We start from the raw sequence: 288,358 nt of genomic DNA, 5'->3' as shown, positions 1-288,358 counted from the left end.
TGCAGTTTCTTCCTAGCCTCAATGGTCTTTACATTTTGGCATGTTTTTGCAATGGCTGGTACCGGTTGTTCCTTTCCATGTTTAGTGCTTCCTTCAGGGTCTCTTGTAAGGCAGGCCTAGTGGTGACAAAATCTCTAAGCATTTGCTTATCTGTAAAGGATTTTATTTCTCCTTCACTTATGAAACTTAGTTTGGCTGGATATGAAATTCTGGGTTGAAAATTCTTTTCTTTAAGAATGTTGAATATTGGCCCCCACTCTCTTCTGGCTTGTAGAGTTTCTGCTGAGAGATCTGCTGTTAGTCTGATGGGCTTCCCTTTGTGGGTAACCCGACCTTTCTCTCTGGCTGCCCTTAAGATTTTTTCCTTCATTTCAACTTTGGTGAATCTGGCAATTATGTGTCTTGGAGTTGCTCTTCTCGAGGAGTATCTTTGTGGCGTTCTCTGTATTTCCTGGATTTGAATGTTGGCCTGCCCTACTAGGTTGGGGAAGTTCTCCTGGATGATATCCTGCAGAGTGTTTTCCAACTTGGTTCCATTTTCCCCCTCACTTTCAGGCACCCCAATCAGACATAGATTTGGTCTTTTTACATAATCCCATACTTCTTGCAGGCTTTGTTCATTTCTTTTTCTTCTTTTTTCTTTTGGTTTCTCTTCTCGCTTCATTTCATTCATTTGATCCTCAATCGCTGATACTCTTTCTTCCAGTTGATCGAGTCAGTTACTGAAGCTTGTGCATTTGTCACGTATTTCTCGTGTCATGGTTTTCATCTCTTTCATTTCGTTTAGGACCTTCTCTGCATTAATTACTCTAGCCATCAATTCTTCCACTTTTTTTTCAAGATTTTTAGTTTCTTTGCGCTGGGTACGTAATTCCTCCTTTAGCTCTGAGAAATTTGATGGACTGAAGCCTTCTTCTCTCATCTCGTCAAAGTCATTCTCCGTCCAGCTTTGATCCGTTGCTGGCGATGAGCTGCGCTTCTTTGCCGGGGGAGATGCGCTCTTATTTTTTGAATTTCCAGCTTTTCTGCCCTGCTTTTCCCCCATCTTTGTGGTTTTATCTGCCTCTGGTCTTTGATGATGGTGATGTACTGATGGGGTTTTGGTGTAGGTGTCCTTCCTGTTTGATAGTTTTCCTTCTAACAGTCAGGACCCTCAGCTGTAGGTCTGTTGGAGATTGCTTGAGGTCCACTCCAGACCCTGTTTGCCTGGGTATCAGTAGCAGAGGCTGCAGAAGATAGAATATTTCTGAACAGCGAGTGTACCTGTCTGATTCTTGCTTTGGAAGCTTCCTCTCAGGGGTCTACTCCTCCCTGTGAGGTGTGGGGTGTCAGACTGCCCCTAGTGGGGGATGTCTCCCAGTTAGGCTACTCAGGGGTCAGGGACCCACTTGAGCAGGGAGTCTGTCCCTTCTCAGATCTCAACCTCCGTGTTGGGAGATCCACTGCTCTCTTCAAAGCTGTCAGACAGAGTCGTTTGTGTCTGCAGAGGTGTCTGCTGCGTTTGTTTAGTTTACTGTGCCCTGTCCCCAGAGGTGGAGTCTACAGAGACAGGCAGGTTTCCTTGAGCTGCTGTGAGCTCCACCCAGTTCGAGCTTCCCAGCAGCTTTGTTTACCTACTTAAGCCTCAGCAATGGCGGGCGCCCCTCCCCCAGCCTCGCTGCTGCCTTGCCGGTAGATCACAGACTGCTGCGCTAGCAATGAGGGAGGCTCTGTGGGTGTGGGACCCTCCCAGCCAGGTGTGGGATATGATCTCCTGGTGTGCCTGTTTGCTTAAAGCGCAGTATTGGGGTGGGAGTTACCTGATTTTCCAGGTGTTGTGTGTCTCAGTTCCCCTGGCTAGGAAAAGGGACTCCCTTCCCCCTTTCGCTTCCCAGGTGAGGCAATGCCTCGCCCTGCTTCAGCTCTCGCTGGTCGGGCTGCAGCAGCTGACCAGCACCGATCGTCCGGCACTCCCCAGTGAGATGAACCCAGTACCTCAGTTGAAAATGCAGAAATCACCGGTTTTCTGTGTTGCTCGCGCTGGGAGTTGGAGACTGGAGCTGCTCCTATTCGGCCATCTTGCTCCGCCCCCCGGATTACATTCTTAAGAAGAATCCAAGGAGCTTAAATTCTACTTAGAACATGAGAACTTAGGTAAGAGCCCATGAAAAATTTTAGTTCCTCATTTTTCCGTCCTGGGACTCTTCAGATGGTTCTGCATGTGATCCAAAAATCCTATAAAATCACAGACTCTTCATAGTGATATCTTGAAAATCAAGTAAAATATTAAAATAGATCCATCTTATTATTGTCCAAAAAGAGAATTGGAGAGGGGAACACATAGACACCAAAGTTTTTGGTAGTGTAACTTTATGCCTTCTGATTCCACTAATCTTTAAAAGGATAATAAGATGACATATAAATACATTCCAGGCTGGAATGCAGTGGCGCAATCTCAGCTCACTGCAAGCTCTGCCTCCTGGGTTCAGGCCATTCTCCTGCCTCAGCCTCCCGAGTAGCTGGGACTACAGGCGCCTGCCACCACACCTTAGCTAATGTTTTTGTATATTTAGTAGAGACGGGATTTCACCATGTTAGCCAGGATGGTCTCGATCTCCTGACCTCGTGATCCTCGTGATCACGTGCCTTGGCCTCACGAGGTGGCATGAGCCACCTCGCCGGGCCAATATATTTGAATATTATTGGTATGAAAATTTAAAAGTATTTGTTTATTATTTCATAAACACTCTAACCTTCATTTGTTATTCGACATATTCTATAGAAAAGTCTCTCTATATATGGATAGGTAGATTTTATATATATATATATATAAAATATATATGTGTGTGTAAAGAGAAAAATTTCTTTACATAGCTATATCTCTATCTATCTATCTATCTATCTGTCTATCTATCTATCTATCTATCTATCTATCTATCTATCTATCTTAGCCCAGGAGTCCAAGACCAGTCTGGGCAAAGTAGGGAGAGCCAAAAAAAAAGAAAAAGAAAAAGAAAAGAAAAGAGAAAAGAGAAGAGAAGAGAGAAAAGAAAAGAAAAGAAAAGAAAAGAAGCCGGGCGCGGTGGCTCACGCCTGTAATCCCAGCACTTTGGGAGGCCGAGGTGGGCAGATCACAAGGTCAGGAGATCAAGACCACGGTGAAACCCCGTCTCTACTAAAAAATACAAAAAATTAGCCGGGCGCGGTTGTGGGCGCCTGTAGTCCCAGCTACTCGGGAGGCTGAGGCAGGAGAATGGCGTGAACCCAGGAGGCGGAGCTTGCAGTGAGCCGAGATCGCGCCACTGCACTCCAGCCTGGGCGACAGAGCAAGACTCCGTCTCAAAAAAAAAAAAAAAAAAAAAGAAAAGAAAAGAAAAGAGAAAAAAGAGAAGAGGCCAGGAGCGGTGGCTCACGCCTGTAATCCCAGCACTTTGGGAGGGCAAGGTGGCTGAATCACGAGGTCAGGAGAGCCAGAGCATGCTGGCTAACACAGTGAAACCCCATCTCTACTAAAGATATATATATAAAAAAAATACTAGCCAGGCGTGGTGGCGGGCACCTGCAGTCCCAGCTACTTGGGAGGCTGAGGCAGGAGAATGGCGTGAACCCCAGAGGCAGAGCTTGCAGTGACCCGAGATTGCCCACTGCACTCCAGCCTGGGCGACAGAGCAAGACTCCAAGAAAGAGGGAAAGGAAAGGAGAGGAAAGGAGAGGGGAGGGGAGGGAAGGGGAAGGAGTGGGGGGAGGGGAAGGGAGGGGAAGGGAGGGGAAGGGAGGGGAAGGGAGGGGAAGGGAGGGGAAGGGAGGGGAAGGGAAGGGAAAGGCTATCTGTCTATAGGTATAGATACGTATTTTATATACATACACACACACATAATAAGCCATAGTAAGTTACTTACATACAGTTTAGAATATATAATAAAGCGATAATAATACAGTTTTCTAAAAGAGTTTGCTAGAAATTGAATGTAACTATTTTCCTGAAACTCTCTAAAAGAAAAACAATTTGTGCCCGCTTTTCTTACATAATTTTTTCTCAGAAAATTAGTTTTAATTTGTGAATATGTAGAATTATGACTGATTATCGGGGTTATTTTACAGGAGCAATTTCTTACTATAAAAAGGAATCATAGTAATAATCTGAAAATCAAATTAAACATTTAAAAATGACACAGTGATAGTTTACAAGCCTGCTTTCTAAATTACAACATTTCTATCTTGATTTTATGATCTCACAATCATTGAAATGAGCTTTGAAAATTGCATAACGAGATTCCAGTTTTGTGGAAATATCTGTGTTGAGCACAGGGAGTGATACATACTTTATTCTCATAAAAATTTCTTCAAACTCTGATTTGATTGGCTTATGATCCTTTTGGTTGCCTTGTTCCAAATGTGAATTAAAAATATTAATGTATTTTTTATTCATAATACATTGTATTCATCTATAACTCAGCTAACGTATCTATAACTTGTTATTCTGAAATTTATTTGTTTCAATATAGACTAAATAAATATCCTGGAATTCAATGCATTTTAGAATGATCTACTTATTAGTTTAGTACTTAAAACCCATTTATTGTCAGATCATACAATTCATGAACTTTAGAGCTAGATTTTACTTTGAAACCATCTGCTTGATCTAAACTCTTTTAGATGTTTGACTAATCATCTGAATGATTAGTCAATGATCATTAGTCATTAGAGCAAATGATCTGAATGACTAATTCAGATTAGATATTATATTAGTTTTAATTTACTGTGTGACAATTACCACAAACTTAGTGACTTAAAACAGCAGACATTTATTATCACCCAGTTTCCTTGGGTCCATAAATTGGACACCGTTTTGCTAGGGCTACAATCTCATCTAAGGCTCAAGGTTCTCTTACCAGTTCCCAAGGTTGCTGGCAAATAGCTGAGAGGCTGCCCATAGTTCTCTATTGTGATCTTTAATTCTGTGTGTCAACTTGCTTGGCCAAGGTGCCCAGATATTTGGTCAAACATTATCCAGAATGTTTCTGTGAAAATATTTTTGGATGAAATTAACGTATCAGTGGTCTTTGAATAAAGCAGATTGTGCTCCATAATGTGATGGGCCTCATCCTTTTAGCTGAAGACCTAAATAGAACAAAATAATGACCTCTCCTGAGCAAGATAGAATTCTACCCTCCTGATGGCCTTTGGATTTCAGCAGAAGCATTAGTTCTTCACTGGGCCTCAAGCCTGCTGGCTTTCCATAAAGATTTTGGATTTGCCAGCCTCCACCATTGTGTGAGCCAATTATTTAAAATAATCTCTCTCTCTCTCTCTGTATTTGTTCTGTGTCTCTGGAGAAGCCTGACTGATATACCTGCCATGTAGCCCTTTCCACATCATTGCAATTTGTTTCTCCAAAGACAGCAGAAGAGTAAGCCTTACCCAGTTGGCTAAATTTGAGTTTTATACTGTTTGACATAGTCCTGGCAAATTCATCCCATTACCATTGTCATATTTGACTGGCTAGAAGCAAGTCATAGTTCTACTAATACTCAAGTGGAGAGGATCACCAGCTCTGAACTGATACTAATTCTATAAAACTCAAAATATCACTGTGGTTCACCATTGAGTAGGGGCTTGCAGTGGTCATCCTCAGAATTGAAGACAGGCTCACATTCCATACCTAACTTGATTTTCCCATTAGTTAAGCAGAAAATCCGAAAGAATGAAAATTTATGGAACGCTGAATGAACTGTTTCTGCTTTAGTAGTGAGGCCTAACATGTGATGTGGGGAAAGTCTCTTCGGGCTCACTTAAGTTGGATTGCTAAATGGGCCATGTAACCCTAGGTATAGTCTCAGATTGCCCATCAGCTTGATGTGAAAACTAACATTCAAGACTATGAGGCTAGACCTCTTTTCTTGTGTCTTTATATTTAATAAATCCATACCACCAAAGGATAAGTACATAGCCAGGTTAAATTCAGCTTCTTGTCAATCAATTACATATTCCTCCTCATTTCTAGAGAATCAATTTAAGAGGCTGCAGTGAGACTGTAGAGTACAGGAAAAATTCACATTCCTTATGGATACACGAGGAGGCAGTACATTTTCTCTATCTCTAATCTTAAATAAAAATATTAAAAATAGTATATTCCTTTTTCTGTTTTTCATAGGTTACATCATTGTTTTCACATCTTTCTTCTTCTCTCTTCTTCGAAATTTGGTGGACAAATAAAGTATGCATACATTTGTCTACTCAAGGCATTTACTATAACTGAGAATTTCTTCAGCTTCCTGGTGAACCCTTCAGATCAGCCTGCTCCAGTGCTTCAAACTGAGATCTTCAGTGTTGGTTTCACTGCGTATGATAGGTATTTGTTGATTTCTGAAGTTCTTCAGATAAAGAGGATACAAATCTAAGAAGAAAGTCTTTCAAACACAGAGCAGGCTTCTGGATAGTTTCACTATACTGAAGAGACAAAAATCATAGTTAAAGATCTGTTAATGAAGAGAAGTAAAATTAAACACCCGATATTTTCAATTGAAATCCTGGGTAGATACATTCTAGTAGGAAGAATAAAAAAAAAAGGTAAATAGAATCTTACAAAAGCTGCAAAGCACAATCTAGGTAGCTCAATCCCTAACTAGATTGTAATGATCTTTCTGCCTTATGTGCTTGTTGAACATACTCTGAAGGAAAATAATGTGATTCAAACCATCTACATTTTTTTTTCTGCAAAAATCTCTTACATCTTTATCAACAATTGCCAAGTATTTAAAGAAACAACATATAAATATAAAATATGGAAAAATAAAAATAAATGAAAACATGCTTTAAAAATTAATGTAGCTCCACAGATAAATTCAATTTTGGAAGTATAAAACACGGAGTCTTAAATAATGGTGATTAATAGGTTCAAGAAAATACATGATCAGATAACAAATTAACAAATGTTATCAGAGAACCTGAATTGAAAAATAAAATAATTTTGAAAATTCTAGAACTAAACACCAACCAAAGACATGACTAACATGCCTGTGGTAGGGAGGAAATAAAAAAGATTCTTTTTGCTCCAGCAAAGGACAACATAATAAAAAAAGAAGTCTAAAGCTTCTCAATAGAAGAAGGTTCTTAGTTTATAGGATTTTTAGTTTTAGCAAGTATTAGGCAGAATTTATATACTAACAAATTTGTTGGTGAAGTCAGTGGACTTATCTTTAAAATAGTTTCGTGAATGCTGAATTACTGTTAATTCAAGTTTTCTGTAGTCTATTTTTACAAATATGGTTCTGAACAACGTGGTGTAAAAGGAGCTGGTACTCAGTCTATGATGTATGTCATAATTTGGTTTGGTATAGTTAATCTATTTTGAGACTCTTACTAAAGTCCATTTTGCTAATTATAATTTCTGGTTTAATTTCCAGTGTAGACCAAAAGTGAAAAAAATGCCAGAAGAGCAGGAAAAATAATTAAAATGAAATGATGATGTTATGAAATGATAACACTAAAGGTCTTCATGACTTACAGGTTTATGGCTCCACCACCAGGATAGCAAAGTCAAGAGTAAAATCAGAAAGATCACCATTAGTTTTTAGTATGCTAATTTGGATGTTATGAATTATATAATATTCAAGTGTTAATCTTAAGTAAGCATCGTATTCCTTTTATATAATGTAAAATTTGAAATATATAAAATATAAAAATTAATTAAGTATGAATTTCTTATTTTAGAGAACTGGCAGTTTTCTGTACTTAGTTTTTCAATAAATAATTTTTTGGCATATTATACAATGATTCTCAGTAGATCAATGTGAATTTGAATGCTTAAAAATTGATTTTCAACTTGTTTTATACCTACCTCTTTATCAATAAAACATGAAATAACAATGTTTATGTAAACACTGGCAAAGATAAAATGATCTAGATATGACAGATTTTTCAGTCTTCTTAGATGTTTTAAATAATTTCTAAATTTTGTTTACTCGATTATAAAGTGTCCTATGGGGTTTTGATAATGATGTAAATCTGTAAGACTAAGGGGCATGCTGAGTTATTAAATTAGCCTCTAAATTAAACTTTGAGTATATCTTAGTTTGACTTTGGCACAACATAAGTTTATTAAGCTCAGAAGTACCTTCAAGTACTTTAAAATGTTATAAAATGTATTTTAGAATAGCCAAAAACTTTCTACATAGAATGCTTACTGCCCACCCGCCCGCCATTTTTTAAGAAGGTGGAAATCAGTATCCACTTATGAAGTTAGCCTGACTTGTTATCTACATAAATAAGAAGCAGTTTCTCTATAATTTGTGTGATTAATAATTTTGCAGGGTTCATAATTCATGTATAATCCTATTTAACTAAGGCTATGAACAGTATACATGTCATGACTGTACAATCCACTCTCTTCTATATGATCTTCTTTACTGTTTTAAGTATCTATTCTTCTTTCACCTCTTGAATTTCTGCTTTATTTTCCTGCATCATTTATTACACATATTGAAAAACTTACTCTATTTTAATATCCTTTTAAGAGATAGTGAACTACTCTTTACCGATTGTGCAATATATGGAACCATGTGCAGGGGTCATGGATAGAAGATACGGGACAAGTTATTTGTTTTGAGGACCATGGGAAGTAGTTGTACATAAAGACTAGGGCTCTCGAGCTTTTGCCACATGCTCAGAAAGCAGAATACAAACAAGTGCAAATATACAAGGTGAAAACCACACTCATGATTGCCTGAAGCATCCAGAAGGAGCGTGTGAAGAGTTAGCAACATTTGATTTAAAAAAATATATATTGAAGAAATTTGAAGGGAAACTGGATTTTAAAAGAGACAGAAGAATATCAAGTGTGCAAAATTCACATGCACAATGGTGTCTAGCACTGTCTCACAAATGCCATCTGTTTGTTGAATTAGTTGCAGGTGGGAATGAGCAAGTGATACATAGTCAAAATCAGTCAAGTGAGTCTGCTGGGAGCAGGGAGTCTATAAGGGGAAGGACAAAAATTGAGAGATAAGGTTAAAATAATTTTGGAAAAATTCCAAAATGTTAGAGCTGCGTGCCTTCTGTGTTATAAAGAGTCGGATTTGGAATATGATGAAAAGAGTGTATGAAGTAGATGATTCAAAAGCAATAAACATTCCTGTGATGATCTGTATTGAGAATGTTGTCATTATGATGGAGAAATTCTATGAAACTAGATAGTTGCAACTTGATTTTATAGTTGCATTAAAAATATTTGCATAAGTAGTAGGTTGGCTTGAAGGAAAAAAGGGTTGTATTAAAAATATTTCCAATTGTAAGCTGTCATTATTAAGAATAAGCACAGTTATCTTTAAAACAAAGCAGGACTACCAATAGTAATACGAATCCAACAATAGTAATATGTGTGCACCCACAATGTATATGGTAATACTAAAGATTCTAATATTATAGGAGGATAATATTTATGTAGCTTTACTAATGCTTCTGTATTGTATTTAAGTGCTAAAATAATTATACAAGGACTTCATGAACTGTAGTGATTAAACTCAGGCCCATACACAGGTTGTCCATTCATAGTTTGCTATGCCTGTGAAAGATAAAGGTTTGGAATAAAATGGTAGTTGTGGAAACAAATAGACAGAGTTCAAAGAACATAAATAGTTTTATTGGACAAAAACTAACACATGATAGGGTGCTGATGTAGGGTGGAGTATGTAATGAAACAATGAAGGGTGGGCGACCAGTTTATGTTTGGGATTCTGGATGGATTCTGGTGCAGTCACTGAGGTAGAATGTATATGCAGTTATGTTTGTAGAGGAAGTGTTGAAAAGAATATTGAGTTTTGACTTTCCTTTGGGCTACTTTCTATCGTAAAGTAAGAAGCAATGTTGTTTTTATAGTACAGTTAACAATGATGAGACCTTGTGCACAAAGATCTAAATCAGGAAGAAGAATTGTGGGTTTGGGAAGTCACTGCAAATTGATTGTACACGAGATCATTCAAAGAGAGAACGCAGTGAGAGTAGATAAAATGACTCAACGACTAAAAATATAAATGTAGAGGTTTACAGATAAATCGAAGATTTAACGAGATATCTGACAGAAGGCATATCTAATGATTCTGCTGTTGTTTTCCAGCTTGCAGAATAATATCATACTATCTAATCAATATTTCACCATATTGACTCTTTGGATTTTAAGGTGAATGTGATACAGAATGCTTCATCCAGATTATAGTTTCATAAGCCAACCTTGACTTATTACATATTTATTGAACACCATTATATTTTTAGGACTTTTTCTGGGATTTGTGGATACATTGCTACATACAATAAATGCAGTTTTTGCTCTTATGGAGTTCAGTAAGTAAATAATAAACAAACATATAAAATAATGTTAGGGAGTGATAAGCACTCTAAAGGAAAATAAAGCAGGATGAGTAGGAGCAGAATAAGGGTGAAAAAGGTATTATTTCATGGTAATGATGTGAAAGGCACCTTTGAATGTGTGCTGTTTGAACAAAATCCTGAATATTTGGAGAGAGAAAATATGCCAGTATTGGAGAGAGAACTGTGTAGAAAACAGGAAGAGCATGTGAAAATTTCTTGAGATGGAAATGTGCTTAGCATGCTTGAGAAGCAGGAAAAATGGTGTTGTGTTTGGATTACCTTGTTCATTGGTGGAAAATGTAAGGTTTTATAGATGAAGAAGAGAATTTTAGATTCACATAAGAACTATGACGAAAACCAGTGGAGAAGCTGGGATAGGAGAATGACAGCGTTGGATTTGTATTTTTAAGGAAATATCCAGCCTACCAGATGGAAAAGTGCTTTCACTCCATGGCAGTGCAAGAGCAAGGTGAACAGTGACTGTTACACAGGGAAATGATGGGGTCAAAGTTTAGTCTCAGAATGTATTATGAAGTTGAATATATTAGTTTTCTATTATTGTCCTACAAATTACAAGTTTAGGGACTTAATGCAAATCTATAATATCACAGTATTTTTTTTTTTAATTTAAGTCAGAAGTTGGATATGAGTCTCACTGGACTACAGTCATAATGTCAGAAGAAGTGAGTTCTTGATTGGAGTCTCTAGGAAAGAATTCTCTTCCAGGCTCAAGCAGGTTATTGACAGAATTCAGTTCCATATGGTTGCAGAACTGAGGTCCTGGTTTTCTTGCTGTCTGTGTGCCAGGGGTTGTTCTCAGCTTCTCAAGTCCACCTGCATTCTTTGGCTTCTAGCCCCTTTGTTTGCAAAGCCAGCAAAGACAAATCAAGTCCTTCACATGACTTCTGGCTTATGCCTCTCTTTTGCCACCTCTCTTTCTCTGATGGTTTTGTCTTCTTCCTCTGAATTTAAGGGCCCACGTGTTTACATTGGACCTACATGGATAATCTGGGATAACCTCCCTATTTTAAGGTCAGCTGACTACCAGCTTTAATCCTGTTTACCACACCTGTTTTGCTATATAAATGTTACATTTACAGTGGTAAAAAGAAAGGGCAAAATTCATAGGAACCAAAATATCCTGTCTGCTACATTTGATCAACTTGACAAGTGATTGCTGATATTGCAATACTTTTACATATGTAAAACATTTGTTTATATTAATAAGAAAAAAGTAGAACAGAATCATAGCTCACATATGTAAAATTCCTTCATAAACATTTAACAGCCATATGAAATTTGTTTTCCCTCATAAATACTTTTTGTCTGTATGGAAGAAATACAAAGTTTTCTCATTCAAAGTGTATCTATTTTTTTCCAAATAGCATATGTAATATTCTCTCAATTCTTCCCTGACCAACATAAAATAAACTTCCCTCCCACCTGCTGCATCACTTATCTCCTCAGAAAATTTACATATTTACTAACATTTTGCTTCTCTATCCATAAATAAGCATCTTACTGCAAAGTAATTGATGAGTCACTTTCTGTATTTCTCAGCCCCTTGCATATGGATGGGTCATGTGATGAGTTATTACCAATGAGATGTGAGATGTGTGAAATGGGACACGTTAATGTTAAGGCATTTAAGATGTGAATGTGTTTTCATCTTATTCTCTTTTCTCCTTCTCTGAAAATTGCATGACATTGGTAAAAGTGCCAGCAAATGTAAGCATTCTGATTCCCCAAATCATCTTATGGAGGAAAAGTAACCACTGGCTAGAAATATTAGAAATAAATAAAATTCCATCGATATTTTCTTTATTGTAGTTGCTAGTGCTACACTAACCAATATATAAATTTTTAATTTGAAAAAAATTATATGAATAAAAGTAATATCTAAATCAATTGGCAGTGGCTAGGTAATTAGCTGGGTAGTAGGCAACAGGGAAATAACTGGTCCAGGCTGGGAAGATGTAAACCTTTTGACTCCATTACTTTGGAAGGCAAAACCCATCCTTACTGAGTCTATATTTCTAAGGAAAGTGATTGGAAAGAACCAGCATGTTACTGTGCATTGTTAGCTCTTCACTATGTCTAGCAAGTTATTACATGGAATAGATTGACTCAGACAACAATGTTCCACTTTGCTAGATAAAACTGAAAGGAAATAGAGTGCAGATTTTGAGGTCTCAGGTGGACCACTTTGTATAAAATTGCAGGAAATAATACTGGAATCGCTTTAAGTCATAAGATCCAATAAAATGTACCACTTAAGAAAAGAAATCCAGTAGTGAGGCAAAGATCACATTAAGGTGTAATCTTTCTATGTGAAGCCCTACTGTTTAATACACCTGCCGTTTGAGAAAGAGAGGATTATGAAGAAAAGAAGGTAAATAAGTAAGTATATAAATTAATAAGATGTGAATATTTTGTCTGGGAAAGAATTACAGGTGGTTGCTGACACATGAAATAGACTTTCTCTTTTGCCAGTCTTTTGTCATGATTTTTGAATACAGTGTTTTGTAAGATTTATGCAAATCATGAAAGCATCTTTTATAGTAAATTCCTCTAGAATTAAAGTATAGTTTCCTACTTAAATATCACACGCTGGCTGGTGCTGTGGCTCATGCCTATAATCCCAGCACTTTGAGAGGCCAAGGTGGGTGGATCACCTGAAGTCAGGAGTTCGAGACCAGTCTGACCAACATGGAGAAACTCCGTCTCTAATAAAAATGCAAAATTAGTCAGACATGGTGGCACATGCCTGTAATCCCAGCCTGAACAACATGGCAAAACCTTGTCTCTACTTAGAAAAATACAAAAATTAGCCAGATGTGGTGGTGGACACCTGTCATATCAGCTACTCAGGAGGTTGAGGCAGGAGAATTGCTTGAATTTGGGAGGCGGAGGTTGCAGTGAGCCAAGATCACGCCATTGCACTCCAGCCTGGGCAACAAGAGCGAAACTCCATTTCAAAAAAAAAAAAAAAATTCACATGCTATGACAAAAATATAAAATTATTTCCATTTTATTCACAGTCACTTCCCAATCAACTGAAAATTATTTGCCTTTTAGGAGCTCTTGACTGAGAGGCCCTGAAAACTTCCCACTACGTTTTGACGAAATTCTAAGAACTACAGTATTTGTAGTGTTTAATATTATTATCAGTAGGATGGAATGACAAATTCAGTAATCTGTCCTCTTATAGCTGACCCAATTTTATTGTACTCTATGACAATACTTAAAACAAGTCTACCAAAAGGTAACTTGTGTGATACAAAAATGAATTGAAGAAATACGTTTATAAAACCTAACAATAACTTACTGAAAATAGCATGCATAAATTTGTAACACCTCAAATACACACATTAGACAATTTTGTGTCATTTTGAACTATGTGATAGAACTTCTAATCATAAGAAAATCGTGTACCAAAAAGGGCAGTATTCTTTTCTATTTTATTTTACCTGCCCCCAAACTCAGATTCATGGTTAAAATTAATGTGAAACTGAAACTGTCACTGGGAAAAGCACTCTCAGTAATATAATCAGCAGAAAATGATGAAAACACAATCACAAAATATATAGCCAGAGGAAAAAGATGCGACGAAGCTGACAAGCTAATGGAATCCAACATAACTCTTCTCTGTGAGCTGCTTACTTCCAGACAGATAAAAACCACAGAGCAACAATGTTACCACCTCCCTTGAGCAATATCATTGTCTTGTGAGTAACAAGAATGACAGACATTGACTATGTTTCTAGATATGTGAGGCTGTAAAGTCCTTTATGTATTTTGAAAGACACAGAGGTAAAACTGACAGTATAAGAGACCTATATATTTCAAGTGTAGGGCAAAGGTAGACAAGCTTGAGAATATATTTGCCCACACACTTTCAAGGATAAAAGTGAGTAAAATCAAATGAAACAAATAACATGATAAATTACTGGAGAATAAATTATTTAAAAATCTCTTTTTCCTTGGCTTTGTGCTCAAGCTTCCAGGATCATAAACATGATCTAAAACATAGACAATGCTAGATGATTAAAGAATAATTTGCCTGTGGTGACATAAGGATATATAATTAATTGTACTTATGAAGAATTAGTAAACCACATTCCATATATTCACTATTTTCTCGAGTAAAATTGCTATTTTAATGTGCTAATACAGGACAACTACAAAAATAGAGGTACCAAGAATCAGAATATAAATTTTAAAAACTAGAAAACCATAAATATTTCTTGAATTTTATACTTATGTTTCACTAGAAATAAAATTCAAAAACATGTTTGAATGTTTTGTAAAAGCTTTTAAAATTAGATTTAATTGCAACTACTTATCGATAAATTTGCATCACCATCTTAAAAATAATAAAATTTATTTTATAAAATAAAAGCTTACAGTAACAATATCAGGGGGTTGTGTGCTTGTGTGTGTGTTATTTTAATCAGGATGAACCTACATGTAACATTATGAAGTGTATTGACATATTAAAAAATTAATTGAACTGTTGATTTTATAGTTGAATTAATTAAAGGTGTTTTCATTATGTATAAAAGAGATTAAGATTCATCTGCCAAGGAAGGTAGGATTTTATCTCCTTGGCCTTCACCTCATGTTACATATGTGAATATGTTACCTGCCATGCCAAAAAGACTTTGAAGATGGAATTAAGTATGCTACTGTACTTCTTGCCTATAAAACTGTAAAATTATAAAGGTATGTTTTTGAAAACCTTTAAATTTGTAGTAGTTTTTTATAGCAGCAATATAAAACTAAAACATTCATACTCATATGCATGCATATGTGTATACATATATATGATCCTATAAATATGATCTTAATTCAGGAACATAGTAAATGGTGTCTTGGAGGACTAAAGGAGATAATTCCTCTTCAGTCATTTCTCTCAGGGAGTACACTGCATATTAGTACGTGATTTAATTTAAATATTTTAGCGTACCTGCAGTTTCATTGTTCCTTAGAGGTAACTGTCTTCAAATCTTTTGATGCTCATTTTGCTCTGGAGATGGTATCTCTGCATTATTCATGTCTGCCTGCATCTATCTGCCCATGAGAATTTTAAAAGCTCTGATTTTATGTGTGTGTTTGCGTGTGTGTATTTTAGTTCTTTTTTTTTAACTCTGGAGATTTTTTTCGTAACAAAATGAATTAAACCATTTTATAGGCCTTTCCACTTAGAGTGACTACCAACTAAATTTATGAAGTATGAATTCAAGTTGAATTGTAAGTGTGTTCTTAGTAACATTGAGAATGTTCACTGACATCATATTATACACATAGAAGTAGTGAAGCAATGGTCAGAATAAGAAAATGACAATTTTAAAATAAGGGGTCATGGCTGAACTACCAAAATACTCGGCAGCTATAGCAAATGGGGACTGCTTAGCAGAGGATTCACATAGGTAGAGTTTCAGAAAGTTTGCCAAAATATAATTATTAGTAAAATTTTAAAAATATTTTATTTGAAAATATTAGGTTGGTGCAGAAGTAATTATGGCTTTAGCCATTACCTTTAATGGCAAAAGTTAATAAGTGGCTTTATTAACTCCATAATACATTTGAAAGTGCTATTATAGTTTCTTTTCTCTGTTTTTGAGTGCATATATGAGGAGAATAACGTAAGTGTATTGATGAATTGTATTGAGAAGTTATATGATTTAATACTTTGAATGAATTATATTATTTAATTTTACAACATTTTGTGAGGTGTTTCCCCTATCCCCTATTTTCCACATAAGACTTGAGAAACAGGGATATTAACAATTCACTCAATCCTAGCTAAAAGGCTGAGAAGTAACGATGTTAAGAATTCAAAGTGAAATAGTTAATAATTGACAGATTCAAGTTCTGAATTAAGCGCTTATAAATGTCAAACAAGTTGTTAAAAACAGCATACAATGTAAGACTTTTTGAAAAAAGAGGGTCAAGTTTGTGGAGTATGATGTTTTTAACATAATTATGCAACATTACTAAAGTGAAAAATATACCATATCTCAGGATGAATATGACAGAAATATATAAGTACAAGTAGTCTCCAAATAATCTTTCATAAACTATAAATATGATAAATTCACAATTTAGAAAAAAGTATGAAGACAATTAAAAATTATAATGAAATTATATGAGCAATAATATAAAAATGTATATTCAATATATTTAAATATATTTTGTGAATGATTACTGTGTACCAGATATTTTACTAAGAATTTACACAAACTCATTGAATTTTAATAGGTTCATTCCAGGTGTATCAAACAGCTTTTCTTTCTCCAGAGAACTAAGGGATGGGGAAAACGAAACAGACAGGTTGATACAGAGAGAATATTCAATAAAGGCAATGCTGCCGTGACAATGGAAGTCACATAATAATCAATTCATATGAAGCCAGTTATAATCATTTTATATATATATATTTAATATATATCATATATATGTCATATATATAACATATATCATATACATATAGTGTAATTCTTATTTAAAATAACTTTCCTACTCATACAGTTTTGGCTTCTTTTGGTAACTGTGATTTCCAGCATCACTAAAAAATGTTTGGTTTCCCAGAGAAGTTCTCTCATTTTAAATTTGTGCTAACATATGATCCAAAGCTTGAGTCTTTACTCTCTCTTAATTTAATACTTTATATTCTCCTATGTAGGCAGTCAGGTGTAGTGGTGGCTCACTCTTCCTTTTTTTCCTTTTTATTTGTATATGTGTGTTTGGGATGGGTTGAGATAAGAGGAATACAGGGATACATTTGGATACAATATGAAAAACTTGTAAAATTGCTGACATCTTAAAGAAAATTTAAATTGTGCTACTGTAGATTGCTGAGACAGCTCAGTCGGAGAGACATTAACCCAGTGGTGCTAGAGGAATTAAAGACACACATACAAAAATATTGAGTGTGGAGTAGGAAATCAGGGGACTCATAGCCTTGAGAGCTAAGAACCCCCAAAAGAGATTTACCCACATATTTATTGACAGCAAGCCAGTGTTAAGCATTGTTTCTATAGATTATAGATTAACTCAAAGTACTCCTTATGGGAAACAAAGGGATGGGCTGAAACAAAGGGATGGGCTCTGACTAGTTTTCCGCAGCAGGAGCATGTCCTTAAGGCACAGATTGTTCATGTTATTGTTTGTGGTTCAGAAACTCCTTTAAGTGATTTTCCGCCCTGGGTGCACCAGGTGTTCCTTGCCCTCATTCCAGTAAACCCACAACCTTCAGCCTGGGCATCATGGCCATCACAAACATATCACACTGCTGCAGAGATTTTGTTTATGGCCAGTTTTAGGGTCAGTTTATAGCAAGATTTGGAGGCCTGTTCCCAACAGTAGGTGGTGCATTATAAATACTTCATTGGTATGTGGAGGGTTCTGGGTTGAAAATTCTTTTCTTTAAGAATGTTGAATATTGGCCCCCACTCTCTTCTGACTTGGAGAGTTTCTGCCCAGAGATCTGCTGTTAGTCTGATGGGCTTCTCTTTGTGTGTAACCCAACCTTTCTCTCTGGCTGCCCTTAACATTTTTTCCTTTATTTCAACTTTGGCGAATCTGACAATTATGTGTCTTGGAGTTGCTCTTCTCGAGGAGTATCTTTGTGGCGTTCTCTGTATTTCCTGAATTTGAAAGTTGGCCTGCCTTACTAGGTTGGGGAAGTTCTCCTGGATGATATCCTGCAGAGTGTTTTCAAACTTGGTTCCATTTTCCCTGACACTTTCAGGCACCCCAATCAGATGTAGATTTGGTCTTTTCATATAATCCCATATTTCTTGGAGGCTTTTTCATTTCTTTTTACTCTTTTTTCTCTACACTTCTCTTCTCACTTCATTTCATTCATTTGATCTTCAATCACTGATACTCTGTCTTCCAGTTGATCGAGTCAGTTACTGAAATTTGTGCATTTGTCACATAGTTCTCGTGTTATGGTTTTAATCTCTATCAGTTCTTTTAAGGTCTTTTCTGCATTGATTATTCTAGTTATCCATTCATCCATTCTTTTTTCAAGGATTTTAGTTTCTTTGTACTGGTTACGTAGTTCCTCCTTTAGCTCTGAGAAGTTTGATAGACTGAAGCATTCTTCTGTCAGCTCGTCAAAGTCATTCTCCATCCAGCTTTGTTCTGTTGCTGGCGATGAGCTGCGTTCCTTTGGAGGAGGAGATGTGCTCTGATTTTTTGAATTTCCAGCTTTTCTGTATTGCTTTTTCCCCATGTTTGTGGTTTTATCTGCCTTTGGTCTTTGATGATGCTGACGTATTGATGGAGTTTTGGTGCGGGTGTCCTTTCTGTTTGTTAGTTTTCCTTCTAACAGTCAGGACCCTCAGCTGTAGGTCTGTTGGAGTTTGCTTGAGGTCCACTCCAGACCCTGTTTGCCTGGGTATCAGCAGTGGAGGCTGCAGAAGATAGAATATTGCTGAACAGTGAGTGTTGTTGTCTGATTCTTGCTCTGGAAGCTTCAGCTCAGGTGTGTACCCCACAGTGTGAAGTGTGAGGTGTCAGTCTGCACTTAGTGGGGGATGTTTCCCAGTTAGGCTACTCAGGGGTCAGGAACCCACTTGAGCAGGCAGTCTGTCCATTCTTAGATCTCAACCTCAGTGCTGGGAGATCCACTGCTCTCTTCAAAGCTGTCAGACAGGGGCATTTATCTCTACCGAGGTTTCTACTGCTTTTTGTTTAGCTATGCCCTGTCCCCAGAGGAGTAGTCTACAGAGGCAGGCCAGCCTCCTTGAACTGTGGTGGGCTCCACCCAATTTGAGCTTCCTGGCAGCTTTATCTACTTAAGCCTCAGCAATGGTGGGCACCCCTCCCCCAGCCTCACTGCCACCTTGCATATTTTCAAACATTATCTTTCTGGTCAAGAGTTCCCTAAAATAGTAAAGTCACACAAAAAAGACCACGGAATAGAAAATTCTTGATAGTGGAGATTACTAATGATAAAATGATCAAATAATGTAAACAGTAAGGGTTGTGTGTGTGTATGTGTACTTTTGATTCTCAATGTGAATAGCTAATTCCAAATTTCAAATTAACTTGTCACTGCAATTCAGTTTAAGCCAAATAAAATTAAAATGAAATAATTTAGGATAATAATTTTAAAAATTGATTTGGAAGCTAAAAATCTTTTTATGCTAATGCATATGTATAAGCTCAGAAAAGTCAGAATTTATTGCACTTTAAACTGATATCTTACAATTTTGTGACTAATTCTAGGAAACTTATCTACAGTGTTTCCCACTAAAGTTAGAAAAGATAAGAACTGCTTAAAATGCTGAAAGGATTACTTTTCCAAGTATATACCGATCTTTTAACAGTAGACTAGTGAACATTGAAAAGATATCCCTCACAGATTCCAAGACATACATGTATATGCTGGAATACACACACACACACACACACACACACACACACACACACACACACACACGTATATATAAAAATATCACAGACACATGTATTTATTCCAAAAAGAGTAGTAAACCAGAAGAAATATGCTTACAATTAATGTTGCCTAGAAAATACAACTCTGAATACAAAATGTTATGTCCCTTATCTTGGCTCTGTTATTTTGTTTTTTTCTTAACTCATCTCCTTTGCCACTACTGTGATAGAGTATGTTCATACTCAGAACTAGAGCTTTTCACATTTTGCTGTTCAGAGGCTATTTAATTTTAATTGCTCCCTGAGCATAGGCCAATTCAGGATGGCAAGAGCTGAGCAAGAATCCGTCACAGATTCTTTGAAGTTCGGAGAGCTGCTATTCACATTGCCTCAGGCTTCCATTCCCACATTTGTGTGAAAATGTAAGCAGAGGAGCACCTCTGTCTACATGCCCAGTGTTACTATAGCTGAAAATATCTTGTGCAGATTGAAGATTTTCGTGTCTCTCTCCATAAAGTTTCAAAGAAGGATATTAAACAAATGCTGTTTTGCTATATGCATTTAAAATTGCCTTAAAATACATGATCGTGATTGACTATCAGTGCTTGAATTAATTAAGCTAAAACAAAGACACACATTGAATCTTTTATATTAATGTTTGAGTTTGAGAGGTGGGGCTTTGTAGAACAATAAGTCATTACCATACTGGAGAATGAAATCATTAACTCTACTTTGTAATTTAACACATTTAGTATATGCAAAATATACTGAATAGCACTGATCTTTATAAAAGGCATAATAATTTCTTAAAGCATTTAATTTCTTGTTTTCTTGTCTAAATCAACGAGAAAATCATAAGTACATTTTCCACTTGCTTAAATGTATATATGTCTACTGTTTTTATCATATATTTGTGGAAGATGGAAGTTGAAAATAAATAAATCCCACCTAGTCCAAATTAGCATTATAAATAATAACAAAAAATTATTTTCAAAATTAATTTTTAAATAATTCAAAAGTCCAGGAGACATGTAAAAGGCAAATTATTTGAGAGACACTGTTCATTGAGTATTTAATTTTAAGTGATCATTATCAGATGAGAGAAGCACATTCAAAATTTGAAAACAAATATTTTTAAAGGATGACAAGAAGCTTACCAGAGTTTCACTGGAGACTTGCCTTTCTAACATCAAAATGGATTCTGTGCATTCATTTCCATCTAAAAGAAAAACTGGTAAAAATAAACCACTAATATGTATATAAATTAATAAAAAAGTATGGTTCACTGAAATTGGAAGTTCATTTTATTTCTAAATTTATATATTTGAAAAATTTTGTTTGACCCTATATTAGTATCTTCCAAGAGCCCTATTTATTACATTTTAGCAGAAGGGCATCAGTGCATTATTTTTTTTTTATCATTTTTCTTAAGTAGCATTTTCCCAGGTTATTGTTGAAATATTTTATTTAGGTCCATCTAAGACATGTTATTCCTCTTCCAGATTGTATTTCAATTGGGTATTCCATTCAGCTGCTATTTTTAATAAATCAACAGAGAATCTACTTGTACAATGTACCTTGTAATGGTTTGTGTTTATCTTCCTGGTTCCTCATCTCTGTTCCTAGGTACATCATTGAAATGAACCACCTCAGTTCACATCCTTGCATCGTGGTGTTTTTGGGCACATGTGAACTAAGAAAGAAGAATCTTCCTCTCTAAACTGAGCAATTCAATTTTAAAAATGCTATGTTTATCTGTTTTGATTTTGAAGGTGTTTGGGGTTTTGATTTTTGTAATGTGTTGTTGTAAGGTATGGCATAACTAGAAATAAAATCACAATTTGTCTGATTCTACCTGGTAGCTTTCTGATAATATAGGAAAGATTTCTTCTTTCCATATTCTTTTCTTATCTGCTGATGGTGTTTATATTCAATCCTTGATTATGTGACCCATCTCTTACACCACTAAATTGAAGAAAGAGTATTGTCACTCTTCCCTTATTACTCATTCTTTACTTTGTTTGTCTATTAAAAGCAGCAGCGGATTCAACATAGATATAAGAGAAACAATAAAATTGCTAGGTAACATATAGAAGAAAAAAAAAGGCCCTAAAGAAACAACCAGACTCCATCTCTGCATACAGTAATGGGAGAATCTTGTTTCATTGGTTTTATTTCTGAGAGGTGGACAGGCATGTAAAATAAGTTAAAAGAAAGAATTGTATATTCAAACAACATTATGGTGTGACAGAATGAATTAGGCTTTGAAGCATACTTTTGCTCCCTTTTCTTTCCTTCTAATCAATCTTCCGTCTCTGACTTCTGGTAGTCATGCATGAGAAGAAGGGGTAGCCCAAGATTGCATTAATAAGAGGGAGTCTTTTTTTTTTTTTTTAAGAAAACAAAGGAGGTGGAGGACAATGTTGATCAGAGAATAAAACGATAATAGACATACCAAAAAGATAATAGAAGCACAACTTGTCTATATAAGAGGTAACTATCAGAATGGATATAGCCTGGTACCCAAGCCAAGCAGTCACAAATGAAATTGTAGAAAGAAAATAGAATAATATCCATGATGTAGTTTTAGCAAGACATTTGACAGTGATACTCAGCTGATATCTAGGTTAAAATTGGTAACTTTGTCCAAGATTATTTATATTCTGGTACTATTCCAAACTGCATTTCAGATTAAATCCATACCGTGTACCAAGACAGATTTGGGTCCAGACAAATACCTTATTTACAAATCAAATAAGGTACAATTCAAGGGACTAGACTGTTTCTACCATGAGCAGGTCAGTTCTGTCTTTGGGATATTACCACAAAGGTAATATCAAAGGTAATAGTTCTGGGATACCAAACTTAAGGTTCTGGGATACGTGTGCAGAACGTGCAGGTTTGTTTCATAGGTATATATGCACCATGGTGGTTTGCCGCACCTATCAACCCATCATTTAGGTTTTAAGTCCTACATACATTAGGTATTTGTCCTAATGCTCTCCTTCCCCTTTCCCCCTACCCACTGACAGTCCCTGGGGTGTGATATTCCCTTCCCTGTGTCCATATGTTCCCATTGTTCAACTCCCCACTCACGAGTGAGAACATGCATTGTTTTTTGTTGTTGTTGTTGTGGTTCCTGTGTTAGTTTGCTGAAATTATGACTTTCAGCCGTATCCATGTTCCTGCAAAGCACATGAACTCATTCCTTTTTATGGCTGCATAGTATTCCATGGTATATATGTGCCACATTTTCTTTATCCATTCTATCATTGATGGTCATAAAGGAATATTTGGATACATTATGAGACATCACATGTAATACATGGAAATACTATTTTCAAAGTTTAATGAAATTCTATTCAGAATCACAATAAATTGTCAAGGAATATTAAAATTTAAATGGAAGAATGAATGCAAAAACTAGTCATGACACTTTTGAAAAATAAATGAAAAAGAATAATTTTTTTACTGGTATCAAAATGTACAAGATTATGGAGTTACAATAATGCAAGCACTGGATGTGAGCTAATGTAACACTTTTGGAAAGTATTAGCATTGTCTTGTGAAACTGAAGATACGTAGATTCTGGAAATTTCATTCCTGGGTATATTATCTACAAAACTGTTGTGAATTTTGCCGAAGAGACATGCATGCCATTAATTGAATAGTTTTTTAATAAATAGTTTTAGTTTTAAAAACAGTTTTAAAACAATTTTGAATAGTTTTACCATAGTTTTGAATTGTTTTAAAAAAGAGACACAAATCAATCGTTAATCGAGTGGAGAGGGAGTAAATAAATTGTGACCTGTTTACACAGTGAAGTTTTATTGAGTCTCATAAAAAGGCGAATACAAAGACATACATGAATCTGGGAAACAAAAAGCTGAATGAAAAATAATTTTAGCAGACTACATACGTTTGACACTATTTTTTAAAAGTCTTAGACAATATATTTAAAATTGTACACATAGAAGGTAATCCAGTTAAAAAAATTCAAAGGGATAAATAACTTAAAATTCAAAGTATATATAGAGGGATATAAAGTTTGGAAAAGGATCCAGGTAAATTTCACAATGTTTGATTACGTTTTTGCTCATTTTATTATTGTGATTCATGGCTTATTTCCGTGTAATATATATTATTTTATATGTATCAAATGTTATAATGAAAAAATGCAATTGTAAATAAGGCTGCATTGCAAAAAAAGCAAATCTAAATATGCGCAAATTAAAAATATCAAAGTCTCCTCACAGGAGGAAATGATGATGAACAAAGCCAATGAGCATGTTGTGTGCTAAAAATCTGCTCTATGGTATTACTAAAAGAGGGATACAAAAGTCCAAACAGATGTGGTGAGAAAAAGGTTATGACAAAGAGAATAGACGAGATTTCTTGCAATCATCTAAAGAAAAATTCAGAAGAAGAGGAAGAGAAAATGGTGAAATCTATTGAAATAAAAGTAACAATAAAGATAACCATTTATTAGATTATTAGAATGTTTTAAACATTATTATATTATATAATAATATCTCTCAGACTGTTTAGGAATAGTGATAAAATTTTAGAAACAAAATTTTACAACACAAGTCAAAAATCTGTGAATTTATTAAAAAGAAAAATAAGGTTGTCTAAAATGTATGGATAATTAGATTAGCACCAGATTTGTGTGTGTGCATTAATCACTAGTGGTAAGAGATAAGTCAAGTTCCTGGAAACACTCTTTTTTAAAGTGAATTGTAACTGAAGTGTGAAATAAGTCATACATTCAATTCAAAAGGCAAAATACATTTTCTTCCAGGCAAAAATTCAGAAGTTTACGATGTTCTCTGAAAGAATTCATAGCTGTGGTGTAACAAATTAAAAAAATTTATCCAAGAAAGGGAAATGTGTGGAATATTTTGTAATAATGTTTTTACACCAGAACATGCTTTTGTTTATATATAATACTGAATTTTGATTATTATACAACATGCATTATAACTATTTATGTTTTCCAGGTGACCTCAAAATATTATATTAGATATAAAATTCATTTCTTAAATTAATTCTTTTTTTTTTTTTTCTCGGACGGAGTTTCACTCTTGTTGCCCTGGCTGGAGTACAATGGCACAATCTCAGCTCATTGCAACCTCCGCCTCCTGAGTTCAAGCAGTTCTGTCTCAGCCTCCCGAGTAGCTGAGATAACGGGCACATGCCACCATGCCCGGATAATTTTTGTGTTTTTAGTAGAAACAGGGTTTCATTATATTGGTCAGGCTTAATAAGTAAAGTATCAAAAGAAATTTCTATTTTCTGATGAATGGTATCTACTAGAAACATGGAGAAAATATTTAGTTAAGGAAAAAGGGTAGAAATATCTCCACTAAATGCAATAAAAAGTCAAAGTCTTAGCCAAGGAAAAAAAAAATCATGTAATTTTTTTCAGTGTTTTCATCATTTTCATGATGTCAGTTTTGAAGATGATATAATTATTTACCTTAAATATCTTAGCAATGATATGTAAAAGATACATTTTGGTAGAAAATAGAAGAGGATTGGTACAGCTTGGATATGTTTCCCCCACACTCATGTTGGAATATAATCTCCAATGTGGGAAATGGGAACTGGTTAAAGGCGATTGATTTATGGGGGTGAATTTATCATAGATGGCTTAGTCCTATCCCCTTGGTGCTATCCTCACAATAGTGAGTGAGTTGTCAAGAGAGCTAGTTTTTTCAATAGTGAGTGAGTTGTCAAGAGAGCTAGTTTTTTCAAAGTGTGCGATTCCCCTTCTCCCTCTCTCTCTTGCTCCCACTCCCACCATTTGAGGCGCCTGCTCCCCCTTCACCTTCTGCCATGATTGTAAGCTTTCTTAGGCCCTCACAAGACACACTGCTTTCTGTACAGTCTGCAAAATGGTGAGTCATTTAAATGTCCTCTTTTTCTATAAATTACCCAGTCTTATGGATTTCTTTACAGCAACACAAGAATGGCCTAACACAAGGATATTTCTATAATGTTAAGATGATAACTTTTATCTAGATCAGTGCGGCATAAGAAAACTCTCTATGATCATGGAAATGTATTCCATGAAAATCCTTTGGCAAATTTCTCACCATCTTCATGTAAAATCTATGGACCAACTTCTATCTAAATATATACCCTCTGTTTTCAGCCTTGTCAATACAGATTCATGCCCTGCTCCTATAAGAGGGATTTATTTTGCCCTATCTCTGGGTCCCTTCGATTTTATGCCATCAAATTATTCTCTCATTCATGTGTGATTTCTCCCCATCCATTCCAAATTTCCTTCAGCATATAAATACCCTAGCACTTCAAATTAAGTTAAAGATATATCATTTGGTTTCATGTTCCTCTTTGGCTATGACCCTGTTTTTTTTCACTCATTTTTCCCAACAAAAATTGTTTAAATAGCTGTTCATATTCAGCATCCTCACTATCCCACATTGTATTTTGTTTTTGCCTTCTTCCTTTTTTTTTTTTTTTTAATTTAAGCTCTAGAGTACATGTGCACAATGTGCAGGTTTGTTACATATGTACACATGTGCCATGTTGTTGTGCTGCATGCATTAACTTGTCATTTACATTGGGTATATCTCCTAATGCTATCCCTCCTACCTCCCGCCACCCCATGACAGGCCCTGGTGTGTGATGTTCCCCTCCTGTGTCCAAGTGTTCTCATTGTTCAATTCCCACCTGTGAGTGAAAACATGGGTGTTTGGTTTTTTGTCCTTGTGATAGTTTGCTGAGAATGATGGTTTCCAGCTTCATCCATGTCCCTACAAATGACATGAACTCATCCTTTTTTACAGCTACATAGTATTCCATGGTGTATATGTGCTACATTTTCTTAATCCAGTCTATCATTGATGGACCCTTGGGTTGGTTCCAAGTCTTTGCTATTGTGAATAGCACCACAATAAACATAAGTGTGCATGTGTCTTTATAGCAACATGATTTATAATCCTTTGGGTATATATCCAGTAATGGGATGGCTGGGTCAAATGGCATTTCTAGTTCTAGATCCCTGAGGAATCGCCACACTGTCTTCCGTAATGGTTGAAGTAGTTTACAGTCCCAGCAATAGTGTAAGTGTTCCTATTTCTCCACATTCTCTCCAGCACCTGTTGTTTCCTGATTTTTTAATGATCACCATTGTAATTGGTGCGAGATGGTATCATTGTGGTTTTGATTTGCATTTCTCTGATGGCCAGTGATGATGAGCATTTTTTCATGCATCCGTTGGCTGCATAAATGTCTTCTTTGAGAAGTGTCTGTTCATATCCTTTGCTCTCTTTTTGATGGGTTTGTTTGTTTTTTTCTTATAAGTTTGTTTAAGTTCTTTGTAGATTCTGGATATTAGCCCATTGTCAGATGAGTAGATTGCAAAAATATTCTCCCATTCTGTAGGTTGCCTGTTTATGCTGATGATACTTTCTTTGCTGTTCAGAATCTCTTTAGTTTTTTGAGATCCCATTTGTCAGTTTTGGCTTTGGTTGCCATTGCTTTTGGTGTTTTAGACATGAAGTCCTTGCCCATGCCCATGTCCTGAATGGTATTGCCTAGGTTTTCTTCTAGGGTTTTTATGGTTTTAGGTCTAACATTTAAGTCTTTAATCCTACTTCAATTAATTTTTGTATAAGGTGTAAGGAAGGGATCCAGTTTCAGCTTTCTACATATGGCTAGCCAGTTTTCCAAGCACCATTTATTAAATAGGGAATCCTTTCCCAATTTCTTGTTTCTGTCAGGTTTGTCAAAGATCAGATGGTTGTAGAGTTGTGGTATTATTTCTGAGGGCTCTGTTCTGTTCCATTGGTCTATAGCTCTGTTTTGGTACCAGTACCATGCTGTTTTGGTTACTGTAGTCTTGTAGTATAGTTTGAAGTCAGGTAGCATGATGCCTCCAGCTTTCTTCTTTTTGCTTAGGATTGACTTGGCAATGCAGGCTCTTTTTTGGTTCCATATGAACTTTAAAGTAGCTCCTCACCAGCAACAGAACAAAGCTAGACAGAGATTGACTTTGACGAGTTGAGAGAAGAAGAGTTCAGACAATCAAACTTCTCCAGGCTAAAGGAGGAAGTTCAAACCCATCACAAAGAAGCTATAAACCTTGAAATAAGATTAGACAAATGGCTAACTAGAATAACCAGTGTAGAGAAGTCCTTAAATGACCTGATGGATCGGAAAATCATGGCACAAGAACTACATGATGAATGCACAATCTTGAGTAGCCGATTCAATCAACTGGAAGAAAGGGTATCAGTGATTGAAGATCAAATGAATGAAATGAAGTGAGACGAGAAGTGTAGAGAAAAAAGAGTAAAAATAAATGAACAAAGCCTCCAAGAAATATGGGATTATGTGAAAATACCAAACCTACATCTGATTGGTGTACCTGAAAGTGACGGTGAGAATGGAACCAAGTTGGAAAAAACTCTGCAGGATATCATCCAGGAGAACTTCCCCAATCTAGAAAGTCAGGCCAACATTCAAATTTGGGAAATATGAAGAACACCACAAAGATACTCCTCGAGAAGAGCAGCTCCAAGACACATAATTGGCAGATTCACCGAAGTCGAAATGAAGGAAAAAATGTTAAGGGCAGCCAGAGAGAAAGGTCGGGTTACCCACAAAGGGAAGCTCATGAGATCAACAGTGGATCTCTCGGCAGAAACCATCCAAGTCAGAAGAGAGTGGGGGTCAATATTCAACATTCTTAAAGAAAAGAATTTTCAACCCAGAATTTCATATCCAGCCAAACTAAGCTTCACAAGTGAAGGAGAAATAAAATCCTTTGCAGACAAGCAAATGCTTAGAGATTTTGTCACCACCAGGCCTGCCCTACAAGAGATCCTGAAGGAAGCACTAAACATGGAAAGGAACAACAGGTACCAGCCACTATAAAAACATGCCAAATTGTAAAGGCCATCAATGCTAGGAAGAAACTGCATCAACTAATCAGCAAAATAACCAGCTAACAGCATAATGACAGGATCAAATTCATGCATAACAATATTAACCTTAAATGTAAATGGGCTAAATGCTCCAATTAAAAGACACAGACTGGCAAACTGGATAAAGAGTCAAGACCCATCAGTGTCCTGTATTCAGGAGACCCGTCTCACATGCTGAGACACACATAGGCTCAAAATAAAGGGATGGAAGAATATCTACCAAGCATATGGAAAACAAAAAAAGGCAGCGGTTGCAATCCTTCTCTGATAAAACAGACTTTAAACCAACAAAGATCGAAAGAGACAAAGAAGGCCATTACATAATGGTAAAGGGATCAATTCAACAAGAAGAGCTAACTATCCTAAATATATATGCACCCAATACAGGAGCACCCAGATTCATAAAGCAAGTCCTTAGAGACCTACAAAGAGACCTAGACTCCCACAAAATAATAATGGGAGATTTTAACACTCTACTGTTAACATTAGACAGAACAAGACAGAAAGTTAACAAGGATATCAAGGAATTGAACTCAGCTCTGCACCAAGTGGACCTAGTAGACATCTACAGAATTTTCCACCCCAAATCAACAGAATATACATTCTTCTCAGCACCACATCACACTTATTCCAAAATTGACCACATAATTGGAAGTAAAGCACTCCTCAGCAAATGTAAAAGAACAGAAATTATAACAAACTGTCTCTCAGACCACAGTTCAATCAAACTAGAACTCAGGATTAAGAAACTCACTCAAAACTGCTCAACTACATGGAAACTGAACAACCTGCTCCTGTTTTTGCCTTATTCTAAATAGTGTTTCACTCACAGTACTCCATTCAAACGACAAAGAGAGTAGACTCCACCTTCACCTTTAAATGTTTTTTTCTTTTGTCTTCTTAATTCCATACTCTTCCATTTTTCTTCCTCTTTCACCAGACACCACTACTATCTACTCACCTTCATCTACTTAACTTCTAAATCTTACCACCAATACTCGTGCATCTCCTATAAACTCCCATCTATACAAATAAGCTGCTTAATGTCCATTTCTCCCTCTCTACCAGTGATTTATCTATTATTCAACATTTAACCACTTAAAAAACAGTTTAATCTGACAGTTTTTGTAAGTCAGAAACTAAGTGTAGCTTTACTGGGTGTCTCTTGCTCAAAGTTTCCAGAGATATTGTAACCCAACTGCAAGAGGGCTTTAGTTATCCCAAAGCTGGACTTAGTAAGGGTCAGCTTCCAAGTTCACTCTGCCTTCTGGGCTCTTGGTTCTGCTCACAAAGCCATTTACTCTTTATTATGAAAGTCAGCATGCATTAGCAGCTAAGTAGTTTTCACAACCTGTTTTCTAAATGTAGAAGTTTTGGGATCCAAATATCTCTTTTTCAGTTCAATCTGGTGACGTTTTTGCATATATAAGTGTTTAAAAGACTGTGGGTCTTTTATAAATCCTTTTGGGGTTCATTCCACCAGAAAAAAGACATGCCATATCTCCTATAAAGCGTACCTATACCTTTGTCTCCTATTGAGAAGGATGAGAGGAATCCCTCACAATTCTCATAGATCCTTTGGTTAGATTGAAAGGATTTGTGTAAAACATCCTTAATCTCCTTCAAAGGTCTTCTATTTGACTGAAGAGCACTCTATGACATCACCTGTATTAGTTGGGGTCCTCCAAAGAAATAGAACCAGTAGGATATGTTTAAATGTAGAAAGAGACTTCTTATAAGGAATTTGCTTATGCAATTATGGAGGATGGGAAGTCTAAAATCTACATGTGGGCTGGCAGACTGGAGATCCAAGAGAACTGATGGTACAGATGAAGTCTGAAGGCAGCCTGCTGGAGAACTGCCTCTTGCTTTGGGAGGATAATTTTTGTTCTACTTAGACTTTCAACTGATTGGATGAGGTCCAACCACATTATGGAGGGTACTCTACGTACTCAAAGTTCATTGATTACGTGTTAATTTCAACAAAAAACACCCTCCAAGTTGACCCATAAAATGAATGATCACACCAGTTTTGATCTTTCAGAAGTATTAAGAAGAGCTTTTACAGTCACACTTTCAGTTTTAGCCTCATACCATATTTTTCTGGTAGTTTCTGGATTTGATCTTTTGAAGCTGTTTCTTAATTTAGCACCTAATTTTAGCATTTTTTTAAAACACAGCATCAAGTTCTAGTTTCTTTGTTTACTAGTAAGTAGATCACACAGACCATTAAGTACACTTTCCTCTTTCCACATAAACACAGATGACAATGTTTATTAAAGTTCTTCAACCACATAACAACAATGGCCTTTGTTTCAGTTTCAATGTTTTCCTCACTGATCCATAAGCTCCTCAAAGCCATAAAGTCTATGAATAGTGCACTCGATGCACTTTAAGCTTTCTTAATCACTCTCCTCAATGGCCACTACCTGGTTCAAACACCACTTCTGCATTTGACTTAGGGAAACACTCTAACTCTAGGCACCAAAATCTTTATTAGTTATCTATTACTAAATAAAATATACCCTAATCTTACTGTTTTAAAACACACACACACACACACACACACACACAGTACCTCACAATTTCTACATTTGATCTTAGCCAAAAGGCTAAGAAGTGATGCCTCCTCAGTTTCTATGGGCAAGAGTCTAGGTGCAGCTTAGCTGGATGGTTCTATCTCTAGTCTCTCAATCATCACAATTTAGCTAATCATCTCAAATCTCCACTGGAGTAGATTCTACTTCCAAGCTCCACCACTGAACTGTTGGCAGACTTCAGGTCATTGCTAGATATTTTTTGTCCTTTTGACGTCTGAATAGGGCAGCTTACAAAATGGCAGGTGGATTGCTGGAAAGTGAATGAGCAAGAGAGCAGAAGAGGATGCTGAAAATCGAAGCCACCATTTCTTTGTGATCTATCCTCAAAATTGTCATCCCATCTTTTCCGCCAAATTCTCTTCAGGAAAAGCCAGTCAATAAGGCCAGCCTACACACACATGGAGGGTGCAATACAAGGGTGGGAAACTCTGGGAAGCATTTTACAGCCTGTCTGGTACACATAACCACACGCTTACTGCTCACTTTTAAGCCACAAATGGGGTTTTCAAAAAGTCAATCTGTATTTTCTATCTCCACTTCCATGCCTACCATGTCACGAATTGCATGACATGACTCTAATTTCAGTTGTCTTGTAGATACTGTGTCTTCTAGCCTCCTTTATTGCACCGTCTTCTAACTTCTATTTGCATATTGATGCCCCCAGGATACATTTCCTTTCTCTATGTGTTTTCCTCAAGAAAAACTTATTTTCTTCTGTGACTATCTCTTCTGAAATTTCTTAAATTTATATTTCCCTTCTGTGATCTTCATTGACATTCATATTTATATTTCTAATTTCTACAATCTTGTGATGTGTCTACTCAATTGTGATATGAGCATCTCAAATTTAATACGTTCAAAATCATACACATGCACTCAGGCTTCTTAGGGATTGTGTTAAAATACAGATTTTAATCTAATAGAACATAGGGGTGTCTGAAAGTACACACTTCTAAAAATCCACCAGGTGATGCCAAGACTTCTGGTCATCAGAATGCTCTCTGATAAGCAAGATTCTAAATTACACTCCTCAATGTGTGGTTCACCTTTTGTACTGGATCATTTAGAGACATGACCATTTGCCTGTATATGCAAGTTAATATATACGATATCACACCAGAGTTGTTTTTTTCTCTTATTCCTTCTGTACCTTGTTGCAAAATTATGCACGTCTAAATTCTACATAGTAGTCTAAAATGGTCTCTGATTTTCATCCATAGCTATCAAAACTTTATCTTGTTTATTACCGAAGAGTTGTAATCAATCTACTTGCCTTCCTCAAATACATTCTCCATATTACTGCAAGAGTAATTTCCCTATATAATATAAAGCTTGCTATGTGACTCTTCTTTGTTTTCAATACAAATTTTAAAGTCAAGCTTTTTATATAAGATATTTCATGACCTCACTTTGCCTACCTCTGAAGTCCCTGTTTCCAGAATGTATTTTCTATAATTATTCTTAATTTTTAGGATTTTTTCCCCCAATGGTTCACTTACTAGAGAGAAATCTCCTGAAAAGTGACTGTCAATTCTACAAGGTCAAGTGTTTTAATAATATTAGTCTTTTAATCACATGTTCATCTTTCCCATGCACACACAAAAATATTTATTTAATGAATACCTGTGAAATTAAACTGTTAGGATAAGGCATAATATATTTACTATTTATAATCAAATATTAAGTCTTCGGCATATATTAATTACGGAAATATATATTTTATTTGCTTTCTAATGCTTTTGCTTTTGGTGTATCACGAGTGTCTTCACTTTTTTTTTACTTTAGGGATATATTATGTTATGGTGTCTAATTGTTTGGCCACCTGCTGCAACGGTGGCTCACATTATAAAGATATTTGGTCATTAGTCCATATAGTTATTTCACGCATGAGAATTATCATTTTTAATTTGGCACCAGTGAACTAACACCCAGCATGTGTTCAAAACTACCACCTCCAAAGAGCAATAAAGAGAGTTGAGTAAGTTGATTAAGACAATAAAACTATTAAAACGGCTTCAGGGCTAACAAAAATGCTTACATCGACTCATACTGTTTATAATTGCTAGTATTTTTTTTTTCTATTTTTTCTTAATGACAATAATACAAGCTACTAATTCAGGTTGTAAATTTAAATCTACATAAAATAATAATGTAGTTCATAAATTTAAAAAATCACCCATTGAAACTTTAATTATCAAAATATTTCAATGTAAAATGCACCATGATTAGATACTGAGCTAAATATATTCAAGTTACAGGCATTCAGTCTTCATATAAGAATACCAAGTGTATTCGGAAGGCAAATGTAAATGAAATGAAAATGTAATTGGAGAAAAAAAATAGATGTGTTATAAAGGGACAATTTTGCCTCTTTGCTTCAACTTCAGTTATCTAAAACTACACTGTCTTTTGATAGCACTCAGGTATAAAGTGGAATAGGAGTTTTGTGGTAAACAAAATAATTCAAGCTATATAAACAGGTAAACTATTTATTGCAAGAGGAAAATGGCGTTTCTTATTAACATTGTGCATAAAAGTTAATAAAGTTTCCACTGACTATTGTTTATTAGTTACATTTGCAAATTTCACTTCTTATGCTTGTTATTTTTATATTTGATAAAGGAAATATTAATATAGCAGAGTTTTTAAGCTTAAATAATCAACTATAAAAATTATATGAAATGTTTGTTCCATATTTAACCCAAATCAATAAAACAATAACAAAACAGAAAGTAAAAGACGCAACTAATATATGTTTTATGGAGATCTTTCTGTCAAAAAACAAAGCATGATAATTTTATTAGATAAATAAACGACAGTTTGCAAAGGAATGACCACTAGAATAATTTGCTTTGCTTTATTTGGTGTTCATCCGAGAGCATGGTTCTCAGCAGTGACTATAAATTAGAATTACCTTGGAAGTACTTTATATCCATGAACACCAATCAAATAAGAACTGATGATGGTGAGAAACAGACATCCATAGTTTTAAACAATACTCAGATGATTATATGTGCAGCCACCAAGGATAATTTCCTATATAGGCTCTTTACCTTGCCATGCTCCTATGATGCCTATATAAACAAATTATATACAAGCTTATTTCTATGCAAAAATAAGGTGAAATACATAATTTTAAATGACAATTTTTAAAATTTTTTTGTTTTCCAATTTGTCAAAATTTATTTTGGTAGTTTTTTTAAAGAATGGGAAATCACATGTATTCCGTGGTTCAGCCCCACTTCATATCATTTGAACATTTTGCTGTTTTCAGCAGTAGAACAGTCCCAGGATGATTACATAAATGATATGACCAATTCTTAGTAAAACTAGACATCCTGACGTTCACATTAACAATTTTCAGACGTTCCTCAAGTTGTGAGAGGTCTTTGAAGTGTCTGAGGCGCTGAATGATAGGCCTGTCAACTCGCAGACATGTCAGCTTAACAGGAGAAAAACGGCTTCCATGCACGCAGGTGAGTTGAAGATTTTGTTTCTTTTAGTTATTTAAAGTGCCAGTTTCTCCTGGGTTACTGAGAGCGAATCTAGCTGAGCCTTGGTGAATTCAAAGGCCACACTCAGAAGAGGCCACAGTTTCTGCTGGAATTAAAACTAAAAAGATAAAGTACAGCAATGTAAAGCTTTCGTTTTGAGAACAGGATGGTGGGAAATATTTCTACTTTATAAAATGTAGCATGGTTTGGAAGCAGGCGCGCAGTATGTAGAATATTCCTTGTTCAGATTTTTTTTTAATGTTTTTAGTTATGTACAATGCTCAATTTCTGCAATTAAGGATTACTTCAAATAGGGATTTAGATTTATTGTGAACATTTTATTATTTCCACAAATATAATAGTTTATGTTTGCCTAAGCATGTTTCATAATTGAGATGAAAAGCTTTTTTAAATCTCATAACTAGAATCAATAAGCAAACATAGCTGAAATATAAAACATACGATTTAAAAAGAGAATAAGGAAATGAATTCATCTCTTAAAAGATAGAAAGCATGCTCTATGTTGTAGTAAGTTATGGTTCCCTAATGGAATAAATAAAAAGCAGTCATTGTCCTAAACATTTTTATAGTTTACTTGGAAAAGAAAGATAAATAAGTACATCTAGGACATAACATACTAACAGATGGTAGAGAATTAGAGTATGTATTGCTATTCAGAGGCTTTTTTTTGTAAGTTTTAAATATATGTGTAGTCATCTTACATGATTAGTTGCAATAAGTTTTTGTGTACATATTTGCAATTATTTGTCCATCAAAGGACTGGCAATAAAGTAAAGAATGACACAGCCATGATGATGCTTTTTAAAAATTTGTGGTAGTTAATATGTATGTTCTCAGTGCTGAAAATAGAATAGATTGTATTAGGCTCTAGTCTTTAACAGAGCAGATTGTAGTAGGTTATAAAAATAAGTGCAAGTACTATAGAGCGATCTTAGAAAATGAGTAAAATAAGTCAAGTAGTTCATAGCATGATTGTTGATGCTATGATGGAAATATAAATTTTATTCAGGTAAAGTATCTCACATTTCATTAGTAATTAAAATATTTGAACAGATTTGTTTTTAGTGTTTTAACTTACCAACCCGACATTGTTACCTGTCCCATCTCCTAGACAAAAGCAAACAAGCCAAAAATATGCAGTTGGCTTATTTTTGAATAAATAAATACTAAATGTGTTAATTTGGCTCCATAATTCTCTTTTCTAACAAGTTAGTATGATCCATGAAATTGCTATAATGAAGTCAAAAGTTCAGGTTTTTTTGTTCTGTTTTGTTTTGTTTTGTTTTTACCATATGATGAAAGTCCTTTGGGTTGAAGATGGTATGTTTAACTTTGTTTTAAGGCCACAATAGCGTCTTCATTGAGTGGGTCTTCATATTTGACAATTCAAGCAGAGTCATTCTCAAGTTTTGGTTGTGTACGCGTGGCTGAAGAAACCCAATTATATCCAGCCACTGGAGTGAGAAAAGCATTAGATGCATGAACCTGAAGAGCAGAGCAAGTTTTTCCCCAACACTTGTATTTATGTTTCTTGCTATAAAAATTAAGTCTCTCAAAGACAAAATTATTATTCCTAGTTATGGACATGTTGCTAAAAGCTTCCAGGCGGATGGTGGGGAAAAATGAAGGTGAGGAATCACACATTTGGAGGATAATAAACATTACAATTTGCAGTCTAGTTTGTCTCATTACACATTCAAATGTCTATTTGACCTTTGAAAATCTCTGCCTGCAAACATATTGACATAAACATCCTCAATTTATGTAAATACTGGCCTACTAATTTTGCACAGCTTTATTATTGGTCTTGGCTCTATTCTTGAGATCGGTGCAGCACAATCTTTCTTCACTACCACCACCCCTCAATCATTTGAAGACTTTGTATGTATTATCAAGCTCTGTGAAATTATAAGCAAATCCAAGTTTAATGTTATAAAAAAACACAAATTTTTTTATTTTTAAGAGTACATTATTCACAATTTTGAGACTGACCGAAAGGTTTTTATAAAGCTGTTAGTTTACATCTTCTAATTTGGAAACAAACAATATATTTTAAATAATTGTACGTAGATTTGTTCACTCAATCAAAAATATTTATTGAGAAAGTATTATATGACACTGTCTTTAGGACTAAAGATACAAATCCCTAGTGTAATAGGTGTCGCGAAGCAAACACATTATTATTCTAGAGAAATATATCATCAAAAACTCTCCGTGGACCATCTGCTTCAGAATCTTCTGATAAGATAATTTTAAAATAATGTTTTCTGAGTCCCACTTGAGATCAAACAAATGCAATTATCTGTCTATGAATCCTGATAATATGCATTTTAGCAAATTCCTGAGGTACTGTATTGAAAAAAGAACAAAAATGTTGTTTTGGTTCTAAATCTGTGTGGTTTTGGACATTAGGATTTTATTATCCTAGTTCTATAGTAAAATTTGAGGTGCTGAAGCAATAGAAGAAATACAGTAACCAATTTCTTCAATCAATCTGTAAATGGTATTTAGATGATCTAATTTAGATGGTCTAATGGTCAGTCCCTGGCTGTGTTTAAAGGTTCATTTATATACTTCTATCTCAGTCTCCACCGACAAAATACCAACCCCAGCATTTGATCGTATTTTCTTCCTTGGGTATTATTTCCAACAGAAGGAATCTAGACTTCACTCAGGTTTCTTCTGCGATTATTAATGGAGGTACATTTTGCAGATGAGTGAATTTACTCCTAGCAATCAAGCTTAGATTGATCCATTTATAGTTAATTATAAAACCCTAGGTAGAATAATGGTTTTTTCATTGTGTTTTATTTATATAACTCTAACAATCAAAAAATTGGAAGCTATTAGATATTTGCTAGAAGTTAATATTAATCGAAACAAGTTAATTAATTAAAATTAATATTAATCCAAACAAGTTATTTTTCTATAGTTGTAGGATAAATTGAAAGTTATATGGGTTTTTATGTTCCTCAATGAGGTGAAATGACATTTTAATGGACAGGGGTAAAAATATCCCAATATAATGTTCTTAGCATAGAGTTAGACAAAATGAACAATGTGTGCTCTAAATATTTACCAGACAATTAGCATTTTCTAAGCAATTTTCCTGCTTGAAGAAAACTATTTTTAATTAAAATTGTGGCTCATGAGAAAAGTGTAGTCAGGGAATAAAGTGTGTGTGCATGTGTGTAGATGTGTGTGTGTGGAGAGAGAAAGAATACGCTTTTTGAAAACTGTAAACAATTTAACACAGCAATGTATTGTGTTAGACACTAAAAGCCAATAAATGCTATTAGAATATATTTTGAGGCATATTTCTTTAGAGGTAAGGAGTTCAGAATCAAGACAAATACACATTTATTTTTACTGAAAATTAAATTTGTTTTAAACTTGTTGAGTAATGTAATTGAAGTCATTCAATTCAATGACTTAAAGGCTTCACTGATACACCATGAAAGATGAGAAGAGGAAAGCAACTCATAAAGATCACCTAAATATCATTTACAGATTGATTGTAATCAATTACCAGTGCCTTCAGAGACTTCATGCTCATATACATATGGACTCGGCTGGCATATGGCTGCTAAATGGTACAGTAACACAAATACAACATTTATGTGCTTTGTAACATAACCCGTCAACTGCCAACATCCATAACTAACCTGACTAATATCTAGGTATTTATTAATTTCAGGTTCTTCTTTATTTTTCTGTTTTATTATTCTATCTCTATGCCTATGGATATATTCAAACAAGTCATTGTGTAGCAGGCAAAACTGTTAAAGCAATTTCTTTCCTAAACAATTATCTTTTCCTAAATGAATTCAGTCCAAAAAATAATTTCTTGACAAAGCATTTTCTTCTTCATCTGGAGAAGAGTTAAAGAAAATAAAGAACAGATCAAAAGAAAATTATATTAATACTCTTTGAATATTTATTGACATTATTGGTTTGATAATTGTATATAATTATTTCCTACTTTACAATTTCTATACTTCGAAGCCACACCAATTAAGCATTTTACAGGTTCATGCCTTAAAAACATTATTGTGTAGAAAAGTTAATTTCCCAAGGTAAAGGAATGAATGCAAAGAAAAGTAAACTTTCTCAGACAATTTTGCAAAGCTAACAGCTTTATGAGCCTGACATATATAAATAATTATAATAATAATTGCAATGGTAATAAAGGTAGCTAACACTTATTCATCTGTTTCAGATATATAAATTTCATATTTAAAAACTAAATCTCAAGATAGATACTATTATCATACCTTTTACATAACATAAACTAAGGCACAGAGAAGTGACGGTACTTACACAAAGTCACACAGCCAGTAATTTGTAAGATTATAATTCAAAACCAAGCTGTCTGGCTCCTTCATAAGGTTTCAAATGTTGGATCAATTGCAAGTTGTCAGAACAGAGCTCTGGGAAAAAATGAAATAAAATACAGTAAAATTAAACTTAAAAGTTCTAAGGCTTAGTTAGTTCTTGGTAAACAGCAAAAACTTGGAATTTCTTTGAGGTTTAGGGCAAAAATGGCACAGTGATTTATCATGAACGATCATTTTATGATTTATCAGCTGGCAAATTGATTAAGTTCTCTTTTAATTTAAATAAAAAATGTAAACATCTGAGTTACTAAAGGATTTATTACTCAGTAATGAGGCTCTTTGACTTCCTGAGATCAATACCAATATTTAGAACCCTCCATTTGATTGGTACCGTGAAGTGCTGTTTTGCTTAGAAACGATGACCCTAGGAATGGTGGCAGAAAAACAGTCATAAAAGAAGTGGGAAAGAAGCAGCCAATGGCATGAGTGTATTTGGGAAGATAAAAATGGAAGAAAGAGTATTCGAGGAAGTTAAGGATCTGGAAATTGATGTTATTAAAGCTATTCCTGTTTCCATATTTATCCTTTGGAAAGTCTTCATAAAACCCTTTCCAGGTAGAGAGAGTACAAACAAGTAGTCCAATATGAAAGATATTCAACGAAAGTTCCATTTTCATGTGACTTCTCTGTATGTGCTAGAAGAAGTCTGTAATCCTGGTAGCCAGAAAAGATCCATGTGTACTTGCATCTTTGTTGTGATTTTCCCCATATTTACCATGCATATGTATTTTTGGTTTATAGCTTTCCTAATGTTATGATATAGAAATATTCTACAGCCTCTGCTACCCTTTCTTGCTAACCACGCCAAAGTCATGACAGCAGTGAATTTTTTGCAAGTATTTATGTTCACAAGATCATTTTTTTTTCCCCATTTTATAAGGCTTTGTAACAAGCGCAATATACAGTAAAAGGATATATGTACTCTTACATGGGTTTATCAGCTCTGGAGTTAGACGGCCTCAATTTTTTGTTGTTGTTTTTTTTTTTTTTTTTTTTTTTGAGAAGGAGTCTCACTCTGTCACCCAGGCTGGAGTGCAGTGGCGCGATCTCGGCTCACTGCAAGCTCCGCCTCCCGGGTTCACACCATTCTCCTGCCTCAGCCTCCTGAGTAGCTGGGACTACAGACGCCAACCACCACGCCCGGCTAATTTTTTGTATTTTTTAGTAGAGACAGGGTTCCACCGTGTTAGCCAGGATGGTCTCGGTCTCCTGACCTCGTGATCCGCCCGCTTCGGCCTCCCAAAGTGCTGGGATTACAGGCCTGAGCCACCAAACCCGGCCGTCGACCTCAATTTTTACCCAGTCTTCACCGCTTACTAAGATGTGGTATCTTGTCATCCCTCTGTGCCAAGGTTTACTCATATGAATAATGGAGACAAACAGAAGTATTCGTCTTTTACGGCTGTTGTGATCATAAAATAAATTATCATGTGTAGAGCAACTGGCATGGTGCCAGGCACATAGTAAGTGATCAGTAAAATGTTAAGAAGCATTGTTGTAATTTAGCTACATGTTATAGCTGTTCAGCTAATTTTCTTCTTCAATTTACAATATCTTATTAAGGATACCATTTATAGAGTACAAATTAACTTGCAGCCACTTGGCCGAGTTTTACATACACCATTTTATTTTAACATCTTAAAAATGTTCTAAAGTATATATTATAATAATTTATTTTTACATAAGAGGCTAAGGAAAATTAAATCATTTGGCTAAATGTACACCTCTGGAAATATGATTAAAATTCAACCCTGTCTGTTCACATTTTAAATACTTAAATAATTCTTATTTCTTTTAACAGACCCTCTACAGAAGAATGGCATTAAAAGCAAAACCAATAAAAAGCCATCTATCTTTGCATGGAACAACTCTAGTGCTTTCACCTAGTATCATAGATTTACTGTGCAGATTCCTCCTCAGGGCTGAGGCCCTCATTTCTCCACTGACTACAAAATGTGACTGTTGATAACCCACAGCTGAATCTCACTTCAATAATTTACCTCAGCACAGAGAAAATGCTTTAGTCGTGGTTCAGGTCTTCAGTCCTCATTCAAATGCCTGGTCAATGAAGAGATACAAAATCTGGCTCTCCTTATTCCAATTTGGGATATCACTGAAGGACGAGCCCAGGTACAGTATTATCATGTGATCTGCTGGGTGCTTGTTGTAACCAAATTGCAGCTCAATTTCTTGTTCTTTCCAATTCTGCTTCCCTCAATCTTTACAGTTACAATATCTCTAACTCTCCCTCATAAACTACCTGCCCTCGAATATATGTCTCAGTGTCTGTTTTTTGAAGAGCCCAAGTTCTAACAGATCTCCTGCTGTTTCTTGACATTATATGTAAAAACCTATAAAAGAAAATATATGTTGCAGAAATTTCCAATAATCTAATTCTGTGATGATTTATCAGAAACATGCTAGTTGTTTTTAAAGATATTTCTACTTCAAGTAAGTTTTAATAATTCTGAATTCAATAATAATTAGATATTATAGATAGGATTTTAAAAAACATTTTTCCTCTGTAAAATCAGTTGATTAATATCTATTAATAGCTTTGGAAAAATGAAAAAAAAAAAAAAAAAAAAAGCACATCTCTTCCTAAAGTTTTTACTGTATTTCCATGATCATTTTACAAGTATGAAAAAATTAGAGCTAAAATAGCCTGCTTAAAAAATGTACTCTGGCATAACTTTAGTAAAGGTAGTATTGATTGCTGTTGAAATGAAAAAGACTGTATAAAAATTGATATTTCTCTAATATTTTAGAAAACAGTATTGTGTCATCACATAATTTAGCCTTTTGAAATAATTTGATACAAACTCTGCATTTTATAGATTAAAAAATGAAGCTTAGTTCAAACAACAATTTCATGACAGAAAATGTATAAACATATTTCTATTAATTTTTAAAAATCAGTGATAAATTTTGCTCTTTTATAAATACTTTTTATCATGTGTAGAGAGAAAAATCTAATAGTTTAGGTTATGTAAAAGGGAAACCATGCCCAAAATATTTAAGAAATTTTTATAAATCCAGAAAAAGTCTACAAAAATCGAATATGAACAGAAGAAAGAATCTAAATGTCCATTAAATATTTTAATTCCAGGCCAGCTGCAGTGGTTCACACCTGTAGTTCCAGCACTTTGGGAGGTCAAGGCAGGCAGATCACTTGAGGTCAGGAGTTCGTTACCAGCCTGGCCAAAATGATGAAACCCCATCTCTACTAAAAATACAAAAATTAGTTGGGCATCATGTCACTTACCTGTAACCCCAGCTACTCAGGAGGCTGAGATGAGAGGGTCGCTTGAACCCAGGAGGTGGAGGTTGCAGTAAGCCAAGATCATACCACTACACTCCAGCCTGGATGACAGAGTGAAACTCTTCCTCCAAAACAAAATTAATTCCTTTTGATAATCAGAGAAAACATATTAAAATAATTATATGGTGCTATCACATTAGCATGTATTAAAATTAAATTCAATTGAAGTAAAAAATATTAGAACATGCTACCTTAAAACATGTCACCTTAATACATAAATTATTTTGAGCTGAAGGTAACTGAGAATCAAAAGATACAGGAAACAAACAAACAAACAAACAAACAAAAAACAAAACTCTGGGACCTTCCTTGTCTTACTAAAAGCAGAAACTTCTGGGAAATGAGGACTGCCATAAATCCTGTCTCCAAGGAGGTGCGTGGCCATGAGAAGACAGGAAGCTAGCACTGGAATTAGTCTGCACAAAGGAAGCTTATTAAAATAATCCTCATATTTAATTGTTTTCCACATATATTGGCCTTCCCACAATTTACTAACCCCAGAAGTTAAAACTTCCTTTTCTTTTGTCGAGTCAATTCTCCACAGTTAATCACCTTTGTTAAAATGGTATATATGTTTCTGAGTCAAATACTTCTGTAGGTTTTTTCTTCTTTTAGTGATACTCTCATATATATATAAATGTTAATAAAATAAGACTTTTTTTTTTGAGATGGAGTCTTGCTCTGTCACCTGGCTGGAGTGTAGTGGCATGATCTTGGCTCACTGCAACCTCCATCCCCTGGATTCAAGTGATTCTCCTGCCTCAGCCTCCCAAGTAGCTGGGACTACAGGCGCGCACCACCACACCCAGCTAATTTTTGTATTTTAGTAGAGACTGGGTTTCACCATGTTGTCCAGGATGGCCTTGATCTCTTGACTTTATGATCCACCCACCTCAGCCTCCCAAAGTGCTGGGATGACAGGTGTGAGCCACATAAGACTTTTATGCTATTAATTTACCTTTTATTAATTTATCTTACAAGCCCAGCAACTGAACCTCAGAGTGTAGTAAAGAAAAGACATTTTTTTTTTCTCCTCTACACTCCTATTGTGTCTGACATGGTTCTAAGAGCTTTATCCTCATTGTTTATTTTTCTGAAAATGTACAGCAAACTAAGGAATGAATATCTTTGTCACAAACATGAGCAAGCTAAAACTCAGGGCAGTTAAGAAATGTAAAAGAAAAACAAAGGTAAAATTTTAAACAAGATTCAATATTATTGAACTTCAAAGTCTATAAATCTTCATTAGGACATATACACAGTTGACTTTTGAAAATCACAAAATTGGATTGCATGGGTCCATTTATACGTGTTGTTTTAATAAATATTTTGAAAATTGTTTTAGAGTTTTGCAACAATTTAAAAAACTCACAAACCACGTAGTCTAAAGATACTGAAAAAAATCAGAAAACAGTATGATAGGAATGTATAAAATATATGTAGATACTAGTGTTTTTGTATCATTACCATAAAACATACACACACACATTATAAAAAGTTAAAATGTATCAAAACTTACACACACAAATACTTACAAACTGTCTATCAGGCCATTCACATTTGAAAGAAATGTAAGCAAATATAAAGATGCAGTATTACATCATAACTGTATCAAATTAACTGTAGTACATACTGTACTACTCTAATAACTTTGTAGCCACCTCCTGTTGCTATTACAATGAGCTCAAACGTTGAGAGTATCTGCTTAAAACATCTTGTGGTACTCATCATCTCTGCATGACCATTTTGTCTCTCCAGTAATTTGCCTGCCATAGTAAGAAGTAATTTCTCTTGGTTATTGTGTATTTTTAGCCATGTATAGGGTAAACTTATAAACCTTGAATAAGGTCATGAGGCCCATACAAAGTGTTACTAGTAATGTGGACGCAAAGTTACGACACAACAAAAAAAGTTGAATTGCTTGAGGTGTATCATAGATTGATATCTGCAGCTGGGATAGCATACCATTTCAAGATAAAAGAATCCAGCATGAAGAGTATTATAAAGAAAAAAAAAAAATTCTGAAGCCGTCACTGCAGGTATACCCCAGGAACAAAAACCTTGCACTTTTAATAAAACACCTTTTTATCTCATATTGGAAATGGAGCTTTTATATGGGTGCAATATTGCTACAAAAAGGACATATCTATAGACTCTAGTATGAATTTTTTAAAAGTTGAAGTCATTATAAGATAAAACAAAAGGAATATGAAAAATCTAAGAGTGAAGAATTGAATGTCAGCAAAGGATAGTTTAATACTTTTACAAAGGTGTTTGGTTTTTAAAAAATGTCAAGATAACAGAAGAATCAGCTTCTGCTGACCAAAAAGCAACAGATGGATTTCCAGATGCCACTAAGGAAATCATTGAAGAGAAAGAATATCTGCTTGAACAGGTTTTTAATGAAGTAAGTGATCTATTCTAGGAAAAAAAAAAATGCCACAAAGATTATTTATCTGTAAGGAAGAGAAGTGAGCACCAGGATTTAAAGCAGAAAGGAATAGGCTAAGTATACTGTTTTGTGCAAATGTTGGTGAGTTTATGATTAGGGCAGTTCTTATTTCTAGAACTGATAACCCCCAAGCCTTTAAGGAAAATGATAAACGCAAATTGCCAATCTTTTGTTTGTTTATGTTTCTTGGACAATGAGAATACATTTTCCAGAGTGGTTCCACTGATGCTTTCTTACAGAATTCAGAAGGTACCTTGTCAGCAAAGAACTGCCTTTTAAAATGCTTCTAATATTGGACAACAATCCTGGTCACACACAACTTCATGAGTTCAAAACTGAAGACATCAAAGTGATCTTGCCACCAAACACAATGTCTATAATTCAGCCTCTAAATTGGGGTGTCATAAGGACTTTTAAGGATTACTCCGTGAAAGGGATTGTCAATGATACGAAAGAGAACTCCAATAGAGAGAACATGATAAAAATCTGGAGGGATTACACCATCAAAGATGTCATTATTGTTTTAGAAAAAGCCATGTTGTTCACTGGCCAACTGTATTTGTATGTGTTGGTTGAATTGAAAGATACGACTTTGTGAAAAAGAAAACTTTGGGCCTATGTCTTGTTAATTCACTAGACTGAGACTATGCAATAATTATCTTTATAACTCTAGTACCTTCCATAGCAAAAACAACAAAGCTAAAAATTCAATAACATCCATCACTAAAAGGGGCTGATGTCATATTTTTATACATACAATTTGTAATATTTTGAGAACACATTCTAAATTGTGAAATATTTTTATGTCTAAATTTTGTAATATTTTGAGAACGCTTTCGAAATCACTACCTGGTTCACTATGAATGGCTCAACCTGGTAAAATGTTTGGCTTGCAGAACACATACATAGAAACTGGAATATTGTTCTCCATGATAGTAATTATGAAAATGTATATCACAACTATTAATATATCAATGTAAAAGGCACATTTCTTCACAATATATTTTGACATATCACTATTTTTACCCCAAATAGTTATAAAACAGAGCAAATCAATATTCTATGGTAGTCCTGATACAAGATGGACACAGATCTATCTTTCAAGGAAGCCTCCATCTTAGCCTTGGTGAAAAGTGCTACATGAAAACCAGAGGCATAGAAAGGAGCATTCAGATGAGAAGAAACCAAATCAGCAAAATACCAGGAAACACTCCAGGTAAACATTCTTCGTGCCAGAAGCTAATTATATATAGTGAAGAAAAAAAATTTCTGTAATATCTATCCCCAAATTTGAAAAAATAAATAAATTGAATCTTAGCTGTCAAAAAAAAAAAATACTGAATACTAGGTTAATATCTGGAGCAACACCTAGGTCAAAGGATATAATCAATTTTCAACAATCCCAAAGACATCTATATAAATTAATAATTATAATAACGATAAGGAGGCCAGGTGTGGTGGCTCACGCCTCTAATCCCAGCACTTTGGGGGGCCAAGGCGGGTGGATCACAATGTCAAGCATTAGAGACGAGCCTGGCCTACACAGCGAAACCCCGTCTCTACTAAAAATACAAAAATTAGCCAGGCATGGTGGTGGGCACCTGTAGTTAGTCCCAGCTACTTGGGAGGCTGAGGCAGGAGAATCACTTGAACCTGGGAGGTGGAGGTTGCAGTGAGCTGAGATTGTGCCACTGCACTCCAGCCTGGGCAACAGAGCAAGACTCCATCAGAATGCCTTCTCACTTTTTTGTGTGCCTAACACTTGCTGGTAATGATAGTTTTATTATGATAAGTTCATTTAGTCAAGGTTCTTTAAGGAAACTGATTTCATAGAGTAATTAGTTTAAGGAGATTTTAGTAAAATAATTTTTTTAATGTGGGCAAGATTTAAGAAAACCAACAGGGAATTGTCCAGTATAGCAGGGTTAGCAAAAGAGAAGCTGTTACCAAACATGGGAAAGGCAAAAGCAAAGGAGCTATTGGAGAGAGACATAGCCCACAGCAACCCAGGAGAGATGAAATATACATTTCTGAAAACTGCTTTGGGTAAAGAACCAAAATAATACAAACCACGGCTGGTAAGGATACTACTTTCATCCTGGCAAACAGCAGCAGGCCACTTTTTGGAAAGCTTGGGGGAAGATTCACAGTGTACATCAGCTGCCATGTTGTAAGATCTTTTCTCAAAAAGACCCGGTTTGCCCAAGGTCAGGTCAATCCAAAGTTGTGAATTGGTTAATGCCCAGAAACTTACTATGAGGCCATTTATCCTCATAACAGTGAGTTTAGTTAGGTGTCTGCCTACTTAATGTGGATCTCGTTTTGCTGTTATATGTCAAGCAACATATTAGTAACTGATGGTCTGTTTTGTTTCTAGCAATATTGTGATAAATTACCCAAAGCCACAGATACTTGTGTGCACAAAATCTGACCCCCATTTTCTGTGTATGGCTTATTGTAATAATTCCTTCTACCTTATCTCTGGTAGTTAAGATCTGTCACTCACCTCTACTACTTTATTATCCTCATGCCTAGTGAGATCAGAAAATTCAACCTTATTATAGCATCTCCACAGTAATCTCTGGCTCACAGAAGACGGCCGTCATTGAACGTTTCAAGGATGTTTACAAACCCTCTCATCAAAGCATTTCTTAGTATAATGGCTTCCAGCTGTTATCATTTGACTCCTTCAGTTGGTATGAAAAGGCAATGCCTTAACAGATTTTACATGACAAATTTCTGGCATTTTTGACTCGTAGACTATAGGCTATTACATTTTCCAGGCTTTAATTAGTCAATTGAACAGATCACTGATGCCACACCCAAGTTCACAAGGTAGTACATTCAATCTTAAATTTGAGGATTATGAAACCATGTCAATTGATTTTACCCAATTCAGCACTATAGTTTATTCTCCTTGACTTTATGCCCTGGAACATACTCACATAGATGCTTCTGCAGCCTGAGTGATAGAAATTAGAAATCTTTTACAATTTGTTGGCCTATGTCCTCAAAGAGTAGTCCACATAATTGTAAACTGCATGCCATGAATTATCAGTATTTTCTGGCAAGGAAGCTATGTACACATTCCTCAAACATGAGCAATCCAATCCCAGAATTCCATGTTGAAGGTCTGTTTCCTAGGGTCACTCCTGGATACCAATTGTTGTATCACTTGCTTTCTTAGCAGGAGACAGTTAGACTGGGTATTTCTAGATAAGTTTAATTAAAAAAAATTGTGAAGTAATAATCAGAGTTTATGAAAATCAAAAGGAAAAGTACAGTATTCCAGTACTAATATGGTGATTTTCATATGAAACAGATAGTCATCCCTAATCCCTGCAGTTCTAGGTGAACCTATCACTCCTTTCATTGAGAGGTCATGTATTTTTCCTCCTCTTCATTTCCAGCTGCCTTATGACTTGTTTTGACCAGGAAGAAAATGCCGTTAAAGTGAAGCTGTGTAATTTTTGAGACCAGCTCTAAAGAGACCTGACTGCTTCTGCTTTCACTCCCTTGGGTCCCCGAGCCAATATGTAAAAAGCCTGGCTACCCTCCTTGAGGCAGAGAACCATTCAGGTCTCAGTATTTTCTGACACCCAAGCTAAAACTTCCAGCTGCATCCTGTTGTAAGTGCTATCCTAGCCAATACAATGTGGAAAAATCGCCCCTCTAAATCCCTGATACAATTAAAGAATCACGAAAAAGTGAATATTTGTTGTTGTGTTAAGTTATACAATTTAACTTCGGGGCTATTTGCTATGTAGATAGCTGAAGTAGCTAGTAACAGTGAGTCACTGTATCACTCTCAGATCTGAAGGATATGCATTGTAAATACCTTTCTAGAATGAGCACAAATTCCAGTTTCCCTCTGAAATTCCATGCGGAAGTAATCTATAACACCTGTGGATTCCAGTCAAGCATAGTGGTTCATGCCTACAATCCCAGCATTTTGGGAGGCTGAGGTGGGTGGATGATTTGAGGTCAGGAGTTTGAGACCAACCTGGCCAACATGGCAAAACACCATCTCTACTAAAAATACAAAAATTAGCTGGGAGTGGTGGCACACGCCTGTAATCCCAGCTACTTGCGTGATTGAGGCAGAAAAATCGCTTGAACCCAGGAGATAGAGGATGCAGTGAATTGAGATTTAAAAAAAAAAAAAGAAAGAAAGAAACCTCTGGATTTCTAAATCACTTATTGACATAAACCCTGTATCCTTTATAACCAACATCTTAATAATAATTATTTTAATTATTTTTTCTCCCCAGTTATGTTGCTGATCTATGGTATGGGAAATCATTTTTATTTGACTGTCAATATCGCCTTGAAAATGTTTCCATGAATTACAATAAAAATCAACACAGAAAAGACTTTGTGTAAAAATACATGATAAAGATATTCATCAACAGTGGTCAAAATACTGAATTAGACATGAGATTAAATTTTCTTAATAGAATAGTAATTTTAAAAATTCATTACTTTTATATATTCACTGGCCATTAACAAAGAGTAACTACTACATTCATAAAAATCAATAATTTTTATTTCTACTGTTTAATAATTGCTGTATTTTATTCCTAAAGACTAATATGCTTGTGATATATATTTTTATATATATATATTCAGTATCAGAATTTGCATCTAAAACACTTACACATAATTTATAGGTTTTTCCAAATCATTATTGGCCATCAATAATATGTGTCACATTGTAATGAATACAGTTATCAGACATAGTGATTTTCATCATTAGTATGATAGTATCTTTAATATATGATGAATGAATATCTTGTTAGGAAGCAAAGTAGTAATTGGTAAAATTTGAAAAGTACTTCCTATATACCCTGTGCTTTCCTAAGAGATTTTCCACATTAACTCATTTAACCCTTACAGCAATCTTATGAGTAATATTATTATGACCTCTATTTTACTAGTGAGGACACTAAGGCATGAAGAGATTATGTGAAATTTCTACGTATGTTAATCGGCTACAAAACTAATAGGATGGAGTATTATTTTTTATAAATTTCCAGCAGCTATGTGGACACAACTTGGTATGTGAGGATTATCATTCCATTTTCTTTAAACTATTATCTTTTGGAGTTACTGTAAAGGTAAGCTATCAAAGACGCTCAGTGATTTTTCTCCCTCCTTTTATTTTTGGGTTTTCTGTATAATTTCTTCTGTTCTATCTGAGAACATGCTATCTACTTACATAGTGTGTAGAAATACATAGCTCAGTCCTCTTAAAATTTTTCACAGATAGCTTAGTCAACTTGCATTTGATATGCGCTATTTGTTTGTAACACTGGAAAGAATATTAAACCAGTTCACGCCTCTTTGTTATGACTGAGATAGTAATGATGGGAGTGATGGCTCGTCTGGAGTGGCCACTGCCACGACACCAGGTGCAGTGTGGGAGGCATGGCAAGGGCCACACACTCCACAGAGCTGGTGGGAACCGGGAACAGGCAGAAGCCCCACCCCCTTCCAAGTTGGAGGGGTAGGAGCCCCACCTTCCTAGGCACAGCTGTAGTTGCCCAGCAGTGGCAGTGGACCAGGGCATCTCTGTACTCTTGGGGTCCCAGGAAGCACCCCTGCCCCCTCAGGCTCAAAAGTGCCTACTCCCATTGCCTGGCCTCTCCCCGCTTCTGGCGACCCCACTGATTTTGGAGCAAAGTTGTGGCTGAGCCCAGAAGCTGTCACGACCTGGCTTGGTGTGCATGCATTCGAGGCAGTGCTGACAAGCCAGTGCCCTGCCACCTCAGGCCCCTCTGGACATTGAGCCCTGATGAGCACAGGAGGGAGGCTGAAGGGGGCTACGAATGGCTTGGTGTGAGCCTGCAGACACCCCTTGGCACAAACAGCCTGGGTGCCATGAACACCATGGATGGCAGGTTAATGGTGGCAGGAGGCAGACAGGCTCCTGGGAAGAAAGAGGTTGGTCCTCAATGAAACCCTACCTTCAGGCCAGGGACAGCCTGAGGCCTGGGGGCTGGGCTGCCAGTTCCATGGACTGGAGTGAGAAACTACGTTGTTCTTTCTAGGCCCACCCATGGCTGCTCATGGACCAATCAGCATATACTTTCTCCCCTCTTAAGTCCATTTAAACATCATACTCAGCCAAACTCAGCCAAATGAAGGGATGAACTGCTTACAGAGACAAAATATGTACTGTGGGTCTCCTCTCCCCTGAGAGCTGGACACTTGGGGATGACCTACCTGTGGAGAGGAGTGATCCACTGTGGGTCTCCTCTGAGCTGTTCTTTTGCTCAATATAACGCACCTCTTTGCCTTGCTCACCCTCCTCTTGTTCAGGTACCTAATTTCTCCTGGATGCAGGACAAGAACTCTAGGCCTGCTGAATGGCAGGACTGAATGAGCAGTAACACAAACAGGGCTGAGATACACCCCTTGCTTGCCACATTATTGGCCATGAGAAGGAGAGAAGAGTGAAGGAGAGAAGAGCTGCAGCTCTTCTGGGAGCCCAGACCTAGGAACTCCCCAAGCCGAGGCTGTGACACACTCTTTGGGGCTCTGTGTTTCCTGGGGTCTCCAAGCTTTCAGGTGCCACTGCATTTCCCAATGGCAGCTATGGAAGCTGCTTGCAGTGTGCCTGGTCCAGCCACAGCCTTTCAGAGAGCCAGAACCTGTGCCGGCACTTGTAGCTGCCAGTCCCATCACCACCTGCGTGCTTTGCTGTATGACGTGGCTGTACCCCATGCTCACTCACTCATACACCCCTTGCCACTTTGCACCTGGCTTATCCTTGGCAAGCATGGGATCTAGGCTGGTAGGGCAAACCAAGTGCAGCCTGTTTAGCTGCATGAGCAGAATGAGCCTAGCAAGTCTGAGCAAAACTCAGGCAAAGGTGCCACTCACCACAGAGGTTTCCAGCCAGAAAAACAACACCCCAAGATCCTGTGACAGTAAGTTAGGCTAAAGAGAATCATGATTCATAAATACCAAAGTCTTCAAGCAGAGTTATAAACTAAAAAGCTATGTGTTTATAGAAAGAAATTGTGGAGGTGAGCCGTGCTTCCACTTAAAATCTATAGACCATATATGGCTGTCCCTACTCTCATTAAAGAGCAATACATTGAGCTATTTATAAATTAATTTTTCTATGCATTGTGAATTAAAATTACATTTCATGTACAATATTCCAGTAACATTAAATAAATTTAAAATGTTCTATTTATCTTTGGGAAATAAATGTTACTTTTATACTGTGAATGTGTTCATGGAATCACGGAGCAGATATTGCTTTGTATTATCTGTAATTCTGATAGGTAGCATTTGTTACTTCCTCACAAAGATACAAAGAGAAAACTGATTTGAGTGCAGTAAAAATACTGTGCTCCAGGTAAATCAATTTCGTACACATTAAATAAATATAATGATGTTTTTGCCAGATAGGTAATTGTCACCCAGTAGAGTTAACACACTTCATTCAAATGAATGGAGCAGATAAGTCTAACTGTGATAGACTGAAATAATATCCATTTAGAGGCAAGGTTGTCAATGAATAGTAACAAATATTTTTTGTCCTTGAATATATTGAAAAACCTTTTAAAACTGTGTCCAAATTTGTTATATATTTTTATATACACATGGAATGCTTTTCATGAACTCTTGATTGGCTCTTGTTCCCAAATCACTCTGACACTCCCAGTGTGGGCTCACGGAATGGTGCCTATAGGACTCATTCGAAGGAGCAATTTCAGGCATATTTTGTCCTTAGGGAGCTAGGCAATCCAATCCAACATCAAATTGATTGTTCTTCAAATTCAGTTCCATTGAACAAACCACAAATCTGCCTGGTCTCCCAATTTCCTTATGACTCAAATCCTCACTGTGCATTTGAATAAAGTAACAGACTTTATTCAAATATCCATTGAATGAATTCCCACCCATGGCTAGGTGGTATGCTAGAGAAAACACACTACTGATATCACTGCAAAAATCAGTATAAAAAGCCTACATTAATTCTTATGTAATAGGTCTTACCTTTCACTCAAATGAATGTATAAAAAATTCTCTAACTCATAACAGCACTTTGGCCAGAAAAGACTTAAGCAATGAAATTAGGCAACAGAACCAACTGCTGAGAAAGTGATTAGGACTTAAATACAGCAAACATAAAATATGTAAAGAAAATGAATCTGCATGCATTAGCGTAACAAATGAAAATAGTGTAGAAATGTAACAAGGTGGATAAACCATAGATAACCTTCTTATTGGTTGTGTGTCCTTGTGCTAGTCGACTATGCTCTCTAAAAATTGTTTTTCCTTTTTCCAAAATGTGAGAAATAAAGTTTACAGGATCTTGTATAATTATAGACATAATAGTCATCTTTAAGTAAGTCTATATCAAATCTTACATAGGGTAAGCATTCAATAAATTATTAATAGTCATTAAAGTAATTAATACTAATAAGACTGCTTGCTATTTCAGATACCTTTAGCAATATTTGATTTAAAAAGCCCTATCCTTTAGTTAATTCATTTTATAGATATTTACTAAATATCTACAGTATGATAGGCAACATTTTAAGTCTTGAGTTACCCAGTAGACTTGGTCTCAATGTCATGAAGCTTTATATATTCGTAAAGGTAAGCATGATTAATTAGTAATAACATAAATAAATAAAAGGTAAATAAATAGAAAATATTAGAAACCAATAAGAGTGACAGCAGCTACTTGTGTGTTAGGAAAAGCCTTCACAGGAAGTGGAAATGTGAGTTAAGTTTTGCGTGATGAAAAAGATCAGCTTAAGAAAATCTCCTGACACTGGGAATATAATTCACCCAAGACATTATCCAACATTTTCCAACTTACGTAAATATTTTGAATACATAATGGACTTGGAGTTATTGAATATTAGCAGTGATATGTAGTGCATGGACCCTTATTAATGATATGGCTTACTTGTAATACGTAATTCATTACTTCATTCCTACTTCATGCTTCAATATATATGAAGCAGTTATTGAACATTTAATTTACATGTTGAATGTGTTGGCTGTCGTCAAGGCAAGCAGCATGGTGGCTAGGAATTTCACGGCTATATCTGACTTCCTAGTTCTCTTTCACAAACAGCCCTGTAACTTGTACAAATTATTTTATGTTTAAACATTTGTACTGTCATTAAAATTCTAATAAATTTGTAACACTATATGAAATGATGTTCATAACCTAACCTCAGCATCTGTCATATGCCAATGATTTGGTTTTAAACAATATAATTTAACAAGATAAGAGAAAGGAGCTAGACTATTTTTTTTGTTGTTTTGTTTTGTTTTGTTTTTTTCAGTATGAGAGACACATGTGATAAAAGCACATGTCCAGGGTGAGTTGAAAACACATAGAAAAACCCTTACCTTTTGTTGAAAGGGGGTCAAAGAACAACTATCAGAGAAGATTTTACATGTCAATGAATGAGTGTTCTCTAAATCACTTACATTCATGGTTTTCAGAAGTTTGTGGCAGATCTGATGCCACTTGGGAGAGTAAACTGTAAGGTTTGTCCAAGGACCTTTTCTGCCCAGATTGGCCATGTATCTCCTGTTTGAATCTATTTGACTTCACAAGTTAGAGATGAATAACAAAGTATAAACTCTATGTGTGGTTATCTCTAATGTTTCCTTCCGATTTTTTTGTTTTGTTTTGTTCATTTGTTTGTTTTGAGACAGAGTTTCACTCTTGACTGCAGTGGTGTGATCTTGGCTTACTGTGACCTCTGCCTCCCGGGTTCAAGTGATTCTCCTGCCTCAGCCTTCCGAGTAGCTGGGATTACAGGCACGTGCCACTACACCCAGCTAATTTTTTCTTTTTCTTTTTTTTTTTCTTTTTTTTCGTAATAGAGATGGGGTTTAACCATGTTGGCCAGGCTGGTCTCAAACTCCTGACCTCAGGTGATCTGCCCTCCTCGGCCTCCCAAAGTGCTGGGATTACAGGCATCAGCCACTGTGCCTGGCCTCCTGGTTTTAGAAGAAAAAAGAAAAACAAATCTTAATTCCTATCATTTCTAAATAAAAGTTCAAGCCACACATTGAAAGACTAAATCTTTAAGAAGAGGGAATTTAAAAATACATCTGTATTTAGTACTTTGAACAACAATGTTAACTTGTGCCTTGGAATGAATAATCAAAATCCAGATGAAAGCCTACCGAGTATCTTCTTGAATCAAATGAGGCATCTAGAGAAGGCACACAGTGTGCCCATCTTGTAGAGACAAAATTAGAGAAATGAAGTCTTATTTAGATAAGACATGATATGCCATTTTTAGATTTAGTTAAAATAGTTTATATCAAGTAAATCATCATTCTACTTCTAGAACTAATCCTCAATTAATGGGAATATCTCTAATTATTAAATGTGTGTGTCCTCACAGCTTTAAATTTTGATACTAGTTCTCATCCTCAGCAATGACATTCCAGTGCACTTGCTAAGACAGTCTCCAAGTTCATCGATTCTTCTAATTTTGTACCCCAGTTGCTGTATGCCTGCCTTATAGGATAGTTTGAATGCATTAGGTTCTTATTAGGTAACCTACCTCCTTTGTTGCATGAATAACTTATCCGGGAGCCTGAATGTGAACAAATCTGTGCTGTCAAACTAAATAGCAGTAATGGCTGCTTCACAAATCACTTCTTCTTGAATGAAATTCTGGATCTTATGCTTAACTTGGACCATTGTCTAGTGGTTCTACACACTGGAACACCATGTCTTCCCTATCTTTTTTCTGACTGGACTCACAGTTCATTCTTCAAACTACATTGAATCTCAAAGTAATTATCTCATCATTGGAATAACTGTCCCAGGGTTTATTTTTAGAGAACTCAATAATCTCTTTGAGTTGGGGAAACATACACAAACCACCCACAATGAAGTGTCATAATTACAAAGCATGTTATTTGATTTATACCACAATAATCGGATTTCAACACACATTTTCATATGAAGGGAAATTTTAAGTCTATGTTTCACATTCTCCAAGTGCTGTTCTGGTTCATTTTAATTTCAGCCACTGAGTTGATAGGGCTCAAAGGAAAATGAAATGGATTTATCTACCACTGAACACAATTAATTGTATATTGGCCTCTTTAGGAATGAAGTTAGATAAAATGACTTAATCACAATTTTTCAGAGGGAAATTATAAATAATTAACCACCCTGACTATGACTCCTATAAAAGAAAGTGAAATTCAGCACATCTAAGCAAATGACAATCAGATAAGGAAATTACTTACGAAGAATATTCCATTATTGTAACTGCTTCTGCCCCATACAGCAATACCTACTGGCTAAGGCTACTACTTTTTAAAAATAAAACTAGCTATACCAAGAGTGGAAGTCAAATGTGTCCATATAGCTGCACAAATAACTAAATAGTTTACAAATATCTCCATATTTTACCAATAATTCCACTTTTCATTAATTCACCTCTAAGAAAAATTAAAAATGAATGTGAAGCTGTGCATTTTATCAAATCACTAAAACTGAAATAGTTTTTATGTCTGAATCCACTACAGAATATGTTTTGGGCATAACCATGTAGAATTAATCCACGGGGAATTAAGGATTTGTCAAATATAGCTATTTATTTGATACAGTTTTCTCAATCTGCAGGTTTAGAGACATGCCCTGAAAAGATGCATATTTGTTGATGATACATAAGAAAGATATAAATAATTTCTTGTCACACGAATGATTGCTTGTCAGATGAAGCAAATATCAAGTCCTTTTGTTTTTGGCATGTGCAAAACTTTGATGGTGTCATATGCAGTAAAACATTCAACCAGAACAAACCATATTAGTTTGCTAGGGTTTCCAGAACAAAATACCACAGGCTGGGTGTCTTAAGAAGCACATGTCTATTTTTTCTAGCTATGGGGGTTGGGAGTCCAGGAGGCTTGGCTTGCTTTGAGGCTTGGTTTCTCTCCTTGGCTTGCAGTTGTTTACCCTCCTGAAGTCTTTTTCTCTTCTTATAAGAGACAAATAAAAGTGGATTAGGGCCCCACCCTAGTGGCCTCATTTTAATTTAATCACCTCTTTAAATACCTTACCTCCAAGTATGTCTATATTCTGAGGTACTGAAGATCAGGATGTCAACATATTAATTTGGAGAAATAAATTCAGCCCATAACACCAACAAAATATAGCAAAATCTTGCACCTCAAATCCTTCAATTTGCTCTGAAATTTATTTAATCTCATCTACAAAATACTTTCCAAAATCCTTTGTAGTTAAGTTTCTAAATATTAAAAACATGCTGCAGCTGAGATGCAGCAGGTTTTGCCTGAATGTTGACAGCTGATGAATGATCAAGATAATGGTTGCTGAGAGTTAGAATGGCTACGACAATTTCTTAATATAAGACAATGATGGACTCTTCACAAAGGATTCAAAAGAACTTTTGCACAACAAAGGAAACTATGAATAAACAGACAGCTTACAGAAGCGGATAAAATTTTTGCAAACTATGCATCTGACAAAAGTCTAATATCCAGCATTTATAAGGAAATTAAACAAATTTACAAGAAAAACACCAACAACCCCATTAAAAAGTGGGCAAAAGACATGAACAGACATTTTCAAAGACGACATACATGTGTCTTTGAAAATAAAGCTCAAAGTCATGAAATAAAGCTCAATGTCACTGATCATTAGAGAAATGCAAATCAAAACCACAATAAGACATTATCTCATACCAGTCAGAATGGCTATTATTAAAAAGTCAAAAAATAACAGATGCTGTTGAGATTGTAGAGCACACTTATACACTATTGGTGGGAGTGTAAATTAGTTAAACCATTGTGGAAGACAGTGTGGCAATTCCTCAAAGACCTAAAAACAGAAATACCATTTGACCAAACAATTCCATTAGTGGGTATATACCCAAAGGAATAGAAGTCATTCTATCATAAAGATACATGCGTGTGTGTGTTCACTGCAGCACTATTCACGATAGCAAAGATAGGGAATCTAACTAAATGCCCATCAATGATAGACTGGATGAAGAAAATGCAATACATATACACGATGGAATACTATATCACCATAAAAAAGGACATAATGTCCTTTGTGGGGACATGGATGGAATTTGAGGCCATTATTCTTAGCAAACTAATGCAGGGATAGGAAACCAAATTCCACATGTTCTCACTTATAAATGGGGGGAGCCAAATGAAGAGACACATACACATGGACACATAGAGGGGAACAATACACACTGGGGCCTATTGGCAGGCAGAGGGCGGGAAGAAGGAGAGGATCAGGAAAAATAACTAATGGTACTAGGCTTGATACCTGGATGATGAAATAATCTGTAACACAAACCCTCATCACACAAATTTACCTATATAACAAATCTGCACATACATCTAAACTTAAAAGTAAAAAATAAATAAATAAATAAACTTTCAATAAATACATAAATAAAATATTTTTAAAAAGAAAAGTATAAATCACTGCAAGTTCTACAATGGAGCATATATTTATATGATTTATTAGAAACGTTGAAAGGAGAGGAATGAAAGGAAGAAGAAGGTGGTCTCTAGGGGAGCAAAATGAAAGAGTTGTTACCCAAAGATTAGGAAGCTGCCTAACAACTCTAGGCTGAAGCCTACAGTCCACAATCAATGGAGTCGCTGAAGGCTGTGCTGCTACAATTGATACTGGAATTGAGCAAGACACCGAGAGTCCACCTCTTGCTGATGCATGTGACACAACTGGCAATTGCTTTCAGTATACCTACCATTGCATAGATGTCACTGTTACAGGACATGTGGAAGAGAAAAGAAAATATTGGCTACTTTCTTCTTTCTAGTCTCCATCTAGTGCTTCTCACTGGTAGAGCTTCATAGAAAACCAGTGGGGCCCGGCGCAGTGGCTCATACCTGTAATCTCAGCACTTTGGGAGGCTGAGGCAGGTGAATCATAAGGTCAAGAGATCAAGACCATCCTAGCCAACATGGTGAAATGTTGTGTCTACTAAAAATACAAAAATTAGCTGGGCCCATGCCCAGGTTGTGCACACCTGTAGTCCCAGCTACTTGGGAGGCTGAGGCAGGAGAACTGCTTGAACCTGGGAGGTGATGGAGGTTGCAGTGAGCCAAGATCATGCCACTGCACTCCAACCTGGTGACAGAGAGAGACTCTGTCCCCCCACTTCAAAAAAAAGAAATAGAGAGAGAAAGGAAGAAAGAAAGAAAGAAAGAAAGAAAGAAAGAAAGAAAGAAAGAAAGAAAGAAAGCAAGCAAGCAAGCAAGGAAGGAAGGAAGGAAAGAAAGAAAGAAGGAAAAAAGAAAGAAAGAAAGAAAGAAAGAAAGAAAGAAAGAAGAAAAAAGAAAGAAAGCCAATAGATAAGGGAGTCATTTCTGCCTAATAATTACGACTTTATAATAAATCTTAATATTTGCTAAACCAATAAAAATTATTTGTAGCATGTGATGCTGTTTGATAACATTTTACCCACAGATCTTCTTTCATAATTACAATGAACTCTCTCAAACCCTGCTGCTACTTTGTCAACTAAGTTTATTGACTCTTCTAAATCCTTTGTCATTTCAACAATGGTCCCAGCATCTTCACCAGAAATACGTTACACCTTAAGCAACTATGTTCTTTGTTCACCCATAAGAAATGACCCCTCATCCATTAAAGTTTTATCATGAAATTACAGCAATTCAGCCACATTTTCAGGCTCAATTTCTAATTCTAATTCTCCTACTGTTCTCACCACAACTGTCATTAACTTCCTGCATTGAAGTCTTGAAGCGTTTAAAGTGATCCATAAGAGTTGGAATCAACTTCTTCCAAACTCCTGTTGATGTTGACATGTTGACCTCCTTCCATGAATCATGTGTGCTCTTAGTGGTATTTAGAATAGTAAATCATTTCCAGAGGTTTTCAATTTAAGTTACCCATATCCATCAAGGAAATCACTATGTATAGCCTTACAAAATGTATTCATTAAATGATAAGACTTGAAAGTCAACATTACTCCTTGATCCTTCAGTTGCAGAGTGGATGTTTTATTCATAGGCGTGAAAACAACATTAATCTCCTTGTCCATCCATATCACAGCTCTTGGGTAATTAGGTACACTTTTAATGAACAGTAATATTTAGAAATAAATCTTTCTTTTTTCTAAGCACTAGGTCTCAACAATGGGCTTAAAATATTCAATAAACCATGTTTTAAATAGATGTACTCTCATCCAAAATTTGTTGTTATATTCATGAAGCATAAGCAGCAGAGTAGATATGGCATGATTACTAAGGGCCCTAGGATTTTTAGAATGCTAATGAGCATCAGCTTCAGCTTATGGAACTAATTGAATTATTCCTTAATAAGAGAGTATTATAGTTTGGTGCATGTCCTTACCCAAATCTCATCTTGAAATATATCTCCCATAATCTCCATGTGTCACGGGAGGGACACAGCGGGAGGTAATTGAATTATGGATATGGGTTTATCCCATGCTTTTCTCATGATAGTGGATAAGTCTCAAGAAATCTGATGGTTTTACAAAGGGTGGTTCCCTTGCACACGCTCTCTTGCCTGCTGCCATGTGAAATGAGCCTTTACTCCTCCTTCACCTTCCAGTGTGACTGTGAGGCCTTCCCAGCCATGTGGAACTATGAATCCATTAAACCGCTTTTTCTTTATAAATTACCCAATCTCAGGTATGTCTTTATTAGCAGTATGAAAATGGACTAATACAGAGAGTCAGACTTCCCTTTGAAGCTTTGAAGACAGGCATTGAGTTCTTCTCTCTAGCTATGAAAGTTTTACCTGGCATCTTCTTTCAACATAAGGTTGTTTCATCTATATTGCACATCTGTTTTTTGGTGTAGCTATCTTCATCAATTATCTTAGCTAGATCTTCTGGGTAACTTGCTACAGTTTTTACATCAGCACTTGCTGCTTCACTTTGTATTTTTAAGATATAATGATGGATTCTTTCCTTAAACCTCTTCAAACAATTTCTATTGCTTCAATTTTTTCTTCTGTAGTTTCTTCACCACTCTCAGACATTATAGAATTTAATAGAGTTAAGACCTTACTCTGGATTAGGCTTTGGTTTAAGGAAATGCTGTGATTGGCTTAGTTTAATCTTCTATCTAGATCACTACAACTTTCTCTATATCTAAAATAATATTATTTTACTTTATTTGTGTGTTCTCTGGAGTAATACTTTTAATCTTCTTCAAGAACTGATTAGCTGAACATGGTGGTTCACACCTATAATCCTAGAATTTTGGGAATCTGAGGTGAGAGGATCTCTTGAGACCAGGATTTTGAGACCAGTCTAGGCAACATAGCAAGACCCCATCTCTACAAAATAAAAAAATTTAGCTGGGCATGGAGACATGCACATGTAGTCTCATTTACTAAAGAGGCTGAGGCAGGAGGATTACTTGAGCCCAGGAACCCAAGGTATACAGTGAGCTAAGATGGTGCCACTGCATTCAAGCCTCAGTGACAGAGCAAGACTTTCTTTCTAAAATAAATAAATAAATAAATAAATAAATAAATAACTTTTTATTTGTGTTCATAAGTTGGCTAGATATTTGATACAAGAGAGGACAAGCCAATGGACTATTTTAGCTTTTGACATGCATTTTTACTAAACTTAATCATTCCTCACTTTAGGTTTAAAGTGAGAGTTGTGACTCTTCGCTTCATTTGAATACTTAGAGGCCATTGTAGGATTATTAAATAGTCTAATGTCAATATTGCTGTGTCTCAAGGAATATGTAGGAGCAAGGAGAGGAAGAAAAACGGAGAAAAGCCAGTCAGTGGAGTGAGTACTTAGAACATAAACGTTTATCAATTAAGCTTGCTGTCTTAATTGAGTATGGTTTGTGGCACTTCAAAACAATTACAATAGTATCATCAAAGATCACTTATCACAGATTACCATAACAGGAATAATTATAATGAAAAAGTCTGAAACATTGCAAGAATTACCAAAATGTGACTCAGTGACATGAAGTCAACACATACTGTTGAAGAAATGATGCCAACAGACTTGGTCAACATTGGATTGCCACAAACTTTCAATTATGAAAAATGGCAATATCTGTGAAACGTGAATGAGATGAGGTATGCTTATATTATGGACACACTTCTTTACATACTCAGCTCAGTCATTCAACAACTATTTACAGACATCCATTCTCCCCCAATAAATACTTTTTAGTTATCTTCATGTCAGAGTCCACTCTTTGATCATCTCCGTTATTCAGATGTTAAAAGTTGTCCTTTCCATAGAGAAACGTCTATAACTCTAGTCATGTTTCTTTTCCTGTTGTTTGTTTATTTGTTTTTGCTTTTTCTAGAACGTATCTGTGTGTTGGTATGTACTACATATTTATTGATAAATCTCATCTTTCCTTTAAACTCCATGGCTACCTATTTACCTCTATAAAATATTTATGTCCATAAGAGTTTTATCTGACAAGCACCTCAGTGTAGTATATTCTAGAATGAATTCTTGCTTTAAATTATTGAAAACTATTTGTCTGCTTTTTCTTTCATGCTATTAAATCACATAACCATCTATTAAAGACAAAACCTTATCTAAATTCAACCCTGTCCCTAAATGCAGAAATTTAATGCTACAGCAAGTTCTATCAAATTTGCCCTTAATGTATGTATGGATTTTACCAAATTTTCTTCAACTCAACTTTTACCACAAATATCTCTCACTGGAATAATGGCACTCTTTTCCTAACAGGAATCCCTACATTTTATTTTTGTTTGCTTTAATTTAGTCTCCAGGAGTCATGCTTAGAACTTTTGAAAATATGTCAGAACATATTATTCCCCAGTTAAAATTTGGAGTCAGGACTTCCAGGATGCAGGTATAAGATGCTTGGAGAAACATTCATTATGCTGGTGAAATTTAAGCAAAACCAATCATTCAGTTTACCTGGAGGTTGATGAAAGGACTTACAGCAGATTGAGAAACATTTATTTAAGAAAATCTATGAAATCTTGGCACGACTATTGGGAAGCTATGACTTTCTAATAGGTATTCCTCCCATCTCCTCATGGCTTTGCTTTGTAGAAGAAATGTTTCAGCAGGCTCAGGGCCATGTGGAAGTCTGCTTTGCTCTCACTTCACTAGGATGAAAGAGCTATTCTGGATGATTTCAGAAGACAGAAGCTATCAGAACATCCAATTTTCCACAGTTTCATTCTGTGGAAGGACTACATCAAATCAGTAGTGGCAACCAGACAACATCCTAACCCTACCACAAACTCCCATGATGTAGGCAGGAGCCAGGCAAGACAGCTGGTAAATAGCATAGTACCTCTTTTCTGCACAGCCCTATGTAGCAGAAAAGCGGAAAGAGTGGGCTTGGCAGCTGCATGGTAGTTCATATATTCCCTTACTTCCTTGAACAGAAAATCTATTCCAGGTAGATGCAGCAGCCAGTGAACACCAGTAGATCCCACCATCTGGCTGAAAATTATTCATACTGGCATTTTAGTCCATTGTCTGCTGCTATGACCGAATTCCCAGACTGAGTAATTTATAATGAAGATAAATTTATTTCTCACAATTCTGGAGGCTGGGAAGTCCAAGGGTATGGTGCCGACATCTGGTGAGAGTCATCCCATGATGGAAACAAGAGACAAAAGCCAGCATGCAAAAAGGAAGATAAATGGGGCCAAGCTTATCCTTTTACCAGAAGTCTAGTCAAGCAATAACTAACCCGCTCCCACAATAGTGGCATTAATGCATTCATGAGCACAGACCCCTCATGATGTCATCACCTCTGAAAGGTCCAAACTCTTAATGTCATTACAATGGTAATTACATTTCAACATGAGTTTTGATGTGGACATTCAAACCATAGCACAAACCATGTTTAAGTAGCCAGGTGTGGTGCTAGTTTTGAGCTCAGCTGTGCCCCTTCTCTCACATGTGCATATGCACAGCTCCTCCTCACAGTAGGGTAGCACATAGAGAACGAGCTACTCATCTCCTTCCCTCCCTCCCAATTGCTACTGTTCCATGAACAGAAGTTCTCCCCATAGAGGGCCTGGCCAAATTTCAAATACTGGTCTTCGCCAAAGGGCCTAACTACAATCAATTAGAATCAAGAGCAATACATTTTTCAGGGATTGTAAAAAAGTAACATAGAGTGGAGGCATCATTTAGAAATTAGGAAAGCCTAGGCCATCAAGAAGCTTAAGGGGAACTCAAGGAAAATGATATTCAAAGACAGCATGGCTTTACACAGTCACCCTTGAAGAGCAGAAGACTGTGTACATGCTCATGTCCTTGGACTCTGAAGAATATCAGAAGTATTACACTGTTTACTGAAATAGTCTAGCCAAGTCACTAAACAAATAAACAAGAAAACAACAACAAATTCTAAAGGTGGGGAGCTCAGTCTCCAGAGTTGCTATATAGTGTTTTGTAAAGTGCATAGTTTTCAATGAAAAAATAAGAGACAAGCAAAGAAATGGGAAAGTGTGATATATCAAACAGAAAAAAAAATACGGATAATTGAAATTGACTTTGAGGTGGGTCAGATATTGAATATTTACACTAAGATGTCAAAACAGCTGTTATAACATCCTTTGGACATTAAAGACCTAAAGGAAACTAGTTTAGTTTTAAAAAATTAATATTAATATAATTAACATAATTAATAGAGATAAACTATGTTTAGAACTTAAAAATAATATAATGACAATGTCTTATTGAATAGAGGATGTTAATAAAGAGAAAATTATAAAATGTAAGGTATAAATGAAAATTCTAGAGTTGAAAAGTAGAAAGGACAAATAGGAAAAACTTCATTAAAGGAGCTATAGTTTTGAGCTGGTAAAACAAAGTACCAGCAATATTGAAGACAGATCAATGACTATTATGCAATATAAAGAGTAGAGAGACAACAGAATGGGGAAAAGCAAATAGATACTCCCTATCAAAATTCCAGCTGCTTTTTTGGAAAGTAATTGACAAACTGTTTCTAAAATTCCTCTGGAAAGCAAGAGAACCAGAATAACCATTATAACCTTGAAAAGGAAGAAAGAAGAAAAACATACATTTCATCATGTCAAGACTTTCAAAAGCAACAGTAATCAAAACAAACGGTCACTGACATTTGGAGGTTTGTCTGTGTGTGCGTACATGTGCGTGTGTGTGTGTGTGTGTGTGTGTGTGTGTAAAATTAAATTTACTGTTCAAAAATAAATCCTTAAGTATATGATCAGTTGATTTTCACCAAGGATGCCAAGAGAATTAAGTGGGGGGGAAAAAAAAAAACAACAGTCTTTAAATAAATGATGCTGAGACAACTGAATACACACATGCTTTTTAATAAAGTTGAAGCTCATAGCACACACAAAATCAACTCAAGATGACTCATAGACCTCAATGTAAAAGCTAAAACTATAAAATCTTAGGAGAAAACATAGGATAAATCTTTATGACCTTATGTTAGGCAGTGATTTCTTAGATAGAATACTAAAAGCCCAAGTGACAGAAGAAAGAAGAGATAATTTGCTTCAAAGAACACCATCAATAAAGTAAAAAGAATCTACTAAATGAGAGAAAACATGTGAAATTAGCTATTTATCAAGAATGTGACTGGGCACAGTGGCTCATGCCTGTAATCCCAGCACTTTGGGAGGCTGAGGCAGGCGGATCACCTGAGGGTCAGGAGTTTGAGACCAGCCTGACCAACATGGTGAAATCCTGTCTCTACTAAAAATACAAAAATTAGCCAGATGTGTTGACGCCCACCTGTAATCCCAGATACTCAGGAGGCTGAGGTAGGAGAGTTGCTTGAACTCGGGAGGCAGAGGTTGCAGTGAGCCAAGATAGCACCACTCCAGCCTGGGTGACAGAGTGAGACTCCATCTCCCACCCCTCCTCCAAAAAAAAAAACAAGAACCTGTATCCGGAATATATACAGAAAGAATTCTTGAAACAAAATAATACAAGATAAATAACAAAATTTAAAAATAGACAAAGGAGTCATTTCTCCATTGAAGCTATGCAAATGACCAATAAACATGTGAAAAGATGCTCAATGTTATTACTCATTAGGAAAATAAAAACCAAACCACAGTGAGATAATATAATATGATATATATTTATTAAGATGGCTATACTTAAAAGCACAGAAAAGTGCTTACAAAGATGCAGCATTACTCATAATAGTGCAAAAGTAGACAACTACAAAGTCCATCAACTAATGAATAAAAAAATATGGTATAGTCATGAAATGACATATTATTCAGCAATAAGAAGGAATAAAGTACATGATATAAGCTATACCAAGGAAACCTTGGAAATCATTATGCAGAGTGAAAGAAGCCAGTCACAACAGACTGCATATTGTATGATTCAATTTAAGCAAAATATCTAAGATAAAAAATCTATAGACACAAAAAGTAGATTAGTATATTCTTGGTGGTCTAGGCCTGGTCAGAAGGGAAGAGGTTGACGGGAATGGAGAGTGCTTGCTAGTAGGTACAGGGTTTCTTTTGGGGTAATGAAAATATTTTTTAAATTAGATCATTTTAATACTCTATAAATGTGATCTAAAACCATTGATTTGTACTGTTCAAATGAGTGTATTGTACTTTGAATCAATTCTCTCTCAGTAAAGTTGTTTTTAGAAATAAGAATAAATATATAAAAAGAAAAAATTTAATATCAAGACATTAAAATAAATTAAAAATATTACTTCCTTCTACATCCATATAAGATCCTTTCATATCTATTTCTGCTTATTTCTTCTTTCTCATTTCTAGCTACCTATCTATCACTCATTTTCTCTAGCCACACTGGTCTCTGTTCATTTCTGAAAATCTGCCAACATTTGTGTGTTTTTCCATATTAATACCATTGCAAAGTTTGTGTCATCTGCTCTCAACTACCCCAACTCTATACTAATGTTTCTTCAGCATTATTAAAGTTCCAGAAGTAATTTGGCAATTCCAACAGGTTTTCTCTGACCATGCTTTTATAATCAGTATATTCTGACCTTCCCTGCCATAACACTGTCTTCATGATACTTCAGAGGACTGTTTACATTTTTAACCTTTTAATTGGCAGTGTCCTTTCACTAGGATTTAATCTTAATGAACATAATTGTACGATTTTCATTCACCTCAGTATATCCAGTATCTAGTATAACACTTGACACAAAATAGGCTTAGAATTGTTTGTTAATTGTTATTAGTTGTTAAATTAATAAAAAGAACATAAAGCGACATCTGCATTAGCTGTGCCTATCTAGCACCTACTATCTAATAATGAACAAAATATTAGGCTAAATGTCAGAATGAATAGTCATTCCACTGTCAGCAGTGAGTGGATGAACAACTTTGGAAAAGTTTGTTAAAATGCAAAATTCTCATTTTTCTCCACTCCAAAATGATGTCTCTGATACCTGATCTTACAAGTCTTACAAAGACCGGGCGTGGTGGCACACGCCTTTAATCCCAGCTACTCGGGAGGCTGAGGCAGGAGAATTGCTTGAGCCCGGGAGGCGGAGGTTGCAGTGAGCTGAGATGGTGCCACTGCACTCCAGCCTGGCCGACAGAGCGAGACTCTGTCCCAAACAAACAAACAAACAGTTCTCAAAAATGAAACTGCTCTGACAGCTGTCAAAATAAAATTGTACCAAAGATCTCAAAAAAGAGACGTGAAAAACTATCTTGCAATTGTACCAACGACGAGTTTTGCAGAAGTTAAAGAAAATAGCAAACTGAGAAAACCCCAGATCACATAGCCTTCTCTTCTCTAACCCTACAAAACTGCAAAGTTGCTTAGTCCTATGAGTTACCTAGATTTATAATGTTCTCTGCTGTGAATCAGCTGATTAAAGCCTTCAACGTCTATTCGAGTCATTTTTACTGTTTGTTTTTCTACTTCGACACTTTGTAAGGACAGAAAAAAAATATTTTTGCATTTTGCTCACACTCCCTCAGACCTAATCAAACTCCCTTGCTCATAGTGGGCTCACAATAAGGTCATATGGTTTTATAATCATTTCATAATGCAATAAAGCCAAGTTTTAAGTTTCTAGACCTTGTGAATTTTCCACATATATTTCCAATCTAGATAAAATGAGTTTTTACTCTCCATGCTCAATATAGTTTCCATATTTTTTTCTAATTAATTAATATGTTTGTAGCATCTGTGTGGCCTTCTGTGCCCTTATTTTTATTTATTTATTTATTTATTTTGAGACAGTCTCACTCTATCTCCAGGCTGGAGTGCAGTGGTACGATCTCGGCTCACTGCAACCTCCGCCTCCCGGGTTCCAGTGATTCTCCTGCTTCAGCCTCCCGAGTAGCTGGGACTATAGCCTGCACCACCACACCCGGCTAATTTTTATATTATTTAGTAGAGATGGGATTTCACCATGCTGGCCAGGAAGATCTCCATCTCTTGGCCTCGTTATCTGCCCTCCTTGGCCTCCCAAAGTGCTGGGATTACAGGCGTGAGCCACCACCCCTGTCTGTGTCCTTCTTTTACAATTGCCTCTCCCTATTTAAGAATTTAAGATGACCTAATTCACATCTCAAAATCATTTACTAATATAAGAGTTTCCTTGAATATTTCTGAGGTTAGTATATTAAAGATTCAACCTCTTCATATAAAACATTACTATTATGGTCAAATTACACAATTTATGTAAAAAACCCTAGTTACCTTTTTAAAACTGCAGGTTGTATAGATCACACAGAATGTGATTTGGAATTATTTTAAAAAGCTTCATAAAATAAGTATGGGAACTTGAGGTCAATAGATTATGAGAAATAAATATGCAAAGAGAGAAAAGGACCTGAACCAAATGAATATTCATGCTGTTAATCCTGGTTTTGTGTAGTAAAATTTAGGAGTATTTGCCAAGAATGAAAACTGAACCCTGCAAATATTCTAGTACTTATGATTTATAGACCAGCACAAAATATAGTCATTTGAAGAATACGGTTGATACAATAGCTCCCATAACCATATTGGAAGCATTTTTATATTTAATTATAAGTATATCTTAAGAATATAGAAAGGATCTATATTGGAAGGCTAACCAAGTTTGCAATAGAAAATAAACCACAATGAGATACCATCTCACACCAGTTAGAATGGCAACCATTAAAAAGTCAGGAAACAACAGGTGCTGGAGAGGATGTGGAGAAATAGGAACACTTTTACACTGTTGGTGGGACTGAAAACTAGTTCAACCACTGCGGAAGACAGTGTGGAGATTCCTCAAGGATCTAGAACTAGAAATACCATTTGACCCAGCCATCCCATTACTGGTTATATACCCAAAGGATTATAAATCATACTGCTATAAAGACACACGCACACGTATGTTTATTGCAGCACTATTCACAATAGTAAAGACTTGGAATCAACCCAACTGTCCATCAGTGACAGACTGGATTAAGAAAATGTGGCACATATACACCATGGAATACTATGCAGCCATAAAAAAAGGATCAGTTCGTGTCTTTTGTAGGGACATGGATGTAGCTGGAAACCGTCATTCTCAGCAAACTATTACAAGAACAGAAAACCAAACACCACATGTTCTCACTCATAGGTGGGAATTGAACAATGAGATCACTTGGACACAGGAAGGGGAACATTACACACCAGGGCCTATTGTGGGGTAGGCAGAGTGGGGAGGGATAGCATTTGGAGATATACCTAATATAAATGATGAGTTAATGGGTGCAACACACCAATATGGCACATGTATACATATGTAATGAGCCTGCATGTTGTGCACATGTACCCTAGAACATAAAGTATAATTAAAAAAAATAAGAAAAGAAAATAATCCTTCAAAGACGCCAGATTCCTGATTGTAAAATATACTAGAAAATTAAACATATAGTTTCATAATAATGACTGATGCTTGAAACTCCCTCTGCACTCATTAAAATTGAGCAAGCTGTCCGATATCTATAGATAACTCTTTCTATTCAATTGAATCTAGGTAACATTCTTCTGTACTACGAATATACAGAAAATACTCATTTGATCGAAAAGATTATTTTCAATACAAAAATGTTTTCTAAAGGAAAATCTTTACAAACAAGTTATAAAAGTGTATATACACACTTGTAAGACTGACATGTTTAGGTATATTTTTGAAATTCAGTTCAATAACAAAAAAAGGTTAAACATACAACTTACTATATTTATAAGCATAGTTGATAAAGTAAACATTATTTGAAACACACCAGCAGTTTTAATGCCCACATGAAACTAGCATCAGTATGAACAAGCTATGATGGTGATGTGATGAAAACACACGTTATTTATTATGTTGCGTCTGGCAGCTATGTGAGCTTGGGCAATTCACTTTGGCTGTGGAAGTTTCAGCTTCTTCATTGCTAAAAATAATACTTCTATTAATGATAATAAAAAGATTTGTTCTTTTAATACACATTATCTGGTGCTCACTGTGTAGGGCTGTGCTCTATGTGCTTTACAAATACTATTTCACACAAAGCTCCATAATTTAGTGACGTGAGAATATTAATACCTCCATGTTTTCAGATAAGAAAATAACTTAGAATGGCTAAATAAGTTATCCAGATCAAACAGATAGCAAGGTTTGAATATAATTATAATATTATTACCTAACTTACAAAAATGCTGTGAAAATTAAATGAGACAACAGTCATGGATTTTTTTTTTAAAGTAAAATCAACACATACAAAAAGTGTAATAATGGTGATAGACTCATTTTTTAAAGTAATGTTTTAGAATAATCATTTAGAGTAAAGCCAAATGAGACATATATATTCAAGTGTATCCATTGAAATACATATCCCAGGCTCTCAAACATTTGAAGATACATGAGTCAGTGCTCAAAGAATTTCCCAAGGTAAACAGTACAGGAAAAAAAAAAAAAAAATACTGTGCAAAGAATTTTATTTCTTCAATTAACAAAACAAAATTTTCTTTATCCTAGCTTTTTTATACATATTCACCTGGTTCTTTTATTCACCTGTTTTATGGATACAAATCAGTGAGTTTTGGTAAATTGACGTTGTGCAACCATCACATAGTCCAGTTTTTAAAATATTTTCATCACCTCCAGATATTCCTGTTTGCCCTTTTGCAGTCATCTCTGTTTCCATCCAAAGTTCCAGGAAACGTAATCTACATTGTGGCTTTTGTTTTATGTTTTTTAAGCGACAGTCTGGCCCTGTCATCCAGGCTACAGTGAAGTGACACGACCACAATTCATTGCAACCCTTGATCTTCTGGGCACAAATGATCCTCCCCTACCTCTGCTTCCTAAGTATCTGAGACTAACAGGCAACACTGCTATCCCTGGCTAGTTTTTGTAGGAGTTATTTTTTTGTTGTTTTTGGGTTTTTTTTTGTTGTTAGAAATTAGTCTCGCTATGTGGCCCAGACTGGTCTTAAACTTCTGGACTCAAGGGATCCCCCTACCTCTGCATCCCAATATGCTGGGATTAAATGCATGAGTCACTGGCACCTGGCCTTCTAATATTCTTGTCTCTAGATTTGCTTTTCTTGACATTTCATATAAATAGAATTAAACAGGGTATGCTCTTTTGGAAGCCCAGCATATTGTAGCATGCATGTGTTGATACATCTTTTTTTAATTGCTGAACAGTATTGCTCTGCATGGATATACCACATCTTGTTTATTCATTCATCAGGTAACAAACATTTGGATTATTTATAATTTTTAGCATTTTTAATAGTGCTGCTATGGAAATTTGCTTATAAATTTTAGTGTGGACATATAGTTTCATGATGCCAGTGGGTAGATATCAAGGAGTAGAGTTACTGGGTCCTATGGTAGATTTAAATTTAACTTTCAGAGAAACTATCAAACTCATTACCAACGTAATTTTGGACATCTTTTCATGCTCTTCTATGGGAAAATATCTATTCAAAGGTTTTTCATTGGGTTTTACTTTTTCTGATTATTGAGTGGTAAAGATTCTTTAGATATTGTAGATATAGTAGTCTTTTTATAGAGATAATTTTCAAATATTTTCTCCGAGTTTATTGCTTGTCTTTTAAATTTTCTTAGATGTGTCTTTTAAATAACAACCCCCCCCACCCTTTTTGTTTTTTTTTTTTTTTTGAGACGGAGTCTTGCTCTGTCACCCAGGCTGGAGTGCAGTGGCGCGATCTGATCTGGGCTCACTGCAAGCTCTGCCTCCCAGGTTCACGCCATTCTCTTGCCTCAGCCTCCCGAGTAACTGGGACTACAGGCGCCTGCCACGTTTTTAGTAGAGATGGGGTTTCACCGTGTTAGCCAGGATGGTCTCGATCTCCTGACCTCATGATCCACCTGCCTTGGCCTCCAAAAGTGCTGTGATTACAGGCGTGAGCCACCGTGCCAGGCTTAATACATTTTTCTTAACCCATGTTCACATAGTTTTCTTCTATGCACATGACTTTGATTTGGAATTAAGTTAAATCACAAGAGAGAATTTGAGTATCTATTTGCTAGTGTGATTTGTGGCAGACATGGCATGATCTGCAACAGAGATAGTTACTGATCTTTCAGACAGTTTCTTAACACAGTGGCTTAATGAAAGTGCCAGCATTAGTGTGTTTCTGGAGTGTCAAATAGTAAATCATTTTCAGATTCCTCATATTACTTGAGACAACAACTTTCTTAATGGCCCAGTTCTGTCACATGGTTCTGTTTGTTATGTCTTCCAGTGACTATCAAATCACTTTTGGCTTAAACTAGTTAGAGTAGACTCTGCTGACAGCTACTGAGAATCCTAGTAATATATATGCCTGCAGAAATTAACCACAAAACTCTACTAGTCTACCTTGGGGAAAAAGGAACCAATAAAGTGTATTTTATAAACAACAGAAAGTACCTACTGTAGTATTACTATAACTCTTACTAATACCATTTAATAATGCCATATTTATGAACATTAATATTTTTGATACTTCTGAATTATGTAGACTCAAATCTACAGAGCACAACACTATAAAACATCTAAAATTTGAGACATTTAATTTTTTCTTTTTTATGTTTATTTTTACATAAATTTGAGATCAAATCTTTGCTTATCTGATATTTCAGATTATTTTGATGTGTAATTATCATTAAAATTAATGCTGTGAAATTATTGTGAATGATTCTGCAATGAGGATGAAAAAATTAGTCACTATGAAGGCAGTTCAAAGGTTCACTTTTAGCCTATGATTTGATTGATGAGAAAGTCAGTTAAATCATAAAAATACAAATTCTGATTGAAGAGAAGGGAAATTCATCCAACAAAAAGAATAATGAAATTACCCAAAGAATAAATTTCTAGTTAAGAGAAGAAAAACAAACAAGTATAGTTTTTAAAAATATAAACATAAAAATTGTTTCTCTTAGTACTGGCACAAAATAATATACATAAATTAAAATATGTGTGTGTATATATAAACATATATATGTATATAACTCTATATATATATTACTTAACGTATGTTCCTTAAGTTTGCTGTGTCTGGACAGGGGTTTGCAAAGGAAGAACAAGTTATTATGACTATTTAGAACAGAAGTATTTATGCTTCTGTCTAGACGAGTTGAAAAATATCTTTTAATGACTGATACCATTCCCTGGCAATTCTTCTTGAGGATTCACTGAAAGGCAGATCTATATCAGTTTTATCTATATTAAGTATGTAGGTTATAGTGAGAATGCTGGGCTTCTATCAAAAAAATGAAAAGAATGCAGAAATTAAAATTTTCCAAAATGAATTACAAAGCTGATGCGATTGTTTTCGTCCTCTTCTAATCATCTATTATTCCTGTACAACTGATAAATTATTATAACATACATTTGCCATTCATTCATTTATTCAAAACACCTGTATGGTAAACATGTAAACTCTCAGGGGCATTTCTCTTTACCTGGTTAAATAGTAGATAACAGAAACCATATGGAACATTCTTTATCCTGTTTCTTTGTTTTGATTTTTAGAGACAGGTTCTTGCTGGGTTGCCCATGTGGGCCTCAAACTCCTGGGCTCTAGTGATCCTCCCGTGTCAACCTTTCGAGTAGGTGGGAATACAGGCACACACCATCGTGCCTGTCCTCATATCCTATACTAAGAATTAAATGACACGTTATTTAAAATTTAAAATTTTCACAAACTACCTGTCAAAATAGTCTTTTTTGAGGGGGATGGGATTCATATTTCTATTTTCCACATAAGGAAACATATAGTATACAGGCTTATTATTTAAAACTAAGAAACGGAAAATCTTGTCCACACTTTTTAAAAAAGTAATTCATTTTTTCTAGTTGGCAGTTTCTTATATAGAAAATGAGGAGAATAAGACCTCTAAGATGAGTTTCTTATAATTTTCTATAATATTATGAATTCTAGCACTGAGATTTTTAAGCTTCAGAACCAACTAATTTTGACTTTTAAGTTTAATATCTGTAGTTAATTAGTTTGATTTTTAAAAATAATGTAAGGAATGTAGGGTCAAACATGGCCCATAATCAATTTTAAAGTGGTTACTATGCCTGTCTATTTACATTCTTCCCCATAATTTTTCAGTTCTGATATTAAATTAAAACCCCTAATATTGCACACTAATTTTCTGATATTCTTGCTCATATAATTTGGCTTACACACTTTCCAGTGCTGATTTTGCACCTTCAGCATTATTTCATGTGTGAGAAAATGTTAACTTGCAAAACTGAAACGAGATTTTTATACTTTTGGAATTTTTCTATTCACTACCACATAAGGTTGCCACATTAAATTTTTAAATGCATATGACAATAAAAAGTTATGAACAAGAGTTATAAAGATCATATAGACAAACTAAAGTTTTTGTTTTCTTAATTGGTATTAATAATAACACCTTTTACGGATTCAGATAAATTAACTAAATTGTCTAAACCACGAAACTAGTAAATATAATATCATTTGAGGAACCCAGCACCAATCTTTAGCTTCCAGGGTCTCGGTGCTGGTATAAAGAAGGATTTAGGTTTCCATTTGTAAAGGAGAAAATAATTAAACATGAGGTTTTGTAAAAATATTATATTTGGTCTCGTTTGTTTCAATGATTTGAAAATAAGCATGCTCCAACATACTCAGGCTACAACAGCAATACACCATAGACACTATGGTTTAAACAACAGAAATTTATTTCTCACTGTTATGAAGGCTGGATGTGCAAGATCGAGGTGCTGGTGGAGTCATGTTCTGGTGAAGTTCCTCTTCCTGATTTTCAGACAGCCACCTTCTTGCTGTGTGGTCATATGGTTTTTCCTTGGTGTCTGTGCACACAGAGAGGGAGAGAGGCCGATAGGGAGAGATAAGAGAGAGAAAAAGACAGAGAGAGAGAGAGAGAGAGAAGAAGAGAGAGAGGGAGAGAGAGAGAGGAAGAGAGAGAGAGAGGGCTTCCTCCTCTTACAAGGCCACCAATCCTAGTGGATTAGGACCCCCACACCATGACCTCATTTAACCTTAATCACCTTCTAAAATATGTTTCCACATATTGTCACACGAGCGGTTACGGATTCAATATGGGAATGGGCATGGGGGGTGGTTCCATTCAGTTCACAGGAAAGCACATACTGACTTTTATGACCGTCATATAATCTCCAAAATGATTCTGTCTGGGAGCCAGAGAAATTCCTGGAAGACATATGTATTATCTCACAATGATAATTTTAGATCTTCATTCTTCTTACCAGAAAATGAAACAAGACAAAGTTTGTTATTTTTAAATAAAATTGACCTTTCTGTGCAAAATGAATTGGCACTCAATGGTCTCTTATGTAAAGCAACAGCTAATAAGAGGAAAAATGAAATGATTAAGGAACACTTAAGGATTAGGACTCATACCAAAATTATCCACAAGTCGAGACCAAAACCATGAATAATAAATATCAGATAAGAGAGGTTAGAGCTAATGCTAGAGGAAAATGTTGTCTGAGTTAATTAAGAGTACCAAGATAAGGAGTTTTCAATAAAAGAAAAACGTAAATTTTTATTAGCCATGTATATTTCCTAAATTTATTAAATACCAGCTTCTTGTCCATTATGTAAATTTAGCATTGTTTCATAAACTGATTCCTACAAGTTAGATATGGCTTTTGATTCAAGATAATATGTCTCATTGAAGTTTCACCATTAATTAACAGTGCTATGGAAATTTTAGCTTTCTTGTCATTTAAAAATAAACCCGTGAAGCTTTATACTTTAATTTACAATGTATGTGGCATTTATGTTCTCCCATCTTTTCTTTTTTTTTTTTTTAATTCAGTTTTCCTTTTGCTTGCATTCTAAGGATATTTCAGTGACTTAGCAATTTTTCCCCCCCTCTGGCTTTTTTTTTCAGATGGAGTCTCAACCTGTCACCCAGGCTGGAGCGCAATGGCATGATCTTGGCTCACTGCAATCTCCACCTCCCAGGTTCAAATGATTTTCCTGCCTCAGCCTCCTGAGTAGCTGGGATTACAGGCACCCGCCACCACACCCAGCTAATTTTTGTATTTTTAGTAGAGACAGGGTTTCACCATGTTGGCCTGCCTGATCTCAAATTCCTGACCTCATGATCCACCCCCTTCAGCCTCCCAAAGTGCTGGGATAATGGGCGAGCCTTCGCGCCCTGCCTTCTCCCATATTTTCATACCATTCTCAGCTTCTCTACATGACAAAATAGTGATCAATTCATTGATTTCTAAAATGGTTTACAAAATAGAAATTCTCTCTAAAAGCTGAAGGTAGCATTTGCCACAAAAGCTGACTTCCTCTCCATTTCCTGTTCATGAATCAAATAAGACTCCTAGAGAAAGAATTTCTGAATGGTAACATCTGAAATTATATTGTTGCTGTCTCTCCTATCAGGTTCAATTCTCCATTTTGAGACATAATTGTAGATATTCTCATCTAAATTCTATCAGGACCACTAACCCAGTTAGAGAGTAAACTTTCAGCCAAATATTTTTTGGTGTAAAAATTTACAAAGAGAAACGTGTGCCTGTCATTTTATTTATGGAATTTCAGTCTCCTTTGGGACATTGACAAGAAATTGATGAAACTACTCAAACAAAAACTAGCACCGAGAAAATGGATAATCATATTTCTGAAATAGTTTCAGTCTGTTTTTGCAACAGGTTTTTATCTAACAATAATTCAACCTGAAATAAATATGTTTTTATATTAATGTCATGGTATTTTAGGTTGTTGTTTTTTTCAGCCAGAAACCTCTGTGGCTGGTAGCACATTTGCCCGAGTTTTGCTTGGGCCTCTGGCTTGTTCCACCCACTCAGCCTGTCAGACTGCGCTTGGCTTGTGCTACTAGGTTGGATCCATGCCTGCCAAGGGCAAGCCAGGCATGGAGCGTTGAGGTTGGGTGAGTGAGTTAAGGGTCTAGCCACTATGCACAGCCAGGCATGTCAGCTGCAGCAGGGTAGGCAGCTCCAGGTGCCAGCACAGGTGCCAGCTCTGTGCCAGGCTTCAGATGGACCAGGCATACCATAAGTGACTTCCACTATGGCAATGGGAAACGTGGTGACACCCAGAAGCTTGTAGATACCAGGAACTGCAGAGCCAAAGGGATGTCATAACACAGGCTTTGGGAGCCCCTAGGTCTGGGCTCTCTAAAGGGATGCAGCTCTTCTCTCGTTGTCACCTGCAAAGTGGCAAGCAAGGAGCATTTTTAGCCCTGTTTGTGTCACAGCACTCTGTCTCGCCATTCAGCAGGTCCTGAGTTCTTGTCTGACATTCGGGAAGAGTGAGGTACATGGACAACTGGAGGGTTACCAAGATGGAGGGGAGCTTCATTGAGTGACAGAACATCTCTCAGGAGACCCAAAATGGGTAGCTCCTTTCTGCAGGCAGGTCATACCACAAGTGTCCAGTTCTCAGCAGAAAGGAGACCTGTGGCGGGTAGTTCCTTTCCACAGGCAGGTCATCCTGATGATTCAAGGAGACCTGAGATGGCTAGCTCCTTCCTGCAGCTGGTAGTCCTGATGTCTGTGTGAGTCTGGCTGAGTCAAGGGTTTTTATGGGCTCAGAAGAGAGGACATGTGTGCTAATTGGTCCAATGGTGGGCAATGAGCAGGCCCAGAAAAATCACCATAGGTTCTCCGGGCCACAGACTCCACTCTGAACTGGCATGGCAGCCCAGCTCCCAGGCTTCAGGCTGGTCCTGGTTGGAAGGAGGGGCTTCACCAGGTACTTGCCCCTTTTCACCCAGGAGCCTGTCTGCTTCCCACCATCAACATGCTGTCCACGGCACCCAGGCTGTTCATGCAGAGGGGTGCCTGCAGGCCCACTGTGAGCTGCTGTCAGCATCCCCTGCCTCCCTCTCATGCTCGTGAGCACCTGGTGTGGTTTGGCTGTATCCTTAGACAAATCTCATCTTGAATTGTAGTTCCCATAATCCACACTTGTCATAGGAGGTACCTGTGGGAAGTAATTGAATCATGAGGATGATGCTTTCATAAGGGCTTTTCTCCATTTGCTTGGATCTCATTCTCTCTCCTGCCACCCTGTGAAGAGGTGTCTTCCAACATGATTGCAAGTTTCCTGAGGCTCCCGCAGCCATGTGGAACTGTGACTCAATTAAACCTTTTTTCTTTATATATTACTCAGTTTGGGGTATTTCTACCTAGTAGCATGAAAATGGACTAATACAGCACCCAAAATCTGGAGGGGGCTGAAGTGGCAAGGAGTTGGTGTGTCAGCATCGCCCTGAATGCACACATACCTGACCAGGTAGTGACAGTGTCCGGTCTCAGTCTCAACTTTGCTCCACACTACAGCAGGCTCCAGGAATGCGCAGAGGCCAGGAATAAGGAACAGGCACTTCTTAGCTTGTGGGAGCAGTGGTTTCTCGGGCCCCCTACAGTGGAGTGATGCCTAGGTCCAGAGCCACAGCTGAATGGCTGCAGCTGTGCCCAGGAGCACCAGGCTCTCACCCAGCCAACTTGGTAGGGGGCAGGGCTCCCGCCTGTTCCTGGCTCTCATTGGCCCTGTGGAGCGGCAACCCTGGCCACACCTCCCCTGCTGCAATTGGCATCTTCACAGGGGCCACTTTAGATGGGCTGCCACTGCCATTATTAATAGATTCTCAACTTTATTATATTGAATTTTCCAAAGTACTCAAGTCTCTACTAAAACAAACAGGAAAGCACTTATTAATGAGGCAAGTTTCTGTTTATTGCAAGTGGGAAAACAAACATTTTTAAAGTCAATTATTTGGCTTTAAAACAGGTAAAAATGTGATTGAGCCTGTTTGCTAAGATACTGCTATTCTTATTTCTTTTTTTTAACAATCAACATAGGCCTCTTGTTGATAAGAATATAAAAATAATATAATTTTTAGAAACATAATTTATTTTCTACTAAAACTTTATTAACAACTATACCATACTAAAGTATAGCTACAAAGTTTAGAATTTTGAAATTCATCCACATTAGAATTTTTGTGACCCATAGAAAAAAATGGAAACATGTACTTCCCCCAGTTTCCTAATTGGAAAGTTATGAGTGGCACTAATTTATGGCTTTGGAAATTAATCACTTCTGGCCTAGAACAAGGGATAGAAAATATAAACTTTAATTTAAATTTTAAGGAAAAATATCAAGAAAATTAAAATAAGACTGAGAAGTTTTTTTCTTTTAAAAACTCCCACACTATTCTTTATAACTAATTTATTGCAAATATTCAAGTTAGTTTTAGTCACTAACTCCAACTGCAGAAATATGCAAATAACATTCAACTTTTAGTAATAACTCAATTATTTTTAGTAATAATTCATTATTTTTGAAAGATAATCAATACAGAGCTAATAAGTAAAATACAGTAATTTGTCTAGTATTATGTGTCATAAGACTTAAAATTATTGCTCTAAATGGGTATTTTCTGAGAAGGTTGTAACTATTTAATTCAAGTATATTTAAAAACTCAAAAATATACTATGAAACACAGTATTTAGATACATAAGAATAGCTAGAAAGAAAGACCAAAATAGTTTTCTGATTATTCTGTTTGCTTTGTACTTGAATTTCTAATTACAGTTGTTTTTAATCACAAATATGTCCTCAGTGAGCTGAAGTTTAGGTAAGGCCCTATTTTCTGCAGTAAAATAATCAGTTAAAAACATCCAACCTTTATACTAAATTCCATTTGCTTGGATAATAATAAAATTACGTACTTCAAATAAAAGTAGAGGGTATTTGGTAGGTTGAGCATTTTAGCATAGAGAAAAATCTATCATGCACAAATAAAGCAGAAAATTGTAAATTAACAAAATCAGGGTCTAACAGTGCTCCCCCTTTCCCCAAAAAGGCCATTTAAGATGACTTAGTCAAATTAGAAATTTTTTATGTTTCATATTATTGGGTTTTCTAAAGTAATGGAATTAATTAGAATGCTCAAATCTCTATATTATTGAAGAAACAAATAGAATTACTATAAATATTTAGTTAACAACAATACATTGTTTACCAGTGTTTTTTTTTTTTTAAGCATTATCTTTGGCTTTGTAATTGACACATAGTTTTAGTACATGGTGGCTTATATGCTCATTAAATTAAAATTTAGTAAGTCTTCAAAAATGAAGACAGATAATTGGAATTACCAATAATACAAAAAAAAAAAAAAAAATAGAGCGATTTGACCTTATTAAGTTAAAATGTGTGAAACTGGAAGGAAGTCTAAAATTTGTCACAGTGGTCATTGCAATCTCTTCATTTATTTCTGTTGGGGGTATGAAAAACATCACTTTAACTTCCTATATGAATTTCAAGTATCTAATGAATGCCTCTATGTAATAAAATCCAGTGTAAGTACACTATATATATGAAAGACTTATTTTATTTTATTCCACTGGAAACATAATGATTGAGAAATATTTTTAAAAACTTGAAACAATAGCTGATATATAGTATTATCTATTAATTGTACAAATAAAAATAAAATAAAAAATATTACCAGTATCAGAAAAATATTTAACATAAATTTTCACCAAAAATCTAGTCTAGGATGCAGATTCTAGACTAGATCTGTAGAGTCTACAGATGTAGCATACATCAGTCTGGAAATTCCAAATTTAATTTCCATTCAAAATGATTTGAAATACTATTTCATAGTAACATGTGATAACACATTTGCCAAAATGCCTCTCAATCTGTTTCAACAGATGTTGAAAAATAGCTACTTCCAATTTCATAACAACTAAAATAAGTGGGAAAAAAATTCAGTGGAAATAATTTTATTACTGGGGGTGAAAAAAAAAAGAAAGAAAAACAGATACTATACAGATTTGGCACTATATTACTCTCAAATATTCATTGAACATACAAAAGGTGCCAGTGTTGTGATTAATACAAAGCAATAGATATTCTGACAAATCATCACCATCTGGCTGTGAATTATATTTCTGTTGAGCATTTCTGTATTTTGTTACATTTCCAACCAAACTATATGATGATATTTGGAAAGCTCCTCTTTCCCATGTTTTAAAATGTTTTTAAATTACGTCCACTTATCATTGGAGCAGAGGACATTTCTAAGAAGAGCATCAAAGCTTTTGCATGCCAAACAGTATCTTTCAAGAAAGACTCTTAAACAGCACTGTAATAAATAAAATAATAATAATAACAATAACAATAAAATCTTAGAACACAAAATCAATGTTGAAAAATGCTCACGAATAATCAGCAACATGGTTCTAAAAGTCACGTCACTCAGCCTGTGCTAATAAGAAAAATCCTTCTGATGAACTATTTAATTGAGTTTAACAAGGCTGTTTATAGCTAATCTTAAATGCACTAATAGGAAATTGAAGTCCGATACTCAATGTTAGTTTTTCTCCCTTTAGATCTTGGTCATAATTATAGTTTGCTCTTTAATTATTCTGCCTCTCATTTTCAATTTATGATTAAGGCCAACAGCGTGCCCCAGAGACCAAAAGTGCTGAGGTGGACAGGAACAGAACAGAGGACAGCAATTCCTTTAGCCTCTGGCATATGTGGCCCAAACAGATTCTTCTTTATTTTTTTTTAACTAATTGCTCCAAACTAAATATGAAAATCGTTCTAGGAAATCAGTGTCCAGCTCTTCAAATGCAGGCCAAAGCAATATTTTATAGCATTTTAAATATATATTATTGTGTGACTAGCAATGAATAAACCCATGGATCCTGGGCTATAACACAGTTTATCTAATGCCAACTCTGCAATTTATTGGCTTCATGCCATTGTGAAAGTTTCTTGAGCTATGTTTCAGTCACCGCAAGTTTAGGGATGACAACATAGCACAAATCACAAGAGTTGTTTTGTTGACTACCTCAATTAATACGTACAAATTATTTTGAACAATGTGTAGTACATTGTAAGCCCTCAAATTTATGTAAGATATTACCATTATTTTTTATCAAAATACTTTTTGTGATCATTGGAAGATCTTGCTAATTCCAAATTGGAGGTATTTTCAGTTGACTTGAACACCTTCCTTCAAATGGGAGTGCGTAGAATTATGTAATCAAATATTTTTCAGCATAAAACTGAGAAGTTAATGAATACAACAAAATAACATTTTAAGTAATTTTATTCGTGTAACACATGTTGTATCCACTCAAAGAATCCATAGGCTGCATTGTGAGCTGCTTTTACATTATAAACTATAAATATCTTTCTAAATTGCCTCAAACATCAGTACATCGTAACAAAAGAGGAATGGAAAAATCCCAAAAAAGAATTCAAATGTAATTAGACTCTAGGAGTAGCACATATGCTTGACCCTTTAGTGATATGAGTGATGAAATAGGTTTAAGAGATTAACAGGACCAGTATAAAGCAGTCAGGATAAAGACAGAATCCGTTGAGCAGATGATATTTTAATGTCAATCAGGGCAAACAGAACTATGCAGGATATGACATGAGGACATTTATGGATTCATTTGTCTTTTCCTGTGGTCTAAAGGAATAAAATGTTAAAAATTAATTACTCCATGTAAAATATTGTATTCCTGTAGGACAGTTTGGTGTCCTAAATTGTGTTCCTTACGAGATTTTCAAGCTTTCTCTTGCCTCCTTTAAATGTTCAGGTCAGTTTGGTGTGTGAATTGTGTATCCTTTTAAACCCTGATTATATAATCTGGTCATTCTTTCTTTCCTGATGTCCTAATGCCCAGATGAAGTAATCTTTCCCTTATCTAAATTCTTATAGTATTATTTCCATGAATCTCTCAATTCCTTTCACTATCATACTCTAGAAATTATGTAAAAATGTTTTCAACCAGAATTCCACAGATCCTCACAACCTTTGTTAGGAATGAGACCATATGAAATTAATTGGCTCAGGCTTAATTGGCATGTTGCCCCAATATGAATGCTGTTGGGCCTTAACTTTCTCCCTGAAATCACCCAAAGTACTTTTGGAATCCTCATTCCTGAGTCCTTATGGTGCCAAAGAGGCACAACTATCTATAGTAAACAAAGCATGGTTACTTTTTTCTTTCTATCACAAATTACAGGAAGGGCAGTCATAATATAACAATATATTTCCCTGATGTATTACAAAATTTAGTAAAACTGTTGCTTCAATTTTTTTTTTTTTCTGATAGCCACCTACCTCTCATAGCCTCACATAATAATACTAACTGCTAATACTTATTGAGAACTTACTATCTTACCATGTGCCAAACACTGTTTTAAATTATTTCCATGAATTGTCTTGTTTACTCCAATTCTAAATTCTTCGAGGCAGACACTATTATTTTCACTCCCTGACCCTTTTTATAAATGGAGAAAATGAATCTCAGGAAGGGGAAACAGCTTACCTCAGGTCACATTCTTTTCAAGTCCCAATGCCAAGATTGGAACCGAGGTGGTCTGACTCCTGAGCCTGCAGGAAAAGAAAGAGGGGACTGTATAGGGGGCAGATTAGAGTTCCAATCATTGCACTCTATTCAGAATTGCTCTACTAAGTTTGTGTACTGGTTTAATCTTCATGCCAGTTTTCTTCCACTGGGTATCACCCTACGTTCTGAGAAACTCCAAATGAAGGTATCACTAATGATAGTCCATTTTTCGTTCAGAGCTCTCAAATTTATAACTCTTTTAGAATCTAAATGACAATGGGCAAAAAATTTACATAAATTGTCATGGAGTAAATATTTTAGGGTTTGCAAGCCATACAGTCTCTGTGACAATTACTAAACTCTAAGGCTGTAGAGTGAAAGTAGCCACAGAGGTGGCTGGTCCTGGGTGACATTGTGATGTGAGCGCCTGGGGAACAAAACTTAAAGAGGCACTCATTTTCAGGGTCATTTCAATGCAGGCTACTGAAAGTGAATGCTTCCTTAAATTTTGTGCCTTGTGGCTTTACGTTTTCCATCCTAGTCCCTCCCCTGAGTATACAAATGGGTGTGGCTGTGTTCCAATAAAATGTTATTTACCGAAAGAAATGGCTAGGCTCTAAGGTGGCCTTTTGCAGATCTCTGTACTACATGCACACAATTTCTCATAGTCTCTGAGTGTCTTTTACAAAATATATAATTCATACCTGAGTCATTGTAATAGTCTGTTCTCACATTGCTATAAGGAACTACCTGAGACTGGGCAATGTGTGAAAAAGAGAGGTGTAATTGGCTCACAATTCCACAGGCTGTCCAGGAAGCATGGCTATGGAGGACTCAGGAAACTTACAGTCAGGGTGGGAGGCGTAGGGGAAGCAGACACATCTTCACAGGGTGGGGCAGGAGCAAGAGATCAAAGGGACAAATGCTGCACACTTGTATACAACCAGTTGTCATGAGAACTCACTATCACGAGAACAGCAACAGAGAATCTGCCCCCATGATCCAATTGCCTCACACCAGGCCCCTCCTGCAACATTGAGGATTATAATTCGACCTGAGATGTGGGTGGAGACACAGATCCAAACCATATCAGTCTTGTTTATATCCTTTAAGCTACTGAGAAGAAGAGCATCCTGAGCATGACAGAAAGTGAATCAGCAAAAATAAAGGAACACATCTGCACAAAGACATAACTCTTTAGAGCCTTTGAAATTGATCAGCCCTCAATAACTCACCAAAATACAAGTGACTCTGAGTTGAAAAATCTCAGATGGAGAAATAAATTTTGAGTGAGAAACAGGCTGCATTGCTTCCTTATGTCTTATAGATTTGTGGGCTGATTTTTGGCTTGGAGGATATTGAAGGAAAGGAGATGATTTAGTGTTTTGGCTTCAGAAGAATATGGAAAGAAGAAGAGGGAATATGGATTTCAAAGAGAAGTGGAATGAAAGAGAACATGGCAACAGTTTGGGGAAAAATAAGTAAATACAAAGTCAGGAATTATAAGAAGAACTTCAGCCAGTCATAAGTCAAACAATATCTTGTTTGAGAACAAACAAGATATTGATTTGTTCTCTCCAATATCACTACCACACACTTAGACAAGTGTTTCAAATTTGAACCTGCATTTGGTCTACCCTATGCATTTGGCAGGATTAGGAGCAGTCTTACCAAGAATTCATGAAACATTTTCTCCCATGAGAGTGAGTTCACACAATAAAATAAAATGCGTTGAGATATTTGGCACCTAAAAGGGAATCATACCTTTTGTTGGTGTCATCGTTGGTAGTTGTAGGAGAGTGGCGATGAGGAAACTTCAACAAAGTTTTTCAAAGTGATACCACATGCAAAGTGATACCACATGAAGGTGCTCGTAGGTGTTATAAAGTGTCTGACATGTTAATGTTATCAGATATGTGAAACACCCTAAGACAGTTCTGACAGTTCCAGAAATAACTAGGCAGATCGATTAGCAGGAGATTTATATTTTATATGAGAATTTGAGAGCAAGAAAAGGAGCTATGAGTTTCATAGTTAATATCAATATATTCAGTCAACATTTGAATATATATCTACATAAGTATCAAATGATAAAAAAGAAACAGACATCCCATCCTCTAAAACTTCATGCCATAAAATACATAAAATGTCAGACAAGTGTATTAAACATTATTTTCAATGCACTTTATTTCTATTTTCCACTGAGAAGTGACATCAATGTATACTCAAAATTTTTTCTTTCTTTCAGTGACTTGATTTTTAATTTCATCACAGAAATACTCAGAAATAAGATGGTCATAAAAAAAATGTTGGTATCCTATACACCAGGTCCTGCCTACCCTGTGATACCTCAAGACAAAGGATAAAATTAGGAAAAGTTGCCAGAAAAAGGTCCTCAAAAGTCTTCATTGGTTTGAATAAGCATACAAATGAAATCTCATTTACTATAGTTAAAAAATCAGTTTAAAAAATTATGACATTAGGCATTGTCCATTTTTTATTCTGAACTGTACAGCACATTCTGAGAAGAAATAATCAGAAGAAAACATTTATAGTATAACTCGGATGAATCTTATTTTACTAATCAGCTTTAAAAATAAAACACATTAATTCTTCCTTTCACTACATCGACTCAATGATGCTCAAAGTCATGATAAACTTGGATGTTGGAATCACTAGATTCCCTTTATCTTGAATTCTTAGAAGAGAGTAAGATAGACTTTGCCAATGTCATAGGACAATTTTAAATATTTTAATACAGTTGAAATTAAATGTTTAAGACATTAAAATAGTTTTATTCATTGTGTGTATGTTTTAATTTTTCCTAATAACTCCATGTTAGAGTCCAGATGTCTTTAACTACACCCAATAGATAATTTCAACTGAACCGTGTGAGAAGTTCCCTTAATTCCCAAAGCTACAACAAATTGATAAATGCTGATTTTGAATAACATCTTCCATTGTACTCTGTCAGAAATAGAAAAAAAAAAAGGAGGGCGGGAATCAAGAAGTTACAAAAATGCAAAAAAGCAGACACAACTTAAGAGGAAGCAACATAAAGTGGATGTTAGTGTCTTCTAAAATTTTGTTTTCATTTTCATTCTCCTTTAGGGCTGATTTCTTCTCCCTCAGAAAGCACATTCTTTCTAATTCAAATTGCATTTTTCCTCGTCTATCATTTCAGCAGTTGATTATGTTTCATGTCACTACTGGACTAACAAAGGGCCAAAAAGTTGTTCATCCTCTGCCCAGCATGCATTATACATTTTTTCTTTTTTCTTTAGAAATGTTTTTACATTACAAGGAGACTCAAGTGGCCCTATGCAGCACAAGATGACCACTTCCCTTACTAAATCAAAGAGAACATCACAGTTGCACAGCTAAGAGATTATGGAGAGTTTATTGCAAGTTATATCTCCATGCTTTCTAACAGGCTTAAAATAACTGGTCCTCCTTTTTACAGTTCTCCTTTTTGCCCTTACTGCTCTACTCACTTAACTGTTATAAATGTGTACTGCTGGCAAACTCAAATTGAGTCAAATCCCATAGGAACTCAAGTTCAGAATCTTTTTTTATTCTTTTATATCACTTATGTTGTGTGATGAGCATAAGAGAATTGATAAATGTGTCCTTTCCTGGGATGGGAGGTTAGCACAATAGATTTTTTTTTTCTTTTATCACCTTACATATCAGAAATTTCAGCATAAAGTAGGATATGTACCATATTTACCTGAAAAATCTGACCAGTTTTAAAATCTAGTAATACAGTTGAAACACAGCTGTGAGAATTTTACAGGTGCAAAACAAATTCTAGATAATTCTGAAACGATGGTAGTGTAGGAAGCACCAGGAATCTATCTTCCCATTTAGGCAACAATGGCACTGACAGAATCTGCCTGATGTAACTATTTGGAAATGCTGGAGTTCATTGAAGGCTTTTAAATTTCAGGAGAAATCTTAGAGGTTAAATTGCAGTTAATTTCAGTCAATTTTATCTCTTAGCACAGTAGCAGCTACATATCCTTCACCCCAGCCATGTAACAGATGGCTGAGCATACATTCCAGGAACAGTTGGCACATAGTTTGAGGGAGTCAGGATGGGCACAAATCACCCTGTCCTCCAAATATCAGAGATCTATGCTCTTATATCTGGTTGCTGCTTGATGATCACAGAGGAGTAGAGAGACAAGTGACCATTGTTGTTGCACCTTCTCCCATTGCTGCAAGCCCTGCCTCCCTCTGTTTGAATTGACTTTTTAGGATTTAGAGAACTGGTGCCCTTACCCTTCCCCCTTTATTTTTCTCTTTTTCTTCTTTGGGTAGACAGACATTAAAGACTAGGACTTTCAAAAGTGACTGCATATTTGGGGAAAATTAGGAAGTGGTTGTGCATGCTCAGGGAAAGATATAGGCCCAGAAAATATTTGAAAAGGCTTAAGTTTACACCTCAGGGTGATTACTGACAATCAACTAACCTACAATAATGAAAAAGACAATAAAGAAAATCAACAACCATAAGCAATAGAGATAGGAAAGAGAAAGAATCTAATTTCTAGAGTTAGTACATTATTAGATTCAATGTCCCGTTTTCAACAGAAAGTCACAAGACATACAAAGAAAGAGAAAATTATGGCCTATTCAAAGAAAAATAAATAACCATAAACAATCTCTGAAAACATATCATGGCAAGTCTACTAGACAAAGAGTTTAAAACAACTATCTTAAAAAGACTCAAAGAACTGAAAGAAGATGAGGAGAAGCAAAAAATAAAAAAATGAAAAAAGAAAAGAAATCTTGGAAAATTCTATTGATGAAAGGTACAATAACTGAAAGTAAAACATACTAGATATATGTAAAGACAGATTTCAGCTGACAGAAAAAAAAATCAGAGACATTAAAGATATGGCAAATAAAAATAGACTGAGGAACAGAAAGAAAAAAGATTAAAGATTGAAGTGAATAGAACCCAGAGGACCTCTGAGACACGATCATTCAGAACAATGTACATATGTAGGAGTTGTGGAAAAATAGAGAAAAGTAAATAGTGGAGAAAATATTTGAAGAATAAATGACTGAAAAAAATTCCAAAATTTGATGAGACAAGAATATAAACATCCAAAAAGCTCACTGAACTGCAAGTAAGATGAACTCAAGAGACTCATACTGAGATATATAATCAAACTTCCAACAGACAGGGGAATTCTGAAAAGTAGTAAGAGAGAAGCCACCAATTACAAAGAAGAGTTCCTCAATAAGATTATTAGAAGATTTCTTACCAGAAACATTGGAAACCAGATGCCAGTGGGCCCATATAGTCAAAGTACTAAACAAACAACAAACAGTTAACTAAGAATTCCATATGTATAACCAATTATTCTTTAAAACTGATAAATAAATTAAGACATTCTCAGATAGATAAAAAGTAAAGAGAGTTTGTTAACACTAGACCTGCCCTGCAAAAGATGCTCAGGTCCTCTTGGGGACATTAAGGAGTACTAGACAGTAACTCAAAGTTGTATATGAAAAAAGAACATCTCAATAAAGCTCCAGTTAAAACTGGTAGAGGAAGACTGGTTCCAGTTTATTTGGGCTTTGTCATTCTGAGCTCTCAGTCAAATTATGCACAGAAAGATGGCACAATAGTCTCAAATTAATGAAAGGTAGGCCAAACACTTTACACCCTCATCTTTACATATCTTTCACAGACTACTTCAACCAGATGTGAACTGATAAGAGACAAACGGAGATGGAAATGCTCTGTATCTGTCTTTTGAAGAGTAAAGCAGTAGATCTCTCTGACAACACAATATTCCATTGTTTCTTAAACTCAGGGATTAAGCTGACAAATCTCTAGAAACTGTGACTTTTCCATCCTTCCAAATTCCCAGAAAGTTCCCCTGGAAAGAATGAGGCCACCTGTAATTAATATAACATAAGAAATTGTGATAGACAGTCCTAAAGAAGAGCAGATAGATGAGGCTTGGTTCTCCCTAAGACAGACCCTGGGACAAGGGTTTGAAAGCAGATAGTTTTTATAGGATGTGATTTCAGGTAAAAGAGCAGAGAGTAACATAAGAAAAGGACAGAATAAAATGGAGATTTTCAATGTGGGCAACTTGGACTCACAGTGAACCTCTAGGAAATTGTGTAGAACATGCCTCCAACTTGTCACACTTGAGGGCAAAGAAGCTTGGTATTTATCTACTACTCTTTTCCAGGAGTCACTGAAGACTGCTCCGGAGGGTGTTATCTCCCTGTCATAAATGACTTCTTGCCAAGCATGCTCCAAGCAAAGAATGCCTTTATAGAGACCACGTATTTGTAGTAGAAGACTGTTAAAAGGTAAGGGAATGGTAAATGCAGAGAGGATAAATTTGACACATCAACTGTGTCTGCCACTACCAGGTGGTTCCATTTTAGCATCGTTAGTCAAAAGTCTGGAGAAGTGAGAATAGAAAAATACAGAGAGACAGATTTAAGGAACATGATGGAACCATCTATCCATTTGTAGTCACTCTGGGCAGCAAATTATTTTCTTTGCCATCTCATTATTTTCTTTACTCATTTGTTAAATTGGGATATTAATATTTCCTACTCCATAGGTATATGTGATGTTAAATGAGTTAATATATGTGAAGCACTTAGAACACTGTTTGGCTCATAATAACTGGTAAATAAACGGCTCAGCTCTGCCTAGTCTATAGGGTTGGGAGTACATTAGAAGTCTCATTCTCACCCATGATACAGAGATTGGACTCCCTCTTAATTATTTTAATGTCTTAATACTGGTTGTACAAGCATTTAGGAGACTCTTGCCTCACTAAGTTGGATACAGCAAGCCTTTGGATGGACCTAACCACCTGGACACTGCCTTTCTTATTATAGTTTCTCCTACTGAGCAATCTATAGGGCTAGCTTCTGCCTTAATGTCCTGCCCTGTGTTCACACCCTCACCAAGACTGGATCCTTGCCCCTTCCTTGCCCGTGGACCTTATCGGCAGTACCCTAAGCTCTACCAACCTCTCCACTGGGGGATGGACATTGAATCCGCAACCCCAAGATGTTCTGGAGTTTCAATCCATGGAGATAGACCCCACCTGCCTTCTAGTATCATGTACTACTAGATATCTCATCTGTTTGTGTCACTCTACCATAGGCCCTTTACATGAAACCCTGAAAGTACAGAACAACAGATGAACTGAATTTAGTAATAGGATCCACAAAAGCTTCTACACTGAAGCTCCAAACCAAATACACACAAGCAGGATGGGAGGTGATGAGCAATGACCTAAGGCTTGGCAAAGACAGGGTTAGATGGCATGGCAAGCCCATAAGAAAATTGGCCAACACAGTCCAATCCTTATTCCACATAACCGTACTCTACCAACTCACACAGAGCGAGGAGAAGCAGCCTAGTAAGCTAAGGCTGTCCAGGCCTATCTGGAAGCAAAAACTGGGCCTTGAGAAGCTGCAGTCAACTATCCTTTGCAGGGGTAAGACCCCAAGGCATCAAAGATCCTGAGGCCCTGGTGACAAACCAGGGTACACCTTCCTGAGCCACTCCAAAGAGGCTGAAAGAGGGAGGCCCTGCATAAGCATCTGGGCATCTTCTGCCTTGTCCTGTGATGTCACTGCTAAAACCCCCATCTAAATGAGGGCCACCACATTTTGTCTGTATCTGATGTCCCTGGTTCTGCAAGCTCTTTTGTAGCACTGGACTCTGCCTCTAGCCTCTCTTGAGTCACCCCTGACAAGGTTTAGCTTTCTACCTGGTATTCTGGTCACCTCTGCTTTTCCTTCCATGTAGTTCCCAGCCCTGAGCCTGTCTGGAGTTGAACTTCTCTAGGATTGGTCCTCTCCTTAGGGAATGGTGGCCACTGATAACGGCTCTGCCAGAACAGGGGTTGCAAAAAGGTGGGGAAGCAAGCCTGAGGACCAAGGGAAAATACTGCTTTCACCTTAGTGGCCCTTTTTCTACTCAGAGTAGAATAAATGTGTGCTAATAATAGTCTTTTTTGAAAATACATTTGCATGTGCTGGGACATAGTAGTGGACTGAAACTAGCTGCAAAGTTGACTGTTTGGTAAATGTAAAGATTGATGGATTATCTTAGGTGCACATGACAAACAAAAGGTAATGTCCATCTTAATTAAAGATCTGGCTGAATGAAGAGTGTGCTTTATTATCTTTTTTTAACTTCAAAAAATTTCACAAGTAATACATTTTTATTTTAGAAAAAAGAGATAGGTCGAAGCAAAATTAAGAAAAAAATCTCTCTTCTTCCCAATTCTCGGAAATAATCAGTTATTTAAACATTTTTGTGCAAACTTTCCATATTTAAATGCACATATATGAATAAATGTCTAGCTGAAAAACAACCAAACAAACAAAGCAAAAAAATTCTAGCAATATCCTCCTTAAATATCATTGCTTCAAGGCATCAGTTTTCTTTAACTCAACTCAATTGCCATTTCTATTAGGAAGTGAGTTGATAGATACTCAACAGGAGCAATGGAACCTCTTGCTTAGCCCTGGGGTCTGTAAACCAGTTCAGACAAGCATCATGAATCTGAAAGGGACTTTGTAGTACAATCAGAAGTCGGAGGTAGAGTGATTGCAGATCTGTAATTGGCTTTGTATCCATCAGGATCTGAGGTCTCAATAGGCTTGTCCTATTCCAGTTTGCTTTACCTTGAAACAAAAATTAACCTGAGGATTCAGGGACTGAAAATCTTTTGTGGGAATTCAACATATGCGGGAATGTATATAGGAATACATAGGAGCAGAACTATGAAGAAAATAATCTTACTGCTTTTTCAGAGGTTGGCTTTTATCTGATAATGGAAGTCAATGATTACAATGGAAAATTTAATGCCAGTTTTACCTGGGGATGATTTATTCATTCGGTATGTATTTATTGAGCACCTATTTTCAAAGAGCTAGATATTCAACTATGAACAAAAACAATAATTACTGCTGGTGTGTCAGGACCTTATACCTTTAGGCAAATAAAATAGTAACGAAACAAGCAAAAGAAAAGAAATGTGGTAAGTGCTGTGAGCAATATAATATATACACTGTGTTGTGAAAGCACCTAACAAAGATTTTCACCTTAATTGGGGAATTGTTGGTAGAGAAAGTGACATTTAAGTTAACATAGAAAGGAAAAATGTAAAGGAAAAATGTATTGGATATGGAGGAAAAGAGAATACTAAGTAGAGGGGCCAGTACATAGCAAGAGATAATAATGCACATTCAAGAAAGTGAAAACAGGCTTGTGTAGATGTTAAACAAGTAGTAGGCATGTGGTACAAGATGAGGACTGAGAAGTCAGTGGGGAGCACAATTCCAGGTTCCTTTGGGTTGTGTTTACGTCTTCCTCCTTGTAACAAAAGTGATAAAAATACATTGAGTGTTGTAAATATGAACGAGTGTACAACAGAAGCTGCTATAGATGAGGATTGTGTTTAGAAATTATCATTGTGGCCACATAAATAATGGTTTAATTTTGTGGAGGAGGGTGTTAGAAGATTATTACTATAATCTGCAGAAAAGATAATTTTTACTTGGACTAAGGTAAAGATGGGTAAAATCTAGGCAGACAGTTCCGAAAACTAGTTGAGATATAAAATAGACAGAAGTTGACAGACTACAAATGGTTGGGACACAAAAACACGATTTCTAGGTTTCTGGTTTGTGAAAGTGGTTTCACATCAGTACTATTCAATTGATATAGAAGACTCTGGGATAGGACAATATTGGGATGCTTGGCTGTGGCAAGAGATAAAAGCAACAAGAAGACAAAAGGAGACAGAGGAAAAACATGATACTAACAAATTAATACCATATAGCACTTCCCAAAGTTCGTTAACATATATCCCTTATGAAATGCATTATTACTGGTAACTGTTATTAAAACACAAAGCTAAGAAAAGTTACCAAGTCAAGTTTAAAAACTAGAAGGTTTTTAGAATTTCATTTTAATTGACAAATAATAATCATACATATTTATGGGATAAAATGGGATGTTTTGATATACATTTGTGATGTGGAATGATTAAAACAGCCTAATAAAATATAATACCTCCCATACTTTTTTATGATAAAAACATTTAAAATCTACTCCTTTAGCAAATTTGAAATCTATAATGCATTATTGTTTATTATAGTCACCATTCTGTGCAATGGTTCACTAAAACTTATTTTTTCTGTCTGACTGAAACTTTGTATCCTTTGATCAACATCTCTTCTATCCCCAATGACACAGAAAGACAAATACAGCATTATCTCACTTATATGTGGAATGTGGATTTCAGTTTTAGTAATCTGTAGCTGCCTCTGGATTTCAAGAGTTACCTACTAAAAATGTATAAATAAAATAGGTCACACTGATGTTCTTATATATTTGTATAGAAATATCTGATTTTTAGTTTCACTTATCATATGTGTTTACCAAGTGTGGAAACCTGAAAATAATTTTACCATATGTTCTGAGAATAAACCAATGTAATATCTTAGAACACTTAAATTCTTAAATACTCTATTTCACTTCTTTCTTTTCATGTTATCATCTAATAAGATTTGGCTGTGTCCCCACCCAAATCTCATCTTGAATTGTAGCTCCTATAATTCCCGTGTGTTTTGGGAAGGACCCAGTGGGAGATACTTGAATCATGGGGGTGGTTTCCTCCCTACTGTTTTCATTGTAGTGAATAAGTTTCACGAGATCTGATGGTTTTATAAGGGGGTTCCTCTTTCGCTTGGCTTTCAGCCACCGTGGAAGACATGCCTTTGCTCCTTCTTCACCTTCTGCCATGATTGTGAGGCTTCTGCAGCCACATGGAACTATGCCAATTAAGCCTCTTTCCTTTGTAAACTACCCAGTCTTGGCTATGTCTTTATTAGCAGTGTGAGAACAGTCTAACACAGCATTCCAAGTCAAGGCATCACAATCTCTCATTTAGAATACTGAAATTGTTTTCTAGCCAGTTCTCTCTCATTCACTCATACCTCTCTCAAACTCTTTCTCTTCTACACTATAAGTTATCCTTTGAAAATCCAAATCTCTCACCTAATTAAAATCCTTCAAGGACTCCACTATTCTTAAGATAATGACCAAAATCCATTAATGGACAACTTTTCTTGTGGTCCTGAAATAATTATTCATTGTTTTTACTTTAATTTAAATATGCAGTTATAAATATATATTTCCAACCTATCTTTAAGTACTTACAGGTTTTAACCTCTGCCTACATCAGCATTTTTATCTCTTTTCCCCTCTTACTCTTACTTCATCAACACATTGAATTTCTCATGTGTTCCTTCTCACATGATCCTTCTTTCTTCAGAATGCTTGGGCATGCTTTATTTTCTGAGTCCTCTGTTCCCTTATACCTGCCTCTGATGTCTCATACTTGTGGAATTAACAGCATTTGGATATTAAGTCAATAAAAAATGTTTAAAGAAATTAAAACAAAATGAACTTCCTTGACAAGTCATGTCCTCCCTATATACCGGAAAAATCTGTCCCTAGACTAAATCAGACACACCTGACATAAATTCCCATTGTTCTCAGTCTGAAACTTATATTTAAATAATAAATTACAGAAATAATCATATTTAAATAATAAATTACATAAATCATCATATTTAAATAATAAGTTACCTAAATCATCATATCTAAATAACAAATTACACAAATCACCTTCTAATGAGTTTTTTATGGCAAATACAAACTCTTTGAGATCAGAGCTAGATTTGTCTTTTTAAATATTCATCTTCTTTATTATAATATAAACTTCTTGAGGAAAGAGATTATCAAAGCTTTCTTCTTCACTACAGTCTCTTAAAGAGACTTATGCTGTTCTTGGCATACGGAAGTCTCTCAGTGACTATTTGCTGAGAGAAAAAATAAAACTAGATTCTTAGATACTCTATATTTTGGTATCTCAAATTAGGAAATTTGAATTTCATTTTGAGTCAGGAAAAGTTGGTGATCTTATTTTCCACTTAGGAGAAAAGGATGGGATCTTTTAAGAGGCCACTCGCTTCCAGAGGATGATACATTGTGGTCATCCTCTAGCTTCTCTGATGTGATTGCAAGAGAAAGCTCAATAGAGCCTATGTTGTGGTCCAATAATATGGTGCTGAGTAGCTCTTCAGGTCAATAGCACTTGAAAAAGGCAAGAATCATCACATAAGGGAAACCAATGCTCCCAGTAGACATCATTATAATGCATTATTAAATGAATAATACAGAAGGCATCACTAAATGAAGATCTAGAAAGCTCCTCTAAAGGGCAGTACATTGAAGAGCAATAAGAATCAGAGAGCGACTAGTTACTATCAATGTCCACCACCATCTTCCTAGTCTTAGACAGAGTTTATATTTAATTCAGTTTCATAATTTACATAAATTATGAAATTTACAAGTTATTTGCAAATTAAATTTGCAATTATGAAACTGCAAGTTATAATTTGCATAAATTGATAACTTACTTTCTATAAACTTGTTTGTATGTGTTTGAATCCATAATGTAATTTTTCAACTAGTGTTGGGTTCAACTGAGATAGTAACATCTTTTGACGGGGGCTCCAGACAGGTTATAACACATGAAAATGGGACTTATATGGGACTTATGTCTCTTTAAGATGAATTATCAAATACTTAAAAAGGTTAACATTTAGGAACTAGAAAACCTAATTTTAAAACGATTTTATCTGTATTTAACCAACCATACTGATTAGCTATTTCAACATTATGGTATCTAATCCTTCCCATACAAAATTCTATTACTTTTTTTTTTTTCCTAAATACAACTACATTCTTAAAATCCTCTACAGTTCAGACCTGCATTTACCTAAGTAGCCTAAGAGAATAAGTTCAGACATAAGGTAGTCAAATTAAATATTCGTAGTTAAAAGAAAAGAGTTTATAAAGTTACACGCACACACATACGCATACACTGTGATATAGATGAAATTTTTTTTTAGTTTCTTTGAATTATATTCTTCTTAAAAATACATACTTCTAAAAGATAGAAAATATTTTATTTGAAATGTAAGAATTTCTTGCTGCTTTGACAAAAGTTGTATTTTATAAAAGACATGTGATCGCTGAAAGATGTGAATATGTTTTAGCCTTCCAAGGATGAAATGAACAGTAAAAAATAAAATATGTGCAATAAAACAGCATTGTAATTATTACCTTTGATAAAACTAAAACCTTTGGGAACTTTCTTTTTTTAAGCATGAATGTTTATATTCACTTCAGCCAGTTTTTCCTTCTCTAAGTAATTTACAAAGCATTCATTTTGATGGCTTCAAATTTACTTCTATATACACATGGCATTAGAATATATATTTCTGCCCTGAAGTATTTTCTGGTCATTATCTCCAAATGCCAGGTGATGATTATCACTTAGATGTTCTTTCTGCCATCTCAAATACAGCATATCTTAATCATCATTGTCTTCCTACTTTGAGTTTATTATTCCTGTTGAACACAACAGTGCTTAAGTTACAATCCTACTTTTTCTAAGTCCTCTCTTTCACTAACTTTACCCCCATGCCTAAAATACCTGAAGCCTTAGATGTTCTCTATGTTAAACACTCTGAAGCAAAGCAAGTTACAAATAAGTAAACAAGCAAGCAAATTTACTGAGTAAAAGTAAAACCCACCAGGCATGGTGGCTCACACCTGTTATCCCAGCACTTTGGGAGGCCAATGCGGGTGGATCACCTAAGGTCAGGGGTTCGAGACCAGCCTGATTAACAGGGTGAAACCCCCATCTTTACTAAAAATACATAATTACCCAGGCGTGGTGGCGCATGTCTGTAATCCCAGCTACTCAGGAGGCTGAGGCAGAAGAATCATTTGAACCCGGGAAGCAGAGGTTGCAGTGAGCCGAGATCACGCCATTGCACTCCAGCCTGGGCAAAACAAGGGAAATTCCATCTCAAAAATAAATAAATAAATAATTAAATGAAATTCATAATTATATTTCAGTTAACAAGAAGTTGAACTTTGAAATATATATTCTCCTGATCAGTCCTTCATAGTGACCTGGATTCAACCTCTTTCATTGTTACCACACTTGATTCATTCTAACTCAGAGCATCACACCCAAAATACCCAAATAAAATTTTCATCTTCTTCCCCAAACACCAGTGATATATTTATGTTACCACAACACAAAGCAATCAGAAAAACACACAAAACAAAGTAAACATACAAACAAACACAAAATAAAATAAAGCAACTAAAACAAAAAAGGAACAGCAATAACCCTTCATTCACAGTTTTGCTTTTGTTGGTTTCAGTTACCCACAATCAAGTTATACATTGTGCTCCATTCTGAGAAGGCTGATGAAATCTCATGCCATCTTGCTCTTTCCTGCCCGAGACATGAATCCGCCCTTTCTCCAGCATCTCCATGCTGTCTACACTACCTGTAGGATGGTCACATAGTACCTGTCTCGTACCTGTACTATCAGATCAACTGTTGTGGTATCACAGTGCTAGGGTTCAAGCTACCCTTATTTTACTCAATATGGCCTCAAAGCACAAGAGTACTGATGCTGGATATTGTTATAACTGTTCTATGTTATTATCAGTTACTGTTGTTAATCTCTTACTGTGCCTAATTGTACATTAAACTTTATATATTTCAATACATAGAAATGTGTGTATTTTTAAAAACGTAGTATATATAGGGCTTAGTACTATCTGGAGTTTTAGGCATCTACTGGGGGTGTCTTGGAGTATAACCTCCAGTAATGAGAAGGGACTACTGTATGCTAAATTCATGCCACAAAACATATGCAATGACAGAGAATATTCAACTTGGTGTCCTACCATATCATTTTCTGCTGAAGCTTTTCACTGATTCAAACTTTTCTATCTTCCCTTCATGCTTGCATTCTCCATATTTACTATAAAATATTTATCATTTAAACCCCATTTAATCTCCTCCCTTACTTTTCTATACTTCAGAAATTGTATCTAGCCTTGGACTCAGAACCACGTTATCTCCTGACTGAATTTTTCTATTAATCATGTTAGTAGTGTGATCTAGTTTGTTATTGAGTTGCGAGATTTCAAACATTAAAGTATATTTATGTTATATTTTCAGGTGAATGTATATTATGTATTTATATAAACTGTAACCCCTTTGAGGTCAAAAACTGGGACATAAAAAATTAAAGTATATTTATGTTGTATTTTCAGGTGAATGCATATTATGTATTTATACAAATTGTAACCCCTTTGACATCAAAAACTGGGATATAAAAAGGTATTTTTTGGTGTCTTTTTGGTATCACAAACCAATCTTGTGTAAATGCATTTCATTTATTATACTATCAAAAGAGATTGCTTAATTTTCAAAATTTTAAATTTATTTTTTTAAAAATAATATAAACTACATACTTGCGTTTGTAGTAAGTTAATCATATCAAATGATGCCTATCACTATTAGCAACTAGACACCTGGAACAAATACACAACACTTATATGAATTAGGTGAGCGTTAGGATTACCCTGACTTGTATAAATAAACTTTCAGGACCGTTGTGTAGGGAGAGAAAAACAAATCAAAGAAAAACAATCTTGCTGAATCAAGAAGAAAAAGGTGAAGATTCAGGGAGGCTGAAGTAGCTCAAATTTTCTGGGTAAATTACTAGAGAGAAAAGGATTATACAAGGACAAAGGTTTAGAAATATGGACAGTCACTAATTTATAATGGTTCGACTTAGGGTTTTTTATCTTTACAATGGTGAAAAAAATCATGTGCATTAAGTAGAAACTGTACTTGGAGTACTCATACAACTACTCTGTCATTTAGTTTCAATATTCAATAAATTGCATGAGCTATTTAACATTTTATTACAAAATAGTCTTTGTGTTAGATGATTTTACCCCACTTGTAGGCTGATGTCAATATTCAGAGCACATTTAAGGTAGGATAGGCTAAGCCATTAGGTTCAGCAGGTTAGGGATATTAAACGCATTTTTGATTTACCATATTTTCTATTTATGATGGTTTATAAGGACAAAACAACATTGTAAGTCAAAGAATGTTTCATGCATAAGTCAATATTTCATATTGAAGAGGAAATCCTCCTCCCGATAAGGGAGTATACTGTTCACTGGATAAGTGATTCCTACTTTGCTAGAGAAACAATGACACAAGCTGGACTACAAAATGGAAGCCTTACATATCCATTTAGGCTAACTTTAATGTGACTATATTAATATTTTCATTAAAAAATTCCAGAACAAAGTCTGGATTTGGACCACAAATATTAGCCAGGACTGTCTATGCAAGACACAAGGTACATGCTTGCCTAGAGGAGTATAAGCCTCAAAGGAATCAACAATGAGAACAGGCTTAAAAAAGAAGAAAGAGGAGGAGAAAGAAGGAGGGAAAGAAAAAGAGGAAGAGGAGGAAGAGAAAGAGGGTGAGGAGGAGAAAAATTAGTGGAGAAAAAGAAAAATAGAAGAGGAAAGAAAAGAAACCTAATATTAGGATGCCATAATGAAGACAGAGCCGCTAGAGTAAGTGAGATATCACTGCTTTTTCCAAGTCAATCTGCTATTTCATGGGAATCTTCTACTCAAAATTAGATTAAAAAATAGCTAATGATCATTAAATAGTTTTTTTGATTATGTTGAATTGAATCAAATTTTAATAAAGGAGAATGGCAAAGATCATACAAAAAATGTATTGCATTTGAATAGCAACAAAAGGAAATGGGGAGATTTGCTCTGTAATAAGAGTTGCTTTTAAACATGAGAAGGGATATGAATTAAACGTACACTAAAGGCCACCAAGGAAGTTAGGAGGAAAGTGGAACATTAGAAGGAGCTCAATTTTAATTTCACATAAGTAAAAGATATTCAACAGAAAAGCTGTTTATAATAATATGTACTGCCATGGAATGAAATAAAATTTTAGTCATTAATGTTTCCATTCATTCCTTTATCAATCAATAGTTATGGAATGTCAGCTGATAACAAGAAATTATGAGAATAAAATAGAGTAGTTTTGCTTCTCCAGAATCTTATAGCTTAGTAGTCATGATAATCACATAAAACAGATATCCAGAAATAGAAATAATATATTAAATATATAGAGAGAAGAATATGCACAGTCACTTTGTAGCCAGACAGCATGGTGTTAACTCCTAGCTTAACCATCTGTTAACCTTTAGAGAAGTTAAGGATTGAAGATTCTTTTGAGCTTCTATGTCTCATTTGTATAACTGGGATGACAAAATTCATTATAAAGTAAAATGCTGAAAGTTAATGTGCTTTATGCAGAGACTGGGATACAGAAAGCAAAACTCAGTACCTATTTTGTGGAAGAGAGAATCACTGATACGAATCTTGAAAGATGAGGGAAATTTTAACAAAGAAAAAAGAGCATTGTAGGCAGAGGAAGTACCATGGGCAAAGGCAAGCGGGAGTGAGAACTCAGGATGCATTGAGAAATAGAACGTATAAAATGATCAGAAAACTGTGAAGACAGCAGTCATCTAAAAAAGATGTACCATTTCGTGACAGTATATACATAAAATGAGGTTTTCACAATCATAGTCTGCAACTCCTGCAAGTAATTGGAGAACATAGAAGAGTCTTCTTTTACAATATTAGCTTAATGTGTTGTTTACCTTAAAATATCGATGGTATATTCAATTTGAGAAGTAAAATTTGTAAAGAAATATGAGCCAAGTCATGCATTAGATGCTTTGATATATTTCAAGAAATCTTAAACGTATTCATGACATCATGCTTGACAGAAATACTGTTTGTATTATTACATGTTCATCAAATAATTATATATTAGGATTAGAACAATCTGTATAACTTCAATGATGCACATTTAAAAGAACCCGATGCAAGGGTTTACCCATAAAATGAGTATTTATGGCATTTACTACTCTAAAGTAACAAGTATTATAATAATAACCACCATTTCATGAGATTACTATATAATTATTTAATGATATGTAATTATATATATATACATATACATATATTTGCATGTGTGTGTGTGTGAGACTGATAGTCATAAATCACTATGAAAATATCTACGAAAATAACCTCACATATGTTTTAACTTCAGTATTGGTACTGAGTTTATGGTGGATAATTCAGGCACTCTCAATTTCGTTCACTGCTATTTCTTCATTGCTCAAAACAGATCCTGGACTTTTGCAAGTGTCAAGACATAGATGCTGCATGAACAACTCAATTATATAAAGAGGACTCATCCCTTAATTTGCCACAAGTCTGATCCAGCAAGACAATCCCCATGTTCCAACCAATGCATAAGTAATGTATAAATGATGCCCGATGTTCAGTTTAACTTCCTGCTGCATTTGGGAAATCAGCAGAATATAGGCATTTCAATAATGATTTCATATGCATTCCATAAAATGTTATCACTTTTAGGTATTAATGTGGAAATTATTTCTGGACCCACAGGATCCCCTCAATATATTTTTTAAAATATTTGAATAGGATGCTATCCATCTCTGGTTTGACGTGTCCTCATGTGAATTAAAATAAATTTGAGAAAGAAGGTCAAAGGAGGGAATGTGACAGAATTACAAAATAATAAATATATGTGAGTTCTGTGTTGTACAATACCCTAGTCCTATTTAAGAAATGAACTGTTGATTCAGTGATGATTTTCTAAATATTAATAAATGGTATTCCTTCGGTGAGTATCTAAGCTACATGGATTTTATTTTCCACTGTTATCTACTGACCCTTACAGAACTTTTGATTACAATCATTATATAACAAAATTGCAGATTCAGTGTACATGAATTTCTAGCATATGGCCTGAATTTTTTTTTTTTTTTTTTTTTTTTTTTTTTACTCTTTGTGTTTATTAACATACAAAATTGCTGATAAAGAAGAATATAATCTGAGGAAATTCCCATGAGTTGGTTAGCACGAAGTATTTAGAAACAGATGGAAAAATGGAAGAAAATATGGACATTTGGCAATATTTTCTCTCTTATTCCAATTTAGATGTGCATACACACAAAAACTGATGGAAACATATGTTCACAGATATTAAATAATTTCTCTTATTATACACTTCTAATTTCATGTATAAGGAACAAAATAGGGAAATATTACTCATAATAGAAATAACTTTGACTAGTATCATAAAGTATTCTGTCAGAGAAAGAGAGAACCCAGGCTTTTCATAGAAGCTGAGACTGTAGGGTTTATGGGTGGTTCCTGAAAGGTGCCTGGGTGGACTCTTGATGCATAATGGTGAACAGATACAGAGCAAAGGTATACATAAGAACTAAGAGACTATATTTCAAAAAGTCAAAAGTGATGGCTTGTGAGTGGGGACAGTCAAAAATATGGATATATTCTGAATTAAAATCTCCACAAATAAGTACACTAAAAAAAAAAAAATAGTGAGCAGATTCAGAAGGGCAAACAAGAGAGTAAACTAAGAAAGAATTGTTTGGCTGGGCTTGGTGGCTCACTCCTGTAATCCCAGCACTTTGGGAGGCCGAGGTAAGTGGATCCCTTGATGTCAGGAGTTTGAGACCAGCCTGACCAACATGGTGAAACCCTGTCTTTACTAAAAATACAAAAATTAGCCGGGGGTCATGGCAGACACCTGTAAGGCCAGCTGCTCGGGAGGCTGAGGCATGAGAATCACTTGAACCTAGGAGGCAGAGGTTGCAGTGAGTTGAGATTGGGCCACTGCACTCCAGCCTGGATGACACAGTGAGACTATGTCTCAAAAAAAAAAAAAAAATTATTTGAAATAATGTATGCCTGGGAGAACACGTTATCTACAGAGTACTCATATTCTTTCAAATGATATTCCAGTTCCATGACATTCTACAGAAAAAAATAAAATGTGTCAATAAATGAAAGAAAACTTTGTTACCTCCAAACCAAGTGAGGCAAAAAGGAAGAGGAATTTTTTTTATCTATAAGAAAAAGTAGAAACAAAAAATACTTACTATGCAAGAACACATCATCAATGGCACACCAAATTAAGCCATTGTTTGACTTTCATTCAGACAGCACAATCATTAGCTTTTGTGGTCTCTGTTAGGTTGACTGTCTTGCATATTAACTCAGAAGGATGCATTGGCTTGGGATGTGAAATTGAGATTATCTCCCTTTCGCTAATGATTAAGATGTCAAGTAATGTGAATACAGAAATAGCTAAAGAGGACTTTTTTAATTGTTCAGATAGGAATAAGGATATGTTAAAATCTCATATCAATAGTAATAAATTTTTTCAACTGAAATATTGATTTGCCATGTTGGAGGATATACAGTTGTCCCTCAGTATTTGCCAGGGATTAGTTTCAGTACATCCTGCTTATACCAAAATCTGGATACTCAAATCCTTCAGTTGACTGGGTAAAATCCCCCTATATGAAAATCCACCTATATGAAAAATATATCTGCCTTTGTATATGTGGCATTTACATCCCACAAATACTATAGTTTTAATCTATGTTTGGTTGCAGATGTGAAATCCATAGATACAGAGGACTGCCGCATTTATTGAAAAAATTCTACGTGTAAGTTGACTCATGCAGTGTAAACCCACATTGTTGAAGGGTCAACCGTATTTTTATTCACGGCAGCCAGCCCACATTGTGAGAATATACTGGTACAGAATAAATAAAAATTAATAAATGGAAAATGACCAAAATAATCAATCTCTTTTAAATTTATGGAAGAAATAAAACCAATCAGCCAGCCAAACATAAAAAACCAATACCTTTGTCTTTTTGGGGGAGCAATAGCTGCCAAACAAACCTGAATGTCACACTTAACCTCCAATAGAATAAACTCAAATAATGTAGTAGATACTGAGCTTTCCTGGGTTTAACAGCCACTGTTTTGACTCCTTATAAAGGACTAGTAAGGCCTTTTTGCTTTCAGATTTATTTATAAAATGCCTACACCATTGAGTTCAGGAACAGATCACTTGGTAAAGACCCTGGGCCTCACAAAGCAATGGTGCCCCAGTGACATTATCTCTCTGTCTTGTCTTGTAATTAATTACCCTAATGTGTGACGAAAGCTTGATTTTGTTGTCTAGGATAAGAATAAACAAAAAGTAAAGGAGATCTAAAATATACAATCTTTTGCCAGACAATACAAATTAGATATAAACTAGAAAGTGAAATGATCATATGCTGTATATGGGAACAAAGTAAATGTAGATCACGAATTCATTTAATGATAGTACAAGCCAGGGCGTGCCTTGTTTAATATTTTTTTATCTTACTCCTGATGTATTTAATTTTTAGTGTTAGCTTTATATAATCATTAAGACTCTAAGAAAGTTACTTACTCAGTTATACTCTTTCACAACTAAGTTGCCTCATTTCCCTACTTCTCTTTATTGAAAAATTATTGAAACATTTCAAAAAGATGTCTATCCTCACTGCTTGCACAGTCTTGCCTCCCATTCTTTCTTGAATTCACACCAGTGAGTTGTTTGTGTCTATTCCTCCACAGGAACTGTTCTGATTGATATCAGTTCTGAGTCTTCCTGGATTTCAGCAGTCAATGGTTTTTCAGATTACCCTCTTGAAACACTCTGTTCTTGGTTTCTAAGAATCCACCCTTGCAGAGTCTTCCAGAGTATTTTTCAGTATTCTTTTATTATTCTTCTTTCTTACCTCTGAACATTAAGATGCTGAATGGCTCAGGCTATGGACTAAACTTCTCTTGCTTATTTACACTCAGTTCTCAAATCTCATTTGACTGCTGATGATTTTCCAAAATGCATTAATAGTCCAGATCTCTCCACTTAAGTCAAGATTCAATTCCATTGAATGAATAATAATCTCAAAACAGAAATATTAGTTTTACTAACCAAACCAGTTTTTTCCAAGTGTTTGCCATCTCAATTTATTCATTTTTGCTCAGTTACATTTTTCCATTAATTTTTTCAATACATGCTATGTTATCTGGTCAAAAGTATTTCTTTTGTCACTCTCTTCACCATCTTTATCCTGATATTTATATTTCAAAGCACTTATTGCTACTGTCATAATTTTATATTTATTAGTTTATTTGTTTACTATCCTATCCTTCATAGCACATAAACTCTGAGGACAAAAGCCTTTGCTTTCTATTTGACTATTTCACCACTGCCTAAAACATTGGCAGTTGAGTGTTTTTCAAATTGAAAGAATGAATATACTCTACAGTTACATGCAGTTTTTACTCCTGCATGTATAAGAATATCTCATATTCTGAGAGGATCTACCATTATATGATCTTGGTAGAATCAGGATCTGTAATACAACTAGGGAATCTTTGCTTTGTACACGCTCCTTAGCTTATGAATCTAGATGACCAGTTTTTTATCCAATGATATTGAAATAAAAGGAAACAATGAACAATTACAGGCTATTTGAGAAACCATTTACTCTGCAGATAAAGCGTTAATTATGCCCAATTTTGATAGTGGCCCTGTGAGTCTGGCTGGGTTATTAGTGGTAAAGAGCATCATCTGTGTCTGCCTACAAAGCCAAACCTACTACCTGCCTCATCAAAATAGACTGCCACATGTTTCTATCCCTGATTCTTAGTACACCTACATCCTGCTGCTTATTTAACTAAAGTTCGTCTGTTTAACTAAAGCCCACTCACTCTTAATTCACCTGAGTGAATTAAGGGAGACAAGGCTGGTTATCTCCATGTCTTCCCAGCAATCAGATTCTATGTTCTTAGAACATAGAACCCCAGTCGTTATACATGTTCTTCAGGAATGTTGATATTGCAATTATTAGAAAGACCCCAACTCATATCTATAAAGTCAGAATTTCCATTTGAGTTCATGTAACTCTCTCTAAGATCGGATTAAAAAAATCTCAAAGTAAGTATCTGGTCTACAATTCTGCTTTCAAACAAATATACTATTACTGTTCCTGTTTATTAAAGGTTTCAGTGATTTGCTTAGAATTGTGCAGATAATGGAAGGCACAGATGTTTATCTAGGACCTAAATGTGCAGAGTGCTTTTTACCCACAACGTTGTGAAGAATTTATCATTAATTCGATTTTAGTTAAAATTGTAGAGGCTGAGGCTCAAAGAATTTTGAGGAAGTTGCCTCAGCTTACAGAATGCGTAAGTTGCAGAGCCTTAATTTGATCTCAGGTCTTTTGCAAGCCCACTCACTCTTAATTCACCTGAGGCAAGGCTGGTTACCTCCATCTCTTCCCAGCAATCACCAGCACAACTTAGGAAGAAATATCTGAATTAAATCTTCAAATCTTGACATATACAATATTTTAAAATATCATTGGCAGTTTTTCCCCTAATTTAGAAAACTGAAACAGGCTTAGACTTATTGAGTGGGAATTCAACAGCCTATTATTTCTTTGAGGCTATTTTCTTCCTAAAATATCTGTCACTGTGGGAACTGAGCAGCCTCACAAAATACTGACATTAAACAAAAAGAGCCAATTTTCAAACAGAGCTGTTAAAGTATTCTGAGGTAAGACTTGCCTATCAGTTGAAGTCTAGAAGTTATTTTCATTTCATAGAGTTTAGTTCGAAGGAAAGAAATATACAGTACTTAATACTAAGGGTAAGGGCAAATAAAAACATAATCTCATCAAAATTCTGAATAAGATAGACCTTCCACTACATTTTCTTCTATTAACTTCAAAATTATTTTTTCTGCTTTCGTTTTTATCTCTTCCTTTTAAACACCTTGGTGTCAGTGGTTAAAGTGATATAACATTTAACATGCTTGATACAGTGTCTATCATAAAGTAAATTATCAATAAATATTACCTATTTTTATTTTATTAGCCCTCATTGAAGAATATTTTATCTCTACTAAAAGCCAACTCTCTTAGAATTTTGATTAATAGTATATTAGTTCAATCATAGTGGTATCATAATAAATAAAAAGAAGAGAACATAACAGAAGAGAATAAAACTTGATTTAAGCCAAAACTATTCTGAAGTTATTTATATAACCAATATTGTATAATGCTATAAAATATTTTATATATGTTTTATATGCATTTTATATATGCATTTATATATTTTATAGCATTTTTATATGCATTTATATAATATTTTATAGCATTATAAAATAAAATATTAATGCATTTCATATGCATTTTTATATATACATTAATATTTTATTTTATAATGGTATAAAATATTGGTATAATATTGGTTTATACCATTATATATATTGGTTATGTAAAGAGTCACTTTCCCTTATGGGTCAGGTTGATTGGATATTAATAGCATTAATTTCATGAAATTTGGTTCATTAATCCACAAACTGACAGTGATATTTTTAGAATGACATCATCTTAAAAATAGATCCATCATGTTCATATGAAAGGGAGAAAGGAAGGAAGGAAGACAGGGAGGGAAGGAAGGTGAGAAGGAGGAAGAGAGGGATGTAGAGAGGGAAAGAGCAAGGGAAGGAGAGAAAGAAGGTGGGAGAAACCAAAGTTAATACTCCAGAATGTATATTAGGGGACTACTCTTGCTTCCCTAGGCTAATTCTGTTTGCAATAGTTTTGTCTTAAATGTGTATGTTTATGGTCTTCCGAAGAACATTTGGATGATTAGCCATAGATTTAAATTCTACATGGGCTTTTCTCTACCTCAATTAACCCAGAGCTCCACCACAGAAAATCAACAATTGAATATTTATAATTGTTATAATATGAAATAGTATGTGTCATAATCTTGAATCCATCAGGTAAAGTCAACATATGAAAGTGGTAATCTATATATTTCAAAAGTGACTGAAAGCAGTTAAAAGAGCTATTTGAAGCCCAGCTAGTACCAGACTTTTTAAAAAGGAAGGGGTTAGTCAAGTTTTACTCCCATATAGCCTTAGTCTCATTTCATGATTTAATTTTGTAGAGGGAAACTTAGCTTAGCTATTGTTTACCTATGTCAACCTCAAAAGTTTGAGGAAATTTGAATGCAGACAAGGATCAGTGATTAGACAACAGAAACAATTGAAATTGCCACTAAGCTGGCGCGGCAGCTCATGCCTCTAATCCCAGTGCTTTGGGAGGCTGAGTTGGATCGGATCACCTGAGGTCAGGAGTTCAAGACCAGCCTGGCCAACATGGTGAAACCCCGCATCTACTAAAAATACAAAAATTAGCCGGGCATGGTGGCGGACACCTGTAATCCCAAATACTTGGGAGGCTGAGGCAGGAGAATTGCTTGAACCCGGGAGACAGAGATTGTAGTGAGCTAAGATCGCACCACTGCACTCCAGCTTGGGCAACAAAGCAAGACTCCATCTCAAAAATAAATAAATAAATAAATAAATAAATAAATAAATAAATAAATAAATTGCAACTGAAAGTAGATATATGTAGTTCTACAGATACACAATGGCTATAAACATGAAATAATTAGTCTTTTAAATATCTTCCAAGATGTATAAAACACAAAACAAAAACAAGACTGTGTTGCTTAAACATTTTCCAAAAACTGAATATAGGAAAAACTACATTGACTGAAAATATGCGCTACTGTTTACAAAACTGAGAAACTGGGACTGCTTAGGATTTCTGTACCTTTCATCACTGGCAGCAAGATTCTTTATCCCATAAATCAGGCTACCTCCAAATGATATGTGCCTCATGGTCTTTCTTTTGCTATCACTTCCTTCCTACCTAAGTAGTTAGCACCACTTCAAATACCAATTCACTCTGTCCTTGAAGAATTTCTCCTGCTTGTCTTGCTTATAGAAAGTCATTATGGAACACTTTGGAGTAATCCCAAGTTTTAGACATAATGAGAGAGAACAGGTGCACAGAGAATGAAAAGAATTTATTATGCACATTATTGGATTTTTTTTGATAGAGTGAGTCTAATTGGTTAGATCCATCAAAATAAAGCCCAGTATCATATTAAAGGACTTATCTCCACATATTTTAAAAGATGAAAAAAAGAATGTGACTTAGTGAGTTGTACAAAAGTCTAGCAGTGTAATTTCTGTGAAGTGTTACCTCTGTATTTACTAATTGGTCTTGTGACTTTGGAATGTGACAATATTTCTGCCTCCATTTTTCTAAATGTGCTTGGTAAAAAGAAGGGATATGTGGTAAATTAAAATGGGTAAAAACAAAAATTCAAAATATAAGTTTTAATCAAAGTAATATGATTAAATAAACAATGATTAAGCACAGTTTTTCCTATGTGGAAGTATACTAATCTAAATTATGCATATATGGGAAACCTGAGGAATTTCTATGTTTCTTTTATAATCTCAAATATTATGTTAAGTGTTACATAAATATGTCTACCATCGAAATACAAAATGTCAAATGCAATATATCAAAAATAATATAAAGGTATTTTTGGGCCATTTGCAACTCAGTTATGTATTTATCTTATGAAATAACCTAAAAGTATAAAACCATTTCATGAATAAAAATTTAGATATGCAGAGGTATTAAAATTACTAAAATATTCAGAATTTTGATCTCCCTTGAAGGTAAACATATAATTTTATAATAAAATTGCTTTTGACTACCTGAAGATAATGTTTTCATGTAGAAAATTTCTTCTGTTAGAAAAATTAATGTTAATGAGTTTATTTTGAAAATGCTTATTTAGTTATTAAGTAGACTTTTAGATGTAATTTTCAGAAAAAAGAATAGTACAGAGTGACCTCCTTGAATACATAAAATTTTTTGCATTAGTTGTTTTGATTATTTATTATTGTAATAATTTTGTTCTCTCATTCATAAAGCCTAAGCAAAAATACAAAAGTTTTTTTTTTTTTTTACTTTTAGATAGTATTTTATATATACATACACAACAACAACAACAAAACCACAGAAACAAACTTAGAATGTAAGTTAGATATACCTGAAGGAGCCCAGAGGCAAAAGCCAGGCATTTGTAGATATTAACTGGTTCAGGTCCTGGCTCTGCACATATTTGTTGTATGATCTTGGGCCTCTTGCAAAAAAAAAAATCTGTGATTCAATTTTGTTTCTAATGTAAAAACATTGGAGCAAAAATGTAATATTGATAATGCTTTCTTCATAGGGTTTTTGTAAGTCTTAAATAATATAATCCATAAGTGTGAAACACAGTGCCTGGGACATGGTAATCATTTAATAAGTATTGTTATTATTATTAGCCATTACATTTTACATACTCTCTTCATCTTATTTGTCCAATAACTTTTTTCAAAGAAGCAGCATTCTTATTTTTATACATACAATCACTGGGCACCATGAAAATTAAAATACTTGCTCAATTAAAATAATATAAAGTTCCGTAACTGAAGTCAGAATTTCAGATTGAAATATTTAAGAAATTTTCTATCATTACTTTATTTATTCATATGTCCATTTATCTGGTCATTCATTTATTTAAAAATATTTTTGAGCAAATAATACTTCATTCTGGGTGCTCTGATATGCTCTAGGAATAAAATAGATATAATGTCTGCTTAGAAGCAATGGAGGGTAAGAAGGAAGGAAGGAAGGCAATAAAACCATAATGTAAATGGGAAGTAAATGACAGGGGAAAAACAAAAAAGGGTCTTAGTAGGGTTAGCAAAACAAATCTAAGGAAATAGAAAAGGCAATCGTAGGAATAAAATTTAAGCTGAGATTTGATGAAGTTTACCATTAGAAGTAGCAGTATTAGGCCGGCGCAGTGACTCACACCTGTAATCCCAGCACTTTGGGAAGCTGAGTTGAGAGCATCACCTGAGGTCAGGCATTTGAGACCAGCCTGGTCAACATGGCGAAACCCTGTCTCTGCTTAAAAAATACAAAAAAGTACTCGGGTATGGTGGCGTATGCCTGTAGTCCCAGCTATTCGGGATACTGAGGCAGAAGAATCACTTGAATCCAGGAGGTGGAGGTTGCAGTGAGCCGAGATCGTGCCATTGCACTCTAGCGTGGTCAACAAGAGCAAAACTCTGTCTCAAAAATAAATAAATAAATAAATAATAAAATAAAATATAAAAAGTGGTAGTATTAGTAATAATACTACTATAAAATAAAGTTTTTGAAGACGTCCCACAATCCAGTATCTACGCTAGTAAGAAGCTGAACGGAGATTTAAACCAACACATTTTTAATAATATACATCCATCAATGGGAGACAGAAGTAGAATAGAGAATCTCATGAGTTCCAGGCAGAGGAAAAAATATGTAAAGGATAAGGAAGGCGCTAGTTTGTTTAGTACCCTCTGAACCAGGTTAAGAAGTTTGAGTCTAACCTAAGGAGTATGGAAAGATAAAGTAAAATTTAAAGTGCAGGAATAATGATCTGGTTTGGAGTTTTGGAATGTCACACAGATTCCAAGGGAAAGAGACAAGAGGTGGACTAGACAGAATTTGAGGTGAGGTATTATTGGATAGCACTTACAAATACTGAGATGAGATAGGCTCTGGCAATGGTGGTAGAACTGGTAAACATTAATATTCAACAAAGAAAAATAGAATCCATGTGATTCTAGAGTCAGGAATGACTCCTGGTTTAGATTTGAGTAAGAACAGCATGATGCTTGAGCAAAATGCGGAGATAAAGAATCTAATTTTAAATACATTGAATTAAACATATATTTAACCTCAGTAGGGTATTTGCTAATATTATGTTTACACTTATGATGATGGTGATGATGATGATGCTGGTGATGATGACAACATTTATTTGGGGCAAACTCTGTGCTGGGAACTGTTCTTCACATGCCACAAGCCATCTAGATTTCCCATTGAGTAAAACAAACATGTTAAAAACTTTATAATGGATGTAACTCGTAATACAGTGATTAGTCTGCCAATCAGCGAATGTTAAAGATAGATTTCTTAACACCAAGATAGTTCTGTGTTGAAGATGAAAGAGGGTAGTAGCTTAAACTAGGCGTTTAAACTTATATCGTGAGGAGAAAACACAGAACAAAACATAAAACAGCTGGGTGCAGTGATTTGTACCTGTAATCCCAGCTACTCAGGAGGCTGAGATGGGTGAATTGCTTGAAGCCAGGAGTTCAAGACCAGCCAGAGTGACAGAGCAAGACCTTGTCTCTAAAAAGAACAAACAAATAAATAAATAATAACATGGACTATAGCAAAAGCTAACACCACCAATCTTTATGGGAAGAATCCAGAAAGAAGTTCATGAGCATGAGATTGAGAAGCTGTGTAGCCAAAGAGTGTTTTAAATTTAGTGAGTAAGCAACACTGTCAAATGTTTTTACAAATAAAAGTTTTAAATGCTTTCCATTGGGTAGAACAACGGGTTACTTTTTAAAGACTTGTTAGGTGAAATAAGATTGTAGTTGAGAGAGAAATATAATAAAAGTAAGTTTAAACACTGATTCAAAAATTTAACTTTGAAGAGAAAGTAATAAATCGGTATCCAGAAACCAAGAAAAGAGGTTCAAAAAGTTTATTTTTAAATAAGAAAAAAATTGAGCATATTTATTAGGTTGGTGCAAAAGCAATTGCAATTTTTGCCATTAAAAGTCATGGCATACTGGCCGGGCGTGGTGCCTCCTGGTCAACATGGCAAAATACCACCTTTTTTCCCATCATCAGCCTCCCAAAGTGCTGGGATTACAGGCTTGAGCCACCGTGCCCGGCCAATTTTATGTATTTCTAATTGCAAAAGATAAATATGAAAATAATTTAAACTGGTATGTGAACAGCTTTAGTTTATATTTTAAAATATATGCTAGCTCTAATATGTGTTAAATTGTGTGTGTGTGTGTGTGTGTGTGTTTCTAGAAGTTAGATATAAGATGGTTAATATGAACTAGAAATGATAGTGCCCTGGGTGTTCGTAGTAGCAGTAGAAATGGAAAGAACTACAAGGATTGCAAAGATATTTTTGAAGACTTGTTCATAGAAGTAATGAGACTCAGAGATAATGAGGAATCAGGGATGAGTTCTAGGTTTCAGGTTTCAGCACATATATGGTTATGCATTTAATTAAATAGGGAATAAAAAGGAATCGGAAAAAATTCAGCTATGAGGACAAGTTTGAAATACTGTATGTTTATTCATAGTGACAGAAAGGAATGGGTTGAAAGACTTGGAGTAGGCAGTGGAATCTTATGGGCAAGGAACTCCACAGGTGCAAGGGCTGGACACGCAGAAGCTCACTGGTATGTGACTGGGTTTTAGCCATTTTGCTTCCAGGGTCGTCCGTGTAATCCTTCAGGGGCAAAATGCTCATTTCTAAGGATCAACCAAACCAAATTCATCAAGCCTCCCAAGGTTATCCAATAAAAGTTTGTTAGTTAGGGATAGGAACAGCTAGCTGCCCTTAAGCACTTAATCCCCTTGGAACTAACTGTGAGTTGTGCTGTGAAAAAAGTTTTTAAAGAGTCCGTTGCTAAAAAAAAAAAAAAAAAAAAATTCTAAAACATTGAAATCTGAATTTGCGGTAATGTAAATAGTAAAACTTTGTTGTCAGACTTGCCATTTTCTCTACTCTCCAAGTTCGGGCTTCAGTAGTTAGTTCAGAATGCACTTTTACAAGAATTACCTTCCAAAGTCACAAGAACACAATAGTTTAAAGGGGTTTATGCCTCGAGAATATTTTTACTCTTATCCGCATTTGTTTCAAGTTTTAACTTGTATGAGCCTCTCATAAAACAACTGCTTTTTATGAATACATTGATAAGTACAGCTCATTCCTGTTCTTGCCACAGCAAAAATTCAGCTGCTCGAGGCTCCTGCTGGCTGTATCAAAGATTGAATGTCCACTTTAAATGCCCTTACATTTTTATCCATTAAGTTATATTTTCTTATCTCAAAGATTTTTCCCAGGGAGCCTTTCTTGTCTGTGTGGACAAAAGTGAACAATCATATAGCTATCAAAACCACCATTCTTCATCTTTCTGAATTGTCTATTTTACCAGAATAAAAATGTATTTGATAATAGAACCTGCTTCGGCAAAGCATGATTTCACAACGCTGTTAAGTGTACCTTTAAAAGTAAGGAAACTCCCCAAATTACAACGAAATGATCAAACAGAAAGACAATATAACAAAATATGATAATAATATTTTTTCTTCAGTACAATTTTACACAGCCAAATATTTGGTAGGGACCATGGTTTGAATCTCTATAGAGATTCATAGCCAGGTTCCACTATTAATATGAAGTAGAAAAAATATGAATGAAATTATTCCTATTATCTTCTTTCATAAAACACTCATTTAAAAAGCCTCATGTATATTATGTGGTCTCCAAATATGTTCTTCATTTTAGCTATGAGATTGTCCATTTCCCAGCTGAAAAAATACAGATTCTGATGTTAAACCTTGCTCTGTCCCTAAAAACTCTATTGGCTTTATAGTTCAGAGTAACTCCAGGCAAATTAGATTGCTGGACATGTTACAAATAATATTGCTTTTATACATTTGATTTAATATTGAGTATGCCTACTAAGTGGGGAGACATAAAGAAAATCCTAAGCAAAATTTATATGAATGAGTGTATTTTAATTTCTACTTTGCAAAATTGCCTTAGATTATAAGTTTCTTAACCATTTTATTTCTATGATTTATTTGTGGCAGTCAGCATACATAGGGATTTGACCAGTATTACGGATAATAATCTGGACTTACTTTCAGTTAATAAATACTTGAGTAGTTAAATGTGTGAGGCAGAGTAACACCAATTTGATAAATGTGATATTTTAGTAAAGGCAGAAAAGAAAATCTACTCTAAAGTATGTATCATATATCTATTTTTGTTTTGAAATTAAATCCCATTTTAAACAAAAAAATGATCACTTTAGTTTGGCAATGCTATATTGAATCATTAAAAAATCTGTCTATATAAATATGAGTGAGATAGATTTTCAGATGTCGATGTGATTTTTTGTAGATAACAAATTATTTGGAGAAGATGACTTGAATTATTCAGGCAACACATTTTGGTTATATACACTATTTGATTTATCAAAATAATTGTCAATAGTTAATTTGTGCTGTATAGCACTGATGTTAGACCTACAGATTAAAGTAATATTCATGCTAAATAAAATACTCCTGAACTAAGCATACTATAATGATATGAAAGATGACTTAGCAGATTTTTAGACACAGTAGGTTTCATTTGGCAAAGGAATATTCTAAGAATTTTTTTTCCTACTCCCAATAGCTCTACCAAGTCCGTTCATTTCAATTCTGAGAGTTTCAAGGTTGAGTTTAAAAAAGGCCTACTTGGCAGCTGTTGCTATTACTCTGTCAAATAACTCACCCATTGTCTAGCTCTCAGTGGGGGTTATGTGGGAGGTCCCATAGTTTCTTTCCAGCTGTTACTTAGTGTTGGATAATGTTTTTGGTTCTGTAAAACACCCAGCATGCAGTCTGCTCCTGACAGCCTCAATAAAATTCCATTTAAGCAAAATGAATTAAAAGTTGGTATAAACAAAGTTTAGAAAAAAATAATTAAGAACTCTTTCTGAACTGGCTCATGACTTGGAAGTTTCATCTTAAATAAACCTGTCACCTTGCAGGATAAAATACCAGAGGCAGATTTGCAGTAGCCTGATCCTACCTTTTGCTTTTCCGAGGAAACTCTTAAAAGAGTTAGAAGAGCTTCTACAGAAATATCTGGAGCTTAAGAGTTGGCAGCATCTGTTCAGTATGATAACAGTAGCAGCCTTCTTGGCGGCGGCCTAAACCCTAAAATCCCCAAATATACCTAAGACCGAGAATCAGAGAAAAAAGATTGCATTAAACCATCGTTTTCAAACCTTCCGAAGGTAATCACATCTGAAAAAGAGCTGCACCCAACTCTCCCTTCTCTGTCTGTCTCTCTGTCTGTCTGTCTGTCTCTTTCTCTCTCTCTCTCACACACACACACACACACACACACACACACACACACACACACACAAAAGAAAACTTGCGCACACACAGTAGAGGGAAAATGAGCTGGTATAGGACAGTCAAATGCAAAGTGAAAATGAAAAGAATAGAGTGTTTTTGTTTTTTTTTTTTTGGAAACTGACTAAAGGGGACCCAATGGTTATTTACTGAATTAATCAGTGAAATGACTTTTGGATATTCAAATCAACATTGAATGAGTAATATGCTTACAAATATATATTGCATTGAAACCTTAACTTTCAGTGACTTTCCCTATTCCTATATTAACGTACCTAATTTGTGTTCTCCCTTACCTGTGCTGCTAATTATACAGCCAAATAGCCTGGGCTTTAATCTCAGCTGTGTTCCTTATTTGCTGTGTCATTCTCTTACATGTAAAATGAAGATAAGCCAAGTAGCCATCTCCTTGGTTAAAATAGTGCTAAGCACATCATAAAGACATGTAAGTGCTTTTTATTATTATTCTGCAATCATTTTTACTAGAAATGTCTGTTGTTCACTGATATCCTATGCTTAGACAAAAACATCAGCAAATGAGCTGCAACTGGTCAAGTACAGACACATCCTGTTGTTTCCCTCTAAAATGATGCTTTTGTTCAAATAAATTAATTGACCTATTAAAATGGAAACATTTAAATCTTCCCCAAGAGACTAATGTTTTCTGGATGTTACACATACATAAACATTGACAAAAAACAAGGCTTTATTTCCTCTTTTTTTAATACAGCATTCATGAGTGACATACTAATGATTGTACATTTTTTAAAATGTAAAATAGGGGAACATCTTAAACTTTATCAAGCTCTAAGTACCAAGGTCGTTGATTTCAAAGAGAAGAAAAATGTCTTCTGAGCATAAGAGATTAAAAATTATTCTAGGGCCAACATATATAGAATTTAAAAAATAATGTACTATTCATGGCTTTGGACTATTTTTAAAGCTTTTTTTTTTTAAATTTTTTTTTTTTTCATTGTTCAATCCATTGGACTATTTAGAAACTGTTGGATGGCTCAGAAAAAGCCTGTTTCCTAGAAAGGGTTCTGATTGTATTTAATCAATATTCTAGTTATTCTCAGTCAACTATATTTTTCAATTGCCATGGGACATAGAAAGACTATACAATATCTAGGACTAAAGAAATAGACATAGCAAAATTATATTTAAAGAAGTATTTTCTAAAACAATATATAAATAACATATATACATTGAAAAAACAAACCACATTAAAGTGGATTTTATTGGTTGTCTTTGTCTAATTTGTTTACATAGGATGTGATTTAGGGTTGGAAATGAGGAGAGGATAATGACCATAATTTATACCATTGTTGCTAGTATTAAAATAGTAATATTTATTATTGATATGACTGGTTGAGACTAAAGCCAGCCATCCGATCCTGAGGACCCAGGGAGAAGTGTTCCTTCTCTGTGCTTTCTGGTCTGCAAGGGGGAACATACACCCGCAGGAGAAGTTAGTTTCTGGTCTCCAGGGTCCACACAAAATTTTGCAGAGGGCTAGGTGGGTAGTCTGCCCTCTTCTGGCCTTCTAGGCTGCTGTTTCCTTGTCCGCAAGGTGACCATTTCCTGACACTTCCATTTAGGATTCATATTCTTTGTTTTTTTCCCTTAAGTTCACAAAAGCTTGATGTGATATAATCCATTTACAAGCAAAATATCTGCACGTTGGGAAAGAGCACAGAGTAGCTTCAGCACTTTGAACCAATTAGGCTTGTGATATAGCCTTCTTGATAGCATGACTGAATATCTCAGTTTGCCTGCTTGAAAATGTTGTAGAACAAATAATGCCTATTGGTTATATTTTGAGGCACCTTCATTCCTCAAGTGTGAATGAAAAATTGCATGGTTATGCTACCTGCTGGTTTCTCATACCTTAGCTATTGTAATATGTTAGCTTTCTCATAAAAATATCGTTTCTTCCAAGCAATATTCCATCAAGGAGTGTATATCCGCCTTGAGTTTCAAGGTACCTTTGCTTCTCTGTGTTAGAAACTGGATAGTGCTAAGTTTAATCTTTTTTTTTTCTTCCCATTCTATAATCTTCATTGGCCTAATAATATAGACCAAATTCCCTATTAATAAAGATGCCCTGTCATGAACTACATTTTACGGCTAGATTCCCTCACCAGTTTGTGCCTTCTGTCTATATAGCTGTCTCAGATTCTCCACTGAAATAGAATTCCCAGGTAATTTCCTAGCCAAGAAACTGAGCATTCATGCTAAAGTTTACTGAAGTCTTTTGGTGTGTCAAAAACAGTGGTGAGTTAAGAGAAAGTACAAGGTAATGTTTACATATATAAACATTAAGTAGTTCCCCCTTATCAGTCATTTTGCTTGTTATAGTTTCAGGTACCCCAGGTCAACCTTGGTTCAAAGATAGGTGAGTAAGTTATTATACAATAGAGTATTTTTAAAGGGAGAGAGAGAAGGAAAGACAATATCCTTGTAAATTTTATTATAGTATTTTGTTATAATTGTTCTATTATCAACTACTGTTGTTAATCTCTTACTGTGCCTAATTTATAAATTAAACTTTACCATAGGTATATATGTATAGGAAAAACATAGTATATATAAGGTCTAGGCATCTACTAGGAGTCTTTTTTTAAAAAAAATTATTTTATTTTAAGTTCTGGGATACATGTGCAGGATGTGCAGTTTTGTTACATAGGTAAACATGTGCCATGGTGGTTTGCTGCACCTATCAACCCATCACCTATGTATTAAGTACCAATGCATTACCTATTTATCCCCCTGCCCCTCTGACAGGCCCTGGTGTGTGATGCTTCCCTCCCTATGTCTATGTGTTCTCATTGTTCAGCTCTCACTTATGAGTGAGAACATGCGTTGTTTGGTTTTCTGTTCCTGTGTTAGTTTGCTGAGGATAATGTTTTCCAACTTCATCCATGCCCCTGCAGAGTACATGATCTTGGTCTTTCTATGGCTATATATTATTCATGGTGTATGTGTACTACATTGTCTTTATCCAGTCTATCATTGATGGGCTTTTGGGTTGATTTCATGTCTTTCCTATCATGAATAGTGCTGCAATAAACATACGTGTGCATGTATCTTTACAATAGAATGATTTATATTCCTTTGGGTATATAACGAGTAATGAGATTGCTCGATCTAATGGTATTTCTAGTTCTATATCCCTGAGGAATCACCACACTGTATTCGACAGTGGTTGAATTAATTTAGGTTCCACCAACAGTGTAAAAGCATTCCTATTTCTACACAGCATCACCAGCATCTATTGTTTCTTGACTTCTTAATAATCGCCATTCTGACTGCTGGGAGATGGTATCTCATTGTGGTTTTAATTTGCATTTCTCTGATGATCAGTGATGTTGAGCTTTTCTCCATAAGTTTGTTGGCCTCATGAATGTCTTCTTTTGAGAAGTGTCTGTTCATGTTTTTGCCCACTTTTTGATGGGGATTTTTAGTGTAAATTTGTATGAGTTCCTTGTAGATTCTGAATATTAGACCTTTGTCAGATAGATAGCTTGCAAAAATTTTCTCCCATTCTGTAGATTGCCTGTTTGCCCTGACGATAGTTTATTTTGCTGTGCAGAAGCTCTTTAATTTAATTAGATCTCATTTGTCAATTTTGGCTTTTGTTGCAATTTCTTTTGGTGATTTAGTCATAAAATCTTTGCTCATGATTATGTCTTGAATGGTATTGCCTAGATTTCTTTCTAGGGTTTTTTATGGTTTTGTGTTTTACATTTAAGTCTTTAATCCATTTGAGCTAATCTTTATATAAGCTCTAAGGAAGGGGCCCAGCTTCAAATTAGAACTCAAGATTAAGAAACTCACACAAAACTGCACAACTACATGGAAACTGAACAACCTGGTCCTGAATGACTACTAGGTAAATAACGAACTTAAGGCAGAAATAAATAAGTTCTTTGAAATCAATGATAAAAAAGACACAATGTACCAGAATCTCTGGGACACAGCTAAAGCAGTGTTTAGAGGGCAATTTATAGTACTAAATGCCCATGGGAGAAAGTGGGAAATATCTAAAATCAACACCTTAACATTACAATTAAAAGAACTAGAGAAGCAAGGGAAAGCAAAATCAAAAGCTAGCAGAAGACAAGAAATAACTAAGATTAGAGCAGAACTGAAGGAGATAGACATGAAAAATCCTTCAAAAGATCCATGAGTCCAGGAGCTATTTTTTTTTTTAAAGATTATCAAAATAGATACCCCTCTAGCCAGACTAATAAAGAAGTAAAGAGAGAAGAATCAAATAGACCAATAAAAAATGATACAGGGCATATCACCACTGACCCCACAGAAATACAAACTACCATCAGAGAATACTATAAACAACTCTACGGAAATAAACTAGAAAATCTAGAAGAAATGGATAAATTCCTGCACACATATAACCTTCCAAGACTAAACCAGAAAGAAGTTGAATCCCTGAGTAGACCAATAACAAGATCTGAAATTGAAGCAGTAATTAATAGCCTACCAACCAATAAAGGGCCCAGGACCAGATGGATTCACAGCCAAATTCTACCAGAGGTACAAAAAGGAGCTGGTACCATTCCTTCTGAAACTATTCCAAACAATAGTAAAAGAGGAAATACTCCCTAACTCATTTTATGAGGCCAGTATCATCCTGATACCAGAACCTGGAAGATACACAACAAAAAAAGAAAATGTTAGGGCAATATCCCTGATGAACATCGATGCAAAAATTCTCAATAAAACACTGGTAAACCAAATCCAGCAGCACATCAAAAAGCTTATCCACCACAATCAAGTAGGCTTCATCCCTGGGATGCAAGGCTGGTTCAATACACACAAATCAATAAACATAATCCATCACATAAACAGAACCAATGACAAAAACCACATGATTATCTCAATAGATGCAGAAAAGGTCTTTGATGAAATTCAACACCGCTTCTTGCTAAAAACTGAATAAACTAGGCATTGATAGAATGTATCTCAAAATAATAAGAGCTATTTATGAGAAACCCATAGCCAATATCATGCTGAATGACTAAAAGCTGGAAGCATTCCCTTTGAAAACCAGCACAAGATAAGGATAACCTCTCTCACCACTCCTATTCAACATAGTATTTGAAGTTCTGGCCAGGCAATCAGGCAAGAGAAAGGAATAAAGGGTATTCAATTAGCAAAAGAGGAGGTCAAATTGTCTCTGCTTGCAGATGATATGATTGTATATTTAGAAAACCCTATCATCTCAGCCCAAAATCTCCTTAAGCTGATAAGCAACTTCAACAAAGTCTCAGGATACAAAATCCATGCGCAAAAATCACAAGCATTCCTATACATCAATAACAGAAAAACAGAGAGCCAAACCATGAGGGAACTCCCATTCACAATTGCTACAAAGAGAATGAAATACCTAGGAATCCAACTTACAAGGGATATGAAGGACCTCTTCAAGGAGAACTACAAACCACTGCTCAAAGAAATAAGAGAGGACACAAACAAATGGAATAACATTCCATGCTCATGGACAGGAAGAATCAATATCATGAAAATGGCTATACTGCCCAAAGTAATTTATATTTTCAATTCTATCCCCATTAAGCTACCATTGACTTTCTTCACAGAATTGGAAAAACTTACTTTAAATTTCATATGGAATCAAAAAAGAGCCCTCATAGCCAAGACAATCCTAAGCAAAAAGAACAAAGCTGGAGGCATCATGCTACCTGACTTCAAACTATATTACAAGGCTAGAGTAACCAAATCAGCATGGTACTGGTACCAAAACAGATGTATAGACCAACAGAACAGAACAGATGCCTCAGAAATAACACTACACATATACAACCAGCTGATTTTTGACAAACCTGAAAAAACAAGCAATGGGGAAAGGATTCCCTATTTAATAAATGGTGTTGGGAAAACTGGCTAGCCATATGCAGAAAGCTGAAGCTGGAACTGGATCCCTTCCTTACACCTTATAAAAAAATTAACTCAAGATGGATTAAAGACTGAAACCTGAGACCTAAAACCAGAAAACCCCTAGAAGAAAACCTAGGCAATACAATTCTGGACATAGGCATAGGCAAAGACTTCATGACTGAAACACCAAAAGCAATGGCAACAAAAGCCAAAACTGACAAATGGGATCTCAAAAAACTAAAGAGATTCTGCCCAGCAAAGAAAGTATCATCAGTGTGAACAGACAACCTACAGAATGGGAGAAAAATTTTTTAATCTTTTCATCTGAAAAAGGGCTAATATCCAGAATCTACAAAGAACTTAAACAAATTTACAAGAAAAAAAAACAAACAACACCTTCAAAATGTGGGTGATGGATATGAACAGACATTTCTCAAAAGAAGACGTTTATGTGGCCAACAAACATATAAAAAAAGCTCAACATCACTAGTCATTAGAGAAATGCAAATCAAATCCACAATGACATACCATCTCATGCCAGTTAGAATGGCAATCATTATAACGTAAGGAAGCAACAGATGCTGGAGAGGATATGGATAAATAGGAACACTTTTACACTGTTGGTAGGAGTGTAAATTATTCAACCATTGTGGAAGAAAGGGTGGGGATTCCTCAAGAATCTAGAACAAGAAATATCATTTGACTCAGCAATCCCATTACTGGGTATATACCCAAAGGATTATAAATCCCATGCACACATATGTTCATTGTGGCACTGTTCACAGCAGCAAAGATTTGGAACCAACCCATATGCATCATGGAATGCTATGCAGCCATAAAAATGCATGAGTTCATGTCCTTTGTAGGGACATGGATGAGGCTGGAAACCATCATTCTCAGCAAACTAACACAAGAACAGAAAACCAAACACCACATGTTCTCACTTATAAGTGGAAGTTGAACAATGAGAACACATGGATGCAAGGAGGGGAATCTCACACACCGGGGCCTGTCATGGAGTGGTGGACTAGGGGAGGGATAGCATTAGGATAAATATCTAATATAGATGACAGGTTGATGGGTGCAGCAATCCACATGGCACATGTATACCTATGTAACAAAACTGCACATTCTGCACACATAACCCGGAACTTAAAGTACAATTAAAAAAAAAATCCTATAATGCTTACATTAAAAAAGAAGTTGAATTGTGTAGTTTTTCAGAAGGAATTTTTAAATGTATTTTAGATAATGCATCATAAATGTCTTTAAAACATTATTGGTTCAGGAAAGTTATGTAGCACCAAATTTATCCTGGCACCTATAATAAATTTTTGATGTACCAAATGTTGTTTTGAAGACTTATCTCTTGCATGAAGCATTTCCATTTTTCTGAGAGTTTGAAGAAGAGGAAGTGAAGTCACTAAAGAGTTCTCCTGAGGTTAAATTTACTTCCTTACAAAAATAAGCCTAATTACTACTTGAATACAAAATTTACTGAAGTAACAAGAAGATTCATATGAGTACTCTAATTTGTGAAATAGAAAATATTCAAAGACTTATTGTCAAGACTCGATAATTAGAAATCTCTAAACTGTATAGTCATCCTGAATAGATATAAGGATAATTTACTCACGAAGAATTTGTCTGTCCTTTAAATGTTATGATAGCCATAGAGCACAAAATTATGTTCAGGCTAGCAAATGAAGTTTTGCATTATCTTTTGTGGGGGATTGGTCAGAGTGATAGAAGAAACTGTAGGGAAAGAAGCAGACCTTTTGAAAGGTCAGAAGGCTCTGCAAAGCTTGGGGGAGAATAAGCTTCAGGCAGCTGTTCTCTTACCCTGAGGCAAAGGGCGAGGAGTAGGTAGAAGGGAATATAAGGGAGTTTATCTAAATAGGCTTGTTTATTTACATTGTCAGGAAACCAACCGTTGATCATCCCACAGGAGACTGCTCCCACAAGGGGGAACAAAGATGTTAATTACCCACCGATTGTGTTGGCTCCAAGTTTTTGGCATTATGTCTTCACTGAATAAAAGCAAAGAGCTCCAGCTTATTGAGACTGCTCACTCTTTGGCCACCTACTGCCCGGCAGTCCCTTAACTGCTCTTTCACTGGATACCTGTGTCTTAGTACTCCTTTCATCCCTCGCTTGGCCAGGGTCTGTGGGATGGACCCAGCAATCTCTGGCAAAGAATGAAAAAAAAAAAATTACTGAATATGGCAATCTTAAGGTTGATTTTTAAAAAGCATCCACCTACTTGTTTTAGGAAAATATTCTGATAAATGTTGGTAAAAATAATTAATACCATATATATTGTCTGTACATATATGCAAGCATGTATCAGGGAGACAATATTATGAAGTGTTAAGGTGATATTTTTCCATTCTTACAGCAAACAAACCAGATCCATCTAAAGCCATTCAAATAGGACAAAAACTACTTCATGAAGTCGGTAGAAATAATATAAGGAAACTCCCACCCAATTAGAAGGAAAATAAAATAAAATAAAATAAAATAAAATAAAAATTCGAAGAAACTGGAACACAGAAAGGAAAAGTGAAAGAATAAAGTAGTCAAACATGAGAGCTCTGGTTCTCTATCAGAACACACACACACACACACACACACACACACACACACACAAGATTGGGAGATTATACAAGAGACTGAAGGTGAAATTAGTAAAAGACATTTACTAATTGCCTTTTAGCAGGGTCCATTGCCATGGATAGCTTCTTCAAAATAAGCAGGAAGTGATTAGTTACAGAAGGAGCCTCAGATATTGCTCACAAGCCTCCTGCAGTTACCATGTGGTGTAGTTAAAGTCTAGAAATTACAAACATTTTGTGGCCAACACAAAACTCATCAGTGAGTCATTGCCTGGGGGGCTTACTTGGACAAGGGCTGAGAGAATTACCAGTAGCCTAAACAGCTTAAGGGTGGAACCAAGTACAGAATGAAGCTCTGACTCTGAAGAATTTGCACTACTGAGGTAGGGCCGAAGCAACACATTTGTGCTCTAACTTAGCAGTCCCAAACCTTTTTGTCACCAGGGACCAGTTTTGTGGAAGACAATTTTTCCATGGATGGGGTGAAGGGGATGGTTTCGGGATGATTGAGGTGAATTATATTTTGTGCACTTTATTTATATTATTACATTGTAATATACAATGAAATAATTAATAACTCAGCATGATGTAGAATCAGTGGGAGCCCTGAGCTTATTTTCCTGCAACTAGACAGTCCAGTCTGGGGGTCATGGTAGACAGTGATACCCAAAATGTGTTGCTTATGTTCAGTCTACTCTGTATCTCACTTTGGTTGTGGTCACTGCAGAAAATCCTGCTTCACAAAGACACAGTGCTGGAAATGGAAGCAGGTTCCTCAGTGCTTTTGTGGCAATCTCAGGATATTCCACCTTGATTCGAATCCAGAATATATGGAGATCTGAAGTTGTCTCAAACATAGTTTTAAGGCCACTGTCATTTGCGACATCAAGCAGTTGGTCCTCTTTTAGCATGGCCAAAGTCGATTCACTTGGCCTATTCACATAGGAGTCACAGATACATTCTTTCCCAGTTTGGGAGTCTTTTGTGGTTAGGTCTTTTGGCAAAGTTAAGATAGGTGACTATGCACTAGCTGGGAGAAAGAAGGCCCTGGCTCAGTCTCTTTGAAAATCTCTGCTAATGTTTGATACGTGTCAAAAATCCCAATATTCACTCATCAACCTGATAATTCCAGTTTGGCTTTGAATGGAGCCACATTATCTGCCAACTTGAACACAGCTGTCATTCTCCCCTGAAGTGACAGATTGAGTTCCTTGAATAGGTTGAATACATCAAACAGGTAAGCAAGTTTTGCAACCCACTCTGTGTCACCGAAATGTGCTGCAGTGGTGACTGTTTTTCTAAAAGAAATCTTTGCAGTGGCTCTCATAACTCAAAAATTCTTGTCAGTGGTCTACCTTTAGAAGGCTTGCCTGTAACACCAGCACTTTGGGAGGGCAAAGCCGGTGTATCACCTGAGGTCAGTGGTTCGAGACCAGTCTGGCCAATATGGTGAAACCCATCTCTACTAAAAATACAAAAATTAGCTGGGTGTGGTGGCACATGCCTGAAATCTCAGCTACCGGGAATTTGAGGCAGGAGAATGACTTGATCCCGGGAGGCAGAGGTTGCAATGAACAGAGATTGTGCTACCGCACTGCATCCTGAGTGATGGAGTGAAACTCCATCTCAACCAAAAAAAAAAAGACAACAAAAAAAAAAAGGAAGAAAAGGAAGTCATCTCAATTCTGTTTATAAGAGAAGACGTGTGTGCTCTGCATATATCTCCTCACAGAGCTGCGTGAACAGACGTGAGTAAGGGCGTGTACTTTAATATGGTTGATCATTTGAATCACATCCTGCAACACGTTATTAAGTTCAGGTGACATTTTTTGGCTAGACGGCATTTCTCTATGGATGACACAGTGCGTAGACTCCCATTCAGAAGCAGCCTCTTTGATGCAAGTAATGAAACCAGAAAGCCATCCATGGCAGTTGCTGCATCCAGGCATATGACAACACAAAATGACCAATTCAGTTTTCCTGATATGTAATCATTCAAATAATTGAATAGTTCAGCAGCTGTGGTGTTGATTGGCAGCAAAAAGTGTGCATAGCATATCCTCATCCTCCTGAGAAATATATCACACAAAAACAAGCATTGTTGCCTTGTTGTCAACATCGGTAAACTCGTCAACCTGGATTGCGTACCACAGTGACTCATTTACCCTCTCTAACAATTGTGCCTCATTATCCTCTGCTATTTCATCAGTTTGTCTAGTTATGGTGTTAGCTGAAAGAGGAACATGTGCCACCTTTTGAACTGCAGCTACTCCTAAAAGTTTACAGCAAATGTCCTTAGCAGCAGGGAGGGTCCACTCTTCACCAGTAGTAAAGGGCTTCTTAGCTTCAGCAATGTGGTTAGCCACTAAGAGTGATGCTGTTTCTGCAGACGCATTTGATGAAGTGGTGGTCTTCAATAATTGCAGTTTTTCTTTGCGTTCACATTTTTTTTTTTCTTTTGAAAAACTCCAAGGGCCTGTCTTTTAATACAGGGTGCTTAGACTCTATGTGGCAAAGCAATTTTGAAGGTTTCATGGCTTCCTCGGATAGCCAGTCACAACACAGAATACAAAGCAGAGAATGTGAATCACCTTTTGCAAAGAACCCATATTTTAAGTAGGATTCTTGGAATTTTCTTTTAAATGTAGATATCTTTTTTTGCTGGCACTCTTAAAGTCCTCTGCTGTCTCGTCATTGGATTTTTCTCTCTTTTCAAAGAAGCTCTCCAGTAACATTTGATTTTTACTTATTCTGGCTAGGGTTAGCTTGAGGGCTTACCAACTCTGTGACTAGACAAGTGCACAGTGCGGGAATGAGGCATGGGCGAAAGTGGTAAATACGATAATGAGTGGACCATGTGCAGACTAAAATAAGTGTCGAATTCTGACTTAAAGCCTGCCACCAGAGGCAGCTTGTCACTTGCAACTCAATGATAGAATTTTGATATGAGTCTGCAAACAATTGATTTATTATGATCTCTGTACAGTCAAACCTCTCTGCCAATGTTAATCTGTATTTGCAGCCATCCCCCAGTGCCAGCATCACCGCCTCAGCTCCACCTCAGATCGTCAAGTTGCAGATTCGCATAAGGAGTGGGCAACCTAGATCCCTCACATGAGCAGTATACAGTAGGGTTCATACTCCTCTGAGAATGTAATGCCACTGCTGAGCTGAAAGGAGACAGAGCTCAGAGGGCAATGCAGCCAATGGGAAGTGGCTATAAATACAGATGAAGCTTCCCTCAATGGCCCATTGCTTACCTCCTGGTGTGTGGCCTGGTTCCTAACATGCCATGGATTGGTACAACTTTATGGTCCAGGGGTTGGAGACTCCTGCTATAACTAAGAATTATTCATTCATACATCAAAAGTGAACTGAGGCAGAGCAGTCAGTGGCTAGTTAGATTGAGGGCATCTCTCAGAGAGAAGGCCCAGAAGATGAAATATAGTCACTGTTCTCCTTGATGATAGAACTGAGACTCCTATCTCATGCCTACCAACCCAAGCCCCCATTTTCCCCAGGAAATGAAGTCCCATTTACCCCTACATGAAATATAGGCCTATATTTTGTTCATTAACCTGTGTTCTTGTAACACTGCAGAAGTGAGTTCTCTCAGCCAGCGGGAAAGATGTATTCTATAGGGTCATTCTGGCCCCTGGTTCTTCCATCTTTAGGCTCCTCAATTCCCTAAACTGTCAGGATATCGTCTTTATCTACATATTTAAAAAAAGGCTTCAAACCATTACGCTTTTGAGCTCAAAAGAAGGGAAAAGAAGGATTTGAAGTCCAACAATTTCCCTTAGAGAAAAAAAAAGTGATACTGAAAGTTGCACACATCATTTAATGCATGCCGCATGGGGAAATATGAGATGCAAGCAGGCTGTGGAATCTGGCTTCTAAGGTCCTTTGCCATATTACCACATAATTCTATACAATGGAAGAAAATGAAAAAAGCAACACATTTGAGTAAAAGTTGCTAGTCTACCATACTTAATTCTTGTCAAGAAGACTGAGTTTGTAAAGGATGAAGTTTCCCTGCCTTTCTTTACTATCTAGCAAGATGGTAGATTTAAAGAATATTGCACTGGTGTATAAACTAAGAAAAAGCTACATTTCAGTTTCTGATTTTATTGAAATAATGAAAATGTGTGTCTATTACATATATATTCTATTAGCCTACATGTTTAAATTAATTGTGTTTCTTGGTGTATTCTATTTTTTGAGACTATAATACCATTTCCGTATCATGGTCTGAGACTCCTACATGATTATTGGTGTGAACTGAATGTTTATGCCCCCTTCCAAATTCATATGTTGATGTCCTAATTCTCAGTGAGTTGGTATTTGAAGGTTGTGTTTTGGGCAGGTAATTAGATTTAGATGAAATCATGAAGGAGGAGCCCTCATTATGAGATTAGTGCCTTTATAATAAGAGAAAGAGACCGTGCTTCCTTCTGTTTCCACTAGGTGTGTACACAACATTAAGGTGGCCATCTGCAAGCCAAAGAAAGAGCATTTACCAGAACCTGACCATTGCTGGCACCCCGATCCTGGACGATCCAGCCTCTAGTGCTATGAGAAATAAATTGCTGCTATTTCGGCAACCCAGTCTAAGATATTTTTGTCATAGCAGCCTGAACTGATTAAGGAAACTGTGGTTTTGTAAATTTCTCCAACATCATCTCAAATCACTCTCCAAATTGCTCACTCTTGTCCAAGCATGTAGGTCTCCCTACGTTCCCAGAGCATGAGAATTGACTTCCTTCCCCAGAGGCTCCAAACTCTCTATCTCCTCTGTCTTAATCACACTGTAGTTCTTCACCTACCTGGCTCCTTCTCATCCTTCAGGTATCTTACATAGCACCTCCAGAAGGAGCAACACATTTCATGACCATTCTGTCTAAAACCATACCCTCCTTATTGACTCAGTTACCATAATTAATGATTTTATTTTCTTCACTGAACTTTTCATAATCTGTAACTGTTTTATTTACTTTTATTTATTTAATAGTGCATTGCTTGTCTTCAACGCATAAATGTAAGTTTCATAAGTGTGTAAGAATCTTCTGTGTCTTTGTCACCCTGCCATTCTCTCTGCCAATTACAGTGCATGACACAAAGTGTTATTTAAAAATATTTGTTGAATAAGTGAATTGTATGCATAAGCTCTTCAAAAAACAAGTATATGGGTATGTGCATGGGTGTACTGTGAGCTAAATCATACTATTTCTCAATAAGCAGACCAAAAGAATCTTATTTACAGAACTCTAAGGCATTTTTTTCACAAGTATTGGTAATATACGACTGTAAAACACCATGTTGTTGCCCTTGAGTCATTATGCAATCCAGCCAAGAAGTGGATTGCTGGTGACTAAACCAACATTGTTTTACATTCTGTTCCACACTCAAAGAGAACATATGCTGTAGTAACCCTGTCTTTAAGCAAATTTGTGTTGTTTTATATTAGTTCTTTGATTTTATTTTTATGTTTCTTTGAAGGAGTTCAAAGCAGCAAATTTCCATAAAGATGGGTCTTAAATTACTATAGCATCAGTAACTACTCTTCAGACGACATGATAAGCAGCATGATTGGGAAGAAATGTTATTATGCTGTCCTATAGAATAGTGTAATATAGTTTTTCTAATTAGCAGTCAGATTTCCTGCATGTTTAGTGACTTCAGCAAGTGATGAAAACTCTCAGACTTCAGTTTCTTCATCTACAATAGTGGGAATAATGCAGCCCCAATATCTTAGAATTGGTGTGAAGAGCTTCAACTGACACTGTAAATGTTGCCTTGCTTAAACCTGCTAAAAGCTATGTGAGTTAGAAGTGATAATCTCCATTCCACAGATGAGAAAACTGCAGCTCATAAAGGTAAATGCCTTACTGTCACATAGGTTGTGGAAAGCAAAACCAATTTATTTTCAACATACTCACATTTGTGTGCTCCTAATTAGAATTATTCATTTAATAATTCTTTCATTTTAGATAATCTGGCAATGAGCACCATAGAATAAGTCTTTGAATTATTATTTCTCTTATTTGAAATTATTAGTGTATTAGTAGTTAAGCCAGAGAGGATGAGGATAGGAGAAAATGAGAAAAGAAAGAGAGAAATGTGGGAGAAATTTAGATAAGAAAGTCTGAAGTGCTTGTATGTTTTAGCAAAATCAGACAAGTAAGTCATTTCTGTTTCTTTTCTTTTCACTAAAAATGGCCAAATAATAGAACCTTAGTAATCATTTTTTATGTATTTTTAAGATACATGAAGAAGTCAGTGGAGTGTGCGAGAGAATATCTGCTGTATTATATTTACTTTTTGTTACAAATGAAAGATAATGTTTCAACTCAATTATGTGGGGTGGGAAAAAGGTTTGTCTATTCCACTCTCTTGCTTTCAAAAAAATATTCTGGAGGACAACTTGAGAATCCCATTCCTCTATAGTTTTCTATATCCACTTTTCTTTCATTCTTGCAAGCCAAAAGTTACTAATAGAAAAATAATATAAAGTTTTGAGAGTGTTAGAGGTGAAAGATATTTCAATTACTATTTTTGCTATTCTAACATACTTCCAGTTATGAATTAGTCTGTACATTAATGTTGCTAAATAAAAGTTGTTTATTTCAGAAACATAATCAGCATGTTTTACAAATAACAGACTCAGAGTACAATGGACATTTAAAGTAAATGTTAAGTTGATTCATTAAAAAAAAAAAATTGAGATTTTTCTCTGTATTAATATTCTCTCCCTTTGACACTACTAGGCTGTTCTGTTCAATTTGAACATTATCATTTAAGATTTAATAATATCCACCCTTTATAGGTTTCTCCTCTCATACACGCGTATAAAAATAACTTACTCGTCTCTTGTCCTGCAACCTCTCTGGCCTAACTCCCTAACATCACTGTGCACAGGGATGCAAGATAGGTCCTTACAAGGTAACTGCTTCACCTTTTTCTGCCTCTCACCTCCAAAAGGGCACCAGAGGCAAATTGAACATTGAATTATCAAAGATAAGTAATTTATTTTCCAAATAGTTCTCTATGGGAAGAGAGGAGCCTGCCTCTCACATTCATTTGAAGGGCTTATGGCTGTGTGATTCTCTTTCAGCACTCCCCATAGAGAAGTCCTGGGTAGCAGCTTATCTTCCCTGTCCTTGAGAGCAGCATCCAGTCAAGCTGGTTCAAAAGAAAATTACTCACATGCCTATTGTGCATATATATAGATATATAGATATATATATCCAAGGATTTTAAGGAATTTTTTTTTTAATTTTAAAGTAAAAATTAGTAAGGCAGCACAAAAGAAAACCAAAGATTCTGAAACACACACACAAACAAACAACAATGCAGCTCTTCCGTTGTTCTTTTCTCCATGTCTAAAAGTGATCTATCTATAGGAAAATGACTATGGGCATCACATCATTTTAGTAAATGAGAAAGGAGCCATGGGAAGGAGGATTTACTCCACTGTGTTGCCATAGAATACAGCATAACCACCTACAAAGAAACCTCAGCAGTTAAGACTGCTCGCACAACAATAACTTACAATGTGATTGCACAACTCACCAAAAATGTCCAAAACAACACACTGATAGCTGCTCCAGGCAATCAGCTCTAGAGAGGAATAACAGTTATGTTTTTGTTTTTGCAGAGGTGGCTTTGTTGCTTCCTTGAGGCTACATTTGTAAAAAAAATATTCTGACCACACTCCACCTATCTGAAATATGACAGAACAACTGTCAATAAGGAGCAGAGTTTAAACTATGGTGATGTATGTGGATTGGATAAACAGCTTTGTTTCTGATAAGCTTGCTTCATTGACCTAATTACTTTATCTTTCTAAGTCTCAATGTTATATTTGTCACTTAAAAATAGATTTACCTTATAAAATTGGCATATTCTGGGGATTTCAAAAATGACTTTACATAGAAAATGCTGAATAATTTATAACCATTACAATGAGTTTCAATTTTTGAATCTTTTCTTCTTGCTTTATTGATGCTTATTTGTTGGAAATTTAGTAACCATTCTTAAATTTACATTAGCCAAATTAAGCTAACTTTACTTTGAGAGTGACCAACAGTGAAAACATAACCAAACCAAACAAAAAACTAAACTAATAGCAGCTAGTAATAATAGGTTACACAAAATAGAAGTGTTTTTTTTTTCTTCTCATTCATAGAAATTTAACATAGAAAAAGAAAATTTAGGGCTAAAATTTCAGCTCCTAGGCCAGGTCCTTTCTATATTGTTTATTATCTTTAAAAAACATAATTTTAATAATAGTAATAGCAAATATGTTTTTACTCTTTCCTATGGGCCATGAACATAGTAAACAGCTTTACTTATAGCTCACTTAACACTCAAAATAATCAGAACATTATTCCAATGTTACACATGGAGTTACTGGGACACAGGTAACACATACACAGCTGACCCTTGAACATCATGGATTTGAAATGTGTCAGTCTATCTGCAAATACATTTTTAAAAATAAGTATATTGGAAAATGTAGGGGAACATTTGTGACAATTTGTAAAGAAAACCTACCAAAAGTTATGTATGTCATGAATGCATAAAGTATGTCTAGATAATAATTGATTTTATCATTTGCTACCATGAAATATACACATATCTATTATAAAAAGTTAAAATTATCAAAATTATGCACACACTTACAGACCATGCATGGTGTCATTTGCAGTCAAGAGAAATGCAAACTAACATAAAGATACATAAAACATAACTACATAAAATTAACCGTAGTGTGTACTGTTGTACTATAATAAATTCATATCCACCTCCTATTGCTAATGTGGTAAGCTCAAGTGTTAAATTTGCTTAAAACACCTGCCATGTGACACTCATCATCTCTGTGTGAGACGTTCATCTCTTCAGTAAATTGCATATAGCAGTGAAAAGTGATCTCTCTTGGTTCTTGCTTGTTTTTCGTTGTATTTAGTACAATACTTTAAACCTTAAAAAATACCATGGGACCCATATGAAGTGCCAATAGTAATGCTGAAAGTGCTCCCAAGAATCAAAGTCATGACAAAACAAGAAAATTTTGAATTTCTTGATATGTACCACAGATTGAGATCTGCAGCTGAGGTTGCCCACAATTTCAAGATCAATGAATCCAGCATGAAGACCATTATAAAAAGGAAAAGGAAATTTGTGAAGCCCATGCTGCAGGTACACCAGCATGTGTGAAAACTTTGCACATTTTGTGAAATGCCTTTTCATTTTCTGTTGAAAATGCAGCTTTCATGTGGGTGAAGGATTGCTATAAGAAAGATGTACCTATTTAATATGATTTGAGAAAAAGTAAAGTCATTATATGACAATTTAAAGCAAAAGGGAAGCTGGAGAATTTAATGCCAGCTAAGGATGGTTTGACAAGTTTAGAAAAAGATTAGGCTAAATAATGTCAAGATAAGTGCAGCAGCTTCTGCTGACCAAGAGGCAGCAAATAAGAAAATCACCGAGAGGGAGAAGGATATCTGTCTGACTGAAAAAGTTATTTATTTATTTATTTATTTATTTAGAGACAGAGTCTTACTCTATTGCCCAGGCTGGAGTGCAGTGGCACGATCTTGGCTCACTGCAAACTCCAACTCCTGGATTCACACCATTCTCCTGCCTCAGCCTCCTGAGTAGCTGGGACTACAGGCACCCACCACCATGTCCAGCTAATTTTTTGTATTTTTAGTAGAGACAGGGTTTCACCGTGTTAGCCAGGATGGACTCAATCTCCTGACCTCGTGATCCCCCTACCTTGGCTTCCCAAAGTGCTGGGATTACAGGAGTGAGTCACCGCACCTGTCCCTGAACAGGTTTTTAATGCAGAAGAAAGTGACCTGTTCTGGGGGTGGGTAGGCCGGGGGAAGGTGCAAAGAACATTTATTAGTAAGGAAGAGAGATGAGCACCAGAATTTAAGGCAGAAGGAGATAGGCTAACTCTGCTGTTTTGTGCAAATACAGTCAGGTTTATGATTAGGACTGCCCTTATCTATAAAGCTACTAAATCACAAGCCCTGAAGGAAAAAGTAAAAACATGAAAAACCAGCTCCCAATCCTTTGTACTACAAGCAGACCTGGACAACAAGAACACTTTTTCTGGATAGGCTCCCATTGATGTTTTGTCCCTGAAATCAGGAAGTACCCTGCCAGTAAGGAACTGTCTTTTAAGGTTGTTTTTTTTTGTTTTGTTTTTTGTTTTTTTGATATGATACCATGATTTTGGCCACTGAGAACCCCAAGAGTTCAATATCAAAAGCATTAAAATAGTCTACTTGCCATGAAACACAATGTCTTTCATTCAGCCTCTAGTTAAAAGTCATAAGGACCTTTACAGTTCATTATACATGGTACTCTGTGGAAACAATTGTCATCACTGTGGAAGACAACCTTGAAAGAGAGAACATCATAAAAGTCTGGAAGGATTACACTATTGAAGATGTTGTCCATCCTATAGAAAAAGCTGCAAAAGCCATACAGCCTAAAACAATAAATTCCTGCTGGAGAAAACTGTCCAGATGTTGTGCATGACTCACAGGATTATCAGAAGAGACAATTAAGAAAATCATGAAAGAGATGCTGGATATGGCAAAGCAAGGTGGGGGACAAAAAGCTTCAGGATATGAATCTTGGGGCAATTCAAGAGCTATAAGACAGCTTACAAAATAAATTAAAAGAAGACACCCTGATAAAGATGAGTGCTTTCAGACTAGTGTCAGATGATGAGGAAAAAGATGTAGAATTAGCAGTGCCAAAACACAAACTGACGATTACATAATCTACCAGAGGGTTCTGATTATTCAAGACTGCTTTTGCCTTTTTTTAGGATATGGACTTTTGTATTACGTGTGCACTGAAACTGAAGGAAATGGTGGAAGAAGGATTGATATCAGATAGAAATATTGTTAGAGAAATAAAAAAGAAAAAATTGTCAGGCAGAAATTGCAATGTATTTCCATAAATCTACACTGAGTATGCACACCTGTCTTGTTTTCCGTTTCACTCCCTTCAACTCTTTCTCCTCTGCCACTGCTGTGACAAGACCAAGCCCTCTTCCTCCTCTTTCTCAGCCATCTGATGGCCATCCTAGCCATCTCCATCAACATGAAGATGACGAGGATGAAGACCTTTATGATAATCAATTCCCGCCTAATGAGTAGTAAGTATATTTTATTTTCCTTATGATTGTCTTAATAATATTGTGTTTCCTGTAGTTCACTTTATTGTAAGAATACAGTATTTAATACATACAACACACAAAAAAGTGTTAATTGACTGTTTTTTTATGGAAAAGCCTTCTAGTCAACTGTAGGCTATGAGTAGTTAAGGTTTTCAGGGTCAAATATGATATGTAGACTTTCAAATGCATAGGAGGTAGGTACACCTTACCCCTATGTTGTTCAAGGGCCAACTTTATTGTCCAAGATCACACAATCCAATTATTTGTCTTTGCTAAAGCTGCCACATTCAAGCAAGCAAGAAGAAGGAAGGACACAAGGAAAGGCATGATTTTAGGACACTAATTAGAATAGAAGGCAATATTATCCCACTGACCTCAACTTAGTAACAAGTAATACTTTGTTGCAAGGTGTACTGGGTAATGTAGTCTTTATTGTGAGAGACCACTTGCCTAGTTAAATGCTGGAAGTTGCCTATTAAGGAAGAATGGATGTTGGAGAACTACAGGCTGTTTCTGTTACATGGATGCATGCACTTCTATTAGATTTTGTCTACATGGATACAAGATATTCTTAATCAAGCCTACTTTTAAAAATTCTCCTCCTGGAATAGTCCTCCTGTTTACAGCAGATCCTAACCATTTCCAGAAGGTGAAGGCATTGTGTATTCCACACAAAATATTTTCTTCAAATCATCAAATCAGGTTCCCCTCAAAATCCTTTCTACTAATAATTTCACTTTTCAATTTGTTAGGCTAGAAAAGTTAGTCTTTTTTTCAGACAAGTTCAGAAACTTGGAATGTCTGATCTGTCATTTATTATATACGTTGAAAGTATGTAGCATTTCCCAGACACTTTTTACAGATACTGATCTTGAACAGATAAATAAGACAAGTCCCTGTTTTCACAGGTGTTACACTCTAGTGGGGGTGGGGGGTAGAGGAACCAAACAAAACTATAAGAAAGAAATAATTTGAATTCCTATATTGTTTGCTGAGTGGTTACTATATGCTATATCTCCTACTTTTAAGAAATTTAAAATTTATGTGAGAAATAAATATATTTATAGAATTACAAAATAAGCATAGGTTTCAATTAATAACATAAGTGATCATCATTGTAGGTAGTGCCAAGAATTGTGAAGTGTCTGGGATTTTACTCCCCTTGCAAACTGATAAGTTAGCCTGCCACAGTTTCACAGATCGTGGTACAAGACATGAGACTCTTGTGTCAGAGACAAATGTCATTGCTCTTTATAGAACAACAGGCAGCATGAGATGGACCTTCATATCAATTAACCTTTGCTTCCAAATCCCATATGGGTGACCTGGAGTGACCCAGGTCATTATTGTATACACAGTGGATTTGTGTCACAAATGAGTAATTCCAAGTTTAGGAAGGTCCAGTTCTCTTTTGTTGTTGTTTTTTAATTAATTAATTAATTATTATTATTATTATTATTTTTTTTTTGAGATGAAGTCTCGCTCTGTTACCCAGGCTGGAGTGCAGTGGCGCCGTCTCCGCTCACTGCAAGCTCTGCCTCCTGGGTTCATGCCATTCTCCTGCCTCAGCCTCCCGAGTGGCAGGGACTACAGGCGCCCACCATCTTGTCTGGCTAATTTTTTGTATTTTTTGGTAGAGATAGCGTTTCACCGTGTTAGCCAGGATGGTCTTGATCTCCTGACCTCATGATCTGTCCGCCTCGGCCTCCCAAAGTGCTGGGATTACAGGCGTGAGCCACCACGCCCAGCCAGGAAGATCCAGTTCCTTAAAGGGCCTGCTACCAGACTGCTCATCATTTGCCTTGAAATGGAACATTGTCTTTGTTACATTGGTTAGGGAACAAATCTCTCTGCTCTGGAAAGAGACACTTTTTCTATCTTACGAAACAGTTTGCTATGCAAACATCTTTGAAGAGATAGCCTAGAATAGCAGCTGATTCAAAATGTGCAGAAACCTTGTCTCCCATAGAGAATTGTCTCCCAACAGATATATGAGACTACAGAGTGAGACTTTGAGCTGTGTTTGCATAATCAAAGTGGTGCAGGCATTTAAACAACCAAAACACAAGATGAGTATTTTATTCCAGATACATAAAATGAGTATGTTTATGGTATATTTTAAGAGATGATGTGAATGAATAGTAAAGAGAGTTTTAAGTGCATTACAGAAGCCATACATCATTCTAAAGAATTTGTGAAGCCAGTTAAACAAGAAACATGTATAGTGAAAGCAAAATTTGGGGCAATTTTTATAATGAACTTGCTAGAGTGAAATCATCACCATGGATCATGGTCAGAGATGGGTTGCACAGGGAGAATCCACTGATTACATAAGAGCAAAGAAGATAAATACATCCAATGTATTTCCAGTGTCCTAAGCTTAAATAACCATGGAAATTATAGCCCTATAATGAGAAACAACTAACTCAGAAGGACTGGTTATACAGCTGGAAGAATTAGGCTGATTTGAACTGTGTTTAATTTAATCTAGTCTGAAAATATCCAAGTAGAAAATACCCAATAGGAAGTAAGAAATGTGTGATTAGAAAAATGTGTTGAAATTGAGCATTTGAGGGGCATGAAACCGTGGTAGGCTCAGTGGTGAGTTTGGTACCAAAGTAAAATCTCAGACCCTTCGCTGGTCTTGAAAAAGTTGTCAGTGTTGAATAGGGAGGGGTACTGAGAGCCTAAGTAATTTCAAGAATGAGAGTATTCAGTACAAAACTACAACACTTTCTGCCAAAGAAAGCATTTATTTTCTTGTAATTCTTAATAAATTGCTATATTTCACAGACCTGAACTCTAGTTTCAATCTGAAAAAAAAAAAAAAAAAAATCCACTTTATCTTGTTTGGCAAATAACAGCCCTCAGTTTTTTGCTATCCAAGAGCATGTAAATACACTGGATTCAGTTAATTAGTAAACTAAATCTTCCCTGTCTAAAAAGCCTCTGAATATTTCTTCATTGCTTTATATACTCTGTGGAGTTACATGAAAATTTAAGGAAGATTTAACTATAATTTGAGTTAGTTGAGTGGCACAGAATACACTTTTGCTTTTCCCTCTGGCAGTTCATATATTCATTCCTTCACTCAAATACTTACTTATACAAAAAAATGTCTATCAACAAATGCGCTGGGATGCATTTTGCTAGGTATATATGATACACTAATGAATCAACAAAGTTCGTATCTTGTTTCTTGTGTAGAGTCCTTAGGTTGTACCTCAGGTCTAGTAAATGAAACAGTTTGGTTGTGCCTAAACACTTGTCATCATAACTACCTCAGGCAAGGTTCTTAGCTATAGGCAGCGTATACAAAATCTAGCTGACTTAGATAGAGAATGCATTTATTAAAAGGATTGACAGGAACTGCCATCATTCTAGGAAGGCTGAAAACCAAGGTGAGAACACAAGCAGAAACAAGGGAGCCCAAGTGGCTGGAGCCACAGCCAAATGTGAACATGTAAACTGAGGAGAGTGTATTTTTCAGATCTGTTTCCTGAGTCTGGAGTAGCCCCTGTCGAGAGCCAAGTGCATAGTGAGGTCAATGGTCAGGCCCTATGGATACGTTTGCATATCTTGCTACAAGGCATCTTGTGTGCTCTCATGCTTGACCCAGGCCCACAGCACCCCTATCCTTCCATTATAATTTCCTGATGTGTTCCCATTTTACTCTTTGCCTGATCCTGCTCCAACACTCTACAATTAGGACCACTCACAAAATTAGTAAAAATAGGAAATAGCCATTCATTGACAAATTCAATGTTTAGATAGATGTTTTGTCTTACGCTCCTAAATTAAAATTAAAGCAGCAGTTAACCTTTTTTAGATATTTTGGAGTGTCTAATACATTCTTGAGGAAATAGATATGTTTGGAGAATAAAATAATGAAGACAAATCCTGGCAATTAGTCACCGTCTGGAGGAAGAAGCTATATAAAAGCTGTCTATACTATAATGATACATTCTCATGGAGTTTTGTGTAAAGTATTATAAGAACATAGATGAGAGAAGAATTCTGTCTACAGTAGGCAAGAGAAACTCCATAAAAAGAGTTGCTTCCGGTTATCAAAATATCGTTTATACACGAACATAATTTCTCTACTTGTTCAGAGTACGGGTGTTTCACTGGGTTTCCAGTAAAACGTGTATATTTGATTTTCGACACTTCACAGGGTTAAAGTATATCCCAGTGAACATAATTTGGCTAGTTGCAAACAGCATCCCCACATGTACAGTCATATGGCATATTGGTCCTATGTTCCCGAGGCCCTAGGCTACACAATAAATTTTCTTAATATTACAGTTGTTGGATGATAAGGAAAAATAACATGTAACCAGAAAATAGAATCTTAAAAGCTGTTTTTAATGTACCAAGGAAACATATTCTGGAAATGAATTCTTTATCTTTGAGATTTAATCTGCCTGGGGTACAGTATTCTTGGGGAGAGCGGAAGACAAGACAAAGGTAGACATAAATGAAAAAGCATTCAAAAGTTTATATTTTAAGCTTTCCATTTGATATTTAAAGGTGTGGCAGATATTTTTGTGAGCTCTCTCTGTGTGAGCAGAATACAGCAGCCTGGTTGCCTGTGGAATGGAGCAAACAGCTCAGCAGTGTTCTCAGCAAGGATCACGCATTTTCACATCATTTAGGCTGTGGGGCCACAAACCCAAAAATGTCATCCACCCTTGGCATCTCCATTAATGGGAAACATTTTATTTTATTTTTTAATTTCATGAAGCAGAATTCCTGAAATAATGGTTTTCTCAGCATGTAGACAGATTCCTACAGGGACTGGGACACCTGCTTCAAACTATCTCACTTGCCTAACTCATCTCCTCACTCTGAGCATGTATTGACCTCTTTTTCTTTCAGGAATATGAAATATTTGACTGTTGTGAAATATTTTCTTGTCACTCTTTGCATTCCCTGAAAGAAATCTTGATTTTTCTGCTGTTGAAAATCATTGCTTTGGATTATAGAACTACCACTAAGAAAATCCCTATAAAAATATTAATATGCAAGAGAATCTAATATTCCAGGAGAAGGGCTTTTCTAGAAACATTTCACTCACCAATAAATTACAGGATATATGCTTCAAGAATAAATCTAAGAACAGTTGTATGGATAAATAGATGAATGAAAATTAGTTGGCTGTAACTTTAAATAGCAAAGGCTAGGATGAGTGGAGAATGAGACTCAGGACACATCCGATGTCTACATTATAAATATTGGTGAAACTCTATGGTAGGGAGAGTTTTCCAGAAATAGTAGGCTCAGATGATGTATCAAAATTGGAAGCAAGCCAAGACATAGACAGTTTGTCAAAAAGAAATGAGCTACATAAAAAAAGATAGGTCTCCTGATTTGACAGTACATACCGAAGATTTACAGGGTATTGTGTGTGTGCATGTGCTCAGGCACATACGTTCATGTGTGTTTAAAAATAGAGCCAACGGCCGGGCGCGGTGGCTCAGGTCTGTAGTCCCAGCACTTTGGGAGGCCAAGGTGGGTGGATCATGAGGTCAGGAGATAGAGACCATCCTGGTTAACACGGTGAAACCCCGTCTCTACTAAAAACACAAAAAATTAGCCAGGAGTGGTGGCGGGCGCCTGTAGTCCCCGCTACTCAGGAGGCTGAGGGAGGAGAATGGCGTGAACCCAGGAGGCGGAGCTTGCAGTGAGCCAAGATCGCACCACTGCACTCCAGCCTGGGCGACAGAGCAAGATTTCGTCTCAAAAAAAAAAAAAAAAAAAAAAAAAAAAAAGCCAATGTGTTTTGCTAACAGGTGTAAATCCCAAAAGGCTGTGAGAAGATTCCCTGCAATTGTCTGCTAATATCCTATTAATATCTTCAACAAATACTTTACTCCTTTGATTAAAAAAAAAAAAATGAGTTATACAAAAACACCATCCTGGTGTTAAGGATTATCTTGCAATTCCAATGAGTGCATACACTGATGATTAGTTACTTGATTAGACTTTTTAGCCTGATTTCCCTTGCCATAGACAGCAAGTTTTGAAAAAGCTCAGGAATGAAAATTAATTGGACAAATTAAGATTCATAAGGAGATCTAGGGCAAGTACCTTATCTACATTATATGGACCATCTCTGTTGAGCCTTGCTTTAGTTACCTATTGCAATACAGCAAATTACCCCTCAAACTTAGCAGATGGAAACAGCAAACAATAATTGCCTCACAACTGAGAAGCAGCATAGCTGGGTGTTTCTGAATTAGGGTCTATCATGAAGTTATAGTCTAGAGGCATCCCCAGAAGGTTCAACTTGGGGAGAATCCACTTCCAAATTTATTCAGCATGGTAATAGAAGGCTTCAGTTTTTCAATAGAAACTATTGACAGGAGACCTTAGTTCTACACCACATGTGCCTCTCCTGAGTCTGCTTATGTGTCTTTATGACATGGTAGATAGCTGACATTCCCCAGAGTGGGAATGATAAGTGAGGATATAGCATAAATATGATATATCCATATAAAATAAGGGAGGATATTACAAAAACGTGCACCTTAGAAGACATGTACAACTGGAGAGCTATAAAACTAATCTATAATAGTTAAGATTGAACAATAATAGAAAAAAAGGAAAAGTTATAGAAAGCATAATGCAGCTTGACTTGTCAAGTACATTAAAATTTAAATAGTCATATTTTCAAAAGAATAAGTGGAGTCCCAGAGTCTTACTTGATGTGAAATTAAAAAGCGATAGAAAACAATATGTACTCGCTCTGATGTAGGTAAACTACATAATGAACTACCTTGGCTGGGCGTGGAGGCTCCCACTTTGGGAGGTTGAGATGGGAGGACTGCTTGAGGACAGGAGTTCAGGACCAGCCTGGGTAACACAGTGAGACCCTATGTCAACAAAAAAGAAAAAGAAAAAGAAATACAATCTGCTTCTAAAATGAGGGTCTTAAGCAACATTTATTTTCTTCAAAATTCTCTGGCTAGACTACAAACGTTTTGTTGGTGTAAACCAACTGTGCTGCTTTCTGTGCCCAGTCAATGGTTCAGCCAGGCCAGGCTGGTATAGAATGGTGTTTTTCCCATGTCTGGTTGTTGATTGATGTTATCTAGGTTGACAAGGATGGCTTGGCTAAGTGTCTCTCATCATCCGATAGCTAGCCTAGACTTATTCATCTTATAATAGCTATATGCTTCCCATGAGTGGCAAGAGAGAGGAAAGCTTAGTTTCAAGGTTCTTTTCCAATGTATGCTGGCATCAACATTGCATTTGTCATTCCTTTTCACAAAGTGAGCTCTGTGAAACTTTATCTCTTAAAGTGAGGTGCTGTAAAGTCACATTGTAAAGGGCCTTCAACCAGGGATTTAGAAGACTGGTTATTAATTTTGCAATTAATACACTATTCAATTATTATTAGCCCTAATTCGTTGTTTCTTGAAATAATTAAAGAGCATTGATAATTTTGTCTTGGTGAAGAGTATACCCCAATCCAATAGAGACTGAAATAAAAGCTTGCATGCTGTAACTGAATTGAAAAAATCATTCCAGGGAGCAGGAGATAAATGGGAGAAAGCCAGACAGGAAGCAGAAAAAGCCATTACAATGGCTTTATTATGGAATTATTTAGTTGATGCCCTGAGGGCAACTGAGGCTTGATCCCACCAGGACTGTCCAAGGAAACATGCAGAACGGGGAAGGGAAAAGGAAGGAAGGAAAAAAAGAAGTGAAGTGGTTTTTCACCAACCATCACATTCTCATAGTTCAATAGCTACTCCATAGCATGTTAACTACCTCAAACTCCCAGGTCATTCTGTCATTAATAAGTGGGTTTCCTAATGTGTAAACGTCAGTAGAGTTAGAGAACCTTCAAGACAGAAAGTGAGAAACACATGACACGGCTGAAGGGCAGGTTACTGCACAAATGCCTGGAGGAAAATATGGACCAAGAATTCTGTGGGCTACCAAAAGTTTCCAATCAGTACTTGAGGAAAATTACCATTTTGCATAAAGAAACTACAAAACTTGTTATATGTGCTGTCTCAACCCCTACTAAAAAATCTGATATGCAGAAAAATTAAGTAACTTCCTCAAAGCTATTAATACAAAAATAGTTAGTGAAGAAGTGGGATTTGAAGATAGCTTTCTAACACCAACGTCTGTGGGCTGTTTTTTTTCTTTTCTTTTCTTTTTTTTTTTTTTTTGACAGCATCTTACTCTGTTACCCAGGTTGGAGTGCAGTGGCATGAGCACAACTCACTGCAGCCTCGAACTCCAGGGCTCAAGTGATCATCCCGTATCAGCTTCCTGAGTAGCTGGGACTACAGGTATGTGTCCCCACGCTTGGCTAATTTTTTACTTCTTCTAGAGATAGTGTGTTACTATTCTGAACAGGCCGGTCTTGAACCCCTGTCCTTAAGCTTTTCTCGCACCTTGACCTCCCGAAGTGCTGAAATTACAGGTGTGGGCCACCATGACTGACCAAAAGTCTGTGATTTTTCAAAGTACTTTACTTCCTATAATTCTTGTCTCGTGTGTGTGTGTACATGTGTATGTATGTGTGTGTGTGTGGTTTCTTTTATCGTAGAGATGAGTTGGGGATGACCAGGTACTGATGGAGATAGTACATTCCTTGGCATCACTCTATAATGGGATATAGTGTATCTTTTATAATTTACTCATTCCAAAAAAAAAAAAAAAAAAAAGAAATTACTTAGGGACTTTTCATAATGCAACATGTGAGGATATGCAGCCATACAAGAGCAAGTTGACATTAACTAGATGGAAGTTTCCTCATCAGACTGAAGTTGGCTGACAGTGTTTTCTTTCAGGCCACATAATGTCTGTTACCGTCTGCATTACATCCTCAGGTAAGCAGGCAGGAAATAAAATAAGAGAATGGGTAATATTTTAAGAAGTGCTTGGAATATTCCATTTATATACAAATTGTATTTTTATGGTTGTACCCTGGCTTACTCACAAATTCATCAATCAGAACTCCCTATTAATTATCATTTCTTCAAATCTTTCAGTAAAAATGACAACTGATGAGCATACTGATGTCTCTAATACATTATGAGTCCATAAAAATGCTTCAAGATTATCATCGCAATGAAATCACATTCGCTGTAGTTTTATCATTGGTTTTAAGTTTGGAAAATTACTGGTTCACATACAATATATATGATAACTTCATTAACACTAAGATTTGATTAAAAAATTATTTGTCTGCTTTGCAATTTTAAAACCGAGACTTACCGTAGAAGCAGTTAAGTGTATATGTGTTGCTTCCCGGGATGAACAAAGTTGGTCAAATAAAGAAACCTACTGAATTTTACTGCTGTCTCATAAAGAGTGTATATAGCACTCATAAAGAATATGGTGGGAAAGTAAATTATTTACTGTGAGAACCTTGGCTGTGAAATCATTTATATACCACTAAGGGATTTGCATACAGTGGAGGAAGGAGAGCCTGAGAATTACATTTCTATGCTTTTCTCCACTTTTTCCATCTCAGTATAAGGCATTAAGCTTCTTAGGTTTTAGATACAGAACAAAAATGTCTACCACAAAATTTCTGGGGGATAATTGCTGAAGGGATTTCTGACACTTTAAAATTTAATTGTGGTGTTCTTTGTTCTTTAAACAATATAGTGGACTTTCTATAACTCTTAGTGTGTTTAAAAGCACTTTGTTACCAGCCACTTTAAGTGTATTCTGTGTAATTTGAAATATTTATTAAATATCTGCCACTGTGGTTCTTAGAGCATCCACTGGGGCCCACCTACAAAAGAAACGTATAGAAATGTCATGCCCCTGGGAAATCTACTATGGGCTAAGTCTTCCTTACACCATTTAATAATACTCTCTACAGTCTCACATTCTTAGTAAGAAATTCTTAGGAAAGAAAACAAAATCATTTTGACAACTAGATTACCTCTTCACTGAAAAGTAGAATGTCAATCATTTCTGCTTTTTTAAGCCACTAAATGGTAATGTCTTGGTACAGTTGAGCTAGAGCAGCAAGGAAACACCTTTATAAGTTTTTGAAGCCCATCTTTTTACACAGCACAGTAGAGTTCAAAAATGTGTTCCCTTGCATTATACCCCTTCAATTACAAAGTAAACACAGGCATTAGAAATAGACATTATCACCACTCTCATTTCACAATTGGAAAGGCAGACACTCACAGAGGAAAAATGACTTTTCCAAAGTCACAGAGAGAGGTAGGAGAAAAACTGGAACTGGAATGTTAAAATTTCATTCTGTGCATTATTCACTCAGTATTCCCCGATTCTGCCCTGAATGTACAGAGAAGACAGGGTGCTTTCTAGTTCTTGCTCTCTCTGTTACTGTAAAATCTCTCTGTTGGTCCAAAGTGTCATTGCTCTTAGGCTAACCAAACCTAGGTGCGAGATTTTTGAAATAGATTTATTTTCTCAAAATTTTGCGTTATCTTTTACCTGTAACTTTATGTCATTTCATGCACGTTGCACTGTGGGAATAAACAAGAGTAAGATATCAATAACTTTTGATTATACATGTGCTAGTATCAGAATAGCAAAAAAAAGAAAACAAAATTGTGGCTTTTGTTGTCATGATAATAAATGACCCATTTTAGATGTCTAGATGACTGATTTAGGGCACTACAGACAGAAAAATTAATTTCATGTAAATTTCCAAACTAGCATCTATTATTACAGCTGTAATGCAAAGCTGTGATGTTTAGGTATCCTGAGGGTAGCCATACTAATGTATTTGAGGGAATCTCTACTGCCCCCTTCTCTTTACTTCTCCCTCCCTCCCTCTACTCTTCTCACGCCAGACCTTTTTAAAAAATAACTTACTGTAATAAGTCTTTTGTTTTTTTTATTTCTTACAATAAACTTCATTTTCCTTTTTTAAAGTTACCTGCCATTTTCTCAGGAGACTACACAGTATAAACTAAGATTGGTAGTATACATTTTAAAGTTGCACTGAAAATTGTCAAGCTAATGAGGAAGCATACTCATCAGTGATGTATTCTAGGCAATTCTTTTTTTTTTTTTTCACATATTATAAAAAAAAATAGAGAGACCAGGGGTCTTCCCAAGGTCATGGGTCAAGTTAATAATGCACTTTGGACTTGATACCAAATTATCTAACCTCTAGGAACACTTTTTTTCTTTCTATACTCTGAAGGCATTTATAATCATCAAACACAAATTGTGCATCAGGAAGTATTATTAGTTTAAAAGTAATTTTTAGGCCAAGAAAGGAATAGCTATGAAAATGATCACTAAGTCTGGTGAATTACACTCAGAAAATTGCTAGCAATCATGGTGCTAACATCCAGAATGAAACCAAACTATATACCAGGCTTTCTATGCAGTCATATTGTCATTGCTGCCTTTGGACACTGGATGTAGCTAACGCCTCTCCTTCCCTAGAATGAACATTCTACTGCTGGGAACCCAAAATACACTAGCTTTTTCAACTTTAATCATGTAAGACTACTGGTCTTTCGTCAAAACTTCCTAAATGCAAAAAATATTACTTTCGTGAAAGAAAATGCTAAGCACCAGTACAAAGAAATGAGAATTATCTATATATTGGAGATATGTTAGCAATTGAAAGACACAGTAATTCCTGAAACACTAAAGGATTTATTTGAGTACTTACCTCAAAACTACATGATGTTTTTTCATAACAAATTTAGTTTTTTAATGTAATTTTTTCTTTAAATCATTTATCTTCTCAAAGAAAATCCTATCAGATATAGCTAATAGTTTTTATTCTCTTTAAACAAATTAAGAATACTCATAGTCATCGAGTTCCCCAAGTTTGAGCAGGTTTAAACTGAATTTGCTAATAGAGAAATTTTGATATTATGAAAGATGAATGTAACACCAGGCGATGTAATGGCATTTTATCTTTGTTTCTCAAAATGAAATATGCAAATATACATATGAAAATAATAGTATGATTTTTGAGTTTTGAAGTCATCAAAAATTCAAGTAATTATTATGAAAAAATGATGTGATAAAAATAACTTTTGCTTCATATGTGTTTTTTTCTTTATTAGGTTGTTACATACTTTTAGGCAATATTTGCTTCTCTGTAATTGGACCAATATAAATATAAAATGTATTTACAAGTGGTTTTTTTTTTTTTTGCAATTCCTTTAGGAAATATCAAAATGTGCACAATAAATACAATTTTTATTTGTCAATTAAAACTAAAATTTTTGAAAGTATATATCAAAGGCGTTCTCAATGTATCTTGCTATTTCCCAAAGTCTATTGCTTTGTTTATGAATAAGGATAAACACAAAAATAACTGAATGTATAAACTTAGCTCCATATACATGTCATGGTGTTTCATCTTACTAGAAAATATTATATGTTCAGTAGATGGATATTAGTTCAACTACATTTAATATTTGGCATTCTGTAGTAACTTCTTCAAGACTGGCAGTGGCCAAAAAGCTTTGGTCTTTATGAGAAGTTTTCACAGTAAACATTTATTTTTTTCGTTAAAGTTACATCACATTTACTTGTATAGCCCAAGTCAAATGTACACTCTTACTTTCTCAGGTATTAATTGGAAAAAAAAAGAAAAAGAAAAAGAAAACTAGAGAGACAGAGAGAAAGAAGGTGTATGAACTAGCTTTTACTTAACCTACTAATGCCCAAGGTCTCCATTCTCCCTGGAAATGCTTATAGCAGAGAAAACTCTCTTTGATAGAAGACTAGTCCCATGCTCACAGAGTAAGATTTGTATTCCCAAATCTCTTTATGCCAGTTACGCTGTTATTGTGATAAAATAACTCAGTTATGGCTCATGCCGGTAACGCCAGCACTTTGGGAGGCTGAGGCAGGCAGATCACGAAGTCAGGAGTTTGAGACCAGCCTGCCAACATGGTGAAACCCTGTCTCTACTAAAAATACAAAAATTAGCCAGGCGTGATGACAGGTGCCTGTAATCCAAGGTACTTGGGAGGCTGAGACAGAATAATCACTTGAACCCGGGAGGTGGAGTTTGCAGTGAGCTGAGATGATGCCATTGCTCTCCAGCCTGGGTGGCAAGAGCAAGACTCTATCTCAAAAAAAGAAGGAGAGAGAGAGAGAGAGAGAGAGAGAGAGAGACAGAGACAGAGACAGAGACAGAGAGAGAGAGAGAGAGAGAGACAGACAGAGAGAGAGAGAGAGAGAGAGAAAATAACCCAATTAAATATTATGTAAACCTATAAAATATGAGTTTGCGATAAAGGTGATTTTTATGTCTATGAAATTAAATTAAAGGTTTTTGGAGGACTTAAGGCTATAAAAGACCACAGATGAATTTTTGGATGAGATGAATGTAAAAGGTTAGAATATATAATAATCAAGAAGTTTCTACTCTCAAACTGCTTTGTAATGTCTAAGTGTGAACCCCACTATAAATAAATTCATACTAGAAATGGTAGAGGGGCATTTTGGACTGAATTTTTTGCAAAACTTTGAATACGAAATTATATGTCAGCAGTCTAAAATAGGGAGGAAAGGGATTCTTTGTTCCATATCCAAAGTTTGAAGAATAAATGCATAATATGATTTATGTTAACATATTTAAGGGATGGTAAAAAGTAATGACAATGTTTGATTTTTACTTAAATCTTGATAAGCTTGTACAAACTTAAGCATAGTTCTCATTTGAATTCTGATAAGTAAGACACCTTCACTTACTACTGAAATGCCATTTCTATGATATTTATGCATTCTTAAACATATTTTGGATACAGGAAATAAATAATGTATGTATACTTATAAGATGTATATATTTTTCTTAATCCTAATTTACTTTAAACTTAAAATAGTAGTTAATAATACATGTATAAATTATTTACCTACTAATAAAAACTAACTTTTGTATATTTATTAGTTTTCTTCAAATTTGGAAAATAATTTAGAAAAAATAGCATGGCCTATTGAAAAGAAGAATTCATAAATTAATCTTTAATTAACCAAAAGTTAAAAATGAGCTAATGCATATTGGACACAAACCATGTGTTTGTTATGTACAATTACTATTAATTTTAGATTTTTAAGTATTTGCTTTATCTGTATCTGGTTTTTACATATGTACATATATAATCTATGCTTTCCCCAACACACATTTGTTTGTGTAATTCTATTAATTTAGTAACTTTACTGCTCTCTGTCCTCTTTTTCCACACCTTTACAATAGAAAATAAATAGGTTTTCTGTGAGAACTGAGACAACCAATTAATATATGCAAAACACTAACAAAAAGAATGCTAAATTTTCACATATTTTATCAATACTCTAAATATTGTTAACTAAGTGATATTGAAAACTTTGTATTTAAATTCTACTACATCATCAAATGATTCTTATTAAGTTATCCTTGAATGCAGAAAAGGAAAAAAATATACGTTACTATTTTGATAAACACTGTGATAAAAATGGCTGCTTTTCCTTATATGTATAAACTCATTCTGTTTTCATAATTCTTAAAATTGACTCTTTTAACAATCTAGGTAAGTCACTGGAACATTTCAACAATCCAATAAGTCACTGGAACATTTTATATCATAGATTTATTGCATGGTATTTTATTTTTACCTGATATGCTAACAAGAAATTTTAATAGATGAATAAAGCACAAAGTTACATTTTTTTCAAAATATATGCACATTATTTGGCAAAAAAAAAAAATAGTGATTTTGCAGAAGGAGAACCTACCTTAGATGGAATTTCTTTTATAAATTGATTGCATTAAATTTCTCCAAATTTTTTTCTTATCAAAAAAATCTATATGAACTAATGCAATTCACACCGAATTATCAAGATGGCAGTTTTGATTCTCTGTTTATGATGAATGTGATGATAACTGTAACTTTTACCCTTAACAGTAGACATATTTTTGCAATTTATATTTTGTGTCATGCCTTCAGATGAAACTAGTAGAGAGTAGGTATCTTAAATATCTCTTTATTTTCCCATACTATCCATTAGCAGACGCTAAACAGTAATATTTCCCACAACTTTCCTACGTGTACACATGTGCATAGTATTATATATGCAATGTTTTACATTAATATATACATTGCTTCTTGAATATGATTTAAGATATTTTCAAGATTTTGCAGAGGCCAGAAATATATAAAATATACTTATATTTATTTGTTTATATATATTCTACATTTTTTTCTCTTTGTAATTTCATAACGTAGGTATACTAAAATGTGTTTACTTAAATCGATACACATTTGAGTTGTCTTTAAGTTTTGTCTTAAATATTAATACAATATACACTCGTATATGACTGTTTATGCATACATCCTAACAAATGGACAACTGGAAAGGATATGCTAGTTAAATGTTTTGTGCATTTAAAGTTTTGATAATTCTATCAAATCATTTTCAAACCTTGCCATGCAAAAATACATTTATCTAACAGTTTTGAAATGTACAAGTCTCCCAACAACATTATTAGCACTGAATTTTAATTAAAAAAAAAAAAAAAAGGCATTTTAGGGTAGAAGCAGAGAAGAAACCTCATTGATCTTAGTTTCCTTGACTACCGATGAAATTGAAACTTTTGTCAAAAGTTAATTGGACATATATATTTTTGTTTTCTACATAATTATCACAGACCTAGCTTAATTTATTACCTAAAATTGTATATACTGAAAGTATAATTCATTATAGAAACTTTTGCTGTAGTGTATATTATTTGTTAACCCATTTTATATGTTTCAAAGATATTTCCTAAACAGTCATGAACATTTTATCTTTATATAGTGTAACATGAAATAGTAGAATCTGGCAATTTCTGTTCTTTATAATATCTGTAATTTGTGTCTTGCATTGGAAGGACCTCGTTTCACCAATGTAGTTTATAATTTTCCCCAATATATGTATATATATATAAAATCCATTTGAATTTATTTCTGTGTGTGGTGTAATGGAGTATTTTAAACTTAATAATTAATTTTTTTTTCCCAAAGGGATAGTTTTTATTTAAAGTTTTAAGTTAGAAAATTTGGCTCTTTAAAATTCTAATTGTTTAAAGGTGAATGTTAAAATTCTATTATTTTAAAGCTTTGGTAAATAATATCAGATGTGTCGTTTTGTTTCTAATAACGATAGACCCCACCCCTTACTCTTTGTTTTTTTCTCGTCTTATTGTGATGACTAGAACATCAACTACAATCTTGAAGAGTAAAAATAACAGGCATTTTGGCTTTCCAGGGTTTATTTTACAAGATGATATTGACTGTTAGGCAAAGGTAAATGACTTTTATCAGTTGATGAAAGATTCTTTCTTTCTCTATTGTAGTAGAATTTACTTTCGTAGTAACTGTTAATTTTCCTAAAATACTGTACAATGTCTATTTAAAGGCATTTACCTCTTTTATCTGTTAAGTAAATTGATTGTATAAATGTGTTTCCAGTTAAGTTAGTAGATTTTAGTTATAGCCTTCATATATATACATATATATATAAAGTCATTATTTTAACAAAAAATGATCAAATAAAATTAATCATAAGAAAAAAATATATATATATCATTTTAGGTTGTCTAACTTTTTAACTTTAAGATTTTTATATTTATTGTTGTGAGATGGGTCTACAATGTATGTAAGTCTACGTGAATGCCTTTACTTAATACTTTCACAGTTTCAGTATAATTTTACTTGACTCACTGACTTTCACAAGATGTTCATTTTTTTAATGTTCCCAGTTTATAGAATATCAGATTATTTCTTTCTTAAATGACTAGAGAACTTAATAATAGATAATTATAAATATGGCATCCTTTTAATGAGATATCTTATTAAGTTTAAAATGTACTGTGTATTGACATGACCAAATATTCCTCCTCTATTTGAGTCAATTTAGGTAATTTATCATCTCTCCAAAAATTAGCCAATTCATTTACATAACAAAATCTGTTTCTTGCACATTACATACAACTTGGATGACTTTGGTTTTAGTATTGTTGAAAAGATTGCTTGTTTTGCCCCATCTGAGATTCTCCGCTATTTTTCAGGGAAATTTAACATATTAATATTTTCTGTCACTCTTCATATGATTAGACTTAATCGTGCATCTTCATTAAGTTTTCTACCTACCAAGTTTTTGTTGCAATCATTTTAACATTCAAGCTTTGATTCGATAAGCAATTTTTATTCTTTTATTTTGTTCCATATTTATTATTATGACAATTATATTTATTTTCATGTGAGTCAATATCAACTGTATGCTTCCAAATAAGACAAGAACTTTAGTATGAATCACTTCTCTTCCTCACTCATATTTTTCCATTTCACTGTGCAATCAGAATTTTACTGCCCACCTTGCCCTATAAAAGTGACGCATATTCTCCATTTTAGCCTTATATTATGCTCTCATTGTGTTAGCTGGATATAATTATTAATTTGAGTTTTTTCAATTTCTGTGTTTCCCCAAAATCTATAAAATGAAAAACAGAAAGATTATATTTTGTTTTTCATCATTATATTATAATAAAAGAAGCAATACAACATCCAATGGAAATATATTTAAAATTCTTATATTCACTAAAACAAAGAAAATTAAGATTTACATATATACAAGACCATTTCTAAATGAATATGTACATTATTGCAAATGTACAGAAAGAGTCCATAAATTGCTGGTGGGATTATAAAGTACAGCAAGTTTTCTGAAGAATAATTTAGAAAGATGTGCAAATATTTTTCTTATGTGCATGTATGTATGTGTATATATGTAACATATACACACACATATGTCTATACATATATATTTAAATCCCCTTTAAGAATTATCCTCAAGAAGTGTTTAGAAAATTCTAAAGATATATGAATAAACTTGATAATTGAAGCATTAGTTAAAAATAGGATAAATTTAAAATTACCAAATCTTTCAAAACTTTGAAATTAGTTACAAATTATGGTGCATTTAATACTGGTGTACTATGCATTCATTAAAATTATGTTTTGGCAAAATAAGTATAGGAATATTATCCCCTATATAATATTGCATTATAAATTTGGTAAAGCCTCAAATTTATTATATATATGAATAGATATACTTTTATATAAACTCTTTATATGTGTGTGTGTATATATATATATAAAATATATAAACATATAGTTTATGTATCTGAATAAACTTTATGGATTTTATAGAATTACATCCAATCAGTAAAATGTTGAATATTATTCTTATATTAACTATGTACAAGTTTCTGGATAAATGAGCTTTACCTAGGAAAATGAAAAAAGCCAAGATAAATAATTCAAACTGCTGACTTAGTCCACATATCTTACCAATGGTTTTTTGTCATGAATGTCATCTAGCTGTTGATATTTTGTACAGGAGACTTGAATTGCAATTTTTAGTGATGAAAGCTATTTTTATTCCTTTTTATTATACTTTATGATTGCAATTGACATCATTTTGTGTAGAACAGAGTGAAGTGATATAGCTAATTTGGTGTAGTTATGTCTTGCCTGGCTGAAACAAGAAATTTTTTAAGTGAATAGTAGAGAAACATCAAAACTCAGGATAATTGATCATGATAATCTGTATATGTTGAAATTTAGCTCTGATTTATTTATCTTATTTTCAAGAATAAGCCAGAAAAGATTAACTATTAACTTCTTTCCTTCCTTCCTTCCTTCCTTCCTTCCTTCCTTCCTTCCTTCCTTCCTTCCTTCCTTCCTTCCGTCCTTCCTTCCTTCCTTCCTTCCTTCCTTCCTTCCTCTCTACCTCCCTCTCTCTCTCTTTTTCTTTCTTTTGGCTTAAGTGATTTTTAATTGAATCTTTGTCACTTATAACTGAAGTGTCCCATAGAAATTGTTTAATCTGTCTAATATTTAATTTAGTCTCATACCTATTTTGTATCTTGTGATAAGAATAATTTCCAGAAACTAAATACTGCCAGATAAAAAAATAAATTCACTCAGGATACAATCTAGTCTTAGTCATCTATACGTATTTTTTTCTGTCATTTTAATGTAATTTTTAAATATCTCATTGACATTAATCCTAGAATACTACTTTACCTCTCTTATTACCAAGTTGTTGAGGAAAGAGTCCCTCTAAGTAACTTGATAACATTTGCTAAATAATTCATACATATCTAAATTTAATATTTATTAGAAACTTTGTAAGTGCAAGGCCCTGTGCTTGGCACTGAGGGTAAAAACTTGTAGACTTTCATCTCAAAGGTTTACCAGTGTTCAATGAAGAGACTTTTATTACTATAATATTAGAAAGTAATGTGGAAAAGTGGATTGCTAGAATTAAAAAATGAAAGGATGAAGGTTTATTGAATAATTGTGGGGTATATTCAAAGATCCGCTCTAAGAAAGCTAAAATGCTAATTCTCTATTAGTTGATATTCCAACCCAAAGATGTGGGATAAAGTTTCTGAAAGAGAAATGAAAGCAAGACACATGGTTTTAAGCAGAGTATTTGTTGAAAGTACTTTACTGTATCCAGTAAAGACTGTGTTGCATTCCCGCTGTTCCCAATTCTTATTTCAGGACATAATTTCTCACCAGTAGAAGGCTATATGTGGTCTTCTTTTTTTTATTTATCCTGGCATTCTGCCTTATTGATATGAAAATATTTCTAAGATGCAAATCTTAACCTATCACTCCCATGTTTAAAGGCTTTCAGTAGCCTCAGAGTGACCTCAGGATTAATTCTACATTCCTCTTCCCTGTCTGTTCAGACTGTCTGTGACCATCCATTACCTAGCATTATGCCATCTCAACACAGTTGCTTCTTTCTTCTTAGGGCATTAATACATCCTTCTTTGATGTGTCGTATTTTTCTTGCTCTTTTTCTGGTTAAAGACTTTACATCATTCCAGTATTTGTTTACTGTATTTTTTCCCATCTCACAGCTTGGCCTCACCCCCTACTGATTTCTTGAAGGTGAGGATTTAGAAAAATGATACCTGCATCTCCAGGACCTGGCACTTGGAAACCACTTAATTAGCATTTGTGGAGTGGGTGAATTGGTGAATGAGTCAAAGAATGATTACTGAAAAATACTAACTTGACTTTCACCTCAGACCTTGATTCATCTCTTTGCCATTTTTAGGTTTAGCCCAGGTAGGAGAAAGAAGACAAAATTTAATCATTTTTTGAGGCTTCCTTTAGCTTTTATATTGAAAAGTAAATTATATGTTTTTCTTTTATTTTTTTTACCTTGCTTGATGTCAAATAGCTCTAAGCACTCCTGAAAAAAGCCGAATGATTATCTACACATTTCAAAATAAAATTATTAAAAATCCTGCCTGTTTCTTAATCTGTGTTTTCAGCTCAGCAGCAGAAAATGCAAGCCTTTTGTCATCAGCCATTTCTGCCACTGAAGATAATAGCAATGCTTGGTTAATGGATCAAGGAAAATAAAATGAACCCACCGAGTTCTCTGTTTTATTTATTCTATTATGATATTTTATAGCATGCAATTTCACTTATGATACTATTTATCATTAAGTAATATGCCATAAGTGATATGACAGGGCTTGAAATAATGAGAAAATATAAATATAATATTTTTGCTGTTTTAACTTGGAATTTAGAGATGGAAATGCTAAGGCAGTTGAAGGTAGAATTTTAGGGGGATACTGGCTCAAACAAACTGGAAGGTTTTAGAGAAAAAACTTATTCTCACATCTCTTTAGTAACCACATTGTGCATTTTGCTTCGCATTAGAGAATTAAAATCCATTTACTAAAATAAAACCAAATATCAGTGCTACTTTATGCCAAAACCAATTTTCAAAATATTCCTGTCATCATTTTAAGATTACTAGGATTTCAATATATTTATAGTAGTTTTTGACTGTGTTTATTGTTTTCATTTTGTTGTTCACATAAGCTAATGGAAAATCATAATTTCCTTACAATTAGCACTCTATGTCTCCATTCATGTTAATTCTCGAATTGCCTAGTTTGTTTTTACATGTAATTCACATTTGTAAAAATAATAAATTTGTCACACAGGTAGAAAGTTTTAAATTTATAAAAGTGAAAAAAAATCATTAACAGTGCAAACATTTGTTTTAGTCTTCTTAGCTGATCTTTTTAAACTTCCTTCTCTCAGTATTTCAATGCTGTTAAAAAAAAAAAAAGGAAATAAAGGAAGGAAAAAAGTAAATAAATTTTGTAGTTGAAAAGGGAATAAGCAGCATAGGAAAGCTCTGCTTCTCATCTGACTTGCCTCAACTAACCTCATATTTTTATTTTTGTTAAATCGGAAGAAGATTGGGGGATAGTTACAATATGCTTAATTTTGATAACAAATATGAAAGAGATTATTTCTCTTTCTGGCTCTCTCATTATACTTTCAGAGGCAACAATCCACACAAGATACCATAAAATCCAATCCAGAAGGTCATCTGCTAAGTTTATTTTAGGGCTGCTGTGTTCACTTTTAATGCTATTTTCATAGAACTGCTATAAGAAGAAATATCAGACTATTTCTACTGATCCACCAAATGCAATGATTTTTATTTTCTACTTTTCTGGATCCCTATTCCTAATTTGAATATGGGAAAAACATTACTATGTTTAAAACCTGTATGGAAAACTAACCAATACAAGAAACCGTTTACAATAGATACCTATAGTAATCACCCTGCGGATTGCATTCTGAATATAATTCTTCTCGCAATAAAAATTAAACTATAAATTTCATCCAGTGTCCCTAGAATAGTAGTTCACGTGATGGAAGAGGAACAGTTATAGAAGAAACAAAAACACGTATAAATGGGTGCATCCCAACTTCAACAGCCCTGTACTTCTGTCCTTATTTTTTTTCTTTAATTTTTGCTACTAGATGCTGCCTTAGCAATTTAGACTTTCAAGCAATATAGCAGAGTTTCGATGCACTCTCTTCATCCCTCCTAATAGATGGAAGTTTTGACTGCGTGTGAAAAGAAAATGTTAGAACTTTAGTTAGATGTTTACAAAAAATTTAGCTGTGTTACCGGTGGAGTTTGTCCACGTTCTTGGCATCTTGAACAAGGAATTGGACCTAACGCAAAAACAAAGCAAGGAAAGAATGAAGCAACAAAAACAGAGATTTCTTGAAAATTAAAGTACACTCCACAGGGTGGGAGCTAGCGTGAGCATAGGGCCTCAGGAGTCAGGTTACAGAATTCTCTGGGGTTTAAATACCTTTAGAGATTTCCATTGGTTACTTAGTGTACGCGCTATGTAAATGAAGAGGATAAAGTAAAGTTAGAAAGTCATTTACTTGGTGTACGTCACATGTAGATGGAGAGGACATTTTCTGTCATAGCTGAAGTGTTTCCATTTGATTTAGTTCTAGGAAGTCAGCGTGAATTGGCCTTATGTTCTCTGCCTCCAGACCCTATTCTCCTGTCTCAGCTGGAGATATCTAGTAGACAATTAGATATGTGACTCTGCCCTAGAAGACAAGACTGGATCAAACTCTAAGAAAAGCAATACCTCAAACCCAAATTAGGAGTTTCTAGTGGAGAAAGTTGTCATGAATCAATACTAGAGATAACCCTGAGCTGGAGGCACAATAATTGCACCTCCCCAAGTAAACCCTCATCATGTAAATGAGTCTTTGGGTCTTCTTAACAAATAGATCGCAATTTTCACATGTCTTATATTCCCCTAAGATCTATTTGTTAATGAGTATGTAAAAGACTGAAGAAGGAAAAAAAAGGAAAACATTTGGCACTAAATTGACCTAAACGAAACCAAGCTCCTGCAGTCTGAGATTTTACCTGTTTTGTTACCTGATTAGCCGACATTGGGGCTGAATAAATACTTTCGAAAGAGTAAATACATATTTAAAATGTGTCATTTATTTAGAAAATTATCTTTATTTAGAGAAATATATTGATAGCCATTAACCCACACTCAACAACTGTAGTTTGTCATGTTTTTTAGTTTTGTTTGTTTTCTTTTATGGCTAACTTTAGAGCATCAATTAAGTGACTCTCACTTGCAAATCAGTTCAAACAGATAAAGTGAAAAGAAATGCACTGCCTCATAATTACAGGCTTCAGTTAGTATAACCGGGTTTAGTAGCTTAAAAAATCATCATTTTGGCCGCGGGCGGTGACTCACGACTGTAATCCTAGCACTTTGGGAGGCTGAGGCGGGCAGATCACGAGGTCAGGAGATGAAGACCATCCTGGCTAACACGGTGAAATCCCATCTCTACTAAAAATACAAAGAATTAGCCGAGTGTGGTGGCGAGCGCCTGTAGTCCCAGCTACTCAGGAGGCTGAGGTAGGAGAATGGCGTGAACCCGGGAGGCGGAGCTTGCAGTGGCTAACATAGCACCACTGCACTCCAGCCTGGGTGACAGAGGAAGACTCCGCTGCAAAAAACAAAACAAAACAAAACAAAACATCATTTTATTGTCTTCCCTTAGCTCTTCTACCTTTTATGTGGCTTTCAGATGGCAGCTTCTCACAAGTTTAGGCTCCATATTTAGATCCAACATGAACAGCTTGCCTCTATTCCAATAATCCCAGCAAAACTCTTACTGTATATTCCTAATATTTGTCAGATCATATGTCTATCCCTAATGCAAAGATGTTAGTCAGAAAAATGAAATGACTAATGGTCAGACTTGCATTATTAAAAGGAGCATGACAAAATGAGAAGGAGTCCAGAAAAATAATGTTCATGACAGATAAAGTGTAGTGATGCAACACAGTTTTATGCCTAGGATTTAAATATATATGTAAAACAATATATTACATTCCTGGAAATATGAATAATTTGTGTCTCCCTCACAAAAGCTGATGTATATATAACCACACTCACACAATCTATTTTAAATATGCATGTTTTAAAATCATATAGTTTTTTTTCCATTAGATACCACAGAGAAGAGAATACAAATCCCAAATAAATTATAGACAAAGTGAACAAAACTAAACCAAACCTGAGAAACACTGATACAGATGAAAGTTCTTTTAGTGGCTTATTATAAAGTAAATTTATGTTTGATGATGGGGTTTTACTGAAAAAACAACTGTAATAAAATCTAAATTAAATGAAACAATATTGATATGCATGCAATTTTCACATTTGTTCCCTCTTTAAAATGTATTTAATAAGCAATACTATGTTAGCCTTTGAGTTTATAAACCCTACTTCATTGGGAAGAAGAATATGTTCTTGCAATATCTGACTAATGATGGAAACATGGCACCCAAATAAATCATCTGCTGTATACTATCCATTTATAAAACATACTGAAAGGATTTTTTAGAAAATAATTTAGTATATTAAGTAAGAACATATATGTAACACCCAACAAATTGTAAGATATTTGTTCATTCCAATTTTGTTCAATAAACTTTATTTCTTACGAACCTATATTTGAAATGAAAAATTAAAATTTCCTGTATATTTTTAAATAAGTTTCAAAGGATAAAGTATTAGTTTGTCATAAGGTCAAAAATGTTGATATAGGATGCACAGAATTGTTAATATAATGAGAAAACATTTTTCATATACTAAGAAATACTACAATGAAATGGCTGCAAAATTTAAGTGGTTCTATTATTAAAGCATTATTATTTACTGAAAAGGCAATAAATAAAAACATTGTAATAACAAAACAAGTAGTTAGAGATGAGAAGATTATATCATTTTTACAAATATTCAATTTCATATATTTTCAAAGTTCTAATAAGGAACTCCATTTTATCTGCATAGCTCAATAAAGATTTGATCGAGATTTTGTAGTAATCAATAGCTCAATAAAGATTTGATCAAGATTTTGTAGTAATCAAAAAACAAAACAAAACAAAAAAATACAAACACGTAAAGAGACAATAGCAACAGACACACTGGATCCAGAAGAGTTCAGTGCTTTAGCCTTTGCAAGTGTTCAGCTGATAATAATAAACTTCAGATTTAAAATAAAAAGCAGATTTTTTATGACAATTACATAATAAGAATGTTTATTTAATAGTACTTGTGGTATGTGGGCAAGTTATTCATTCGTTTCCCCTTCCAATAAAATAATGATATTAATGAGGCAATTATAATAATTACAATGCTGATGCATCTTTTATTTAAATGTGAAGCAAATTGTAAAAAAGAGAGTAAAATATCTTTCTTATTGCCACAATTCTCAGAATGCTTAAGACATATGTATACATTTTTTTCCCAAGCCAATTTAAGTCCAAAAGAAGAGACTTTTAAAAAGTTTTATTTTTTGATTTATTGGTATATGCATAATAATAGCAGATTTTAAAATCAAAAGAATGCTTTATTTATCAACCAAAATACAGGACAGCTGAAGCGATCAGCAGCTGTTGGTTGATCATCTGGAAGAATAAAAGAATGTATTTATAGGAGAAAAAAATAGTGTGCTATTTTCCCAACCTATCACATAGCCTCATATACTTAGAATTAATGCCTATAACCTGCTGAGCAATTTTGAAAATTGTTATGGTTGTAAATAAAATGGCATTGAAAAATAGATTGTATAAAGTTAAATTTATTGTTTTCCATGCAAAGTGCTGTATTGTAGTGTTTTTAATATGGATATCAGTTAAAAATAGTTAATTCATTTTAAAATGTAATATTTTAAAATAAATTCTACATTGAATGTTATGGCATTTATCCAAATACAGGCTTTAATTAATAGGTGTGGGTACCATGACCTATTTATTTATACACTTTTACAGCCACCAAATCTGCATTCAATATGCAAAAAATTAAACATAAAGCTAATTGTAACCATGAAGAAAACCAAAAATAATCATATTATATATTTTAATAAGTATATTTTTACATTTTTTATTTTAACAAAAATAAAAAAGGTGATTTCAAGATGATTGTGACAGTTTAAATTTTGACTTCCTTTTATATGTATTGATTCAGGTTAAAGTCCAGTTTCTGCATTCAAATAATTGAATTTCTGTTATGAATCAGCGGGGGTGGGAAGACTGAATATATGTAGTTATATTTTTCACAAAATTAAAGTTGCACAATTACTGATATATTATTTCAGTGTTTAGGAAAACTCTGATCAATATTTTGAGACTAACAGGTATTGGTTGGTTATTGTAAAAAAATAACATGAAGTAAAGTATTCTAATAAATAATACAAAATATACCTTATGATGATTTTTATCTTAACTTCATGTATGGAAATGTACTTCCATTCACCAACATTTTAATATAAAAGCGCTTATTTTTGAGGATAGGCAAACGGCTTGAATTCAAAACCACACTGAAGAATTCTTTGTGACTTTTACCTTTTTATTTCATTTGCTTTCAGTGTGTTTCCCAAACTTAACTCTAGAGTATTTTAATCCCTCGTTTTAATCAAGTCTTTCCAAGCAGCTACTCCCCGCATGATGGACAGTACCTGTAGTCAGATGACAGTACATGTTTTTCAACGCCCCAGTGGAATCTTTTTATTAACATCTTAAAATGATTCAATTTCCATTGGTATTATAAGCTTGCTTGTGTTTCGCATGGTCACTTCTCCTAGCACTTCCGACCTGCCACCCTCATAACTCAGTGGTTTGCGTTCTTTCCATACCTCTCTCGCTACCTATTCTGCCTAATATAAGCCCAGTTTTATAGAGGGGAGGGAGTGAAAGCAAAACATTTTGTATGTTTTGTTCACTAACATAGCACCAGTGTCTGGAAGAGTACCTGACACAAATTAGATATTCAATAAATATTTATATAATGAATGAAATAATTATCTAATTTAATCATAATTGCTATAGATTAACAATAAACTTGCTTATACATATAAAGTTGCTAAATATTCTTCTGAGTAAAATGATTTTTACTCCTAAGACATTAACACTTTGTAATACATATTATTTTGCTTCTTTTCTTCTTAATTTTTTTAGCACTAAGAATTGCATTAGACATTTAAGTTGTTGATAATAATGAAAGCATCTTTAATATATTCATTAGAAACAAAAGGTTTATATCAGCAAAAGGATTATTCTGGTATTAAGCTTATGATAAGTAATACTCCATAAATATATCCAGTCTTTTTTCATGGTTTATTGACAACAAACAATTCAAATATTTACTGAAATATTTGAATATGTAAATCACAGCATTTTTGTTTTTGTTAATTAATTAGTTATAGCACAAAGTTTGCTGGGAACTTAATAAATGTATAATAAAATCACGATAAATAAACACTTTCACTCTTTTATTTCTCCAGGGATGCAAATGGAAGTCACACGTTTAATAAAGTCCTAACTTCTTGAAAGTGTAATAAAATAGAATAAGAGCTTATAATTCCATTCTCTCGAGAATTTATTTTACATGCACTGAAAACAAAGCCACCCTTATTCACAAATGTTTATCTGTAAATATGAAAGAAAATAATGTGATAAAGTTTAGGCTTTGAAGTAAATGGAAACTGATGACTTAATACAAGTCTCAATGACACAGCCAGTGAGGCAAATACAACCTATTAGTATGTGATTCTTTTTAAAGGAAAGCAGAGAAAATAGTCACAGAATATTAGAAACAAAACAATTAGACAAATAAAATGTACAGAAGAGTCAAGAGGAAAAATACACTATTTAAGCATATGATGTATTTTGTAATATTTCTACCAAATCAGTATGATCTATAAAAATGATACACATAGGCCGGGCGCGTTGGCTCACGCCTGTAATCCCAGCACTTTGGGAGGCCGAGGCGGGTGGATCACAAGGTCAGGAGATCGAGACCACGGTGAAACTCCGTCTCTACTAAAAAAATACAAAAAATTAGCCGGGCGCGGTGGCGGGCGCCTGTAGTCCCAGCTACTCAGGAGGCTGAGGCAGGAGAATGGCGTAAACCCAGGAGGCGGAGCTTGCAGTGAGCCGAGATCGCGCCACTGCACTCCAGCCTGGGCGACAGAGCGAGACTCCGTCTCAAAAAAAAAAAAAAAATGATACACATTAGAACACAGACTAGGTGATGTCTATTTTTTAGTTTGAATAGTCTTTATTAAATCTAGTAACATAGACTAATTCTGTAGGTGGTTATAAGAAAGAAAAAGAATTGAAAATAAGTAAATTAACTAGCCATGTAAAAATTTTCACATCTTTTCTACACACTTCTAATATTGTGACACATATTTACATATATTCAAAGATATAGTAATAGATACATATTATCTATTAAATATACCTCTATTTTAATATGAAATAACTCTATTTTGTTGTAAAACATGTGTCTAAAAACACAATTGTATACTACTACGAGGGTTTAAATGGACTGACCTATATTCCTCAGAGCCATAGACAAACCATTGAAGTTGTTCATTTGAGATCCATATTCAAAGTGAATTGAAAGGCATATTTTAGTTAATGCTGAGAATAATACAAAAAAAAATTTAAACTCAAAGTGACATAGCTTATTTGGTATTTACATGAGACTCATATTGAGGATCTGATAAGAAAACCACTGATTTTAATACAGACCATTAATTTTGTTTAAGAAAAGTCTAAGAAGGTAAAAAATACCTTTGAGTTTATCACATGTATGTTTCTGCAGCAAACATATTAGCAAAGAACCTGCAGACTTACTATGTTTGTAGCTTATGTTTTTATTTTTTGTGTTAATATTATTCTAAAAATCAACAAAATCTTCTGAAGACATCAGGTTTAAACCTAAACAAAGAAACCTAAGGTGCTCGGGGCGGAAAATAAACAAACAAATAAACAAAAACAAACCTCAGTAATTCTGTAATACATCATATTTCTCTTCCTTTATGTGTGCATAAGAAAAATGGAACTCGACTCATTACCTGTATTAGTCAAAACTAAATTAGAACAGATAAGAGGACTACTGATAAGTAATTGCACTTGACACTATTTTTGCTTATAATGATTGATAGCATGTCATAATGTTCATCATTTTAGAGTTCATCATACAACTGAGCACTAGAAAACTAGAGAAAATTAAACAGAAAAAAAAAAAACATCTTTTGCATCTGGACACAATGAAGAAGTCTATGATTTTAGGAAATTAGAGAAAGAATCAACATATCACAAGTTTCCATAATATTGCTTTAAATGTTTTATAAGAAGAAGAAATTTTTAATATTAATATTTCAAAATTTTCAGAAAGATCTAAGCATTTACTGGAAAATGTTATTTTTTCTGTACTTTTGATTAATTGAAATTTAAAAATGTCTTTTAGCACATGATAATGTAAATAAAGTGAAAAGACTAGCAACACTAGAAGCATATATTTGGTGGTTGTAAAACCAACAGAGATTCATATTCAGAATACATAAAAATCCCCCACATATCAATTTCAAAATATGTGTAAACAAAAGAAAATAGGCAAAACTTATGCAGGGTGCTTCCAGAGAAGTTTACACAATGTGTAGTAAATATCTTCTTAAGTGTTCATGTGTAATCAGGGCAATTCAAATATAAACTCAGTAAGATTTGACTTTAGAAATAAAAATGAAAGTCTAATAATTCTAAGAGTTGGGGCAAGTAGTAATCAACAAGAACGCTTTACAGTGAAGGCTGGAGTATACTATTTTGCAACCACTTTGGAAACGTGTTAGAACATACCCTAACACTTTTTTTTTTTTTTTTTTTTTGAGACAGAGCGTCATTCATTTTGCCGAGGGTGGAGTTCAATGGCGTGATCTCGGCTCACTGCAACCTCCGCCTCCCAGGTTCAAGTGAATCTCCTGCCTCAGCCTCCCGTGTAGCTGGGATTACAGGCATGCACCACCACACCTGGCCAATTTTGTATTTTTAGTAGAGACTGGGGTTTTGCCATATTGGCCAGTCTTGTCTGGAACTCCTGATTTAGGTTATCCTCCCACCTTGGTCTCCCAAAGTGCTGCAATTACAGGCGTGAGCTTCCATGCCCCACCCAGTTTTTATTCTCTGTATCATATCTAGAAAAACTCCTGAATCCGTATAGAGACAAATTTCCTGGAAGAAAATTTTAGAATAATAAACACCCGAAAACAATGCAACATTTCACTGACAGAAAACCCAATGGAATCTAATGTAGCAATGAAAGGAATATATCAATGCCTCAAAAATAATGTACAAATTTCAAAATCAGAGGTGGTACTGAGAAGTGCAGTGCTGTTGTAATAAATATCTAAAAATGTGGTACCAGTTTCAAACTGAGTAATGGGTAGGAGCTGAGAGAGTTTTGACGTGCATGGTAGAAAAAGCCTACATTTAGCTTTGAAGGAATTTAAAGGTGATTCTGGTGAGGACTCAGAAATTGAAGATGAAAGCTATAGAGAAAGCTTTCATATTTTTAAAGAACACACAAATAACTGTATACAGAATGTTGATAGAAATATGGATATGAAGAGCTACTTTGGTGATATCTCAGATGGAAATTCGTAACATGTTTTTTGGGCAATAAACAAAATATTGTGCTTGTTATAAAATGACAAATAACTCACTCCAGCCTGGGTGACAGAGCGAGACTCCGTCTCAAAAAAAAAAAAAAAAAAAAAAAAGACAAATAACTTGGCTGAATTGTGTTTGTGTTCTAGTGGTTTTTGGAAGGTAGAACTGTGAGTGATGAAATTGGATATTTGAGGAGAGTTCTAAGCACAATGTTGAAAAAACATCATGATTCCTCCTGACTGCTTATAGTAAAATGAGAGAAGAGAGAAATAATTTGAACACAGAGACATTAAGCAATAAACAATTATAACTTACAGATTAGGAAAAGTCTCAGTCTGTTCATGTTACAAAAAAAAAAAAAAAAAAAAAAAAGAGAGAGATTTTGGAATTCCCAGCTTCCAAAACTGTATTAAATACATTCTGGCATTTAAGCCACCCAGATTATAGTACTCTGTTTTGTAGCAGCCTAAATTGACCAAGCCAGAGACATAATTACAAAATCAAATAATTATTCAAGAAGAGTTGAAATAAAAGTAAAAAGATCTCCTCTACATCATAGAAAATAAAGAAAATAAAAGTATGAGAGGGAATGAAAGAAACACAAAGGGTAAATTTGAAGAGTTCCAGAAAGAACTATGAAAAAAAATAAGAATTTAAAATTTTAAAAATTTTAAAAAGAGCAAAGGTATTTTTTCAGAAAAATTATTTTCAAATTAAAATAATCAAAATGTTGAAAAACAAAGTAATAATAATACAGAAGGAAGAAAAATAGGAAGAGAACAAGAAGGCCCCATAATGAAATATTGTGATATTGTGGATATCTTAGGACATTGAGAATAAGTTTAAAATTCTTAGAAAATTATAGAAAAAAGAGGAAATAAAAAGAAAATTAAAACTAGTTCTAACAGTAGAACAAATTTTAGATTCACATGAGTCTTAATCAGCAACACTGGCATGTAGAAGAATATAAGATTATGCCTATATATGTCTGAGCACAAATTGTTTTTAATTTAGAATTCAATACTCATTCAAACTATCAAAAATGAGAGATGCAGATATGCAAACATCCAGAATTTATCTATTTCCTTTTGTCTCTTTTGGGCATATGAAATAAGGATATGGATATGAAATAAAGAAGTTAATAAAGAAAGAAGATGAAAGACTGAGGAAGCAATGGATCTAATCTAGAAATAGAGTAAAACAAATACCTGAAGGACATCATTACAGTGAAACTAGAGAATAACCAATGAAATTGGAGAGAAAATTTGAATAATTTTTGAGTGAAATCTAGAAAGAGGAAATCCACGGTTAGCAAGATAAGTTTAAGTTATGTTTAAGGCATATTATGCTTTCATAAAAAAAATTTAAAAAGCAATTATAAACTCAAGGAAACAATATAAATTCTAATTTTTCATGGTGGTGAGCAACAGTTTTCAAAATAATATGAGAAAAAAACAAAAGCTCAGTCATAATATCTATAGTGATATGGTAATTATTGAAGATATTTAAAGACATGGTTAAAAGATGTTACTCTGAGTAATAAGATAGTAGAAGTTTTTTATATATATTTTGTAATTTTATACTGAAAATTGATTACCTTGCTAAAAAAATACATTTTAAATTATGAAGCTGAGTTTCACTCTCAGCACTGAAAACTAACTAAATAAAAATAGTCAAATTCCCACTTTATTTTACATATTCAGCATAATCTTGATTAAAATTACAGCAACTTACTTCATGTATATCAACAAACGGATTCTAAAGTTTATATGTAAGGACGACAACTTAGAAGAGCTAACACCATATTAGATAGAACAAAGTCAAAAGAATATCAGTATACAACTTCAAGACTTACTATAAAGCTATAGTGATAAAGACAGTGGTATTTGTTAAAAAATAGACGAATAGATTAATGAAATAAAATAGTGAACCTAGAAAGAAATCAACACAAAAATAGGCAATTTTTGACAAAAGAGCAAAGATTATTAAATGGAGGAAGGATAATTTTTGCAACAACTGGTGCTTGAACAACCACACATTCAAGTACTCTCTCTCTCTCTATATATAGATATATATGTATAAAATTATATATATTATATATATAAATTCATTATTATTTATATATAAAATTCATATATTCATATACTTCATATATATTTATATATAAATATATATTATATACATTATATATGCACACATATATACATATAGACTTTACATATATTATAAACATTAATTTAAAAAGAATAATAGATAAAAATGCAAATCTCAAATTTATAAAATTTCTAGAAGATATCAAAGAAAAATTTCTATGTGATCTTAAGTTTGTTGTTGTGTTTTAAGACACAATATCAAAAGCATGATTAATGAAAAATAATAATTAGTAAGTTTCACTCCATTGAAGTTAAAAACTTCTACTCTGTAAAGCATACTTGTTAGCATCAACATGTTAATTGAATATAGGCCCTAGGGAAAAGCAGCTTCACGAGCATGCAGATTAAGAGACAAAAATAGCAAAGTATGATCTTCCGGGCACACTGGAAAAAGAAAGTCTCAGATGGTCATGCATATAACTCCCTAAATACACTGTCCAATCCCAAGGGTAAGGAGAACACTGTGCATGCAGAAAATCCATCCTCAGGGAAGAATCATGAGAAAGAGGTGAGCCTATATAGTCCCAGGATCAAGGTTAAAGGCCCCTTATTTTTCTCTCTTTGACCTTTAGGAGCCCACTTGGATCTCTTCCATGAGTTCTTTCCTTTTGCTCCTGTTCTAAGGTCTTCTAAAATAAACTCCCATTCCTGCTTTGGAACTTGCTTCAATCTCTTTTTCTGCCTTATTCCCCTCAGTCAGACTATTTCTTCTCAGGAGACAAGGGCTGAAGTTGCTGCAGACAGGTATGAATTTGCCACCAGTAACTTGGGGTAACTTGGATCTCTTCTACCACTAACAATATGAATTGTTAGGAAACAGTTCAACTCATAACAGATCTGAACAGACACCTAATTCAAGTTGATATAGATAACTAGTAAGCACATGAAAAAATATTCAACATGTGAAGACTCTTCAAAGTATTTATGGAAAATGTGTGGTGTGAGAAAACGCTGCATAGACTTTAATTTTTTGCATTACAATAAACTCATATTAACTTGTTGTAACATGTCTAAACAGGATATATTTTTAAGTGCTAAGAAGGATAAGAAACCAGTTTGAAAAGAGCTTCTATCGGAGCAACATGAATTCTGCTAAAATTGAAGCAAGAACAAACAAAATATATACTGAAGCTTGGGTGGAAGAATAGTGAAATCACAGATTCTTTATGAAAAGTTTACAATACATTTTGATAATGCCCCAAATAAATCGGCAGTTTACAAATGGATAACTTATTCTAAGAAAGGATGTGATGTTGAAAACGAAGCACACAGCAGCAGACATTCCATATCAATTTGCCAGAAAAAAAACTTAATTTTGTTTGTGCCCTAGGTGAAGAGAACCATCAATTAACCACAGAAACAATACCCGCCATCATAGACATTTCAATTGGTTCAGCTTAAATAATTTTGATTGAAAATTTAAAGTTGAGCAAACTGTCCACTAGATAGGTACCAAAACCATTGTGCTCAGATTGACTCCAGACAAGAGCAGAGAATTAATGGAAATTTTAAACAAGTATGGTCAAGAACCAGAAGCAATTCTTTGAAGAACTGTAAAAGGAAATAACATAGAGCTTTATCAGTACAATCCTGAAGACAAAATACAATCAAAGTGATGGCTATCAAGAGGTGGAACTGGTCCAGTCAAAGCAAAAGTGGACTGGTCATAAACAAAGATGATAGTTTCTTGGGATAATGATGACAATTTGCTTGTTGACTGCTGCAAAGCCAAAGAACAATAACATTATCTGTCTATAATGAAAGTTTTGAAAATATTGGTCATAGCTTTAGCAGAAAAATGCTCAGGAAAGCATCACTAGACAGACTTTATTTACTATCACAATGCACCTGCTCATTGTCTCATCAAACAGTAGTAATTTTGTGAGATTTTTCATTGAGAAATCATTAGACATCCACCAAATAGTGATTATTTAACTCCTTTTGGCGTCTTCTTGTTTTCTAATTTAAAAACTACTATGTAAAGAATACTGATTTTTTTTTATTTTTTTATTTTTTATTCTTTTAGTTAATAATGTAAGACAGGCTGGGTACAGTGGGTTATGCCTGTAATCACAATATTTTGGGAGGCAGAAGTGGAAGGATCACTTGGGCTCAGGAATTTGAAACCAGCCTGGGCAACACAGTGATTCCCTGTCTCTATAAACAACCAAAAAAATAGCCTGGCATGGTGACATGTGCCTGTAATTCCAGCTACTTAAGAAGCTGAAGTGGGAGGATAGTTTGAGCCCAGGAGTTGGAGGCTGCAGTAAGCTAGGATTGCACCACTGCACACCAGCCTGGGTGACAGAGTGAAACCTCTTCTCTAAAAAATTAGAAGTTAAAAGACTGCATTGACATGGTTAAATTCTCAGGACCTTCAGTTCTTTAGGGATGTACTAAAGAGTTGGTATCATTGCTTACAAAATTGTCTTAAACTTGATGAAGCCTAGGTTGAGAAATAAAGTTATATTTTTTCTTTTTATGTTTTAATTCTATAGTTTATTACAAACATTTTGAAGTACAGTTGCATGTGATTAGAAAAATGCATATTAAGATAACAAACAGGTATTACTACATGCAAACCAGAATGGGTAAATACCAAAATACTAACAGCATGAAATAATGGTGAGGATGAGTAGCAACAGAAACTCTCATTATTTGCTGATGGAAATGCAAAATAATGCAGCAACTTTGGAAGCCACTTTATCAATTTCTTACAAAGCTAAACATAGTTTTACCACATAATTCAACTATTTTTTTTTTTTTTTTGCCTAGGTATTTACACAAATGAGTTGAAAACTTATATCCTCACACACACAAACTCCATATAAAAATATTTATAGCAGTTTCATTAGGTGCCAAAAGTTGGGAGATATATGTCAGTTGTTGAATGGATAAATAAACTGTGTCACATGCATATTATAGAATATTATTCAGCAATAGAAAAATGGATTATTGAGCCACAAAGAGTCCTGGAGGAATCATTAATGCATATTGCTAAGTGAAAGAAGTCAGTCTGAAAAAACTGAACACAGCATAATTTCACTATATAATAATTAAAAAAGGTAAAACTACAAAAATAGTAAAAAAAATAAGTGTTTTCCAGTGTTTGGGGAAAAAGGAGAGAAGGACAAAATGGTTTTACAAGGTAATTTTTAGAGCAGTTACGCTTCTCCGTATGACACTGTAATGGTGGATACTTCACCTGATATATTTGAAAAAACCCATAAAATTCTACATAACAGTAAACTTAATGTAAACTATGGACATTACTTAATAATGATGTATCAATATTGATTAAATTATAGCAATGTATTACACTGTTGCAAGATGTTAATACAGAAAACAGGGTGGGAGGAGACAGAGTATATGGGATCTTTCTGTACTTTCTTTCTGATCGAATTTTCTGTATACCAAAGGTTGCTCTAACAATGGTCTATTAATAAAATATGTATATATACACACATAAAATAAAATATATATAATAAATAAAATATATGGGATAGCGGCAGGAGGCAGACAGGAATGAGTCCCCAGTGAAACCTGACCTTCAAACCAAAGACAGTTTAAAGCCCGAAAACTAAACCGCAAGTCTCAGATGAATCCCTAGACCAGATTAAGAACCTCTCTTCCTGATTGGGGCACTTTCTTCTGAATGATCCCCACCCTTCCCCTGTTTAACATACACCGAGCATTCTCTAATTGTTTTTTACACTGTCCTGTCCATCTTTGAGTGGTGCCTTTCTTCAGCCTTTTTTGCATATTCACAAACCAATCAGCATGCGCTCCCTCATTCTGAACCCATAAAAACCCAGGACTCACCCACACAAGGAGAGACTACTTGACTTCGGGTAGAGGGCTGCCCTTTTTGAGTCCTCTTTCCACTGAGAGCTGTCACTAAATAAAACTCTCCTCCATACTCATCCTGCTTGGATGTGGGACACGAATTCAAGACCCACTGAATGTGAGTTTGAAAAAGGCAGTAACACCTTTAGCCCTCCACCAGAAGTGGGTGGCTATCCCATGCAACGGGAGCAGCGGTGGAGGCCCACCAGCCCACGAGCTGCAGGCTGGAGCAGGGCAATGGTACCGAAGGAGCTGTTAACACACCCCATCCGCCAAGCTGTGGACAGCAGAATAACATCCCCTTTGCAGCTCTGGGATTTCTACTTCTTTAAGTTTTTCAGGTTCCCTTTATTCAGATACCAACACCCAAGACAAAAGCAGGTTGTGGCATGCTGGCCCAGTGATGAGCTGAACACAGATCCCTTGACTAGTGCCGCCAGGACTTGAGAAAGAAAAGGACAGAAAATAAAAGGGGATGCCTTTTTTTTTTTTTTCTCTTCCTCACGCACCCTGAATTTTTGCTGAAAGAAAGGAATTAAAGGACACATTTTCCCTCTCTTTCAGATGGGTAACCAATCATCTTCATCCTACACTCCCCTGGAGCGTATCCTGAATCACTGTCAGTGAGAAAGAAAACACCTCATATTCTTTTGCACAAGTGTTTGGCCAGGTTATGTTTCGCAGGTAGGACAGGCTTGGTCTCAGGAAGGAGTATTACTCTCAATACCATCTTGCAGCTGGAGCTTTTCTGTAAACGTGAGGGCAAATAGTCTGAGGTCCTATATGTTCAGCCTTTCTGTGCCTTGAAGAAACTTACAAACTTTTGCTGACACTGAAGGATTGATACAGCCCTCCTAGTGGTCATATCAAGAGAATCTGCAAAAGGCAACCCCAAGGAACTAGAGAAACAAATCCCAGGGGTACCTCCAGCAGGTATGCCAGCTCCGTCAGGCCCTGCTCCTCTTGGTCCCTCCTGCCCTCCTTATCTATGTTATCTTTCTAGCATGCCCCATTCTAGAAATCCTCAGTTTAGCTAGGCCTCCATCTTATTCCTGCTCCTACAACAGATACCTGGAGAATATGGCCCCAGTAAGGTCCAGGTCCCCGTCTCTCTACAGGATTTAAGACAAATTAAGGGGGATCTTGGCAAGTTTTCAGACAACCATGAGAAATTAATATAGAGGCTTTCCAGAACTTAACCTAACCAGCAGGATGTGTTTGTTTGTTTTTATGCTGCTGATAAAGACATACCTGAGACTGGGCAATTTACAAAAGAAAAAGGGTTAACGGACTTACAGTTCCACATGACTGGGGAGGCTTCACAATCATGATAGAAGGCAAGGAGGAGCAAGTCATGTCTTACATGAATGGAGCAAGTGATGTCTTACATGGATGGAAGCAGGCAAAGAGAGAACTTCTGCAGTGAAACTCCACTTTATAAAGCCATCAGATCTCATGAGACTTATTCATTATCACAAGAACAGCATGGGAAAGATTTGTCCCATGATTCAGTTACCTTTCACTGGATCCCTCCCACAACATGTGGACATTCTGGGTTGAAAATTATTTTCTTTAAGAATGCTGAATATTGTCCCCCACTCTCTTCTAGCTTGTAGGGTTTCTACAGAGAGATCCACTGTTAGTCTGATAGGCTTCTCTTTGCAGGTAACCTGACCTTTCTTTCTGGTTGCTCTTAACATTTTTTCCTTCATTGAAACCTTGGAGAATCTGATGATTATGTGTGTTGGTACTCCTTTTCAAGGAGTATCTTAGTGGTGTTCTCTGTATTTCCTGAATTTGAATGTTGGCCTGTCTTGCTAGGTTGGGAAAGTTCTCCTGGATAATATCCTGAATTGTGTTTTCCAACTTGGTTCCATTCTCCCTATCACTTTCAGGTACTCCAATCAATTGTAGGTTTGGTCTTTACACAGAGTTCCATATTTCTTGGAGGCTTTGTTCATTATTTTTCATTCTTTTTTCTCTCATGTTGTCTTCACACCTTATTTCAGTGAGTTGATCTTCAATCTCTGACATCCTTTCTTCCGTTTGATCAATTCAGTTGTTGATACTTGTGTAAGCTTCATGAAGTTCTCCTGCTGTGTTTTTCACCTCCATCAGATCATTTATATTCTTCTCCATACTGGTTTTTCTAGTTAGCAGTTCCTATAACGTTTTATCAATGTTCTTAGCTTCCTTGCATTGGGTTAGAACATGCTCCTTTAGCTCAGAGGAGTTTGTTATTACCCACCTTCTGAAGTCTACTTCTGTCAATTTGTCAAACTCATTCTCCATCCAGTTTTGTGCCCTTGCTGGAGAGGAGTTGTGATCATTTGGAGGAGAAGAGGCATTCTGGTTTTTGGAATTTTCAGGATTTTTGCACTGTTTTTTTCCTCATCTTCATGGATTTATCTGCCTTTGATCTTGGAGGCTGATGGTCTTGGATGTTGTTTTTATGTGGGGGTCCTTTTGTTGATGTTGCTGTTACTGTTTTCTGTTTCTTTTAACAGTCAGGCCCCTCTTCTGAAGATCTGCTGCAGTTTGCTGGAAGTCCACTCCAGACCTTGTTTACCAGTTATCACCATCAGAGGCTGCAGAACAGGAAAGATTGTCCCCTGCTCCTTCCTCTGGAAGCTTCATCCCAGAGGGGCACTGGCCTGATGCCAGCCAGAGTTCTCCTGTATGAGTGTCCGCCAATGCCTGTTGGGAAGTGTCTCCCAGTGAGGAGGTGCAGGGGGCAGGAACCAACCTGAGGAGGCAGTCTGTCCCTTAGCAGAGCTCAATCGCTGTGCTGGGAGAATCCTCCTTGTCAGGATTTTCTACTCTCTTCAAAGCCAGCAGGCAGGAACGTTTAAGTCGGCTGAAGCTGCCCCCATAGCCGCCCCTTCCCCAAGGTGCTCTGGCCCAGGGAGATAGGAGTTTTATCTGTAAGACCCTGATTGGTGCTGCTGCCTTTCTTTCAGAGATGCCCTGCCTAGTGAGGAGGAATCTAGAGAGGCAGTCTAGCCATAGCCACTTTACTGTGCTGTGTTGAGTTCCACTCAGTCTGAACTGCCCAGTCTCCTTAGCACTGTCGGGGGAAAACCACCTACTCAAGCCTTAGTAATGGTTTGGATAATTCCAGCCTGAAACTTCCACTGATTTTTTTACTAATGCTTTCTGGAGCTCCTTTAAAAAAAAAGAAAAAGCTTGTTTCTTTGTGTTGGCTACTTATTAACAAAATCTACAAATTATTAGTAATTTTTTTCATGCTGTCTTTTCTCATTTGCATATTATAACATTTTTACATATCTGCAAAGATGAAAAAATGCTGGTACAGAAAATTTATATTGACTTTTAACAAACTTTGCAACTTACGTTTATGCTTTCAGTTATAAGACTTAATGCTTGCAATAAAATATAAGATAGAAATACGGTTATATGATGCATAACAACCTTTTGAAAAAAGATCACATATACAATGGTGATCCATAAATTAAAATGGAGCTGATTGCGTAAAAGATACAGTTTGGCAGAATGGGTTTAATAAGTCACAAACTAAATATCTGCTATTTTCAAGAGACACATCTAAGACACAGGGATTCTTATACACTCCAGGTAAAGTGATGGAAAAAGAAATTCCATGCAAATGAAAACCAAATGTGAGCAGCAGTTGCCATTTTTATATCAGATAAAATAGATTTTAAAGCAACAACAGTTAAATTAGAAAAAAAAAAAAAGAGGGTCATTATATAATGATAAAAGGATCAATTCAACAAGAATACATAACAATTCTAAATATATATGTATCTAAGTCTGGAGCTCCCAGATTTATTAAATAATTGCTACTAAACCTTAAAAAAAAAAAAGGACAGGAAGCAACACAATGACTAGACATGCCATCAAGGGAGAAAGTTAACCCTGAAACCCTGGATTTAAACTGCACTCTAGAGCAAACAGACCTAACAGATATTTATAGAACATTCTACCCAAAAGTCACATAATATACATCCTTCTCTTCAGAGCATGAAATATTCTCCAAAATAGACCATATGATAGGAAACAAAACAAGTCTCAATACATTTTTAAAAATTAGAATTATATCAAACATCTTTTCAGACCACAGTAGAATAAAACTAGAAATTATACCAAAAGGAAATCTCAAAACTATAGAAACACATGCAAATTTCAAAAAACTTGTTCTTGAATAATGTTTGGGTTAACAACAAAATCAAAATAGAAATTTAAGCTGGGCATGGTGGCTCATGCCTGTAATTCCAGAAGTTTTGGAGGCCGAGGTGGAGGATCACCTAAGTCAGGAACTCAAGACCAGGCTGTTCAACGTGGCAAAACCCTGTCTCTACTAAAAGTACAAAACTTAGCCAGGCATAGTGGCACATACCTGTAATCCCAGCTACCCAGGAGGCTGAGGCAAGAGAATCGCTTGAACCTAGGAGGCAGAGGTTGCAGTGAGCTGAGATTGCACTACTTGCACTCCAGCCTGGACGACAGAATGAGATTCTGTTTCCAAAAAAAAAAAGGAAATTAAAAAATTCCTTGACATGAATGGTAACAGGAATACAACTTATAAAAACCTCTGGGATACAACAAAAGCAGTACTAAGAGAAAAGGTTATAGTGCTGAATTCCTGCATCAAAGAGTCTGAAAGATCACAAATTGACAACCTAATGTCACACCTCAAGAAACTAGAAAGATAAGAACAAACCAAATCTAAAGCTAACAGAAGAAAAGAAATACAAAGATCAGAACAGAACTAAATGAAATTGAAACCAAAAACACAATATAAAAGATCAGTGAAATAAAATTATTTTCTTTGAAAAGATAGACAAAATTGGTATACTGTTAACCAAATTAATCAAAAAAAGGAGAGAGAAAATTCCAATAAGCTCAATTAAAAATGGAAAATCAAGACATTAAAACTGACACCACAGAAATAGAGAAGGTCACATGAGATTACTGTGAACACGTTTATGCACACAAACTAGAAAATCTGGAGAAAATGGATAAATTCCTGAAAATATAAAACAATACTAGCTTGAATAAGGAAGAAATAAATATCATGAACAGAACTATAGCAAGCAATTAAATTTAATAAGTAATAAAAAAAAATTGTCAAAAGAAGCCCAATTCCAGATAGATTCATGGCCATATTTTGTAAGACATTCAGAAAAGAATTGGTATCAATCCTACTGAAACCACTCCAAAAGATTGAGACAGAGGAAATTCTCCATAACACATTCTATAAAGCTAGCATTATTCTGATGCCAGAGCCAGGAAAGGACATAACAAAAAACAGAAAACTACAGACAATATTCGTAATGAACGTAATTGAAAAATCCTCAGTAAAACACTAGCAAACTGAATCTAGCATCACATCAAAAAGATAATTTACAATGGTCCAGTGTATTTCATTCCAGGGATGCAGGGATGGTTTAGTTTATGCCAGTCAATAAATGCAATTTATCACATAAACAGAATTTAAAACATAACCTGTATGATCATTTCAATAGACACAGAATATTTTATAAAATCCAGTATCCCTTTATGAAAACAACCTTCCACAATCTAGGCATATCTCAAAATAATAAAAGCTATATATGAAGAACCTACAGCCAAGACAAGGATGCCCACTTTCACCACTTCTATTCAACATATTACGGAAAGTCTTAGGCAGAGCAATCAGACAAGAGAAAAATAAAGGGAATCTAAATTGTAAAAGAGGAAATTAAACTATCTGTTTGCCAATATTATGATCATAAACCTAGAAAACTTAGACTATTCAACATATCCTAGATTTGATAAATGAATTTAGTAATGTCTCAGGTTACACAGTTAATGTACGTAAATTAGTAGCACTGCTATGCACCATGACCAAGCCGATAATCAAATCAATAACTCAATACCTTTCACAGAAATTGCAAAAAATAAAATAAAATAAAATAAAATAAAATAAAATAAAATAAAATACCTCAGAATATACTTAACCACAGAGGTAAAAGATTTCTACAAGTAAAGCAGCAAAAGACTGCTGAAAAGAATCAAAGAATTATAGATGACATAAATAAATGGAAGTATATCTTGTGCTCAAAGATTGAAATATTCTATATCATAAAAATGACCTAATTGCCCAAGCAATCTATTATAGATTTAATGTGATACCTACCAAAACATCATTACCACTTTTTACAGAAGTAGAAAAAAAATCCTAAAATTTATATGAACCAAAAGAGAGTCTGAATAGCCAGAGCAACCCTAAGCAAAACAAAAAAGAAAAAAAAAAAAATCCGGAGGAATCACATTACTTGACTTCAAAATATACTTCAAGACTATAGTAACCAAAACAGCATGGTACTGTTATAAAAGTATATGCATAGACCAGCAGGAAAAAATACAGAACGCTCCCTCAACTAAGGCAAATGCTTACAACCACCTAATCTTCAACAAAGCATACAAAAACATGAACTGGGAAAGAACACTCTATTTAATAAATGGTGTTTGGAAAAATAGATAACTACATGTAGAAAAATGAAAGTGGATCCACATCTCTCATCATGTATAAAAATAAACTCAGGATGAATTAAAGACTTAAATCTAAGACTTGAAAAATCATAAAATTTCTAGAAGAAAACCTAACAAAATCTCTCCTAGACATCGGCCTAATCAAATAATTTAAGACTAAGATGCTAAAAGCAAATTCAACAAAAACAAAAATTAATAAATGAAGCCTAAACTAAAAAGCTTCTGCACAGCAAAGAAACAATCACTAGAGTAATCAGACAACACACAGAATTAAAGAAAATATTTGCAAATTATGCATCTGACAAAGGACTAGTATCCTGAATCTACAGTGAACTCAAACCATCAAGAAAAACAAGTAATATCATTAAAAATATGGGCAAATGACATGAATATACATTTCTCAAAAGAAGATATACAAACGGCAACAAAAATGAAAAAAAAAAATGCTTAACATCCCAGTCATCTGGGAAATGTGAATTAAAACCACAGTGAGATACCACCCTACCCCAGAGTGGCCATTATTAAAAAGTCAAAGAACAATAAAGGTTGTTTGTGGATATGGTGAAAAGGGAATGCTATATGCTGCTGGTAAAAATGTAAATTAGTACAACCTCTATGGAAAACAGTATGGAGATTTCTCAGATAGCTAATAGCAGATCTACCATTCGATTCATCAATCCCATTACCAGGTATCTACCCAAAGGAAAAGAAATCATTTTATCAACAAGACACTAGCATGTTTATAATTATTGCAGTACAATTACAATTGCAATGATTTGGAACCAAACCAAGTGCCCATCAACCAACAAATAGATAAAGAAAATATGGTGTATATACACTATGGCATGTGATATGGTTTGGCTCTGTGTCCCCACCCAAATCTCATCTTGTATTATAGTCCCCACTTGTCCCGGAAAAAACATGGTGGGAGATAATTGGATCATGGGGCAGTTCTTCCATACTGTTCTCCTGATACTGAGTGGTTTCTCATGAGATCTTGTTGTTTGATAAGTGTGTGGCACTTTCCCCTCCTCTCTCTCTCTCCTGACACCATGTAAGACCTGCTTGCTTTCCCTTCACCTTCTGCTATAATTGTAAGTTTCCTAAGACCTCCTAGGCATGCTTTCTGTTAAGCCTGCATAACTGTGAGTGAATTAAGCCTATTTCCTTTATAAATTATCCAGTCTCAGGTAATATCTATATAGCAGGGTGATAATGAACTAATACAGAAAATTGGTACCAGGATAGTGAGGTACCATTATAAAGATAACCTGAAAATATAGAAGCAACTTTGAAACTGGGTGGCATGTGCCTGTATTCCCAGGTACTCGTGAGGCTGAGACAGGAGAATTGCTTGATCCTGGGAGGCAGAGGTTGCAGTGAGTTGAGAGCATGCCACTCCACTCTAGTCTGGCGACAGAGCGAGATGCCGTCTCAAAAAACGAAAAAAAAAAAAAAAGGAAAAGAAAATTACTATACACTACTATAGACTTTATAATCATTGTACGATCAAGCTACACTAAATTTACAAATTTTTGCCAGTAATAAATTAATGTAACAGGCAGATGTTGGAAAATTTCAAGGTCTCAGAAGAAGACAGGGAAACGTGGGAAAGTTTGGAACTTCCTTAAGACTTATTGATTGGCTTTGACAAAAATGCTGATAGTGATATGGACAATGAAGTTCAGGCAGAGGTGGTGATCTGAAAGAGAAACTCATGTTTAAAAGAGAAATGGAGCATAAAGGTTTGGAAAATTTGCAGCCTGACGATGAGGTAGAAAATAAAAAATCTTATTTTCTGTGGACAAATTCAAACTGGCTGCAGAAATTTGCATAAGTAACAAGAAGCCAATGTTAATAGCCAAGATAATGGGAGAAATGCCTCCAAGTCCTGTCAGAGATCTTCAGAACAGCCCCTCCCATCACAAGCCCAGATGCCTAGGAGGGAGAAATCATTTAACAGGTTGGGCCCAGAGTCCCACTTCTCTGTGCAGCCCTGGGAATTGGTGTCTTGTGTTCCTGCTGCTCCAGCTCCATCCGTGACTAAAATGGGCCAAGGCACAGCTTAGATCATTGCTTCAGAGAGTGCAAGTCACAAGCCTTGGTGGCTTCCATGTGGTATTGAGACTGTGTGGGTGTATGCAAGACAAGAGTTGAGCTTTGGGGACCTCCACCTAGATTTCAAAGGACCTATCGCAATGCCTGGATGCCCAAGCAGAAGTGTTCTGCAAGACTAAAGCCCTCATGGAGAACTTCTGCTAGGGCAGTGTGGAAGGAAAATGTAGGGTTGGAGCCACCATACAGAGTCCCCACTAGGGCACTGCCTAGCAGGGCTGTGAGAAGAGGGCCACCATCCTCCAGACCCCAGAATGGTAGATCCACAAATAGCTTGCATCCTGCACCTGGAAAAGGCACAGGCACTCAACACCAGCCCATGAAAGCAGTGGCAGGGGCTGTACCCTCCCAAGCCACAGGGGTGTAGCTTCCCAAGATTTCCCAAGAGCCCACTCCTTGAATCAACATGCCTTGTATCTGAGACATAGAGTCAAAGAAGATTTTGAGCCTTAAGATTTAATAACTTGGAAGGAGAAGGCACAAAATAATATAAAAATATTTTAAAAATATTTAATGACTTCCAAGCCAAGTTTTGGACTTGCCTGGGGTTTGAAACCCCTTTGTTTTGACAAATTCCTTCCATTGGGAATGGCAGCATTTACCCAATGCCTATACTCCCATTGTATTTGGAAGTAACTAAATTGCTTTTGATTTTACAGGCTCATAAGTGGGAGGGAGTTGCCTTGTCTCCGATGAGACTTTGGATGTGGACTTTTGAGTTAATGCTGGAATGAGTTAAGACTTTGTGGGATTGTTGGGAAGGCACGATTAGTTTTGAAATGTGACAAGAACATAAGATTTGTGAAGGGCCATGGCAGAATGATATGGTTTGGTTCTGTGTTCCCACCCAAATCTCATCTTGAATTGTAATCCCCTCTTGTCCAGGGAGGAACCTGCAGGAAACTGGTTCATGAAGTCAGTTTCCCCCATGCTGTTCTCATGATAGTCAGTGAGTAGTGAGTTTTAATGAGATCTGGCTGTTTGGTAAGTGTCTGACACTTTCCTCTTCTCTCTCTTCTGTCATCATGTAAGACATGCTTACTTCCCCTTCATCTTCCTCCATAAATATGTTTCCTGAAGCCTCCTTGCCATGCTTTCTGTTAAGGCCGCATAACTGTGACTCAATTAAACCTTTTTCCTTTATAAATTACCCAGTTTCAGGTAGTATCTACATAGCAGTGTGCGAATGGACTAATACAGCATATTACTCAGCTGTAAAAAACGAACAAAATGATATCTTTTGAACCAAATTGGATGGAACTGGAGGTAATTATTCTAAGAGCAGTAACTCAGAAACAGAAAACTAAATATCATAATGCTATCACTCCTAAGTTGGCACTAAGCTATGGGTATGCAAAAGTACAGAGAATGGTATAATGAACATTGGAGACTCAAAAGAGGTGAATGCGAGAGGGAAGTGAGGGATTTAAAAACCACATACTGGAAACAATGTACACTTACTTGGGTGATGAATACATTAAAATTTCAGACTTTACCACTATACAATTTATCCATGTAACCAAAAATCACTTATATTCCTAAAGCTATTAAAATATAAAAAATTTAAAATAGGAAAATAATTATAATGAAACTGAAAAATTCCTAACACCTAGTGACATCATAGCTGTTTTAATGTCCTAGTACAATGCATTACTCAAATATTTGTGGTGATGCTTGTATAAGGAAACCTACTGTGCTACTGTTATAAAAGTATAACATGTACAATTATATATAGTACCCAATAATATTGATAATGATAATAAATGACTGTTAATGCTTTACGTATTTACTCTACTTTTATTGTTATTCTAGATTGTATCCCTTTTACTTATTAGAAAAAAAAAGTTAACTGCAGAACAGCCTCAGGCCAGTCCTTCAGGCAGGATTCCAGAAGAAGGCATTATTTTCATAGGAGATGACAGCTCCATGTGTGTTATTGCTATGGAAGACCTTCCAATGGGACAAGATGTCAAAGTGGAAGACAGAGGTATTCATGATGCTGACACTGTGTAGGCCTAGGCTAATTTGTACAATTATGTCTTAGTTTTTAACAAAGAAAACTAAAAAGAAAAAAAAAATTAAACTGGAAAAAAGCTTACAGAATAAGGATATAAAGAAAAAAATATGTTTTGTTTTGTACAATCATACATTGTATTTGAGCTTTAAGTTTTATTACAAGAGTTCAAAAGTTTTAAAAAGTTAAAAAATTTTATGGTTAAAAAATTACTATAAGCTATAACTGAATATATTATTAAATATATGAATTATTATAATAAATCAATTTATTAACACAAATATTATAATACATTAATTTATTATTGACAAAAATTTGTGAATTTAGTGTAGCCTGATTGTACAATGATTATAAAGTCTACAGTAGTGTATAATAATTTTCTTTTCCTTTTCTTTTTCTGAGACAGCATCTCACTCTGTCGCCAGACTGGAGTGGAGTGGCCTGCTCTCAGCTCACTGCAACCTCTGCCTCCCAGGATCAAGCAATTCTCCTGTCTCAACCTCCCGAGTACCTGGGAATGCAGGTACCACCTGTATTCCTGCCACCACGCCCAGCTGATTTTTGTATTTTTAGTAGAGATGGGGTTTCACCATCTTGGCCATGATAATCTCCATCTCTTGACCTTGTGATCTGCCATCTCGGCCTCCCAAAGTGCTGGGATCACAGGTGTGAGCCACCATGCCCAGCTCAGGTACAGTAATTTTGTAAGTAATTTTCTCATTCACTCACTTACTGTCTCACCCAGAGATATTTCCATACTGCAAGCCCCATTCATCATAAATGTTCTATACATGTGTACTATTTTTAACTTTTATAGCGCATTTTTTTTTACCATACCTTTTCTATGTTTAGATACACAAATAGTTGCCAATGTTTTACAGTTGTCTATAATATTCAATACAGTTACATGTTAGCAATAGACTATACCATACAGCCTAGGTGTGTAGTAGGATATACCATCTAGGTTTGTGTAAGTACACTCTATGTTGTTCACATAATGATGAGATCACCTAATGACACAGTTCGCAGAAGGTGTCCCTGTCATTAAGCAATGCATGACTGTAAGTTCTTGTCATTGCTCTTCAGAAAATTGATGCTTAGATATTTTAATATTCATCTCAATTTCACACAGTTAAGTAAGAAGCTAGGTCTTGAATCCTGCTTTAAAATTAATACCCTAAATTTCATTGTCATTATATTTAGTTACTTAATTTTATGCTTTCCCTTTCTCCAATATTGTACACTTACAATATGATCAATAAATGAAAATCATGGGACATGATTCATATGATTTGGAGGTTTACGGTATATTATCTGTTGCCTTAAATATGTGTGGGTAAAAATAAATAAGAAAGAAAATAAATTTTCAAATTACAAATAACTTTTATCAAATAAACAATAAATATCTTATAAATGTGAATGATTGGAAGTGGGGGCTGGAATCTTTTCCATTAAATAGTCTACCAGTTTACACCCTGGAGATTTTCTCCAAGATTCTTTCACATTGCCCTATGGCTCTATATTTGTATGTAAATTATAAGTATAAGGATAAAAGAAAGACAGAGAGAGAGAAAGCTGTATTAATTTAAAAATCAGTCATTACTGGATACTCAAAGTTAGAGTTGGGACATCAAAAACAAATAGGACCTCATAAACAGAGAAAGAAGAGGGAAGAATTACAAGAACAAGAGGTAGCATGAAAAAAGCCCCAGAAGCAATAAAGCTATAACACCATTAGAAAATAATTATACCAGTAAAAATACAAACGTAAATAAAAATGATTAACAGCAACAGGCAAGGAAATTAAATAGACCTTATAATATTCTGGCAGGACTCTTGGCAGCCTAGAATTTCCCTCTCCCCTCTCACACTTCTTCTCAGCAACAGAATAAGAAAGGAGCTGACAACCCAACACAAGACAGAATAGTTCCTTAATTTGTATCTTACAGAAAAGAATTTCCAGTTTTCAATCATTTCTAAAGGTCTGTGGTAAATAAGCGAGTAAATGTTAACTTAATATAATCATATTTTCTAGATCCTTGTTTTGTTAAAGTGTCTTTCAAATTCTGGTATAATTTGGAGGATAAAAATAAAAGTAGCTATCAAGAATAAAGGTGGTACCTTGCATGTATATTTTTAACCTGTACTTTTCACTTACAGCTAACGTTTGCTAACATGATATTGCAATTTTATTTTAGTTAAAAACTGTTCAGTTATCTGCTTGAATTTCCTTACATATTTTGGAATTTTTTCGTTTATTTTTACACCAATTATGTTCTAATGATGGGAACTTACTGTCACATCCCAATCCATCTGTTCTTAAATGAACCTTTTTTTTTTTTCAAATAAATGAACATTTTAAAGCCATAAATTCTAACTTGTTTAAAAATAAATTTAATATGGGTTTATTTAATAAAATCCAATTTAGCTAAACTTGGGTTGATCAGGTTTATTGATTATGATTGTCTTTCATATATTATGTTGAATAATTCTGGGAATAAATTATTAGAGATGCCTTTATTTAACACATACAAATGAAGGCCATTATTTTAAATAATAATTTTAACAGAATATTCTGCGATTTACCAAGCATTATAGATACAGAGTAAGGACATAGCAAAGTGGATTGAGATTGATGCTTGCACTTCACAATATGTCTTGCAAATCCTTCATTCATGCTATGGGCAAATTTGGGCATGGGCAGCATGTGATATTTGTCTTTCAGATGCTCCATTAAAAAAAAAAAATCCACAACAGTATATTGTTCAATTTCGCATTAAAATGAGGTTCAGGGAATATTATAATCACTTTGTTTTATTTTTTAGAAACAAGTTCTCGCCATGTTGTCCATGTGGGGGTGCAGTGACTATTCACAGGCATGATTCTCCAGCATTACAGCCTTGAACTCCGGAGCTCAAGCAATCCTCCTATCTCAGCCTCTTGAGTAACTGGGTCTACAGAAGCATGCCATTTTACCCAGTATAATCACATTTTTATACAAATAAATCATAGGTAAGTTTATTATAGAGATTATTTGATAAGTTGCACATTTTTATACAAATAAATCATTTTATACAAATAAATCATAGGTAAGTTTGATTTATACAAATAAATCATAGGTAAGTTTATTATAGAGATTATTTGATAAGTTGCATGTGGACTACAGAATAAAATATTTCACTAAAAAATTATATTGTCTTGCTTTGTTAAATACATCTCTATAAATGTTTATTCAAGAATTTAAAGAATACTATAATTTTGGAAAGTTATAAGACATTCAAATAAATTTTCTGAAACTTCATATGAAAATTGTGCTACTATATTAAGTGAAAATGACAGAGAAAGATGTTTATGTACAACAGTCCACTTTGATTTGGTTTTATATGTTATTTTACTTTTTATTTTTAATGCAGACTTGCTGAATTTAATAGAAATCTTTATATAGAACTTGAATGTTATTCTATAACTAACATGATTTCCCCATCTTTACTATTAGCTTAAAGGTTTTATGAGGAATTTCTCTCCGTCCTTCCACTAGCTAAACATTTACTGTGCTATAATGTTGTAATTCTGTCTCCTGACAAAACGTGGTACTTCATATGCTTCCTGACAAAACATGGTACTTCATATGCTTATTTTTTAACACAAATATATCCACTTTTATATGTCATAATGAATTCATATGTCCATATATCTTCTCTAAAAACCTCTATTGAAGATAGAGTTTATTGTTTTTATCTTTGGAGGCACAAACCGGTTTGCAAAATATCCTGTACACAGTAGTGACATTAATGTACCTGTCAAATTAGTATTATCCACACGTGTGAATACTTGTTCACTTACATACCATACTATGAAGCAAACACAATATAGAATAAGAATGTTCTCTCAGTCCTATAAAATGTTTGTTTAAAAGAATTCCTTCGCCAGACACACTGACTCATGCCTGCAATCCCAGCACTTTGGCAGGCCAAGGTGGGTGGATCACCTGAGCTCAGCAGTTCAAGATCAGCCTGACCAACATGGCGAAACTCCATCTCTACTAAAAATACAAAATTAGCTGGGCGTGGTGGTGGGTGCCTATAATCCCAGCTACTCGGGAGGCTGAGGCAGGAGAATTGCTTGAACCCAGGAGTCAGAGGTTGCAGTGAGCCAAGATCACGCCACTGCACTCCAGCCTGGGCAACATAGCAAGACTCCCTATAAACAACAACAACAACAACAAAAATTCCTTTATATAAACTGAATCTATTTCTTGGAAATAAATCAATTTTACCTAGAAATTACTAGTAAGTATCTATAATCAAACACAATTAATATTTTTGATATTGATTTTATCTAAAATTTTTCTGAATTTATTGAAACCAATGATGATAATGGGAAATATTTTTGAAATTATGAATAAAGATTAATCTGATTTAGATATTATAACTTTATACGCAAATAATTGTAAAAAAGACATTATGTAATCGGGGTAATGTGTATCCATATTCTATTTGACATTACACAGGTGAATAGAAGATAGTTTGGAAGTTGCAAGAAAGACAAATTTTGAAGTTACAATCCTGTCCTTCATAACAGCTATATAACATTGATCAAGTTACTAAAGATTTCTGATTTTTCAGCTCCTTCTTGAACAACTGACAAATATTTCATGAAGTTCCTTGAAAACTGAGTTTAAAATGTATAGCTAATACAGTCAGAGTCAAATAATAAACATTCAATAAATACTAGGATATCCCCCCTCATTATTTTCCCTTCATTTCTCGTATCTGAAATGCCTGTATGCCTGCCTAATAATGTTATACCTAAAGAGCACACTGTGGTTAATTTTCATTGAAAGAGAAGAAAAAAATTCCAAGTTTATGTAGTGTGCTCTATAAATAAAAGCTTCTGGTTTAATTAAATTTCAATAGATAAAAATGCATTTTCTTAGCTGAGTTTTCTGTTTTTTTAGAAAAACAGACTTGTACAATTCAAGGGTGTTCTTGTATAGCTAGCAAAATTCTTTAGCCTTAGAGAAGTCCAGTAGCAACTGAATAGTTTTTGTTTTTTTGGTTTTTTTGTCTCTTTATAAGCATTAGCTAAACAGAAGTTTGTTATTTTTGAAATATATATGGAGATTGGAACAAGACAGCTGACTAGACACAACCAGAAAGTGCCAATTCCATTGAGATAACAAGTTTTCAAGTGAACCAACAAAATTTGGACATATCTTCATAGAAGAAACACCAAGAATGGATGAAGATGTGACATAGATGCTGAGACTGAAGAGCAATAAAGCTGGGAACCTGCCCAGAATACTCAAAAGCTTGGGCTAGTTTCTAGCCCCAAATGGTTCCTGGAGAATGGGTGAGTGAAGGGACCAGGGAACTGCCAGACCTCACCATGAAGCTCTGAGATCCTGACTCTAGGGACCTCCACATTTCCCATGGACATTTGAGCTGATATGGGAATCTGGCTGGAGAATAGACAGAGATAGGACTTCAGCTGGTATGAAACCAGAAGCCTTTGTGCACAGGGCAGGTCCAGTGTGGCATGGTGTAGGTGCCCATCCTCCAGGGTTCCTCATCTCCCTCCAAGAAACTGTAGTCCTTTCTGACTGATGGGCCAGGAGAAAGCAGGGACAACTTTCCAGTGGGTTTAGGGTACAAATGCTCAGCAGGCCGTCCTGCCCAACAGCCCCTCTCAGGGCCCCAGCCTGGCTGCCTCGCAGAAGCATGTGCACAGCATGGCGTTTCCTGCCTAGCCTAGGTGTTTTGCTCCAACTTATTACATTCCAGGTGGCCTGGGAGCACCTTGGATCCCCCAGGGCACCAAAAACCTGACATCAAGGGTTCATAGGTCAAAGCTGTGTGCTGATCCAGGGCAACCCAGGGCTGCTGCATGCAGCTTAAGAATGCTAAACCAAGATCTGTGGCCATGGAGCAAGAGAAGAGTCTGCACCTCAGAGAACTGGGAAGGATGAGATGTGTATGTTCATGGAAAGGAGGGGGCATGGGGTATGCCTCCCTCCATAGGACCAACCCAGAAAAGATGTGGGATACCTCTACTATGGCCTCTGCACAGGAAGTCCTGTGGCCTGGAATGTCTAACAGAAAAAATTGTGGGCATAGTGTCAATGATCTGAAGTGATTCCCCCAAGACCTAAGAACATACCAGGTGAGGGGATCATGTCTCTTCTCCATGCACTACAGAGCATAGCTGCAAATCCAAGAAAATACAGAGCAACAGCTGTGTAAGAGCCTATCTGCTGTCCATATAAATACCAACTCCAAAGATAAAAGGGCTAAACACACAACTTAAATAATATAGAGTGGCAAGCTGGATAAAAAGACAAGACACAACCATCTGCTGTCTTCAAGAGTCCTATCTCACATGTCATGATACCCACAGGATCAAAGTAAAGGCATGGAGAAAGATCTACCATGCAAATGGAAAACAAAAAAGAGCAGGCATCACTATTCTTATATAGATAAAACAGACTTTATACCGATAAAAATTAAGAAGGACAAAGAAAGACATTACAGAATGATAAAGGGTACAATCTAATAAGAAGACTTAAACTATGCTAAATACATATGCATCTAACATTGAAGCACCCACATTCATAAAACAAGTTTTTCTTTGCCTCTGAAAAGATGTAGACAACTACATACATAGTGGAAGACTTCAAAATGCCACTGACAACTTTAGACAGATTATTAAGGCAGAAAACTAGCAGAAAACACCTCTGAAATTACATTTGACACTTGACCAATTATACCTAATAGTCATGTACAGAACAACTCACCCAACAATCACAGAATACACATTCTTCTCATCTGCACAAGGAACATATTTTGACTGAACACATGCTCAGTCATGAAGCAAATCTGAATAAATTCAATATAATTGAAATCATACTGAGCATACTCTCAGACCACAGTGCAATAAAAATAGTTATTAAAAGCAAGAAAGCCCCTCAAAATTACACAAATACATGAAAACTAAACAACTGGCTTTGGAATAACTCTTGCGTGAACAAACGTAGCAGAAGGAAATAAATAACTAAAATTAGAGAAAAACTGAATGAAAAGGAGTTGCAAAAATCAACAGAAAATATTAGTAAAACCAAGAATAGCTTCTTAAAAAAATAAACAAAATTTATAGACCACTAGCTAGATTAATGAAGAAAAAAGTATAAAAATCCAAATAAGTATAAGCAGAAATGGCAAAGATGATGTTATAACTGATTTCATAGAAATATAAACTATTCTGAGAAAAATATAATGAAGAATTATATATGCACAAAAATTTGAAAATGTAGAAGATATGAACAAATCCCTAAAAACACACAATCCCCCAGGATGGAATCAGGAAGATACTGAAACCTTAAATAAACCAATAACGAGCTCTGAAATTGAATCAGTAAAAAAATAAAAAATAAAAAAAAAAACCCACCAACCAAAAAAAGCCCCATACCAGGTGGATTCATAGCTGAATTCTACCACATGTACAAGGAAGTACTGGTACCAGTTTTACTAAGACTTGTTCAAAAAATCAAGAAAGAGGGGATTCTTCCTAACTCATTCTATAAGGCCAACATCAGCCTGATACTAAAATCTGGCAGAAACACAACAAAAACAACAACAAATTAGACCAATATTTGTGTTGATTATAAACACAAAAATCCTCAAAATCACTAGATAAACAAATCACTAGTGATAAAATAATCACTAGATAAATGAAAAAGTTAACACACCACGATCAAGTAGGCTTTAGTCCTTGGATGCAAAGCTGTCTCAACAGATGTAAATCAATAAAAGTGATTCATCATATAAACAGAGTTAAAAGCAAAAACCAAATTATTATCTAAATAGATATAGGAAGAGCTTTTGAAAAAAATTCAACAGGGCTTCATAATTAAAACCATTGACAAACTAGTCATAGAAGAAACATACCTCAAAATAATAAGAGCCATCAATGATAAACCCACACCCAAAGCTATACTCATTGGTCAAAAGGTGGAAGCATTCTCCTCGAGAACTAGAACAAGACATGGACGCCCACTTTCATCACTCCTGTTCAATATAGTACTGTAAATCCTATCCAGAGCAATCAGACAAGAGAATTATTTTATGTTTTATAGAAAGGCATCCAAATAGAATAGAAAATGAAAAAGTCAAGCTATCTCTCTCAGCTGATGACACGATTCTATACCTAGAAAACTCAAAGACTGCCAAAATGCTCCTAGAACTGATAAATGACTTTGGTAAGCTTTCAGGATACAAAATCGATGCACAAAAATCCGTAGCATTTCTATACACAAATAACGTTCAGGCTGAGAGTCAAATCAAGAGCATAACACAATTTACAATAACCACAAAGAAGATGAAATACAGCTAACTAAGGAGGTTAAAGATCTCTGTAAGGAGAACTACAAAACACTTCTGACATAAATAAAAAATGACGGCTGGGTGCAGTGGCTCACTTCTGAAATCCCAGCACTTTGGGAGGCTGCGGCAGGCGGATCATGAGGTCAAGAGTTTGAGACCAGCCTAACCAACATGGTGAAACTCCGTCTCTACTAAAAACACAGAAATTAGCCGGGTGTGGTGACACATGCTTGTAATCACAGCTACTCAGGAGGCTGAGGCAGGAGAATTGCTTGAACCCGGGAGGCGGAGGTTGCAGTGAGCTGAGATCACACCACTGGACTCCAGCCTGGGTGATAGAGTGGGACTTTGTCTAAAAATAAATAAATAAATAAATAATAAAAGATGACACAAAAAAATAGAAAAATATTTCATGCTCATAGACTGGAAGAATGAAGATTGTTAAAATCGCCTTACTACCCAAAACAATTTACAGTTTCAATGCTATTTGTATCAGACTACCAATGGCATTCTTCACAGAATTAGGAGAAAACTATTCTAAAATTTACATGGAATCAAAAAAGAATCCAAATAGACAAGACAATCCTAAGCAACAAGAACAAAGCCAGAAGCAACAAACCATCCAACTTCAAATGACACTATAAGGCCAAAGTATGCCAAATAGCATGGTACTGGTACTGAAACAGACACAGAACAGTGAAACAGAATAGAAAACTCAGGAATAAAGCTGAACACCTACAATCAACTGATTATAGACAAGGCTGGATAAAAACAAGCAATGGGGAAACAATTCCCTGTTCAATAAATGGTTCTGGGATAACTGGGTAGTATTTTCAGAGGAATAAAACTGGACCCTTACCTTTCATGATATACAAAGATTAACTTAAGGTGGATTAAAAATTTAAATGTAAGTCCTCAAAAAAAAAAAAATCCTAGAAGGAAACCTAGGAAATACCCTTCTTAACATTGGCCTTGGCAAAGAATTTTTGGCTAACTCTCCAAAAGCAATGACAACAAAACAAATATTTAGAAGTCAAGTGGGATCTAATTAAACTAAAGAGCAACCCACTTGTATTTTCATCGCCACACTATTCACAGTAGCAAAGACATGGAATCAATCTAGGTGCTCATCAATGATGAATTGAAGGAGAAGATGTGGTACATATATACCATGGAATATGTCACAGCCATAAAACAGAAAAAAATCATGTCCTTTACAGCGACATGGATGCAGCTGGAGGCCATTATCCTAATCTAATTAATGCAGGAACAGAAAATAATAGAAATTTATTACGAGTAAGTATTTGATTACTTATAAGTGGGAACTAAACATTGAGCACAAATATACATAAACATGGGAACAAGAGACATGAAGTTCTAGAAGGGGAAGAGAGAGGAGTCGTGGGTGAAAAAAATACCAATTAGATACTATGCTCCCTACAATATCCATACTCAAAACATCAACATCATGCGATAAATCTGCACGTGTACTCCGTGTCTCTAAAATAAAAGTTGACATTTTAAAAATATGTACATATGTATTCAATATCGCTTATACTACTTATGAGTCACTGAATATGTTCATTGACTGTATATTTTAAGTACTAAATAGAAAATATAAGGACAACTTTGTTTTTATTTAATTTAAACAATTCCATTTTATAAAAATAATATTGTTACTACTTGAAAAAATCCTTTAAAATAAATGAAATATAATTTTTTAAACAATTCAAATAAAATTAGTTTATGCTGTGAGGTCTGCCATTCAATTCTGAGGGGTTATAAAAACTTTTTAAAATGCCATTTTAAATACAAATACATACTTATTGTCACTTAAGTTCACTCCAAATATACTACCAATTATCCTGGTTTCCATCTTGTGCATCCATGAATGACTCACTCATGGTTTATCCCAAATGAAGCAGGCATAGCTACATGCTTGAGTAAGAGAAAACTGAATACAGAAATACAGACAAAGTCATTAAGGAACCCTGACAGAAGAACTAGCATTTTCACTGCTGCTACAGTAGTTCAATATTGAGATGCTTCAAAAGAAAAAACCAGTATCCATTGGCAATGAGTATTTTTTTAGAACTAATAAAAAAGAAAAATCAATATCCTTGTTCCAAAAGAAGCTGTATACACCCTGACAAATTATCTTAACAACCATCAACTATATAAATAATGATCCCGTGGAATATCAGGAAGAAAATAAACAAAAACAAAACTGTAGTCACACAAAATAATCACATTACCAACACGAAGATCCTTTACACACATAGGAAAACATTTCTTACCTTTAGTTGATAATTGATAGCTGTTTATACTGACCATTGTGCTGCTTTGTGATGTTCTTATTAAGTCCTTTGCACATTTTTCTTGTGACTTGGCTGTCTTTTTAACAATTTATTTGTAGTTCTTTTTTAATCATATGCAATGCAAATATCTTGTCTTCCCATGTGGTTTGCCTTTTCACTATCTTAATTGTGTCTTCTGATAAACAGAAGTTTCTAATCTTAATGGATGACAGTTAATTAATCCTTTAATTTATAGTTAGTATTTTATGCGACCTAAGACATACTTTCTAATTGCAAACTCCTGAAGTTATTTTTCCATGTACTGTCCTGAATAATTTATTGTTTCACATCTTGTACTTAAATCTACAATCTACATATAGTTGTTATTTTTTCATATAGTGTTAAGCAGGAAATGAGATTAAAAATGTGCCTTTCTATATGTTAGAACATTGGGCATATTTTTGAAGAAGAAAGTAATAAAATAACTTTTCCATACATTGACAATTCTGAGAAAAATGTTCCATATGGAGTCATTAAATGTGACTACTATCATTTGTAAATACTCTTTTTTTACATCATGGAAGATCTCTTTCATCTCTTGTTTGCTAGGAATTTTTATGAGTAAATGTTAGATTAATACGGATATAAAAGTGTTATATTTTCCTGATGGAAAGGTGATTTCCAAAAATTTTTCTGAAAGATCATTATTTCAGTGACATTATGACTTTAAAATCTACATTGTATGATAAACACATAGCTACACCAGCCTTATTTTGATTACAGCTTATATGTATTTTTTTCCCTTCCTTATATTTCATACTTTATATATTTTTAATTTAGGTGTATTTCTCATGGGAGCACACATTTCTTATAACACTGAAATTCCCTACTTGAAATCTAATAATCTAATTTAATTGGAGAACCTGATTCAATTGAAGAATCTGGTTCTATACTTTTTAGTGTAATTATTATATTTGGGTTTTAACCTGCTATCTACTATACACTTACTATTTTTAACACTGTTTATTTGTTTTTCTAATTATTTTTTCTCTTGGATTAAATTATTTATAATATTGAGGGCTTTTTGTTCTACTATTTTTATTCTATAAGTTTCATACTGGTAATTTGTTAAATGGCCACTTTTTAAATGCACTATTCTGCTAGTGGCTACCCTCAAACTTATAAAATGTATTTGTAATGAATTCAAATGTAATTGAAATTTTAATGACTTTCAAAACAAAGCAAGGATCATGAAACATTGAAACTCCACTTTCTTTCTTACCTTTTGTGTGACTGTTCACATATGCTTAAATTCTGGATGTGTTTAAAGTCTACAAGTTATTGTTATTATTATACCAATATTCATTTAAATTTATCCATATCCTTGCACGTTGCAATGTTCTTTGTTCCTTCCTGCTTTTCCATAATTTCACCTTGGGTGTTTATAATCCTTCTGCTTAAAAAATTCATTTTATTATTATTTTAAATCTTTGTTAATAATTATTTTTTCAAAGTTTGTATAAAAATGTCTATTTTGGCCTTCAAGTTTTTATGAATATTTATTTTTCTGGCTACAGAATTACTGTTTGACGGCTTTTTTTTTTTTTTTTTTAGAACTGTAAAAAGTTCATTCCATTTGTCTTTTATTTTCCAGTAAATCTGTATGATAAGTGAGTTGTCAGACTTATGGCTCATTTGTTGAAGATGATATGTCTATATTGTCCTTTGACTTCTTTTAACATTTCTCCTTGTCTTTGATTATCAGTAGCCCTACTGTTATTTTCCTGTTTGCAGGCACAGAAGCTCACACTTGCAATCCCAGTACTTTAGAAGGCTGAGGCAAGCGGATTACTTGAGGCCAGGCATTCAAGACCAGCCTGGGTAATGAAGTAAGACCTTGCATCTACAAAAAATTAAAATTAAAAAATAAAAGATAAATAAAAAAATTTTCTGGGTGCATTTATATTTGCATTATCATGCTGGAGATATGTAGCATTTCTTTTTTCTATGGCTTGATGTATGTGATCAATTTCAATACTCTCATTAATTAGCTTGTAAAATATTGCTTCTAATTCTCCTTCTGTTTAATTTTGCTCTTTCTCTCTCTCCCCACCTCACTCATTCTCATTCTCACTCTCTATCTTTTTGTTGATTATTGTACACCATACTCAAATTTTCTGTGAGGTAAATTTCCTTATTATGCCCTGTAAGTCAACTGTACTCATTTTGGGAGTTTTAAAATTATTTTCCCAACATACTTCAGTCTTCATACTTTTTCTATTATCCAGTTTACTAATCATCTATTCATTGATGATTAATTTGTTATGAAGACTATTTATTACATTTCTCTTTTTTTTCTTTCTTTTTTTTTTTTTTAGACAGGGTCTCACTCTGTTGCCCAGGTTGTAGTCCCTATGGCATGATCTCAGCTCACTACAGCCTCAACCTCTCAGGCTCAAGTGATCCTCCCACCTCTCAGCCTATCTAGAAACTGGAACTATAGCACATATCACCACTCTGGACTATGTTTTTATTTTGTTGTAGAGACAGTGTTTTCCCATGTTTCCCAAGCTGTTCTCAAACTCCTAGGCTCAAGGAATCTACATACCTCGGCCTCCCAAAGTGCTGGGATTAGAGGCATAAGTCATCAGGTCTGGTCGTTACATATTTAATGTTAGGTATTTTTCATTATAGTAATGATTATCTGACTCTTTATGTAGAGTTTTATTTACCTTGTAGTCTAGTCCATGTACATATTTAATTATGACATGAAATTTTCAATCACTTACAGGTTTCTGTCAATTGCCTGCTTTTCCCTTCTATTTTCTACTTATGGGTTTATTTTGCCTAGTATATTTTTAATATATTCCATATTAAATATGAAAATTTTAAAGAAAATTGGAGGATCTAGATGGCATTGTTCCTCTAAAGATAATTAAATGTTGCTAGAGACTATCAAATACAGTAGGAGGCTGATGACCTTAAACCAATCAGAAATTGATCTGCTTCAAAGTTGGGCTGCAATCTTTGTAAATCACTCTCCCTCAGCACTGTGCTAGAACTAGAAACTATTCATTTTCTCCATCTCTCAGTCACTTGTTAAAATTGAACAAATGACTCGAGAAAAAAGAATTGGGAATATTTGCCTCATCTCTATAGACTTGTATTTAGAATTTTGGTCTCTTAAGCCTTTGATGCCTTAGCAAGTTTGTCAGGCTGGCATATTTGTTGAGTGACCTGGAAGGCTGCCAGTTTTGAGTGAGGTCCAGAACAGAAGAGGGCTCTGCAACAGCTCCAGGCTGCTGGACAAGCTGCTCTGCCACTTGGGCCATATGACCCAAGCAGATTCAGTGTGCTTAAGGTTTCAGAGGCAGATAGGGATTGTATTAGTCAGGGTGCTCCAGAGGGACAGAACTAATAGAATATATGTATATATAAAAGGGAATTCATTAAGGAGAATTGATTCACACAATCACAAGGCGAGGTCCTATGATAGGCTGTCTGTAAGCTGGGAAGCAAGGAAGCCGGTAGTTGCTCAATCCAAGTCCCAAACCCTTAAAAGTAGGGAAGCTGACAGTGCAGCCTTCAGACTGTGGCCTAAGGTCCGGGAGCCCCTGGTAATGCATTGGTGTATGTCCAAGAGTCAAAAAGCCGAAGAACATGGAGTCTGATGTTTACGAGAAGGAAGAATCCAGCGAAGGAGAAAGACGAAGGTCGGAAGACTCAGCAAGTCCATCTCTCCCACCTTCTTTTGCATGTTTTATTCTAGCTGGACTGGTAGTTGATTGGATGGTGCCCACCCAGATTGAGGGTGGGTCTGCCTCTCCCAGTCCACTGACTCAAATATTAATTTCTGGCAATACCCTCACAGACACACTCAGGATTTACTGGTCCAGTTTGCATCCTTCAGTCCAATCAAGTTACATACAATATTAACCATCACAGAGGTGCCATTTAGAGCCTTTGGCAGGCCCGCATAGGTAAATCACAATGGAGGTCTCTATAAATTTTGAAGCAAGGCCCTGCCATCTTCTGCATACAAATACTCTCCTTTTGAGACACAGCTTTTTGACGTGTTACTGAGCCTTGGTAGAAACTGAATGTTAGACCATGTTTCACAAAGTTAACATGTGACCTGAACCACTTATCAGGAGTTGAGTGCTTTCTGACCCATCTGCCCACAAAATTGGGGATTCACAGCAGCATTCCATCATCAAATGGAAGTGGTGTATATGTAATCAGTCTCCAGCAAGTCCTGAAGGCACAAGCAAACTACATGAGAAAGCGGATCAAATGCCCATGGTCCTCACTTCTGCGACCCACCCTGACTTTTCTCTTCCATCTTGCACAGATAGCTTCATGGAGAGTTCCCTATGATCAATTGACAGAGGAACAGAAGTGTGGCAGTGGGTTCATACTTACTAAATTTGCTGGTCTTACCATGTCCCCTATCATCCTGAGGCAGCTTGATAGGATTGACGGAATGATAGAATAGCTTCTTGAAGTCAAAATTTCAATGCCAATTAGATGACAATACTTTGCAGGGCTGGGGCAAAGTTTTCTGGAAGGCTGTGTATACACTGAATCAGTTTCCAATATATGGTACTGTTTCTTCCACAGCCAGGATTTACTGGTCCAGGAATCAAGGGCTAGAAGTGGAAGTGGCACCACTCCACTGTTATCCCTAGTGACCCACTAGCAAAATTTTGGCTTTTTGTTCCTCTGACATGTTCTACTGGCCTTGAAGTCTTAGTTCAAGAGGGAAGAATGCTGCCATCAGGAGACACAAAAATGATTCCATTAATCTGGAAGTTAAGATTGCCACCTGGCCACTTTGGGCTCCTCCTACCTCTAAGTCAACAGGCTAAGAAGGGAGTTACATTAGTGGCTGGGGTGATAGCCCTGAACTATCAAGATGAAACCAGTCTACTACTAACACAACAAAAGTGAGAAAGAGTATCTGTAAAATACATGAGATCCCTTAGGGCATCTCTTAGTGTTAACATGCCCTGTAATTAAGGTCAATGAAAAACTACAAAGACCCAATTCAGGCAGGGCTACAAGTGGCTCGGACTTTTCAGGAATGAAGATTTGGGTCACTCCAACAGGTAAAAAAACATGACCTATTGAGGTGCTTGCTAAAGGCAAGGGGATATAGAATGGGCAGTAGAAAAAGGTAGTTAGTAATACCAGCTGTGACCATGTGACCAGTTGCAGAAATGAGGAGTGTAATTTGTATGAATATTTCCTCTTTATTTTGTTAAAAATATGTTGGTGCATGTATATTCTTGTACTAAAAAAATCTTCATTTTCTTTCTTTTTTCTTTATCATGTGATAGAATATTTATTAACTTTATATCCACATTTAAGTGTTGTTAACATTATGTAACAGCATTTAGGTTAAGGATTAATGTGCTTCTGATTATATGAAGGATAGCTATATGATGTTATGTGTAATTACAACCTTACTATTGTCTTATTTGAAGATTAAGTATGCTTTCAGAAGCATAGGTGTTCAGGTTGACAAAAGGTGGACTTGTGATGTTTAATATTAGGTGTCAATTTGATTGGATTGAAGGATGCCTAGAGAGCTGGTAAAGCATTGTTTCTGGATGTGTCTGTGGGGGTGTTGCCAGAGGAGATTAACTTCTGAATTGGTGGACTGAGAGAGGCAGACCCACCCTCAGTGTGGGTGGGCTCCATCAATTTGGCTGCCAGGCAAGCTAGAACAAGACAGGTGGAAGAAGGAATAAGCTGGCTTGGTGAGTCTTCTGGCTTTCATCATTCTCCCATGCTGTATGCTTCCTACCCCTGAACATCAGACTCCAGGTCCTTTGGCCTTTAAACCCTTAGACTTACACCACTGAAGGTATTCAGACACCGACTGAAGGCTGCACTGTGAGCTTCCATACTTTTGAGGCTTTTGGATTTAGACTGAGCCACTGTGGCTGTCTACCACCTCAGCTTGAAGGCAGGCTATCCTGGGACTCCACCTTATGATTGTGTGAGTCAATTCTCCTTAATAAATTCCCTTTCATATATACACATACCCTATTAGTTCTGTCCCTCTGGAGAATCCTGACTAATGCAGCTTTCAGCTTTGAAATAAGCATTTTTAACATTTATTAATTATCATCCAGAGGATTGGTTTACCACAGATGGTTCAACACTGTAATAGTATATATATATGTGTGTGTGTGTGTGTGTATATATATATATATAGTGTGTGTACGTGTGTGTATATTTATATTATATGGGGTTTGGCTGTGTCCCTACCCAAATCTCATCTTGAATTGTATTTCCCATAATCCCCATGTGTCCTGGGATGGACTGCTGAGAAGTAATTGAATCATGGGGGCAGTTACCTACATGCTGTTCTCATGATATTGAGTTCTCACAAGATCTTACGGTTTTATAAGGGCCTTTTCCCCACTTCACTCTGAACTTCTCTCTCCTGCTGCCATCTGAAGAAGGATGTGTTTGCTTCCCCTTCTGCCATGATTGAAAGTTTCCTGAGGCCTCCCCAACTGAGACAGGAAAATAGGGTTTGGAGGCAGGAACATAAGGCCGAGTCACACTTAAGATATAACAGGAAATATCCTCTCCATAGGGCATATGCCGTAAATGTCTTTGTAACTTTACTTCATTCTCTCCATTTATATAGGGCGTACCCAAAGTAACCAATGGAATCCTGTAGGGGGTGCTTAAACTCCCAAAGATTCTGTAACGGGGCCTTTGAGCTACTATGCTCAGGCCTGCTCCCACACTGTGGAGTGTACTTTCATTTTCACTAAAACCCTTCCTTCCTTCCTGTTTGTGCATTTTGTCCAATTCTTTGTTCAAGATGTCAAGAACCTGGACTTCCTCCATCATTAACAGTCACGATAAACTGTGAGTCAATTAAATCTCTTTCCTTTATAAATTATCCAGTCTCGGATATGTCTTTATTAGCAGTGTGAGAACAGGCTAATACAATAAATTGGTACCAGTAGAGTGGGATGTTCCTGTAAAGTTACCTCAAAAAGCGGAGTGACTTTGGAACTGGGTAACAGGGAAATGTTGGAACGGTTTGGAGAGCTCAGAAGACAGAAAAATATTAGAAACCTTGGAATTTTCTAGAGCCTTAGAGGGCTCAGAAGACAGGAAAAAAAATGGGAAAGTTTGGAAATTTTTAGAGACTTGTTGAATGGCTTTGACCAAAATGCTGATAGTGATATGGACAATAAGGTACAGGCTGAGGTGGTCTCATTGGAGATGAGGAACTTGTTCTGAACTGAAGTAAAGGTCACTCTTGCTATGCAAAGAAACTGGTGACATTTTGCACCTTTTCTAGAGATCTGTGGAGCTTTGAATTTGACAGAGATGATTTAGAGTATCTGGCAGATGAAATTTCTAAGTGGCAAAGCATTCAAGAGGAGGCAGAGCATAAAAGTTTGGAAAACTTGCAGCCTGACAATGCCATAAAAAAGAAAATCTCATTTTCTGGGTAGAAATTCAAGTCCGCTTCATACTAATGAGAAGATGAATGTTAGTTGCCAAGAAAATAGGGAAAATGTCTCCAGGACATGTCAGAGACCTCCGTGGCAGCCCCTCCCATCACAGACCTGGAGGTGTAGGAGAAAAAAATAGTTTGGTGGGCAAGGCCCAGGGACCCGCTGCTGTGTGCAGACTAGGGACTTGTTGCCCTGCATCCCAGCTGCTCCAGATGTTGCTAAAAGGGGCCAAGGTATAGCTTGGGCCATGGCTTCAGAGGATGCAAGCCTCGAACCTTGGGAGCTTCCACGTCATATAGAGCCTGTGATTGCACAGATGTCAAGAATTGAAGTTTGGCAACCTCCACCTAGATTTCAGAGGATGTATAAAAACACTTGATGTCAGGGCGAAAGTTTGCTGCAGGGATGGAACTCTCATGGAGAACCCTTGCTAGGACAATGTAGAAGGTAATGTGGGGTTGGGGCCCCCACACAGAGTCCCCACTGGAGCACTGCCTAGCAGAGCTGTGAGAAGCAGGCCACCATCTTCCAGACCCCAGAATAGTAGATCCACCAACAGCTTATACCATGTCCTTGGAAAAACTGCAGACACTCAATGCCAGCTTGTGAAAGCAGCAAGAAGGGAAGCTATACCCTGTAAAGCCACAAGGGCAGAGCTGCTCACTGTAAGATCCTATGTCTTGCATCAGCGTGTCTTGTATGTGAAACATGAAGGAAAAGGAGATTATTTCAGAGCTTAAAGATTTAATTATTGCCTCATTGGATTTTGGAGTTGCATGGGATTGGTAGTTCCTCTGTTTTGGTCAATTTCTTCCATTTATAATGGGTGTATGTACCCAATGACTGTCCTCCCATTGCATCTAGGAAATAACTAACTTGCTTTTGATTTTACAGGCTTATAGAAGAGATTAATATCTTGTCTCAGGTGAGACTTTGGAATTGGACTTTTGAGTTAATACTGGAATGAGTTACTGTTGAAGGCCATGATTGTGTTTTGAATTGTGAGGACATAAGATTTGGGTGGGGTTGGGGGCAGAATAATACGGTTTGGTTGTGTACCCTCACAAATCTCATCTTGTAGTTTTCATAACCCCCACGTGTCTTGGAAGGGACCTAGTTGGAGGTCATTGAATCATAGGGGCAGTTATCTCCATGTTGTTCCCATGATAGTGAATGAGTTTTCATGAGATCTGATGGTTTTATAAAATAATTTTCCCCACCTATGCTCTGCACTTTGCTCTCTTGCCAACACGTGAAGAACGACGTGTTTTCTTCTCATTCTGCCATGATTTCTTCACTCCATTCTGCCATAAGTTTCCTGAGACCTCCCAAGCTATGCACAATTGTGAGTCAATTAAACCTCTTTCCTTTATAAGTTACCCATTCTCCAGTATATCTTTATTAGTAGCATGAAAACAGACTAATACTACACACACACACACACACACACACACACACGGAGAGAGACTATTTTATGCTCTAAATTATATTGCTTGTCATTCTATGTGAGAGCATGTTAGATTTTTAAAACTTTTAAACTAGGAATTATTATGAACTTTCAATTTGCAAAAATTGTACAGAAAGCTTTAGTGTACTCTTAATCCAGCTTTTCCCAATGACAGCATCTTACACAAATGTTATCTGTACAAGTACATTAGCAAAATTAGAAAATTGTCTTTGTACAACACTATTAACTAGACAATATAACTTAGACCATATGTGCATGTAACTAGTTTTCTCAATGGTTGGTACATTTGATATAATTATATGACCTACTTATATTTTTTCTATTTTTTATATTGTGTTATTAATCTTAAAAGTACTTTGTGTATTTAAGAAATTAGCCCTTTGTCATATGAACTGAAAATATATTACCAGTTTGCAATATCTTAGCAACTTGTTTATGAAGAAGGATGCATTTTATATAATTAAATGTATTACTCTTGTTCCTTACGACTTCTACATTAATTCCTTTTTTCTGTCTTTCAATGGACTTGTAAATTCATTTTCACTTACACCCATGAATATTACTGAGCCTTTTACCTTCACTGTAAGAAAATTAAAACTTTTTTCTTCTCTTTCAGTTTTTAGATGACTTTAAAAATAATTGACAATGAATTGATTTTATATAGTTATTATTAAATTATCATTTTTTTTTTTTTTTTTTTTTTTTTTTTTTGAGACGGAGTCTCGCTCTGTCGCCCAGACTGGAGTGCAGTGGCCGGATCTCAGCTCACTGCAAGCTCCGCCTCCCGGGTTCACGCCATTCTCCTGCCTCAGCCTCCCGAGTAGCTGGGACTACAGGCGCCCGCCACCTCGCCCTGCTAGGTTTTTTTTTTGTATTTTTTTAGTAGAGACGGGGTTTCACCGTGTTAGCCAGGATGGTCTTGATCTCCTGACCTCGTGATCCGCCCGTCTCGGCCTCCCAAAGTGCTGGGATTACAGGCTTGAGCCACCGCGCCCGGCAATTATCATATTTTTAAAGAATTTTTTTTTATTTTTCAGGTATTCAATTTTTTCTTCTGTCAATGACAATTTTGCCTTTTCTCTGAAATATTTACATATGATATTTACTCTTCCCTTCAAAATGTCTTGACTAATATCTTAGAATAATGTTAAATGATAAAGATCAGAGTAGATATCCTTGTACTGTCCTACACTATGAAAATTACTAGCTTTAGTGGTTCCCCATTTAGAATGCAGCTGCCTTTTAAATATTTATAGCTCTATATCCATATAATAATTCTATGTATATTCATCATGTTAAATATATATCCATTTTTAATTCGTAAAATAAAATTCAGCATTAATTCCTAATTAAAATATCAAAAATTATATTGTTTTTAGGATGTATTGATTTGTTTTTTATTATTTATTGATAGAGTCAATAATATTTATACATTCATAACCATGAATAACTTTTGGATTATGCAACGTGTATTTACATTTATATATTTATATATGTATATAATTTCTGAAAGTTGGCAAAATTTTAATAAGACTTTTGTGTTATATTCATTAGTAATCTGAGTTTATAATGTCAATTATTGTGTGTTAATTGGACTAATTTTTACAAATGTTGGTATGTATATAAAGTTTGAATCCAAAAACTATCTTGAATCTTTTGTGATTTTTTTTTCTGTGTGCTCTTAAATATTTTAAATAACATCAGAATTATTTCTTTATTAAGTTTGAAAACATTTAGCAGGAAAATCATCCAGATTTGATGTGGTTTGTCTCTATCTCCAACAAAATCTCCTGTTTAATTGTAATTCTCAGGGTTGGAGGTGGTGCCTGGTGGGAGGTGACTGACTCATTGGGTGGGGGGTGGTTTCTAACAGTTTATCATCATCTCTCTAGTGCTGTCTTTTGGTAGAGTTCTCACAAGATCTGGTTGTTTGAATGCATGTAGCACCTTCCCCTTCACTCTTTCTCTCTCTCTCCTGATGGTCATGTGAATACGTACTTGTTTCCCTTTCACCTTCAACCATGATTGTAAATTTCCTGAGGCTTACCCAGAAGCAGAAACTTGTACAGCCCCAGTACCATCAGCCAATTAAGCTTTTTTAAAAATAAATTACCCAGTTTCAGGTAGTTCATAGCAATGTGAGAAGAGACTAATACAGAAAATTGGTATGGGGAGTGGGCCACTGCCATAAAGATTCCTGAAAATGTCAAAGTAACTTTGGAACCGGGTAACAAACAGACGTTGGAACAGTTTGGAGGGCTCAGAAGAAGACAGAAAGATGAGGGAAAGTTTGAAACTTTTCAAAGACATTAAGTTGTTGTAACCAAAGTGCTGATAGTGATATATACAATGAAGTCCAGGCTGAAGTGGTCTCAGATAGAGATGAGGAACTTATTTGGAATTGTAGTAAAGGTCTGTCTTGCTATCCTTTACCAAAAAGACTTGCAGCATTGTGCCCCTGTTCTAGAGATTTGTGGAACTTTGAACTTGTGAGTGATAATTTGGGTTATTTGGTGAAATAAATTTATAAACAAAAAAACATTTGAGATGAGGCCTGGCTGCTTCTAACAGTATATGCTCACATGTGTGAACAAAGATTATTTGGAACTGGTACACACACACACACACATATACACACACACACATATATATACATACACACACACCTATATAATTATATACACCTATATAATTTTTTTTTGAGAAGGAGTCTTGCTCTGTTCCCCAGGCTGGAATGCAATGGTGTGATCTCGGCTCAGTGCAACCTCCAACTACTGGGTGCAAGTGATTCTTCTGCCTCAGCCTCCTGAGTAGCTGGGATTACAGGTTTGCAACACCATGCCCAGCTAATTTTTGTATTTTTAGTAGAGAAGGGCTTTCACCATGTTGGTCAGACTGGTTTCAAATTCCTGACCTCGTGATCCACCAGTCTTGGCCTCCCAAAGTGATGTGATTACAGGTGTGAGACACCATGTCTTTCCTGGAATGTATATTTAAAAGGGAAGCAGAGTATAAGAGTTTGGAAAATTTGTAGCCTAACCATATGGTAAAAAAGAAAAACAACAAACAAACAAACAAACATACAAAAAAAGTGTTATAGGGAAAACTATAAGCAGGCTACAGAAAATTGCATTGGTAAAGAGGAGCCAAATGTCAATAGCTAAGACAACGAGGAAAATTTCTCCAAAGTATTTCAGAGACCTTTACAACAGCCCCTCTCATCATGGGCTTGGAGGCCTAGAAGGAAAATGTGGCTTTGTCGGACAGGCCCAGGGCTCTGTTGCTCTGCATAGCCTTGGAACATGGTGCCCAGAATCCCAGCCACTCCAGCTCCCGCCATGGCTAAAACGTCCCCAAATACAATGTCTCAGGCTGCTGCTCCAGAGGGTGCAAGATGTTAGATGGCTTGGCAACTTCCACGTGGTTATAAGCCTGCAGGTGTGAAGAGGGTAAGAATTGAGGCTTTGGAGTCTCTGTCTAGATTTCAGAGGATATATGAAAACACATGGAGGTTCAGGCAGAAGTTTGCTACAGGAGTGGAACCCTCAGGAGAACCTCTAGTAGGGCAGTGTGAAAGAAAAATGTGGAACTGGAGCCCCCTACATGAGTCCCCACTGAAGCACTTCCTAGTGGAGCTATGAGAGGAGAGCCACCATCCTCCTGACCCCAGAATGGCAGATTCACCTACAACCTGTACCATGTGCCTGGAAAAGTCACAAGCATTCAATGCCAGCCAATGAAAGTACTCTTCAGAGCCACACGGACAGAGCTGACCAAGGCTATGGAAGCTCACCCCTTGTATTAGCATGTCCTGGATGTGAGACATGGACCCAAAGGAGATTATTTTGGAGTTTTAAGATCTAATGACTGTCCTGCTGGTTTTCTGAGTTGCATTGGGCCTGTAGCCCCTTTGCTTTGCCAATTTTTCCCTTTTTGGAACAGGAGCATTAACCCAACACCTGTGCCCCCATTGCACCTTGAAAGTAACTACTTTGTTTTTGATTTTACAGGCTCATAAGTAAAAGGGACTTCCCTTGTCTCAGATGAGTCTTTGGACTTGGATTTTTAAGTTAATCCTGGAATGTGTTAAGACTTTGGGTGATTATTGGGAAGACATGATTGTGTTTTTAAATGTGAGAAGAACATGAGATTTGGGAGATACTGGGGTGGGAATAATATAGTTTGGCTCTGTGTCCCTACCAAACTATTATATTGAATTACAATTCCCAATTTTGGATATGGGGCCTGGTAGGAGGTGATTGGATTATGGGGGTGGTTTCTAATGGTTTAGCACCCATCTCCCTAGTTGTGTCTCACAATAGAGTTGTCACAATGTCTGGTTGTTTTAACGCATGTAGCACCTCTCATTTGGCTTTCTTTCTTTCCTGCTGGCCATGTCAAGATATGCTTTCCTTCTGCCTTCTACCTTGATTGTAACTTTCCTGAGGCCTCCCCAGAAGCCTATAAAGACTACAAAACCATGAACTGATTAAACCTCTTTTCTTTGTAAAATACCCTTTCTCAGGTAGTTCTTTATAGCACTGTGAGAACAAAAAAATACAGCGCTTAAACATATTTCTAGCAGTTTTTGTATTTTTTCTTCTCATAATATTCCAGTTACTATTTTATCTGTCTTCTGCATCTTCTTTAGTCATTTTTTTATATTACATGAACAAACCCATTGTTTCAAGTGAAGTTGAATACAGGTAATTTTATTTTTAATTCAGAATTTAAGCTCTGGGCTATTTCTAATCTTCAGTCTTACATATTCCTCTGTACAACCAACAGTTATTCTGAAGTATAAAATACACTTGAAAGATGTAATATGTTCAAAATCGGGTTCTTGAAATTCCTCTCATAACTAATTTTCCTTTGATGGTTGCCATGTCAGTAAATAGCAATTGTAAACATTCAGATTTTTAAGACACTGAAAATAGTTTATTTCTACTCTCTTTCTTTCAAACTCCATCAGCTAATACTATTGTCCTTTCCTTCAAAAGATGTTCAGAAACCATAACCTACTCACATCTTCATATTAACACACTATCCTTGGCATCATCATGTCTCTTTTAGAGGGCTTCATTAGACTTCTGAATCGTGATCACACTTCAGTCTTGGATTCACCATGCTAAGTGTCATATTTTAAAATATGAGAAAATATCTCATCCTAATATTACTCAAAACTATACCATAGCTATTTCTCTTTCCCTGCTATTTCCACCTTATTTTTTCCCCTTTCTTCTAAAAAATTTGTTATGTCATTATGTAGGACTAATGGTCTAGCAAGTTAGTGTCCCACCAAATAGCTGGAAAGGGTCCTGTTGTGGCCCTGATCATGGTGTTGAGGGCTAAATAAGAGTAGTCTACAAAGTGGCTGAGGGGTATGCTGGTTAGAAATACTGTATCATGGCCGGGCGCGGTGGCTCAAGCCTGTAATCCCAGCACTTTGGGAGGCCGAGACGGGTGGATCACGAGGTCAGGAGATCGAGACCATCCTGGCGAACACCGTGAAACCCCGTCTCTACTAAAAAATACAAAAAACTAGCCGGGCGAGGTGGCGGGCGCCTGTAGTCCCAGCTACTCGGGAGGCTGAGGCAGGAGAATGGCGTAAACCTGGGAGGCGGAGCTTGCAGTGAGCTGAGATCCGGCCACTGCACTCCAGCCCGGGCTACAGAGCGAGACTCCGCCTCAAAAAAAAAAAAAAAAAAGAAAAAAAAAAAAAAAAAGAAATACTGTATCATGAGTAGGGTAACGAGGTGCAGGATGTGGAAGCTAGGTAGCCTGTTTATGGATTAGATGGAAAGTGTTGGATGAAAAGTAAGAAGTGCAGAGTATTTGAACTCTGGCTGAGTGTGTGAGTGTGAAAGGTTTCCAAAGTGAAAAGAGTGGAAAAAAAAAAAAAAAAAGAAAGAAAAACCAAAACCAGTGGCCTAAGACAGTGTGCCAAAAGAGCCTGAGTGAGGGGGGCATATCAGTGGGGCACAGGAAGTAGCTATGACAAGAGCAAGGGCCACCACAAAACTACATTTGAAGCACCTGCTAGTGTCACATTTGCTAGCATTCAATGATTAAAACAAGCATCGTGTTAAACCCAAAGTCAAAGTGATGAGGATATATACTCTGTCTACTCTACCAGAAGTCACATAGCAAAAAGTATGTAGAAGATTATTACCCAGACTAATAAATTTGAAAAAACAGTCATTCTTCATCCATCCATACTATTAAACTCATTTTTTATTAATATTTTAATTTATGAATATTTACAGACTATATTATATACTTTTTTTTTTTTTGAGACGGAGCCTTGCTCTGTAACCCAGGATGGGATGCAATGGCATGATCTCAGCTCACTTCAACTGTCGCCTCCCAGGTTCAAGCAATTCTCCTCCCTCAGCCTCCTGAGTAGCTGGAATTACAGGTGCGCACCACTATGCCCAGCTAATTTTTTACAATTTTAGTAAAGACGGGGTTTCACCATGTTGGTCAGGCTGGTCTTAAACTCCAGGCCTCATGATCCACCTGCCTCAGACTCCCAAAGTGCTGGAATTACAGGTGTGAGACACTGGGCCAGGCCAATATATTATATACTTTTATGGATACATATGTGATGCTAAAATCTTAAGTTGTAAGTATAGGATCTCAGTATCCCCCATTGCATATGTCCAATGTACAGACAATTTATAGTTTGTAATCTGAGGCTTTGGTTAGTTTTATATCCAGTTTCATGGGAAATGCATTTTGTGCCCTTATTATTCAATTTTTTTTAATAATTTCTTATGAATTATAAAAGTGGAATAAAAGTTTCTTTACTCTGCCATATTTTACCTAAATTTTGTATATTTTTAAACCATATTACCCACATAAAGTACATTAAACCCTTGGTTGTGTTATCAGAGCAAAATATTTCACAGTTTTAGGCTCTGCTACAACAAACGAGGCCTCTTTATTTATCTTTTTGGCCTTTTTCTAAAAAAAAGCATTTTCTAATTACCTGCTGTATTTATTTCACCGGATTCTTCCTTATGGAATTTTTTTCTACTTACCATACTTCATTTAATTAGTATACTGATACTACTACTTACACTGAGATTTGACTCACATACTCAATGACAGAAAAGAAAAAAAAAAAGTTTATAGCTACTACCAAGGGGATTAACAGTATCTTTTAGTGCGTCTGTGACTGTATGTATAGAGTTTCAAACAAGGCTGCATCACAGTAAATGTGGATTTTGTGAGTGTGTTAACTAGTTTTTAGTGGTTTCCATGAGTTATTGAATTGCACTAGTGTTATTGAAACATAATGAACCTGTAATCAAGAAACGTAAATTAGCCTATAGATACTGACAAATAATTAACCTATGACTTTGGGATTCACTTTAACCTGTGTTTTACTTTTTTTTTTTTTCCCCCCACATGTCAAATGAGCATTCTGGATTCTATGTAAGATCTATCCATAATAATCTGATGGACATTTTTGTGCCAACTTAAAATAATTTAAAATAATAAATAAAATAATACCTAGAGGCATGGTCTCTACTCATGAGTTTATATTCTACATGTTAAAAAAATGTAAAGTTTGGGAATAATTTTCAGTGAAATGAAATAATGTAATTAATCAGGAATATTAAGGGTCTTACAATTGAATCAATAATACCAGTGATTTTAATACAATGCTTGATAATTGTTTTTGAATATCTTATAATAATCATGTTAGAAGAACTAATAATGTTTTGCAAACATTATGGTAAAATAAACAGATATTATGTATAGCAAAACTAGAACTAATTATCTAGAAACTTCTACCAAAAAATCAACACAAGAATTTTGGAATAAAAGGGTCATATACATTTCTTCTAAACCAGAGCATTATTTTTAAAAGCTGAAGCTATTATTTATGTTAATTGCTTGATTCTGTCAAATTGGTAAAAGTCACTTGATAAGATGAAAAATTATGTGCCTAGATAAACACTATAGAGACAGTTGAACAGACAAATGCATTTCGTAAATCTTTTTAGAAGCCTTGAGTAAAGAAACATGTCTTTTGAATTCCTATGTTCCTAAAGATTTGTCATACAGGAGACATATAGACATGCTGATGTGTTCAGTGGTTCTATTGAAAGGTAGGGCCCTAAGTATTCAGCACTATCCATTTCCTAACACTCTGAACAGAAAACTGATATAGCTACACATGAATCAGGAGATGATTCTAAGTGCATTCTTACATTAATAAAATAAAATCTGAAGAACTACTGCAAGAGCAAATTATTAATCACATTCTTGAGCCAAAATAATTTATGGTCATAACAACGGATCAGCAATGTCTACCACCAAGAAGCTGTTGGGCCACAAACATTTTAGGAGTTCATAAAAGAGGGCCAAAAATAAAAATAAATAAAAATAAAAATAAATTTAAACAAACATTTTATGATTTTTGAAAAAGAAAGAGTTTTGAGTATTCCAGAGTTAACACACCAGTTAATAAGGAACTATAATTTATAGTAATGCTGTATTAAAATGCTGATCCTACTAAGAAGAAAAGACTATTTAAGGAAGAGTGACGTCAGCAACATTATGGTATAGAAATTTTCTACTATGGTCTTTCCATAGGAGCACTAATTTTGACCACCATCTGCTAACGAAAGTACCTTTCTGGGAGTCCAGGAGTACAGAAGAGAAGGTCTAGCACATCTTTGGAGCAAAAAATCTGAGAATAAACGCATTGAAAATGTTAGGAACAACAGTTTCACTTAAGCCATATCATCCCTCCCCGAGGCAGCGCAGCTCAGTACCAAAAGAGATTGAGATCCCTTTAGCCCTCAGTTTCTCTATGGAAGAAAGTAAGAATGTAGTAGGTGAGTGCCTGAATTCTTACTCTGTTCAGATTACTGCCCAAGAGGCTCACTTATTTTTCACACCGCTCAGATTACTGAGGTAATCAGTATGGATGAGTGGTTGAGAGAATCTGGGAACAGGGGAGAGAGGTGGGATTCATAGCAAGCAAAACTCAAAACTCAAAAAATAGCCACAATTCCTATTACCTCTAGTCAGACATCAGGGTGCCTATGAGTCACTTGGGATGCAACTGTGAACTTCTCCAAGTGACCCACAGGTACCCCCCAATACTAGGAAAACAAATGGGAAGTTTTCAGCCCTTGTCCTGCCTTGGCAGGATAAAAAACAAACAAACAAACAAACAAAACCAAAAAAAAAAAAGACATATGATCCTAAGAATTTTCTCCCTCATGAGGAAACAGAGGTATGGAGCAGGTGTATTTATATAAAAGGTTCAAGAGAGCCTCAGAGTTCCCAGCTAGGCTTACTGGTGAAGGTGTTTCTTTCCCAAATCCAGTCACAAAGGACAGGAGATAGTAATTGCTTCTTAAAATGTGAAGATTGAAATGAAAGGCTTCAAGGAACATTGAAACTCAAGGAAACATGATACCTCCAAAATAACACCATAATTTTCCAGTAACTGGCCCCATAAATAGGTATTTATGAAGTACCAGACAAATAATTCAAAAAAAACAAAAAACAAAAAACCTCAGAGTGCTAAAAAGAACATAGATGGAAAACTCAATGAAATCAGAAAAAAATCATGGAGAAAGACGTTCAACAAAGACAAAAATTATATAAAAAATAAGCAAACAGAAATTCCAGAACTGAAGCCTATAATAAATTAAATGAAAAATTCAACGGAGATAATCAGCAAATGATTTCATCAAGCAGAAACAATAATCCAGGAACTTGAAGACAGATAACTTGAAATCATCCAATCAAATGAGAAAAAGAAAACAAACAGAAATGAAGAAAGACTACCAAGTTTATGTGAAAATATCAACAGAATTAATATAAAAATTATGAGATTTTCAGATAAAGAAGAGATAAAGGGTGAAAAAGATTATTTAAAGAAATATGACTGAAAAATTCTCAAATATGAAAAGAGATACAGATATTCAAGCATATGACGCCCAAATACTCCCAAACGGGCACAACACAAAGAGTACTTCACTGAGACACATTATAATCAAACTGTCAAAAACAAAGACAAAGAGAATTTTCAAAGCAGCATGTGAAAAGAGACTGGTCACATCCAAATGAATTCTTATAAGACTACTAGTGGATGTCTCACCATAAACCTGGCTAACCAGGACAGATTTGGATGATACATTCAAAATACTAAATTAAAGAAAACAAAAACAACAACAAAAAAAATTGTCAACCAATAATAATTTACCTGGTAAAGCTGTACATCAGAAATAAATGAGAAAAATTACTCCAAATTAAAAAAAGCTGATGCAATTCATTACTACAAGACCTGCCTTATAAGAAACACTAAAGAAAGTTATTTAATCTGAAATATAATCATACTAATTAGTAACACAAATTCAAATAAAAGTATAAAACTCATTGGAAAATACAAGTACATAGACAAATTTAGAATTCTTTAACACTATAATTATGGTGTGTAAATCACTTTTAACTCTAGTAAAAGGTTAAAATTAAAAAGTATTTAAAATAATAGCTATAATAACTTGTTCATATATATTAAAAACGATGTAAATTGTGACATCAAAAACTTAAAGTGGGAGAAATGAAAGTGTAGAATTTTTAATGTGATATAAATTAAATTATTATCAGTTTAAAATAGATTATTAGAACTATATGCTATTTTATATGAGCCTCATGGTAATCACAAAGCAAAAAATCTTAGCAAATACACAAAAATAAAGAGATAAGAATTAAAGCATATACTATCAAAAAAATCAATGAGTCATTGAATCTAAAAGAAACAGTGATAGAGGGACTAAGGAATTTAGAAAATACAAAGATGCATAAAAACTGGAAAACAATTTTTAAGATGGAAATAGTAAGTCCTTACCTATCAATAATTACTTTAAAATGTAAATGGATTAGAATTTCAATCAAAAGATACAGAGTAACTGAATAGATTTAAAAACCAAAATAAGACCCAAGTATATATTGCCCATAAAAGACTCACTTCAGCTTAAAGGACATACACAGGCTAAATGTAAAGAGATGGAAAAAAATGGTATTCCATGCAAATGGAAATAAACAGTGATCAGGGGTAGCTATAATTATTTTAGACAATATAGATTTTATGTCAAAAACTATCACAAGAAGAATGTCATTATATATACAGAAATTTGAAATCAGGAGGCTATAACAGTTGTAAATATATCAATGTGTTGGAATACACACAGCATTGGAGCTGTGTATAATATAGAAATATAGAAATATTATACACTGTGTATAATATAGAAATTATATTATTTCTATAATATAAAGAAAATATTAACAAATTGAATGCAAAAATAGACAGAAATACAATAATAGTATGATAATTTAATGCCCCATTCTCAATAATAGATAAAAGATCCAGACAGAAAATCAATAAGAAAACTTTTTGAATTTAAACTATACTTTAAGCCAAAAGGATCTAATAGATATATGCAGAACATGTCATCTCACAACAGCAGACTAACATATAACAAATAAAAGCTAAACATCACTGATCATTAGAGAAATGCAAATTAAAATTACAATGAGCTGCTATCTCACACCATTCAGAATGGCTATTACTAAAATCAAAAATAGCAGATGCTGGTGAGGTTGTAGAGAAAAAGGAATGCTTATACACTGTTGATGGGAGTGTAAATTAGTTCAACTGTTGTGTGAGACAGTATGACAATTCCTCAAAGATTTAAAGACAGAAATACTATTTGATCCAGCAATCCCATTATGGGGTATATACCCAAAGAAATATAAATCATTCTATCATAAAGACATATGCACATGAATGTTCATCGCAGCTCTCTTCACAATATCAAAGACATGTTCATCAATGATAGATTGAATTAATGTTCATCAATGATAGACTGAATAAAGAAAATGTGATACACATACACCATGAAATCTATGCAGCCATAAAAAAGAATAAGATCATATATGTGTTGGCCCCATAAATATCTTCTTTCCAGAAGTGTCAGCTCACGTTCTTTGCCCAGTTTTAATGGGGCTGTTTGTTTTTTCTTTACATTTGTTTAAGTATCTTGTATATTCTGGATATTAGACCTTCTTCACATAGATAGATTGGAAAAATTTTCTCCCATTCTGTAAGTTGTCTGTTCACTCTAATGATAAAAAGCTCAATCTCACTGATCATTAGGGAAATGCAAATGGAAACTACAATGAGACACCATCTCACATTACTTGGAATGATGATTATTAAAAAGTCAAGAAACAACAGATGCTGACGAGACTGAAGAGAAATAGGAACACTTTTACATTGTTGGTGGGCATGCAAATTAGTTTAACCATTGTGGAAGACAGTGTGGCAATTCCTCAAAGACCTAGAACCAGAAATACTATTTGACCCAGCAATCCCATAACTGGGTATACACCCAAATGAATATAAATCATTCTATTATAAAGATACATGCATGCGTGTGTTCATTGCAGCACTATTCACAATAGCAAAGACATAGAATCAACCTAACTATCCATTAATGAAAGACTGGATAAAGAAAATGTGGTACGTATACACTGTGGAATACTATGCAACCATAAAAAGAAACAAGATCATGTTCTTTACAGGAACATAGATGAAGCTGGAAGCCATAATCCTCAGCAAATCAATGCAGGAACAGAAAACCAAACACCACATATTCTCACTTATAAGTGGGAGCTGAACAATGTCAACGCATAGATACAGGGAGGGGAACAACACACACTGGGGCTTGTTGGGGGGGGTGGGGTGAGGGAGAGCATCAGGAAAAAACAGCTAATGCATGCTGGGCTTAATATGTAGGTGATGGGTTGAGCGGTACAGCAAACCACCATGGCACACGTTTACTTATGTAACAAACCTGCACACCCTGGAATTTAAAATTAAATTAAAATTCAAAAAGAACGAGATCATGCCCTTTTCAGGGAAATGGATGGAGCTGCAGGCCATTAACCTTAGCAAATTAACACAGGAACAGAAAACCAAACATCGCATGTTCTCACTTATAAGTGGGAGATAAATGATGAGAACACATGACATGAAGAGGGGCACAGCACACACTGGGGCCTTTTCGTGTGGATGGAGCTGGGGTGGAGTAAGGGATTGGGAAAAATACTGGGCGCTACTAGGCTTAATACCTGGGTTATGAAATAATCTGTACAACAAACCCCCATGACACAAGTTCACCTATGTAAAAAATCTGCATTTGTACACCTGAACTTAAAATAAAATTTAAAAAGAACCATATTTTCTTTTTAAAACAACCACATTTTCTTTTTAAAAAGAGGCTATTTAGGAAAACATGGTCACTGTAGTCATATATTTGAGGAGCTAAAGCCCACTGCAAATATAAAAATCTTTGAAAAATAAGAAAATTCTGTTTCTCTTGTGTCCAAAATCATCACATATTTTTATATAAGGAGAACTCAGGTGATATAACCAGGAATAACAAATAAAAGAAAATGAAGAGGCTGGGTGCAGTGACTCACGCTGGTAATCCCAGGACTTCGGGAGGCCGAGGCGGGTGAATCACGAGGTCAGGAGTTCGAGACCAGCCTGAACAAGCATGGTGAAACCCCATCTCTATTAAAAAAAAAAAAAAAAAATAGGAAAATTAGCCGGGTGTGGTGGTGAACACCTGTAATCCTAACTCAGTCAGGAGGCTGAGGCAGGAGAATCGTTTGAATCTGGGAGGCGGAGGTTGCAGCGAGCCGAGATTGCACCATTGCACTCCAGCCTGGGTAACAGAGCAAGACTCTGACTCAAAAAAAAAAAAAAAAAAAAGTTTATTTATTAACTAAATATTACAAATGCATTATTTGTTTTAGACTAATGAAAAACTTTTTAACTTCATTGAAATAGTCACCAAACAATCCTGTAAGATAGTTCTTTTTATCTATAGTTTTAGTTGAGAAGACTTCATTTCAGATTGAAGAAAACAAATTGTCCAAGGACAAAGAGCTAATATGGAACACAGGGAATTATTCTCAGGTCTCATGACTCCCAGACATTCCTTTCTAATATTCTAAGCTCATGTTCAGAATCTGAGTAAAGCAGAGGCAAGGTTTTGTTTTGTTCTTTTTTCATTTTATTTTTTATTTTTATTTTTATTTTTTGGCGATGGAGTCTGGCTCTGTTGCCCAGGCTGGAGTGCAGTGGTGCAATCTCCGCTCACTGCAACCTCCGCCTCCTGGGTTCATGCCATTTTCCTGCCTCAGCCTCCCCGGTAGCTGGGACTACAGGCACCCGCTACCACACCTGGCTAATTTTTTTGTATTTTTAGTAGAGATGGGGTTTCACTGTGTTAGCCAGGATGATCTCCATCTCCTGACCTCATGATCCATCTGCCTCAGCCTCCCAAAGTGCTGGTATTACAGGCGTGAGCCACCATGCCCGACCAAGGCAGTTTTTACACTGCTGTATTAGCACTTACTAGAAGGATTACCTTGAATGAGCTCCAATATCTCTGACCTCAGTATAACCATCTCATAATATGGGAAATTTTACTACCTACTCTATATGATTATTTTTGTTACTAATTGGCTTAAGGTATAAAAATGTTTAGAATATCAGTCCAAATAAACTTCAAATGTTAGCTAATACTGTCATCATTGTTAATATTTCCTAACAACAAATGGCTTTAGTGCTGCACTGAGAAATGTTAAAACAATTGATTCTAGTGCTGCACTGAGAAATGTTAAAACAATTGACTCCTCCAGGGAAAAGAAGAAGCCCCAATTTACTCATTTCAATTATCTAAATGTTCCCTCTACCCCTCCTTCTCTTTACACAGGCACTGCTTTAAAGCTGCCAAAGTGGCATCACTGAATATAGAGTTGGGAAGACAGCCACAAAATCTGTGTGAGCCGGTTTCAGCATACCACTTCCTACTATCATAATTTCTTTTAAGTAAGGAAATTGTCTTTGTTGTAAAATATTTTATGATAATTTACTTAATATGAGATTTGGATGTAGTCAGGAAACAAAGTAACAAAAGTGATCATGCAAAGGCTTTGTAAGAGAAAAATCGGCAAATTTGTTCTGTTTCTCAATGGGAGTGAGAGATGAAAGTAACAAAGAGAAGGGAGGGAGAATCAAGAGAAGAACCATTGATGTGCCAGTGGCTGGATGACGAGGACATACCCTGAGAGTAAATATTTGGTTAGGAAAGGACTTTTATAGGCAGGATTGTCTAATGTAATCTGAACTTGTTTCTGTAAATGATTTTCTGTAAAATATTTAAACTCTTTGTAGTTCACTCCAGTTAACATGATGATTTACAATTCTCTGAATCATTTACTCTATACCCTGGGACACATAGAATAAAGCTTTCCTGAGACTCCCAAATGTAAGCTATAGTTTTTTGTAGATGCTGGTGATTGTAAATTTTTTATAATGATAATTTTAAAACCATATTTTTACAACTATTCAAAAATTTACAATTGTTTTCATTATATTTAACACTATTTGTGTGACTTCTATTGCAGAATCTTGGTTATTTTAGTGGCTTACCAATTCACTGGTAGAATTCCACCAGCAGAGAACAGTCAGTGTTCTGAGGGCTTCCTTTCAATCTTCCAATTTGGTCTTATTACTATTTAGGCTGGATGCATTTGTTACCAGTAAAACCCTTTGCTTGAGTTGTTTGCAACTTTTCGCTTTCTGTTCCATTTAATTTGCATCTCTGTTTTGTTATAATTTGTCTTTAAAAGGAAGATATATCTCTGTATATTAAAAAGAAGCCTGCACCCCATCTATTGTAGCACTATTTACAATAGCAAAGATTCAGAATTGACTTAAGTGCCCAGTGGACTGATGAATAAAGAAAACGGGGCATATATACACAGTGGAATACTACTTGGCCCTAAAAATAATGAAATCATGTCATTTTCAGCAACATGTACAAAAGTAAGGGGATTTATGGTAAGGCAAGCACAGAAAGACAAATATTGCATGTTCTGACTCATATGTGGGAGTTAAAAATTTGATTTCATGGTGGTAGAGAGTAGAATGATTGATCCAAGAGGGTAGAAAGGCTGTGTGTTTGGAGAAGAGGGATGAACAAGGATTGGTTAAGGGGGTACAAACATACAGTTATATAAAATGATGTTCTATAGTGGAATAGGATGACTAAAGTTAACAACAATATATTGGATATTCCAAAATAGCTAGAAGTGAGGACTTGAAATGTTCCCAATTTGTAAAAATTGTAAATAATTGAAGTGATGGATTCCATAAATGCAGTTATTATACATTCTATCCATGTAGCAATATAGCAATATATCACATGTACCCCATACATGTGTACAAATATTATATATCATAAAAATAAAATAGAAAGCAATATTATTTTCAAAAATAAAAATACATATCTAATTGTTATGTTTAAAATTAATAATATTTGAACATGAGGTATCCCTACATAAAACATAATCTTACAAATTTTAATATTTTTATGTTTTATTTTTTTCTGTATTATTTTATTTTCTAGCTTTTTATGTCAATCAATTTAGTTTGTTTGGATAAAACAAAATGTGTATGTATTTTTAAAATTAAATTATTGTTGAATGTAATTTTTGAAGAGACTCCTGCTTTCAACAGAAGTACAGCTAACATAACCTCAAAAAATCAATTTTACAGAATAATTTTGACATGACCTTATTAAATATTGAACTGTTTTTCGTATTATCATGATTTTTATCCATCTTAAAAAATTGTGTCCATGCCCGAGGAACTGCTCCTCAGAATTCATATAAGGCCTCCACCTTTGAAGTTTAGATTTCAGCTCCACAGGGCCTATATCCCATAGCTCAGTTGGCCATTACAAAATGTCAAAGACTCGGTGGCTTAACTGAAATATATTTGCTCACAGTTATGGAAGTTGGAATCCAAGATCAAGGTTATGGCAGGGTTGGTTTCTGGTGGGTCCTCTCTTCCTGACTTGCTGGTGACTACCTTCTACTGTGTCCTCACATGGTCTTTTCTCTGTGTGCATACACTTTTTATGTCTCTTTTTTTCCTAATAAGGACACAGTCCTATTGAATTTAAGCCTCACCCTTATGACCTCATTTAATCTTAATTACCTCCTTAAAGCTTCTATCTCCAAATACAGTTACATTAGAGTGTTGGCATTCAACCCATAAATTTTGAAAGGTCACAATTTAGTCCATAATTAAGCCATATATCTACATTTATACATTTTGATTATTTGAAACGCCTCTCTTTGTTCCTTTAGGCAGAAGGGTGGTAAATTTCTATTATCTAGTTAACATCTTCATGCCTCATTAGCAAGCTTTTAATTAAATTATTTTTGAATAACTGGTTGTATTCTGTCTCCTGACTGAATTTGACATATACACCACTCTACTAATACTGACCTTGGCCATTTCAAGTGCCTTGGTCAATATGATGGCAGCTTACCTGTCAGGAAGGTATAGTTACCTTTATCTTTTGAGCCTCTGACAATTGCTATAAAAACTTAGAGCTTCCCCCAAGTAGTGCTGTCCTTTCAGACTTGCCCCTAAAATAAAGTCCTGTGGAGCTCCAGCCACTGCAGTCCAACAGAGCTGGCCAGATGAAACCAATCTACATATAGGAGAATAAACCATTGCTGTTGTAAATGACTGAGATTAGGGGTGGCTGCCATTTAGTATTATTCTAACAACAGTCTACTGGTGCAATACCTTTCCGGAAGTTCTGCCTGGTATCTCTAGCTGGTGGTTCTTTTCTCCCATAGCTAACATACCTGCCCAATGAATATGAAAGAGCTTAAATCTGGGTCTATGAAATGGTGACAATCAGATTAACCAGTGTACCATTCTTTCTTAATAAGCATTCAATGTTGTTAGTTATTATTATTATTAATCTCTGTATTACTTGTTAAACATGCTGATTAAGGGATTCTACCTATCCCCCTTTTCTGGGCCCAAAAAGCTGCATATTAACAAACTTCATCCTTGATTCCAAATAATCCTTGTAACCGACAATCTTTCTGTGAATAATTTCTGATTCTTACACATCATTTTAACCAATCTGATTATTTACTTTTCTAGTGCCCAAAAGCATTTTATGCTTAAAAATTGATAAGATATTGTTCTTGTTGAACATAAACATTAGTCTCAGTTTTTTTAAGGCAGGGATTATCTTTTATTTGTTACTTTTACATATAGAAACTACCTTCAGTGAGTTTAAAATAAACGGTTTCAGAAAGTCACAGATGGAGAGAGGGTAGGAAATAACAGAGAGAAATCCATGATTTGGGGTTGGCCTTGGGGACAAAGGAGAGGGGGTGTCCTTTCTTGAGAGAATCTTAACAGGCAGTAGTTTTACAACAATAAAACTTGATAATTTTGCAAATTTGTCTGAGGCCACAACCACAACTTTTGTTATCATTAACAACCAGATCTCTGACAAATATGCCATTCATTTCCACTGCCTAGACTTAGGAAATCTGAACCGAACTACCCAAGAGAACAAATGGAAATTCACTCAAGGATCTGAGAAGTAACATACAATTTAACAGTATTTAATAATTTATCAAATAAGGATTTAGGTTAGACAGTATATTATATCTAAGAGTTCTGAATTACGTGCCGAGTGCTGTAGCTCACGGCTGGAATCCCAGCGCTTTGGGAGGCTGAGGCGGGCAGATCACCTGAAGTCAGGAATTTAAGACCCACCTGGCCAACATGGAGAAACCCCCTCTCTACTAAAAATATAAAATTAGTTGCACGTGGTGGCACATGCCTGTAATCCCAGCTACTCGGGAGGCTGAGGCAGGAGCATCGCTTGAACCCAGGAGGCAGAGGTTGCAGTGAGCCAAGATGGCACCACTGCACTCCACCCGGGGCAACAAGAGCAAAACTCCATTTCAAAAAAAAAAAAAAGTTCTGAATGATGACTCTACTTAAAATCTAAATGTATATGTATTTTCAATACATATATTCATTATATACATATATACAAAATAGATGTGTGTATCTTTATTATAAAAACTGAACAAATTATACTTATCTTATTTTTCAGCAAATTCTCCATATACTTATATCTTTCTACTCTCTTGCTGCTGGATTTATACCGGGATTAATGATATTATATCTTTCAACATTTACACAATGTCTTGCTGTGCTCTGCCATCATAAGGCAGAGCAAAGCATTATTCAATGTGTAAAGATGTTATTAAGTCACATCTCAGTTGTATGAAGATAGAAGATAGTGGTGAAAGCAGAGGTCTTGACCTAAGACTTTAGCATACAACCTTCTTCCCTTTTGATAAATAAGCTTAAACCTAAAGAGATTAATTCAACCTATTCCACTGTGGCCTGCAGTCTTAAAAGTGTAGCAAAGACACCAAAGACTTCACAATCAGATAAAACATGCTCTTGTTATTTTCTATAGTGAAGCAATAGAGTGGTGATACTATTAGTAAGGAAATCCCTGACCTACTTCAATGCTCACCTCTTTATCCCACTGAGAGCATTATTCAGCCTAGAGAAATAGATATCGCAGAGGCCAGCAGTAAGATATTTGGTTGTACAGCTTTATATCATGTCAAATACTTTGAAGGCTTAAGAAATTAGGGAAGCATCATTAGAATACTATAATTAATCCCAAAATAAAAATACTAAGACGAGAGAAAGGATATAGAATGATTTACCACTCAGAGAGAAAAATATGCCAATTATGTGAGAGAATGAGGGAAATCTCTTGGCAGAGAAATGGGGTTAGAAATTTAATTGAACAGATTTCACCTAGTGAGGATTAGGAGAAATAAATCTAAACATGTAAAGGGGACAATCAATACAGGATGCTTATGAGGAATAAAAAATTAATGAAGTTAACACAAATGACAACTTGAGTATTTTAAATGGAAAGAATCATTTTATCTTGTAAATGCATAGCAAATTATGTGATCTGTGATGTAACCAAAATTACAATTTAAAGTTAACCCTGTGTTATAATTTAAGTATCAATAATTAGCTGCAGATAGTTTTATCTTCAAATTTCACTGAAGAGTAATTCACTCATTGTTCTTGTCAACTTTAGAAGCTTGCTTTCTTTCTCTTTCTTTTTGCTTTTCTCTTTCTCTTGTTTTTCAACTTGAAATTTGTTTTGACTGACAGTCAAACTTACAATGTAATTTTCTTATCACATAGCAATAAAAGCTGTGATTTCTTTCAACACTAATAAGCTAAAATGACATTTTTAATATATATATAATTCTATATTACAATTATACTGTAGAAACCAATGTACTTTCAAAACAATTTTAACACTTATAAAACTGCAAGCCTTTTCTAATTTCTGTTAAAAATACATACTTATAATTATGCTTTTCTGAATTCATGGAAATCCTTTATTTAACTTTGTGTATTATTATGGCAATTAGTAATTTTTCACCAGGTAAGACTTTATAAAACTCCTTTAAGCTCAGGCTGCTTCTACCTATGAATGAGTTAATTGTTAATTTGATCTCCTCTAAGGGAAATGAAGCATCCACACCCAATCAATCTTCTGAAGTAAGCATAGGATGAATGCCTTTTTTTAGAAATCAAGAGAGCATATCCTCCTCCAGTACTTCTGATGAAGGATGTAGGACTCTATAATAGAATTGGAATGCTTGGTTAATTGCCATTGCTTGCATAAGTGAGTGCCCTCATATGTCTGCTTAGTAGGACAAAGCTATTTCAGTGAGTTTGCAGATAATATTCAAGAGTTTATGAATGTTTTCTAATATAATTTGCATAAATTATAATGATCGGCATCTAGGTCACTGATATAATAATAATCATGGCAAATATTTATTAAAGATATGTCCTGTGCTAGATTCTTTATATACCTTTTATCTTTTATAACCCTTTTATCTTTTCATGGCCTAATTAATAATTCTTTTTCAATCACGAAGGAAAGTCAAGTCTTAGAGAGGTGATATACGATAAAGACACTTTAAGAGGAAGTCACACAGGGCAGAGCAAAAAAAAAAAAAAAAAATGACAGCATGTAGTCTATCTGAATACAAAACTTGTCTGTAAATACTTCAAATTATTTATTACAAGATCTGCCTCCTACTCTTAAACTACAGCAATTGTTAACTAGTTCAAAGATTTGAAAATGTGATACTAAGACTATTTTTTTTTAAATAGAAACACATAGTTTAAGGAAAGATTTTGTAGTTGCCTAATGCATTCTTCCTAGCCACTGCACAGTCAAAACCAATTCACTGAGACCGTGGCATTGCAATGAAGAATCTAATTGATATGAGACCAGCCATGCCACATGGGAGACGGAGTTATTACTTAAATCAATCTCCCTGAAAATTCAGAGGCTGGGGTTTTTCAAGAATACTTGGGTGGGCAGGGGGCTAGGGGAATGGGTGTTACTGTTTGGCTGGGGATGCGATCATAGGGGTGTGGAAAATGGTCTTCATGGGTTGCCTTTGGGGTAGCGTCACAGGACCTGTTGAGCCCAGAGTTAAGGGTCCAAGTAGAGCCAGTTGGTCGTTATAAATGCAAACTCCAGAAAAGACATCTCACAAGGACAATTTTAGTTTCTACAATAGTGAATTAGGGAAGCTGCAAATCTTGCGACCTCTGGAATAATGGCTGGTAATTTTTAACTTCACCTATGTCTTAGCAGAATTCAGGCCCCTCCCATCCTCCTAAACTACTGAATTCTACCTGAATTCAGAAGTGACAATAGAAGTTTAACCTTCTATCATGGATGGAGTGTTAAATCTAAAAAGTTATTTATGACACATGTAAAAAGTCATACTTGAACAAGGAGGGACTACTAGCACGAGGTTTTTAGTAGGAGAGAAAGATTGGGCTAAATTCTGAATTTAAGAGTGGAAATTTGTAGCTAAGGTTCAAATTGGTGGTCAGCAGATAAAACATTACCAAGAAAAGACATCAAAGGTAATGGGGCTTTTGTCTAAACTGACTTAACAGGATTCTTGCTAAAGGTAGAGTAGAGTGATTAGACATCATCTGGAGAATAGTGGAGGATAAAGAGCCCATTCAGATATTTAAGGTATCAAATATGAAAGATGGGGCCTTCTGGATAAACCGGCTTAGCAGGATTTTTGCTAAAATTAGACAATGCAGAGGTGGTCACAGCAGCCTAAAATTCAAGACTTGAGAAAACTGTCAGAGAAGCCTGACTAGAGTTTGAACAAAGGGAAAATTTTTGTCAGGAATGATCATATAATTTATCAATCAGTCTGGAACCCATTAGAGAGGGAAAGGAAATTTTTTAAAAAAATTATTAACACAAAGCAATAGGTATAAAATGGAAATGTCCTGGGAAAACCAATACTTACTGTCATTCTATACTTGGGCTTACAGAAGACATTCTAGTAATAAAGATAATAGAGCCAGAGAATATTGAAAAAGCCTATATATCTATACCATAAAACCTTAACACAAGATTTTGGCTACCTTCTAGGTATCACTTATCTATCTTTTCAGAGTTATTATTTCTATCTTTTTAGAGTTTCTATCTTTTTTGATTTATTATTGCCTGGTGGTTTTTTTCACATGTGATAGAACATAATCATAGCTAGCACAGTAATTGAAATAAGTACCTTGTGTTACATCTGATCAAATCTAAATAGGTTAAGTTATGTTACAGGAACAAAAATCCAAAATCTCAGTGGTTCAATACAATAAAAGGTGTTATTTATTTATTTATTTATTTATTTATTTATTGTCAGTCAAAGTTTACATGTGAGCCTAAGCAGTTTGCTGTCCACATTCCACACTACATAGATCTTGGGCAATCATATCTTAATTCAGTGCAGAAAAGGAGAAATGGAAACTACTCCAAGATTTCCCACCCACAGGTTGCTTAAATAAAATACATAACTTTTATTAAAAACAGAGAACTACATGATTGTGCTTAACTGCTACAGGTTGTCGGGAGGCAATGGGAGAGATATGCAATCCTTGTATACATATATTGGAAAGGGAAGAAACCACAAATGTTGATGTAATTGTAGCAAATATTATCATATCTGTTAGCCCAGCAGGCCAAATCAAATGCAAACAAAGATTGAACACTAATGCAAATGCTAGAAAAAAAGAAAAATGTTGAAATTTGCTATTTTCTTCTTTTTATTTTTTTAAAGCAAATTCCCATAAGAGAAAGATAAAATTAGGCAAGGATATATCAATGTGCAGAAATATATGAAAATGAATTCAGATTTTTCTAAAGAAGGTAATCTTTACCTGTATCTTGCAGTGCAGTTTTTTGTTTGTTTGTTTGTTTTGATTTTATAATTTGAAAACTTACAGGATTGTCAAAGAAAAAGGAAAGGAAAAAAAGCCAAAACCTGATGTCAGAAATTGGATAGTTAAGTAGTGTTTCCTTCCCATTCAAATTTTCACTGAGATGGTAGAAACAGGTGTTCTAAGATAGAGAACAGGAAGTAATAGACTGAATTTTCCTGCTTGTGACATTACAAGGGTGGGGTTCAAAACACACCACCTCTAAATATGGTATCTTGGCATTTGAGAAAACAGCAGAAGCAGAAATATCACTCTCACCTTCCCCTTGATCCTTTTCTGCTGAAGTAGGCCTTAAAACGTAGCTGACTTTCCTCTAAAGTAGGTCATAAGACCTTCATTTTAGAGGTGTTTTTCCTATTTTTGGAGAAAAGTAATATACTTTTTCTGTTCTGGATAAAAGATGCAAATATGCCAAGAATAATATGATCCAACAGGCGTTATTAAGTTCCCTGTTTATTACCAGAGGATAAATATTTCCACTTCATTGTCATTTAATCAAACCATTTTTGTCTTTCAATCATATTTTTCCACAACCATTCATTAAACTTAGCATAAAAATATATATTTTTTCTGTTTCTTTGGGTCTTTTTTTCTTAAGGCACTTATGTATTAAAAATGTTATATTCAATAAAATTATATGCTTTACTCTTGTCATTCTTTTACTATAGGGGCCTCATCTATAAACCCAGCAATGGATGAGAAAGTATGTTATGTTCCCTCTTCTGCCCACCAACAAGGTAAGTTTATTGACTTTGGTTATGTTTATGCATGGAATTGATCAAAAGCTAACTGGACAAGGAGACACAGACAGTAAACTATAAATATAAGTAAGTTACATAATATTGTGGTAGGTGGTGAGTGCTTTGGAAAAAATGTAGAAAGTATAATTATTGATGAGAGATATTAGGAGCATTGGGAGATAATGCTCCTAATAATGAATTTTTTAAAAAAGTTTGAAAAGATTATATATTTATAAAAAGTTGACATTTGAAGAATGACTTTAAGCAGACAAATGAAATTAGTTTTCTGAACATCAGGGAGAAGACTGTCCCTGTCAATGCAAAGGAGCAAAGGTGAAGTAGATCTATCCTGTTCACTGAGCCTTACAACAAGGAAGACAGTATGACTGTGTCAGTATGAGTAGCTGATGAGATTTGAAAGCAAATAATAAGGCATATTATATAGGTGCTTGTTGGTCTTTGCAAGGACTTTGATTTTCCCTAAGTGAAATGAGAGACCACCAGTGGGTTTTGAGTACAGAAAGGGCAGGATCCAATTTGTCTTTCAAAAGAATCCTCCTGGCTGCGATCTAGAGATTAGGTTACACGCAGTCAAGAAAAGCAGCAGTGGCACCAGTTAAAGTTCTACAGTAATCTAGGAAAGAGAGGATAAGTTGGTAGCACTGAAAGTTGTGCAAACCATCAGGCTCTAAATATACTTTGATAGTAGAGGTCACAGTTTTCACATTTAAAAAAAATGAGAAAATATGAGTGTAACCTCAAAACTTGTGGCCTGAGTAACTTAAAGATTAACTTGTGTTTCACTTAGATGAAGAAGATCATGAATAACCATTTGGGCACTGGGATAAGTAGGAGTGGAAAGGGGTTATACCTTCTGTTCCCCCATCATAAAACTCATGGCCAAAATTACTGTAACAAAAAAAACAGGTTAATAAGAGAAAATAATAAATTTATTTAACTAAAGTTTTATGTGACATGGAAGACTTTAGAAGTGAAAATCCTGAGAAAATTATTTTATGCTTAAATTCCATGAATAATAAACAGTCATTGATATGGTTTGGCTCTGTACCCCCACACAAATCTCATTTCAAATTGTAATCCCCATGTGTAGATGGAGGGTCCTGGTGGGAACTGATTGCATCATGGGAATGGATTTTCCCCTTGCTGTGGGTTCTCACAAGATCTGGTTGTTTAATAAGTGTCTGGTGCTTCCCCTTTCTTGCTTTCTCTCTCCTTCCACCATGTAAGAGGTGCCTTGCTTCCCCTTTCCCTTCCGCCATGATTGTTTCCTGAGGCCTTCCCAGCTATGGGGAAAGGTAAGTCAGTTAAACCTCTTTCTTTATAAATTACCCAGTCTCAGGCAGTTTCTTTATAATAGCATGAAAACAAACTAGTGCAGTCATGTAGAAATGTGACTGACAAAATGTATAATTTACTAGTAGTAGGCTGAGTGGGGAAGCTCAGGAAGGCCTTTATATTCAGATACTTTTTGGTCTCTCTGTGTAATATTTCTTTCCCCAAGTATAAGGCATGACCTCTCTGGAATGAGGGTCTTATTACCTACTTTTAGACAAGATAGGTCAGAGAATTTCCTTGCGGCCAGTTCTTATTCAGAAAGGTGGGTATAAGTGAATAAACCTTCTTGCTTGTGAGGCCCTCCTCATCTTCCTTGGCTTAAAATACTTTAGGGTAGCATTTTCTGAGTCCCAACTAGTATAAATGAGAAGCAAGAGATAATGCTCATATGGATATGTTAGGTTTTAAAAATCTGTTAGATGTCTAGGTGGCTGGGTTAATTAAACCACTGGATATGCTAATTTGAATTTCAGGAGAGAGGACAAACTGGAGAGAGAGAGATAGATCGATAGATAGATAGATAGATAGATAGATAGATAGATAGATAGATAATAGATAGGAAAAAGAAAAGGGGAATAAAGGAATTAGCCCTTGAACACCACAATATTAAAATATAATACAAAGGAGAAGAAAACCTGACAGGAGGCTATGATGGAGTGATCAGTGAAGTAGGAGGAAAACTATTGAAGTGTGGTGTCCTGAATGTGAAATGAAAAGAGGTTTATTAAAGAGGAGTGCCCCAATGTAGCCAAACTGCAAAATCTGGAGGCATAATCCTTCACAACTATCCTTACTTGGGAAACCAACTGTAAGTGCAGGGGGTTCCCCAAATCCTCTTAAGTATGGCAATTATCTGGACGTACTCACAGTACTCTCTGAAAGCTGTTATATTAATTGTCATGGTTTGTTACAGGGACAATATACATTAAAACTAGCAAAAGGAAGATGCATAGGGCAGAATCTGGAAAGATTCCAGGCATAGTTTTTATTGTCATTAGGACACATTACTCTCTGGGATTGATGCATGACAATTTGCACAGTGTATTTAGAACCAGGGAAGCTCACCAAACCTTGCTCATAACTCATGGTTAACTCTGATGTAGTAAGAGTGTCTAGTCCAATGATTATCCAAGTGATAATTTTTAGAACTATTATGTACTGACAAAAGAGCAATCAGATATTCCAACCCACATTAGCCTTCTGCTATCCAAATGTCTAAACATCTGGAGCCCCATATTGAGGTATCTCACCCATAAAAGTTAAATGTATATGATGGTAGTACAGGAAATTCTTCCACCTATGAATTTTCTGTACATGGTAGAATTAAACCCGGAGTCAGCTACATTACTAAATATTGCTGTTAGCCCTTTATTTTGCAGTTGGTCCATATACATATTTTTTTCTTTTCACATGTGTTAGGGGGACCCAAGGAGGTTTCCCCTGGGACTACAGACTGAGAAATCCAGATGAGGACATCCTCTTCCCAGGGAGAAAATAAAGTTAAGAATTAGAAGGGAGAAAAGGGTATACAGGTCTGGCCCAGGTATCTTGGAGAAAAAACCATCAATTCAGATGTTGTCTACTTCAAATTCTAGATATTTTAAGACAATTTCTAATTTTAATTTGTTTAATTTGTTGATAGTTTCTTTAGATGAGATACATGTATCCAGGAATCAGTTTCTTTAAGCTTAGCAGTGAAGATTTTTTTTTAACAAATGTGATAGTGAGCCTTTGCAGTGAAGTTGGAGGGAGTCTTTTCCAGTAGACAAAATACCATGATCGTAGGTTATAATGTTCTAGTTCTTTGTCCCCTGGGATTACACTTTGGAAAGACTGTTCTACCAGAGTATGATTTTTATCTGTAGTCTTAATTATAACTTTACAATTTTAAAGCATTTTACCTTCTATTAATTTGGGGTCAAAAGAAGTTGGGGACAGATGCACAGGGAGTGCAGTAACTATCTAAATTAGTGAGAGCTTATGTAATCAAAGGAAGTAGTATCCAAATTCAAATTCACTGTATGTAGGGCTTTTGGCCATGGCAGGTGTAACATTCCCATAAACTTTTCAAACTGATTCTTAAGAGTGCTATTGTTACGTTCAGCTAGTCTAGAGGACTGAGGATAATTAACACAATGAAAGTTCTCTAAGATTGGCCAGAAACCACACTCTTGTTTGATAACTTGACTGGTAAAATTAGTTTCTCAGTGACTGTGGAGCTTAAGGGGTAATACTGCAGGTAGAGTTTTTTTTTGTTTTGTTTTGTTTTGTTTTTTTTAATAATAGGGTGTTAGCCATTCCAGAAGTGCTGGCTTATCTTCAGGGAAAGGTTTCAACCCAATGGGAAAACATATAGATCAAAACTAAAATATAATTTTGTTAATATGAGGGAGGTCGCTGAACAAAGTCCACCTGCTAATTCTCGAATTGCCCATTAAGGTGGTTAAAATGGCCAGGAGCTGTACACACTTGCCTGGGGCTATACACACTTTCTTCATTGAATTTAGGATGAGGGGGGACAGGATAAATAAACATTTTCAACTACGATGTTGACGTCGCCCTATCAGTATTTTTGCATAAAACTAATAATCTTTTCTGTAGTCTAATGACTTAAATAGGTACAGTATTTAATAAAAAAAACATTTCACGGTGTCTGGAAGAAAGCTTTTGTTGTTGTTGTTGTTTTTGGCTAAAACCAGAATTTCTCTTTATCATGAAACCAGCAGCTGTTATTTTTCCAATTTGGGATTTTTGTTTTATTTTCTGTTTTTGACCTCTGTTGCCCAATTCTGTGCATCTTTAGTAATTATTTTAAATTCATCTCTTAGGAATCTTTCTAGTTGGGTCATGACAAAGATTTGATCAGAAGGATCTTTAAGGGCACCATTCTTTGTTGTGTTATTAGTCAGGTAATTTCCTCTGATTCCCATAGCATCTGGTTTAGAATGGCCTAAAAATTTGATAATGGCTAGAGGGTGGATAGCTGTATTACATCTAATAATTCTATTATATACAATCCAATTCTTTATTTTGTCTTCATTGGAAGTAAGGAAACCTCTTTATTTTCATAACATTCCAAAGTCATGAGCAATTCCTAAGGACTACCAACTCTCTGTGTAATCATTAACAGTCTTTCTCAGCAAGGAAACAGCCTTGAGTGGGGGCAATTAGCTCTGCCTGCTGGGCTGAAGAGGCTAAAGACAAAAAAGCTGCTTTCACCACCTCAAAAGCATTAGTGGTTAAAGAGCCTGCATGATACTTGCCACATTCATTTTGTAAATATGAGCCATCCGTAAACCAGGACAACTAAGCATTTCCTAGGAGGCTGTCTTGGAGATTGTCCCGAGTTCTATCAGAGTTAAGCAGTCATGTGGTGCCTCACTTGAAGGATATGGCACAAGAGTTACAGAGTTAAGGTTATTGCAACATGAGAGATATAAGGAGTAGTAAGTAGGAGAAGTTCATAAGAAGTAAATCAGCTAGCAAAGCATGCTATATTAGTCTGTTCTCACGCTACTAATAAAGACATACCCACAACTGGGAATTTTATAAAGGAAAGAGGTTTAATGGACTCACAGTTTCATGTGGCTGTGGAGGCCTCATAATCATGGCAGAAAGCAAAGGAGAAGCAGAGCCATGTCTTACATGGTGGCAGGCAAGAGAGCTTGTGCGGGAGAACTCTCATTTATAAAACCATCAGATCTCGTGAGACATATTCACTACAACAAGAACGGTATGAGGGAAATTGTCTCCATGATTCAATTATCTCCACCTGGCCCCACCCTTGACATGTGCGGATTATTACAATTCAAGGTGAGATTTGGGTGGGGACACAGCCAAAGCATATCAGATGCTGAGTGAGATGTGAGTTTAAGATAGCTTACTAGAGAGTGATGTTAGTTCCCACACTTTGGGTTGAGATTCCCAATGTGTTTCCTTTCTTTATGTATACAAAGAGGAAACAAAGTTAATTTATAATTAAGATGCCCTGGAACTGAAAAATGTACCAATTTCTCCTTGGGTTTAAAAACTTACTTTTCAGATTTTGCCCCTAAAGAGACAGATATTTGATTCAGCAGTGATGGGTGGCATTATTTTTTGGTTTTTGAACAGGGAATGACATAACAAATGAGGAAATTTGGGAAGTCAGAAGACTCCAAGGTTGAGTCAGCAAAGTTTGCTTGTCAAATTCTAAAATTATTTCCCTGTTATGAGGGAAAAAAAGTTTTAACATAGTATTTTTCTTGAAAATCGAGCCCACGGAGGAGGTAGATAGGGAAGAATTAACAAGTAAAAAAGGGGCAGGTGTCTTGGAGAGGACAAGATAGAAAGGGATGGGCTGTGAAACAAAAACAGCTAAAAGCTTGGAAACTCCCATATGTATCTTTTTATTAGCTCAAGGCATGGGCTGATTGGGGCTGGTGGGGTTAAGAACTGATACTCTTGTTCCAGTGTCTGTAAGCAGAAATACCTCATTCCCAACTCAGAGAATGGTTTCACCCAGATGACTGAGAGAACTGGGAAGAGCCTCTGTAGTCCTTGGTGCCTGTTCATTAAGAGTGGTCTCCAAGTGGGGAAGAAGGGTTGGGTAGCTGGGAAATATAGACAATACTTTTTGAGGAGTAGTAAATTACTAGGGAGAATAAATGTGAGGTGGGAGAATAAATGTGAGGTAGGAGACTGGCAGAACTTGTTTTCTGGTCACAATCTTGCTGACCAAAACAGGATCTATTCCAGACAGGATAAAGAGAAGAAACTGGCAGGAACCAGTGGATGGAGATGAAGTGATCCTTAACTGCTCTCATTCCTCATTGACATAAGACACTCCCACCAGCACCATGACAGTTTAAAAATGCCATGGCAATGTACCCAGGCATTACCACCCCTTTAAGGCAACAACCCTGAAGTTACTGCCCCTTTCCAAGAATGTTCTAAATAGTCAGCCCCTCAGTTTGCATTGACATACCCTTAATTTGCATGTAATTGAAAGTAGGCTTTCCTGAGTATAAATAGAGTTGCCAAGAGACCATACATTGTTCATTCTGGGCACACGGCCTGTGAGGTAACCTTGCTCCACAAGGAGCAGTACCATTTAATAAAAATTGCTGTCTAATATCATCAACTCACTCTCGAATTCGTTCCTGGGCAAAATGAAGAAACCTCCCAGACTAAGCCCTAATTTGAAGGCTTGCCTCTCCTGCATCAGATGAACCTGGGACATGGGAGGCAGTCATTAAGAGAAGGTGAAAGGTGAAGTTTCACAAGGAAAAAAGGCTATTTTATTATGTAGATAAAGTACCCCAGGTAATCTCTTGGAGCTGCCCTTAGAAAAATCGATTTAAAAGTCTGGGTGTGGTAACAAATTCTAGTCTTTTCTCTTCTACAGTGGTTGATCTTTCCTTGTTATTTGATGAGATCTCTAGGAAGAGGACTTGAGGCAATTGCATTTCTTTTGGAAAGAATCTTTCTTGACCAGAGAAAAAAATTCCAAAGGGAGACCCTTTCTGAGTTTGGTGTGAACCAGGTGAGATTAGACCTTGGTTCTAAGGCTGCCGCTAAGGCCTTTGAGCATCTTAAAGCACCAGTCTTTAGGGTTACCACTTTGTGAAACCCAACAGAATCACATAGTATGTAATCTTTTGAGACTGGCTTTTTTTTTCCACTTAGCAGAATTTGCTGTATATTTATTAAAGTTGATGAGAAAGAGATTTTCTGGCTTTTTTGGCACTCTCTTTTCCGGTGGCCTGGCTTCTTACGGTAGTAGCCTGGCCCAGGACGTTTCTTGCTAGTGGTATGTCTGGGAAGCACCATCTGCTGTAATAGGAGATTTAAAACGTGAGTGGTTTTTTCTGTATTAGTGTCCTCAAGGATGCCAGCTAGCTAATTTGCCAAATTATCTGGATCAGAAGTAGGTATAGTTTTCCATTCTATCCAGGTTCTTTTGACAAGTGGAGAGAGTTCTCCAGAAAGGAGAAGTGTAATTCTGCTCATAAACAGAATTAAAGTCTACTTGAATAGATTCAACATCTATAAGTAATTCATAATTTTATCTAAATATAACCTGGATTTGATAGCATTTTTTAAAACACGGCCTAGAGTACAACTGTAATGGCTGGAAAGTGGCTCATTAGGTTCTTAAACATGGGAATGGATTTTATTGCAATCTAAAGTTTTAGGAATAGCCTCAAGAATGGCCTCATGGAGGTTTTTGCTATGCCTTCAGTTCTATCACAGTCTTTAGAGGTGGTTTTGTCTGACTCTCCCTCAGGATAACAACAACAAGCCTTGGTCATTCAGCATGGTGCCTGACCTTTACCAAGTATGTGAATCAACTGGTGTAGGTCAGAAAACCTGAGGTTGATAGGCCTGACTCACTATGCTGAGTTAATCAGGAAATTGAGGAGGGCCCTCAGTGATCTGTGGAAATTCCTTGGCAATAACTTGAAGTTCAGCTTGCATAAAAGAAAAATGGGAATTTGAGATTTAGAAGAATTATCAGTGAGTTTAACTTTAAAATGTCAGGTTTTAGCAGATCAAAGACAGATAGAGAGGAAGAACAGAGGACAGAGGAGAGGTCTCTTCTAGAGAGGACAGAGTCTGGACCTAATAACTGCCTTAACTCTTTCTCTGTCTCAGTTAATTTTGAGATAACATGTTACTACTATAATAATTTACACATGAGATAACAAAGGCCCAGATTGTTTTTCGTGTTTGTCATTATTGTTGATTTTTTATTTGACAAATATCCCAGACTAGTTAAATGACAGAAAATAGAACTAGAACTAATGACTTCTTATTTTAAGTTCTCTGTGTGTGTGTGTGTGTGTTTTGAATGATACCTTGCTTCCTTATAAAAGGACAGAGACACATTGTCTTTGTCGTAATTTTAGAGTAGTCTAATATTCATGACAACCAACCAACAGGTAACTCAGATTAATTCAATTTAGTTTGGGCTCTTTTTGAATAGTAGAATTCCTTTCAGTATTTCTACAGTGTCTCTGTGTGTTTTGTTTTCAATTGTGCTCAAATGGGTCAACCTCTATTTTCATAATTATTAAATTCATACCTCAAGCAGAGAGATTAAAATAATTAAAAGCACCTATGAAGTCTTAAGTTCATAAATCACTTCTGACACCATGATTATGTACATAAGAGACTACTGCCAAATTAAATCCCTACGTCTCCATGTTTCTGTCTGAAATTCCTTTGTCTAGTATTAAGGAATTAAGAACAAGAACAACTTCTACAATACTTCCTAAAAAAAAATCCCCAGAAAAAACGTCTACTTTAAACAGGGTTACTATCATTACAGATGCTTTTATTTTTTAAAAATAGAAAAACTAGAAACTGAGCTACCTATACAGCTTATTTTAATTGAATGTTTATTTTTCTTTCTATTCAGTTTCCTGGTGACCAATTGAATTGTCAGAGGAAGGCATTTTATGAACAGAGTGCTTATTTATCTCAGATAAAAGGGACTATTCAAGCAGACAACAGAAATAAATAATGCTTGATGAATTCTATCTACTGAACTAATTCTCATTTAGTGGTAACTCTATGGTCTACAAAAATGAAAATGATTGTAGAAGTTAGTTGATATATTACTGTATTGCTTCTATTCATTGTTGCTGAACTATGGAAAGTACTGAAATGAATGCACATTTGTGGAATACAAAATGCAAATGAACCTAATTTGGAACTAGGATAAACAAATTGGAGAGAGTTAATTGCTTTTTTTAATGTAGCATGGTTGGCTTAGGACTTCGTACTCAAAGACACACTATAGCCTAGAACTTTTATGTATTTTTAAAAAGTCTATACTCTAGAGTTTTGGCGGAAGAAGTAGAGTAATTTGGGTGCTAGTATGGGCCTTCTATTTTGATGACTAAACTCCCAAAGCTCACAATGTGGGTATCACCACAGTCCATGGTTTGGACTTCAACCTTTTAGGCATCAGGTTGCACTTTTACAATTATTTGGAGTTAACAAGACTTAAGAAATTGAACAAATAATTATCTCTAGAAGAGTTAAAGTTAAAAGAAAAGATTACATATTTCTATGGACTGACTTGTGTTCTCTCAAAATTCGTATGTTGAAACCCAGATCACAAATACCTCAAAATGTGACTGTATTTGGACACAGGTCTTTAAAGAGGTGATTAATTTAGAATTAAGCTCTTTCGGTGAAGCCCTGATCCAATACGTTTGATGCCCTCATAGAAAGATAAGACACTGGCGGCACTGGAGCACAGAGGGAGAACATGTAAGGATACACAATGAGAAGGTGCCCATCTGCAAGCCAAGGAGAGCGGTCTGATAAGAAACCAACGCTGTTGGCACCTTGATCTTGGGCTTGTTACCTCTGGAACTGTGAACAAATATATTTCTTTTTTTTCTTTTTTTCTTTTTTTTGTAGACATAGAGTCTTACTTTGTTGCCCAGGCTAGAGTGCAATGGCATGATCTTAGCTCACTGCAATCTCTGCCTCCCAGGTTCAAGCAATTATCCGGCCTCGGCCTCCAGAGTAGCTGAGATTACAGGCACATGCCACCATGCCTGGTTAATTTCTTTTGTGTTTTAGTAGAGATGGAGTTTCACTGTGTTGCCCAGGCGGAAACTCCTGAGCTCAGTCAATTTGCCCACCTTGGCTTCCTAAAGTGCATGTTTCTGTTTTTAAAGCCACCCAGCCTGTGACATTTTTTTATGGCAGCCCTAGAAAACTAATACATGCACAAATTGTTATAAAATGAGATTATATGTATAAAATGGAACAGATCATATATCTTCTCACCAGCACATTTTTTTCTGTAAAAGAAATTTACACAGGCACCAAGAAAATAATCAGACAACAGATTCTTAGTTATGTAGTTAAATAATTAAGTTTTTTAAAATTTTTAATTATTTGAACCAGGAGAGCTCAGTTTGAAGCTCACCAATTGAAGTCCAATAGCAGACGCAAGTCCGTGATGTTATTTGGAGAAAAGACAATACTAAAAATGTAAAAACACATTGTCTTGCTAAATATACTCAAGGAACTGTAGCATCATCTCAATATTAGCATCTGTCTTTCATTTAGTGTATATGTTTTTGTGGGCATGAGTTTGGATGTGGGTGAGAATGGGCTGTAGTAAATTTCCAAATACTTTTTAACAGGGCAAATAGAAGAATCTTCTGCTGGCCTCCCCCTTGTCTAGTTTATTTGTTCTTGTGTATCAGGAGTTCCTTTGGATCCAAGCAAAAATGTTCCAACTAACAATAATTAAACTTATAGTAGTTTAGTTTTCCATGTAACAGATGCTCATCCTAAACTTAGGATGCTTTTTTATCCTAAACTGATAAGTTTGCATTCAAATGATTCTAATATGATTCATTTTCTTTTTCTAGGCATAAAAATCAGGGAAAGACTAATAATAAAAGGCTTTTTAATAACATATCTTATATAAAGGCACTCTCTTACTAAGCAATTCCACATATATCCCATTGTTCTTAATTGTGTCACATGGTGACCCTCATTTGGAAGATTTTCAGCCTCAGTAAAAGAAGAAGGTAAGAGGAAAATGGTTGTTGAGGGCTTAAAATAGCCAACGGACAGACTGTGTCAGCCAACCCATGAAAGGAAAGAGCCTGTAAAACTCTATCTAACACATTTAATCTTCCCAGGAGAGACGTTTTTGCTAATGGGACCAGTTGAGTTCTATGCTTAGAATAAACTCTTCTTGAAATTATCTCTGTGGTTGCAATTTGCTTTATATCTAACAAGTAGCTTTCTTCGATTTTTTTTTGATAAGCTCTTTCTTGCATCTCTTCAGATCCATGTTTTCTATCTTTAAATACATAAATATATTTAATTAGGTTGAAGTAAAATATTACTAGGGTAAGAAGCCATTTTGCTTTGTTAAATTTGAGTTCCATTATTGCTACTGAGACTCATTCTGTGTTGAGTTAGGGTAACTGTCCTAAGCCTCTCTAAGTGAGAAGATCACTTATACACTGTGAAGTGGGTAACAATTCACCTACTTGCAATCTAACAAGTCAGCCTGACACAGTTTTAAGGATGCTGCAAAATAAACAAAACCACTGGGTTAGAGACAGTCTATTTCTGACAACGAAAGCAGCAGCCAGAGTACCAGCACTGTTTTACACTGGATTCTCAAGTACCAGTTTCCAGGTAGTGACACAAAGAGGGACAGGGAATACTTAGGCATGAGGTGGGTTTGTTATAGATAAGAAACTCTGAGCTTTGGAAACTGGACTCTTTCATAATAGTCAGGAAGCATGACTGTGCTTTGCTCTGGATGGAGTCACTATATCTTTCAAGGTGATTTGCAATATAAACATCTGTGAAAAGATAATCCAACACAAATGGTACTTAGAACCATGCTCCCAAGACTTGCAGATATATGGATAAATGTAGCTTAATTTAATGAGACCATCTCCTTTGAACTAAACTTTTTAAAGGTGATGTGGGGAAGAGAGAATAAATGGAAAAAAGAGACTCCTAAATACTAGAACAACAATAAAATTAATTACGTACTTCTTAATGTTCATGAATATATTTTTAATCGCTTAAGAACAGAAGAAAAATATCTCTTCAGAAAAAATAAAATTTACAAAATGTCTAAAGATATTTTTTTCATAACTCGTATCCTTGATTTAATGTAAAAATATCTAATTTTGTAATAGAATGATTATATTTGCTGTTTTATAGTCCAATGAGAGGATAAGCTAAATAGAACTCTACAAATAGCTGCATGTAATAAACACTGTATAACAGAATCTCATATGTAATTACTATGTACCTGAAAATAAAAATATTTAAATACAAGACTGTGCCCTTACTAGAATGATAAAGGCAAAATATCATGATATTTTTATAGATATATTTGAATTAAATTCCTTCTTTGAAGAATATATATTTTTTTAATTTACTTAAATTTTTGAATACTAGTTGAGTGTATGGAGTAAAACTACTTAGGTAGAAAAGACAATTCTCTTTGATTTGGTTGCAGTATACACAATAGACATAAGCTATATTCTATCTTATCCATTATATGTTATATGCCGTATGATACATGATATATTATGTATATTACTCCATATTTACAGCAGGCACCAGTCTTTTTTACTGGTCTTGAAGCAAATTGCTATGACTATCTATAGAGAAGGTCACGTGGCAAGTAACTACTGATGTCCTCTTTGTTACAAGAGGAACTTCCAACCTACAGCCAGTAAGAAGCTGGAGCTTTCATTTATACAGCTACAGGAAGTCAGAACAGATCCTCTCTACATGAAACTCCAGCAGAGAGGCCAATTGGAGACTTGAGAAACCTTCAGCAGAAGACAGCATAGCAAGAGATAACTAATGCAATGGCTATGCTCAGAAAAGATGCAAAACCCACAGAGGCCCATAAAGAATCTTCTCCCAACATTGGACTGAGGAGCTCTCAACTACACATATTATAAAAGTTAGTATTTTTCCCAATTAAATAATGAGCTGTCAAATGCAATAAGACAGCTGAAAAGAGGCCTCACACAGTGTAATTAGCTGTCTTTATCCTTTTTCCACACAAATGTTGTAACACTTCTTATTTGCAAGGTGTTATCATAGTATGTAACAGAAAAATAAATGAGACATGGATAATGTATTAAAGAATTTTCCATCTAGTAACAGATATGAAATACTGTGCTACTCAATTGTTACATCCTTTGCTCAGAAACAATCTTAGCCTCATATGTAGCTAACTGTGCCCGTCTGTACACAATTGTCTAATATTTCCAGTTCATACTTTTTTTTTTTTTTTAACAGAAAATGTACTGTATTGAGTACACATTAGGAAAAACAATCTTGTTTTTCTTGGCATCAAAGTTTCCAATTACTCTTCCACTCTATTAGCTCAGTAAAAAGATGTGTTGGAGGTGATCCTATCCTTGAAACACTTGGAATACAAGGGATAATCAATTGATTGGTGTGGACTTTGCTAGAATCCTGGGTTAGGCCAGTACCTATGTTTTATTTTGCTCTCTGGCATATGCAAGCTGAAAGATAGCATTGAATTATTTAGGTATGAAGAACAACTCTAGATGCTATTTGTGGACAGGGAAAGGAAAATGTAAAAGGTGATGTAGTGATAGAGCTGGTGACCAGAGACTATCTCTTGAGAAGAGAAAATAGATTATTTATCCATCTGTCTCTATATCTATCTAAACAACTATCATCTATAATGTGTTGTCATATGGTGTACAAGGGAAATAAATTTTCCATGTATTCCTTGACATTTCAATAAAATCTATATCTCTGGGAGTGATATTTTTAGGGAATAGATTACTTGCTAAGGTGTTACATTCTCCAGGTCAGTGTAGAGTGATAAAAAAAAAAAAAACCAAGAACACCATTGGGATCCCAGCTACATTTGAACTAAAATTTTAATGCACATTAAAGTTTATGTGCCTGTCTCTAATCAGATATGCCAGAAATTCTTTGGAATTATTTAGTATAATATGTGTGTGTATTCATGTTTGTATGTGCTCCCCCTGACACAGCACACTGCATGGTAACGCAGTAATGTAATGAGCAATCTGTTTTTTTGTTTTGTTTTGTTTTGTTTAATTTTAGATAAAGAGGTAGAGGAAGACCTTAGAGCCAACTTCCAACAGAAGTATGGTACTGTGGCCATAAGTTAAACAAGAGACAAGGCTAGTGGTTGTCCTTTACATACATTGACTTCTACAGGTTTTCTTTTGTTTTCATAAATCTTGATCATAAATATTTAACACATTGAATGTTTTAGCTATCATGTTTTCTTAAGAATAACTAATATGGCCAGGCACGGTGGCTCACACCTGTAATCCCAGTACTTTGGGAGGCTGAGGTGGGTGGATCACAAGGTCAGGAGTTCGAGACCAGCCTGGTCAACATAGCGAAACTAAAACTACGAAAAATTACCGGGTTGTGGTGGCAGGCCCCTGTAATCCCAGATACTCAGGAGGCTGAAGCAGGAGAATCTCTTGCACCCAGGAGGCAGAGGTTGCAGTGAGCCAAGATCATGCCAGTGCACTTCAGCCCAGGTGACAGTGCAAGACTCCATCTCAAAATAATAATAATGATAATAATAATTTCTCAAATAACAAGTACAAATCAAATACCTGATATCTTGTTATATAATGTAATATTGTTTTAATTCATGCAAAACAAGTATATTCTAATGTTGCAGAAAAAAAAGAGAATAATTTCTCAAAGAACAAGTACAAATCAAATACCTGATATCTTGTTATATGATGTAATATTGTTTTAATTCATGCAAAACAAGTATATTCTAATGTTGCAGAAAGTAAACTAAGAGCATACTGCCATCTGATTGGTATCAGTACTAAAGTATGTGACAGAATATAAAAATATATTTGAGAAATCAAATCATCTGTCAGCGATTATATTGAAGTAATTTTAAAATTTTGCCAATTATATAATTATGTTCTGAAATACAATTTTTCAGAACATGATCAAAAGTTTACTATTTTACATGGTTTCTATTTGCAACCAAAACAGAACTGTCCTTAACTACTTAATCAAGAGCAGTGTTTGCCCTCAAAGAAATAGCAAGAAAATGTGTGTGTCTACAAAGAAACTCCACTGTGCTGTGTTCACTCACAGGGATATAAAATCGAGATTATTCACTATGGTCATGCTACAAAACAACAAAATATTTATTTTAAATGAAAAAATATTTTTTTAAATTTATTTCTTCTAAAAAAAAAAAACAAAACAGGATACATGTGCAGAACATGCATGTTTGTTACATAGGTATACGTGTGCCATGGTGGTTTGCTACACCTATTGACCAGTCCTCTAAGTTCCCTCCTCTAAGCCCCTACCCCCAACAGACCCTGGTGTGTGGTGTTCCCCTCTCTATGTTCATGTGTTCTTAATGTTCAACTCTCAGTTATGAATGAGAACATGCAGTGTTTGGTTTTCTGTTCTTGTGTTAGTCTGCTGAGAATGATGGCTTCCAATTTCATCCATGTCCCTGCAAACGACATGATCTCATTTGTTTTTTTTTTTTTTTTTTTTTTTTTTTTGAGACGGAGTCTCACGCTGTTGCCCAGGCTGGAGTGCAGTGGCGCGATCTCGGCTCACTGCAAGCTCCGCCTCCTGGGTTCACGCCATTCTCCTGCCTCAGCCTCCTGAGCAGCTAGGACTACAGGCGCCCGCCACCGCGCCCGGCTAATTTTTTGTATTTTTAGTAGAGACGGGGTTTCACTGTGGTCTCGATCTCCTGACCTTGTGATCCGCCCGCCTCGGCCTCCCAAAGTGCTGGGATTACAGGCTTGAGCCACCGCGCCCGGCCTTCATTTGTTTTTATAGCTGCATCACATATTCTTCATCCAGTCTATCATTGATGGGCATTTGGGCTGGTTCCATGTCTTTGCTATTGTGAACAGTGCTGCAATAAACATAAGTGTGTATATTTCTTTATAGTAGAATGATTTATAACACTTTGGGTATATATTCAGTAATGGGATTGCTGGGTTAAATCGTATTTCTGGTTCTAGATCCTCAAACCTGTCTTCCACAATGGCAGAACTAATTTACATTCCCATCAACAGTTTAAAAGTGTTCCTATTTCTCCATAGCCTTGCCAGCATCTATTGTTTTCTGGCTTTTTAACAGTCACCATACTGACTGGCATAGATGGTATCTCCTTGTGGTTTTGATTTGCATTTCTCTGATAATCAGTGTTGTTGAGTTTTTTTCATATATTTGTTGACCATGTAGATGTCTTCTATTGAGAAATGTCTGTTTATATACTTTGTTCACTTTTTGATGGAGTTGTTTGGTTTTTTCTTGTAAATGTGTTTAAATTCCTTGTAAATTCTGGATATTAGAGTTTTGTCAGATGGATAAATTGCAAAAATTCTCTCCCATTCTGTAGGTTGCCTGTTTACTCTGATGATAGTTTCTTTTGCTGTGCAGAAGCTCTTTAGTTTAATTAGGTCCCATTTGTCCATTTTGGCATTTGTTTCCGTTGCTTTTGGAGTTTTCGTCATCATTTCTTTCCCTTGCCTGTGTCCTGAATGGCACTGCCTAGGTTTCCTTCTAGTGTTTTTATGGTTTTTGGTTTTACATTTAAGTCTTTAATCCATCTTGAGTTAATTTTTGTATAAGGTGTGAGGAAGGGGTACAGTTTCAGTTGCTGCTTATGACTAGCCACTTTTCCCAGCACCATTTACTGAATAGGGAATCCTTTCCCCATTGCTTGTTTTTGTCAGGTTTGTCGAAGATCAGATGGTTGTAGATGTGTGGTGGTATTTCTATGGTCTCTGTTCTGCTCCATCGGTCTATGTGTCTGTTTTGGTACCAGTACCATGCTGTTTTGGTTACTGTAGGCTTGTAGTATAGTTTGAAGTCAGGTAGCAAGACACATCCAGCTTTGTTGTTTTTGCTTAGGATTGTCTTGGCCTCAAGGGGTCTTCTTTGATTCCATCTGAAATTTATTTTTTTTTTTCTAATTCTGTGAAGAATGTTAATGGTAGTTTGATGGGAATAGCATTGAATTTTTAAATTACTTTGGGCAGTATGGCCATTTTCACGATATTGATTCTTCCAATTCATGAAGATAGAATGTTTTCCCATTTGTTTGTGTCCTCTCTTCTTTCCTTGAGCAGTGAGTGGGTTGTAGTTTTCCTTGAAGATGTCCTTTACATCTCGTGTTAGATGTATTCCTAGGTATTTTATTCTCTTTGTAGCAATTGTGAATGGGAGTTCATTCATGATTTGGCTTTCTGCTTTCCTATTGTTGGTGCAAAGGAGTGCTTGTGATTTTTGCACATTGATTTTGTATCCTGAGACTTTGCTGAAGTTGCTTATCAGTTCAAGAAATTTTGGGGCGAGATATTGGGGTTTTCTGAATCTATTGAGATAATCATGTGGTTTTTGTTTTGGTTCCATTTATGTGATGGATTAAGATGATTGATTTGTGTATGTTGAATCAGCCTTGCATCCCAGGGATGAGGCCAACTTGATGAAGCCAACTTAATCATGGTGGATAAGTTTTTTGATGTGCTGCCAGATTTGGTTTGCCAGTAATTTTACTGAGGATTTTTGCATTGATGTTCATCAGATATTTTGGCCTGAATTATTCTTTTTTTGTCGTGTCTCTCCCACATTTTGGTATCAGGATGATGCTGGCTTCATAAAATGAGGTAGGGAGGATTCCCTCATTTTTAATTGTTTGGAATGATTTCGGAAGGAATGGTACCAGCTCTTCTTTGTATTTCTTGTAGAATTCAGCTGTAAAGCTGTCTGCTCCTGGGCTTTTTTTGTTTGATAGGCTATTAATTACTGCCTCAATTTCAGAAGTTGTTATTGGTCTATTCAGGGACCCAAATTCTTTCTTGTTTAGTCTTGGTAGGGTTTAAGTGTTCAGAAATTTATCCATTTCTTCTAGATTTTCTAGTTTATTTGCATAGAAGTGTTTATAGTATTCTCTCTTGGTAGTTTGTATTTCTGTAGAGTCAGTGATTATATCCTCTTTATCACTATTTATTGTGTCTATTTTATTCTTCTCTCTCTTCTTCTTTATTAGTCTAGGTAGAAGTCTATCTATTTTGTTATTATTATTATTTTTTCAAAAAACAGTTCCTGGGTTCCTTGATTTTTTGGAGGGCTTTTTGTGTCTCCATCTTCTTCAATTCTGCTCTGATCTTAGTTATTTCTTGTCTTCTACTAGCTTTTGGATTAGTTTGCTCTTGCCTCCCTCACTCTTTTAATTGTGATGTTAGGGTGCCAATTTGAGTTCTTTCTAGCTTTCTGATGGGAGCATGTAGTGCTATAAATTTCTCTTTTAATGCTGCTTTAGCTGTGTCCCAGAGATTCTGGTACATTGTCTCTTTGTTTTTATTGGTTTCAAAGAACTTCTTGATTTCTGCCTTAATTTTATTATTTACCCTCCTGAGGAGTCACTCAGGAGCAGATTGCTCAATTTCCATGAAATTGTATGGTTTTGAGTGAGTTTATTAATCCTGAGTTCTAATTTGATTGCACTGTGCTTGAGAGACAGTTTGCTATAATTTCCATTCTTTTGCAATTACTGAGGAGTGTTTTACTTCCAATTATGTGGTTGATTTTAGAATAAGTGCCATGCGGCACTGGGAAGAATGTATGTTCTGTTGATTTGGGGTAGAGAGTTCTGTAGACATCTACTAGGTCCACTTGATCCAGAGCTGAGTTCAAGTCCTGAATATCCTTGTTAATTTTCTGTCTCATTGATCTGTCTAATATTGACAGTGGTGTGTTAAATTCTCCCACTATTATTGTGTGGGAGTCTAAATCTCTTTGTAGGTCTCTAACAACTAGTTTTATGAATCTGGGTGCTCTCATATTGGGTGCATATATATTTAGAATAGTTAGCTCTTCTTATTGAATTGTTCCCTTTACCATTATGTAAGCTTTCTGATGGGAGCATTCAGTGCTATAAATTTCTCTTTTAATGCTGCATTCTCCTTTAATGGTAAAGGTATTGTTCCCTTTACCATTCTTTGTCTTTTTTGATCTTTGTTGGTTAAAAGTCTGTTTTCTCAGAGCCTAGGATTGCAATCCCAGCTTTTTTGTTTGTTTGTTTTTTGTTTTTTTTTTTGGCTTTCCATTTGCTTGTTACATTTTCCTCCACCCCTTTATTTTGAGCCTGTGTGTGTTTTTGCATGTAGGAGGGGTCTCCTGAATACAGCACACAAGTAGGTCTTTACTCCTTATCCAATTTGCCAGACTTCGTCTTTTAATTGGGACATTTACCCATTTATATTTAAGGTTAGTATTGTTATGTGTGAATTTGGTCCTGTCATCATGCTGCTATTTGGTTATTTTGCACATTAGTTGATGCAGTTTCTTTGTAGTGTCATTGGTCTTTATATTTTGGTGTGTTTTTGCAGTGGTTGGTACTGGTTTTACCTTTCCATACTTAGTGCATCTTTCAGGAGCTCTTGCAGGGCAGGCCTGGTGGTAACAAAATTCCTCAGCATTGCTTGTCTAGAAAGGATTTTATTTCATCTTCACTGATAAAGCTTAGTTTGGCTGGATATGAAATTCTAGGTTGAAAATTATTTTCTTTAAGAATGTTGAATATTGACCCACAATCTCTTCTGATTTATAGAGTTTCTACTGAAAGGTCTGCTGTTAGTATGATGGACTTCCCTTTGTAGGTGACCTGGCCTTTCTCTCTGGCTGCCCTTAACAGGATTTCCTACATTTTGACCCTAGAGAATCCAACGATTATGTGTCTTGGGGTTGATCTTCTCATGGAGTATCCTAATAGTATTCTCTGTATTTCCTGAATTTGCATATTGGCTTGTTTTTGTAGGTTGGAGAAGTTCTCCTGGATATTATCCTGAGGTGTGTTTTCCAGCTTGTTTCCACTCTCCCCGTCTCCATTAGGTACTCCAATCAATCGTAGGTTCAGTCTTTTTATGAAGTACCATATTTCTTGGAGGCTTTGTTCATTCCTTTTCATTCTTTTTCCTCTATTCTTATCTGCATGTCTTCTTTCAGCAAGGTGGTCTTCAAACTCTGATATTCTTTCTTCCACTTGGTCAATTCAGTTGTTGATACTTATGTATGCTTCATGAAGTTCTTGTGCTATGTTTTTCAGTTCCATCAGGTTGTTTATGTTCCTCTCTAAACTGATTATTCTAGTTAGTAATTTCTCTAAGTTTTTATCAAGGTTTTTAACTTGTTTGCATTGGGTTAGAAAATGCTTCTTTAGCTCATCATAGTTTTTTTATTTCCCATCTTCTGAAGCCTAATTCTGTCAATTCAACCATCTCATTCTCCGTCCAGTTTTGTGCCCTTGATGGAAAGACATTGTGATCATTTAGAGGAGAAAAGGCACTCTGGCCTTTTGGATTTTTAGCATTTTTTTATTGTTGTTGTTGATTCTTCCTCATCTTCAAGAGTTTGTCTAGTTTCTGTCTTTGAGGCTGCTGACCCTTGTATGGGGTTTTTGTGGGGGTCTTTTTTTCATTGTTGTTGCTGATGCTGTTGTTTTTACTTTCTGTTTGTTTTTCTTTTTTTCTTTTTTTTTTTTTTTCTTCTTTCAATAGTCAGCTCTCTCTTCTGTAGGGCTGTTGCTGTTTGCTAGGGGTTCACTTCAGGCCTTATTCATCCAATTCACTCCTGTGCCTGGAGATATCACTCAAGGAGGCTGGAGAGCAGCAAATATGGGTGCCTGCTCCTTCTTCTGGGACCTTTGACCTCAAGGGGCACGAACCTGATGCCAGTAGGATCTCTCTTGTACAGGGTGTCTAACAATCCCCGTTGGAGGGTCTCACCCAGTTGGGTGGCATGAGGATCGGGACTTGTTTAATGAAGCACTTTGTCCTTGGTGGAGAGGGTGTGTTTTACAAGGGGGAGACCCACTTGTCTGGGCTGCCTGGATTCAAGGAGGAGAGGCTAAGTCAGCTGATCCACAGAGACTGTGGACACCCCTCCCATTAGAGGCTCAGGCCCAGGGAGATCTGAATTCTATCCCTAAGCCTCTGGCTGGAGTGTTTGGAGATCCTGCAGGGAAGGCCAGACCACTGAGGAAGGATGAGTCAGGGTTACGCCTGAAGAGGCCCTCTGGCCACAGACTGCCACAGCTTGTGTGTTGGGCTGTGGGGACAAGTCTTGGGACCAAGCTGTCCAGCCTCCCTGGCTCCAGCAGGGGAAAAGAGCAGCCTGGAGCTATAGAAATGGGTGCTGCCTTTCTTCCACAGAATGGATGCTTCTCCTCTTTCCACAGAGGGAGCTTAGCATGTTAGGCAGTTACCAGTCCCGGTGCTGGCTGCTGCCTCTCCCCCAAGCAGCTTGAAGGGCTTAGACAGCAGGCAGCCACAGCCAGTGCTGGTCGCCCTCCCCGGGAGAGCTTGATATTCTTCAACAGATTCCAGCTGAGATGCTATAAGAATCTACACCTTCCAGGTTTGGGACGTTAGGCTCCGGTGGCATGGGTTCACAAGTGGGATATTCTGATCCTTGAGTTGCACAGTTCTGTGGAAAAAGAGCAATATTCCCAGTTGGGTAGCCCGCTCCCTCACTGCCTCCCTTGGGAGGGTTGAGAGGGTGCCCCTTCCCCATGTGGCTCTCAGGTGGGCTGCTGCACCACACTGATCTTCCTTCTCTCTGTGAGTCAATTTTGATGAGAGAACGTGGATACCTTGGTTGGCGGTGAAGGATTCACATGCTTATTATGTTTTTTTTTTTTTTCCCCCAGTGGGAGCCTCCAATTCCTGCTGCTTCTAGTCTGCCATCTTTGCCACGCCCCCAGAAAGTTCTGAGTAATGTCTTATTAAAATCTAAGTGTATTATGATTTTACCGCAGTTTAAACAAAATGAGTGAGCAATATGTGACTGTTGTTTGTATGAATTATGTACTATATAATAAATTATGGAAAAATATATGTTATGTAATAAATGTTACATTAGATTGTATACTGTATTATAAATTATACATAATTTTATAGCAATATGAATTACATAAGTATTTCTCTTTGCTGGTACTGAATACTGATCACAGAAGAATGTAACTTCTGTTCTACATAAATCCATATAATATATCTGCAACAAGATTTCAAGGAATAAAACATTAAATTTTTTTTAGAAATTAAAAATTTTAACCCGAAGAGTTTATATTATGTAAACAATTTATAATAGAAGAGCTACAGACTCTAGAAAGATAAACTTTGTAAAAGAAAAGTACAAGATGTTTGTTAATCTTTGTGTTAGTCGTAAGACTTTAGTACAAGTCACCAAAATCCACTAAAATCATCTTGAGTACAAATGAGGTTTCATGAAAATGAAAAGGGATTTAAGTCTAATGAAAGCACCAGCACAGCTTCAGGAACTTTGGAAAAAGATGTTTGGACTGGAAAGTCCACAAAAGAAGTTATAGCACCAGGTTACTGTTGCTATGCCTCAACTCCATCTCTTCCAAGAATTTTAACTCTTGTTAAGTAAAAAAATCCTGAAAAAAAAAAAAAAAAAAAAAAGCTGCAGCAATGGGTATGGTTATTTAGTAAAACAGTCACTGGAATTTTGTTCCACTGGGTGTATCAATTTGTTTGATTTTTTGTTTCTTGTGTCTATTAAATGTTTTGGAATAGAGACAATGAAAACAATCCAGAGTTTACCTTTTCCTACATTGATACATGGACATAAATAATTTCTGTTTTAAAAAAATGAATATGAAAGTGGAGAGTGTTCACAGACAGCTTAGCTGAGATGCTTTGTTAAACGCCAATAAGAACTAAAATTTATTAGCGAGGATATTTGATTACAATGATGATTAAAATTGCTTTAGGTTTAGCTAATTATCTTTTAAATGGCATCCTATACAAAAGTTATAATTTCAAGCTCATGAAAAAGTTAACTAGGTAAATTCCCTAACTATACAGTTAAATAAACTGAACATAATTGAATTAAATGATACAACTATGGTAATCCAGCTACTTAATAAAAAAGACATTAACATGAGATGTATCAGTTTGCCTTGAAATACATAATGTATGTGCATATGCACATATGTCTTTATCTCTAGTGGTTTTATTTCAATATTTATAGATATAGGCATCTACATAGAGATAATATTTTGTCTAGAATGTTCAATTTGACATGCACTTCTGTTTGAGTTCATTCTCATGCTGCTGTAAAGAACTGCCCAAGACTGGGTAATTTATAAAGGAAAGAGATTTACTTGACTCACAGTTATATATGGCTGAGAAGGCCTTAATAAACTTACAGTAATGACAGAAGGTGAAGGGGAAAAAAGGCACCTTCTTCACAGGGCAGCAAGAAGGAGAAGTGTCAAACAAAGGGGGGAAAAATCCCTTATAAAACCACCAGATCTCATAAGAACTAACCCACTATCATGAGAAGAGCATGGGGGTAACTGCCCGCATTGTTCAATTACCTCCCATCTTGTCCTTTCACAATATGTAGTATTATGGGAACTACAATTCAAGATGAGATTTGGGTGGGGACACAGCCAAACCATATCAACTTCTATATGTTTATCGATTTCAATCATTTCCTAGTTTACTGCTATTATTGTCTATTAGTCTGCATCCATCTATTTATTATCTATCTATACTTCAACTTAATGTATTCTTCCATCTTATTAGACAAAAAATAAGACATGGTATGCAGTAATATAGATGATCAAATAGAAAATATATAAATAATATTATTTAGGAGAACATGGGAATTGAGATAACTGATTTTTACTTTTGAAAAATCTTAAAATTGACTTTGTTTTAACTTTTTGTATGCATTCATATTGACATACGAATGTCATGCAGGGCTTTAAAACTATCGTCTTTTTTTTTTTCTTTGTTCAGCTATTCAATTTCTACCATACCAAAATTAGACTCCTCCTCCCCCTAAGGTAACCTATTTTAACAATATTGTATGTATCCTAATAACCAACTTTGTATCCTACATTTTTCAGTGCTCAGATTATCCTATGCAAATAGGAATTCATGACATACATATACACACATATTTATCTATAAGCATGTGTATACATGTACACATAGATGTATATATATATACACACACACATACCCAGACACATATACAATAGATTCTTGTTATATGTGATAGCCATGTTTTTATAAAGACACCATAAACACTGAAATAGTGAATACTAAATCATTGCTCTTAGCTGAAATACAGGGTTAGGTTCCTGCAAGCATCTGTTAACAACATTTTTATCAACCACTCAATACAGAACTTTGTTTTATGTGTTTGTTTAAAGACATCTTATTTAACATATATTATTGTTTCATTAACATTGAATTCATATCCAATAGCACTATACCTCATGCCTGGGAAAATCTTATCTAACACACCTCATAAGGCACATCACAACCATCTCACATTTTGGCACTCTTGAAGGGTGCCATTTGAAACAGCAAAATCACCAAAAAAGCACATGTGGCACTAAATAAACCATGATAAGGATACTTGTTTACATTATGAGAGCTAAAACAAGAAAGCAGATTATTGTTTAGTTCAACTTCAAGTGTATCAGACAAGTCAAAAATTTAACCACTCTGTTCATGTATGTGAAGGATTGTGAAAGTGCCTTGAGTATCAATTTTGGGGTTAAAAATAAATTTTATGGACACGAATCTGCAGATATGGACGCTTCAAAAAAATGAGGATTAAGTATATATGAACCACATACATACACATGCTTTCTGTTGCACAGACATATGTGTAACTCTATACAGAGTTTATTGTCTTTTTATTCTATAAAAATGGATGTCACTAACAACATTAATTAGGATGATTGCTGATTGAACATATATACATATATAGAACTTTAATAGATTTTGTGTTTATTGTAAGCAATAAATGATATAGCTTTCAAAAATTTAAGATTTGCTATTCGAACAATATATTAAATTTAATTTTTAATTTCATAACAAAATTTGATATTTTTTTCATATATTCATTTGACTTTTGAATTTGATGTTTTCTGTATATTTATTCATGTTCTTACAGCATATTTTTCAACTTGACCATTTTTTTTCTAACAATATATAACTAGTCTCATATGACATTGACAGTATTCCTTTGTCTATAATTTGTGTGACCAATCTTTTTGATATATGTTATGCCTATTGATTTTGGTTTTGATATATTTTCCCATGCAACTTTTGTATTTTCTAGATTTATCTGTACCAATGGGTTAAGAGGAAAAAAAAAATTTGATCTTTAATCAAAGGATAGGAAAGGGGATGCTAGAAAGTCAGAAAATGTTTATAAAATAATTCTCGTACAATTAAACTGCACAGGGAAATATCCGGCTCCATCCAGACCTACAATACCAAAGATGAAGTGGAGAGCCTAGATTTCCACCCTTAGCAGACTACAATGAAGCACTCTCACGCTTCAACTGGGGTGGTGTGAAGAAAAGCTTAATAGAGAGCCCGAACTTTTATCCCTGGTCCAACTATAACTTCTTTACTCTCCCAAATGCCTTCCTCTGCTAGTAAAAGTGGGACAAAATGGGCACATGGACATGCTTTCCCACCTTCAGTGAAGGAAGGATATGTGTTTCAGGAAATAGTACTACAGCAATTCAACGTAGAAGAAAAGAAGAGAAGATGAGGAAGAAGAAGAGGAGGAAGAGGAACAAGAAGAAGGAAGAGGAGGAGGAGGAGAAGGAGAAGGAGGAGAAAGATGAAGGAGAAGGTGAAAGAGAACAGCAAGAAGAGGCAGAGGCAGCGGCAGTGGAAGAGGCAAATGCAGAGGCAAAGGCAGCTGCCGCCGCCACCGCCGCCTTAGCTCAGGCCTGTGATCCCAGCACTTTGGGAGGCCGAGGCAGGTGGAACACGAGGTCAGGAGTTCAAAACCAGACTGGCCAACATGGTGAAACCCCATCTCTACTAAAAGTACACAAATAATTTGGATGTGGTAGCATGCACATGTAATTCCAGCTACTCAGGAGGCTGAGGCAGGATAATTGCTTGAATCCGGGAGGCGGAGGCTGTAGTGAGCCGAGATCACGCTACAGCACTCTAGCCTGGGTGGCAGAGAAAGATTCCGTCTCAAAATAAATAAATAAATAAATAAATAAATAAATAAATAAATAAAGGAGGAGGAGGAGGAAGAAATAAAATTATAGATGAGATTCAGCCTCATGATATCCGGATCAGAGGACCCAGTCAAGCTGTGCCCAGACTCCTGACTCTCTGAAATTGTGAGAGAGTAAATTTATGTTGTTAAAGATGTTAAATTTGTGGTAAATTGTAATGCAACAACATAAAAGTAATACAACAGTGTCTTAGTCTATTTGGGTAGCTGTAGTGAAATATCATAAACTGTGTGACTGATAAACAACAGAAATGTATGTCTTACAGTTCTGAAAGGTGGGAAATTCAAGATCAAGGGACATGCAGATTGAGTATCTGGTGAACACTTGTTTCCTGGGCCACAGATGGCACCTTCTCGCTTTGTTCTCACAGAGTGAAAGAGACTAACTCCTTCAGGGCTGTTTGCAAGGACATTGATTTCATTCATGAGGGCTCCTTACTCATGATCTAAGCACCTTCCAGAGATCCCACCTTTTAATAATATTACACTAGGGATTAGTTGTCAGCATATGAATTTTGGAAAATTTAAACATTCATTCCATAGCAAATAGTAAATGAAGATTTATTTATTGTTGGAAATTGCTTTCTTTACTATTTTTTTTCCAGAGTTATCTTTTTCTGAATTTAGCTTTATTATGGATTTGTTAAATGTATTTTTAAAATGTTTTCCTAAGATAGTTTGAACTGAAGATACACTCTTTGGATTTCTTGTGTATTCTTAAATATCTTTCACCCCGATATCACCAATAGGTGATAAATTTCTAGACTACATAATGGATTCTTGAGTTGAAGTTCACTCATTTAAGAAGTCTGACTGGGCTTTTCTAATGCTTTCCCATTTTACAGGAGCATTCAATCAACCTGTCATTTAACAAATATTTATTGACCTTATAATTTCAACATAAATGTATATTTTAATTATTTATTTAATTAGTGTCTCTCCTCCCTTATTTCATTCTCTCTTCCTAAAGCTTCTATATTTTGCCTCAATAATTCAAATAAGGATATCGTCTTCCTATATGAGCCTATTGTTTCAGATACGTTCAAGGCAGACAGTATTAAATTGAGAAAGTGAACTAGGAAGCCAAGAAAGTGAAGAAATAAAGCAGAGTTAAAAACAATATCAAGACACATGGAACAGACAGAAAGAAAACAGTTTAATATACTTCTGACATTTATTGGAAACAGCATTGCCAAGGAAACCATGAATCTCAGCTTAAAAAGTTTTTGATTGTGACATTTTAACTTCCAGAAAAATTATCAGACAACCAAACTTGTACCATCAAGAAATGGGCTATAAAATATCTTCAAATCCCAGAGGAGTTACGCAATACTTCCCACATATTGCTTCGGATTTAGCCAGGCAACATCATAGTCAAGAATCTCCCAAAACTGGGGCCATGACATACACGGAGAAGCTAGTTCCTTCCATTATGTAGAACCAGGATCTAGTAAAGACATCCCCTCTGCTGCCAAGGTGCGAGGTCGTCACAATGACTATCTAAGCAGGATTCAATTATTCCTAAAAACCAGGCAATGCTGGGTGTTTCCCATTTTAATTAAAAACAATGTTTTGGATGGGAATAATGGCTGTAGATATTATGTCCGTACCCTAACAATATTGCATATTGTACATATGTGTATGTGTGTTTATATGTCAATGAAGAAGAGAAAAAAGAAAAGAATTTCATTTAGAATGTAGATACATTTGTTTTAGAACAGATAAAAGAGTAAAATTATGTGTACAAAAATACCATAGGACAACAATACATCTTGTTCTTTTTCTATGGCCGATGAAGAATCATAGGTTTTTGCAGAACTGTGATATGATCAGATCTGACCTTTGGGGAGATTTATTTAGAAGCTGTGTGCACTAGATATGAGTGGAAGGAGCCTAGAGACAGACTGTGAGCTAGCTGATCTTTAAGGCAAAGTGTTAGTTATGTATCTTAATTTCTAGTCTTTCCCAATATATAAAGATGATCTAATATTCTGTATTCTGTGACAGAAATCTATAGAGTAATATGTATCTAAAATCTGTGTTCTCTTAGAATAGTACAGTCGTTTACCTTTATGTTGCTTCAAAATTATTTAACTTGTACTTGAATGTCTATAGTTTATCTCATCACTCACAAAGTACATAGAATACATGCATTTTCATTTTCTGGCTCTATGTATGCTTAATAGTACTTTTTAAGAAAAATATATTCTCTTTATTATTATTATGATTTTGTGTATTTTGTTATTTCAATGGGTTCTTGGAGAGCAGGTGGTTTTTGTTTACCAAGCTAAGTTCTTTAGTGGTGATTTCTGAGATTTTAGTGCACCCATCACCGGAGGAGTGTACACTCAGGCTGAAATAGCCCCCTCTAATTTTGTATTTTTGCATTTTGTGGAATTTATAACTCATTATTTCCACATTGTTCTCATTTTATAAATGGGAACAATTTCTTTCAATTTTTGAATTATTATTGTCAGAAAAAAATGATAATACTTCTGTTCTTTCACAGGTAGCAGAATTTTATCTTGGAATGAATATGGTTGTTAGTGTTGTCTCTGCTCTACTTATCTATTCTTGCTTAACAAACTTCTCAAAATGTAGTGATTTAAAACAGCTATTTTGTAGCTCATAATTTGGGGAGCCAGGAATTCAGGCAGAGCTCAGCTGAGTGATTCTTCTGTGCATATGGTGTTGACTGTGTCACTTGATATGTAGCTAAAGACTAGGCTACTCTGTAGGCTCTGAGACAGCTCCACAAACATGCCTGTAAACTTGAAGAGTAAGAAAGTTGGTATCAGATAGGTGCATCTTCCCCTAGGTCTCAGGGCCTCTTTAAGTGTTTTCTCTGGCAGGAAACCTGGTTAAGTAGATGTTCAGCTTTCCGAGAGTAGGTATTTCAAGAGCAGGGAATAGTGGTAGCTCTTATAATCAGGGACTAAACACTGGGAAAGCAACACTTTCACTGGTTAAAAAAAAAATAAAAATAAATAAATTAAAAAAAAAAAACCACGGAAACCAGATGCATGGTGAAAGGAAATGGACTTCACCTCCCAATAAGAGGCATAGAACTGTAAGGTAATATCTTCAGCAGCTAACTAGCTTTTGACATTGAGTGACCAGATTATACTTTCCTTAATCCATAAAAGAAAATAATTTACCCATTAAATTGAATTTTGGTCAGAGTTATATCGCAGCAGCATACTACCTTTCCCCAAGAAAATGCTTATCGAATCTCGAGTTTTCTTCCCATTGTCTTCATCCGATCTTATGCAGGCATTATCTTAACTTGATGATTTTATTTTCCTTTTCTGAATTTCTACAATAATATAACACATTTATGTTATTAATAAAAAAATTTTGTTTTTATTCTTGTGATAACATACTATTAGATTGTAAACAGACATTTGTCCAGAGATTATTGAAATAAGAAAATTTCCTATGAAGTACATGGTCCAAACAATTTTTAAATAAAATAAAATTCTCTATCCTGAGATTAAAAAGCAGTTATGGTGCTTCAAGTTTTTGTCTGCTGCAATAAACCGAGTTATGGAACAAGGCAATTCCTTTAAGTAATGGAAAATTGAATTACCTAATATGGCCTCTGGAATGCAAATACTAATGGCAGTCAGACATTTTCTAAGCCCAACTTATTAAAAAATATTTAATGGAGATAATTAAAATAGGTCTATGGTGGATATGAACCACACAGAAGTATCTTGAGTCAGAGAAAAATATATATCATATATCATCGAAAATAGGCAATGTGCTTTGAAATATATTAATACTAGTTGACATGAAAATTGAAAAGTTCATGTAATACAATGACTTGAGATGAGAGCTCTTATATTCTCTGGTACATTCTTCCTAACAAGCTTAGAGGAAATTAAATTTACAAGACAAGCTTTCCGTCTGTGAGTTTATCATTCTGCTATACAATTAAGATTGCAGATATCGCCTCTCTTCTTATTAAATCCTGTAAATGTGCCCAGAGGCTACTGCAAAGGGAATATCCACAAAATGAGATCAAGAAATACATAAATAAAAAATGTGAGTTTAGTATTCATTACTCATGATTTCCAAAGTGTGCATGGAGAATGAGCAGAACATTTACATTCATTCTGCTTTACTAATATTGACCTAGTAGAATGTTTTCAATACAACATTCTGATGTTAGGGACTGTGGGCAGAAAAGAACTTAGAGGTCGCTGGCCCAAGACTTTCATTTTGCAGATGAAAAATAAATAAATAAACAAAAACAAGCAAACAAAATCCTGACGCTCAGAGAAAGAAAACCATCTTCCCAAATTTAAAAAGTCAGTAAATTACAGAGCTGAAACTTTAATCTGAGTATATAAGTTTTAGGTATGTTTTAAGTTTACAATTATCTTTACTAATTCATTCTAATTGTTATTCTGAAATGTATTAACATGATAACATACATTCTAATATTATAAACTGCCTTTAATCTACCCTGATTGTTCAATTGATAATGTGATAAGCTGTATTGTCATGAGAATTAAGGTCTCTCTCTATATTAAATATATATAAATCTATTTTTTCCTCGCACAATTAACAATGATGAAATTGCATTACTCAAAAAACAACTTATCATCTGATTTTTTAAAAAACATAAAATTAAGCACTTAAATACTTTAACTTTCAACTGGAACAAGATTAAAAATTAAACAACAATCTCAGAATGCCCAGAGCCACAAAATGCAATCAGAAGCTTGTTTTTTTTTTTTTTTTATTTTAAAATTGAAAGCTAACTATATTTTCATATATTGTGTTAAACACACAGGATAATATATAAGATAAACTTGAATTATAATCCCCTTTCCTCTTAATAATAAAATGATGCCTAACAGTTAATCTAGTTAATTCTCTGTTTCATTATCTGTATTGATAATTACATATTCTGCATTTTGGGGGGGGTGTGTGTGTGTGTATGTGTATGTGTGTGTGTGCGTGTGAGAGAGAGACAGAGAGACAGAGGCAGAAATAGGGAAAGAGACAGGAACAAAGAGAGACAGAGATTGGGACTGATTGCTCAGTGATCAGTGCCCACTAAATTGTGAGCAGGCAGCATGCCATAATGATTTAGCGTTTCGTTAGAGTTTGGCAGTCTGCAGTTTGAATGTTGTCTTCATCACACTGGAGTAGGATACAATCTTAGGAAGAAAAAAATCAGTTTTTTGAGTCTGCTTCCTTGTGGGGATAATTGTAGTGCATATCTGTTTGGGTGTTTACAAGGATTAAAAACAAGTTTCTCATTTAAGATAGACTCAAATAAGTTAATGTACTATTTTGTAACAAAGAAGTATATCAGAGCCAAAACTCTCAAGATGCATTACACACATTCAAGTGCTTGCTTAATTATCATTCTTGCTCAAAAATACTGTTTTTTTCCATAAGGGACTAACCATTTATTTTATCAAAAAGTCTAATTTTTTAGAATCTGTGTTACTATTAATAATTATCTGAGTATGGAATTTGTAGCCATATTCCAAAAATACTATTTAAATTTACACTAAATTCAAATTTAGACCTGTCTGTTTCAAACACAATCTTTTTACTAAGTATAATGCATTATAATTAGAGTTTATTTATAGATAACATTAAGATGTTCACATTGGTGAAACAAAATGTCCAGATTTTTTTGCTTAAAGTGCAGAAGTTAGTACAGTTTTTAGAAAGAAATGATAATATTGAAATATTATAGATATTAGAAAAATACATAAAATTATGGAATTTCGTGTATGAGGACTCAGTTTAATTTGGCCCCCTGAAATTGTGATAAACACTGCTCTGATGGAGAGAACATATATTCATCCATTCAGCAAACGTGAAGTAATGCCTATTACATTCTAGGCAGTTTTCCAAACACCAAAAAATAATAATGAATAAGATTCATTCCCTATTCCAACATTTCTTTCAGATTTATGAAGGAAATAATATAGAAACAGGTGTGATAGGAACTTGAATAATGAGCACATACTATGTAAAACGTCTTTCTGAGCCCGCTTTGCCAACTTTGCTTGAACAAGCAGGACAAAGACTTGACTTTGAAACTGCAGCCATTTTAGGAAGTGGCACTTGGCAGTTAGAGTGTCTCTGGGTACATCATGTTCATAGAGAGGAATTTATTCAAGAACAGTGAGGCCAGAAAGACTCTCCACAGATTAACAGTAAAGACAGTATCTCACCTTTGTCTAGGAGCTTGCCTCTGCCTTTGGTGGGACCAGTCTAAGTAGAATGATAATCTGGCGGTTCTCATTGAGAATACCGGGGTTCTAGCCTCATTTGGTCACTACTCAGTAATGGAAATGTAAGGGTAAAAGTTGCATGTAAAGAGCCTTTTACATTGTCTTTCACATAAATATTCTGTATGTGGTGATGATAATAATTATTTCCTATGTCTTGAATTATTATTATTATTTTGCTTGAAATTTAAAAAAAAAAAACACCTAAAGAATTAATGAAGTTTTCAAGAAGATTAAATAAGTAGCACTTTTACTTTTACATGTTTTCTAGTAATAAAATATATTTCCATATGTTATATTCAAATAAGAGGAATATTAGAACAATATTATTTTCTCCTTCTTAAATATGAGGAAACTAAAACTAAGAGAATTTCAGTTTCTTCATTAAAGTATTATATCTTTGAAGTAATAAAGTAGTTTAAACCATATTCTTTGTTTCAGCACATTTTGTCAACTAAAGAAGAGAAATGTTTGACAAAGTTAACATGCCATTTTTCTATATAGTTTTTATTCATTCAGTTAAAGCCTGCAACTAACGAAAGAACAAAAATGGTGTCTTTATGACTGAGATCTCAAAGTTAAAACAAAAACGCAGTGGCCATGCCTGGGTGAGGGAACAGCCAGGTACTCTGTGTTCTTAAAAAGATTTTGCAAAAGTATCACAGGACCTCCCTTTCTACAATCAAGGCAAACCAGTTCCCGTGGTCGGTGCTGACACAGGATAGACTGCAGATGAATATTCCCCAAATCATCACCAACAGAACACCTGGTGCCAACTGACCAACCACCTGGAACTGACCAATTAAGAGAGACTAGTGATTTGGGGCTTAAAGGCCATCATCCAGTCAAGACCCTGTTCCTTACCCACTTCCTGCCCTGCCCTGCAGTTCCTGCCTTTATAATCTCTAACTTTCTACCCTCCACCCCCTTCAAAGCATGCTTTCATTTTACGCTAGAGGCTACATCTCACCAACCTGCAGATTGTTTTTTATACGAATAAAACTCTCCATTTCTTTTTTCCACAGATCTCATGATCTTTTGTTAACAATTCTTTCCTTCACTGTAATTTGGGGTGTGGGGAGGGGGACCAGATGACCAACATGACAAATGAAATAGCTAGTAAGTTAGGTAGAGATACTTGCTAAGGAGAAAAATAAATAAATAAATAAATAAATAAATAAATAAATAAATAAATAAGGAAAAAGAACAGGATATGGTGTGGGTGGGTTTCGATTATAGAAAGGATGGCCAGAAAATGTTTCACTCATCAACGTGACATTGGAGAACTACAGAAAGTGAGGAGTGGACCAGAAACACTCCAATCACGAAGACCCAGAAGTTAAGAGGGTGCCGATTATTTTTAAGGAATAGCGAAGTAAACAGAAACAGAAAGAAGAAATTCGAGGGAGAGAAAAATCAGAGATGAAGTTAGAAAGTTAACTAATGAGAGGGAGAAGTTTGATATTGTTAGGCCTTTCTTTTTTTCTTTTTTCTGAGTAAAATTGGAAAACAGTGTAAGATTTTGAATTTGTAATCTTGCAATGTGTACAAGGCTAGTCATTAGAAAATTAAAGAGCAAAAGAAGAAACAGAAAGTCAGTTGAGAATGTAAACCAAAAATAAAAGTCTAAACCCCTCAACCAACTGATGGACCCTTGTCTCCGTAAGAGCATCTCAAAATAAACCTGAAAATCTAGTTCAGGCCCTGATGAGAAGTGGGGAGTAGGACGCGCCTCACTACACCCTCCTCCCATTGGAATTCAGGCACAACTGACCAGCATTAACATTAAAACAGAGTTCTTAAGACAGACAAAAGAGACTCTGTGTAGCAATAAGACATCAAATTCCAACCTGACTCTAGTATAGATTGCAGGCCCTGAAAGACATTATTTTTCCTCAAAATATATTTCTTTGACAAATTTTGAAATGGCCCTGGAAAGCTATCTCTTAGGGAAAATGGAAACATCTTTGCAAAAATTATAACTGAGAAAATTATTGTGAAAGAGATCTGACGTAACTGAGGCCATATTGCTTCTAACCCCCAAGCTGTCCTTGTTTACTCCTGGAAAAAGGACAAATTAGGAGGAACTTAGTTTACAGTGTAACTTTAAAGCATAGATAACAACCCTTTCCCCAAACAAACCCCCTTCATACCTGGGGACTAAATATCCTTTGCAGGACTAACAAATTAGCCACAAGATTAGAAATGGTTTAGGAGTCCAGCAGCTGGAGGCTGAAGGATTCTGAACCTCCTCAAATTGCTCCTGGGGATAATATCACTGTTGTAAAACCTAATATCAGTGCTTGAGATATTTTGCAGACCCTGTATGTGATGGAGCATCCAGCACCACCCAGATCCAAAAACTGGCTCACCTGGTGCTATGGCCTCTACCCAGTAATCGACTCAGCATAAGAGGACAGCTTCAACTCCCCGTGATTTCCTCTCCAACCTGACCAATGAATACGCCCTACTTTCCGACTCCCTACTCACCAAATTGTCCTTAAAAACTCTAACCTCCAAGTTTTGGGGAGACAGATTTGAGTAATAATGAAATTCCACCCTCCCGTACAGCCAGTTCCATGTGAATTATACTTCTCTACTGCAAAATCTCTGTCTTGATAAATCAGCTCTGTCTAGGCAGCAGGCAATGAGAACCCATTGAATGGTTACAAAAATCTCAATTTTGTCTAGAATCCTATTCCCTTTTCAGGTCTTTCCCTGACTCGAGAGAGAATTAACTAAGAGTCTGGCATTATCTTAGGTCTTACAAGAGCTCTGAAGCCTACTACTTGGAGGCTTCATCTACATGATAAAAACTTGGTCTCCAGAACTTCTTATCTTAACCCAGATATTCCTTTCTATTGATTTCAGGTCTTAAAATAATAACTCTTTCAACAAACTGCCAATCAGGCAATCTTTTTTTTTTTTTCTTTTTTTTTTTTTTTTTTTTGAGACGGAGCCTCCTTCTATCGCCCAGGCTGGAGTGCAGTGGCACAATCTCGGCTCACTGCAAACTCCACCTCCTGGGTTCATGCCATTCTCCTGCCCCAGCCTCCCAAGTAGCTGGGAATGCAGATGTCTGCCACCGCGCCCGGCTAATTTTTTGTATTTTTAGTAGAGACGGGGTTTCACCGTGTTTGCTAGGATGGTCTTGATCTCCTGACCTCGTGATCCACCCGCCTCGGCCTCCCAAAGTGCTGGGAGGGATTACAGTCGTGAGCCACCGCGCTAGGCCCAATCAGGCAATCTTTAAATTCACCTATGACCTGGAAGTCTCCACTTCAAATTGTACCACATTTCCCACCTGAAGCAGTATACATTATGCATGTATTGGTTGATGTCGTATGTCTCTCTACAACATGTAAACCAAGCTGTAACCTGAGCAACTTCTGCACATGTTCTCAGGACCTCCTGGGGCTGTGTCATGGGCCACTGGTCATATATATTTAGCTCAGAATAAATGTCTTCAGGTATTAAAGATGAATAAAAGTCCTGGAATTCTCTAGAGAGAAAAAGAGGAGAATGGTTTTAGTAAGCTTAAAATAATTTAAGCCATACATTTTTGCTATAAAAAACAGTTGGTATATTAATAAAGTTGTACTGGTAACATTATAAAACACACCTATGGCTTGCCTGACTAGACTAAACATACTAAACATACTTATGACCGTTTAAATCCACACTTGTTTGGAAATACAGGATGTTTAACATAACGTGAAATACAACATGACACAATCTTGCTGCTTTATGTGAAATGACACTTTCTTGTGTACTTAACATCTTGACATGAAGAGATGGGTTCTCTGTTCAGGCTCCACACCTATGTCAATAGACACTTTGAGAGTGGAGATCTCACAGGTCATATTCTGCTTGTTTCACCTAACAAGTTTTTCTCCAGTCAACTAGTTCAGAATCTTATTTTCTTCTCTCTTGATTATTGCGATAAAGTGTAAGCTTGTCATTTGGCCTTCACCCCAACTTCCACTAAGATGGAATAAGTTGTTTAATTATTCAAACAACTGCTGGAATAATTATCTTAAATAAAGGTCTAATTAAATTAATGATCTACCAAAAGACAATCCTTGCTATTGATTCCAGGTCTTTTGATAATAACTATTTCAACCTGTTGCTACCCTCTTTCAAGTTGTCCTGTCTTTCCAGGCTGAACCAATGTACATCTTACCTGTATTGATCGATGTCTTATGTTTCCCTAGAATGTATAAAACTAAACTGTAGCCCAATCACCTGAGGCACATGTTCTCAGGGTCTTCTGGGACGGTGTCATGGGTCATGGTCCTCACATTTGGCTAAGAGTACATCTCTTCAAATATTTTACAGAGTTTGACACTTTTTGTCAACAGGAAGCTAACGCAAGAATCAAGGCAATGGATGATGGTGATTTGAATTAAGATGGTCAAATTTTGTATATTGTTGGAAGCTGAAGCAAAATAAAATTTTTGATTGATTAGCTTGGTGATAAGAGAAAGAAAGGAGACAAAAACTGACTTTAGGGTTTGGCACCTGGTCATCTACAAGAATAATATAACCATTTCATTGTTAATGATAAAGGAAGAAATGATTAAGGGCAGAGATCAGGAACTCAGTTTGGGGATTATTAAATATGAGATGATATTCGGTCTTTAAGTGTGTGTGTGGGTGTGTGTATGTAAATCAAAGTAATGTACCACAAAATCTATTTATTTGACATATTTTGAGAGGGCTGTTCAGAAAGGCAGAAAACAAAAGTAACCCAGCAATGCTGTCTTTTGTTGGGGAGGTTTATGTCTATGGAGAATCTGCCCTGATGAAGCCAAGCTTTCCCTTTTCCTGATCTAGGAAGGATTAACTAAGAGTCAAACACTTTTAAAGGTCTGAAAGAAACATTTATTAGCCAGGCGCTGTGGCTCATGCCTGTATTCCCGGCACTTCGGGAGGCCGAGGTGGGTGGATCACAAGGTCAGGAGTTCAAGACCAACCTAGCCAAGATGGTGAAACCCCAACTCTGCTAAAAATAAAAAAAAAAAATTAAAAATTAGCTCGGCGTGGTGGCAGATACTTGTAATCCCAGCTATTCGGGAGGCTGAGGCAGAGAATTGCTTGAAACCGGAAAGTGGAGGTTGCAGTGAGCCGAGATTGTGCCACTGTATTCCAGATGGAGCACAGAGCAAGCTCCGTCTCAAAAAAAAAAAAAAAGAAAGAAAGAAACATTTATCATCTGTGCTTTTTGAGGGCTGCTACCTATGAGGTTTTATTTATGTGACAAGACCAATTTTGCTACCTAGGCCTCCTCTTTTTTGCCTCCCGTAACTTGTCTTGCCGCTGTAACCTGATTTGCCACCATAACTTGATTTTGACCATGCTGTGACTCCCCATTCTTTTCTGTAGCCCCGAGATGGTATCAAACCTTCTGCACCCAAGATGGTATCAAATCTTCTGCACTTTTCTGTAGCCCTGAGATGGTATCAAATCTTCTGCACATGGGAGAGGTAATTACTCTGTTGTTCTTCCCGGTGTGATATTAATAAATTTGTATGCCTTTTCCCCAAATTAATCTGCCTTTTGTGAGTTGATTTTTTTTTTTCATTGAAACTTCAGGGTCAAAAGGGAAGCCTTCCCTTGGCTCTCACAGTTTATATATATACTCTTCTGAAACAAAAATCAATGATACAGAGGAAAGAGAAAGAGAATTGCTGGTGCGGTATTTTTGAGAAGATGATGTGCTCTACTGTACAAATTGATAGTTTGACCTTAGTTTTTCATCTGTTCGATAAGAACAGCAATTATGTAAGTATATGGTCACAAATGTATGCAGGTAGAAGTTATTTTCTAGTTGCTTTAATTTAATCATCGAAATAGGAAGTATAGTTACCAGATGGGAGTGAAGAGGAGGGATTTGATATTGGGGAGAATAAAAAAATCAGGAAATAGATGCTTAAGAAATTTGGAGAGTGAATGTATTAAGGAACAATTGTATTCTTACCATGCAATGGTAAACACCTGTTTGAGATAAATAAACGTGAGTGTTGCGATACTAGTTGCATATATATAGAAAGGAGATTAGTGGATAGAAAGATTTAAACAGGATTGAGATTTGACCACATGAACACAGCACCATTTGAGAGAAGCCATGGAGTAGATTTCATATACAAAAGAGTATTTTTAAATACTGTGAAATTTAAGTATTATTTTAATAAATTTTTCAATTTACATGCTCCAGGGATAAGGATATGAACATATTGGCAGATGAAGTATAAATTTTTTCATCCACTGCAACAAAGGAGGTAATGTTTTGTGGTGATGCTACCAGTGGTGAATCTGTACAGGTCTGCAGCAACCTCAATTCTTGCCTCCTCAGAAGAAAGAATTCAACTGAGGGACATAAGGCGGAAGAAGAGACAGAAGTAAGTTTTAAAGCAGGAGTGAAAATTTATTAGAAGTAAGTTTTAAAGCAGGAGTGAAAATTTATTAGAAGTAAGTTTTAAAGCAGGAGTGAAAATTTATTAGAAAGTTTTAGAACAAAAAAGAAAGGAAGGAAAGTACACTTGGAAGAGGCCTAAGTGGGCGATTTGAAGGACGAGTGTGGGATTGAACTTTTGACTTGGGGTTTTATATGTTACCATACTTCCGGGGTCTTGCATCCCTTTTCCCATGATTCTTCCCTTGGGCTGGGCTGCCCACATGCATGGTGGCCTACTAGCACTTGGGAGGTAAACACGCATAAACACAAATCCAGTGTGTTTACTGGAGTTGTATATGTGCTCACCTGAGGCATTCTTCCCTTTCCAGCGGAATGCCCCAGGAAGGTCATGTACCAGTTGAACTCCACCATTTTGCCTGTCCATGCACATGCTTGAGGTCATTCACCCAACTCCTGAGACCTTATCAGGAAGCTACTGATCACCAGTGTCACGTTTTTTTCTGTCTATTGGGAAACTCCCTTTCCCTGGCACTGGTTGCAACCAATTATTACTTTAGCAAGGCAGTGCGACGACTGCCTTGTCATCACCTCATGGTCCCGTCACTTTCCAGGTGCGGTGTAGGGGCCCTCTCTTGCCCTGTTCATGTCTGCCTAGCTACCCACTGTAACAGTGATGGAGTTTACACTTGAGTGGGAGAGAATGCTTCTATGTAGTGTATGATTTCCATTAATTTATGTGTGGTCTAGTCATGTGCCGTAGCATTTGTATATTATACTGTTCTGAAATTTAAAAATGTAGTGAAAGTTGACTGAAGTGCTACATTAATGAGCAGATGTGGTAGCTCATCAATTATTTGGAGAATGTTATATAACACTAGAGCGTGAACAACTGCTTAAGGTGACAAAGTTATAATCGATTTCAGCAAACATCTCTTTAAGGCATAACTAATGAAGGTTCTACCATTTCCTTTTTTTTTTTTTTTTTGGAGAGAACTGGGAACACCTAAGTGAAAGGAAGTAGATAATTTTTAGAGCACTGTAAACAACACCCGTCACACTGAGGAGTGAGATGCTGAGGGAAGCCTCACCTAAAGACTAGCTGATTGTAGTTAGGGAAGGATGCACCACGTCATGGTACAGGCTGCATTTCATCAGGGTGCCTGATTTATGTAAATGGAAAATTCTTATGTGAGACCATGTGGCTGAGCCTATCTTATAAAAATTATAAGATGTTCATTTTACTTATATTCCTTTCTCTTTGTCTTTTTCTTCCTCCATGCACGATTACTTGAACTTAGTTATTTAGGTAGAGGATGGTCAGCAATTCACTAATAATTGATTCATTTGTGTCCTTACCCAGGAGGCTGCCCACAAGACTAGTAAATTTATTTTCTTTCAAAGAACAATAACCCTTACATCATGCAGACCTCCTTGATCATGTCCAAACCTGGTGGATCAACCCTTGCCACACCCTGAACTAGGCCTGTTCACAGAGGGAAGCAGCTTCATAGACTGCACATGTTATTGTGGTGGATACACAGCCATTATATCTCAAGGTACTGTGGAAGAAAAAGCATTATTGCCAGGTACCTCAGCCCAACCGGCCGATCTCATTGCCCTTATGCATAACCTACAATTGGGTAAGGTAACACTTTTAATATTTATACAGACTCTAAATATGCTTTCTTAGTGGCACACACCCATGGGGCTATGTGGAAAGAAAGAGCGCTTCTGGCCAACCATAATAAATCAAATATGCCTCTGATATTTTGGCCTTTTTAGAAACTGTTAATGCCCCTAAATGGTAGCTACCACCACTGTACTTGTCATAAAAAAATGAGACTCCCAAATAGTCAAGGGAAATCAGCTCTGACCTGGCAGCCAAGCAGGCTGCAAGAACATTGGATTTTGAGGCTATCTTATCTCTGTCAATACCTCTGGTTGATCTAAGTTCCAACCTTGCTGTACTAAGGGAGATTTAAAGAAGTCAAGGAATGGAGATTCACATCCCAAGCCCCAGCCTATCCTGATTGGAGATGTAATTTGGAAGGTATCATATTGGTTTCTGGAGCCCTCTTTAAAGATACAGTGAGCCAGTGTCATCAAAGCACAGATTAGGGAAAAAGTGCAACCCTTCAGTGACTACGTGAGTATTTGGCCCCAAAATGCAATGGGTCATTTAAAATGTGATTCATCGAGGCAGGCTTTGTGCTCAAAACCACCCTAAAATTTGACCCCCACACCCTGTTCAGTGGTTACAACATTGAGCAAACTCTCCATGCAAAGATTGCCAAGTAGATTTCACCACAATGCTGCAAGTACCCATAGGCTACACAACTTTTGTTTTTTGTAGACACATTTTCGAGTTGGGTGGAGGTGTAAACTAGTCAAACAGAGAGGGCCTCCAAAGTGGCCTGCACTTGCCTCAAATAAATAATTCTCAGTGACGGACTCCCTTTGACAATTCAGTGTGAGACAATGGAGTGGCATTCATCTCTCAGGTAATACAGTAAGGGTCTCGAATCTTAGACATGGAATGGAAACTTCAAGCAGTGTGGTAACCATAATCCACAGGGAAGTCTGAAAAAATGAATTATACTATAAAAAGAAAAATTGCTAAAATTAGTCAGAAAGCTAATCTACGTTGAGACAAAGTACTGCCCTCTGCTCTATTGAGAATTTGGCTCACTTCCTGAAGCAGGCTCCAACTGAGCCCTTTTGAAATTATGTATAGGAGACCCTTCCCGGCCATTCTTGAGTGACAATCAGGAGATCAAATCTTAGAAAGAGAAAGAGGTATTATTCTTTATTCACAAGTATTTAATGAAATACCAAAATCTGTTCATGAGTTTGCTTCTAACAGGTTAGCCATTCCCATGGGCATCCACTTAATCCCTTCCAGGATGAAGACCAACTCCTATTTAAGACAAGGAGGGAACTGGACCAGATGATCAACGAGCCCCTCAATGGTTAAGGACTCTATGAGGTCCTTCTGACTACTCATTTGTGTGGAAGGTTGGCCAGAGTTAAACCATGGATACATTCTACCTGGATAAAAATTGCCCCTCCTCAGAATGGTCTATCAGGTAATGGACCTGAATGAACCTGTGAAACAACTGAAAACCTAAAGCTGCTTTTAAAGAAAATCTACACAGATAAGTAAAACCTTTTGTCATTTAATCATGAGATTCTTGCTAATCCCCACAGTGATATATAGTGTTAGGGTGTTTGTTGAAACGAATCATTCCCTACCATGGGCACATTATGCAGATAGCTGAAAACAGGAAGCTTATTGGGTTTTGGGCTGTTCCAGTCTCTAGCATTTCTGGATTACCTTAGTGGGTCTCACCCCTACAAGGAAATAATGGGTTACAAATCTTTATGAAAAACTATTCATAAGAAAATCAGACTCTTGGTATCCTAACAAAAGGAAATGGAAGGTGATGACTTGGCATTAATGTAACCCTTCACCATGCATGTCACAGAAAACCTTATACTATACATCAGAGAATTCAACAAATTCTGAATGTGCTATTTCTCTCCTGATGGGGTTTCCCTCAGTAGCACTCATAATTTTGTCTATTAACAGCTGCTATACTGAGGAAGGCTTTTATCAAATTTGGGATAATTATCTTTGGATGACCCCCTACTACCAGCCACTTACATCAAATTGCCCTCTTATACTGGAAACAAAAAAGCTATTCTTGTGATTGTTAGCCAAATATTACTGAGAATGTGGGCTGGATACCTCCACACTGGTGTGAAGATACTGTAGTGCTTCAATAAACCCACTGGTTCACTACTGATTGGACACAGAGGCCAGGGATTCAACTGATAGCCCCAAATGGACCTCACTGGCTATGTGGGATAATCGTTGGATACCCATTGGATGGATAGAATGGTGCATGTTGTGTTTCCCGTTGGTCCAGAACCACTTGACCAAAAACACTGGACAAACTGCAAATTTCCCAAATGTGTTGTACCAATGGACCAGACCAGTTTTCCACTGATAAGACCATCTCCTATCCAATTTTAATCCCCAAGTTAGTTTAGAAAATGTTATCTGGCATGTCAAGACCCTCACAAACTACAACCAACAAGTGCTAAAGGATGAATTCAAAGACATCTTTTTAGTGACTCTGAAGTGACCACAAGGAGAAAAGCAGTCTTGCAGAATTTCATGGCCCTTGCTGTCCTCACACTGCACAAGGGGGAACTTGTGCCATAATCAAAACATGATGCTGTGTGTACATTCCAGACAATTCAGGAAACATCAGCCTGACCCTTCAAGATATGCACAAAAACTTAATGCTATGTCCAACCGCATGATGTCACTAACCCAATGGTTATCTTTGTGGTTTAGATTAGAACCCTCTTAGTGGAAAACAATATTAATAATTCTGGCTATGATTATAGGAATCGAAAGATTTTGTTGTTATGGATTATGTTGCTACTGTACTACATGTGTGATATTGCAAGATTGCCTCTCTCAGAGGCTCCTGACACCCTGTTCAGTGATGTTACAACAAACTGCCTCTGTAGGACCTGGGACACTTGAGTATTTCCAACTGCTGGTAACTAAGTTCATTTCCTGGGCCCCACAGCAACACCCCTTTTGGAGGAAGTAGTTAGAATGAGTCAACACCCCAACTCTTCAATATTGAGGCATGAAACAATGACAGTGGGGATGTTGTAACTGAGCCTGTATTATAAAAATCCTAAGATGTTTGTTTTCCTTATCTTCCTTTATCTTTGCCTTTCTCTTTTTCCATGTATGATGACTTGTACTTAAGTCATTTCAGTAGAGGGTGGTCACCAACTCACTAATAACTGATTAACTTCATATCTTGACTCCTGGTGACTGCCAGTAAGATTAATGAACTTTTCTTCCATTCAAAGAACAATAATCCTTATATCATGCAGACCTCCTTGATGATGTCCAGAAGTTTGATCAGCTAAGGGAGGTAAGCAGCTTTGATCACTGAGGTCTCACCTCCTGCATACCTACTGTATTCATAAAAGCCTACAGTAATGTTCAAATGTAGGTCAGATTAAAGAGTTTGTCTGTCCTGTCTTGAGAATTTGGCCAAATTAAATAAACCTTTTTCTGCTCCTAAGCTCTGATGTGTCAGTATTTGACTTAGGATGCATCCAGTACTTGAAACTTGCTTTTGGTGTTCTATGGCAACAGCGCTTCCTCAGGAAACTTTGGCATTTTATTTCTCAAAGTCCCCTCGTTATGAGAATTGAAAGAGAAACAATTTATTACTATATTTTCTTATTTCATGCTCCTCTGAAGAGTATTTCCAATGTCTCATCTCTTAGCCTTGAAGAGCTTGCAATCTCGTTGGAGATAAATTACAGCAAATAAGCAATCAGAATACTTTTAAAGTAAAGGCTATGATGACTTTAAATTTAAGGGAAATTAAGACAAGAAAAATATATAGACCAGGAATAAATAACATTTAGATACTCAAGTCTGTGTTTGTTTGAACACCATCCTCTGGGGTCTGTGAGAGTTAAGGAGAGGATATAGAGCTTCATCAAATAGAAGAGATTCATTCTCATTATATTGAAGGGTTTTCTATCTTGCCTAACCTTATGAAGGTTTGTTTGTCTGCTCTGGAGCACCTCAGCACATTTGTAAAATGTGGCAAGCATACTTGTCTTCATCAACAAAGGCAGTGACAGTCAAACACTTTGTCTCCCAGTCTGTCATCTCCCTTTCTGCTTCTCTGCACCATATCAGACAGAGTTGTTGCTCAGAAACTTCCAGGCAGCCCAGTTTATCAGGCTGACTCAAGCCTGTTTTAACAACTCTTAATAACGGTGACTGCCAAAATGAGAGTTGGGTGTGACTCAGTCATAAAGGAAATAAAATATTTCACCCCAAAATTTACTTCTTTGGCATATTTTGAGATGACTGTTCAGAGAGACCATAAACAATAATACCCCTGCAAAGCTGCCTTTTGTCAGGGATATTTGTATCTACAGAAAATTTGCATTGATGCAAGCTGGCTTTCTCTGAGGTCTTTCCTTGTCCAGGTCTAGGGAAGATTAACTGAGAGTCTGACCCCTTTAAAGCTCTAAAGAAACATTTTCCATCTATCTCCTCTGAGGGCTGCTACCTATGAGATTTCTTTTACATAACAAGATCACCTTTGCTAGCCAGGATTCCTCTTCTCTCTCTCCTATAACCTGTCTTACCACTATAACCTGATTTACCACTATAATCTGTTTTTGCTCATACTCTGATCCCCTATTATTTCTGTAACCTCAAGATGGTATCTAAACTATTTTTTTTTTGCTGTTCAACTGTGATTTTTATAACTGTATACATATGTACAGATATATATTTATAAATCTGTCTATATAGACATTCATCTTATATATGCTTTTATATAGAAGCTTATATATAAATGTTAATATATTTAGAAGTTTATATATAAATATATATCATCTTCTCTATAATATATATTTACATATTTATATATTTTGTGTGTGTGTGTGTGTGTGTGTGGTGTGTGTGTGTGTGTGGTGTGTGTATAAGCTTCTGTACCCCATTGGGAGGTTGGGCAACCACTCTGATTCTCCCTGTGTACACATTCATACATTTGTGTGCCATTTCTCTTGTTAATCTAGCTTTTTTGAGTTGATTTTTTTCCATGAAACTACAGAGGGCAAAGGGGAAGTTTTCCCTTGGTCCTTATGGTGTCTCTCTCAAAAAGTTATCACCAACTAACTTCTGCTGCATACGAGACATTTATTAAACATATACGTACCAGGGAGAAAATGGATACAGTTTGTCTCATAAAGATAATGAAATCTCATATTTCTTTTGTTTCAGATTCTTCCACCACATCTTTAATAAAGTGTTTACTTTTTAAGGCAACTTGAATCCTCTGAGTCAATAGCTAGACTTAGAAACATTTTGAAATAAACCTCATTCCTCATTCCTAAGGATTCAGACTCTGTAGCTTGCTATATGTGAGAGTAGAAAGTATATTTAAAATTTTCGCTGGGCACGGTGGTTCACTCTTGTAATCCCAGCACTTTGAGAGGCCGAGGTGGGCGGATCATGAGGTCAGGAGATCGAGACCATCCTGGCTAACATGGTGAAACCCCGTCTCTACTAAAAATACAAAAACTTAGCTGGGTGTGGTGGCGGGTGCCTGTAGTCCCAGCTACTTGGGAGGCTGAGGCAGGAGAATGGTGTGAACCTGGGAGGCAGAGCTTGTGGTGAGCTGAGATCGCGCCACTGCACTCCAGCCTGGGTGACAGAGCCAGATTCTATCTAAAAAAAAAAAAAAAACAAGAAAGTGTATCTACAATTTCTTAGCCATTCACACACCCTGTACATCAATAATTTTACCAATGACAGCCCATTTCTAAAATGTATTGACATAATCAATGGGCTGTTGATATTATAAAACAAAACTGATTTCCAATATTTATTATAAAAATTAATAAACTTTGGTCATAAAGATAGTTGAAATATGTAAAACACTGCCCTCTGGAGTGTGTGCTTTCTCTTTGAATGTTGGTTGACTCTCCTGAAAGTGCGTAAACTCCTGATTAGAGAACGTGACAGCTCCTTCAGTACACACAAAGATGGAATGACTCACACACACAAACACACATGCTCACATTATATGTAAATATAAATGTACATATGCTGCTAACATATTATAAAATAAGTCACAAATGATTTAGCACCTTGGTTATTCAGGCCATAAAAGAAGCAAATCCTAGGGTAACTTACATTGCAGATTGAGGTATAGTAAATAATGGAAAATCACAAATTTCAATGTTTAAAATCTAATTTAATTAAAAAAAAAAAAACCTGAGAATATCCTCCTTTATTTTCCCACCTATTTCATTCTTCATTTCTTTTCTTTATGAAAATTTATTTAGTTTTTATTATGTACCTGATACCACACTTTAATTTGTATTTGAAGGTGAAGCAGTATTATCTTTTCCGTCAGGGAACTCAAATTGAGAATATTGATGCAAAGTATTTAAAAAATCAAACAAAATGTATCATTAGCAATAAAGAGGATTAAAAGAAAACCTAATTTTGCCTGTGAATTTCAGGGAACTCTTTATTAACTAAGTTTGATATTTGAAACAAATATTTAGAAAAATGAGCAGGCAGAGTTGATCACTCTACATAGAATAAATTTTATATGCAAATGCGTAAGTTAGAGTATGGTCCTTTAGGGAAACACAAAATATTTCACAATATTTGTTGTATAATGTAAGAACATGCCAAGAGATCAAGCTAGACAGGTAAACCAGGGTCAGATGACAAAATTCTTTAAAAGCGAAACTCAAATGAATATTTATCTTGAAAATAATGAGAGCCAATTGAAGGAGAGAACCATGAGCACATTTACAAAGACAAAGGAGAGAGGATCTCTGCACTGAATGACCACCAAAGAAAACATGGCTGTGGGCTGGGCATGGTGGCTCATGCCTGTAATTCAAGCACTTTGGGAAGCTGAGGTAGGCAGATCACCTGAGGTCAGGAGTTTGAGACCAGCCTGCCCAACATGGCGAAACCCCATCTCTACTAAAAATACAAACAATTAACCGGGCATGGTGGTGGGGCGCCTGTAATCTCAGCTACTTGGGAGGCTGAGGCAGGAGAATCACTTGAAAGTGGGAGGCAGAGGCTGCAGTAAGTTGAGATCGTGCCACTGCACTCCAGCCTGGGTGAAGATGAAGAAGAAGAAGAGGAAGAGGAAGAGGAAGAGGAAGAAGAAGAGGAGGAGGAGGAGGAAGAAGGAGAGGGAGAGGGAGGGAGGGGGAAGGGGAAGGGGAAGGGATCACTGTGAAGGCTATACAATGATATGTAGCCATATTACTCTCAAAAGTTAGATATAAATAAATATTTGAGTAATTTTGGCTGTGATAAATCTGTTTACAGCAAATGTAGAAGAACTAAAACAACTTAAAAGGATTATTACAGATAAAAACTGATAGCTTTCTTGATCAGTTCTGTAATTGATTACAGAAGTAATTTTCTAATGGGAAAGGAGAGTATTTGTATGTTTTTCAAAGTAGAACACACAGGACAGACTAATTGCACCTGGGAAGTTAAGGAAAAGACAGAAAAGAGATTCTCAGATTTCTGTCTGGAACATCTGGGGAGACACGTTGACATTCACTAAAATGGAAAGTTCATAACGTTGCAATACAATTAATAAAGTACTTTTAGACATTTGAGATATCTGTGCAACTTCTAGAAAGAACTCTTTAGTGAATAATACATTTGGTTCTCATTCGGGAAGATGTCTGTGGAGTATAAGGTGATTAGCACTCCTTGTTTTCCCCTTAATATTCTCATTTTGGCTACTCTTTGTTTCTTTTTTGTTTTGTTTTGTTATTTACCCAACCAATAAATACAGAATTTCCTGCGCTTCAGTTGCTGGTTCTTGTTTCCTCTCTACATAAGCTCACTCTCCAGTTGATTCAACCTGTCTCATACCTTTAAAAAAACTATAGGTTGATGATTTTCAAATATAGATCTTAGCCTGGCTCCATTTCTGAAATTTAGGCTCATATCATACACTCTTGTTGGTATCTTATTTGGATGTACAATAGGTTTCTCAAACTCACCATGTTCTAAATTGAGCTCATCTCAGTATTATCCCTCTAAAATAATTATAACTCTGTTCCTGTGGGTATCACAACTCAGAGTTGGAGTTCTCTTCTCCTCTCTGTCTCTTACAACCCATATTAAGTCTGTCAGCCACTGATACTGTCAAATTTTCTCCAGAATAGTCTCTCATCTTTCATATTTTCTACCATTCAGTTGTCAACATAGGAGTCAAAAGACAATTTAGATCATATCACTTCTGTGCTTGAAACCTGCTAATGGCTTCTCTTGTCACTCAGGCAAAAAGGCAAAGTTCTTACACTAGTTCACAAGGTACTTCATAGTGTATTAAACTTTACTTTTAGTCTACAATATGGCGACTCCTATATTTTTAATCTCCTATTCAGATCTCCCTGTGAATTACACACTTGTACAATTCTACATTCTACTTCTTACTATATATCTCAACAAGCATCTCTAATAGTATGTCAGATCCAATGTATGAAAAGAGAATTTTGATTCCTAGTTCATCTCTTGCCTTTGCAGTTTTTCTATTCGATGTATGCACCCAATTGCTCTAATAGATAGCCTATGAGTTGTGCCTCATTTTGATCTTTCTCTCATTTCTACCTTCCCATCCTAATCTGTCTACAAATCCTGCCCATGCTATGAACAACTCTTTCTACTTTCACTGACATCATCATAGTTGAAGATACCAACATCTCCAGTATGATTTATTCAAATGGTAGCTTAACTAGTGTTTTTTATTTTTTCTTCTGTCTTCAGCTAATCCAATGACTACATAGTAGAAATAATGAAGTCTGAAAGATTTAGATAAAATAATATTATTTGCAACTTTAATTACAGGTCCACATTACATTCATTTAAAATAAACTCAAAACTGTACTGTAATCTGTAAATTTCAATATGATCAGCCCCTGCCTTATTTTAACTTCATTTTATATGATTTTTTTCTCTCTCTCTCATTATGCTTCAACCATGTTGACTATACTTTGTGAAAATAAAAGAATTCAAACTCTTTTAAATTGCATATGTCTATGTTACTCTTTCCCTCACATTTTACAAGACCATCTCATTTTATCCCTTTGAGTACAAAATAAACACAATTTCTTAAGAGAGAAATCCCTGACTAACCTATATCTAACCATCCTCTTTTCCACTTATCCCACTGATAAGACTTACCAGTGTTTATTCATTAATTACATATGCTTTTAGTCATTTGTATCAATTATTTAAAAATAGCAAGTGTATTAGTTTCTTACAGCTGCTGTAACAAACTACCACAAACTTGGTGGCTTAAAGCAATGCAAATTTATTGTCTTATAGTTGTGAATATTATAAATCCTAAAATCAAGGTGTCAGCAGGGCTGTGTTCCAGCTGCAGCTCTGGGGGAGAATCCCTTTCCTTGCTTTTTCCAGATTCTAGAAGTCACTTACAAATCTCAGCTTGTGGACCCTTCCTTCATTTTCACAGTCTGGCAGCATAAAATCTTTGTCTCTGACCTGTATCCAATTGCATGCCTTCTCTCTCTGACTCTGATTCTCCTGCCTCCCTATTATAAAAACTTTATGATCATTTTGTACGCATGCAGATAATCTACAAAAATATTTCTCTCTCAAAGGGATTGTCTGAGAATCTATCTTAATCATGTCTAGAAAGTCCCCTTCAACATACAAGTTAACATAGTCATAGGTGCTGGGGATTGGGATAGAACAGAAGAATTGGAACAATATTCTTGAATAATGGACCCAGGTCCAGTTTTCAGATCTGGGTGGTGCCAGGTGATCCATAGCATACAGGGTGTGATAACTATGTCTAATACTCGTGGAATTAGGAAGTGGATGACTCTAGGTGAATCACTGTTCTGTCTACTACAGGAAACTTATCATTATTTTCCCCAACCCTGGGGGCATTCCCAGAATCTCAGTACCTACCTAGTCAAGTATGTAATTGATTTACAATAAACATTTTCTGACTGAGTAAATAGTATACTTGATTAAATGGAATTTTAAAATTACATTATTCATTTTTTCTTCTTTTTTTGAGATGGAATCTCACTCTGTCATCTAGGCTGGAGTGTGGTAGAACAGTCTTGGCTCACTGCAACCTCTGCCTCCCAGGCTAAAGTGATTCACCTGCCTTTGCCTCCTGACTAGCTAGGGTTACAAGTGTGTGCCACCATGCTGGGTTAATTTTTGTATTTTTTTTAGTAGAGACAAGGTTTCACTATGTTGGCCAGGCTGCTCTTGAACTCCTGATCTCTGGTGATCTGCCCGCCTTGGCCTCCCAAAGTACTGGGATTACAAGTGTGAGCCTCTGCACCCGGCCTACTCATTCCTTTCGAAGAAAATATACATATTTTCAAACTAGTTATTAAAAAATGACAATATTGCTTTAGTAAAACTGAGCTAAGCATTTTATTTATAGAAAAGCTTCATTTGAAACACATGCAGTCAGTGACCTTCATTCAACATGTTTAATACACTTTGCTTGACTCACCTCTGAGCAGAAGGTGCCATTTCATTATAATGACTCTTCCATGTATAGAAGAAGCTCAGCTGAAATATACCAGCAAAATTATTTTTGTTTTGTTACGTTGTGGTTCATGTTGAGATAAACTTGCCCTTTAAAAGGTAAAACTTAAGAGAGGGAATATATAATTATGCATATTATAACAGAAGAAAAAGTGCAACATTTCCACCTGTAATTAAGCATGAGCTTATTCATGCCAAGTCTTCACCATGAAATCACCTTCATTATAATTATTTACCTTTTTGGTTGATTATAACCATTATTTCAGTTATCTCATGATAAAGAAGATGGTGTTTGAAGGCCACTATTAGCGTGTATTTTAAAGCAGATTTTCCAAAATACCAATATATTTATTACATTAAAAAACTTGCAGAAAGTGCAAAATCCCTTGGATTGACTGGGAATATCTTGGTAGCATGGTATTAATTCCTGTGAAGTAGAGAAACCATATTATTTTCCCTGAAATATTGCAAAAAATTGTGAAATTCAAAACATACTAGGAACAGTTGAAAAACTTCAAGTTGAATTATAAAAAAATGCAATATTTTTTACAAAGAATTTTCTAAACTAACATTATTTTATCTTAATATCTATCATCATGATTAAGGGATAATTATGCACTTAAGGGAATCATAAATTTCAATACATCGAAGATTTCTCTTTCATTTAATGTTTCATTAAGTAAATGGTACATGCTAACAACATATTTTAATTTGGTGTACTTTATTTCTTCATTGTTTCTATTTTTGAATTACTTTGCTCTTAGGGCACTTATAAAAGTCTCTCTCTCACTTTAGTGAAGCATTGTCTGCCACCTTTTTAAAAAACAGTGTCAGCTTTTGTGTTACTGAAGGTTTCAAATCGTTGGTTAGATTTAGTACCAACTTGTAACATTTTAATTGGAAGCTAAGCTTATTTCACACTTGGGTGTGGATTTTACCAACACTAGTGATTCAAGAACATTTAAAACTTGGTTATACACTTAGAACTACTCTTTCCTTTTTATATTACAAATGAATTTTCTTTGGAAAATTGATATTCAGAAGTTCAGATTCACAAACAGAATAGAACTATTAAAGATAATTATTTGTACTAAAAATATATTCATGAGTGGATTACATCGGATTATACTTTCCTCTCATGCATTTAAAATAGGTTTTGATTTTTCAAGGTTAATTTGTATTTTTATTAAAACATTTACTATATGAACTGTAATGATTCTTCCAAATATTTCATGTCCATTTAATGTTTTCATTTGTATGTAAAATATTCAAGTTATTTCAGAGCTTTAAGGAAATCACCATCATTCTTTTTGTTAATATATGTATATTAGAATTTAGTATAAAGGAATAACGTGTATACATGTTTTCAAATTGACCCACTTTCAAGTTTTATCCTTCATTTCATGCAGTTAATGCTGAAAGATTCCCTGCAGGGTGAATAAAGCTACTTATTTTATTTTATATTTTCTTGCAAAAAAAAAGCAAACAAATAAACTACAAATTCATTGCTTAGTCTCAGTCATTATATCTAGAAATGAAGTTGGATTTCATCATAAAAAATATTAATTTGATTATCTTTACAGACATAATATTTTAATTTCAAAGAATGTTCCATGGGTCTGTAGTATATTGTCAAAGCCTTCTCATTGCTTATATTACCCTTGACTTTTTCTTTTGCCACTTTTTATTATACTTTAAAATTACTACATTTTGGCAGCCTAGTGGGAGGGACAACACAACCTGAGAGTGGTTTCTAGAACCTTATATGCCTTCATGAAAGTGTTGGCTCCACCATTGGCTCCACCAGTGGTGGGTGGCCATGAATGAACTGCCAAATATGTACGATCCCTACTCTTTATTTGAAAAGAGACATTATAAAACTATTTAACTTAACAGGACTTTTATTAGGATTAAACTAAATATTGTATGTCAATATATTTGCACAAAGTGAGAACACAACAAATCTTTGTAGATATATTTGAGACTTTTTACAATTTGAGGACAAACATGAAAAATCTTCTTGGTTAAAGTTCTCAATGTGAGTCTCTTTTTTTTTCGAAATTACTTATTCAATGCACTTGCTGCCTTTTTAAACATAAACACCAATCTAATCACCTTTAGCTACCTAAGGACTCCGAAATGATACCCCCAAGTGAAGTCCTCAGAAGCAAAAGTTTATTTTTGACCTTGTCCTGCCCTCTTGTCTCAGTCCCAGTCTCCTCTGAAGCTAATTATAGACACTAGAATCTCTCTTTCCCCAATTCAGGCCATAGAAACCAGAACACCTTTTCTCTAAAGCCAGTTATAAAACCTAAAGAATATTCATTTTTTCCTCTGCCTTTCTGTGTATGAATTGGCCATAAATAAATTATCTGACCTATTTTGTTTGACTGTAGGTCATAAGACCCCATTCAAGAGATTCCTGCCCCATTCCCAGAAGAAAGGAACACATGCTCACAGAGATGAAAATAATCTGGACAGACAGACCTCGTTGGGTCTCCCTACTCAGTATATTAGATCAAACACTTTTTGTCCAATTATATTTCTACATGGTTGTCCATACTTTGTTTAACCTAAGCATAAAAGGTCACAATTTCTCCTATATCTTTGAGCCGTCATTCTGAAATTTCCTGAGTATTCGTGTTAAATAAATTTGTCTGACTTTTCTCCAGTTTATCTGCCTTTTGCAAGTTGATATCTCAGCAATCCTTCAGGGGGCAAACAGGAGCTCTGCCCCCTACAGCTAAGATATGCTCCTTTGCAAGAAAGCACATCTGATAAAAACCTGTATTAGTAAACTGCACAGTATATCAAGGTGTTATCGGAAAGGGGTCCCGATCCAGACCCCAAGAAAGAGTTCTTGAATCTTGAAGAAAAAAAGGATTTGAGGCGAATCCGTAGAGGAAAGTGAAAGCAAGTTTATTAAGAAAGTAAAGAAATAAAGAATGGCTACTCCATAGGCAGAGCTGTGGCATGGGTTGCTAAGCTGCTTATACTTATTGTTACTTCTTGATTATATGCTAAACAAGGGGTGAATTATTCATGAGTTTTCCAGGAAAGGGGTGGGCAGTTCCCGGAACTGAGAATTCCTCCCCATTTTAGACTATATAGGGTAAATTTCTGACATGGCCGTGGCATTTGTAAACTGTCATCGTGATGGTGGGAGTGTCTTTAGCATGCTAATGAATTATAATTAGCATATGATGGGTAGTGAGGAGGACCAGAGGCTACTTTTGTCACCATCTTGGTTTGTCGTGTTTTGATCAGCTTCTTTACTGCAACCTGTTTTATCAGCAAGGTCTTTATGAGCTGTATCTTGTGCCAACCTCCTATCTCATCCTGTAACTAAGAATGCCTTAACCTACTGGGAATGTAGCGCAGTAGGTCTCAGCCTCGTTTTACCCAGCCCCTATTCAAAATGGAGTTGCTCTGGTTCAGATGCCTCTGACAAAGGTTCATCTTGATTTTTTCTGAAAAGAGCTTCAGAATCACGGTATCTAAGCAATACCTTAATGAATACCTGAATTTCAAATGTACAAAATTATTTTTGTGAAAACAAAGTAGACACCCAGGGTTGATACTGTGGAAAGATATAGATCTGACCTACAATTTGATATTTCTTATTTCTGAGGCCTCTTTTGACATTCTCTTTGCCACTTCCATTATATGTATTATATATTGGGGATCAATGATAAAGTATTAATAATTGCTAGGGTATACTTTTTAAACATGAAATTTGAAAATCATGAATTCGTCAAATAAAATTAAGTACAGAGGTAAAATTATGTGATTTTAGCTATCTTTTTGTATTATTATTTTTAGTAATGATATCTGAAGATATTATTCAGGTATGAGTGATAACTAACCTCTGAAGAGAAAACTCTGAAGAAAAAAAAAAACACAAAAAACTTGGAGTTGTTTAGTTAGAATACCGACTGGATAATATCCCCTAAAATAAATCACTGTCAAGTGCTACTATTTTTTGGTAATCAGTGTAATAATTATCAATTAACCAAGACAGCATTAATATTCCTCTTAGCTTGACTGAGCTTCAGACAAATTTCTTTCTGACTGTAGGCTTTGACCAACTTTTTCTTAGAGCGTTGACTTTAGAAATCTTATCATTGTAAATTATTTCACTGAACCTTTGAGATGTAAATGTTTACAAAACTTCTGACCAGTTTTACAACCCAGGAATGTATTTTTTTGAGAATTTGGGAGTCATCCCTTTCTTTGAAATATAACCACAGAGAAAGACATTGCCTCTATGTCCCATTCTCTGTGGGAGGGTAGTAGCCTAACTTTCCCAAGAGCCAAGAAGCAAACAGAGATGGCCTAACCACATTGACCAACCTCCCCCGAAAAGTCCTCCAGCACATTTCCATTAGCTTATCCCAGGGCTTAAAAACTCTCCTGTCATTTGTTTCAGTGGAATCGAGTTCAGTCTCTCTACCATATTGAAATAGCCTCGGCCTCCACTGCAATAGTCGTGAATAAAATCTTACATAACTTTATTCCGCGTAGTTTTTCTTTGACACCATCATAAGGCAAAAGATGCTTCCTGTTGAAACATGACTCAAAAGTGAGATTCTCAAGGCTCATTTCAAGCAATTAAGTGTGGCTTGAGCAAAGCTTCTGGTAGTTTTACTCCTTATGGCTGAGTATATCTTAAGCTTTTCATCTCTACATTTATGAATATAAAATTCTACTCAGGGCCTTTTTATGTGATGAACATAACCTTTTCAAAATTTGAGAAATGATAAAAGAATAAAACAAATTTTCTCAGTATAGTTTAATAAAACAGGTTATACATGGATGTTGTAATTCAGAATAATTGACATTTGATTTGGTTTTGCAGGTCACTGCTCATGCTTAGATGAGTAACTCTGTTGTTGATTTGCTGACATAAGATTGAAACTTGCTGATACAGCCTGAGGAAACAACGCATATACTCCTTGAATTTAAGGCAAACTTGAAACTAAAAGTTAATTCAGCCTAAATTCTGTGGGAAATTTTTCTTTGGAGGAAAAAGTATTACATTACTGAGAATACATGATTTATCTCTTTAGAATTCAGTTGGATATGTTCAAATTTTAAGCATAACACTCAACTTCATCTGCACAATTATCTTTTTATATTTAATTATTGAATATAACTGTTCATTATAAAGAACTAAATGCAAAAGTCTCTGAGTGTTATTTTCATCCATAGAGTCACTGGTGGTATTATAGTTTGTGGTGTAGAATGACCACAATGGTCTTATTTTAGCTAAATATTGCATTCGGTTCACATATAATTTAGGCCAACAGATTAATTTACTTATCATATAAATAAGTAATTAATTCCTCAAAACTGACCAATCTACCATCGGAAAATTGTAAGTTGACAAATGCTCAAGAAGTGAAGAAAAAGCAATTCTTCTTAATGTCTTTTGTTCTTTTACAAAGTAGATTTAAGGGAACTGTTACATATCTATAAACTAGAAACTCTTAGGTAGGTCTTCTTTCAACTTCAACAGATGCAGCTACTCATCTGGAAAATTGTTGGTGGTAGGTTGCTTTTCTTCATCACAAATAGCTTGCCAACTTTCCATTTCCCAATTCCTAAAATAATTAAATATTCCTACTCATAAATGTATGTTTATCTTATCCTAAGATAACACTAAAAATATTGAAGTGCAGGTAAACACACTTGATATTGTCAAAGAACATACTTCGAAATGACAAACACTGCATGATCTTTCTGCATACTTCATTATACTTGGGTAACTGTTGTATCCCAACCTGTGATGATAAAGTTACAATTTTAATCTTTTTAGATTTTTTTCTGGGGGAAAAACAATTTTAGTGCAAAGAAGTCAGGAGATCAATATACAAAATTCAAATGATACAATATTCAAAATATACAAATTTGAAGGTAAAGACGTGGTGAATAAATGAACAGTAGTATTAGTGTCAACTGTGAAACTGTGATACTGCTTTAGACTAGAGCTGATGCGATGTGTTTGTGAAATTTGAACAGGGTTCTAACCAATTGGACTATAAATTCTTTGCTGTCTAAAAACCTGCAGTGTGAACATAAAGAATTTAAGTGTTACAGACTATTATAGCTCTTGTCACCTCAAATACCGTGTTGCTCCAAAGATATAAGAAAACAGTTCCTTCAATATTTATTATGTAGGTAAAAATCTGGATTTTGGATAGTGCCAGAATTTTGCCTCATCAAGCTCAAAAGTTATTTCATCAAATAATTACATATTCTGTGATATATTTACATCTGTATGAATAGAGATACTTGACAACACTTATCTAGTTTATTGTGAGTTTTTCTCCACAAAATATTAGGATTTTTACCACCAGCAGTTTAGAATACAAAAAAAAGTTGGGTCACTGTCATTTTAAAAGTGTATATTGTTTAATAAGTGTGTTCCTTATTGCTTTTATGTTGATAAAATATATAGTAAATAACTTCTGAGACATCTCAGCACTGGGAATCTAAGAAAGCATTGTATCTTAAGATGGGGCAAATGAACTAGCTTCAATGATATAATACTGGTCAAATAGAAATGAGTAAGTGTAATGATAGTAAGTATCAATGGTATACAAAACAATAGAAATGTAATATAAAATATTAGAAATTCAAGATGCATCTCAGATATTTTCAGCCGAAAGCCTACTTTGGATTTAAATTTGAGCTAAATCTACCCTTTCTTATCTTTCATAACTTCCTCTATTTACTGCCATTTTTTCATCCTCCTTATTAAGTTCACCTTATCAGTTTCTATGATACCTACTTTAGAATCCTTAAAGAGAAAGTCAATGTCTCATTATTTTTGATATGTTCAACCAAGATTTGGCACAATGAGTATATCCAATAAATGATGGCTGATTATTGATTTCAGCATTTTATTTACTAAACTGTGGTCAAATCTTTATACATTATTATATTCTATTATGTGTTGTACCCCAGAGAGAAGGCATTTGAAGAATCATAAAACAGATAGGAACATGAATCTTAATGAGAATAGATTAAAAAGAGAGAGAGGCACACATTGAAATGATTATCTGGAAAGAGCCTTAAACAACAACAAAACCTTAAAAGCAAGACCCCAACAGGTAAGAAGAGTGTGAGATTGTGACCAGCGGTGGGTGACTCTGGGCCAGGAATAGTATGCCAGAGCCCATATGGGAGGAGATGGTCATTTTTATGAAGTGGGGGTGTTGTCGAGGAGGTCATCCATAGAGTCTCAAAGTACCTTTGTATAAACTATGTTTCAGTTACAAAAGGCAAAAAAAGAGTAACTTTATAGTGGCAAAGGTTTTTGGACGACCCTGCCTAAATCAAGGATCAAACTCAAGATCATCAATACTAGGACAAACTGAAATTGTAGGCCAGCTGTTGGGATACAATGAGAAGAACACATAATTACTGCTGACATTTTTGCTAATATGAGGAAACACTAGACAGACCCAAATTGAATGTCATTCTTCCAAACAATTGACCTATATTATTTAAAATGGTCCATATAATAAAAATGAAGAAGCAGCTATCACAAACAGAGAAATAAGGAAAGTAAATGCAACGTAGATTCTGAATAGTGTGTATCTCCTATAGAGAACATTGTTAAGACAACTGACTAAACTTGAAAAGAATCTGAAATGAAGATTTAAGTAATGAATCAATGTTAATTTCTTGACATTGATGAGTATACTATAGTTATATGAGATAATATGCTTTCTTGAGGGAAACACATTTGAATATTTAAAATATTGGGACATCTTGTCAGCAACTCTCAATACATTCAGGAAAAAATATCTTTTAGTATATTTTTTAAAACTTTTTCTCTAAGTGTTACATTGTTTCAAATTAAAACATTTTTAAAAGTGAAAAGGTAGTATTTAAATATTATATATTTTAATTCACATCCATGACAGATTAATGAAAGAATACGTGCCTCTTTCATTGATATGTTATTAGCAACATGCATTAAATCAAGTATGAAAGTTAGAAGCATACTCTTCCTTTAGAGTAAACTGAGATTTCTCCATATGTGCTATTATTTTATTAAAAAAAAGTTGTTAAATTTGTTCAATTGAATATAATACTACAGTGAGTTTATTCTATGATGTGGCAATACGTCTTATTTTTTCTTGCTACCTCCAAAGATAATAGAAACATAAAAAAATAAGTGTCTTAAAAAGATATAAATGACTGAGCACAGTGGCTCATGCCTGTAATTCCAGCACTTTAGGAGGCCAAGGCAGGCGGATCACGAGGTCAGGAGTTTGAGACCAGCTTGACCAACATGGTGAGACCCCGTCTCTACTAAAGATACAAAAAGTTAGCCAGACATAGTGGTGCACACCTGGAATCCCAGCTACTCAGGAGGCTGAGGCAGGGGAATTGCTTGAACTCAGGAGGTGGTGGTTGCAGTGAGCTGAGATCATACCATTGCACTCCAGCCTGGGCTATAGGGTGAGACTCCATCTTAAAAGAAAAATAGATGTACTCATGGAAGAATTTCCCATGCAGGCTACCAGGTATGTTGACACCATATGGCCTCTTTGAATATCAATAGAGGTGCAATTTTGTGTACGTGCATGTGTGTGTGTGTGTGTGTGTGTGTGTGTGTGTGTGTTTACATATCCATGTTATATATAATAGCTTTGAAAGTCTGGGGACCAGGGGCACCTAAATACTCCTATTTCCCTCTAAAAGAACTCATGAAGAAATGGCTGAATCCGAAATAGTGGAGTAATAAAGGTGGCCACAAACATTTTGTTAGCCAGGAAGAGGAAGTGCCTCAGTACTACTGAAGATATGTCAAAAAGACACAGTGCCCTGTGGGACAGGGACCCCAGCCAAATTCTGTACACATTGAGCATTCAAATATATAATCATAACAATAAATTATACTGAAACAGAATTAAAAATTTCATAGCAATTAACAAATATAGGAAGGAAGAAGTCATGCTTTTCTTGAGAAAAAAATTGAGTTAAACTTCAAAAATAATTTCTTACTGCCCTTACTATATGAAAAGTTTCATATATGTATCGGAAATGAAGTTAATGTGTGCAAAGGTCTGGTGATTCAATATACTTATGGCCTCAAAGTACCATTCCGTAGTGTATTTATCATTCACAAGAGGAAATCAATGTTTCTCTTAGAGTAGAGAGATTATAGACAGTGCTTCCTTGAGTAAGTGATAAAAATAAGCATCACCAATATAGGAAAAAAATGATCTTCTCTGTTTCTAGTCTTATATAATGAGTAACACACCAGACCCAATACAATACCCTTTTGTAGTATTTTTACCAGATATATTTAACTGACTTTATTTAACCACAACAGTGAAGTACAGCTGGATTGTTGGAAATTCCACAAGCCACTGGCCTGAACTCCTCAATAATATCTGTATCATAAACAACCAAAAAAAAAACAGTAGGAGCTCTTCCAGATTTAGGAAAACTGATGCTTAACAACAACACAATGCAATCTGTGATAGCCTAGGTTAGTGGAAAAGCAGCTATAACAAAAATTTTGGGGACAGCTGGGACATTTTGAAAATATACTATAGATTAGATAATACTATATCAATAGTAATTAACCTCCCTATATGTGATCATGCTATTGTAGTCATGTGGCAAATAGCCTTTTTTTTTTTTTTTTTTTGAGTTAGATGCTAAAGGGATTCAAATGGTTTGGCAAATCAAAAAAACATGGGGAGGGGAAGAACTGGGAAAGGGAGAGGTGGGAGAGAAGAGAGAGAAGAGGGCTGGAAGAGATAAAGCAATGTGGCAAATGTTACCAATTGGCAAATCTTTAGTAAATGGTATACTGGAGTTGTTATTTTATACCTTCTTATTTCCTGTAAATATCTATTTTTCATAATACAGTTTTAGAAAACATATAAACACGTGGGCCACCTATGTCAATCAACTCACAATATATTCATTACTATTCATGATATTTCTAACTTTGTCCACTTTTAAAGTTCTCTAAAAATGTAGGCACATATGCCTCCCTTAAAACTTGTGCCTGCTTCTCCACCAGCAAGGAAATTTATATAAACCCGTAATTTCTGTGAACAGAAATTGCTATTTGTCTAACACCGATCATTGTAGTGCCATGTTCATTTATGATGCTATTTAGATAAATAAAATAATGCTCCATTTGTTATGCATTTTATTGCACTCTACTAAAATAAGCATTTAGAATTGATGTTTCAAATAAATGTTGGACTCATTTATTATTATCTCTGTCATACATTCATAATAAAATAATACATTTTATTTGATGTTTCATGACATTTACTTTTATAATCTGAAA

The 288,358-nt window shown here is 35.5% G+C and overlaps 1 long non-coding RNA gene across 1 annotated transcript; it reads left to right on the top strand.

The window, feature by feature from the left end:
• Positions 1–234,764: 234,764 nt before the first annotated feature.
• LOC123573501 (uncharacterized) lies at positions 234,765–252,899 on the top strand. Its single transcript, XR_006698056.2, has 4 exons — positions 234,765–234,886; positions 248,803–248,866; positions 250,925–250,971; positions 252,587–252,899. It is a non-coding gene; the product is annotated as an uncharacterized lncRNA (long non-coding RNA).
• Positions 252,900–288,358: the final 35,459 nt, after the last annotated feature.

The sequence above is a fragment of the Macaca fascicularis genome, chromosome 5 (assembly GCF_037993035.2).
Source record: "Macaca fascicularis isolate 582-1 chromosome 5, T2T-MFA8v1.1".
In the NCBI taxonomy this organism is placed as follows: Eukaryota; Metazoa; Chordata; class Mammalia; order Primates; family Cercopithecidae; genus Macaca; species Macaca fascicularis.
This window is presented reverse-complemented; position numbering and strand designations above follow the sequence as displayed.